The 210,919-nt window shown below is 46.0% G+C and overlaps 1 protein-coding gene across 1 annotated transcript; it reads right to left on the bottom strand.

The window, feature by feature from the left end:
- Positions 1-28,833: 28,833 nt before the first annotated feature.
- LOC134568930 (cilia- and flagella-associated protein 57-like) lies at positions 28,834-200,440 on the bottom strand. Its single transcript, XM_063427648.1, has 21 exons — positions 200,284-200,440; positions 193,131-193,447; positions 191,762-192,048; positions 186,459-186,609; positions 186,231-186,383; positions 123,340-123,479; positions 122,145-122,310; positions 119,538-119,651; positions 118,268-118,480; positions 113,741-113,914; positions 112,910-113,071; positions 92,558-92,713; positions 80,473-80,566; positions 79,966-80,156; positions 79,507-79,680; positions 79,213-79,371; positions 78,055-78,198; positions 75,194-75,310; positions 64,779-64,913; positions 41,121-41,264; positions 28,834-29,998 (listed from the first exon to the last, which is right to left on the bottom strand). The coding sequence occupies exons 1-21, from the start codon at positions 200,438-200,440 to the stop codon at positions 29,978-29,980; spliced, it is 3,369 nt and encodes a 1,122-aa protein (XP_063283718.1). The 3' UTR covers positions 28,834-29,977.
- Positions 200,441-210,919: the final 10,479 nt, after the last annotated feature.

The raw sequence follows: 210,919 nt of genomic DNA, 5'->3' as shown, positions 1-210,919 counted from the left end.
ATCATTGAATATCCGATCAATATCATTAGGGGCTCTATATATCTTATCTTTGTGTATTATTTTATCAATCCAGCATACAGCTTGCTGTTTTTTTAGTTTATGGGTCAGCATTCTGTCTATACGATTTCTTTTCATATACCATTTTTGTTCTAAATTCTCTAGGTTATTAGATATTTGATTCATATTTAGTACGTTGAGGTTATTCTTAATTGTTCGAATTTGTTCTGCCCTTTCTTTAGTTGGAAATTCTTTATTATTTTTTTCTAACTTATATAAAGAAATCTACATATCTGCTGAGTTATTTCCTCTTTTCTTATTCTCATATGCTCCTAACTTAATTAAATGACCCCTTATGACAGCCTTATATGCTAACCACCTACTCCCAGGTGCCGAATCTTTATTTTCTAAGAAATAGAAATCTGTCATTTTGGTAATATATTCTTTATTATAGTCACTTCTCAAAAGTGGTTCATTCAATCTCCATTGTCTAAAAGTTTGTTTCTGGTTATGATGTACTTCCCACACTACCTCGTTATGATCTGACCATATTATTGATTTAATTAATACCTTGTTAATGGAACCAGCCAATGAAATATTACCTAACAACATATCTATTCTAGCTTATGAGCAATGTCTGTAAGAAAAATGCGTAAAATCATATTCCCGAGGATGGAAAATTCTCCAAACATCATATAAAGCAGCCTTTTTCAAAACAGTGGAAAGGGCTTTCGCCTTACGTTGTAATGCTGTATCAATTTGGACCCCTTTTTTCGTTATTTTATCCCATTCCGTGTCCAAGACACAGTTAAAGTCTCCAGCCAATATCACCCTACCTCTTGAGATTTTATCTACTTTGTCTACTATTTCCCTCACGAAAGCCACTTGACCCGAGTTAGGAGCATAAATGTTGGCTAGAGTATATATCTCATTATTTAATTTACAAATCAATATAATGTATCTAGCCATTGGGTCAGTTTCCTGATACAAGACTTCCCATGCTATATCTTTCCCAATCAATGCTATATGCTTTCCCAATAAAGCAAAACTTGAATTACTTATTACTCTTACACCCCATTAAGTGTTTATCACTCTCTAGTGCATCCCCATGACCCATTATCAGACCTTAATGAGTATACATAAAATATATATATATATATATATTGGAAGGCATGGCCTGAAGTTGTGGGAGGGGCTATAGACCTACAAAAGGGACTCCCCCCCCTTTTCCCTGCTTACCTTTGTGGGTCAGACGAATAGCACTTCCAGGTCATACAAGACGCCATTTTGATTTCACCTTTGCTCCATGAGGTCTCATACTCCAAGCTGTGTCCAGGAATCCTGCTGCAGGGCTTTCCGTTAATCCAGTGGCTTTCTTTCCGGTCAGCATCACATTTGGTGCCTCAGGGACTCTCAAACCGTAAGTTGACCCACCTGTCGCGCCAGGATTAGTTCCCACGGCGTTCAGCACAGCACGGGTCCTCACTTAACGGTTTCCTTTCGTTTTGCACGGTTATTTCATTACCTAATACTCACCTAGCTGTTCATGTAAAATCTGTTGGGTTAAAATTATCTGTGCGGTTAAAACTACAAACGAAATACAATTTTTTGCCTACACACTGTCCCCTACCGGTCTTTGGGTGTACTACAGGCTTCTGAGACATTATCGCATTTCATGTACAAACCAACAAACCATAGCATTTTCACCTACACACTGACCCCTATCGATCATTCGGTGTACTACAGGCTTCTTAGACGTTTTTCATTTTCATGTACAAACCAATAAACTATGGCATTTTCACCTACACACTGACACCTTCCGGTCATTCAGTGTACTACAAGCTTCTCAGATATTATTGCATTTCATGTACAAACCAACGAACCACTGCATTTGCGCCTACACACTGACCCCTACCGGTCATTCGGTGTACTACAGGCTTCTCAGACATTATTGCATTTCATGTACAAACCAACGAACCACTGCATTTGCGCCTACACACTGACCCCTACCGGTCATTCGGTGTACTACAGGCTTCTCAGACATTATTGCATTTCATGTACAAACCAACTAACTACTGCATTTTCGCCTACACACTGACCCTTATCGGTCATTTCGGTGTACTACAGGCTTCTTAGATATTATTTGAATTTTATGTACAAACCAATAAACCACTGCATTTTCACCTACACACTGACCCCTACCAGTCATTCAGTGTACTACAGGCTCTCAGACATTATTGCATTTCAGGTACAAACCAACGAACCACTGCATTTGTGCCTACACACTGATCCCTACCGGTCATTCGGTGTACCACAGGCTTCTCAGACATTATTGCATTTCATGTACAAACCCACGAACTACTGCATTTTCGCCTACACACTGACCCCTACCGGTCATTCAGTGTACTACAGGCTTCTCAGATATTATTGCATTTCATGTACAAACCAATGAACCACTGCATTCGTGCCTACACACTGACCCCTACCGGTCATTCGGTGTACTACAGGCTTCTTAGACGTTTTTGCATTTTCATGTACAAACCAATAAACCACTACATTTCTACCTACACACTGACCCCTACCGGTCATTCGGTGTACTACAGGCTTCTCAGACATTATTGCATTTCATGTAGAAACCAACAAACCACTGCATTTTCGCCTACATGCTGACCCCTACTGGTCAATCGGTATACTACAGGCTTCTCAGACTTTATTTCACTTCATAAGCAAACAAACTAACTACAGCATTTTCGCTTTTATACTGACTCCTACGGAATATTTGCATAGTTGCACGCTTAAAGTCCTTCCAATTACGTATTTTCACACATTAGGTTATTCAGCAGCCAGTCATGGTTCACTACACTCATGTTTCCGGGTACAGTTGTATTCCATATCACAGATGATAAACCACACCCCAGAAAAGTTAATTTCCTTCAAACAGGGGCATTAACAAGCATACAATAAACATTGGGACGGAGCACTTTGCTCTATTAAACGTGCATAACACATATGGGTATACGCTTTTAAATGTCTATATTCAATTTTCATACATTGTTTTACCCGTCCGGGATAGAGGTATTAATAACCCTTATGACCAATAAGGGTATCTAATCATACTACCAGGTATATACACCTGCTTATGTGGCATTTACATACATTTTCTGTTTTCCCCTGGATACATCCTTAGCGTACTGGCAATTAGGGACTATAGGTTTCCAATAGGTATTCTCCTTTCTCGTATAGTGGTCCCGCGAGGCCAACACCCCACCTCAACGCTCGGAGGCAAACACCCATCGGGCCACTCGTGAGCTAGCCGCCTCGCATGGTATATAGAGAGGGCCTCACCTGTCACTCCCCTCCCCTTTTTTCTGGTTACAGTTACCGAGAGGCCAACATCCTGCCATTACGTTGGTGGCCACAAAATTCCCTCGCGCCATTGCATAGATAGAGCTTCTCAAGCCACTTGGCAACTAGCAGGGCCTCACCTGTCACAAAACAAAGGATTAATTGTTTCGCCATGCGGCTTTAGCTAGCAAGCCAGTACTAGCACACTGTGGGTTCATATAATAATGGCTATCTTCATCTTTCACTTGGAGAGGATGTTGCTAGTCCCACACGACCATTTTGTCCCAACACAGCGGATGATCACGTTTCAGGCTCGTAGCTCTAGCACGTCAGAACTACCAGAGACAAATTGGGTCATCTCATTCTCTTTCGCAAATCCCAGATTTGCAACAATTTCCATGTTGGCACAAGTAGTTTCAGTGCATGCAGACTGTGGCAGGTATGTTCCCAATACGTCAGGGCACATGAAAACCATGTGTCCCAATAAATGTACCCTGAACATTACTTCACGTCTGTAAACATTATGCATTTCCAGTACTTTCTAACTCCTCACCCTTCCAGACATTTAGTTGATTTCCTAATCTCCGATTTTAAAGGCTTTCCGGACAGGTATTGCCATATAATTTTGGGGAAATCTAGAATGCCCTAACTTTCAGTCATCACAGCAGCATCCAACAGCTAGCAATACACTCATGGCCCAAGAATGGCAGAAAGATTTCTACCTGGGCCTCTCCGATCTACACCATTTACCGCGTGGCGCAATCCCATTGGGATTGTCACAGGGAATCTTCCCTCACACTGTAACTGATCATAGACTTATCTGCACCTCACGTCTCGGCTACCCCAAGTCTCAACTCCCTCATACCCTTCTGAGGAGTCTTCATTACAGTATGCCACCATTGTTCATACCATTACAGCTATCACTCAAGCAGCGGGGGAAGCCTGGTTAAGTAAAACTGATATTACAACGCATTTCAGACTGCCATCATCCACCCTACACTGGCACTTACAGGGCATTTATGGGCAGCAGTCATATTTCTTCTCCTGCTTAACTTTCGGGTCAAGAGCAGCCACAATCTTAAATATATTCGTAGAACTATTTGCGGGTTGTGGTTAAACATATCCAGATGCCCCAGAGTCATACACTCCCGAGATGATTTCTTGTTGGTCAAAGGGAACGCCTTTCCCTCTAGAAGCTTCAAGGAAGCCATTTGTATGTCTGAACACTTGGGGGTCCCAGTATTCCCTAAGGTCACAGAAGACCCAGACACTATCGTTACATTCCTGGGCATACAACTTGACTTGGCGTCCTTGCCAACAAGTTGCCACGTGAGAAATAGGAACAGTCGCAACAACACCAATTACCAACTCCTGCTTGGTACTCGCAACCGCATGGAACTACAATCCCTGCCAGGTTCCTTAAAATTTGCCATGCGCATCATACCGCAGGCTGTGCTTTCATCTCAGACTACTTTGCTTTTTCAACACTCCCGCATGATGATCAGGGGCTGTCCCTAGACAACCAAGCCACGGCAGACCTAACCACACGTAATGGTAAACTACTGTGGCAGCTGACGTGACAGCCGCCATGGCAGGGGGTCATTTATGGTCAAGGTCATGGATTACATGAACCTCGCCAACATAACCGGGCTCTGACTAAACTGGCCTTGTCCACCAGCACTCAACACGCTTGCTACAGGGTTTCCACTTATACAATACGTTTCATGTCGGACCATGACTTAGATAGCTGGTTTGAGGTTTCACCATTTATGGCATTCACTTCTTTTTGACACCTTAAGTTAAAAATTCTCGCACAACACGGTTAAACTTTATCTCACGGACATTCAACACTATACGTATTTCTACTTCCCAAAACACAGGGAAGTTCATGCACTATATAGCCAAGATATCCACGCACATGTTAAAGACACGGGGCCGCTCGGAATCATAGGCTTATGCGACTTACATACCACAGCCGATTCAGGAATTAGGAAGCTTTCATTAAAATGTCTACCTGATGGTTAACAAATGCACTATGATCCTGTATAATGTTTTGCATTAATATTTCTCTTTTTGCCTACTTTTTACCGGCCTACAGCATACGTCGGTTTCGGCACACCTCAACCGATTATTCCTAAAGCTACATCGCTACAACCATCTTATTCTATATCATATGAGAATGCCCCGAACACACATATATATATATATATATATATATATACACCTCATTAACATATCCCCTTTCTTTTCTGCGTTCCAACAAAGTTCTGCATGCACAGTTCAGATCTCGAATTTTTGCCACAAAATTTGAAAAATGTATCTATATAAACTGTTCAAGCTCTCTTGACAGCATTCAGTCACACTTCCAGTGTGGAGGAAGGTTTCCCAACAATAGAACTAAAAAGGTTTATGAAAGAAGTACCTTCTATTTTTTGCATCCTCAAAACATGGGGGAAAGCCTTCCCTATACAACCTAAGCTTTAGGAAGTTATTCAAGGGAAAAAAAAGTGATTATTTCCAAACCTTTCAAAGAATTATTTAAGTTGCAGGATTAAATAAATGTTGTAAGAACTACCCAATGTCAATATCTAAATAGCCCGGCTCTCTAAGAAGACTACATTACCTATCAGTGAGGTATCAGGACTTGATGGATAAACGGTGGCAGACATCTTAACCGTTTGTGAGTTTTCCCCACTGTGTTTGTGTGTTTTGCCCCGGTTACATGTACCCTATCCCTTGTCCATTCAGGAATATCCCCACTAAGAGACTTGATTCATCTCCCGAACGCCCATCAGAACATTAACACCTTGACCTGATGCCCAAAACTGCAACAGAAGCCTTGACGTGTGCTGTCCCCTGGGTGGCCGCCAGTTCGTATAGACAAACGCCATCCAGGGGAACATTCGTGAACTGCTTCCCACCCCATTCGGACCTCTCCCAGTGCCCATTGGAATGTTTACACCAATCAATTAGAATGTTAACAACTCCCAATATAAGTGTGAAATGGCAAGGGAAGTAATTAATGAGTGCTTCGCTGGGTGGCTGCCATCCGGGGGGCTTTCATACCCAGAAAGAAGATGCTCCTCTTGCCCGGTTTCACACAGGGACCCCACGAACGGAGGCTGTTCAAGGCAGATACCGTTATGGGGGTCCCTAGGGCTAGTGTGGGCATCCTTTGTGGACAATGGCTGGGTTGGGTGGTCTTTCTGGGAGCCTGGAAGCTTTCCCACGCTGTGACTCCCAGATACAGGGTTTCCTGTGAGGAAGACCCCCCCTGTCACCGGAAGTGGGAAACCTGTACTTGGGTGGCGGGAACAGGGGACCAAGGGAATCCTGGGAAGAAGATCCCTGTCACCGGAAGTGGGAACCCCCGTGCTTGTGTGCTGGGAACAGGGGACAAAGGGACTGGGACTTCAGTGTCCCGCTGAAGACCCCTGGGAGGGGACACTGAGATGGTGTGGTGTTCACCCATTTGCATGGGGTTTGATATAAAAGCCGGTGTGGCCAATAAAATGTTGTTGTACCTCCAGGACGAGGTGTTGTCCAGTTACGGGGGGGGGGGGGGGGGGGGGGGGGGGGGGGGGGGATGGGTTCCTTTGGTCTATAAGAGTTTCCTAACCAGACGAAGGAAGGAGGCTAGCGGAGGTAACCAGTCGGGTTGCCCAGAGTCCGTTACAGAGACAGGCAGAAACTTTGTGCAGAAGAGTTTTCCAGACAGCAGGCTACCTATGTAAACCTGCTATGGCAGTGACTTTTAGTTGCTAAAGCTCAAAATCTTTGGCTTCAATCTATGGAAGATTGTTTACTAGATGGTTCCAAAAAAAGAGTTGCCTCACATTTTACATAACATCAGTTTGGCTAATTTATTTTAGACATGTGTGTGTGTGGATGTCTTAAAGCTTTCGGCTCATATGTTGGGTCTAGCCTCGGTGGCAAGAAGAGCTCTGTATCTGTGGACTGCTGACACTGCATCTATAGCTTCCTTTTGTGAGTTACCACTTGGAAGTAATACATTATTTGTTTCCGTATTGGAGGAAATGATAAACCAGATGTCAGACATGTGCAATTAGTTTCGGGCTGAATATGTATTCGGACGAATTTCAGGCAATTCGGACATTCGGGTACATCCAAAGTACCGAATTTGCCGAATTGCCAAAGTTCCGAAGCACAGTTTTGCCTAAGTACTAATATACTTACCCAGTGGAAGAAGAAGAATGTTACATTGTATACAATTGTAAATAAAAAAGTTATTTTTTTTTTTTTTTCCCCTCTGTCTAGGTTTTGTTAATGTGAGGCTAGAGTATGTTGGTAAATTAATGACAATCCAGAAATCTATAAGGAAGGGACTTAAAACGAAGAGAATGAGAAAGGGGGAATTGAGGGATGAAGAGTGAAGAAGAAGGAGGGAAAGAGAAGAGAAGAGAAAAGAAAAGGAAAGGGCCCTTAGAAATTATTACATACATTTAACCTCTTCCTCTTTGATCTGAAAACTGCCAAATTATGATTGAACTGTAACAACTTTATACATACCCTATGTCATTTTATTCTTACTGTGTAAATGTTTAAGGTTTAATTTATGTTTTCGTATCTGTTTGTAATAATGCATGTAAAAGAAAGAAAAAGAAAGGGAAACTTTTCAATAAAGATTATATATAAAATAAAAATAAAAGTATATAAACATAGCCAGGATACAGCTGTAAGCATTTGCAACACTTACAACAATCAAGTAACATACATTCATATAAAATGTAAGTTACTTAGCCAGTCAGTGTAATGAGAGGAATGAATAAGTAGATAACTCCCTAATTCCCACGGTATTAGGGAGCTATCTACTAAAAGGCTGGAAGACCTAAATTGGTCTTTCAGACACATTTACTAATACTAAGTAAAGATTAAACAGTGAGCAGCCTTATAAAGCCTTCCCCCGCCCTGCGGAGCTCAGTCTGCGCGGAGGCCCTCGCCGGGTGAAGATGTTTGTTTTTTTTTTGCGCTCGTTTTTTTAAATTTTTTATTTTTTGAATTGCTTCATTTATTATGGATTTTTATTTAGTTAAATTATTTTTAGGATGAGGGGGATAGTTAGGGGTTAATTTTTTGGGGGAGGGGGGTAACTAGGGGTTTGGGGACCCCTAGTCATCTGCGGGAGGGGGGTTATTTTTTTTATTTAGGGCCCCCACCCGACGCTCAGGGTGGGGGCCAGGGGGAGGACATTAGGTCCTCCCCCCTCATTCTAATTTAGGGCCCCCACCCACCGCTCAGGGGTGGGGGCCAGGGGGGAGGACATTAGGTCCCCCCTTAATTAGTATTTACCCCCCCATTATTTTATTTTAGGGCCCCCATCTGCTGCTCAGGGGTGGGGGCAATAGGGACCTTTTTTTTACAGTGTTTACTAGAGATGCCCTTACTCACCGGGGGGGGGGGGGGGGGTGCAATAGGGACTTTTTTTTTTTTGTGGGTATAGCGAGTAGGGGCACAATTTACTAATACTAAGTAATCTTTACTTAGTATTAGTAAATTTGGCTGAAAGACCAATTTAGGTCTTTCAACCTTTTGGTAGATAACTCCCTAATACCATGGGAATTAGGGAGTTATCTACCAAGCGGCTGCAATAGAAGTTCCAAAGTTTCCGAAATTACGAAGTGCCGAAGTCCCGAATGCCGAACCGACAAATTTTTCCCATGCACATGCCTAATGTCAGATACCAAAAAAGTGGAGTGGGTAGTGCGAAGAGAAGTGGGGGGTCAACTCACTTTTGCACTATATGGATGACTTCCTGTGTGTGGGGCCGGCAGAGTCGCACGTCTGCGCACTGCTGCTGCGGGTTCTTGGGTACTTGTTTCAGCGTTTTGGTGTTCCATTGGCCCATGACAAGACATCGAGATCGATTCTGTGGCTGGGGAATGTCGGTTGCCTCTGAATAAGGTTCAAGACCTCAGGCAGGAGGTAGCGCTGGCCTTGGGGCGACGTAAGATTCACCTGCGCTGCCTGCAGTCTCTCCTAGGTAAACTGAACTTCGTCTGCCAGATTTTGCCCATGAGGCGAATCTTTAACAGAGGTCACCCGCCCTCAGCACTTTATTCTGCTTACTTCTGCCATTGTGGGATGATCTAGCGGTCTGGGATTCCTTCTTGGCCTCCTATAATGGTAGAACGTACTGGCAGGCCCCGTAGGTCTCTAACGCCGACCTCCACCTGTTTACCGATGCAACAGGCTTGGGAGATTTTGGGCCATATTTGGCTCTCAATGGTGCGCTGCCTAGTGGCCGGTGGGTTGGCAGGTGGCAGGGCTCACGCGGAGTCTGGCTTTCCTAGAGCTCTTCCCTATTATGGTGGCATTAGAGGTGTGTGGTCTCCAACTCGCAGACAGGTGGGTAGTTTTCCATTGCGACAATCTGGGGGTGGTGCAGGCGATCAATCAGTTGACCGCATCGTCTTCCCCGGTGGTACGGTTGCTGCGGTGCTTGGTTCTGCGCTGTTTGGGTCTTAATGTATCTTGTGGGGCTGAGCATATCCCGGGGGTTCACAATGTACCAGTCAATGCTCTCTCTCGTTCGCAGTGGGACGTATGTGGGGAGGTGGCCCTGCAGGCCGAATTGGACAGTGACCCATGCCCAGTGGAGATGGAGCTAGTTCATGAGTCGGTCTGAGTGGCCATGTGGGCCCGCTACAGTTAGGTGTGGAGTGAATGGGACGGGTGGGAGCATTCCCTCTGGGGTTTCAAAGATTCGTCCGCTCGCCTACAGGGTTTATTACGTCTCTTAGGAGCTTGGGAGTCTGCTGGGTTGTACCCCTCCACAATTTCTTTGCACTTTTCAGAGCTCAGCTTCCTGTTCAAGTTGCAGGGATGGGAAGATGCTACCAAGGCATTCATGGTTCGCCAGGCCCTAAAGAGCTTGAGGAGGGGTGTGTCCTCTCGGGACTCAAGGCATCCTGTCTCAGACGCGCTCTTGGCTAGTTTGTGTGAGTCGTTACCCAATGCTTGCCATTCTGTCTTTGAGGCCCGTCTCTTTCGTCTGGCGTTTTCCCTGGCATTCTTCGGGGCCATGCAGATCGGGGAGCTGGTGTGCCCTAGTCATCGGAGTGTGGGGGGGTGCTTTTTGGTAATGTTACACAGCGGACCCTATTGCACAGCAGACTCTATTTCCTTCAGGATTTGCGGCTCAAAGACTGATGTCCTTGGGAAGGGAAAGGGAGTCTGCTTAGGTGCAATGCGGGGTTCCGGCATTTGTCCCGCTTTTTTTAGTTCGGTGAGTATTGTTCCTCCAACCCCTTTAGTTAACAAGGACAGCAGTTTTCTCTCCCACTTCCAATTCATTACAATGTTCTGCTTTGGGCTTGAATTCTTGGGAATTGATAGCAGGGAGTTCGGGGGGCATTCATTCCATATAGGGGCTGCTACAGAGGTTTGGTATGCCAGTGCAGGTGGTTCAGAGAATAGGGAGGTGGGAGTCGGGGGCGTTATGTGTCCTATGATCACCCTGCCGGTCTCCTAAGTTGATTTCTCTCTGGAGGTCCGGTTCCCCCCAGAATATGGATCATGGGACACTGTCATGCCTTAATTATGGTATCCTCTTACTTCCTGGTTCCACGGAGCTTAGCCACACCTCTTTATGACACGGTCTCCCTATTTAATCTGACCGCACCAGCTGATCGACGCTGGATTATTGAACTACGTTCCGTACTCACGAACCGGCTGTAACATCGTTGTGAAAGCCCTCTGTTACCGGACCGGACTGGAAGACTTCAAGTTCCCTTCACCCTTCCTCATCCACGACTAAAGCTGAACTCTCACCATTCAGGATAAACCGCCTCTGAGGAGATCTCGGGAACGAGTGTTCTATGTGCCGGAAGCTAAGTAAAACCTCTGTGATAAGCGTTGCATCTCAAAGCTGTTATTTCCTGTCTCCAAAGTCCTTCGATAAAACAAACCCGTTACAGCTAACTTCAACTCATACTTTGTCTCAGTTAGCTGCATCTATCTTGCTTCAGTTAAAGTCTATGGAACAGCTATTGTAACTTCTTATCACCTAATTCATTAATACTACTAAAGGACTCTTTCTGATTCAGTGTCTGCTAATTACTACCGTTTACTACTTAAAGCTACAGTGCCTCTAATTGTGGACTTCAGTTATCGTTTACTACTTAAAGCTACAGTGCCTATAATTGTGGACTTCAGTTATTGTTTACTACTTAAAGCTACAGTGCCTATAATTGTGGACTTCAGTTATCGTTTACTACTTAAAGCTACAGTGCCTATAATTGTGGACTTCAGTTATCGTTTACTACTTAAAGCTACAGTGCCTATAATTGTGGACTTCAGTTATCGTTTATTACTTAAAGCTACAGTACCTGTAAATTGGAATTAAAGTCAATACCTTTTACTTTTTATAATAAATATTCAAACTATAAGAAATCTGCAGTTGTGTTCCTTCATAACAAATGTTTAAACGTGACAGACACTCCTATGTGTATTGGGCCAGGAAGCGTGCGGCGGTCCGGCCTGGAGGTGAGCGGTTGGGTCTTACGCCTTCTGAAATGGAGGTTTGGTGGTTTAGCACCACAGGCATGAGGTGAGTGCGGCTCCTTCCCCCGAATTGGTTCAGCTGTCTCGCCTCCTGGGGGTCTCGAGTGTCCTTGTCATCCATCTGGGGGGAATGACCTGGGTTCAGTGCCCCTATGGGATTTAGTGTCTGCTGTTAAGTGGGACATGGCATGCATCCTAGTTTTATTCTCGGATGTACTTCTGGTTTGGTCCGAGGTTATCGCCCGTAATTTCTGTCAGCGTGCTCGTAATCAGAGTGCCATGGTGTGCTGCCGTCAGAAAGTGACCAGGAGGGTTTCTAGATTTGTTTTGAATGCTCAGGAATTCCAGTTCGCCATAGGGCCTTTGAGAGGGATGCTGCCAATCTATTTTGGGGGACGGGTGCACTTGACGGAGGTATGGCTCGACCTGTATTTGTGGGAGGAGTTAGCGTTCCTAAATAAACGCTACTCCCCCCTTCCTACCTTGCCGTACGCACGCTGTTCACCCCACCCACCTCTCCCGCTTATACAATTCACTCTTTTACAGGCCCTACGTCGGTTCCGGCACACCACGCCGACTTAATTCCAATCACAAAGTATTTCACGATACGATATTAACCGACCACAAACAGTATTTATCATATGTTCTAATCTTCACAGCACCCCCCGTCCCCCCGTCATCCATGTATGATGTAATGTTTGTGTTGTCTGTGTATGTGATAGGTGTGATGACTGTGTGTGATATGTATTCTATTATTCTATGTGTTGGCTGTGTGTGATATTTGTAATGGGTGTATTAACTATGTGTGTATTGGTTGTATGTGATATTTGTGCTGGGTTTATTGGCTGTGTGTGATGGTTATTTAATTCAGATAAAAACATGCATTTAGGCCTGTGTGTGAATGCAGGTGTATATTTTTGCAGAGTTATGTGCACACAGTCAGATTCACACAGTTATACTTATACACTGTCAAATCCACCACATGCACACAGTCGCAGGCAGATAGTCACATACACAGGATCAGGCAGAAACACACATACAGTTAAACATACTCACACACAATTACAGGCAGACAGCCACACACACACAGAGGCCACATATACAGTTTTACACACACATACTTGCATGCAGACAGTCACACTGATGTAGAATTATTAAAAATCTTTATTGAACTTGTACTGAATTATTGTACTAACTCCATTTTAACCTCACACTGTAACAAACCCTCCATTTTGTCCTCATAACCTGACTTCTTCATTTTAAAACTACATTACATGACAGAATTTCCCAGCACATCTAACACAATGGACAAAGACTGTATTTTCTATAAAGACATGACTAACTCAGGAACTGCTGAATTTCCCCTAACTCGCAACATAGTATAAATTGAAGGCCATGAGAACACTGTAGTAATGAAATGTTCTATTCATAAGAGAACCTTGCACCTGACCACAGACCTGACATCACTGACCGTGTAAAATGACGCTCAAGCCCCCCTTTCCACCGAGTAAACCTCATGCTAAGGGAAATGGCGCTTGAGCCCCTTGTCCCCACCCGTGTCCAAACAATACCACCTCTCGGTGGGTGGACACATAGCTAACCACTTAGTTTTTGAGCCAATTAATTATATTGATAGGTGGACACTAATCCAGACACTTAACAATTAATCCAATTAATGATGTGTATTTACTGATATCCTGATAATCAATGATGACGCAAAATGCCTCTTAAAAGGGCCTGCGCGCCCGCTTTTCTTCACTTGCCAATAAATTTCCTCGAAGTTATTTTAACCTGAACTCCGTGTGTCAGACTGAATTACTTCAGCGTATATACGCAATTCAATTTTCTTAATTTGGACAGGAACAGATAGACATTTAAACATTTTGGTTTACTGCTAAAAAGTACCATAACAACTTTGGCGCCCAACGTGGGGCTCCGGGCTATGTCTGGCCGGTGAGCCGTCCTAAGGAAGACGCTCTTGGATGGAGGAATCCGGGGGGAAGGAAAGGAGACTGATCACCTCCAGGTACACGGTAGAGACTTCTGCAGAGCCACCGGTATGTTCCGGCCCCTTTGATTGACCCGTCCACGTGTCTGTGACTGCTTCCCGGGAGGACATCAAAGACAGGTAATATCTTGCCCGGAGTCTCGTTACTCACTTGTTTACCTGCATTCAGTCTATCTGTTGCCTGGGTCTGTTTGAATTGTTTGCCTGTTTCCCCTTTTGGGATAAAGGGGGTTGGACCTGCGGGGGTTTTGCCTGGGGTCCTTTGTTTGCCTGTTTTCCCCTTTTTGGGATAAAGGGGGGTGGACCTGCGGGGGTTTTGCCTGGGGTCCTCTGTTCACCTGTTTGCTAGTTTACCCCCTTTTGGGATAAAGGGGGGGTGGACCCGGGGGATTTGCCTGGAGTCCTGTTGCCTGTTTTACTCCTTTTAGGAGCCACGTGGCCGTGGCTGTAGGGAAAAAGGGGGGTTGACCTGTGGAAGTTTTCCTGGGGGTCTTCTTTGCCTGTTTAACTCTTTTAGGAGCCTCGTGGCTGTGGCTGTATGGAAAAAGAGGTGTGTTGGATCTGTGGAGATTGTGTAGACTCATAGTTTCCTGGGGATCCTTCTGGTGTCACTTTGATAGCCTAGCTAGCCTCATTGTGCACATAACTCTGCTTGCAGAGAGGTGGTACCCTCCAGCTTTGAGCGCTGAGCTGGAGTCATTCCAATTGTTATTTGTGGTGTGTGGATTCGGGCAGGCATTGCTGTCTTCATCACCACGGGGTAGTGGGACTTATGAGTGGGTTTCATAGGGGCACTACGAGTGTGAGGATAGAGGCGGCCACTCTTGGTGGACTGCTGTAACGAGGGAGGCTTACGGATCTCGGACCGGTGTCAGTTGTTTTCCGTGGCCGTTGGTAGTGAGACTTGAGGAAGTCGTTCTCCGAGCGGGGACACTACGAGGTTGAGGGAGGTGACTTTGGAGTAAGCACACGAGTAAAGGAAAGGAATTACTGTTGATTTTATTTGAACTGTAATGCATGCACTGTATTTCAATTGTATTGTTGTCTTGTTTGTTTAATTAGGAGTCATTCAAACTCCTGTGTCTGTCTCTAAGGATTTCTCCTTACCTTTTTACCTTCTCTACACTTCCTATATTATTACTCTATCCACTCCTATTTCTCTTGATAGAGAAGTGATTGGTCACACACTTCTCACCTCGCTCCAATCCGTGTCTACCACCCCGGGTAGGCGGATTCAGTGACTAGTCTACGTTTTGGGAAGACGCACTTGAGGGGGACCCACCCTATCCTCGAGTGGCAGTCGAGCATTGTAGACGTTCTTGTTCCTTTTTCCTTTTCGTTCCCTATATCTAGGACGCTGGTGTAGGGGGAGGGGGAATATGGGGCAAGAATTGAGTAAGCCCGGTAGGGGCTGGCTCGCATGTGATTTAGTTGAAGACAGAGAGGGAGAGGAAATGGTTAAAGGTGTTGAAAGAATTGCTAAAGTGTGTAAAATTGCTGTGCCTTCATGTGGTAGATTACAACCAGAAAGCTGGCGTAGATTACTGACAGAGAAGAAAGGCAAGCTCACAGATAACGATTTATTAAAGACTGCTGAAGCATGGTACAGAGTAGCGAAGGCTATTCAGCAGGAAGGTTGGGTTGAGGAAGAAATAAATCACAAAGGTGTGAAATTGTTTGTGTATCATAATAATTGTGTTGCTGGGGTATTTCCTCAGCCAGCGCCCCAAAATGGCGCCCAGGGGATGTCTATTCCCAAGGTTCAGTCAGCCATAGGTGATAGCCAGCTGACTATGTTCCCCACTCCCAATCCTCCCGATGCCCATCCCATCACCTCCCCTGTCTGCCCGGTCCTGAATTCTGATGGATCTTTCTTTTCCCCTTCCCCGTCTCTAACATTCCCATCATCCTCATCCATCCCTACACTACCTTCTGTACCTAATCCTAACATTTCATCTGCCATTTCTTCTCTACACTCTCTCTCCGTTGATAACCCTACCCTCCCATCTGCATCCGCCCAGCTAACTATCCCCTCCTCCCTTTCTCCGGCTCCTCCTTCTACACCCACCCCTACCAATCCCTCTCCGTCCTCTCCCGTAACCGCCCCCACCCCGGCCCAATATCCCACCTCCTTCCCAAATCCCCACCCAACTCTCCTGCCCTCCCCAGCCTGGCCATACCCTTTCCCGTATCCCATGGCCCTGCCCTATCCAAATTATCCATACCCCCTTCCCCAAGCCACTCCCCAGGTTCCGGTCATGCACAGTCTGCCCCGGATGTGCCCACATCCAACATGGCCGCCACTTCTTCCCTTAACCCCAATGCAGCTTCCTTTCACGCCCCCAATATGGCGGCCCCCAGTCATTCAGCACCCCTGATGCCGGTACTTCCCGGTGACTACTTATCCCAAGATTATGACCCGCAAGCCACCCCCGCATCTGGGACTCCCTCTCACCCCCCGGTCCTGACACCTCAAGCGGGCCCCTCACGCAGGAGGGCCCAAATCGTAGAAATAGATGAGGAAGAGGATGACAGGGTATCCCAGGACTCATTGGAAGCTGCGGGAGCCTCAGCTCATCGTTCTATCGATGATCCCTTTGGACACAAGGGTCGGGGAGAACGGGCCCCTCCTAAGTATGTTGCCTTTAACCCCACTCAAGCTAGTGCTTTAATGAAATCACTCCCTGACCCAGAAAAGCAGCCTATGCCTTTTTATCGAGGGATAGTTCAAGTTCAAAAGACTTATTCCGCCGCATGGCGTGATTTACTGAGCATTTGTGCTATTAAAGCAGGGGATGCATATTGGCCCAGCATGGCCCGCCACCTCAGCACAGATCTGCTCACCAGTGATGTTGATTACCCCTCCGGAGTTACTTTTTGCAACCAATTAAGAGAATGGGCTAAGGACAAACTTGCAGATCAGGCTGCTGGCCTTACTGATGTTATACAAGATAAAGGAGAATCAGTGGAAAGGTTTCATGCAAGACTGTATCAAATGTTTACAGATTTGGGGTTCGATCTTACTGATAAGATTCATTCACAAATGCTGTCTGGTGCATTTGTCAAAGGTGTTAAAGATTCCATACGTAAGGGAATCATTGCTGCACGCCCTGAATATAAGGTTGTTCCTCTGGATACTTTACTCTTGGTTGCTAGGGGTCTAGAGTCTGCCCAGACCCCCAGAAGGCCCAGTTCCGCTCCTCTTATGGTGTCCCGCACCACCCCTGTTCCCAAGGGCACCAGACCAGAGGATGGTTATTGCTTTAATTGCAAGGCTAAAGGACATTTTAAAAATGATTGCCCAGAACCTAAAAGAGAGCCAAGAAAGCCGTCCAGGCCTGCCCCGGCCCCCAAGGCCGAGACAGCGGTTCCAATAGTTGAGGAACCCGATGATTAGGAAATTGGCAAGCCTGTGTCTGTAACCCCTGTCATGGCAGTGTCTGCAGGGGATAAGGGGGGGCCACTTGCTACAGTGACTTTACCCATTGAGGGCCAACCAACCACATTTCTTGTTGACACAGGTGCAGCCCGTAGTGTTCTGCGAGAACAAGACCTGCCAGACCCATCTTTTCTGTCAAATATTGATGTCTCTTGTGTTGGAGTGGATGGCCAGCCAAGACACAGCCCTTTAACAACTCCACTACGAGTTGGCACTAGCCTGCTTGCTCGCTTTGTGGTATCCTCCACATGCCCAATTAACCTGTTAGGCGCTGATGTTCTCTCACGCCTGCAGGCATCTATCACCTTCACTCCAGATGGACAAGTAGAAATGTCTACACCTCTATCTGAATCAGACACCTCAGCCTTGTGCTCCCTACCTCTGATGCTGCATTTAGAAGGACCCCGTGGGGAAGCAGCAGAACCAAGGTCCAATTTCCCAGAAGTGTTAAAAACACAGGTGCCTGCTAAATTATGGTCCTCAGGCCCAGAGGACATAGGTCACCTAAATGTCCCACCTGTGGTGGTAAAGCTTATTCCAGGAGCTAAGTTGCCAAGAAAACCACAATATCCTTTAAAACCAGCACAGGCTGCGGCCATTTCTATCCAAATCAAAGCACTCTTGGAGAAGGGTGCTCTAGTGAAATGCAAATCAGAATGTAATACTCCATTATTTCCTGTGAAGAAGAAAACTCCAAAAGGTGAGCCAGAGAAGTACAGGATGGTTCAGGATCTCCGTGCCGTCAATGAAGCTACTGTCCTGGACACCCCTCTTGTACCAAATCCTCACACTCTGCTCTCTGGAGTCCCACCATCTGCAAAGTATTTCACATTCATAGACCTGGCTAATGCCTTTTTCAGTGTTCCACTGGACCCATCCTGTCAATACCTGTTTGCTTTCGCCCATGAAATGCAACAGTATACCTGGACTGTCATGCCCCAAGGGGCACAAAATTCTCCAAGTCAATTTGCAAGAGCCATGGGCACCATCCTTGACCCATGGCAAGCTGAACACCCAGAAGTTGTTTTGCTCCAGTATGTGGATGATTTACTGCTCTGTGGAGATGATATACCCACTACTGAAAAGTGTTCAATTAGTCTCCTTTGCTATTTGGCAGAACAAGGATGCAAAGCTTCACTTCTCAAACTGCAATTCTGCCAACCTTCTGTAATTTTCCTTGGACATTGCCTATCTCAAGGTACCAGACATCTTACTCGGGACCGAGTAAGAGCAGTACTGGATATCCCACCTCCAAGGACTTCAAAATCTCTTCATGCCTTCTTAGGCCTCATTTCCTACTGCAGAGCATGGATCCCAGAAGCCTCTCTGCTTATGCAACCTCTCTATGATGCACTCAAGTCAGACCCATTCTGCCTGACCAATGAAGCTCTGGATAACTTCAAATCTCTTAAACGTGCAATTGCTTCTGCTCCTGCCTTGGGCCTACCAGACTATACCAAACCTTTCAAATTATTTGTCTCTGAAAGACAAGGCCATGCCACTGGAGTTCTTACCCAAACTAATGACTTAAGAGGCCGCCAGAGGCCTATTGGATATTTCTCATGTCAACTGGACATTGTGGCCAGAGGGACTCCTTCCTGCCTCCGGGCTGTTTTTGCTGCAAGAGAACTCATTGAAAGAACTGCAGACCTAGTCCTTGGCCACCCTCTGGTTGTTTTGGCCCCTCATGACATTTCTGCCATCATCAACCAAGTCCAGCTCAAGCACGTGTCTCCAGCCAGACACCTGCGCCTACAATGTCATCTTCTTCTGCCTGACAACATTTCCATACAAAGATGTCAAGTCCTTAATCCATCCACTCTTCTTCCACTCCCTGAGGGGGGTATCTACTATGGATTTATCACGGATGAGACCTACATCTACCTGCTCTGTGGATGTATCAAGAAAATCATGCATCCACATTTAACATTTTACGAAGATGAGACACCTCTTTGTGAAGGCCCGGATTACGCCTTCTGTACCATGTGGTACAAGCCGAACATTACTCCTGAACCTTGCTACGAAGATGAGCTTTACCACTGGATTGATGTGAAGCTCACTGCTCAAGATTTCTATTGTGACTCTGAAGGCAATAGCATGGTTCTGATCCAATTACCTCCAGAACTCAATTACCTGTACCGTCATTGGGATACTGCTATCCCACAAATTCCTGTTACCAAGTTGAAAACAAGGTCATGGAATGATCTTGGGCCCATGGCAAAGTTATGGGCCACCATGGATGAAACACAGCTACAGGAAAATGGTATTGCCAAATACCCAACAACTGATCTTCTTGAAGCATGGCCACGCCATTTCCTGGAAAAGGAATTTCAAGATCTGGCCATAGTGAATGATTATGACCCAGAAACACCTCATGACTGTTTTGAACAGATGAAAATGGAGACAGTGCACTTACCAACTGTGCATGAGAATCCATTACCAGATCCAGATTGTACCCTGTTTGTGGACGGTTCAAGATATGCCGATGAAGAAGGAAAATACCATACAGGATATGCCGTAACCACAACAGATGAAGTTATCAAATCATCATCTTTACCGCCAGCAATGTCTGCGCAAGAAGCTGAATTACAGGCTCTGACTTCAGCATGCAAAATTTCCGAAGGAAAACGTGCCAACATCTATACAGATTCAAGATATGCTCTGGGTGTGGCACATGACTTCGGCCTCATTTGGAAGACAAGAGGATTTCTTACCACCGCCGGTACACCAGTCAAACACAGCTCTGCAATCAAGGAACTAATGGATGCCCTCCTACTCCCCGAAGAAGTGGCCGTTTTGAAAGTCAAGGCACATGGGAAGTTGGATACAGATGAAGCAAAGGGCAACCATTTGGCTGATCAGGCCGCTAAGCAAGCAGCCAGAGATTTGCAGGAAGTGGATGAAGAAGTGTCCGGACAAGAAGAAGAAGTTCCTGTTTTTGCTCTGCAAACCCTTCCTACTGATTTAAGAATTTTGCGAGAACAGCAAGCTGCAATCACCCCGGAAGAAATCCAGAAATGGAAAAAGAAAGGAGCCATCCTAAAGGACGGAATATATTACAACAACTTTAAATTCTGCCTTCCAAGAAATTTATATCCAGCAGTTGTCCAATGGGCACATGGGCCTGCACACATGTCAAAAGACTTAATGGCCGCCCTCATACAAAAGTATTATGAAGCACCTGGAATCACAACATTAATCAACAGCTTCTGTAGGGCCTGTGTCATTTGTGCAAAATGCAATCCAGGAAAACCAATCAAAGTGCCTTCAAAGCACCTGGCAAAACCCATGTACCCATTCCAGAGAATTCAAATTGACCACATCCAAATGCCCAAGAGTGGGCCTCATGAATATGCACTAGTAATAGTGGACATGTTCTCAGGCTGGCCAGAAGCCTACCCAGTGGCCAATATCACTGCAAAAACAACCGCAAGACGCCTACTTACAGATATTGTATGTAGATTCGGACTTCCAGAAGTCATTGAAAGTGATCAAGGCCCAGCTTTTACAGCAACAGTGACTAAAGAAATTTGGACTGCTCTGGGGGTGACCCTAGCCTTCCACACCCCTTACCACCCACAAAGTAGTGGTAAAGTAGAGCGCATGAATGGCACTCTAAAAGCCAGAATGTTAAAAATGTCACAAGAAACAAAGATGCCCTGGCCAGAAAGCCTGTCAATAGCTTTATTCAGCGTTAGGCACACACCTAGAGGGAAGCACTCATTATCCCCATATGAGATTCTATTTGGGACAGCACCCAGACTAGGTTGTTATTATCCGCAACAGTTACAGCTCCAATCAGATGTTTTAGTAGACTATGTAACTGAACTTGCAAGTGCCTTAAACAAAATACATGCCCAAGTTTTCTCTTCAATTCCAGATCCCGATTTGGATCCAGGTACCCACAACCTGCTTCCCGGAGATTGGGTTCTGGTTAAGAAATTTGTGCGGAAAAATACCCTGGAACCAAGATTTGACGGTCCATTCCAAGTTCTTCTGATCACCGCAACCTCCGTCAAACTGGCCGGCAGGCCACATTGGATCCACGCTTCCCACTGCAAGAAGTCTCCTGCCCCAGAGGAAGCAGATACCGCACAAGCATGTACCTCTGGTACATTATCTCCTTAATTAGCCTAATTAAGGCTCAGCAAGTAGCCATCACCAAAGATGTTAGTGGGTACACCTTCTGGTATAACTCATCATGCACCCATGTGGCTACTTATACCTTTGATTATTGTGACATCGTAGAATGCCCATTCCCTACATCACAAATTCAGAATATCTATAGAGATATCCCTCATGCAAAAGACCCATATGTTTGTGTAGTTGACAGACAATGGGGGCACAATTGTGACCATTGGGGGGGGGCGGGATGGAATGCCGGGCCTGCCTGGGGTTACAAACCAAAAAGTGCCTTATCTAAAGTAGATGATCATGGTAGATCCCTTCTCCAGAGAATGACTTTGAAAAAGCCTGGGGGGGGGGGGGGGGGGGTACACCAATGAAATTAATCCTCAATATTGAGCATCCAAGTCCAACAGATGCAGACCAATATGTGATGGGAATGTATTGGAAAAAGGGTTCCTACCACAAGTTAGGGCATTTCTACCTCAAAGATATGTGCAACTCTTCTGAGTGGCAAGGGGCCACTCATATGGTCCCTAACCCATTAAAACCACACATCCAGACCTTTCAAGACATGATGGCCATTGCTAACCCCACCTTTGAAGATACCATGGCCGCTGAAACAGGTTTTAATGATGTTAATCTATGGTTAGAATGGATGAAATATAATGCTAATAAGCATAATAAGACTGCATGCTATGTGTGTGGCGGTGCCCGGCCTCACCTGGGCACTGTGCCTTTAACCCTGCCAGTAGATATAGAAGAATGTGTTTTGAGCCTTTTTGCCTATCACTACGATTTCAACAGGTCCATATGTATAGCATGGACAAAGGAGTATCCTCTCCTAACCCAGGATGTCAAACCCCCAGATGGTATTACAGTATATAAAGGTAATTACACTTGTTATACTAATTATGATGGAATTGGTAAATTCTTGGGTAACTTCTCTAAGGGGTATTGTGCTACCTACAGAAATGTCTCTATGAACTTGTTGCAGTTTCACACCAGGTCATTAGGGGATATTTACTGGTTGTGTGGGGATTTACAGCTAAGATCCAGAATGGACAAGCAGTGGTGGGGGGAGTGTACTCTGGCTAAAGCCATTATGCCTATACATATCATCTCTGACACACACCTCGTCACCCATGAGTCCAGACACACTAAGGTTAAGCGTGACGCCCCAGTGAAAGGAAGTTTTGATCCTCATGTTTATATTGATGCCATTGGAGTGCCTAGGGGGGTGCCCAATGAATTTAAAGCAAGAGATGAGGTTGCTGCAGGATTTGAATCACTTTTTACCATAGTTACTGCAAACAAGAACTTAAATTGGATAAATTACATTTATTATAACCAACAGCGTTTTGTTAATTATACCAGAGATGCCCTCCAGGCAGTGGCGTACTAAGGGGGGGGCGGAGGGGGTGGTCCGCCCCGGGTACCATCAGGCAGGGGGGTGCCACCAGGGCTGGCCAGGCTTGCTATTCTGTGAGCTGTGTGGCTGCACCGGGTGCCGTAGCAGCAGGGCGCCGGGCAGCCGACACAGCTCACACGCAGGGGCTGGAAGCAGGAAACCTGCACGGAGATTTGGGGGCGGAGCTAAAACGGCCGTGGGGGCGGAGCCAAGCCGGATGCGGGGGCGGAGCTAAATGCAGCCTCATACTGCTGCACACAGAGAGAGGGGAAGCAGGAAGGAGTCCCTGCTTCCCCAACTACAGCACAGGAGGGACTGAATCCACTCCTCCAGCCAAGCTTACTGTAAGTGAGAGAGTGTGTGCTGTGTGTAACTGTGATTGTGACTGTCTGACTGTGTGTGAGTGTGTAACTGTGATTGTGACTGTCTGACTGTGTGTGCTGTGTGTAACTGTGATTGTGACTGTCTGACTGTGTGTGAGTGTGTAACTGTGATTGTGACTGTCTGACTGTGTGTGAGTGTGTAACTGTGATTGTGACTGTCTGACTGTGTGTGAGTGTGTAACTGTGATTGTGACTGTCTGACTGTGTGTGAGTGTGTAACTGTGATTGTGACTGTCTTTGACTGTGTGTGAGTGTGTAATTGTGATTGTGACTGTCTTTGACTGTGTGTGAGTGTGTAATTGTGATTGTGACTGTCTTTGACTGTGTGTGAGTGTGTAATTGTGATTGTGACTGTCTTTGACTGTGTGTGCTGTGTGTAACTGTGATTGTGACTGTCTGACTGTGTGTGCTGTGTGTAACTGTGATTGTGACTGTCTGACTGTGTGTGAGTGTGTAACTGTGATTGTGACTGTCTTTGACTGTGTGTGAGTGTGTAACTGTGATTGTGACTGTCTTTGACTGTGTGTGAGTGTGTAACTGTGATTGTGACTGTCTTTGACTGTGTGTGAGTGTGTAACTGTGATTGTGACTGTCTTTGACTGTGTGTGAGTGTGTAACTGTGATTGTGACTGTCTTTGACTGTGTGTGAGTGTGTAACTGTGATTGTGACTGTCTTTGACTGTGTGTGATTGTGACTGACTGTGTGTGCTGTGTGTAACTGTGATTGTGACTGTCTTTGACTGTGTGTGCTGTGTGTAACTGTGATTGTGACTGTCTTTGACTGTGTGAGTGTGTAACTGTGATTGTGACTGTCTTTGACTGTGTGTGAGTGTAACTGTGATTGTGACTGTCTTTGACTGTGTGTGCTGTGTGTAACTGTGATTGTGACTGTCTTTGACTGTGTGTGCTGTGTGTAACTGTGATTGTGACTGTCTTTGACTGTGTGTGAGTGTGTAACTGTGATTGTGACTGTCTTTGACTGTGTGTGAGTGTGTAACTGTGATTGTGACTGTCTTTGACTGTGTGTGAGTGTGTAACTGTGATTGTGACTGTCTTTGACTGTGTGTGAGTGTGTAACTGTGATTGTGACTGTCTTTGACTGTGTGTGAGTGTGTAACTGTGATTGTGACTGTCTTTGACTGTGTGTGAGTGTGTAACTGTGATTGTGACTGTCTTTGACTGTGTGTGAGTGTGTAACTGTGATTGTGACTGTCTTTGACTGTGTGTGAGTGTGTAACTGTGATTGTGACTGTCTTTGACTGTGTGTGAGTGTGTAACTGTGATTGTGACTGTCTTTGACTGTGTGTGCTGTGTGTAACTGTGATTGTGACTGTCTTTGACTGTGTGTGCTGTGTGTAACTGTGATTGTGACTGTCTTTGACTGTGTGTGCTGTGTGTAACTGTGATTGTGACTGTCTTTGACTGTGTGTGCTGTGTGTAACTGTGATTGTGACTGTCTTTGACTGTGTGTAACTGTGATTGTGACTGTCTTTGACTGTGTGTGAGTGTGTAACTGTGATTGTGACTGTCTTTGACTGTGTGAATGTGTAACTGTGATTGTGACTGTCTTTGACTGTGTGTGCTGTGTGTAACTGTGATTGTGACTGTCTTTGACTGTGTGTGCTGTGTGTAACTGATTGTGACTGTCTTTGACTGTGTGTGAGTGTGTAACTGTAATTGTGACTGTCTTTGACTGTGTATGAGTGTGTAACTGTGATTGTGACTCTTTGTCTGTGTGTGAGTGTGTAATTGTGATTGTGACTGTCTTTGACTGTGTGTGAGTGTGTAAGTGTGATTTTGACTGTGTGTGAGTGTGTAACTGTGATTGTGACTGTCTTTGATTGTGTGTGACTGTCTGTGATTATGTTGTGTGTATGTGTGACTGTCTGTGACTGTGTGTGTGTGACTGTCTGACTGTGATTGTCTGTGTGACTGTGTGTGACTGTCTGCCTGTGATTGTGTGTGCGCGCGTGCGTGTGTGTGTTAGTGACTGTCTGTGACTGTGTGTGTGTGTGTGTGAATGACTGTCTGTGACTGTGTGTGTGTGTGTGAGTGACTGCCTGTGAATGTGTTGTGTGTATGTGTGACTGTCTGCCTGTGTGATTGCCTGCGTGTTTGACTGTCTGCCTGTAACTGTGTGTGAGTGACTGTGTCTGACGGTCTTCGCCCTGCAGTGAGCCGGCAGCCAGGATATGATGTCATCGCGGCCTCGGCATCATTACAGGGCGTGCGATGGAACTGTGCAGAAAGAGCACAGAGATCCCAGCAGCAACCACTGACCACCAGGGACTGAGGATCCACTCCAGCCCTTCTAGAGCAAGGTAGGGAGGCAGGGTGGACCTCTTAATGATTAAATGTGTATGTATGTAATATTTGTGTGTGTATGTGATTGTGGGTCAGTGATTGTGTTTGTGTAAATCTGTGATTATGTGTGATTGTGTGTATCTCTGCGTATGTGTTTAGTAGATAGCTCCCTTTTTTCCTGTCCTTAAATATTGCAATCCCACATAAGGATAACAAATAAGGGATTTATCTGCTAAACAACTGAAAATAAGAAAAGGGCATTTTTTTTATCCTTTATCTGTTTAGTAGATCATTCCCTGAATTGGTGCCCGTATGTGAGATTTCCATATTTAAAGATACTAAATGAGGGTGCTGTTAGCAGATAGCACCTTATTTGGTGTCCTTAAATATGGCAATCCCACAAAGGATAGCAAATAGAGGAGTTATCTGCTAAACAACGATTGCAATTAAGAGGTGTCAGCCAGCCCACAACAAGAAATCTGGGTGGCTAATGTGAATAATATGCAAATGTGTAGTCAGATGCCAGCATGCAGAACAAAGCATGCTGGCATCAGACAGCCAATGGCAGCATATTACCCCATCCCCTAGTGAGAAGTTTTACTGCTCCCCCTCCCCCTCCTGTTTTGACTGTGGTATCTTATGTGCCCCCCCCCCCATATATATTGTTCCTAGAGTCGCCACGATGTCTGCATGTGTGTCAATGTGCATCTGTGTGTGACTGTGTTTGTGTGTATATGTATCTGCATGTGTGTATGTCCGTGTATGTGTATATGTGTAGACATCTAAAAATCTCGCCAACACTACACACAAATACACTCATGCATTTCAACGTCAACACTACATACACTTCCCACCATTATATATAACCATACCACTGCATTCAAATACCACACAACACACAAATGCATGCTTGCATTCAAACGCCAACACTACATACAAACACACCGCTACATTCACTCACATATACTCCATACAAAAACATGCATACATTCAAACACACAAAACTGCTTAGTGCTAAATACATAAAAAAAAAAAATGGTTGTTTTTATATTTAAATTTGAGGGGGTGCCAAAAATAGGACCCGCCCCGGGTGCCAAATGCTCTAGGTACGCCCCTGCCTCCAGGGATTGGCCGAACAGTTGCAGGCCACATCCCAAATGGCCTTCCAGTATAGAATGGCCTTAGATATGATTCTAGCTGAAAAAGGAGGAGTATGTAAAATTTTGCCCGACACCATGACATGTTGTACCTACATCCCAGAAAACACAGGCCCTAATGGTAAAGTTACATTAGCCATAGAAAAATTAAATGAACTTTCTGAAGAGTTAAAAAGGAATTCTGGGATAAAAGATCCCTGGGAAAGATGGTTTGGTTGGATGACAGGATGGCAAAAGGCTTTAATGCATATTGGTATGGCAATACTAATTTTTCTTTTTATCTTTGCTCTTCTCTTTTGTTGTGTCCTCCCTTGTCTGAGAAAATCCCTCATGAAGACTGTTGACCAAGCGGCACCCACTTTCACACATCTCGAAGTTGATGACCAAGATTTCCAAGATCTCAACTCACCCTGTTTACCGCTGCAAACCATCCCTTTTGTTGATAAAGTGCGAGAATTCTAGGAAGGGACCAGCTTAGGGACAGCATCTGTCAGTGAATGGTAAAGACCCCGTGTGGAGAAGTGGTAGGCAAGCCACCATGGGCCACCCATGGGAGTGAAGTGTTTGAGAGCCATACTGACGATGAGTTAGCCTATTAGGGTCAGATCTAGGGACACTTTGCATTAACACCTAGCTAGCGGCCACGGGGTTTCTGTGCCTTTGGGTTAACACGTCTTCTGGTACTAACAAATAAAGTTTTATCTCTTAGAATCTAACATTTCATAGGGGGGACTGATGTAGAATTATTAAAAATCTTTATTGAACTTGTACTGAATTATTGTACTAACTCCATTTTAACCTCACACTGTAACAAACCCTCCATTTTGTCCTCATAACCTGACTTCTTCATTTTAAAACTACATTACATGACAGAATTTCCCAGCACATCTAACACAATGGACAAAGACTGTATTTTCTATAAAGACATGACTAACTCAGGAACTGCTGAATTTCCCCTAACTCGCAACATAGTATAAATTGAAGGCCATGAGAACACTGTAGTAATGAAATGTTCTATTCATAAGAGACCTTGCACCTGACCACAGACCTGACATCACTGACCGTGTAAAATGACGCTCAAGCCCCCCTTTCCACCGAGTAAACCTCATGCTAAGGGAAATGGAGCTTGAGCCCCTTGTCCCCACCCGTGTCCAAACAATACCACCTCTCGGTGGGTGGACACATAGCTAACCACTTAGTTTTTGAGCCAATTAATTATATTGATAGGTGGACACTAATCCAGACACTTAACAATTAATCCAATTAATGATGTGTATTTACTGATATCCTGATAATCAATGATGACGCAAAATGCCTCTTAAAAGGGCCTGCGCGCCCGCTTTTCTTCACTTGCCAATAAATTTCCTCGAAGTTATTTTAACCTGAACTCCGTGTGTCAGACTGAATTACTTCAGCGTATATACGCAATTCAATTTTCTTAATTTGGACAGGAACAGATAGACATTTAAACATTTTGGTTTACTGCTAAAAAGTACCATAACAACACACATACACACACACAGTCAGATGGCCACACACACAGAGGCAGACATCCAAACAAACACACACAGGCAGACAGTCATACACACACAGGCAGACAGTCATACACACACACAGGCAGACAGTCATACACAAACAGGCAGACACACACACACGCAGACAGACACACACACACACAGACAGTCACACACACACAGACAGTCACACTCACACTGACAATCACACAAGTTACCTCTGTTCATTGTGGAGGCAGTGCAGCTCCTGGAGACTGTTTGTTGGGGAAGCAGGGACTCCTTCCTGCTTCCCCTGCAGCAGTTATCTGGCACTTTTAGCTCCGCCCCTGCCGCACGGGAAGCTCCGCCCCGCCACACGGTAAGCCCTGCCCCCACCGCATATTTTTTTTTCATTCCAGCCGGCCATGTGTGAGCTGTGTTGGCCGCAGGGTGTCACCTGCTCCATGGCGCCCTGTTCGGCCGCACGGCTCGCACACCCCTAAGGCCGGCCCTGGTTATAATAAATGCTGTGGCCGGTTTCATACATACTACGTTGTATGTCATTATTTGGGTGGTAATTGGGATTGTTCTATGTTCGTATGCTGCATTGCGATTCCCCACTACGTCCATACATGGCACAATCAGAGTCAATAAAACAAATTCCAGTTTATTCAGAAACAAAAGATGGTGTAGCAGAGTATGAAGATATTTTGAGTTAAACTTTTTTTTAAATAATATATAACAAATTCCCCTCCCCAGCACACTCAAACAATTCTTCATCTGCAACCAGTACACGTCCCCAGAGATTGGCAAGCATTAGCTAAGAACTGGGAGTCGCAGTCAGACCACATTTTATTCAATATGTCTCCACTCAAGTGCAGGAAATGGCCGCTGTCTCTAAAGTTTACATTAAAGTGCGTTATCTGCTCAGAAACCTAAAATGCTATCACTGTGCCTGAGGATGCTGAGAGTTATAGTCAATCTGTCAAACTTGTAAGAAGCACAGACCAGGGCACAATATGAGCGATGGAACCGGACCTGCGGGTCACTAACTGGCCCCTTCACAAGCCGTTGAAATCCCGGAGTAACTGAAATGTCAAATTACGGTAATGTCATTTAAATAAAATATATAAATATACAAAAAACAAGTCTTGACCTGTTGAAACATTTGAACATAATTTGGCAGCTCTCACAAGGCCTATTTTTGGATTTGGAAATAGATTGGCCACGTGATAGAGTCTCACTTATGGCAACCAGACACTTTCTGGTGTGAAATTAAGATAAATGCGGTCAGAGTATCAAACGTCTCAATTTGGACAGCAAGGCTCAGATAAAATGTGTAAAAATCTGGGGGCACTAAATCAACCAAAGACGATTAACATAATATACATATAGAAACCTCAACATAACAAATTCTCACAAAAGGAAACTTTCTTTCATATAGGAGTCTTTATAGAAATAACATCATGGGTACACACAGAAAATTGGAACATTAAGTTTAGCTTTTTCGACTTCTAATAAAATCTTGACAAGAATATCCCGTGTCCATGTTTGAACTCCAAACTGTAGCTAATGAAAAATGTCCTTTTTGGACAGTTCTAAGAATGAGCTTGGCCCCAGATTTTGGGTAGAACATGGGTAAAAAATGTCCTCCTTTTTCCAGCCGGCAGTGAGTGACAAAGTTCTGTTCTTTAGTAAGGAAGAAAGTGGAAGAATGTGGTTCTGAAAGTGCGTCCTTCTCACTGCGCGTTAAAGACTCAACATCATCGAGGTCATTTTTTTGTCTCCCCAATTACATGGGGGAATTAGCGCCCTGAATAACAAAGAAAAAGAATTGTTAGATGGGTAATAAAAACTGCACATTGTACCCAGGTTTCCCAACAATTATTAAAGGAACACTAAAGAGTCAAGAATACAAACATCGTTAGGGCGTGGTTTTGGAACGTGGCTTTTCACTATGAAACCACAAATAGTGCAGAGATACGATGAGATTCCCTGGAGAAAAGCATCGAGCTGGGGCTGTTGTCTCCACTCTTTCTTACAGTAATTGAAGGTAACACTTTAGGATCTAAAGGCTAATTTGTATCCTTATCTACACTAGGTTTAAACTAATAATTGTAGCTGTTCTAAAGGACCACTCTAGGCACCCAGAAGTGGTCTGGGTGCCAGGTCCAGCTAGGGTTAACCCATTTTTTTTTTTATAAACATAGCAGTTTCAGAGAAACTGCTATGTTTATAAATGGGTTAATCCAGCCCTCAAAGCCTCTAGTGGCTGTCTCACCGACAGCCGCTAGAGGCGCTTGCATGATTCTCACTGTGAAAAATCACAGTGAGAGCACGCAAGCGTCCATAGGAAAGCATTGAAAGCACCGGCTGAATGCGCGTGCATGGGAGGAGAGGAGGAGGATCGGAGGAGGAGAGCTCCCCGCCCAGCGGGAGGAGGTCCCTGAGGGTGGGGGCACCCTCAGGGCACTATAGTGCCAGGAAAACGAGTATGTTTTCCTGGCACTATAGTGGTCCTTTAATGTTTATAAGTACTTCTAGCTATTTTATGTGATGGCTATGGAGTGCTATGGCTCTGTATTTGGATATTAAGGATATTCCATTTAGCACTCAATCCAGATTGTGATCAGTCCTCTTCAACTGGACGCTTCTTTCATTAATGAATTTTGTAGAAAGTGTCAGCGTTTCAGAAAGTCATGTCCTTAATTGTTAGAAAAAGGAAAACATTATAATATAAAACCATATACCCTTATAGGTATAGTCTTTATACACCTACACAACGAATTCACTGTGTGCTGATACTGTGCTCAGGAATAGGGTGCTGGTGAAAATCCACAGCTGAGTGTTGCAGTAATAATATAGCAGAAATGATTCCAAGTGGGATATTATCCAACAGTTTATTAGAACAAAACGTCTTTGTGTAGAAGTAAAAATATAAATACAAGAAGTATAAAGTATAAAGTTCATATCGTAACCACTAATTAGTCCAGTGTTATCGTAACCACTAATTAGTCCAGTGTTATCGTAACCACTAATTAGTCCAGTGTTATCGTAACCACTAATTAGTCCAGTGTTATCGTAACCACTAATTAGTCCAGTGTTATCGTAACCACTAATTAGTCCAGTGTTATCGTAACCACTAATTAGTCCAGTGTTATCGTAACCACTAATTAGTCCAGGCGGTTGAGCAGTAGAGTTACCCTTCCGTTGAAGCAGCTGAATCAGCAGACAGTTCTCTCTTCAATCCGCAACGATGATAGTGAAGACCGGAGGGACAATCAATTTTTTTTACTACTTTTTGTATTTATATTTTTACTTCTACACAAAGACGTTTTGTTCTAATAAACTGTTGGATAATATCCCACTTGGAATCATTTCTGCTATATTATCAGCTGTGGATTTTCACCAGCACCCTATTCCTGAGCACAGTATCAGCACACAGTGAATTCGTTGTGTAGGTGTATAAAGACTATACCTATAAGGGTATATGGTTTTATATTATTATTTTTTCCTTTTTCTAACAATTAAGGACAAGACTTTCTGAAACGCTGACACTTTCTAGAAAGTTTGTTTTTAAGGTCAATAGGAATCACCTTTCATGTGTCGAGCAGCATCTACTCTTATCACAGATTTTCATCTTTTAGATTTTTAAATTGCGCTTTTTTGTTAATGTTTTATTAATGTTTACATTGCAGCGTTACACACAGAGTCCCACTGTACTCAGAACACTGCACATTAATGGTTCTTCTAATTCTAATTCCCTACTAAAACAGAACTTTAAGACAATTGTAAGGGTTCTGTTCGGGGGTCTGAAATTCAATCTTACTTTATTTCATTTCTGCAGGTAGTACAAGTTCATAATGTGTACGGGGCAGATTTTGAAGCGGAATTTAGGAGATTTCCAGGTATATGAACTAGTGACAAGCGTTCTCTAGTGTCTCATGTCCCAGGGAAGGCTGATATTGGCAGAGACTGGCTGGGTGCATATTAGTGATGGCAGACACCGAGCTGCAGCTTGTCCTGTGATGTTTCATTGTATCAGAACATGGAGCGCTGTTCATTTAAAGTGAGTTCATTGAGCAGGTCTGCAGAACGCGTACTATTCATGTATATTTTTATAAATTCTTTATTTTTGAGTGCAGAGCAAATTACAGGCATAAACACTGACTTATACAACACATGGGATCAGCATAAACAGTTAGTACGGATAGTCAAGAGATGCTGCACTATTTTTTTATTTTTTTTAAACAAGTTTGAGACATGAGGGAGGCAAGAAAGTGATATAGAGAAGATTTGCATATTTGGTTAAGCTAAACATACACATCTAATTTCTTTACCAAGGTTAAGTTTATGCTCAGAATACTTGCTAGGTATGAAAGGTCGCTTGATGCATCTAGATAGCAGTAGTTTTACAAACAGGCTAGTGTAGTTTGATCACATTTGATATTCAGGCTGGGTCTTGTGATGTCGCTTTGATGCCGTTTTCACCCCGGCCGTTAGGAGCTACCAGTGCTGCCTCTGTGGGGAGCCGTCGTCGCGGTGTTGCTGGGCCTCCAAGACAGGGGGAGTTCTGTTGCGGCAGTGGGTGAGTGTCCACTAGAGCAGGCAGCAAAACACAGTCCAGTCCAGCCCTGCCGCACTCTGAGCCGTTCGCCGGCTTCCCTGGTGTTGCAGCCGTGATGCGGAATGCTTGTCTCGCTTCCCTGGGCAGGGTCTGAAGGCAGGGGTTACAGTGTCGGCTGAGAGCGCTGAGAGTGAGTTGTTTCTCCCCATGTCTTCTGTGCACATGGCATCCGCCATCTTGGGCCTGGCTGTTAGGCCCCACAGCTTCAGTCACCATATTGTCGTCAGGGCTTCGGGGTGAGGACCGGGATCACCCCCACCGGTCCAGAGGGGGGGGAACGGGGCCTCGTTCACGCTCGCTTGGGCCCCAGGTTGGGTTCTGTTAGGCAGGATAGAGGGGCAGCGGCCGTCTGACCCCCTCACCGCCGGAGTAGGCCTCGATTGGGGCATCCGTGCCCTCTCCTCCAGGGGACTGCAGCTCGGTGAGCCAGCCTCACCCGGGATCCAGTGTCCCTATAGCTCTGTGGACTGCCGCTGGTGATTGGTTCTGGAGCTGGAAAACCTGAATTCAAAGCATAAAGTTTGATGGCTTGCAGGAGCTCAGCCTGCATGCTGCCATCCAGCTTGGCGGTCCGGCCCCGCCCCCCTATTCATGTATATTTTAATGGATATGATGGATGTAAGGAAACCAAGTATATTTAAACCTCCTTCGGTAGTTTCCTCCCAAACCGCCAGAGCATCAGTAAATATAGCTCTCCGTTCGGTAGTTGAAATAGACGAAGTCCATACGAATACCAATAGCTTAATAAAGCATACGAATCCCCAAACATCAGCCGAAGTCAAGAAGAAGGGTACAAAATAGAACTGTCTTTAATGACCACACACAGGCTTTTATGCAAGTCCCCATGCAAGGGGACATCCCACAGGGAGGGACACAGTATAACCAATAACGTACAGTAAAAATGTAACACACCCAGCACAAACATACAATTTCCCTCCCTTAGTCCTGGAGATACTCAAGTCTGATAAAGTAATAACTTGATTATCTCCAATCTCAATTTTCCCTTCGTATAGTGGCAGCAGGGCCGGCCTTAGGCATTTAGACGCCCTGTGCGAAAAATCTTCACAGCGCCCCCCCCCCCCCCCCCGTCATCCATGTATGCTGTTATGTTTGTGTTGTCTGTGTATGTAATAGTGCGTGTGATGACTGTGTGTGATATGTATGCTATGTGTGATAATTGTAATGGGTATATTAACAGTGTGTGATATGCGTGTATTGGTTGTATGTGACACACACACACACAGACACACACACAGAGTCAGACGGCCATACACACACAGGAAGACATCCACACACACACAAGCAGACAGTCATACACACACACACACAGGCAGACAGTCACACACACACACAGACACACACAGGCAGACAGTCAGTCATACACACAGACACACACAGACAGTAATACACACAGACACACACAGAGGCAGACAGTCATACACACACACACACACACACACGCAGACAGTCATACACACAGACACACACAGGCAGACAGTCATACACACAGACACACACAGGCAGACAGTCATACACACAGACACACACAGGCAGACAGTCATACACACAGAGGCAGACAGTCATACACACAGAGGCAGTCATACACAGTCACACACACAGAGGCAGACAGTAATACACACAGACAAACACACAGATGCAGACAGTAACACACACAGACACACAGTGGCAGACAGTCATATACACACAGACACACACACACGCAGACAGTCATACACACAGACACACAGAGGCAGACAGTCATACACACAGAGGCAGACAGTCATACACACAGAGGCAGACAGTCATACACACAGAGGCAGTCATGCACAGTCACACACACAGAGGGCAGACAGTAATACACACAGACAAACACACAGAGGCAGACAGTAATACACACAGACACACAGTGGCAGACAGTCATATACACACACACACACAGACACACAGAGGCAGACAGTCATACACACAGACACACACACAGAGGCAGACAGTAATACACACAGACACAGTGGCAGACAGTCATACACACACACATACAGTCATACACACACACACAGGCAGACAGTCATACATACACACACACACACACACACAGAGACACACACAGGCAGACAGTCATACACACAGACATACAGAGGCAGACAGTCATATACACACACACACACACACACACATAGGCAGACAGTCATACACACAGGCAGAGAGTTACACTCACCTGACAATCACACAGTTACCTGTGGAGTTCATTGTGGAGGCAGTGCAGCTCCTGGTGACTGTTTGGTGGGGAAGCAGGGACTCCTTCCTGCTTCCCCTGCAGCCGTTTTCCGGCGCTTTTAGCTCCGCCCCCGCCGCACGGTAAGCTCCGCCCCCGCTGCAAATTTAAAAAAAAAAAAAAAAAATTTTTTTTTTTTTTTTAATCGGCTGTGCGGCCGCACGGCGCCCCCTGCTCCATGGCGCCCTGTGCGGCCGCACAGCTCGCACACCCCTAAGGCCGGCCCTGAGTGGCAGTACTTACAAGTGGGATGTTCCTTAGGATTCTGGACAAGAAGCTCCCCCTTCTTTAGAATTTAAATGCTGTGCTCCGCCTGCTGCCTCCATATAAGCTGTAACTCAGAGACACTCACCAGTTCTTCTTGTCCCGGCAATGGGACGGACAGGTTCCCCCACAGTGCAGGTGGAGATTTGGTGCGTTCAGCACAGGTTGCTGACCGGGAGGTGAGTGCCCGATAGTTTCCCGGGCGGGAACTGAGCGGCAACAGTACTTCCGGGTTCGCGTTACGGAACGTGACCGGGTACTGTCTTTTGTGGTTTTTTCTGACGGAGTTCCCAGGCGGTTCTCCTTCATTGCTCATTACGCATGCGCACAGCGGTGGAACGCACGCCCGGGAGGCTTTGCGTTCCACCAAACACAGAATCACGCTACTGAGCATGCGCGAAACGGTGTTTGGCGCCAAATTTGAAATTTGGATACATGGCTGTGCAGGACCTTCCTGACCCCAAGGGTGGGTGTACAGTTCTGGTTCTCCGTGTCACCTGCCCTCCTACACGGATCTTAGGTGATTTAAGGTGAGGTTTAACTATTGAACTCTCCTTTTTTTCACCTTTTGTTTTTATGCATGCTTCTAGAATATGTCCTATGTCTCCAGATAAGACAGATATAGACAAGATGTCAACTTCTGTTCCAAACACCACAAGTAAATCTAAGCACTTATGTTGTCTGGAATGTGCGTTACCTCTACCTGACGGATGTCGCAAAAATACATGCAATCAGTGCGCAACGGATCGGCTAGTAAAAGCCGAGCAGACTGATATGGCATCCTTCCTGGGCTGGTTTCAGGAAAATTTGTCCCAGACATTTGAAGCTATTCGGGAGTAACTGCCCACACAGCGTAGGAGGAATAGATCTCCTTCTGTGTCTGACGTCTCTTCGCCTTCGGATATTTCCAGCCTGGCTTCAAGTGTGGAGGAGGGGTTTCCACCAGAAGAGCTGAAGAAATTTATTAAAGAAGTGACGACGGCGGTACAAGAAACTGAACCTACCAAGGGTAAGGTTAAAGGTTTCCCAATGTCTCCTTAAATCTTGGATCTCCATCATAGAGAATGAAAGAATCTTGAAGGACGTACGTTCAAGTCAAGCTACAGTCTGGAGAAAAATGGGAAGATCTTCCTAAGTGGATGTTCAGATTGACCAGCTATCAAAGAAAACCACTATACCCATTGGCGAAGTCTCAGGGCTTAAAGACCCAATGGATGAACGGGCCGAAACTTCGTGTAGTAGAATATTCCAGGCTGCAGGATATCAGTGCAGAGCTGAATTTGCAGGTTCAGCGGTTCTCAGAGCTCAGAGCGTTTGGCTACAAGCCCTGGAAGATTCCATTATGGGAAATCTGATACAGATCCTTCCCATCTCTTGTTCCTACTGAAAGATGAGTTTTCTTTGTTTATCAGCGAGGATTATGGGTTTGTCGTCAGTAGCCAGAAGAGCTCTTTGGCTACGAACATGGACAGCTGACTCTGCGTCTAAGGCACCCTTTTGTGCATTACCCTTTGAAAGGAACAAAAATTTTTTTGGGCACTCCCTTGGAAGACATTGTTAGACAGATGTCTGATACGAAGAAAGCCCTGCCTCCGGATTCAAGAACCCAGGGATATTGAAGTTTTCAGTACAAGGGTCAGAGGTCCTTTCGTTACCAGGGAGGTTTTGCAGGTTTCAAAAGCATGATGGCCTATGGCCATACCAGCCTGAAAATCCCTGATCTCGTCAGATCTCAGAAGCCATCCAGACTCGGGCCTGGTTAGTACTTGTATGGGAGACCAACTATGTACCTCAAATAAACAGCCAGTGGTCTTGACAGGAATCAACAGGCATGACAAAAGGGGAAGTTTTGACGCCATAAGATGGGAGGACGCCTTCGGTTCTTCACCCAAGACTAGGAAAGAGTGCTTCATAGGTTGATTACAAGAACCATTTCAGAAGGTTACAGAATAAAGTTTCATCGAAACCACGTCCATCCTTCCTACTGTCAAGCTATCCATCAAGAGTAAACAAATTCTCTTCTTCTTTAAGAAATGTGGTAGAGAGGTACCCAAACGTTGGGTATTTCAGGGAGTTTACTCACGCCTTTTTTTCTGGTTCAAATACCAGATGGAAACTAGTAAACACCTGCTTACCATGACAGAAGTTCCGTATGGAACGTATTTTGTCTTTTGACACACATTTTTACAAAGGGAGATTACATGGCAGAGTTGGTTTCAATATGCTTATCTCCATGTACCGGTTTCAGAATCTTCCCGGAAGTTCTCAGGTTTGCGGTTCTAGCAACACTGGCTTGTTGGTCTAGTGGTATGATTCTCGCTTCAGGTGCGAGAGGTCCCGGGTTCAAATCCGGAAGTGCCCAAGCATTCTTGTTTCAAGAAAGCGAAGGATTCTCCATTTACATTTAAACTCTTCCCTTTGGCCTGTCCTCAGCTCTTCGAGCTTTTACGGAAATCCTGGCATCCATAGCAGTGGTTTTACGTCTGAAAGGTATCTCGATTGTTCCATACCTGGACGTTTGGTTCCTGAAGGCCCAATAAGGACAACTGCTAAATCTTCATCTCACGATTACAATGAAGGTTTTAAGAGATCACGGTTGGATCCTGAACCTGGAAAAATCCAAGCTGACTGCGTCACGAAGTCTAGAGTTCTTGGGTCTTAGAGGAAATTCACAGTCCCTCTCTCTTTTTCTACCATTAGTGAAACAAATGAGGATTTTAAAAGCCGTATCAAAGCTGCATAAAAACCTAAGTTCAATCAGAGATGCTATGAGGTTCTAGGCCTCCTCGCTTCTGCAATCCCAGCAGTGGCCTGGGCAAAGGCAGAAGCAAAACCATTGCAATGGGACATCCTTTCCCAATGGACACGAAAACAGGAAGATCTAGACTCTCCCTTCCACCTATCCGAAAGGGTGAAAGGACTCCTGAACTGGTGGAAACACAGAAGCAATATCTCAAAGGGCCTATCGTTTGCTCAGAAACAATGGTTTATGATATCCACATATGCCTCCCAGATGGGTTGGGGCGCCCATCTAGCTTCTCAGTTCCGTCAGGGTCTTGGAACGGAGTGGAGTCAGGCGCTTCCTGAAGTTTCAGGGTTTAATGCGGTTTGGAAGGCACTGGTTTCCTTCCGTTCAGCCATCACAAATCAGGCAATGAGGATTCAGTCGGACGACGCCACTACAGTGGTTTTTTTCGCCAGGGTGGCACGAAGGTAAAAGCTCTTCAAGAGCTCTGCTACCTCATATGTCTTGGACTCAAGCGAATCTTCTCGCTATATCAGCTACCCATGTCAGAGGGTCTCTAAAGTTAGTTCAGACGGCCTCAGCCGTAGACTTTGGTCTCAGGCAGACTGGGCACTGTCAAGCTAAATTTTTTGGCGCTGGGTTCACGCTTCGGCAGGCCGGAGATAGACCTGTTTGCCACAAGGAGATACAGGAAAGTTCAATGTTTTGCTTCTCTCCATTCAGGAGAGTACCCAGTTGTCCTAGACGGTCTATCGATACCTTGGACCTTCGACAGGGCTTATGTTTTCCCTCCTGTCGCTCTTATACCACGGATTGTTCATAAGTAAGATGAAGAAGGCAAGTAATTGGCAGTCCTGCCCTTCTGGCCGAACAGGAGTTGGTTTTCGGAAGTGGAAAACTTGACAATCTCACGTTGGCATCTCCAGTCTCTTCTCAAATATTGGAGAATGTGACTCTCCCCGTGGAAACTCTGGATATTTTTCACCTGACTGCATGGTTGCTGCAAGGGTGATCCTTCAAGGCCATGGTCTCTCTGACCTTTATGTGATGTGTTGCTGTCTTCTGTCCGCTGGTCCACTTCGTAAATCTATTTCAGAGTTTGGATGAAGTTCAGAACCTGGTGTTCACTTCGAGGTTGGATCCGGCCAAAGCCTCTATCCCGGAAAGTCTTTCTTTTTTGCAAGATGGGTTTGAAGCCGGCCTGGGAGTTTTACGCTCAAAGGCCAGATTTCAGCTCTAAATCACTTCCTGGTTCGTGGCTTTGCCTCAAACCTGCTTTTTCTAAGATTTCTTAAGTCCATAAGGCTTAAGAGGCCTCCTAAGTAGTACCTTTCCCTACTTGGGATCTGTCTGGTGCTTCGAGCCCTTTGTGTACCACCATTTGAACATTTACTGGAGGTTCATATCAAGTTTCTTACCTTCAAGACGGTTTTCCGGGTGCCTATCGCCTCTGCTAGTTGAGTAGGTGTGATCCGAGCTCTCTCTTTCTCTCCGGAATTCACCTTTTTCATCGCGACTAGGTGGTCCTGCACACCAAGCCTTCTTTTTTGCCTAAGGTTTTTTTCTGGTGCTGCAATTACCAACCTATTGTCCTACCGGGGTTTTATCATTTTCCTACGTCGGATCTGGAAAGAATGTGACATCTCCTAGATGTTAGAAGATCCCTGAAAATCTGTCTTCAGATGACTCAGGGATTAGATCCTTAGATCTATGTGTATTCTTTCATGGCGCGAACAGGGGTTGTGCTGTCTCAGGACCCTCTTTGGCCTGATGGCTAACGTATACAATCAGGTTGGCTTATCAATCCAAAGGGATTCCCCTTAGTTTCCCTTTAAAGGCTCGTGCCTCTAGAGCTATGACGTCCTCCTGGGCTGAAAGAGCAGCCGCCTCACCTGAAGACATCTGCAAAGCTGCTGCTTGGTCTTCCTTACATACTTTTATCAAGCATTGTAGGCTGGACGTATTCTCATCATCTGAAGCTGCTTTGGGCGTAAGGTGCTACAAGCTGTGGCCTGCTGAGTTCCCACCCTTTGTTGTTTGCAGGGGTCTTGCTATATCCCACTTGTAAGTACTGCCACTATACGAAGGGAAAAACAGTAATTTTACTTACCGTAAATTCCTTTTTTCTTAGTATAGTGGCAGTACTGGCTTTCCCTCCGCTTTCAAATAGATAAAGTTCTATGCATCATTCGGTCTCCGTTTTGGTTCTTTTGTATTACTGGTGAGTGTCTCTGAGTTACAGCTTATATGGAGGCAGCAGACGGAGCACAGCATTTAAATTCTAAAGAAGGGGGAGCTTCTTGTCCAGAATCCTAAGGAACATCCCACTTGTAAGTACTGCCACTATACTAAGAAAAAAGGAATTTACGGTAAGTAAAATTACTGTTTTTCCCCAACATTCAGAACATCCCCTTATACATGGGGTATCCCCACAAATATGTCCCCTGGTAGCCCCGATCTGGGTGACCAACATATTTAAATTTCATCCAGATCGGTTCAGGGGTTCTCAAAGTGTGGAAGTCCTTTGTGACCAGCTAACCGTGGGCTGGCTGGCCAAAACAGTTCCAGAAGTTTGGGTGGTTTTGCCGGTCTATTCAGAAAAAGGGAAAAAAACAAGCAAACAATTACACAAATGGATTCCCCTGGCTCTTAGCAGCGATTGTTCCCCTCATTCGTATGCACAAAAGTACCGAATAGTGCTCTTCTAGCTATTCGGTACATATAGATCCAGTGTTCGTTTGTTTGAGACCGGTGTTCGGGAAGTCGAGTGTCCGATTTTAGTTCCAGACACTCGACGACCAAGTCCCGCTGCCTTTGTTTGTCTGAAAAAAGATGGCCGCCGTTTTCTCAGCCACGTGGTGTTCGGTAGTACGAACGCTGGCCGCACAGATAAAGGGTTTAATTGAAGCAGGCTTTGAAGTTTAATGAGCCAGGGGGGTGGTCTTTGTTCGGTAGTTACATCTACCGAATGAATAGGGAAGAAATATTGAAATAAAAGAGGGATTTCATCACAATGGAATTAATACCTGCATAACCCGAACATTATCGGCACGGTGAATCTCGGTATCCTTTACAAGTTTTCTTTGTAAAGTGCTGAGATTGCGCTCAAGGTGTTCCCGCTGTTTAGCAAACTCTTCCTGGATGTCAGTGTCCAAGCCAACGATTTCTGCCTGAATTACACAATAATAAGAACTGATTACAAATTGTATTGTTAAAGATAAATTCAATATATAACTTGTTAGTGCTATATAAATATAATATACATACACTGTATACCTACTGCACTTACTGTATCTCCCTCTACTGTAATGTAACCTGTAAAGCGCTGAGTACACCTGTTAGCGCTATATAAATATAATATACATACACTGTATACCTACTGCACTTACTGTATCTCCCTCTACTGTAATGTAACCTGTAAAGCGCTGAGTACACCTGTTAGCGCTATATAAATATAATATACATACACTGTATACCTACTGCACTTACTGTATCTCCCTCTACTGTAATGTAACCTGTAAAGCGCTGAGTACACCTGTTAGCGCTATATAAATATAATATACATACACTGTATACCTACTGCACTTACTGTACCTCCCTCTACTGTAATGTAACCTGTAAAGTGCTGAGTACACCTGTTAGCGCTATATAAATATAATATACATACACTGTATACCTACTGCACTTACTGTACCTCCCTCTACTGTAATGTAACCTGTAAAGTGCTGAGTACACCTGTTAGCGCTATATAAATAAAATATACATACACTGTATACCTACTGCACTTACTGCACCTCCCTCCACTGTAATGTAACCTGTAACGTGCTGAGTACACCTGTTAACGCTATATAAATAAAATATACATACACTGTATACCTACTGCACTTACTGTACCTCCCTCTACTGTAATGTAACCTGTAAAGTGCTGAGTACACCTGTTAGCCAGGGCCGGATTAACATAGGGGCTGATGGAGCTGCAGCTCCAGGCCCAGGCCCATGGAATAGGCCCATTGGTTTAAAAAAAAAAAAAAAAAAAAATTTTACATTTTTTTTTTTTTTTTTACACACTACTTAGGGTTGCCAGGTATTTTTCATGTATTTCTTAGGGTTGCCAGGTATTTCTCAGAAGTATTTCTCAGGTATTTGAGGCTGCCTAGCCGGTGCCGGTATTGCAGTAATACCGGCAATACAAATGTCTGTCTCAGTATAAACATAGATTATTCTGCAATACCAGCGCCGGCCAGTAGGGGGTCACTGTTTGTGTGGAGAGAGGCAGTGATAAGAAGTTACGGCATCTCCCTCCCTGCCTCTCTCTACTCACTGATGCGCGGGGGAGCAGCTCTGCACAGAGAGTCCAGACAGCAGCTCCGAGACATGGGGACTCTGAGACATTGGGACACTGGGGAACATGGGGACCCTGAGCATGGACGTCCGCAGGAATTTTTCCGGGGGGGAGGGGGGGGGCATAATTGTAATGACATCCATGCTTGGCCCCTTTTTGACAGTGTCATGAAAGGGAAGGAGCATAGTCATTTTCACATAAAGCAAGGATGAATAGCGTTTTCACAACTATGGTGTCAGGAATATATGTTTGTATTCCTGACACTATAGTGTTCCTTTCATCAAATTACAGGAACATTCTGGTCACCATAACAACTTTATCTAAATGAAAATGCTGTGATGCAAGGCGGCCCCTGGGTGCTCTTTCTTTGAAGGGGTGAAACCGCTCTCCAATGGTTTACCCCCAAAGGCTTCCTTCAGCTCCAGATCTCCAGGTCGCTCAGTGGTATTCGACTTCTGAAACAGAGTGTCAGGAAGTGCAGATTGACGTTGGGCATGGGTGCCGCTGATTGGCTAGAGTGGTCATCTGACACTCTAAGCCAATCGCTAGTTCCCGATTCATAAAATTTTTTACGTTTTTATGAATGGGGAGCTACTGATTGGCTTAGAGTGCTAGCTGACCCATGTAGCCAATCAGCGGCACCCCTACCCAGCGGCCCTCTGTGTTTCCTGACACTCAATAAATAAAAGTGAACACATTAACACTGATATTGTTTGTTTTTACCTGGTTTGATGAGAAGGTCCAAAGTTTCCCTGCCAGACCCAGGTACCAACGCCTTATGATGTGGTGTCCAGAATGAAGTGCTCCAATCTCATTTTCTTCTCCTTCATTTGACACAGTCTTCTTTGTCTTCTGAGGCTCCTTCTGCTCCTTTACCTTTCTGCTACTTTCTGCTTATTTTGCGCCCTTCTGCTCCTTTCTCTTTCTGATCCCTTTCTGCTCCTTGATGACTCTTCCTGCTCCTTGATGGCCCTTCCTGCTTCTTGCAGACCCTTCCTGCTTCTTGCAGACCCTTCCTGCCCTTCCTGCTTCTTGCAGACCCTTCCTGCTTCTTACTGCCCTTCCTGCTTCTTTCTGCCCCTTCCAGCTTCTTGCAGCCCCTTGATGATCCTTTCTGTTCCTTCTGATTCTTCCTGCCCCTTCCTGCTCCTTGCAGACCCTTCCTGCTTTTTGCAGACCCTTCCTACTCCTTTCTGCCCCTTCTTCCTCCTTGCTGCCCCTTCCTACTCCTAGCAGACCCTTACTACTCCTTGCTGACCCCTACTGCCCCTTGCAGACCCTTTCTACTCCTTGCTGACCCCTCCTGCTCCTTGCTGCCTCTTCCTACTCCGTGCTGCCCCTTCCTACTCCCTGCTGCCCCTTCCTGCTCCTTGCAGACCCTTCCTGCTCCCTCTTCCTACTTCTTGCTGCCTCTTCCTGCTCCTTGCTGCCCCTTCCTACTCCTTGCTGCCCCTTCCTGCTCCTTGCTGCCTGTTCCTACTCCTTGCTGACCCCTCTTGCTCCTTGCAGACCCTTCCTACTCCTTGGTGACCCCTCCTGCTCCTTGCAGACCGTCCCTACCCCTTCCTGCTGTCCCTTCCTATTCCTTGCTGACCCCTCCTGCCTCTTGCAGATCCTTTCTACTCCTTGCTGACCCCTCCTGCTCCTTGCTGACCCCTCCTGCTCCTTGCTGCTCCTTCTACTTTACCCTCCTGCTCCTTGAAAACCTTTTGACCCCTTCCTGCTTCTTGCTGCCCCTTTCTATTCCTTGCTGACCCCTCCTGCCCCTTGCAGAACCTTTCTGCTCCTTCTACTTTCCCTTCCTCTATGCGGTCTCCCTCACTTACCTGCTCTGTAGGCTGCCTCTGTGCTGCTCCCCCCTTTTTGTGTATGTTCGCCCTTTCGGCCGTTCTGGTTATGTGGTTTGTGTCAGTAGCCTACCCTTTTACCGCATCCATAGACTTCCTGCTTTACTGGACACTGCTGTTAGGGGGTATGGGTTTACTTGAAAGATGAAAGCATGAGATTAGCAAAGGGTATGTGTTTTCTCATAGTTGCATCCTATGAGTTTCCCTACAGCATCATCTCCATCAGATACATGACGCTTAGGAGGTAGGACTGTTTTAGTGTTTTTGGTCAATAAGATTTTGTAATAAGGCCCATCATAATTGTCAGCACCAGGCCCACTGGGCTCTTAATCCGGCCCTGCTGTTAGCGCTATATAAATAAAATATACATACACTGCATACCTATTGCACTTACTGTACCTCCCTCTACTGTAATGTAACCTGTAAAGTGCTGAGTTATTGCTGTTATTGCTATATAAATATAATATACATACACTGTATACCTACTGCACCTCCCTCTACTGTAATGTAACCTGTAAAGTGCTGAGTACACCTGTTAGTGCTGATGTAGGATTATTAAAAATCTTTATTGAACTTGTATTGAATTATTGCACTAACTCCATTTTAACTGCATACTGTGAGACAAATCCTCCATTTTGTCCTCATAACCTGACTTCTTCATTTTAAAACTACATTACAGGACAGAATTTCCCAGCACATCTAACACAATGGACAAAGACTGTATTTTCTATAAAGACATGACTAACTCAGGAACTGCTGAATCTCCCCTAACTCGCAACATAGTATAAATTGAAGGCCATGAGAACACAGTAGTAATGAAATGTTCTATTCATAAGAGACCTTGCACCTGACTTGACATCACTGACCGTGTAAAATGACGCTCAAGCCCCCCCTTTCCACCGAGTAAGCCTTATGCTAGGGAAGATGGCGCTTGAGCCCCCTGTCCCCACCCGTGTCCAGAACAATACCACCTATTGGTGGGTGGACACCTAGCTAACCACTTAGTTTCTGAGCCAATTAATTACATTTATAGGTGGACACTAATCCAGACACTTGACAATTAATCCAATTAATGATGTTTATTTGTTATTATCTGATATTCAATGATGACGTAAAATGCCTCTTAAAAGGGCCTGCGAGCCCGCTCTTGACTCACTTGCCAATAAATTTCCTCGAAGTTATTTTAACCTGAACTCTGTGTGTCAGACTGAATTACTTCAGCGTATATACGCAATTTAATTTTCTTAATTTGGACAGGAACAAATAGACATTTAAACATTTTGGTTTACTGCTAAAAAGTACCATAACAACTTGGCGCCCAACGTGGGGCTCCGGGCTATGTCTGGCCGGTGAGCCGTCCTAAGGAAGACGCTGTTGGACGGAGGAATCGGGGGGGAAGGAAAGGAGACTGATCACCTCCAGGTACACGGTAGAGACTTCTGCAGAGCCACTGGTATGTTCCGGCCCCTTTGATTGACCCGTCCACGTGTCTGTGACTGCTTCCCGGGAGGACATCAAAGACAGGTAATATCTTGCCCGGAGTCTCGTTACTCACTTGTTTACCTGCATTTAGTCTATCTGTTGCCTGGGTGTGTTTGAACTGTTTGCCTGTTTCCCCTTTTTGAGATAAAGGGGGGTGGACCTGCGGGGGTTTTGCCTGGGGTTCTCTGTTTCGCCTGTTTTCCCCTTTTTGAGATAAAGGGGGGTGGACCTGCGGGGGTCTTGCCTGGGGTTCTCTGTTTTGCCTGCTTTTCCCCTTTTTGAGATAAAGGGGGGTGGACCTGCGGGGGTCTTGCCTGGGGTTCTCTGTTTTGACTGTTTGCTTGCTTACCCCTTTTGGGTTAAAGGGGGGTGGACCCGGGGGATTTGCCTGGAGTCCTGTTGCCTGTTTTACTCCTTTTAGGGGCCACGGGTCTGTGGCTGTAGGGAAAAAGGGGGGTTGACCTGTGGAAGTTTTCCTGGGGGTCTTCTTTGCCTGTTTACCTCTTTTAGGAGCCTCGTGGCTGTGGCTGTATGGAAAAAGAGGCGAGTTGGATCTGTGGAGATTGTGTAGACTCATAGTTTCCTGGGGATCCTTCTGGTGTTACTTTGATAGCCTAGCTAGCTTCATTGTGCACATAACTCTGCTTGCAGAGAGGTGGTACCCTCCAGCTTTGAGCGCTGAGCTGGAGTCATTCCAATTTTTATTTGTGGTGTGTGGATTCGGGCAGGCATTGCTGTCTTCATCACCACGGGGTAGTGGGACTTATGAGTGGGTTTCATAGGGGCACTACGAGGGTGAGGATAGAGGTGGCCACTTATAGTGGGCTGCTGTAACGAGGGAGGCTAACGGATCTCGGACCGGTGTCAGTTGTTTTCCGTGGCCTTTGGTAGTGAGACTTAAGGAAGTCGTTCTCCGAGCGGGGACACTACGGGGTTGAGGGAGGTGACTTTGGAGTAAGCACACGAGTAAAGGAAAGGTTTACTGTTGATTTTATTTGAACTGTGATGCATGCACTGTATTTCAATTGTACTGTTGTCTTGTTTGTGTAATTAGGAGTTATTTAAACTCCTGTGTCTGTCTCTAAGGATTTTTCCTTGCCTTTTCCCTTTTCTATACTTCCTATATTATTATTCTATCCACTCCTATTTCTCTTGATAGAGAAGTGATTGGTCACACACTTCTCACCTCGCTCCAATCCGTGTCTACCACCTCGGGTAGGCGGATTCAGTGACTAGTCTACGTTTTGGGAAGACTCCTTGAGTGGCAGTCGAGCATTGTAGACGCTCTTGTTCCTTTTTCCTTTTCTATCCCTATATCTAGGACGCTGGTATAGGGGGGAGGGGGAATATGGGGCAGGAATTGAGTAAGCCCGGTAGGGGCTGGCTCGCATGTGATTTAGTTGAAGACAGAGAGGGAGAGGAAATGGTTAAAGGTGTTGAAAGAATTGCTAAAGTGTGTAAAATTGCTGTGCCTTCATGTGGTAGATTACAACCAGAAAGCTGGCGTAGATTACTGACAGAGAAGAAAGGCAAGCTTACAGATAACGATTTATTAAAGACTGCTGAAGCATGGTACAGAGTAGCGAAGGCTATTCAACAGGAAGGTTGGGTTGAGGAAGAAATAAATCACAAAGGTGTGAAATTGTTTGTGTATCATAATAACTGTGTTGCTGGGGTATTCCCTCAGCCAGCGCCCCAAAATGGCGCCCAGGGGATGTCTATCCCCAAGGTTCAGTCAGCTATAGGTGATAGCCAGCTGACTATGTTCCCCACTCCCAATCCTCCCGATGCCCATCCCATCACCTCCCCTGTCTGCCCGGTCCTGAATTCTGACGGATCTTTCTTTTCCCCTTTCCCATCTCTAACATTCCCATCATCCTCATCCATCCCTACACTACCTTCTGTACCTAATCCTAACATTTCATCTGCCATTTCTTCTCTACACTCCCTCTCCGTTAACAACTCTACCCTCCCCTCTGCATCCGCCCAACTAACTACCTCCTCCTCCCTTGCTCCGGCTCCTCCTTCTACACCCACCCCTACCAATCCTTCTCCGTCCTCTCCCGTACCCGCCTCTGCCCCGGTCCAATATCCCACCTCCTTCCCAAATCCCCACCCAACTCTCCTGCCCTCCCCAGCCTGGCCATACCCCTTCCCGTATCCCATGGCCCTGCCCTATCCAAACTATCCATACCCCCTTCCCCAAGCCACTCCCCAGGTTCCGGTCATGCCCAGTACGGCACAGTCTGCCCCGGATGTGCCCACATCCAACATGGCCGCCACTTCTTCCCTTAACCCCAATGCAGCTTCCTTTCACGCCCCCAATATGGCGGCCCCCAGTCATTCAGCCCTGATGCCGGTACTTCCCGGTGACTACTTATCCCAAGACTACGACCCACAAGCCACCCCTGCATCTGGGACTCCCTCCCATCCCCCGGTTCTGTCACCTCAAGCGGGCCCCTCACGTAGAAGGGCCCAGATCGTAGAAATAGAGGAGGAAGAGGATGACAGGGTATCCCAGGATTCATTGGAGGCTGCGGGAGCCTCAGCTCATCGTTCTATCGATGATCCCTTTGGACACAAGGGTCGGGGAGAACGGGCCCCTCCTAAATATGTTGCCTTCAACCCCACTCAAGCTAGTGCTTTAATGAAATCACTCCCTGACCCAGAAAAGCAGCCTATGCCCTTTTACCGAGGGATAGTTCAAATTCAAAAGACTTATTCCGCCGCATGGCGTGACTTACTGAGCATTTGTGCTATCAAAGCAGGGGATGCATATTGGCCCAGCATGGCCCGCCACCTCAGTACAGATCTGCTCTCTAGTGATGTTGATTACCCCTCCGGAGTGACTTTTTGCAACCAATTGAGAGAATGGGCTAAGGACAAGCTTGCAGATCAGGCTGCTGGCCTCACTGATGTTGTACAAGATAAAGGTGAATCAGTGGAAAGGTTTCATGCAAGACTGTATCAAATGTTTACAGATTTGGGGTTTGATCTTACTGATAAGATCCATTCACAAATGCTGTCCGGTGCATTTGTCCAAGGTGTCAAGGATTCCATACGTAAAGGAATCATTGCTGCACGCCCTGAATATAAGGTTGTTCCTCTGGATACTTTACTCTTGGTTGCTAGAGGTCTAGAATCTGCCCAAACCCCCAGAAGGCCCAGCTCTGCTCCGCTTATGGTGTCCCGCACCACCCCTATTCCCAAAGGCACCAAACCAGAGGAAGGTTATTGTTTCAATTGCAGAGCCAAAGGACATTTTAAAAGTGATTGCCCAGAACCTAAAAGAGAGCCAAGAAAGCCGTCCAGGCCAGCACCGGCCCCTAAGGCCGAGACAACGGTTCCACTAGTTGAGGAACCTGATGATTAGGACATTGGCAAGCCTGTGTCATTAACCCCTGTCATGGCAGTGTCTACAGGGGACAAGGGGGGGCCACTTGCTACAGTGACTTTACCCATTGAGGGCCAACCAACCACTTTTCTTGTTGACACAGGTGCAGCCCGAAGTGTTCTGCGAGAACAAGACCTGCCAGACCCATCCTTTCTGTCCAATATTGATGTCTCTTGTGTTGGAGTGGATGGCCAGCCAAGACACAGCCCTTTAACAACTCCACTACGAGTTGGCACTAGCCTGCTTGCTCGGTTTGTGGTATCCTCCACTTGCCCAATTAACCTGTTAGGTGCTGATGTTCTCTCACGCCTGCAGGCATCTATCACCTTCACTCCAGATGGACAAGTAGAAATGTCTACACCTCTATCTGAATCAGATACCTCAGCCTTGTGCTCCATACCTCTAATGCTGCAGCTAGAAGAACCCCATAGAGAAGCAGCTGAACAGAGGCCCAATTTCCCAGAAATGTTAAAAACCCAGGTGCCTGCTCACTTATGGTCCTCAGGCCCAGAGGACATAGGTCACCTAAATGTCCCACCTGTGGTGGTAAAGCTCATTCCAGGAGTTAAGTTACCAAGAAAGCCACAGTATCCTTTAAAACCAGCACAGGCTGCAGCTATTTCTATCCAAATCAAAGCTCTCTTGGAGAAGGGTGCTCTAGTAAAATGTAAATCAGAGTGTAATACTCCATTATTCCCTGTAAAAAAGAAGACTCCAAAAGGTGAGCCAGAGAAGTACAGGATGGTTCAGGATCTCCGTGCCGTCAATGAAGCAACTGTCCTGGACACCCCTCTTGTACCAAACCCTCACACTCTACTCTCTGGAGTCCCACCATCTGCAAAGTTTTTCACAGTCATTGATTTGGCTAATGCTTTTTTCAGTGTTCCACTGGACCCATCCTGTCAATACCTGTTTGCTTTCACCCATGAGATGCAACAGTATACCTGGACTGTCATGCCCCAAGGGGCCCAAAATTCTCCAAGCCAGTTTGCAAAAGCCATGTGTACCATCCTTGACCCATGGCAAGCTGAACACCCAGAAGTTGTTTTACTCCAGTATGTGGATGATTTACTGCTCTGTGGAGATGATATTCCCACTACTGAAAAGTGTTCACTCAGTCTCCTTTGCTACTTGGCAGAACAAGGATGCAAAGCTTCACTTCTTAAGCTTCACTTCTTAAGCTGCAGTTCATTGTCTATCTCAAGGCACCAGGCATCTCACTCGGGACCGAGTGAGAGCAGTACTGGATATTCCACCTCCAAGGACCTCAAAATCTCTTCATGCCTTCTTAGGCCTCATTTCTTACTGCAGAGCATGGATCCCAGAGGCCTCTCTGCTTATGCAACCTCTTTATGATGCACTCAAGTCAGATCCATTTGGTCTGACCAATGAAGCTCTGGACAATTTCCATACCCTAAAACGTGCTATTGCATCTGCTCCTGCATTGGGCCTACCAGACTATTCCAAACCTTTCAAATTATTTGTCTCTGAAAGACAAGGCCATGCTACAGGAGTCCTTACCCAAACTAATGATTAAAGAGGCCGCCAGAGGCCTATTGGATATTTCTCATGTCAACTGGACATTGTGGCCAGAGGGACCCCTTCCTGCCTTAGGGCTGTTTTTGCTGCAAGAGAGCTCATTGAAAGAACTGCAGACCTAGTCCTTGGCCACCCTCTGGTTGTTTTGGCCCCTCATGACATCTCTGCCATTATCAACCAAGTCCAGCTCAAGCACGTGTCTCCTGCCAGACACCTGCGCCTGCAATGTCATCTTCTCCTGCCTGACAACATTTCCATACAAAGATGTCAAGTTCTTAATCCATCCACTCTTCTTCCACTCCCTGAGGGGGGTATTTACTATGGATTTATCTTGGATGAAACCTACATTTATCTTCTCTGTGGGTGCATCAAGAGAATGCATCCAGATTTAACATTTCATAAAGAAGATACACCTCTTTGTGAAGGCCCGGATTACGCCTTCTGTACCACGTGGTACAAGCCAAACATTACTCCTGAACCTTGCTATGAAGATGAGCTATATCACTGGACAAAGGTGAAGCTCACCGCTCAAGATTTCTATTGTGACTCTGAAGGCAATAGCATGGTCCTGATCCAACTACCTCCAGAACTCAATTACCTGTACCGTCATTGGGATACTGCTATCCCACATGTCCCCGTTACCAAGTTAAAAACAAGGTCATGGAATGATCTTGGGCCCATGGCAAAATTATGGGCCACCATGGATGAATCACAGCTACAGGAAAATGGTATTGTCAAATACCCAACAACTGATCTTCTTGAAGCATGGCCACGCCATTTCCTGGAAGAGGAATTTCAAGATCTGGTCATAGTGAATGATTATGACCCAGAAACACCCCATGACTGTTTTGAACAAATGAAGATGGAGACAGTGCACTTACCAACTGTGCATGAGAATCCATTGCCAGATCCAGATTTTACCCTGTTTGTGGACGGATCAAGGTATGCTGATGAAGAAGGAAGATACCATACAGGATATGCCGTAACCACAACAGATGAAATTATCAAATCATCACCTTTGCCACCAGCAATGTCTGCGCAAGAAGCTGAATTACAAGCCCTGACTTCAGCATGCAAAATTGCCGAAGGAAAACGTGCCAACATTTATACAGATTCAAGATATGCTCTGGGTGTGGCACATGACTTCGGCCTCATTTGGAAGACAAGAGGATTTCTTACCACTGCCGGTACACCAGTCAAACACAGCTCTGCAATCAAGGATCTAATGGATGCCCTCCTACTCCCTGAAGAGGTGGCCGTTCTGAAAGTGAAGGCACATGGGAAGTTGGATACAGATGAAGCAAAGGGCAACCATTTGGCTGATCAGGCTGCTAAGCAAGCAGCCAGAGATTTGCAGGAAGTGGATGAAGAAGTGTCCGGACAAGAAGAAGAAGTTCCTATTTTTGCTCTGCAAACTCTTCCTACTGATTTAAGAATTCTGCGAGAACAGCAAGCTGCAATTACCCCTGAAGAAATCCAGAAATGGAAGAATAAAGGAGCTATCCTAAAGGATGGGATATACTACAACAACTTCAAATTCTGCCTTCCAAAAAATTTATATCCAGCAGTTGTCCAATGGGCACATGGACCTGCACATTTGTCAAAAGACTTAATGGCCGCCCTCATACAGAAGTATTATGAAGCACCTGGAATCACAACATTGATCAACAGCTTCTGTAGGGCCTGTGTCATTTGTGCAAAATGCAATCCAGGAAAACCAATCAAGGTGCCTCCAAAACACCTGGCAAAACCCATGTACCCATTCCAGAGAATTCAAATTGACCATATACAAATGCCCAAGAGTGGGCCTCATGAATATGCACTAGTGATAGTGGATATGTTCTCAGGCTGGCCAGAAGCCTACCCAGTGGCCAATATCACTGCAAAAACAACAGCAAAACGTCTACTTACAGACATTGTATGTAGATTTGGACTTCCAGAAGTCATTGAAAGTGATCAGGGCCCAGCTTTTACAGCAACCGTGACTAAAGAAATTTGGACTGCTCTGGGGGTGACCCTAGCCTTTCACACCCCTTACCACCCACAAAGTAGTGGTAAAGTAGAGCGCATGAACGGCACTCTAAAAGCCAGAATGTTAAAAATGTCACAAGAAACAAAGATGCCCTGGCCAGAAAGCCTGTCAATAGCTTTGTTTAGCGTTCGGCACACACCTAGAGGGAAGCACTCATTATCCCCCTATGAGATTCTATTTGGGACAGCACCCAGACTAGGTTGTTATTATCCGCAACAGTTACAGCTCCAATCAGATGTTTTAGTAGACTATGTAACTGAACTTGCAAGTGCCTTAAACAAAATACATGCCCAAGTTTTCTCTTCAATTCCAGATCCCGATTTGGATACAGGTACCCACAGCCTGCTTCCCGGAGATTGGGTTCTGGTTAAGAAATTTGTGCGGAAAAATACCCTGGAACCAAGATTTGACGGTCCATTCCAAGTTCTCCTGATCACCGCAACCTCCGTCAAAGTGGCCGGCAGGCCAAATTGGATCCACGCTTCCCACTGCAAGAAGTCTCCTGCCCCAGAGGAAGCAGATACCGCACAAGCATGTACCTCTGGCACATAATCTCCTTAATTAGTTCAATTAAGGCCCAACAGGTAGCCATTACTAAGGATGTTAGTGGGTACACCTTTTGGTATAATTCATCATGTACCCATGTGGCTACCTATACCTTTGATTATTGTGATATTGTAGAATGCCCGTTCCCTACATCACAAATTCAGAATATCTATAGAGATATCCCTCATTCAAAAGACCCATATGTTTGTGTAGTGGACAAACAATGGGGGCACAATTGTAACCATTGGGGGGCGGCGGGATGGAATGCCGGGCCTGCCTGGGGTTACAAACCAAAAAGTGCCTTATCTAAAGTAGATGATCATGGTAGATCCCTTCTCCAAAGAATGACTTTGAGAAAGCCTGGGGGGGGGGGGGTACACCAATGAAATTAATCCTCAATATTGAGCATCCAAGTCCAACAGATGCAGACCAATATGTAATGGGAATGTATTGGAAAAAGGGTTCCTATAACAAGTTAGGGCATTTCTACCTCAAAGATATGTGTAACTCTTCTGAGTGGCAAGGGGCCACCCATATGGTCCCCAATCCATTAAAACCTCACATCCAGACCTTTCAAGACATGATGGCCATTGCTAACCCCACCTTTGAAGATACCATGGCCGCCGAAACAGGTTTTAATGATGTTAATCTATGGTTAGAATGGATGAAATATAATGCTAATAAGCATAATAAAACCGCATGCTATGTGTGTGGCGGTGCCCGGCCTCATCTGGGCACTGTGCCTTTAACCCTGCCAGTAGATATAGAAGAATGTGTTTTGAGCCTTTTTGCCTACCATTACGATTTCAACAGGTCCATATGTAAATCATGGACAAAGGAGTATCCTCTCCTAACCAAGGATGTCAAACCCCCTGATGGTATTACAGTATATAAAGGTAATTACACTTGTTACGCTAACTATGATGGAATTGGTAAATTCTTGGGTAACTTCTCTAAAGGGTATTGCGCTACCTACAGAAATGTCTCCATGAACTTGTTGCAGTTTCATACTAGATCATTAGGGGATATTTACTGGTTGTGTGGGGATTTACAGCTAAGATCCAGAATGGACAAAGAATGGTGGGGGGAGTGTACTTTGGCTAAAGCCATCATGCCCATACACATTATCTCTGACACACACCTCAACACTCATGAGTCCAGTCACACTAAGGTTAAGCGTGAAGCCCCAGTGAAAGGAAGTTTTGATCCTCATGTTTATATTGATGCCATTGGGGTACCTAGGGGGGTGCCCAATGAATTTAAAGCAAGAGATGAAGTTGCTGCGGGATTTGAATCACTTTTTGCCATAGTTACCACAAACAAGAATTTAAATTGGATAAATTATATATATTATAACCAACAGCGTTTTGTCAATTATACCAGAGATGCCCTCCAGGGATTGGCCGAACAGTTGCAAGCCACATCCCAAATGGCCTTCCAGAATAGAATGGCCTTAGATATGATTCTAGCTGAAAAAGGAGGAGTATGTAAAATTTTGCCCGACACCATGACATGTTGTACCTACATCCCAGAAAACACAGGCCCTAATGGTAAAGTTACATTAACCATAGAAAAGTTAAATGAACTTTCTGAAGAGTTAAAAAGGAATTCTGGGATAAAAGATCCCTGGGAAAGATGGTTTGGTTGGATGACAGGATGGCAAAAGGCTTTAATGCATATTGGTATGGCAATACTAATTTTTCTTTTTATCTTTGCTCTTCTCTTTTGTTGTGTCCTCCCTTGTCTGAGAAAATCCCTCATGAAGACTGTTGACCAAGCGGCACCCACTTTCACACATCTCGAAGTTGATGACCAAGATTTCCAAGATCTCAACTCACCCTGTTTACCGCTGCAAACTATCCCTTTTGTTGATAAAGTGCGAGAATTCTAGGAAGGGATCAGCTTAGGGACAGCATCTGTCAGTGAATGGTAAAGGCCCCGTGTGGAGAAGTGGTGGGCAAGCCACCATGGGCCACCCATGGGAGTGAAGTGTTCGAGAGCCATACTGACGATGAGTTAGCCTTCAGGGTCAGACCTAGGGACAGACTTGCACTTTGCATTAACACCTAGCTAGCGGCCACGGGGTTTCTGTGCCTTTGGGTTAACACGTCTTCTGGTACTAACAAATAAAGTTTTATCTCTTAGAATCTAACATTTCATAGGGGGGACTGATGTAGGATTATTAAAAATCTTTATTGAACTTGTATTGAATTATTGCACTAACTCCATGACATGTGCACAGTCGTCCTTGTCGGCATATGCACAAAAAACCCCCACCACATACTTAGTTATAATAATGACACTGACACCTGGGTTTTGGCAAAATTATATCACAGCTTTTATTTATTAATTAACATAGAATTATAAAGGTCATTGTCACACAACAGGCCCACGTTGGCCTGCACAGTTTACCACATTATTTTACAATTTAACCCCTTGACAATGACCCACCCCAACGTAACATCATAACATAATACACCAACATTGTAACACATTAGCTTAACCTGAAACATGACCATTGCCACCGAAGGGCATCAACCATTGCCACCAAGGGCACCATCCATTGCCACCAAAGGGCACCACCAGTGTAGGGGCATACCGAGACACCCCTACACACCCTGGTTCGGAGCTACCTACGAGCTCGAACCTACCAAACCAGTCCAAAGGCCTACCTATTAGCCCTGAACTCCAAACTGTCCCCCCTCTCACTCTTTTCTCCCCCCAACTTTACTCTCCATCCCCCGCCACAGCTCAGAGCTCGACTCCTCGAGTTCCTGAGCGACACCCCCCCCCCCAGGGAAAAAATTGCCAGCTGGAGGCCCTCCTGGAAACCTAGCAGGAGAAAATCTAAGCCCACGTCTGAGAGGTGAACCCCATCCCGCCTGAAATAGCCTGGCAGCATATCCTCCAACTCTCTGTGCCTAATTACAACCCCCCCCACTCGCCTCACATATGCCGCCATGATTTTGTTGACCTTACCCTTAATTTTCGCCACCGCGGAGGGGTTCCGCGCGTGCCGCCAATAAAACCTCGGAACCATTTCCGACCACACCACTATAACCCCTGGCACTAACTCCAGCAACTTGTCTACATCCCTCTTCATACTTTCAATCAAAACCTTCTGCGGCAATGACCCCACATCATTGCCTCCTGCATGCAGTACCACAATGTCCGGGACCTGGCCCAACAAAATTTTACGAAATACTTCCCCACAAATAGCATTCCAACCCCAACCCCGGTATCCAAACCACCGGAGCTGCACCACGGAGCTTGGAAAGCCCAGCTGTAGACCCCGATGTCGAACTGCAGCTCTCCGATGTGCCCAGTAAATATATGAGTGGCCAACCACTCATGCCGTCCAACCTGTAAAACATAAAACACAATTCCAACCATGACACAACATTAACATAACAAACCCCTCTGAACCACCCATAGACCTCACACCAACTTGTCTGGCCTAACATACGACCTGAACCGCAGGGACTCCCACCTGCCGATCCTCTTCACCCTCTCATCACCCAACCCCAGCCTCGCCGCTTCCGTAGCCGCACCAATCCTGAAGGAATGGGTCCCAAACTGCCTTGGGTCCACTCCCAACTTCTCCAAAACCTTCCGCATCACCTTGAGGAACTGGAACTTCGACAGTGAAGAACCATCCTCGTGTCGAAAATATGAACCTCCGGCCGCCGCCCGGACTCCGTGGAAGGCCGTGGCGCACTTGACCGGGCACGTGCCCCCCCCCCCGGGAGCTCCCGCAGCGTAACCAAGGTCCCCTTCCCCATCATGTCCGTTTTGGACCGCCTCAAATTAATCACCACCTTGTCACTCCACACCTCCACATCCGCTGCCTGAAGCCCCCCCGCCCCTTGGCGGTTGCTGCTTACCAGCTCGCTGATCCGAAACGCCCCGAAAAAGGCGAAACTAAAAACCACAGAGAACAACTGAACTTCGTAACTCGAAAAACACACACCGGGCAAGGCCCCCACAATCCGTTGCAGCAACTCAAACGACACCGGCCTCCTGGAGTCCACCGACACTTTCCCCCTCCTTAGCCCTTTCAGCGCCTGCCTCACCAGAAAGTGTTTCGTGGCGTCCTCCCAACCATTGAATTTAAACAGGAAAGCTAGCGCCGCCAGCTTTCGCCCTATCACCGCTGCTGAAGACCCTTTGGTAACCGATCTACACACAAGCCACAACAGCGTGTCCAACCGGCCCTCCTGCGAGGGCTGGCCCCCCGACTGTTGCACCAATTCCTCCCACTCTCCCCACACCTTACTGTAAGCCGTCCATGTAGCGGGGGCCAGGGAGTCCCGTATCAGTCCACCAAGCATGATGTCCCGAGCCGCCACATCTCTTCCGGGCAAGACATCCCCTCCTCCTGAGCTCCCGGCGCCGCCTGCCGAAACCTCTCCCACTGCGAACGAGATAACGCATCGGCAATCACATTCAACAGACCGGGCACAGGCCGGGCCCTAAAAACAATATTAAAACGCATACACAACAACACGAAACGGCGGAGAAGCCGAACCACCGGGATAGAGGACGCTGACAGCCCATTCACTGCGTCCACTACTGCCATATTGTCCGAAAAGAAAACGACCTTCCTGTCCCTCAACTGCGGACCCCACAGTGACAGTGCTACGACTAGCGGGAATAACTCGAGGAACGCCAAGTTGCGGATCAGCGGGCTGACCCTCCACTCCGTAGGCCAAGTCCCCGCGCACCATTGCCCGGAGAAGTAGGCCCCAAACCCAACGCTACCCGAAGCGTCCGTGTAAAGCTCCAGTTCCTGAGACGAAGCCACCGGCTCCCGAAAAAATACCTTCCCATTAAAATCCCGCAAGAATTCACCCCAGACCCCTAGGTCGGCCTTCATGGCCGCCGAGACCCGGATAAGGTGGTGCGGGAACGCCACCCCCGCTGTCGCCCGGGCCAGGAACCTGTTAAATACCCTGCCGACTGGGATCACCCGACAGGCGAAGTTAAGCCGGCCTAGCAGCGACTGAAGCGCCCGGAGCGTGACCTTCTTCGCTCCTCGTACCTCCGCCACTGCCTGCCGCAGCGCCACCAACTTATCCTGCGGCAGCCTACACTCCCCTTTGATCGAGTCGATCTCCAAGCCCAAGAAGCTCAAGCACGTCGTAGGACCCACCGTTTTGTCACCCGCCAGAGGGACTCCAATAACGTGCGCCACCCATTCCAGAGTCCTCAATCCCCTCCTGCACTCCTCCGAACCGGAAGGCCCGACGCACAGGAAGTCATCCAGGTAATGGACTACCATCCTAGTGCCCGCTTCCAACTTCACCACCCATTCCAGGAACGTGCTAAACTTCTCAAAGTATGCACACGATATCGAGCACCCCATGGGTAAACACAAGTCCACATAGTATGCCCCCTCAAAATGACAACCCAGCAGGTGATGGCACTGCGGATGGATTGGTAAAAGGCGAAAAGCCGCCTCAATGTCCGCCTTAGCCAACAACGCCCCCCGTCCCGCTCGCTGCACCAGATTCACCGCCTGATCGAACGAAGCGTACGAAACCGAACAGAGGGCCTTGTCGATGTCGTCGTTGACCGACGACCCCTTGGGGTAGGACAGGTGATGTATCAGGCGGTACTTGCCGGGCTCCTTCTTAGGAACCACCCCCAACGGTGAAACCCTCAGGTTAGGTAAGGGGGGCTCGCTGAACGGCCCCGCTACCCTGCCCAACTCCACCTCCTTAAGCAACTTTTCCCTAACCACCCCCGGAAATTCCCCGGCCGACTTCAGATTGCGAAGCCGCGGCACCCCGTCCCGGTCCCGGAACGGTATTACAAACCCCTTGGAAAACCCCTCTTCCAACAACCCAGCATCCGCCCTGTTAGCGTACTGCTTTAGCCAGGGCAGCATCGCGCCGACTTTCACTGGCGTTGCTCCCAGCGGCAGGGGACGCGGCCGCACCTCCGCCCGCTGCAGGGGCTGACTTCCCCTTCTTAAAGCATCTGTGGAGGCCGTGAGTTCCTCCGCACCCTGAGCACTCGTGCTTAAAGCGACAGGTGGCCCCCCACTTGCACTGCCCCTCATTGAATGACCAACAGTAGCCCCGTTTCTGGTTGGCCGACACGGCGGTAGAAGCGCCCGTGCCGGCCCCGGACTGAAAGGGGGACGCTTTTTGCGCCATCATCAATTTTATCCAGAGCGGTAGGTCCATCTGGTCCCACCGCATCCCCGGATTAGCGGCCAGACGCTGACGAAATTGCTCGTCGTACCGCCACCATGCTAGGCCCCCGTACGTCCTATATGCTTCCCAAACCCCGTCCAGGTAACAGAAGAGCTGCGAACAGCGCTCCGCCGCCTTCTCGCCCATCACGCTGGCCAAGATGCAAAAAGCTCGGAGCCAGTTCCCAAACGTTTTGGGAATCTTCCTGTACCTCCGTTTCTTTTCTTCCTCCTCCTTTTTTGCATCTTTTTTATCCTCCTCCTTGAGGTCAATGTATTCCTCAAGGGGGAGAAGCGAAAAGAGCTCCACAAATTCACCTTTCCAGATCCTCTCCTTCACCTCGGGCTTGAGGTGACAGCCTAAAGGACCCGCAAACGAAACGTGGACATTCTGTCTAGCCGCCTCCGGGACCCCCCCAAGCAAATTCTCACCCTCGGTCCCTACACTGGAAGCCTCCGCCGCGGGGGTCGCGCCCCCGCCTCCGTCTACACCGCCCCCGGCCCCGGAAACCCCCGCTGGACTAGACCCGAGGACCTTCCCTAGTGGAGCCCAAACCTGACTACAATCCCCTTCCCTCCTATTCCCCTCACCCCAAGAATCAATCAACTGTCTAATGCCCGCTAACAGCTCCCCCGACTGCTGAATTGACAGTGCCTCACCTTCCGAACCCCTTGCCGCCGAAGGCCGTGGAGTTGTCATCCGGCTTTGTGCGACCTGCCCCAAGCGTTCAGCTGCTCCGGGCCGTGGGCCTGTGGCGCTGGGTCTCACCCGGTCCACGGGCGACCTTGACGACTCCTGTCCTGCTGCCCGGTCCGCCTTGCCCGCCGGCGACCGTCTGGAAGTCCTCGCTGCGTAGGGTCGCGCCCCTTTGGCGGGTGACCGTCTGCGAGACCTGCAAGGAGAAGAAGACATCTTGGGTAGGCTGGTCGTAGGAACCCTGCCCCGTCCACCCTCCTCCTGGGACCAGTCACCCAACTCCCTTCTATTCGTCCGCCTTCGAGGGGTAAGAGCCTGCGCCCCAGTCCGCGGTCCCTCCGAGGAACTCCCACTCCTGGAACTATCGTCCCGCAGCGTCCGTCCCCTATGCCTGGCTGGGGGCAACCCACGCCGCCCCCGGGTGTGGACCTCCCCGCAGGGGCCCCTGCCGTCCGACTCTGATCCCCTCCGGTGGTCGCTCCGTGACCTGTGTCTCCTAGCTGCTAGCGCTCCGGCCCTGCGGGCCTGCCCTTTAGCGGGCGCCGATCTCCAGCGTTGTCCCTCGCTGGCGCTGCCGTCCGTCAAGTCACCGCCGTCCCGACCAGCCTGACTACGCCCCCGGCCTAGTCGCACGGGAGACCCTGGCGAAGCGCTGCGCTCCTGCCCTCTGACTGGGGACCCCCCATGGCGTCTCGCAGCGCTGAATCTGTCCTGTTCCCTCCGAGCCCTAGCAGTCCCCTGCTTGCCACCTGCCACCCTACCGTTGCCAACCATGCCAGTACCGGGACCCACCCCCGGGGTAGCCCGCGGGCTAGTAACTGAGGGGGCAGTAGCGTCGGAGGGCGACTCACCCGGGCGATTCGCAACTGTGGCTCCTGCTCCTCCAGCAGCACTTCCAGCACTCCCGGAGCCTGCTGCCAAGCCTGCCGTACCGCTCCTCTTCCGTCCGCTGGCCTGCGCCTGCAATGGCCGCTTCCTCGAACTCCTGGCAACATCAGAAACTTCTCCGTCCCTTCCTGTAAAAGAGGACACAAAAACCGAACGTTCGGCAGTTTTGCTGCTTCCACGTTCGGCAGCCGAACGGCCGGCAGTAGAGCTACCTCCACGCTCAACCCCCGAACGTTCGGCAGTGGACTTGCCTCCCCGTTCGGGAAACGAATGTTCGGCAGTATTAGCACCTCCACTTTCGTCTCCCGAACGTTCGGCAGTTTCGGCCCATTCGCCAGATCTCCTACCTCCACGTTCATCTCCCGAACGTTCGGCAGTTTCCGTCCGAACAGTGATCCGCCTACCTCCACGTTCGCTCCCTGAACGTTCGGCAGTTTCCGACTCGGTTCCTGAACCCGCGGCCTGCGACTCCGGCCTCGCCTGACGGCCGTTTCGTGCTGCCACACCGCGACGATGCCCGCGGCCGGTTCCACCTGCGGCCTGCCCGCCAACCGCCTCACTGCCGCCCCGACGACCTCTGGAGGGGCTTCTCGGACGCCGGGAAGCTGGAACCACGCTGGGGCTCAGCCTCTGCGGAGGCCTCGTCCTCCTCACCGGCCTCTGACCCTGGGAGCTACCAGATCCGGACGGCAGAGCATCACCAAGACGGTCCCTCAGCCACTCGAGACCCCTCTCCTGCACAGCAGCCCTGACTCCTTCCAGCCAATCTTCCATCTTCCTGACAACCTGCAGAGGAGACAAAAGAAAACAAAGCCACACAAATCCTGCTACAACGAACAGGTAAGTGTAACTTTGGATTAAAAGTGCCGTTAGACATAAGATGGCCGCTACTTATACCCCCCTAGTAACTCCTCCCCACTCCATGTCCTTAGACCAGCCCCCCAACTACTGACAACTAGCTGCCTGCCTCCTGGCAATGTCAAGGCCCATTCCCCTTAGCTGCGCTGCTCCATGGGCTTCATTTTAACTGCATACTGTGAGACAAATCCTCCATTTTGTCCTCATAACCTGACTTCTTCATTTTAAAACTACATTACAGGACAGAATTTCCCAGCACATCTAACACAATGGACAAAGACTGTATTTTCTATAAAGACATGACTAACTCAGGAACTGCTGAATCTCCCCTAACTCGCAACATAGTATAAATTGAAGGCCATGAGAACACAGTAGTAATGAAATGTTCTATTCATAAGAGACCTTGCACCTGACTTGACATCACTGACCGTGTAAAATGACGCTCAAGCCCCCCCTTTCCACCGAGTAAGCCTTATGCTAGGGAAGATGGCGCTTGAGCCCCCTGTCCCCACCCGTGTCCAGAACAATACCACCTATTGGTGGGTGGACACCTAGCTAACCACTTAGTTTCTGAGCCAATTAATTACATTTATAGGTGGACACTAATCCAGACACTTAACAATTAATCCAATTAATGATGTTTATGTGTTATTATCTGATATTCAATGATGATGTAAAATGCCTCTTAAAAGGGCCTGCGAGCCCGCTCTTGACTCACTTGCCAATAAATTTCCTCGAAGTTATTTTAACCTGAACTCTGTGTGTCAGACTGAATTACTTCAGCGTATATACGCAATTTAATTTTCTTAATTTGGACAGGAACAGATAGACATTTAAACATTTTGGTTTACTGCTAAAAAGTACCATAACAGTGCTATATAAATAAAATATACATACACTGTATACCTACTGCACTTACTGTACCTCCCTCTACTGTAATGTAACCTGTAAAGTGCTAAGTACACCTGTTAGCGCTATATAAATAAAATATACATACATTGTATACCTACTGCACTTACTGTACCTCCCTCTACTGTAATGTAACCTGTAACGTGCTGAGTACACCTGTTAGCGCTATATAAATAAAATATACATACACTGCATACCTACTGCACTTACTGTACCTCCCTCTACTGTAATGTAACCTGTAAAGTGCTGAGTACACCTGTTAGTGCTATATAAATAAAATATACATACACTGTATACCTACTGCACTTACTATAGCTCCCCCTACTGTAATGTAACCTGTAACGTGCTGAGTACACCTGTTAGCGCTATATAAATATAATATACATACACTGTATACCTACTGCACTTACTGTATCTCCCTCTACTGTAATGTAACCTGTAAAGCGCTGAGTACTCCTGTTGGCGCTATATAAATATAATATACATACACTGTATACCTACTGCACTTACTGTACCTCCCCCTACTGTAATGTAACCTGTAACGTGCTGAGTATACCTGTTAGCGCTATATAAATAAAATATACATACAAAATATACCTACTGCACTTACTGTACCTCCCTCTACAGTAATGTAACCTGTAAAGTGCTGGTATATTATAATAACACCTCAAACGTAAATCCATACTGTTTATAGCCTAATCAAAAAATGTGCTTGTTTTAACATATACCTAAGAAATTAAAAAAATATAAATATACGTACACTGTATACCTATTGCACTTACTGTACCTCCCTCTACTGTAATGTAACCTGTAAAGTGCTGAGTTATTGCTGTTATTGCTATATACATATAATATACATACACTGTATACCTACTGCACCTCCCTCTACTGTAATGTAACCTGTAAAGTGCTGAGTACACCTGTTAGTGCTATATAAATAAAATATACATACACTGTATACCTACTGCACTTACTGTACCTCCCTCTACTGTAATGTAACCTGTAAAGTGCTAAGTACACCTGTTAGCGCTATATAAATAAAATATACATACACTATATACCTACAGCACTTACTGTACCTCCCTCTACTGTAATGTAACCTGTAAAGTGCTGAGTACACCTGTTAGCGCTATATAAATATAATATACATACACTGTATACCTACTGCACTTACTGTACCTCCCTCTACTGTAATGTAACCTGTAAAGTGCTGAGTACACCTGTTAGTGCTATATAAATAAAATATACATACACTGTATACCTACTGCACTTACTGTACCTCCCCCTACTGTAATGTAACCTGTAACGTGCTGAGTACACCTGTTAGCGCTATATAAATAAAATATACATACACTGTATACCTACTGCACTTACTGTACCTCCCTCTACTGTAATGTAACCTGTAACGTGCTGAGTACACCTGTTACTGCTATATAAATAAAATATACATACAAAATATACCTACTGCACTTACTGTACCTCCCTCTACTGTAATGTAACCTGTAACGTGCTGAGTACACCTGTTAGCTCTATATAAATAAAATATACATACACTGTATACCTACTGCACTTACTGTACCTCCCTCTACTGTAATGTAACCTGTAACGTGCTGAGTACACCTGTTAGCTCTATATAAATACAATATACATACACTGTATACCTACTGCACTTACTGTACCTCCCTCTATTGTAATGTAACCAGTAATTTGGCCATATTAATTTTACAAATAATTTACAAAAAAAGGATTTGCTTTAAAATGTTTGTATGAAAAACAAGGTTCTCACTGGATTTGTTTATGTGATTATAAATTGATTTTTTTTGTTTAGTTAGTAGAGATATAGACACAGGTGGCTGTTAAAACTGAAATCCTTTTTAGAATTGTGGCGTTTTATTAAGCAGTCGTGAAACAGCGAGAAACGTAGGTCGACAGACACTAAAATAACACTTACCACGTCACTCTCCTGAACGTATTTTGAATAGAGTTCTCTAATGCTGTCTTTCAGTTTTTTGGGTTCTTGAATAAATCCCACGCAGTTATACAAATCTGTCTTAAAGCGTTTAACAACGGCTTCGATATCTCGTACCTGAGGAAAGAGATCACAGATATTTACAAACGCGTCAAAGCCTCTCACTTTATCCAAAGTCATTTCCCAAATCATATTTATTAAGTAGGATAAAAATCATGAGACAGGGAAAAGAGGGTGCAGTGCGTAAAGTGTCCTTTAAGGACAAAAAAAAGGAAAAAAACAAAAAGGACTGATAGTGTAGCAAGTTAAAAACTCCTTGATAGAGGAAGGCATATTAAAAATTGTACACTCACACTTTCAGGGAGCTTAAATACAGCTCCGACTTGCCCGCCTGGGCGGAATAATCCCTGCCTATGGATATATTGTTGTACAGAAATACATAGACTAGGTGGGACACACGTCTGATGATTCTATAAAACAGAATAACATAGTGCAATATAGTCGATAGAAATAGCGTAGAAATATTGTGAATATCAAGTACTCACAAGCCTGGAGCCAAATTAGCATATGGCTCTCATGAATAATGCAGAGGGACTCTTAATAGGATGTTCCCATCCTTCTTCCTGCTGGTCCTTGGATAACTTTTGAAACTTCTGGGTTAAATATAAGATGTTAAAACTTCTCTTGTTCTATTGTGGGGGGGCCTCCTTGGCATCCTTTTGAATTGCATCTTGAGTGTACTTCCGGGTTCGGCTGTCTGCACTTGGAACGCATAATGCGTTCCAATACAGACTGCATGCGTTCCACTTCCGGGTTGAGTATCATGCATCATCCGGGCGCATAGTAAGCATCACTGGAACGCATGCCGTGTGATATGTTCCACTAGAGGGATTTTTGGTTTCTCCACGAAATACGCGGTGTTTATATCTATATACAGTTATATCAGTGGCGTATATACCGGGGTCGCAGGGGTCGCGGCTGCGACCGGGCCCGGCCCACCAGGGGGCCCGGCCGCCCTGCGACCCAGGTATGTACCCACAGGGCCAGCCTCTTCTGCTGGGGGGCCCAGGAGCCGGCCACCTCCGGGCCCCCCGAGGCTGGCCCTGCTGTCACCCGGCTGGCTGGCGGGCGCGCGAGGGAGCACTGTCCCCTGGGTGCTCCCTCTTCAGCTCCCTCGCGCACCACACTGAAACCGGAGCCGGAAGATGACGTCATCTTCCGGCTCCGGTATCAGTACGCGGCGCGCGAGGGAGCTGAAGAGGGAGCACCCAGGGGACAGTGCTCCCTCGCGCGCCCGCCAGCCGGGTGACACCACTGGACCCCAGGGAATCCCCTCAGCTCTCCCACAGGTAAGGAGGCTGGGGGGATTAAATTAAAAAAAAAAAAAAAACGTGTGAGTGTGTGAGTGTGTTAGTGAGAGTGTGTTAGTGTGTTAGTGAGAGTGTGTTAGTGAGTGTGTTAGTGAGTGTGTTAGTGAGAGTGTGTTAGTGTGTTAGTGAGAGTGTGTTAGTGAGAGTGTGTTAGTGAGAGTGTGTTAGTGTGTTAGTGAGAGTGTGTTAGTGTGTTAGTGAGAGTGTGTTAGTGAGTGTGTTAGTGAGTGTGTGTTAGTGTGTGTTAGTGTTAGTGTGAGTGTTAGTGTTAGTGTTAGTGAGAGTGTGTTAGTGAGAGTGTGTTAGTGAGTGTGTGTGTTAGTGAGTGTTAGTGATTGTGTTAGTGTTAGTGATTGTGTGTGTGTTAGTGAGTGTGTGTGTGTTAGTGTGTGTTAGAGTGTGTGTGTGTCTGTTACTGAGTATGTTTGTGTGCGTCTGTCACTGAGTGTGTGTCTGTCAGTAAATGTGTGCGTCTGTTCATGAGAGTGTGTGTGTGTGTGTCTAAAGCACTTACCTGCGCGAGGGAGCTGAAGAGGGAGCACCCAGGGGACAGTGCTCCCTCGCGCGCCCGCCAGCCGGGTGACACCACTGGACCCCAGGGAATCCCCTCAGCTCTCCCACAGGTAAGGAGGCTGGGGGGATTAAATAAAAAAAAAAAAAAAAACGTGTGAGTGTGTGAGTGTGTTAGTGAGAGTGTGTTAGTGTGTTAGTGAGAGTGTGTTAGTGAGTGTGTTAGTGAGTGTGTTAGTGAGAGTGTGTTAGTGTGTTAGTGAGAGTGTGTTAGTGAGAGTGTGTTAGTGAGAGTGTGTTAGTGTGTTAGTGAGAGTGTGTTAGTGTGTTAGTGAGAGTGTGTTAGTGAGTGTGTTAGTGAGTGTGTGTTAGTGTGTGTTAGTGTTAGTGTGAGTGTTAGTGTTAGTGTTAGTGAGAGTGTGTTAGTGAGAGTGTGTTAGTGAGTGTGTGTGTTAGTGAGTGTTAGTGATTGTGTTAGTGTTAGTGATTGTGTGTGTGTTAGTGAGTGTGTGTGTGTTAGTGTGTGTTAGAGTGTGTGTGTGTGTCTGTTACTGAGTATGTTTGTGTGCGTCTGTCACTGAGTGTGTGTCTGTCAGTAAATGTGTGCGTCTGTTCATGAGAGTGTGTGTGTGTGTGTCTAAAGCACTTACCTTTCTCCAGCGCCGGACTCCCTTGGCGCTGTGGATCTCTCCGTCCGGATCCGCCTCTCAGCTCCGAATGCACATGCGTGGCAAGAGCCACGCGCGCATTCAAACCGCCCATAGGAAAGCGTTACTCAATGCTTTCCTATGGACGTTCAGCGTCTTCTCACTGTGTTTTTTTTGTTTTTATCTGCTTGTCGCCCAATTATATCAGGGATAGATTTTATTTCCTCCAGAGTCTCCGAATACATTGATACTCTTTTACAACCTATAGTAGTGAGAAACCCAGCGCATCTTAAAGATACTATTCATATACTACAACTTTTAGAGAAGATCAATTGGGAAAAGAATAACCAACTAGTCGCCAGTGATGTCACATCCTTGTATAGCATTATTCCACATTAAGTTGGCCTCAAAGCTGTGAAACATGTTTTAATTAAAGCAAATTTTAAAAGGGAGCAGATGGATTTTATATTGGAAGGAATCCACCTTATTTTAACGAATATTTTATTTTGGTTTCAGGACGCCTTTTACCTTCAAATCTGTGGTTCGGCGATGGGCACCAAATTCGCACCTAGTTATGCCAATCTGTTCATGACATATTGGAAAGAGAATTTAGTATTTTCTGAACATCCTTGGGTGTCGAATTTGGTGACCTATCGTCGCTACATAGACAACATATTTCTGATTTGGAATGGTTCTAATGATCTTCTGGACATGTTCCTGTCTTTTCTAAATGCCAATGAGTGGGGTATTATCCTTACTACCACATGTAGCCCAACAGAAATACATTTTCTGGATCTTCACATTTTTATAAAAGACGAGCAAATAAAAACAAATACATTTTTTAAACCAGTGGATGCTAATGGATATATTGAAAAGAACAGTTGCCATCACAAACCCTGGCCAAATAATGCCCCCAAAGGCCAGTTTTTAAGAATAAGACACAATTGCTTGAATTAACAAAATTATATAAGTCAGGCTAAGACATAGAAACATAGAATGTGACGGCAGATAAGAACCATTCGGCCCCCAGACGCACATATTTTGAAAGCGCGAACAAGATGGACACTTTCCTGGCCAGAACGCTACGACCTAGGACCCACAGGCCACATATAGCGTCTATTAGATGCTCGGACGGTAAGACGACGTCCAAACCCAGCGAAATAGCCGGAGTCTTCAAGGACTTCTACAAACAACTTTACAACCACACACCTGAGAATGACTCGTCAGAGCTTGAAGAGGAACGGAACATCCTTGCTTACCTCAACGGCTTAGGGATGACCAAGCTGAGCAGGGAAGCGGCGTCTGGCCTGGCCGCAGAGATTACGGAGGAAGAGGTGAACAGGGCCATTTCCAGCCTGAAAAGCAATAAGGCACCTGGACCCGATGGCTTTGATGGGACCTACTACAAAGCCTTTCGGGAGGAATTGACCCCATATCTGGTTCGCCTATTCGCAGATTTGCGGGGCGGAGGACACTTGACCTCTGACATGACCCTGGCCACGATAATTCTATTGCCCAAACCGAACAAAGACCCCCTCTGTCCTGAAAATTTTAGACCCATATCACTGATCAACCATGACCTGAAAATCTTGGCTAGGGTACAAGCTGACAGGTTACACCCACTCCTAACCTCACTTATACATGCGGACCAGGTAGGCTTCATACGGGGCAGGCAGCTGTTTGAAAACACCAGAAGGAACATCGACTTAATATGGAAACAAGCTACTGCAGCTGCCCCGACGTTGGTAGTATCTATTGACGCGGAGAAAGCCTTCGACAGAGTTCGATGGCAATTCTTATTTACGGTTATGAAACACCTGGGATTCCCTAGCGAGTATATAGCGATGACAAAAGCGATGTACCACAACGTGAGAGCCCAGATACAGATAACGGGTGCCCCCTTGTCTCCGTTCCGACTATTCAACGGGACGAGGCAGGGATGTCCTCTATCTCCCCTGCTGTTTACGTTGGCTCTGGAGCCTCTGCTGCAGGCCATTCGCAGTAATTCAGGGATCCGGGGGGTGAAAGTAGGCGGCGAGGAATACACCGTCTCAGCATATGCAGACGATATCCTCTTGACGCTAACGAACCCGGAGGACTCGATAGCAACCTTGAGGACAGTGTTGACGGATTATGGGAATTACTCGGGTTATAAGGCCAATATGCAGAAGTCCAGCGCCTTACCAATAGGTATACCAGAGGACACAGTGGGAAGGATACGGGACACACATGAAATCCGGATCGAAAGTGGGTCACTGACCTACTTAGGGATCCATCTGACAGCGGACGTTGGACGGCTATACACTGCCAATTATACCCCCTTGATCCGATCGCTGATCAGCGACCTGGAGAGGTGGGTCGACAAACCAATTTCTTGGATAGGTAGGATAAACGCGGTAAAAATGAACATCCTTCCGCGTATCCTTTTCCTGTTCCAGGCCCTACCAATCCAGGTTGCTAAATCTCAGCTGGCACCGCTACAAAAATCAATTGGAGATTTCATTTGGCATAACAAGAGGCACAGAATATCCAGGCAGGTGCTTTACAGGCGCAAAGATAGAGGCGGACTCGGCCTCCCGAATTTATACTTTTATTACCTGGCTGCACAACTGACGCAGATTGCAATGTGGCACTCACCACCCGCCGAGAGGAGGTGGGTGGACATTGAATCTCTGATGGCTGGATCAGATGTTCCCCAATTTACTATGTGGGCCTCCGCTGACTGCAGACCTATAATACGGACGACATCCCCGGCCGTTCTAAACTCCATCCACATCTGGGACCGTAGTAGATCCAGATATGATCTCGCATCCACACCGTCCCCTCTCACTCCAATATTGCGGAACCGTGATTTTCCCCCGGGAATGGCACCGAGAGATTTTAAACACATAGAGAGGACGGGGTTACAAAGGATCCACCAGTTGTACCCGAATGGAACCATAATTCAGTTCGCAGACCTTCAACAGGGGGCCCATTTGACCCCCGCAGATTTCTTCCGATTCCTTCAAATTCGTGATTATGCCAGGCGGGCCCACGTCAAAGCTGCAGCTATGAAACGGATGACATTCTACGAGACGATGTGCTTGCGCGGAGTAACTCCCAAAGGATCGATCACGCTCCTCTACGCCCACCTAAGCGAAAAGAACAAGGAATGGGGACACTTGCCGTATATAGATAAATGGGAATCTGATCTGGGTGAGGTACTGGAAGGAGTCGAGTGGCAAGAAATCTGGGAAGCAAACACAAAAGCTTCCATTTGCACCACTTTTCAGGAACAGTCGTGGAAGACCATGCTGCGCTGGTACACTACGCCCATACAACTTTACCATATGCACAAAACGGAAACAGACGATTGCTGGAGAGGCTGTGGTGAGCGTGGCACATATCTACATATGTGGTGGGAATGCCCGAAAGTCCGGACCCTTTGGACGACAGTCAAAGACATACTGATGCAGATCTTCGGCAGGCCGTTGCCCCTGGATCCTTGGACATATTTACTTAACCGATCCGCTGAGGGATGGACCAGGAGAGAACAGACGTTAATACACAAAGTGACCCTAAGTGCCCGCAGAGCGATTGCTACAGCATGGTTGTCACCAGAGGGCCCTGATATACAAACAGTGATCCCAAAAATAAAAGATTGCAGATTGATGGATGACCTGACGGCTAGGGTAAAAGGCTCAGTGGAGAAGTTCAAGAAACTCTGGGAACCTTGGGACAATTGCGTTCTAGGTTCAAATAGAGAGGGGGATGGATAGGTCCTTGACCTATGGCCAGGTGCGGGCGGAAGTGGAGGCGGCGTATGGATTGTCGTGCGGTGGGCTCCCCCTTTTCTTTCCCTCCTCCTCCTCCCCTCCATCCTTTACTACTCCCTCTATGCATTCCTCGTAGCTAGCATTCGATCCGTCCTCCTCTTTCCTCTGCTCAGGGGAGGGGTACTCCCACCCCCCCCCCCACTCACTCTCCTCTCTCTCTTTCCTTTTTTCTCTATCCCTACTCTCCATATGTCTCGTCTTTTTTCCTTTTTCTCCCTAGCCTGATTGACGGGCCGGAAGGTGCAGCGGAGCCATTTGACTTACTTAATTAGCTGACACGGGGCTCCGACGACCCTGTTATCGGGCTTATATAAAATGAAAAACTTTCCTCGATTGAGGGGCGACCCATGAGAGACCCGGGACCGGGTAGTGAAGGGATCTGCCATTATGCCGGACCACGCCTAAGTTTCAACTATATAATGATCGCACACATTGAGATAACCCCTACATAAGCAACATTGGTCAGGAAGCATATACACTGCTAGAGGAACACGTAGGGCAATTGATAGCCCGAGATCGTTGATTTGGGGTAGATTCCTTACAAAGCTGAGAGCAGATGTATTACTCGGACCGATGTTATTACTTGTATTTCCTATTTTGATTTATATTGAGTCTGGCTTCTGCGCAAGCCCTATGTCTATGTTAACCTTGCCTTCAATGTCGAGTATAAAAATAAAGAATTTAAAAAAAAAAAAAAAAGAACCATTCGGCCCATGTAGTCTGCCCAATTTTCTAAATACTTTCATTAGTCCCTGGCCTTATCTTATAGTTAGGATAGCCTTATGCCTATCCCACGCATGCTTAAACTCCTTTACTGTGTTAACCTCTACCACTTCAGCTAGAAGGCTATTCCATGCATCCACTACCCTCTCAGTAAAGTAATACTTCCTGATATTATTTTTAAACCTTTGCCCCTCTAATTTAAGACTATGTCCTCTTGTTGTGGTAGTTTTTCTTCTTTTAAATATAGTCTCCTCCTTTACTGTGTTGATTCCCTTTATGTATTTAAATGTTTCTATCATATCCCCCCTGTCTCGTCTTTCCTCCAAGCTATACATGTTAAGATCCTTTAGCCTTTCCTGGTAAGTTTTATCCTGCAATCCATGAACCAGTTTAGACAATAAAAGACCAATTCCTGGAAAAAGGTTACGAGGAAACCAAACTAACAACAGCAATGGAAGAAGTGAGAAATATCCCAAGAGAACAATTATTGGCCTATAAACAAAGAAGTACCAGGAAATTGAATAAAAATGAGGCACATTTCATATGCAAATTCAATAGTAATAACAATAAAGTAAATAGGGCAATTAAAAAATATTGGCACTTTTTACAAGGAGATCAAGCTCTTTTACCCACACAACCAAAAATTATTTATAGAGTCGCCGCCAACCTTAAGAGATCTTTAGTCCATAGTAGAGAGGGCCCACCAGCAATAACTAAGCACTTTCTTAACCAGAAAAATGGTTTCTACGGCCGTGGTACATGCTTAGCATGTAGATCAACAAAAAATAAAAAACATGTGACCAACATTAAAGAACATACTAATATCGATTATACCATCAGGGATCAACTTATTTGTTTTTTGAAAGGGGTTATTTATATATTAAAATGCCCCTGTAATTTATTATATATATCGGTAGGGCTATTAGGTGTGTACATGTCAGGAATATTAAAAAAGGTTTGGCGACCCACATTGTCTCCAGCCATTTTAAAACCCATCATAACCTAAATCCAGATAACCTGTTCTTCTGAACTCTAAAGTTAGTTAAAAAAAAGATTGGAGAGGGGGTGATTATAATCGAAAAATAGGAACAGAAGAAATTAAATGTATTTTTCATTTTAATACCCGTATTCCAAATGGCTTAAACTCAGATTTTGAGGCATGCCACTTTTTTTAAATAGAGATCTATAGTCTATATAGATAAGTGTATTATAGCGTGCTCTTACATCTATATTTATACCCATTTTTAGATTTTTTTTTATCCCCTTTTGCTTTTCCTCACTAGTCATATTTTACACGTATTGGATTCAATATCTGTTTTAATTAATATATTAAGACACGTTTTATTCACCCTCCCACTTTATGGTGTAGCTCCATAAGTCATTTATGAACTATCTAAAGGGCGCACTCCCGTAGAATTTTACCTTATATTACTAAATATCGTTTAAATTGGAAGATATATTGGGATTTATATTATGGTATTTTTGTATATTTTATTTAAGAGACGATCTGTCAGTTCTTAAACCCACTACCATCTAGAAGTGCCTTTTCAATTTAAACCATATAGGGTGTTCTTAATCACAAGTATAACTCTATTAGCAATTTAGATTATTGTATTTTGTATACTAAGTTGGTTTTTTAACATAATTAGACCATATACTGTATAATTTAGATTTGACTTTTGTACTAGATAAAAGCATAAAATACTACTGTAGATAAATGTAGATGCAATACTATAATAAAATGATTTTTAATATTTAAGTATATCCACAGTATGATGCTGTATTTGTATGTAATTGATAAAGATATTTATATATAGATATAGACACCGCGAATTTCGCAGAGAAACCAAAAATCCCTCTAGTGGAACGCACATATCACACGGCATGCGTTCCAGTGATGCTTACTATGCGCCCAGATGATGCATGATACTCAACCCGGAAGTGGGATGCATGCGGTCTGTATTGGAACGCATTATGTGTTCCAAGTGCGGACAGCCGAACCCGGAAGTACACGCAAGATGCGATTCAAAAGGATGCCAAGGAGGCCCCCCACAATATACTGACTGAGGAAGCCCCCACCATCGGGTGAAACACATTTTGGATCTACTAGCCACCAGGCAGTATCTATATTGGACTATAGAGTTATATTTGAACTTTTTATACCAAATTATTTTATCTCATGCACACAGTGCACTTTGTTTATTTTATGAAATAAAGCCTTTTTTTGGGGGGAGAGAAGTTTTCACATCTTATATTTAACCCAGAAGTTTCAAAAGTTATCCAAGGACCAGCAGGAAGAAGGATGGGAACATCCTATTAAGAGTCCCTCTGCATTATTCATGAGAGCCATATGCTAATTTGGCTCCAGGCTTGTGAGTACTTGATATTCACAATACAATGTTATTCTGTTTTGTTTTATAGAATCATCAGACGTGTGTCCCACCTATTCTATGTATTTTTGAGTTTTTCTTAGAGTGGTATAAGGGGTTCCCACTCAGGGGGTTTGTAGCTGTTACTGCTACCACACAGACCAACTCACTGTATATTTTACGTTTCACTATTTATATTGTGGTACAGATTCTTTAAGCTTTCCTTATAGCGTTGGGTATCCTCATAAAAAATATTAGATAAAATAAAAGTATATAGTGTAGTATGTTGAGCAAATAAGCAGGAGTTAGTATGTAGTTAGGTGTGCTCTCACATATTATGGAGTAATATTATATATTTACGGAGGAATATCCACATCACCTATATCCTATATACTTCTGGAGCCAATACTTAGGTGTGTACTCACATGTTATGGAGCCTAACTACATAACTACTCCTGCTTATTGAAGAATCTGCACCACAATATATCCATAGGCGTGGATCATTCCGCCCAGACGTGCAAGTCAGAGCTGTATTTAAGCTCCCTGAAAGTGTGAGTGTACAATTTTTAATATGCCTTCCTCTATCAAGAAGGTTTTAACTTACTACACTATCAGTCCTTTTAGTTTTTTCCTTTTTTTGTCATTACATTCAGGCCCTCCACCTTCTTTTCCTGTTTTATCCTACTTCCTATTGGACAAGAGAGACTCAGTTTTTGGTGATTGAGCTGCCTTTGGACTATATCAGTATTGTACCAGCGCTGAATTTTCTGTTTTTATCTATGGATAAAAATCATGTAGATTGTGACAAACTGTGACAACGTTTCCAGGACAGACCTGGAGCTGACAGAATAATGTGAACCTAACCCAGAATCTCTTTCAAGACAAATGCAAACCCCAGAATAAGAATAACAGTTCCTGGATTTGTCCCCAAGAGATTTAACTTGACTCAAACCTTCTATTTACCTTCTGCTTCTCTCTGTGCATCTCACCATCGGTAGCTTTCAGTTTCCGATTCAATTCAGTGATGTCAGACACTAGAATTGAGTTCTGCAGGTGGAAACGTTCGAGTTCATCTTCCATCTTGAAAGAGAAACAAAAAGGAATAACTTAGTGTTATAGAGAGAGACGAGTGTGAGCATTAATAGCAGGAAACCCGATCAGATAGGAGGGTGAGCGAGAGTTACAGACAGAAAGCATGATTAGAGGTGTGAGAGATGTAATACATGGTTTGGGGTATAATGCAGCCCCCCCCTCAACCCCCACTTTGCTGTAATACACAGTTTGGGGTATAATGCAGTCCCCCCAGTTTGCTGTAATACACAGTTTGGGGTATAATGCAGTCCCCCCAGTTTGTTGTAATACACAGTTTGGGGTATAATGCAGTCCCCACAGTTTGCTGTAATACACAGTTTGGGGTATAATGCAGTCCCCCCAGTTTGCTGTAATACACAGTTTGGGATATAATGAAGTCCCCCCAGTTTGTTGTAATACAAAGTTTGTGGTATAATGCAGTCCCCCCAGTTTGCTGTATTACACAGTTTGGGATATAATGCAGTCCCCCCAGTTTGTTGTAATACAAAGTTTGGGGTATCATGCAGTCTCCCCAGTTTGCTGTAATACGCAGTTTGGGGTATAATGCAGTCCCCCCAGTTTGCTGTAATACACAGTTTGGGATATAATGCAGTCCCCCCAGTTTGCTGTAATACACAGTTTGGGATATAATGCAGTCCCCCCAGTTTGTTGTAATACAAAGTTTGGGGTATAATGCAGTCCCCCCCAGTTTGCTGTAATACACAGTTTGGGGTATAATGCAGTCCCCCCAGTTTGCTGTAATACACCGTTTGGGGTATAATACAGTCCCCCCAGTTTGCTGTAATACAAAGTTTGGGGTATAATGCAGTCCCCCCAGTTTGCTGTAATACACAGTTTGGGGTATAATGCAGTCCCCCCAGTTTGCTGTAATACACAGTTTGGGGTATAATGCAGTCCCCCCAGTTTCCTGTAATACACAGTTTGGGGTATAATGCAGTCCCCCCAGTTTGCTGTAATACACAGTTTGGGATATAATGCAGTCCCCCCAGTTTGTTGTAATACAAAGTTTGGGGTATAATGCAGTCCCCCCAGTTTGCTGTAATACACAGTTTGGGATATAATGCAGTCCCCCCAGTTTGTTGTAATACAAAGTTTGGGGTATCATGCAGTCCCCCCAATTTGCTGTAATACACAGTTTGGGGTATAATGCAGTCCCCCCAGTTTGCTGTAATACACAGTTTGGGATATAATGCAGTCCCCCCAGTTTGCTGTAATACACAGTTTGGGATATAATGCAGTCCCCCCAGTTTGTTGTAATACAAAGTTTGGGGTATAATGCAGTCCCCCCAGTTTGCTGTAATACACAGTTTGGGGTATAATGCAGTCCCCCCAGTTTGCTGTAATACACAGTTTGGGGTATAATGCAGTCCCCCCAGTTTGCTGTAATACACAGTTTGGGGTATAATACAGTCCCCCCAGTTTGCTGTAATACAAAGTTTGGGGTATAATGCAGTCCCCCCAGTTTGCTGTAATACACAGTTTGGGGTATAATGCAGTCCCCCCAGTTTGCTGTAATACACAGTTTGGGGTATAATGCAGTCCCCCCAGTTTCCTGTAATACACAGTTTGGGGTATAATACAGTCCCCCCACTTTGCTGTAATACACAGTTTGGGGTATATTGCAGTCCCCCCACTTTGCTGGAATACACAGTTTGGGGTATAATGCAGTCCCCCCAGTTTGCTGTAATACACAGTTTGGGGTATAATGCAGTCCCCCCAGTTTGCTGTAATACACAGTTTGGGGTATAATGCAGCCCCCCCAGTTTGCTGTAATACACAGTTTGGGATATAATGCAGTCCCCACAGTTTGCTGTAATACACAGTTTGGGATATAATGCAGTCCCCCCAGTTTGTTGTAATACAAAGTTTGGGGTATAATGCAGTCCCCCCAGTTTGCTGTAATACACAGTTTGGGGTATAATACAGTCCCCCCAGTTTGCTGTAATACAAAGTTTGGGGTATAATGCAGTCCCCCCAGTTTGCTGTAATACACAGTTTGGGGTATAATGCAGTCCCCCCAGTTTGCTGTAATACACAGTTTGGGGTATAATGCAGTCCCCCCCAATTTGCTGTAATACACAGTTTGGGGTATAATGCAGTCCCCCCAGTTTGCTGTAATACACAGTTTGGGGTATAATGCAGTCCCCCCAGTTTGCTGTAATACACCGTTTGGGGTATAATGCAGTCCCCCCAGTTTGCTGTAATACACAGTTTGGGGTATAATGCAGTCCCCCCAGTTTGCTGTAATACACAGTTTGGGGTATAATGCAGTCCCCCCAGTTTGCTGTAATACACAGTTTGGGGTATAATGCAGTCTCCCCAGTTTGCTGTAATACAAAGTTTGGGGTATAATGCAGTCCCCCCAGTTTGCTGTAATACACAGTTTGGGGTATCATGCAGTCCCCCCAGTTTGCTGTAATACACAGTTTGGGGTATAATGCTGTCCCCCCCAGTTTGCTGTAATACACAGTTTGGGGTATAATGCAGTCCCCCCAGTTTGCTGTAATACATGGTTTGGGGTATAATACAGTCCCCCCAGTTTGCTGTAATACACAGTTTGGGGTATCATGCAGTCCCCCCAGTTTGCTGTAATACACAGTTTGGGGTATAATGCAGTCCCCCCCAGTTTGCTGTAATACACAGTTTGGGGTATAATGCAGTCCCCCCAGTTTGCTGTAATACATGGTTTGGGCTTGTTAAAGGTTTTGCATTATTGAAGACACAATTTTCACCTCCTGAATCTGCTCTTTCATCTCTTGAATCTCATCCCCTCGTGGGTCAATTTGTTTCTTTAATTCTTTGATTTTATAATCCAGAACAAACTTAAATTTCTCCAGTTCTTGGTTCTTTTTCTTCAGATCATAAATTCTCTTCTCCTGCATCGAACACAATGAAAATATTAAGTGATGCATATACAGTTCTCCCATATTTACCATACATCAAATCACACTCTTATTTTCCTATCTGGGAATTTAAGAAACTAGAAAAGGACAGGCCTATAGTGAGAGAGTGAAAAAATATTATACTATATAAACTATAGTGCCAGGAAAACAAACTCGTTTGGCACTATGGCTTCCCCCTCTGTCAAGGTCCTCTCCCGCGGCGCTGAAGGGGTTAAAAACGTCACTTACTTGGGTCCAGCGCCGATGTCCTTTGACACTTTCAAAGCTTCGCTCACATTCGTCCCCCGCCGATGTGGGAGTACTAATGCGCATGCATGGCAATGGCCGCACTCGCATTAGGATCTCCCCATAGTAAAAAAGCATTATTCAATGCTTTACAATGGGGAAAATCTGACGCTCGAGGACCTCATGCAGTAGGTCAGGACAGCCAGCGTCAGATAACGGACCAAAGGTCCGTTTCGATTCCAGAAGTCCCTCTAGATGGCCATTGGAGGAGGAGTTAACCCTCAGAGGTAATTATTGCAGTATATAAAAAGTGCAATAATTACCACTGCAGGGTTAAGGGTGATGGGAGTTTGCACCCACACCACTTCAATGAGTTGAAGTGGTCTCGGTGCCTGCAGTGTCCCTTTAATCTCTTTAAGGATCAACAACGTTCTGCATCTTTATCACAATACTCTCCTTAAATTATCATTTTACATCCTAATGAGAAACATCAGGTCTCTTCTTCTGCTGCTAAATAAAACGGACCATGGATGAGTGTCTTCCATTCTCTGATTGTGATGCCAGCAGAAAACGCTGTAGGGCCGTATGATGGTGGGTGCCGTACGGTATAGTCCGTGGATACTGTGTCTGTTTGGTAACACGGAGAGCTAGTAGCAGAATTTGAATATCTAAGACAATTAGCACTGGGCGAGTGCTTGCTCATGTCCCATCACATAGATCACAAGACACCATGTCTCTCCATGACTAGGCCCCAGAGCTCACCTTGTCCTGAATAGTTTCATCTCTCTCCTCAATCTCTCTCTTAAGCCCTTGGATGTCCTTTTCCAGGGATTTGATGACTTCCTGTAGCTTCTCCTGTTCCACCTCCATCCTCTTGATGTCATTGCCACGTTCCTCAATTTCCTTCTTCAGGCTTCTGAACTGCACGAGGGAATGGCATAAACATCAAAACTCAGAATACCAGAGGTTCCAGCGATATATTGAGAATATATATACACGGAAGGAAAGATATCAATAAGATACGGAGCAGGTATTACTAGGAGTACAGGGGTTTACCTTTTTTCTCATGATGCTAGTTTCTCCTTTCAGACGAAGCGAAGTCTCTCGCTCTTCCCTCAGACGATGCTCGTAACGGATTTTTAAACCCTGAATTTCAAGGTCTCCATCTTCCTCAATTTGTTTTTTTGTCTCTTCATACTCACAGAGATGCTGACGTGCCTCTTCTTGAGTCTACAAGAGATTTAAATAAAGCATCTGTTGTAATTGTATGGCTAAATCCCTGCATGTAAGCCCTCCACGCCTCAAATTAATTGATAAAGAGACACAGCACAATCCACATCTGATCTACATCTCACAATCCTCCAATTCTGGGAGTTGCAGTTTATCACCAGCTTGAGGCCTTGTTATATAACTAAAATAACAGGCGGAGAAGCTGCTGGTAAGAAAGTCCTAATACCAGCACTAAGTGCCAGCAGTAGGAGCATAGAAAGAAGATAAAGTGGTGGACACCCTCACCCATTGCAGCTGAGACATCTTGTCCTGCAGTTTGGCCTCGTAGTGTTCCGTTAGTTCCTCCAGTGCTAGTGTCTTACTTTCCTCCAACTCATGGAGCTGGCTCTTGTATTTCTCCTGCATTCGCTGTGATTTGCCTTGTAACTCTTGGTATTTCTCATATTCCAGGAGCAGCTGCTGGTTACTGGAGATCTCTGTGCGGGATATACAATGCAGTGTTAGAAGAACAACCTACAACGCTACAAAAAACACAACAACCACTTCATGAATCAATTACCAAATCTCTAATAGCTGCTTGGGAAAAGTTATAAAACTTAGGGTCACAGCCCGGCTATTTCAGTCTAAACATCATTCGTATTTTAATTGGCTACATTTCAGAATTTAGTGAATAAACCGGATATATAACACACACAAGCTGCTACTTCGATGAATTTAATCGGTTTGTGTTTCTGTTACCAATAGTGCGGTTATTATATATACACAATTTATTACAATCACTGTATACCATACCCAGGTCCTGCACCTCTCGAACCTGCTTCTCTATTAATTCACTGATTTCATCCTGATGTTTCAAATCATTTTTCTCTTTATCAGCTTTTAAAATCTGCAAGACAACAGGACGTATACCTTCAATAACACGTGTAATAATTGTTCACAAGGATATACCGGAGTCACAGCCTCCAACTCCTCCCTTAGAACGTTATGTACAAATTGATTGCAAACTCTTACACTTTGATACCGGCTACAAGCTCTATGCAATAAGTAGAATGACTCAGTTTAATCATAGCCCATGCATGTAACGTGATCGATTAGTTTAATCATAGCCCATGTATGTGATGTGATCTATCAGTTTAATCATAGCCCATGTATGTAATGTGATCGATCAGTTTAATCATAGCCCATGTATGTAATGTGATCGATCAGTTTAATCATAGCCCATGTATGTAATGTGATCGATCAGTTTAATCATAGCCCATGTATGTAATGTGATCGATCAGTTTAATCATAGCCCATGTATGTAATGTGATCGATCAGTTTAATCATAGCCCATGTATGTGATGTGATTGATCAGTTTAATCATAGCCCATGTATGTAATCGATCAGTTTAATCATAGCCCATGTCTATATATATATTGTGACGAGACCAATCTCGCCACATTGCATTGGAGGAGCCTGGTTGCCCGCCTGCTGCCTTTGGATTATGGACCGGCAGTTAAAGGGTTAATTTCACTGCGCAGAAAGATATATTTCTTCCTTTCTATAGATTCTATCTACCGAACAAACAGCCTTTTTTCAGCCTCCCCAGAGCCGTGGGAAGCCGGCCGGTGCAGTTAATGGGCCACCCAGAAGCTGGAGTGCACCCTCCATTTACCTCCCTGAAGCCGCGGTTAACCGCGGCTTAACGAACGTGTGCCGGCAATTGACCACCCAGTAGCTGCAGTTAACCGCAGCTTAATTGATTGTTACTGGGTGGTCGCGGTTACACCTAGCCGCCACACGATGGCGGTGTTCTGGAGCTCCCCGGGCAGCCAGAGCTTTTCTGCCCCGCTTTCCTACGCCAAACCCGGACACTGTGTCAGCTAAGCACCGCTGAGCCTCCAGCCCCTGGTTCTAATTCGTACTGATTTAACGAATGCATGTAAAATCTGTATTTTATGTTGGAGGATAAAATAGCCATGCCATGGAGCCTGTTCGTGTAATTAAAGACTTTGGCTCCATGGCAATTAAACTGTATTTGTGTGGTCTGAGTGCCATTCACCTAATAATGTGCACTCAGACCTGAGCTATCTGGGGATATGTTACATGTATATATTTAATGTACCATTTGTCCCATTATATATTTTAAAGTGATAGTCTGTCTTTGTGTCCCCAAGTGCATAATGGCTGTAACGGAAACGCTGGCACCCTGACCGGGTACCCTCCGCTGTGCTTTCCGAGGTCTCCAAGCACTCTGCCTGACACCATAACCACTGCAGACCCCACGAACCGCCGCAGCTTGGTTGGGGTCTCACCGACTCCACCCACTCTGGACCCAAGACCAGGGTCCAGCTTCCAGTAGGTGGACCTCTCCGAATTCCAGAGAGCAGGAACAGGAACAAGCTCTTAGCAGAGCTCAGCGATTATACCCTGGGGAGTATAGTGATTATAGCAATCCCCAGAGTGTAGTTCTCCAATCCCCCAAACATGAGCCAAAACTTCATGAAGGTACAAGATGATCTGAGGTGCTGGCACACCCAGTCTGGTTTTTATTACAATCTTTGCCAATACAGGACCGCCCACAGGGAGGTATAAAACAACCAATAACATCTCCGTTACAACCCACAGATTCCCTCCCCTTATCCTGGGAGGTAACCCAATTACACATACAGTTAAAATATACTTTTTACCCAACTTTCATAACTCTAAAACCATACTTCCAATCTCCATAAAAATATATACATATACATATTCACAATCAATCCATTCAGGGGAACAACATATTAAAAAATGGCACGAATCAGACCAGTGGTTCACAAGTTAAGGGAAAGTCCTTTGTGACCAAATGAAGCATGGCTTTTCTGCCCAAAACAAGTTCCACAGAGTCTCCTTCCTGGAGATAATTGGGAAGTAATCCAATTATCTCCAAGGACAGAGGCAAAACTCCGTTAGCCACATGGCAGACAAAGGACAATAAAAGACATAAAAATACATACTGTTACATTTATCACATAGAACCTATAATTTACAATTTACCGAACACATAATAGCATACATAATATTGAAGACAGCCTGAATGCAATCTGCTACACAGTCTTAAAGGGACATTGTTCCTAAAAGTCATAATATGTCCACGGATGGTTTTTAAAGGGCCACCAGCAGCATCATACAAATCCAATATGCCCAAATGTTGCACCTGAAGGGCCAAATCTCCCAGGGACCATAGTCAACAGGTAAGAGGCTGGCAATCAGGCTCCTCCAACAGCCAGGGGTAAAGGGCATCTTGTCACCAATAAACCCAGTGACAAAAGGCATTTCGTCACAATGGCGATTTGCCTTTGTCCTGGGAGATAATTGAATTACTTCTCAATTATCTCCAGGGCAGAGGGGAGGAAGCCAGGATGCATTGTGGGGATGTTTTACTTCTGTATGTCCTGAAATGCTACATGTCTGTCTTTTGTTACAGTCTTCCATCTGGTCCCCTAGGGGAGTGTCCACCAGGTGGGAGACCTGCATAAATACAGGGGCAGGTAGCCCTCAATAAACAGACCACTGCTTGACCCTCAACACGGAGCCTTGTCTCGTTCTTGGGGGGAATCACTGTATGCTGATAGAGACTGATTGCCAGGAGTGTAAGCCGCTTGGGAGCTTTTCCTGTTCGTCTGCTAGCAGCTATTCGTGAGGTTCCAGTTCGGGAGTTTGGAGTGCTACCTTATTCCCTTGTATGCAGTTCGGGAGTTTGGTGCATTCACTTATATCTAATTCGTGAGTTTTGGTGATTCTACAGTAGCTGTGCCTGTCTTGGAAAAGGGAATTATCGCCTAAACGATTTTAACCCCTTGTCTGCTGAAACGGTCCGTTACAACAATGTCCTCTCCCAGGGTCCTACACCTCCCTGGGGTCTCCCAACGGAAATGGAACTCCAGTCCCTTTGTCCCCTGTTCCCGCCAACCAACTTTAGGGTTTCCCAACTCCGGGGACAGGGGGCCTTTATCTTATAAGCCTCTGTACCTGGGAGCTCCAGCGCAGGAAAGTTTTCTGCCTCTTTGACTCCCAGCTACAGAAAGCCAGCCAAACCGCCATTTCTCCAAAGAGTGTCCCACCAGTCTCAGGGACCCCCAGGAGGCAACTACTACGGACAGCCTCGGTTCGCATTGTCCCTGGGTAAAACCAGGCAAGGGAAACGACTCCTTTCAAGACATGAATTCTCCCCCTGACTGTTGCTCGTCTATACGAATGGCAGCTACCCAGAGGAGCACTCATTAATTACTTCCCTTGCGGTTTCACACTTATGTTGCAAGTTGCCAACGTTCTAATTGATTGGTGTGAACATTCCAAGGAGCACTGGGGAGGTCCTCATCCAGGAATCGAACAGGGTGGGAAGCAATTCGCAAATGCTCCCTCTGGATGGCATTCGTTTAACGAACGGGCTGCCACCCAGGGGAGGCACGCGCAGAGGGCTCACTTGCGGTTTGTGGTTTTCACACATCATTACGAGTGTGAACGTTCTAAACTAACCTTCTAAATGAGTTATCGGGGTGGTGCCCATTCGGGAGTTGAACGCATTCCCTTCGTGTAAGACCTCCCGAACAAGGAGCAAGCACATTTATACGAAAATAAAAGGGAAACACATAGAATATAAAACAGCAATTCACAATCAGGCAGCGGTCCCGCCACATGTGCGTAAATGGAATATATGGTAAAGCTTGTGGTTCCTATTTTCCCAGTCAGTGAGAGGTATCTACTTTGTGGATCGGGGGTGGCAACTAGATCCATGAGAGGGCACGAGGGCTGCAACACTACAGCAATGCCCTTGGATTTTGTATCAGGAGAATTGGGCAAAAAATATTTATAGTGTCTATTCAATAGTGCTGTCTGTGCAACCACCTTAGTAGGCTGATGTAATTTGATGGTTTTGTTTAGACAAATGATGGAGACATTTTAATTTAAGGGAAACTGGGGAAGTAGTGTTTGCTAATTCTAGTAGAGGCATCTATGCAATTACAAAGCTCTAATTAATTGGTCTTTTCAGGTAACGTGATTCTTTACTAGACAAAGGCAGAACTTAATAAAGGAATATTTATTATGAACAAAACCAGTAATAGTGCATAGAAAAAAATAGATGACAAACAAATTAGCTATACCAACCACAGATAAAAACAAAAAGGCTGAATTAACAGAAGTCCTAATTACTCACTCACTTGGGTTTTAAAAGTAAGACTTCTGCCCAGGGGTCTCTGGCAAAGAAAGATGATAACTCAAAGTTAGATCTTGGCCCAAGCAAGTACACTAGACATTCACATATAATTGGATATATACCCACTGGATTCATCCCAGGTTTCCAAGCCTGGCCCAGAGATGGAGATAAGGCGTACCTACAGAAACAATAAGTTGCCATCCCCTTGTGCTCCAGACCAACATCAATCCAAACAAAAACTTTTGGGTTTATCTCCTATTTTGTGCTTGCCACAGAAATAATAATTGCATCTATGAATTTGTTGCAAATCTGTATATATGTCACAAACCCTACTAGGACCTAATATAATGGGCATCTCAATTCCTTCCAAATGGCTTGAACACTGGTAACCATGTTTAGACTTTTTAAGAAGACTGTGCTTGTCCCATTCTAAATATGCACAAAATGAGGCATGGATATTCATCTGTGGGTAATTATTAATGTTTCTTTTGTATATGATACTGGATTACTGGAAATAATGGTTTTCTTGAAGGCTAATGGCCATTAACATATCAAAGAACCCTCTATCGAAGAGGGAATCTAGACAAAAGGCAAATTAGAGAGTTTGTTTATATTGAAGGAGACTCAGAGGCAACTCGTGTACATTTCACATTTTGCAGAAGCCTTGGTTGATCAAAAGAGCAATTCCTTTCACACCTTGCAGAAGCCTTGGTTGAATCAAAGAGCAGGCCACCCAAACAAGAGGAGGGCATGGATCCTCCTGTTGTGGGTTAGGCGTTGTGTGAACAGCTGGTGTGTCTCCGGTAGGTGCTGTGCAGGGGATTATAACATGACAAACATTGTATAATGCTCTGTGGACTTCCCGTCAACATGACGCCTCACAGAGCCTATCAATGAGACCAGCAAATCATTTACATTTGCCAAAGTCTTGTCAAAGTTTCCCAAGTTGGTGCCTCTGCAAGAGGAGCAGAGAGAAATTGTTTTTTTGCTAAATGCCTGATAGGCGGCAGTACCTCTCTCAAAGACGTTGCCACCAACCTCTCTCTAGAGTTGGTCAAGCGAGACCTCTTGCAAAAGTGCCAGGAAGCACCATTATACCCTTACTGTAATATTGAATCTAAACAAACCTGACGCGTAGTCAGCTTATGACACCAAATTCCCTTTCTCTCAGAGAGTAACTAGGCCCTCTAGGGCATCAGTGGGTTGTTATATAGCTACAGCTGCTTTGCGTACATGGTTCACACAAAACCTAACTTGACTAATCCTGAAAGTCATAAAAATCATTAAAAAAAATCAAGACTGAACCTGTGTCCCAGTGGCAGGTATGCCCCATCAGGGAGGAGATGTGCTGTATAATATACCATTTTCCAATATGTTAAGGCTTACCACAACTAAGCCTGGGAGATTAGCCCTTAATACAAGCTAGACAGGGTAAGCTAGCAACAGAACATCCAGGCAGGCTATTATGCCCAACTGTGGATCTCTCAAAGGAGTCCAAAGACCCAGCTCTATGCGAACTCCAACAAGCAAATCATCTGTTGCTGCCCAAGTATCAGCCTAAATTGGTCAAGTAAGACCATTTGGAGTCAAGAATATAGTGCTAACCTGCTAAATAAAATTGAAAATGAAATGAAGTAGAATTTGACCAACGATCTCTTAGGGATCTAATAGTGAGTTTCAATAACTGAACAAGCAGTTGGTGGACCGTTCACTTTAATGATAAACCTGAACCAGGAAGTAGGAGAGGTGCTTCCGACCTCCAAAGAATGCATTCTCAGAGTCCTAACAGGCTCCCACAGTCCACGAGAGTGAAGATCTCTTTACCGGTAGGCATTTGTTCAAGTACTGGCGTCTGCCAGCAGAGGTTATCTTTGAGGTTCTCGGAGATTTGCCCTGGACATCGGCCATTCTCAGGCTATCGAAGCTGCACAGTGAGTTGGACAGCTCCAGCGTTATAGGAGGTAGGCCCAGCTGTGCCGCAAAGCTTGGAGCTTCAGTAATTTTTGGGAGGACATGGAATTTGTCATTCTTTTGGACCATGAATTTCAAGGGGTGTCGCTAAGCATAACAGATTTGTTGCAGGGTCAAAGCCTTAGTAATGGGACGCTGTGCATGCCATTTGTTTGTGTAGAGTACTGGGTGCCAAGTCCTGAAACAATTGGACCTGGAGTCTGTCAACTTTGAGCACAGAATCTTGTGCTGCCTTCATGAGTGCTTACTTGATATGGAAGTAATGCATCCGGGCAATAACATCTTGATGTTGTGATGTGGAAGCAGCTGGAATGTGAAGGACCCTGTGGACCCTGTAGCGGAGCTCCAATATTCAGCATCAATATCTCCGCTGTAGACTCTTTGTAGCTGAGGAAGCAATACGATATCCAAGGCACAATCCCTCCAGTAACTGGACGACACATAGTTGTGGGAGCCAACTCATTTCTATTCAGCCACAGCTGGCTTTTATGCAACTCCCCATGCAAGGGGTTTCTTAAATTACATTCCAGGGGTTTTCCCCTGGTGGACCTTTTTGGGGACAAAGGACAAATCAACATTTCACAGACTCCTCCTCTGTGTCTGGGAAATAATTGAGTAAGAACAACTCTTTAATTACATTATCTCCCAGGTACCGAAAATAAACTGTGATGGATCACCCTGTCCCTGGACTGAAAACCCCTTCATTTCATTCCCCTATGAGTTCAGGACATTGCCTTCTCTTTCTTTTATTCTGTATTTTATTCCCCTACCGAACAAACTACCGAACGACCAGACCACCCGTGTGTGGAGTGTGTCCATCATTAACTTCCATCACCTCTGTAACACCTTGAAAACCACAGGCATTCTAAGCAGTCGACTAGGTGGTCGGCATTTGGACACGTGGCGGCGGCCATCTTTAGCCCCGAATACATACAGCTATGTTTGGTCATCGAGTGCATGGAACTATAATCGGACACTTGACGGCACAGTCTGATTTCATGGAACTCTTTTGGGAAGGAGCCTCGTGTACGGTCGGTCAAAATGTGACTTCCATGGAAATCCCAAACCTATCTGGGTGATCTTTGGATATGTTGGTACCCCAGATCTGGACTATCAGGGGATATAACTTTAGTGGGGTTTCCATGAGTTTTGGGCAGGGGAGGACTGGCAGCCTTAGGCCTGGGGGGCAAAACCAGTCAAGTGGCCCATTGCGCCACCAAATCAGTTCACCATCCATGCCCACCTTTTTCTGGTTTTATAACGGATATTGATGTTATGCTAATCAGTAGCTCTTTGCCATACCCGCTCCTTCACGGCTCTGACTTTCAATGTTGTCAGAGCACAGGCTGAGAATCTCTGAGCCTGTGCTCTGACTCACTAACTGAGCACCGGAACCACGAGGGAGAGGATATGATCTGACTGCACCTACTGCTGGTGCGCACCAGTGGACCACCAGCGAATCGTTTAAATTAAATATGCTGGTGTACCCAACTTGTGAGCTGTGTTGTCTGCCGGGCGCCTCTGTTGTCAGGGCACCCTGCGTGACCGCACAGCTTGCCCACCCCAACGGCTGGCCCTGCTGACACACACTGATGTTACTACTTAGACATCCCTCAATATTAATACAGACATCAGAGTAAACACCAATAAACTGTGGAAACAGAGCTGATCCCCCCAAATTTATAAAGGTTTGCTTAGAGGATTTATTGTAAGATTAAATCATGCCTCCTCCTCTCTCTCTCCCATGTGCTGCTCTGTAGGCTGGGAGGAAGTGAAGAGTAATCACAGTCTCCCAGCACAACGCCACCTGTGGCTGCATGGGGAACAGCTGTTTAATGTAATGCTTGCAGGACGGCCAGCTGCCGCAGAACCTCTTTGTTTCCGTCTCTGCAAAGGGCTCCAGGCACTGCTTGTTGTGAGTGTGAGCCACTGTAAATTAGGGGCAGAGGGCAGAGGGCACTTGCACTGCGGTCAAGACGGGTCTGGGCAGAAGGAGAGTGCAGTGCAATCAGTGAATTCCCCTCCTGTGGGTCACCAGTAGACTGGTGCACCTGCCCAGGATCAGAGCCGGTGCAAGGATTTTTGCCGCCCTAGACAAAATATAAATTTGCCGCCCCCCCCATGTGACATCACAATGCCCCACCCATATGATCTGCCATATGAACTAACGCCAGTGCTGCACAGTGTGTGTTTACATTAAAAAGCCTGCAGGGACCAGCTATAGACACCACAACCACTTCATTAAGCTATAGTGTCCCTTTAATGTGAGGTAAATTATAGATTAGTGTCACTAATAATATACTAGATTGCCTACTTACAATTAGATGAGGATGATGATGGGCTGCAGTTTGGCTCCACTGGTCTGGTGTAGAACAGGACCTCTGGAGGCTGTTTGCAACTGTGGTCACAAAATTCAACGTTCTGGGAGAATTGGAAGCAGCTCCATTTTTTGGGGGCCTCTTACACAGCTCAAGGTCTGGGCCCCAGGGCCTGACGGTGAGTATGCCCATAAGGCCCACTCATAAGTCCACTTATATGTTCCACCCACCCATGAACTCGCTCACAGGGAGTGGAGTGTGTAGGGGATGTGTTATGTGTTATCTAATATGTGTGCTTATGGTATGTAGTTTATAGGGATACCAGTTTGTGCAGGTGATGCAGTGTGTTTGTGTGTAGTGGAAGCAGTGTGTATTTGTGTATAAGGGATGTATTATGTGTTTCTGGCTGTGTGTGAGGGATGCATTGTGTGAATCTGTGTTTGTATGCATAAGGGATGCAAGGTGTGTGTCTGTATGTGTGTGCATTTTCTGTGTGTATGTAAGAAAACAGTGTGTGTGTTTGCATGTGTGTGTAAGGGTTTGCATTGTATGTTTCTGTGTATGTGTGCAAATGATGCATTGTCTTTGTGTGTAAGGGTTGCATTGTGTGTGTGTGTGTAATGGATGCATTGCGTGTTTCTCTGTGTGTAAGGGAAGCATGTTCTGTTTCTGTGTATGTATAGGGATGCATTGTGTGTTTCTGTGTATGTATAGGGATGCATTGTGTGTTTCTGTGTATGTATAGGGATGCATTGTGTGTGTGTGTGTGTGTGTGTGTGTGTGCGCGTAGTGTTAAAGAGCTCCCTGTCTTGCCCCCTGTCCTATAGAGCTGTCCCTTCTGTCCCTTAGAGGTCTCTCCTCTCCCCCACCCTCCCCTAGCGGTCTCTTCTCACACTCACCCACCCTCCCTGTGCTCTTCTCATCCCCCCTCCACCCTCCCTGTGTTCTTCTCACTCCTCCCTCTGTGTGTTCTCACCCCCCCCCCTGTGTTCTTCTTACCCCCTCCTCCCTGTGTTCTTCTTACTCCCCCCCCTTGTTCTTCTTACCCCCTTCTTCTTATTACTCCCCCCTTCTTCTTATTACTCCCCCCTTCTTCTTACCCCCCTTCTTCTTCTTAACCCTCCTACTTCTTCTTACCCCCTCTTCTTCTTCTTACCCCCTCCTTCTTCTTCTTACCCCCCTCTTCTTCTTACCCCCTTCTTCTAATTACTCCCCACTCTTGTTCTTACTCCCCCTTCTTCTTCTTACCCCCCTCTTTTTCTTATCTCCCCTCCTTCTTACTTCCCCCTTCTTCTTACTCCCCCCTCTTATTATCCCCCCTCCCCTCTTCTTACTCCCTCTCTTCCATCTTCTTACTCCCTCTCTTCCCTCTTCTTACTCCCCCCTCCCCTCTTACTCCCCCCTCTTCTTACTCCCCCCTTCTTCTTACTCTCCCTCCCTCCCCCTTTCTTACTCTCCCCCCCTCTTCTTACTCTCCCCCCTCCCCTCTTCTTACTCTCCCCCTCCCCTCTTTTTACTCTCCCCCCCTCCCCTCTTCTTACTCTCCCCCCTCCCCTCTTCTTACTCCCCCCCCCTACTCTCTCCCTCCCCTACTTCTTACCCCCTCCCCTGTAGGTGGCCGAGCTGCACTCCAGTCCGCGGTCCCGGCCGGAGTGAAAGGAAGGTGCTCAGTGTGCACCTTCCTGTCAGTCCGGCCGGGTACAGGAAACAGAAACTCCTGTTCCGCGCGGAACAGGAGTTTCTGTTTCCTGTACCCGGCCAGACTGACAGGAAGTGCACACTCAGTGTGCACCTTCCCATCACTCCGGCCTGGACCGCGGACCGGAGTGCAGCTCGGCCACCTACAGGGGAGGGGAGGGAAAAGCAGCTGCAGCCGCCTGAGCGCTCTTTACAGAGCGCTCGACGGCTGCAGCATTTAAAGGGCCGGCCCGCCGCGGCTGGTCCTAAAAGAATTTCGGGCGGCCTGGGGGGCAATTGCCTCCCTGCCCCCCGGCCCAGCCCGCCCCTGGTTTTGGGGGTACTTTCAGGAAGTAAAAGTATATTTCTTCTGTGCTTGGAGATAATTGGGTATGTGAATACAATGCCTTCTTCAATTATCTCCCAAGCACAGAGGAGGGATTACATGGTTTGTGTATGGGAGTGTCCTGGAGAGCCAATGCCATTGTATAATTGTCTGTATTGTAGTCTACTCTGTGGTCCAGAGGGGTGTGCCCCTTGCATGGGGATTTCCATAAAAGGCCATGTGAGGCTCCATCAAAGTCAGTCATCTCACAGCATAGAGCCTTGTCTCATGTTTGTGGGAGAAGGTTCTCTCTCTCTCTCTTTTCTGCTTGGAGTACTTAATCAGTAGCTCTTTTAAGAGCTGTTCCTGCTCTGCTCTACAGCATCCTCCCCACTAGGGGGAAATGAACATCTCTGGTGGCAAAATCCTTCTTCTTATCAGGGAGGCCGCCACATATACAATATTGTAAAACCACATAAAACATTTTAATATCTCAGAACTCCACGAATAGCAGGAATCTGAGCGCTCACTTTGTCAAAATATCACTCAGATCCGTTTGGTAGATTAGGAACGCCATTCAAGTGAAGTTTAAACCAGTCAACCACGAGGTGAAGCCCCCAAATAGTTCCAGAGAATTTTAGGTTTTGACCGGTCTTCTTTCGGGAGTTCTCGCACGAATGCTGACGAAGGCTCCCCCTGGCTGCTAGCATACAAATTTTCTCCCGAACGCCGTTCTCCTACTGGTTTGGGAAGTTGAATGGGCAGCGGTAATAGTTACCGGGTGTTCACAGAGTCCAGTAGTTTAGTTCCAGGCAGTCGACGACCATACACTGCTGCCCATGTGCGAGAGACAAGATGTCCGACGTTTGTTTGCACACGTGCGTTCGGTACGAACGGCGGCCACACAGGGGGAACCCTCCTTTAATGAACAATTTGAGGTTAACAGCCAGGGGTGGTCGGTTGTTAAAATAACCGAACTCAGGGACAACACAGATGGACAGCCGAACAAAACGAAGGGAAAAGGGCCATTCTGCTACAGACCCGACCTGTATAAAGGTCAGTAGGTGGTACTTCTGGGAGCAGGGTGCTGAAGGCATCTTGAAGTGTGGCAGGATCCCACTCAGTGAAGATGATTTAACTGTGTCATGTTTTTATGTTATTGGTGTAAACGTTTGTTTATGCTGTATTTTCTCGCTGTTCAAATCACTTTCATTTTCCTGATATAGAAGGTTTTGCTTTTTTTCAACAGTATAACCCGCCCCTTAGCCACACCCCCATGAAACACCTGTAATAATCTTCCTCAGTCTTCTCCAATTGCGTGTGATGTCATCCAATACAGAAATAACTATAATAATTGGACAGGACAGGGTCTATTGACCTTGCTCCCCTCTAGGAAAGAACAAATAATACCTGATTTGTGGTCTTTAACATCTTCATCTCCTGGATGAATTTCTCCTTCAGTTCCTTCACTTTTTCATTATAATTCATGTCCTTTAACCGCAGCTGATACTCTTTCTCCATTTTTAGCTCCTTGACATGTGTCTCCAGCTCCACCATCACCTGATTCTGCAAGGAACAAGATTCAAAAACAGAACAGATCAGAGTACATGAAAAATCCATATAAACTGTCCATCACGCAGCTTATATAATCACTATATGTACTATAGGTACAGCCAGGGCCGCCATCAGGGGGTGACAACCATAACGGTTGTCACGGGCCCGGCGGTCCTGGGGGGCCCGGACTGCTTTGGCAGTCCAGGGCCCCACAATTACTCTCTGCACCTATATATAGCGATGATCGCTATATATAGGTGCAGCCGCGGGCCCCCCGGCTCCCTGTATCTGCAGAGGGGGCCCAGCGAGCTGCAGCTATACTTTCCAGCATTTCCTCGCTCTAACTCCCGCGAGACGTGCGGCCGTTAGAGCGTTGCCATGGTAACACACCACGTCTCGCGGGATTTAGAGCGAGGAAATGCTGGAAAGTATAGCTGCAGGTCGCTGGGCCCCCTCTGCGGGGGGCCCCACAATGGCACCGGACCAGACCACCAGGGATCAAATAATCTTCCCCCCTCCCTGAACCAGGTAAGAAACAGGGAGGGGGGAATAACTTTCATTACATTTACATGCATCCACAACACTAACACACACTGCATCCACAACACTAACACATACACTGCATCCACAACACTAACACATACACTGCATCCACTATACTAACACACACACTGCATCCACAACACTAACACATCCACTGCATCCACTATACTAACACATACACTGCATCCACAACACTAACACACACTGCATCCACAACACTAACACACACTGCATCCACTATACTAACACATACACTGCATCCACTATACTAACACATACACTGCATCCACAACACTAACACATACACTGCATCCACACCACTAACACACACTGCATCCACAACACTAACACACACTGCATCCACTATACTAACACATACACTGCATCCACAACACTAACACACACTGCATCCACAACACTAACACACACTGCATCCACTATACTAACACATACACTGCATCCACTATACTAACACATACACTGCATCCACAACACTAACACATACACTGCATCCACACCACTAACACACACTGCATCCACAACACTAACACACACTGCATCCACTATACTAACACATACACTGCATCCACAACACTAACACACACTGCATCCACTATACTAACACATACACTGCATCCACTATACTAACACATACACTGCATCCACAACACTAACACATACACTGCATCCACTATACTAACACATACACTGCATCCACAACACTAACATACACTGCATCCACAACACTAACACACACTGCATCCACTATACTAACACATACACTGCATCCACTATACTAACACATACACTGCATCCACAACACTAACACATACACTGCATCCACACCACTAACACACACTGCATCCACAACACTAACACACACTGCATCCACAACACTAACACACACTGCATCCACAACACTAACACATACACTGCATCCACAACACTAACACACACTGCATCCACTATACTAACACATACACTGCATCCACAACACTAAAACACACACTGCATCCACAACACTAACACATACACTGCATCCACAACACTAACACATACACTGCATCCACAACACTAACACATACACTGCATCCACAACACTAACACACACTGGATCCACTATACTAACACATACACTGCATCCACACCACTAACACACACTGCATCCACTATACTAACACATACACTGCATCCACAACACTAACACACACTGCATCCACAACACTAACACACACTGCATCCACTATACTAACACACACACTGCATCCACTATACTAACACACACACTGCATCCACAACACTAACACACACTGCATCCACTATACTAACACACACACTGCATCCACTATACTAACACATACACTGCATCCACTATACTAACACATACACTGCATCCACTATACTAACACATACACTGCATCCACAACACTAACACATACACTGCATCCACAACACTAACACATACACTGCATCCACAACACTAACACATACACTGCATCCACACCACTAACACACACTGCATCCACAACACTAACACACACTGCATCCACAACACTAACACACACTGCATCCACAACACTAACACATACACTGCATCCACAACACTAACACACACTGCATCCACTATACTAACACATACACTGCATCCACAACACTAAAACACACACTGCATCCACAACACTAACACATACACTGCATCCACAACACTAACACATACACTGCATCCACAACACTAACACACACTGGATCCACTATACTAACACATACACTGCATCCACACCACTAACACACACTGCATCCACTATACTAACACATACACTGCATCCACAACACTAACACACACTGCATCCACAACACTAACACACACTGCATCCACTATACTAACACACACACTGCATCCACTATACTAACACACACACTGCATCCACAACACTAACACACACTGCATCCACTATACTAACACACACACTGCATCCACTATACTAACACATACACTGCATCCACAACACTAACACATACACTGCATCCACAACACTAACACATACACTGCATCCACAACACTAACACATACACTGCATCCACAACACTAACACATACACTGCATCCACAACACTAACACATACACTGCATCCACAACACTAACACATACACTGCATCCACAACACTAACACATACACTGCATCCACAACACTAACACATACACTGCATCCACAACACTAACACATGCACTGCATCCACAACACTAACACATGCACTGCATCCACAACACTAACACATACACTGCATCCACAATACTAACACATACACTGCATCCACAACACTAACACATACACTGCATCCACAACACTAGACCTTGTGCTTTGTCAGGGGACCCACAATTTCTGGTGGCGGCCCTGGGTACAGCTTAATGTACGGTGTACAGCTTACTGTACGGTATACAGCTTAATGTACAGTATACAGCTTAATGTACATATCCAGCTTAATGAACGGTATCCAGCTTAATGTACAGTATCCAGCTTAATGTACAGTATCCAGCTTAATGTACATATACAGCTTAATGTATAGTATATAGCTTAATGTACAGTATACAGCTTAATGTACAGTATACAGCTTAATGTACAGTATATAGCTTAATGTATAACATACAGCTTAATATATAGTATATAGCTTAATGTACGGTATACAGCTTAATGTATAACATACAGCTTAATATATAGTATATAGCTTAATGTATAGTATACAGTTTAATGCACGGTATACAGCTTAATGTATAATATACAGCTTAATATATAGTATATACAGCTTAATGTACGGTATACAGCTTAATGTATAGTATATAGCTTAATGTACAGTATATACAGCTTAATGTATAACATACAGCTTAATGTATAACATACAGCTTAATATATAGTATACAGCTTAATGTACAGTATACAGCTTAATGTATAGTATACAGCTTAATGTATGGTATACAGCTTAATGTATAGTATATAGCTTAATGTATAATATACAGCTTAATGTATAATATACAGCTTAATGTACAGTATACAGCTTAATGTATAGTATACAGCTTAATGTATAATATACAGCGTAATGTATAGTATACAGCTTAATGTACGGTATATAGCTTAATGTACAGTATACAGCTTAATGTACGGTATACAGCTTAATGTACGGTATACAGCTTAATGTATAATATACAGCTTAATGTACGGTATACAGCTTAATGTATAATATACAGCTTAATGTATAGTATACAGCTTAATGTACGGTATACAGCTTAATGTATAGTATATAGCTTAATGTACAGTATCCAGCTTAATGTATAGTATATAGCTTAATGTATAGTATATACAGCTTAATGTACGGTATACAGCTTAATGTATAACATACAGCTTAATGTACAGTATACAGCTTAATGTACGGTATGCAGCTTAATGTACAGTATACAGCTTAATGTACGGTATACAGCTTAATGTATAATATACAGCTTAATGTACGGTATACAGCTTAATGTATAATATACAGCTTAATGTACGGTATACAGCTTAATGTATAATATACAGCTTAATGTATAGTATATAGCTTAATGTATAGTATACAGCTTAATGTACGGTATACAGCTTAATGTATAATATACAGCTTAATGTACGGTATACAGCTTAATGTATAATATACAGCTTAATGTATAGTAAATAGCTTAATGTATAGTATACAGCTTAATGTATAATATACAGCTCAATGTATAGTATATACAGCTTAATGTACGGTATACAGCTTAATGTATAGTATACAGCTTAATGTATAATATACAGCTCAATGTATAGTATATACAGCTTAATGTACGGTATACAGCTTAATGTACGGCAGGGGTAGTCAACCTTTTAATAGCTACCGCCAACGTTTGTATCTTTGTTGATGGTAAAATGTCCTTACCGCCCACCAGGGCCGCAGTAACTAATTTTATAGCGCAAGTGCTAATTTCTTTTTTTTTTTTTTAAATGTGCTTAAATTGATCTATTTGTTTTTCCTTGTTTTCTATTCTACTTTTTTTCTATGTGTGTGTGTGTGTGTGTGTGTGTGTGTGTGTGTGTGTTTGAGAGGTGCAGTGTGTGAGACAGCTCAAGTGCAATTTTCTTTTTTTTTTTAGAAAGGAGGGTTGTTTAAAAAAAATTTACTTAAATGCATCTATTTCTTTTTCCTTTCTTTCTATTTTCCATTCTACTTTTTTTCTATACGTATGTGTGAAGGGTGCTGTGTTTGTGTGTGAGGGGGCAGCGCAATGGCAATTTTCTTTTTTTTAGAAAGGAGGGTTGTTTAAAAAGATATGTACTTAAATGTATCCAATTATTTTTTCTATTTTCTATTCTACTTTTTTTCCCGTGTGTGTGTGAAGGGTGCTATGTGTGTGAAGGGTTCTCTGTGTGTGTGGGTGAGGGGTGCTGTGTGTGTGTGTGTGTGTGTGTGTAAAGGGTGCTGTTTGTGTGTGTGAGATGCAGTGTGTGAGGGGGCATTGTGTGTAAAGGGTGCAGTGTGTGTTTGACAGGTGCTGTATGTGTGATTGGTGCTGTGTGTGTATGTGTGAGGGTTGATGTGTGTTTGGACGGTGATGTGTGTGTGTGTGTGTGTGAGGGGGCAGTGTGTGAGAGGGCCAGTGTGTGTGTGTGGGGGGGGGGGGGTGAAGTGTGTGTGTGAGAGGTGGTGTGTGTGTGTGGGGGGTGTAGTGTGTGTGTGGGGGATGTGCATGTGGAGGGGGGCAGTGTGTGTGATGGGTGAAGTGTGGGCTAGTGTGTGTGTGTGGGGTGCAGTGTGTGTGTGGGGTGCAGTGTGTGTAAGTGGTGCAGTGTGTGTCAGGGAGCAGTGTGTGTGAGGGGTGCAGTCTGTGTGTGTGTGTGTGTGTGTGTGTGTGTGTGTGTGTGTGTGAGGTAGCAGTGTGTGTTTGTGTGTGTAGGGTGCATAGAGTCTATGCTGTGTGTAAGTGGGTGAGATGTGAAAATCTATTTTAATATCTCCCCCTGCCTTTTTCTTACCTTTTACCAAGGAAGGGGGACATAATGCTGCAAGCTTTTGTTGCCCAGTGGTGGCATGTTCACTGTATACCGCAGCTCCTCTGGCTGCTGGCTGACTCTCCTGCCCTCCTGCAAGCACAGCACTGTATCGGAGCGTTGCCATTGTAATGCATGGCAGCGCTCCGACCAGCCTGCTCTCGCGGGAGGAACACAGAGCCTCCCAGGCCCTTCCCTCCCACTGCTGAAACTAAGCCCAAGAGGGTTAACAGCAAGGCTGCCTCTGCATGGTAGGTCTGGTCCATGGCCATCAATGCCCATCGAGGCCCACCAGGCGTTTTCTGCAGAACCCACCACCGCCCACCTGAAATCATAAACCACCCACTAGTGGGCTGTAGGGACCAGGTTGCCTACCCATGATGTACTGTATACAACTTAATGTATAACATACAGCTTAATATATAGTATACAGTTTAATGTACGGTATACAGCTTAATGTATAATATATAGCTTAATGTATTGTATACAGCTTAATGTACAGTATACAGCTTAATGTAGCTGTTCTAGTGAGTATAGTTCGTCCCTGCAGGCTTTTTGCTGTAAACACTGCCTTTCCTGAGCAAATGCAGTGTGTACATTGCTGCCTAGGAACACCTCTTGTGGCCACTCCTCAGACGGCTACTAGAGATGCTTCCTAGGGCAGTTATGCACAGTGTGCAATACTGACATTCAGCGTCTCCATGCTGAACTTTCCCCATGGAGATGCATTGATTCAATGTATCTCTATGAGGAGATACTGATTGGCCAGGGTGTTGTTTGACCCTGCACCCGACCTGCCTCCTTGATGATTTCAGCCAATCCAATGGTTTTCCTATGAGAAAGCATTGAATTGGCTGAGATCATCAAGTCTGATCAATTCAGCCAAGGAGGCGGGATGGGGGCAGGGCCAATGTGGTGCTGGAAATAAGGGTTAGGTTTCTTACCTTTTACGGGCAGAGCAAGAGGGGCCAGCCACCTAAATGGTGGTTTTAACACTATGGGGTCAGGAATACCTGTTTGTTTCTTGACGCTATAGTGTTCCTTTAATGTGATGCCGATCACATCAAATAATAGAAAAATGAAAACACAGTCAGTTTCTAAATAGGAAACAGCAAAAACAAGATGTAACACCATAATGAGCTTTGTTGATAAGGCCCACTCGTGAAACCATACTTTTATTTGAACAGCCTATGAAAGACAAATGTTTCGGGACTCCTATCCCTTCCTCGGTGTACAAATGCCCTTCGAAGCTATGAATCATAGCAGCCTTATACACTTCTGCTGCACCAGGTGAATAGCATATATACTGCTTTGGCACTGCAGTGACCACAATACGTGTTCTTTGTTTCCGTAAATAGGAGACAAGATGGAAGCGGCACGGCACAGGACAACCCTCTTCCACTACCACCACCTTCAGTGGCATGGCACAGGACAACCCTCTTCCACTACCACCACCTTCAGCGGCACGGCACAGGACAACCCTCTTCCACTACCACCACCTTCAGTGGCACGGCACAGGACAACCCTCTTCCACTACCACCACCTTCAGCGGCACGCACAGGACAACCCTCTTCCACTACCACCACCTTCAGCGGCACGGCACAGGACAACCCTCTTCCACTACCACCACCTTCAGCGGCACGGCACAGGACAACCCTCTTCCACTACCACCACCTTCAGCGGCACGGCACAGGACAACCCTCTTCCACTACCACCACCTTCTCTATAGAAATCCTTATAATGTTATATTATAGACTATCATTGTTCAAGGTGCTTGTGATTACCAACTCACCATGATTGAGATTAGTACTGCAATTAAACAGTGAATAAGTGAATATCAGCACTCTGATTTAACCCCTTAAGGAAGCTTGATGGAAATTTTCCGTCATTTACTGAAGTTAGTGCCAGATCGCCGCGATTGCGGCTTTAATGCTGTTGCTGGGTGCCTCGGCATTTGACGGAGACCAGCAACAGCCAATAGTGCTGTCCCAGCACATGTGATCGCTGTGACAGCCAGTCATAGTGATTACAGTGATTACAGTGCTGCTGGGCCTCCCTCCACCTCTGTGTGTGTGTTGAAGTGGAGAGACGGATCGTGTGCAACTTTCCAAAACCAAGTTTCATAACCCCCTTTACCTGTTCCTGATTGATAACTTACCAGGAATTAACCCTCTGATCACTGACTGTGATCAGAGGATTTGGTTTTTTTTTTAACCCCCAGGGGTTAAATATATTTAATTTATTATTTTTTTACTTTTATTTTCAGTTAGTTAGCTGGGGTGGGTGGGTGGAAGCTAGGGGAAATTTGAGAATCTAGCATTAGGGTAGCTAAGAAGTTGAAACGTTTTAGAAAGTTTTTAAGAATTTTAAAAAAGTGAAACAAGTTTAAAAAAAATCTCATAAAACAAAGAAAAGGGGTATAAAAAAAAACCTAAAAAAATAATGTTATTTAGTTACAGTAAATTTTAAGCTGTCACCATGCTTAGAAGGTTTAGTGCCGAGGAGGCATATAATATATTAGCAGCCGACTCAGAGGCAACCGACACTGCCTCAGAGAGTGCAGAGGGTGACTATGTGCCAGACACAGATGAAGAAAGTGACCCCCTGGCACTGAACCCCTGGCACTGCTCCTGGCGCTGATATCTGGGTGCCCCCTAACAATTTTGTCCCCGACATCCCTCTGTTCACTGCGACTCCTGGTATTCAGGGAGACGTGAGCAGCTATAACTCCCAGGATTTTATGGAGCTGTTCCTTGGGGATGAATATTTAGGGCAGATAGTTACACAAACAAATCTTTATGTAGCGCAGTATCTGGCACAAAATGCAGCAAGTCACCCTGCCACAAAAGGGAGCTGGTACCCCACCAGTGTGCCAGAGTTAAAACCGTCCTGGGCACTAACCATGCTAATGGGAATTATAAAAAAGCCCAGCATCCGAATGTACTGGTCCAAAAACCCAGTATGCAATACTCCCATTTTCTCCAAGACCATGAGTAGGCCCAGATACGAATCAGTACTGCGTTTTCTGCACTTTGAAACTCAAAGTGCCACCCAAGAGATCATCCGCAGTATGACAAACTCTATAAAATCCGCCCCCTAATTAACAATTTGAAGAAAGAATTTGGCACAATTTATACTCCCCAAAAGAATATATGTATTGACGAGTCCCTAATGAAATACAAGGGTAGACTGGGGTTTAAGCAATACATCCCAGCCAAATATCCCGGTATGGCATCAAGCTATACAAGTTATGTGAAAGCAGCAGTGGGTATGTTTATACCTTCAGAGTATATGAAGGTAAAGATAGCCACTGGGATCTCTCAGGTTGCCCTGATGTAGTTGGTACTAAAATTGTTTGGGATCTAATGAACCCGCTACTGAACAAGGGGTACCACCTCTACATTGATCATTATTACAATAGCATGCCCCCCCCAAAAATGCTATTTTGTTTTGAAACTGTGATCTGCGGCACTATCCGCAAGAAACGCACTGGCTTCCCCAAGGCTCTGGCAAAAAAAAAAAGGAAAAAGGGGGAAACGGCTGCTCTCTGCCAGGACGAACTGCTGGCCCTGAAATACAGAGACAAAAAGGAGGTGTTCATACTGACTACCATGCACAGTGAACACACACGCAGGGTCGCAGTCCGTGGCAGACAGGAAACAAGACGGCTGCCTGTCTGCATTAAGCAATACAATAAACACATGGGGGGAGTTGACCTGTCTGATAGTGAGAAAGACCAGGGCCTGGTATAAGAAAGTGGGCAAATGGCTACTTACAATGCATTCATCCTTTTCAAAAAGGCAAATCCTCAGCTGAAATGTAATTTTCTTACATTTCAGTTTCAGCTAATTTCTGTGCTGCTCACTGAGTGCCACAGTGGGGAGCCATCAGCAGGGCCTGGCAGCAGAGATATTCAGACAGGTCACTTCTGCTTTCAGATACCACCAACCCGCCCAGAAAAGATGCATGGTGTGTACTGCCCTGATTGTCCCTCTCAGCCCGGCCTTTGTATTGGGAACCGCTTTAAAGTATCTCATACTCAGAGCCAATCAATTCTCAATACAATTAATATTTTTGTTGTAGCTCTTCTGACCGCTGATATAGATATATATATATATATATATTTATTTTTTACTTGTATTTGGTTAATTGGGGTGGATGATTGTTATGGACAAAATATTAGAATTAGTAAAATGTCTATTTACTCTGCATAACTGTAATCAGTATTATTCAATGTTTACTTAAGATGGCTGCTAGAAACTCCCCCTCCCATTGACTAACTACCTTGTGAAACAAGATGGCGCTGGAATGCGGAGGAGAACTCCATGATAACAGTAACATCACGCCCTGTAGGATGTGCATTAGATAAGACACTTAACACTTAACCAATTAAAGATGTATTTTCTCTGAAATCTTGCTTTCTGTATATGACGTATTTCTGCTTTATAAGGGGCTCCCCGCCCCTGATTAAACATTCCTCAAGTTCTTCATCAACCTGAAACTTGTGTCTGGTGTGAATTACTTTAGGAGCGTGCACGCAATTATATTGATAATTTGGACAGGGGCAGATTTTCAAATAATCAAACACTTGATTTGATCCACAATATGATAGTTGGGGGGTGGGGCAAGGCCGCCGAGCCGACTGGAAGCAGATCAACATGGCTCCGGGCCCGAGGCCCCAATAAAGGCCATAAATCCGCACATACACGGTTCTGGAGTCAAATATTCTGATGTGCTGCAATGGAGAATCACCTCAGCTCCAATCTAATACCAGACAAAGGCCAACAACATGTCGGGAGCACCAAAGCTGAGGCACCTGGCCTACTTGCCTTCACAAGCCGGGACATCGACAGCATATGACCCAAACTCAGCAGCCGGCAACATACCCGGAGAGGAACGTATGCCAGCAACATTAGCCTCAGTAAAGGGCCACGAGGAAGAGAGAAGCGGCCCTGCTCCCCCCCCGGCCGGTGGGGGTAATACCGGCCACATGGGGACCACGCACACCAAGACGGAAGCCCCCGACCTGGGTCTACACCGATCCCCTACACTGGCAATGGCTGCCAAAATGAGACCTGCCCGACAACAGGACCGAGGAGACGCAGACCAGTACGCTGAGGGACACTTCGGCACATACCTTTAATCCAGAGGTGGACGGGACCACAGGCGGACTACCTGGACTGCTCAAAGGCCGATATCATGGCTGCCTGACCTCAGGGTGAGGAGGGCACCTGGAGGAGATTGTCCCCACTGCTGCGAGCCCGGCGGGCTTGGGCGGCGCGTGCCTTCGGCGGACCGGTGGCTGAGGGGCCTTGCCCACTGTCCTGAAGAAGTGGCCGGTAGTGGGTGAGACATTCAGGGCACCCCATGTACCCGCGGGGGTATTGGAGGATCAAGGGAGTTGCAGGGGACACAGGGCCGGCGGACTCCTGGGTGGGGGTCCGCAGGAGCCATGCTGTCCCCGAGTGCTTACGGGGGGCGGCCTGGGCGGAACTGGGTGACCGGCCCAGGGCCGAACACCCGGGAAGGTCTTGCAACACTGAGTGTCCCTCGGCCTATATGGAAAAACCCAATGCCTCGCAAACCAAGTGGGACTCGACCCTTCATGTGAGTTCACAGGGCACACAGGTCTGACACTCAAGACACCACTTAAGGAATAAGAGGAAAGGGCCGAACCTGACACTACCCTCATTTAGCCAGCCAGGATACACAGACATGCAAGGCCACGAGGCCTTTAGCTCTGGACACAATGCTGCACACTCTACAGTAAAAGTTGCTAATTGCTGTTTATATTTTCGTTATAAATTTGCAAGGTACCACTGATAGATGAGCACTCGACCTTGCAGCAATGCAGCTGACTGCTCTTATTAAAATGCAAAAGTTTAATATACAGTTTAATATACAGTTAATGCTTTTCTATACGCTGTCATACTAAGAACAAATGGATTATTGTTAGTGCTACTAATACGTGTTTGAAGATTGCTGTCAATTAACCAGTCTATATCATTTTTGCGCATCTGGTAGCATTCACCTGCTTAACCGTAGGGTATTCAATAAAAGGCACATAAATACAACACCCTGTGCCATAACACATGCCATATTGCCATATATAGCTACACCGGGAGACAGGCAGCCACATGCTGCTCGCACCCACAGCGATTAGGAGTCAAGCTCCGTTCAAAGCACCTAGCGCATGCACCTGGCTCGAGAAGGGCCCGCTTAATGCTCACAGACCTGAGCATAACTGCGACTCAATAAGATGTATGCGCTCCCTTTTAGCCACGCATTTAAGCAAGTACTGGACTTCTTGACCATCTTATATTTAGCACCCGCATATAACATGCACAACTTTCTAATTATAATTAAGCTTCCCTTTTATCAGTTCTATTGATGTAGTTTTTTAGGATTTATCTAAAGCAAAAACAAATCTCGCAAAGCCTATGTACACTTAATTTACTTAACTGCATGTTTATTTAATTATGTATAAGGCTACCCATGCGGAAAGCGCCATCGCACACATAGTTAGACATAGGTATGACTCAGATGACTAAACAGCCTGCATAATGCGTTAATATGCCTGTTGAACGCCCTTGATATATCCAATCTCGCAAAGTCTATGTAAATCCAATTTACTTTATTGCTTGTTAAAACAGAGATAGAGGAGTGCAGAAAAAAAGGAATAATATACTTATTCACATTCGGTCATCTTATGGGTTTCACCTACATAGGAAAGTGAAAACATAGCATAATACTGTTTGACCAAACTATATAAAATGGAGAGGTATAATTTACACTCACACTTTGCAGAGCCACGTATAGTAGGCTCTGACTATTCAGGTTCTTAGAGAAAATCCCTTTCTTATTGTCTCCGCTCCTCCACTCCTCTGGATCACTCCACTGGTACCAGGAACAACAGCAGATACAAATAACTCCAGGAGAGTGGGGATATTTGGAAAATGTAATAATATACAAATCAAATAAAGAACAGGGATATAGAAAAAAAAGATAGCAGCACTGACGCGTTTCGACTCTTTGAAGTCTTTCTCAAAGTGCATGTTACATTAGTCCCACTTCTTTGTATATATACCAGCCCGGTCTTCAGATTTGGCGCTCAATTCTTCTCTCTTTCCGGTCTTTCATTTCCTGTTTCCGCTTCACGGCATCTTTCTTCTCTCCGCCCATTTTTGCGTCCATTTGCGTCTGAGGTCAGACATACTTTTCCGATACCGGAAGTAGTATATAAAACATTCCCGAAGCAAAACTCGCCATATTAGAAAATCTTTGGTTAAATATAACATATGGGACTATCCTGGCAAATTTCGATACATAATAAAAAGTAATACACATTTGTTTGTATTATTAAACTACATATTTTATACACATAACTTATATAAAATTAACTTTGCAAATTTCTAAAACATAAACGTATACTAATATTTCAAAGCTATATATTAACATTTTGTATATTTGTATACGTTTTATAAAAAACTATAGTTAAAATAGGAGAAAGGTCTGAAAAAAGGGGAAGAGACCATTAATCGGATACAATCATCATTACAAAAAACTTCATATATAATTTGATAAAAACTATTTTATAAAAGTTTTTTTTTAAAACAAACAAATAAAAACAATCCTTAGATTAACACATTCATCTCAAACTCCATATTGAGACCCTTGGGGGATAGTGTGTCCAAGTTAAAAAATCCACCCCATTCCACATCTACTTAAAGTTGAGTTCAAATCGCCTCCTCTCCAATGTTTGGTTACATTCTGGATCCCATAAAACTTGATCCCACTTGGATCTTGATTATGGTATTCCAGAAAATGTAGAGAGACACTATGGGCTTTAAACCCTCTTTTTATGTTATATATGTGTTCCCGTACCCTCGTGGCCACACATCTAGATGTTTTGCCCACATATTGTAGGCCACAGGGGCACTCCAGCACATATCCAACATTCTTGGTTTTGCATGTAATAAATTTTTCTATTTTATATTCTTTAAAATTGGCATTAGAGTGAAAAGACAAAATCTTATTTTTGATATTTTGCACCCCATGCAGTTCCCACAATAATTAAAACCCTTAAATATACTTTTTTGACTATTTAAAAAATTCTTATCTGTTTTTTCAATAAAACTAGATGTTAAAATTTTTTGAGGTTCTGAGCTCCTCTATATATAATTTTGGGTTTCTCCCCTACATAAGGTGCAATATCTTCGTCTTGTTTCAATAAATGCCAGTTATTATTGAGAATACGTCTTAACTGGGAGTGATTCCTATTAAAATTAAATACTAACGGGATAACATCCTTGTTATCCTCTTCTTTCTTTTGTTTATATTTCAATAAGTCTTCTCTATTTAATTCACCAATTTCCTGAATTGTATCGTTAAGGGCTCCTTCTTCATAGCCCTTTTCTACAAATTGTTTTTTAAGCGAGGTAGCTTGAAGGTTATATTTATCTATTTCTGAGCAGTTCCTCCTAAGTCTTAAAAACTGGCCCCTTGGTATATTGTCCAACCAGGGACGGAAATGGCAACTTTCCTTCTCAATAAAGCTGTTTACATCAACTTGTTTAAAAAAAATGTGCATGTCTCGATCTTATCCTCTTTTATATAGATATTAAGGTCTAAAAAAATCAATTGTTTGGTTATTAACCATATGAGTTAGTTTAATATTCCACTGGTTGGCATTAAGGTAATTTGAAAAAATTAAAACTGATGATTGATCCCCCTTCCAAATAAAAAAGATATCATCAATATATCTTCTATAGAGGAGCAGGTTCGCAACCCAGTCATGCTGGGAAAAGACAAACGTCTCTTCCCAATAGGCCAGAAATAAATTCGCATAACTGGGAGCGAACCTGGTCCCCATAGCTGTCCCTCTACATTGCAGATAAAAGTCACCTTCAAACCAAAAATTTTTTTTATTTAAAATAAGTTGAATGGATTCAAGAATAAAATCTATTTGTTCCCTATGATATATTTCAGAAATCTGCAGGAAATACTTAACTGCCTCACAACCACTATCATGCTCAATGCATGTATAAAGACTAGCTACATCACATGTAACTAATAAAAAGTCTTCCTTCCATTCAACATTTTTTAAAACTTGTAAAAGGCTCATAGAGTCTTTAAGAAAGGAGGGGCATGCTTTTACAATCGGCTGTAAGAACGTGTCTACATATTTGGATAGAGGTGATAGTAGGGACCCTATCCCTGATACTATAGGCCTCCCAGGTGGATTGTGTATATCTTTGTGTAACTTGGGTAGGACATATATAACAGGTATTCTTGGAAATTCTGTGTTCAAAAATTTATATTCCTTAGAAGTGAGAATCCCTTCTACAAGACCTATATCCAACATGTGTATGTATTTCAATATCAATAGATGGGTCACCTTTTAGTTTTCTGTAAGTTTCCTGGTCATCTAATTGTCGTTTTATTTCTGCCTAATATGTTTCTTTGTTTAGAACTACAACACCACCCAGGATAGTCCCATATGTTATATTTAACCAAAGATTTTCTAATATGGCGAGTTTTGCTTCGGGAATGTTTTATATACTACTTCCGGTATCGGAAAAGTACGTCTGACGTCAGACGCAAATGGACGCAAAAATGGGCGGAGAGAAGAAAAATGCCGTGAAGCGGAAACAGGAAATGAAAGACCGGAAAGAGAGAAGAATTGAGCGCCAAATCTGAAGACCGGGCTGGTATATATGCAAAGAAGTGGGACTAATGTAACATGCACTTTGAGAAAGACTTCAAAGAGTCTAAACGCGTCAGTGCTGCTATCTTTTTTTTCTATATCCCTGTTCTTTATTTGATTTGTATATTATTAAATTTTCCAAATATCCCCACTCTCCTGGAGTTATTTGTATCTGCTAGTTGTTCCTGGTACCAGTGGAGTGATCCGGAGGAGTGGAGGAGCGGAGACAATAAGAAAGGGATTTTCTCTAAGAACCTGAATAGTCAGAGCCTACTATACGTGGCTCTGCAAAGTGTGAGTGTAAATTATACCTCTCCATTTTATATAGTTTGGTCAAACAGTATTATGCTATGTTTTCACTTTCCTATGTAGGTGAAACCCATAAGATGACCGAATGTGAATAAGTACGGTATATTATTCCTTTTTTTCTGCACTCCTCTATCTCTGTTTTAACTTGTATTTGTATTAGTGTTTTTTTAAGTGGTTTTAAAACACTGGGGAGTTGCACTTGTACCTCTGATACCACTCTGACACCTTGTGTGATTTGCACTTTATTGTGTAAATATCTTTGTTTTGTATTTACTTTATTGCTTGTTTGTTCTGACTTATATGCCTCTGCGCAGGCAACCATATGTTATTTTTACCGATTCATAAAACATATTCAAAACACAATATGATAGTTAATGGGAAATTGGGGAGTTTAGTGCGTATGTTAGGGGTAAAAATAGAAATTAAAAAATCCACAAAAAATAAAAATTATTATAACATTGTTTTGTTAAAGTTCTTGTGTAAAAAGTTCAAAATGCTTAGGAAGTTCAGTGCCGAGGAGTCTTAGAGAATTCTGACAGCGGATTCAGAGGTGACAGACAGTGCCTCAGAGTTTGACCCAAAATGGGACATGGACACTACATGTGGGGTATTGCTGTACTCAGACGACATGCTGAGAGACATATGAAGCGTTATACTGCCGTAGCACACATGAGGATTGCAAACTATGCAGTACAATCTCAAAGTGTGTGTCAGAAAGGCAGAGAAAATGCTTACTACTACTAGACTTGGTACTAACTAGCGAAAAAATGATCCCACCCTAAGGTTCAAAATGGGCCTTTTGAAATACCCTGGGGTGTCTTCTTTAAAAAAATGGTAGGCCTTTGTGGGGGAAGTTTGAATAAGCAACCTGCTATTAGACCCAAGACCCCTTATCAAATTCATCTCTCGAAATTCTACAGTAAAAACTGAAATCAGTCAGTGTGACGGTACAATTCTTTACTCCGTCAAGCATTCCCTTCTTCCCATAAAATAAAATCACCAAGTAATCCACAGAGTAATAAATCGCTGGTATCGCCAAATAATCCACACATGAGCCAAAGCTTAATGCTGGAACAAGACTGATTTACTGGAAGCAACAGGCATTCAATTTAAACAGTAACAGACTCCTCCTCTGGGCCAGGCTAGATAATTGAGTTTCAGCAACATACTAAACTCAATTATCTGCTGGCCAGAAACATTACAATTTACAGCATTTTCAGAAAAGTACTTTCCATAACACATACAGTTATAATATTTACATCCCTGGGTAGCTGAGGATACTGGGAGTCACATATCCAAATCTCACGAAATTCCGTTCGGTAGTTTCCGTGTCGCATCGTGTGGAAGTTTGACCGGCTCGCCATGTGGTGGTATCCGCTTTACAGTTCCATGAAATCATCAGCAAGAGCCGGTCTCCGTTCGCATCTAATTACACGAAAACTACCATACGAACGTTGTATTTGGTTATATAGAAATGCTCCCCTTGTTTGGTAGATTCCACCTCCCGAATGCCGGTTTGATTCGTGAAGTGGAAAGTAGTCAGCCGGGACTTCCATGATGACCGGGTGTTCGCGGAATTGCCACGCCGAAAACAGTTCCAGGCAAATCATGCGTAAGTCCCGCTGACCGCGTTTGTGAGATTTAAGATGGCCGCCATCCTTTGTTCTCGCCACGTGTTCATATGCCGAACGGCGGCCACCTAGGAGCAATTAAGTGCGGTTTCCTCAACGTTCTAAGTTCTGATTGCTACCCAGAGTGGTCTCTGTTCGATAGATGAATACATTGCTCAACATACATAAAAGAAACAAACTTATTATACAAATTTAATCTGCAGGGAGAAGGCATAACCAAAGGCACACAGGTAAATACATACAAATCCTTCACAGTCAGGTCTCCTATATGGCACTGTAGCTTCACGAAATACTGCCAACTGCATACATTGTGGGTAATGTTTTACTCAGAGGAGGTAGCTCAGCATAATTTGGGTTGTTTGATCATGTTGGAACATATCATATATACAAAATGCCCAGCACAAATGTAACGCATAAGTTAAAGATGCAAAAAATATTTTTTTTACCACAAACGTTGACATACAATGGTGAAACAATGGCAACATATTAAGGCATAATATATGCCATATGAGATACCCTGGAGAGTCTACTTTCACAAATGGTAGGCCTTTGTGCAGTTATTGAAACAGTCAAACTGTTATAATGCCACAAGTTATTATTATTATTATTATTATTATTGCCATTTATATAGCGCCAACAGATTCCGTAGCGCTTTACAATATTTTGAGAGGGGGGGGTGTAACAATAAATAAGACAATTACAAGAAAACTTACAGGAATAATAGGTTGAAGAGGACCCTGCTCAAATGAGCTTACAGTCTATAGGAGGTGGGGTATTAGAAACATTAGGATAGGAAATAAAGTTGAAACATAGGCCCTGAAAATCTGTCTCCCAAAATTCTACTCTAAAAACTGAAATGGTCAGGTCTCCTATATGGCACTGTAGTGTCACGAAATAGTGTCAAAGGAATACATTGGGGGTATTGTTTTACGCATAAGAGTTAGCTGAGCATAATTAGGGGTGTGTGATCATGGTGGAACATATCAAATATACAAAATGCCCAGCACAAATGTAACGCTTAAGTAAAAAATGCAAAAAATATTTTTTTACTACAAACTTTGACATATAACGGTAAAAAAATGATGACATCTTAAGGCACAATATATGCCATATGAGATACCCTGGAGTGTCTACTTGCACGAATGGAAGGCCTTTGTGTGGTCATTTGAACTATCAATGCCCTAAATGCTGTAATGCCCCAAAATAAGACATGGGTCTATCAAATCCATCTTTGAATTTTCTAACTGTAGAAACTGAAATAGGCTTGCTTCTTATAGGTCATTGTAGCGTCCCAAAATAGTGGCAAAGGCATAAAATGAGGGTATTGTTGTACTCAGCAGATGTAGCTGAACACAATATGGGGTTATAACCGGGAATAGCACACAGCAGCTTTACAAAATGCACATTAGAAAAACCTTGTTATATGTGTGTATGTCAAAAAACAGAAAAAACACAATATTTAGCAGAGATTGGTGGGAAAATGACTATGAAAAAAAGTGTCAAAATACCCTTAGATAAATAGCCTGTGATGTCTACTTTATATAAATATATACTTTTGTATAGCAATTTTATTTTCTGTGACGGCTATTAAACTTACAAATTAAATATACCAACTTCTAAAATTGTTTCACATTGAGATTTTATATGACTCCTTGTATTTTGTGACCTGTAACTTTTAAAATAAGCTGAAATCCTTTACATATTTTACACTTTGAAAGACAAGACACATAAATGAATGAATTTATTTTGAATTACTCTTCCTAAGCTGGACATATTATGCATCGCTATTATTGCCAAAACTGTGAAAAAAATGTTTTAATTTTACATTTTTTTTAATAATAGATTTGATTTTATACATGTATATGTCACAAAAATGAAAGTCCATTTTGTCCTTTAATAAACGATATATAATATGTGTTGATGTAATAAATGAGAGAGATGCAAATTGCAGTTGAACACAAACAGCAAAAAATGCAAAAATAGCTTGTGTCCTTAAGGGTATGTCCAGCTTCTGAAGCTGCGTCCTTAAGGGGTTAATGTAGTTTTTATATGTTTTAGAGTCAGGGTTATATGCCCACTTAATTTGTTTGTGGATACTCCCATGCTTGTATGGGATGTGTGATAGATTTGATATGATGAGCATATTGCCTTTTTTTGTATAATATGTTTTGTATTTTGTGTGAAAACAAAATATTTGTTGTGGACGTATGGCAAAGCCTTCCAGCTATTTGTTGTGGACACATGGAAAATATAATTTTGCCTCTTTATAAATCGCTGGTAAGTCCACACCTTGAATATGCTGTGCAATTTCGGGCGCCTGTTCTAAAGAATGACATCATGGCACTAGAAAAAGTCCAGAGACGAGCTACAAAATTGATAAAAGGAATGGAGCATTTTAGTTATGAAGAAAGGTTTAAAAAAATTAAATCTGTTTAGTTTGGAAAAACGGCGCCTGAGAGGGGATTTGATAACATTCTACAAATATATTCGGGGCCAGTACAAACCAATAGCTGGAAATCTATTCATAAACAGGGCTATACATAGGACACGAGGTCAGGTATTTAGACTGGAAGAAAAGGAGATTTCATCTAAGGCAAAGAAAAGGTTTTTTTTTTACAGTAAGAGCAATAAGGATATGGGGCTTAAAAGGCGCCACAAGTAATAAGAGCTAATCATCACACAGCAATAAAAACAAGCACACATGAACATTTTTATTGCTAACCGTTGTCTTTTTTTAACACCATATTAATATCAAACACTGGATTTAATCTAAAGCTACGTGATTTTTAAACTTCCACTAATACGCCCCCTCCAACAAACAGTATAATTCCTCATGTTCGTTACTAAGCACTGCTTCGTCTTCTCTCCGTAAAATTCTATTGTGTTTTGTCTCCATCTTATTTCATTCTTCTAACCTTCTACAACCTGTACCCCTGTATCCACACCCCAAAACCCAGCAAGCTGCGTCCTTTACCTTCTCCTCCAGGTCAGACTTGGTAATCAGCACTTCCTCTGCATAAGCCAGTTCTTTGTCTCGTTTCAAGCCTCGACCCTCTTTGTCGGAGATTTTCCAAAGCATCAGACATCCATCCTCCGATATGGACAGAAGATATTGGTCATCACAAGTCACTGCTAACTGCAAGAAGGATGCAATGTGCAATATGAGGCTAAAGTTGCTTAAACTGTATATGTATTTAATAAACACACGGCTAGAGACAAAAATACTACTTTATTTTCACTGAATGCATGTCACCCAAAATAACCTTTATCAATATTACAGCCTGGCTGTCCTAACCTGGGATTGTTTAAATACTGACCAGGGATATTTACTAAAGAGAGAGAAATCGTCACGAAATCAAAGTGATTTGAAAATGAATTAGAAAATTAGGACACTATGTATAGATATTGTCGTAAGTAATAATACTGTAGAAATATTGGCAGTGTGTAATAACTGTATAGATATTGACAGTGAGGAATAATGCTGTAGAAATATTGGCAGTGTCTAAACACACAGTAAAATTATGCCATTGAGTAATAGCATTGAATAAAATATCGGCAGTGTATAATAATGCGGTATAGATATTGACAGTGAGTAATAAAGCTGTAAAAGTAGTTAAAGTGTATGAATTACCCGGGATAATATCATTCTATAAATACTGGCAGTGTGTAATAATGCTGTATAAATAGTGTGTGTAACTTCTTCACAGGAAACAGAGATAAAATAAAGAGAGATTTACTAAACCATTAGATTATCCCCTGAGTGGGGTGCTGAAAATTAACTGGAGCAGTTAGGGTGGGCTCTTACCCTGGTGACTGGCCCGGCGTGGCCTTGATATTCATTGTACTCCTTGCACTGGGTCACCGGGTACTTCATGGAGCGGATTGTGCCAGTGGTGGTGCCAGTGAACAGCATCTGACCAGAGTGAGAGATGGCTACGGCTGTGTATGTCACATCAAGTGCCGGCACTTCACGGGCAATCTGCCATAAAATACAAGATAGAATTAGTGGGGAGAAAATTCCCAGATAGAGATAGCGGGGAGACAATTCCTAGATAGAGATAGCGGGGAGACAATTCCAAGATAGAGATAGCGGGGAGACAATTCCCAGATAGAGATAGCGGGGAGACAATTCCCAGATAGAGATAGCAGGGAGACAATTCCTAGATAGAGATAGCGGGGAGACAATTCCCAGATAGAGATAGTGGGGAGACAATTCCTAGATAGAGATAGCGGGGAGACAATTCCCAGATAGAGATAGCAGGGAGACAATTCCTAGATAGAGATAGCAGGGAGAATATTCCTAGATAGAGATAGCAGGGAGACAATTCCCAGATAGAGATAGAGGGGAGACAATTCCCAGATAGAGATAGCGGGGAGACAATTCCTAGATAGAGATAGCGGGGAGACAATTCCAAGATAGAGATAGCGGGGAGACAATTCCCAGATAGAGATAGTGGGGAGACAATTCCTAGATAGAGATAGCGGGGAGACAATTCCCAGATAGAGATAGCAGGGAGACAATTCCTAGATAGAGATAGCAGGGAGAATATTCCTAGATAGAGATAGCAGGGAGACAATTCCCAGATAGAGATAGAGGGGAGACAATTCCCAGATAGAGATAGCGGGGAGACAATTCCTAGATAGAGATAGCGGGGAGACAATTCCGAGATAGAGATAGCAGGGAGACAAATTCCCAGATAGAGATAGCGGGGAGACAATTCCCAGAGAGATAGCGGGGAGACAATTCCCAGATAGAGTTGGTGGGAAGACAATTCCCAGATAGAGATAGCGGGGAGACAATTCCCTGATAGAGATAGCGGGGAGAAAATTCCCAGATAGAGATAGCGGGGAGACAATTCCTAGATAGAGATAGCGGGGAGAAAATTCCCAGATAGAGATAGAGGGGAGACAATTCCTAGATAGAGATAGCGGGGAGACAATTCCCAAATAGAGATAGGGGGGAGTCAATTCCCGGATAGAGATAGCAGGGAGACAATTCCCAGATAGAGATAGCAGGGAGACCATTCCCAGATAAAGATAGCGGGGAGACAATTCCCAGATAGAGATAGCGGAAAGACAATTCTTAGATAGAGATAGCGAAGAGACAATTCCCAGATAGAGATAGCGGGGAGACAATTCCTAGATAGAGATAGCGGGGAGACAATTCCCAGATAGAGATAGCACGGAGATAATTCCTAGATAGAGATGGCGGGGAGACAATTCCTAGATAGAGATAGCGGGGAGACAATTCCTAGATAGAGATAGCGAGGAGACAATTCCTAGATAGAGATAGCGGAGAGACAATTCCCAGATAGAGATAGCGGGGAGAGAATTCGTAGATAGAGAAAGCGGGGAGACAATTCCCAGATAGAGATAGCGGGAAGACAATTCCCAGATAGAGATAGCAGGGAGACAATTCCTAGATAGACAGAGTTAGCAGGGAGACAAATTCCCAGATAGAGATAGCGAAAAGGCAGTGAAAACAACATATAAACGTGAGATTTTTCATAGATGTTTGGAATTTTCTACTGAAATGTGGAAGTTCAATGAGATCTGAGTCACTGTACGTTGTGCAATGGGACCCAGCTGATATTTCGGCTTGGTTTTCCCCGTGAGTAGGATCAGTCTGATAAGTATTTGGTTTAAGTTCCCTCTGTAATGTCTAAGAGTGAGACATGAAGACTAATCACAGCAGAAGCGCACACACTTCTCTCTCTTCTCCCTGTGTCTGGTTGTATTGGCCAACACTGCTGCAGCCATGTAACCCCTTATCTTAGAAAGCTGGGAGTTATAGTGCTAATCTGTTGGCATGCCTCATGGCCACCTCTCTGATAATCAATGCTGTAACGGCACCCCCAGGCATAAAAGGGGTTAAAAGCCGTTTAGTAGATCTTCCCCTTCCAGAGATACAGGCACAGCTACTGCAAAACACCAAACTTCCGAACTGGATACAAAATAGCACTCCAACTCCCGAACTGGAACCTCACTAATAGCTACTAGCAGACGAACAGGAAAAGCAGACAATCAGCTTACACTCCTGGCAATCAGTCTCTAACAGCATACAGTAAATCCCCCCAAGAACGAGACAAGGCTCCGTGTTGAGGGTCAAGCAGTGGTCTGTTTTAATTAACACTCACAGACTTTTATGCAAGTCGCCATGCAAGGGGACATCCCACAGGGAGGGACAACATGTAACCAATCCCGTACAGTAAAACATAAAACACACCCAGCACAAACACATAAAATCCTCCCCTCTGACTGTGCTATAATTACTGAACACAATGGGTTAATGTAATTTATCACAGGCAGGAAAAATACAGTTTTTAAAGCATATTCATAACTTCTAAGATATACATCACATTCACATACATATTCACAATCAATCCATTCAGGGGAACAACATATTCAAAAATGGCATGAATCAGACCAGGGGTTCAGAAGTTAGTAAAGTATCTTTTGGGGCCTGGCTGGCAGCATGGCTATCTGGCCCAAACCGGTTTTACAGAGCCCTCTATCCTGGAGACAATGGGAAAAAAAATGCAATTATATCCAGGGATAGAGGCAGACTCCATTGAGCACATGTTACCAGTAAAACACAAAAGGATACAAAAATACATAACTCCTATCATACTGAATTGAACGGGCCAAATCTCCCAGGGTCCATAGTCACAGGGCAAGAGGCGGGCAACCAGGCTCCTCCAATGCAATGTGGCGAGATTGGTCTCGTCACAAATGTCATGCTCTGGTCTTACTATAAATAGTACTAGACCCAGGGCCGTCTTTAACGTGGGGAAAACAGGGCAGCTGCCCCAGGCCCAGTTACTCTTGGGGGCCCAAATTAGCTGCCCTGATCTATTTATTCCCCCTTCACTCCCATGGGCCCGCCAATGCAGCCGGGTCCTGCACACTAAGGAGGCCCACAGAGTGGCCCGTACCCTTAGGGCCACCCAGTGGTCTTGTTTTAGCAGGAGTCCAGTCGGACCCTGTGGCCCTTTAACAGCACAACCGGACCCCATGCTTTTCAGCAGCCAGCTGGGAGGAAGTGACAGCCGTGAGTCACTTCCTCCCAAATAGAAAACAGAGCCGCACAGGAGGGAGGAGGAGGAACTGGGGCTCCTCACTCCCATTAGCCTCAGGCACTACACTGAACCAAGGGGAACCCACCCTCAAGCAAAAGGTCAGTATGTCTGTGTGTGTGTGTCAGTCTTTCTGTGTATGTATCTGTGTGTGTGTCAGTATGTCTGTCTGTGTATCAGTATGTCTATCAGTCTGTCAGTATGCCTGTCTGTGTATGTGTCTGTGTGTGTGTGTCAGTCAATATCTCTGTGTGTGTCTACGTGTGTGTGTCAGTATGTCTGCCAGTGTGTGGCTCAGTATGTTTGTGTGTGTGTGTCAGTATGTCTATCAGTGTTTTGTCAGTATGTCTGTGTGTGTGTGTGTCAGTATGTCTATCAGTGTATGTATCTGTGTGTGTCAGTAACCTATCAGTGTATGCGTCAGTGTCTGTCAGTATATGTGCCTGTGTGTCAGTATGTCTGTCAGTATATGTGCGTGTATCAGTGTATGTATTTATATGTGGGTCAGTATATGTGTCTGTGTATCTGTATGTGTCAGTGTGTACCAGTGCATCTGAGCATCTGCATGTGTGTCAAGTTGTGTATCTGTGTGTCTGTATATGTATCAGTGTGTCTGTATCTGTGTCAGTCTATGTGTCTTCATCTGCATGTGTCTCAGTGTGTGTGTGTGTATATGTGTCTCTATATCTGCATGTGTATCCGTGTGTATGTGCTTCACGGTGTATGTGTGCATATATCTCAGTATTCAACACCAACACTGCATGCAAACACACTCCTGCAACTAAACAACAAAAGTATATAAAAACACACTACTACATTCAAAATCCGACACTACACATAAATGCATGCTTGAATTCAAACTCCAACACCACATACAAACACACCCCATTCACACAAACATACTCCATACAAAAACATGCTTACATTCAAACACACAAACACAGCTTAGTGCTACATACAACCATGGGAAAATGGTAGAGCCTCAGCTGTCAAAGCATTGTTGGCAGTTGCACGATGTATAGGGATCTACCTTTTGGCCAACCTTGAGATGGTAGGCCCAAATATTTCTTGCACCAGCGTGCTTTCTACTTTAGTTCCGCCACTGCGTTGGGGTAGAGGGTGTGATTGCATGCCAGGGAATGGGGGGTAGGGGGTAGGGCGGGCAGGGTCCAGGGGGTCCAAGAAAATACTTGCCCAGGGTCCAATCAATATTAAAGACGGCACTGACTAGACCAAGTCAATAAACAAAGTGTTACCTGATAATCAATAATTTCTTTAAGAGTTTGGTCAGATCCAACCACAAAGATGGTTTTGGAATTCGATGAAAGCGCCATGCAGGTATAACTGCAGGATTTAAGCAAACACTCAGATTCATGCTTTCCTGAGAGTGAGTTCCACTCGTACACAGCTCCATTCTGGCTACAAGATATCACCTTACTGTCATCCGCACTCCAGGCCAAAGATCGGACCTACAAAACACAGGAAAGGTATTAGAGGAACTCAATCACAGAACAGCACAGAATGAGGGGTACAGGAGGCCAACTGGGGCAGTAACACAGAATGAGGGGTACAGGAGGCAAACTGGGGCAGTAACAGAATGAGGGGTACAGGAGGCAAACTGGGGCAGTAACAAACAGAATGAGGGGTACAATAGGCAAACTGAGGCAGTAACAGAATGAGGGGTACAGGAGGCCAACTGGGGCAGTAACACAGAATGAGGGGTACAGGAGGCAAACTGGGGCAGTAACAAACAGAATGAGGGGTACAATAGGCAAACTGAGGCAGTAACAGAATGAGGGGTGCAAGAGGCAAACTGGGGCAGAGCACCCAGAATGAGGGGTACAATAGGCAAACTGGGGCAGTAACACACAGAATGAGGGGTACAATAGGCAAACTGGGGCAGTAACAGAATGAGGGGTGCAAGAGGCAAACTGGGGCAGAGCACCCAGACTGAGGGGTACAATAGGCAAACTGGGGCAGTAACACACAGAATGAGGGGTACAGGAGTCAAACTGGGGTAGTAACACACAGAATGAGGGGTACAGGAGGCAAACTGGGGTAGTAACACACAGAATGAGGGGTACAGGAGGCAAACTGGGTCAGAGCACCCAGAATGAGGGGTAGAAGAGGCAAACTGGGGCAGTAACACACAGAATGAGGGGTAAAAGAGGGAAACTGGGGCAGTTACACACAGAATGAGGGATAAAGAGGCAAACTGGGGCAGTAACACACGGAATGAGGGGTAAAAGAGGCAAACTGGGTCAGTAACACAGAATGAGGGGTACAGGAGGCAAACTGGGGCAGTAACACACAGAATGAGGGGTAAAAGAGGGAAACTGGGGCAGTAACACAAAATGAGGGGCACAGGAGGCAAATTGGGATAGTAATACACAGAATAAGAGGTACAGGAGGCAAAGTGGGGCAGTAACACAGAATTGGTGGTACAAGAGGCAAACTGGGGCAGTAACACACAGAATGAGGGGTACAGGAGGCAAACTGGGGCAGTAAAGCCAAGATACCATTTACCTTCCCACTGTGGCCTTCCAGATTCAAGACATTTTCGAATGTTGTTGTGGAGTAAATGTGGATGACATTGCCATTCACTGCAGCGAATAAATGCCCACCGTGGCTAAACGCACACTGAAAGAGGAAGAAGAATGAATCAATAAAACATAATATATTTCATAGTCTGTGTTGGGCGTAGAATTCTTACCATCTGACTTCCAGGACACATATCTAGACACTGGGCAAGTGTTTTGTTATTTTCATTTAACCATGCCACGGGCAAGCACTAAGGTCAGTACATGGGGGCCTGAGAGAGGGGCTAGGGCCGCTCAGCTTTTACTAATAACTCAGACAGGGGCCGCCAGAATCCCCAGCCTGCGCTCTGACCTATCGCTGAGCACCAGGACCAGAAAGAGAGATTACGTGGACTGAAGGTGCAGGCGCCACCACTGGACTAGCAGGAATCAAAAACGTAAACAGGAAAAGGGTAAAACATAGAGCATGACCACACAGCCAGCCCACACACAGCACACACAGCCAGCCCACACACACCACACACAGCCAGCCCACACACAGCACACACAGCCAGCCCACACACACCACACAGCCAGCCCACACACACCATACACAGCCAGCCCACACACCACACACAGCCAGCCCACACACACCACACAGCCAGCCCACACACACCATACACAGCCAGCCCACACACCACACACAGCCAGCCCACACACACCATACACAGCCAGCCCACACACACCACACACAGCCAGCCCACACACACCACACACAGCCAGCCCACACACACCACACACAGCCAGCCCACACACCACACACAGCCAGCCCACACACACCACACAGCCAGCCCACACACACCATACACAGCCAGCCCACACACACCACACAGCCAGCCCACACACACCACACAGCCAGCCCACACACACCATACACAGCCAGCACACACACCACACACACAGCCATCCTACACACAGTCAGCCCACACATGGTCAGCACACACCACACACGGTCAGCACACACAGCATTCACACAGCCATCCTACACACAGCCTATACACCAGAATAAGGGGTACACACAGCCAGCCCACACACACACAATCAGCCTGCACACCACACACAGCCCACACCGTATTTGGGGTACAGAGGGAGAGACACTATGCAATGCTATGCTCCAAGAAAGGGGCCCAATCTAATGAATAGAAATCTTTATGTGTGTCAGAACAAACAGATTGTTATGAGGGCTGCATTAGTCCCATGGGCTGTTAGATTATTTTTTAATTTCTCATGGAATGGAGAGATTGCCTAAATTTGAGCTTGCAGTAATCTCATACAATTATAACAGCAATAAGATTCCACAACCTGTGCAAGTGACACACTCCCCGTACAGGCCCAAGGCAGATAGCGCAGTGTGGGTATGGATTATTGTGATTGGTTTGTGTATGTGTGTGTGTGGGAGTGCTTATGTTATATATGAGTGGTAAAGGATATCCTACCACCCCATCCTTCCATGCATCTTCCCAATACTTTATTTAAGGTTTTAAAACATTTTGCCACGTAGACCGTGATTTTTACGGCAGACATATTGGATCCCTTTTGTCTGCCACGGCAGCCATTTTGGTGCTTAATTTTGAAAGACACCTTTTTGTTTTTAACCTGGCTAATGACCACATTCTAGAAATGCTAAACGGTATATGATGGAATGAGTAGATAATTCCCTAGGAAACAAACACATCTGTTAAAAGACACAATAGGACTTTGAATAAGAACATATAATATTAATCACGTACAATAAAACACAACTACTAAGGATATTACTGAAATACAGAGACTGGAAAAGGTTTAAAATATTAAACATGGTTTACCTGCAATATTTCACTTAGATATCATTTAGATTAAATTTGTTCACAATATAGATTTTTTTTGTAACTACACATATGCCACTTCATTATATGAGTATTAAGATAGTAAGGTACTATAACAATAATACACCACGGAGGTACAATAATAGCAAGCGAATCATTACATATTAATGGATAAGAAATCTATGGAAATAAGTCATCAAATAGTTGTTTTGGGAGCTTGGATCCACCAGAGGGTAGAAGGGGAAAAAAAGAGAAAGAAAGATAATTAAATCTTGTTCTCTTTCTCTCAAATGAGAAAGTGCTAGCGATAGAAGGACATAAAGATACACATAACTATACAGGGAACGCTGCTAACTAATTAATATGAGACAGAAAAAATAAACACACAAAACGCATAACACTTAAATACTAAGGATGTAGGGATACACTAAAAATGAATAATAAATGGGTGAGGGAGTGAAGCAATGGGTGAGGTTAAAGCATCTGAAAGCAGTAATTAGTAGGATAGTCCACATACTGTTGGCCTTATAGTGGAAAGACAGAGAGATAACATTCAGAGCTAAATGGAAATAGTGGACAAATGGGAAAGGAATCACAAATTTCAGGACAAAATAGTCGCAGGTGAAACGTTAGACAAACATTTTCAGATCAGCTATTTTGTCCTAAAATGTGTACTTTCCTTGTCAGTTCTCCCCAATTCCCAGTTTAGAGATGAAACCTCACTGGGCTGAGAAGGAACACAGACATACCTCACGGCAGCCACGGACGGTGAATTCCTTGAATGTGCGGATATCATCAATTAGCAGGTTCATTAAACGCAACTTGTCTGAAAATCCCACCAGAGCATAGAGTCCGGATGGATGTAACGAGACACTGTATACCTCCTCCTGGTATTCTCTGTACAGTTCTAGAGAACTTGGATTGAAGAGAAGCAGTATGAGACCCCGAGCACTTTAACCAAGTGATAGCAGGTCATTGCCATTCCAGCTGGTTTCTACCATGCAAACCTAGACATCTGGCTGGCTGGGCGTCATGAGACCCCGAGCACTTTAACCAAGTGATAGCAGGTCATTTGTAGATATTTCCAACATGGTTAAATTACATCATTGATACAGAACGAGAATCAAAACAGATCATTTGAAATGTATGTACATAGATAGCTTAAAGGACACCAGACCAATAAACATAGACTTAAAGGGTCTCTGTAACCCCACGACTACTTTGCATTAATGTAAACAGAGTACCCACTGCTCAGCTCACAAATTGATCATTATATATTGTTATAATACTGCACCAATATACAAAAATCAATCAATAAATAAATCACATGTCTCTAAGCTTCCTTATTCCTGTGTCAAATTCCCCCAAACTCTGCAAGAGAACTCCACACACTGCATGCAGGAAGGGTCTCTCCCCCGGAGGTTTATTAAGCATTTTCACTGAATTCAAAGTGAATTTCACATTTTAGGATAAAAAAAGTAAAAATTGAAGCGGAGCTGACTTAGAGAATGTTTCCATGTTGGCTATTTTTAACATGAAATTCACTTTGAATTCTAAGTTTAGTGAAAACCTATGTGTATGTGATGAATGGAACTTGGATGGGAGACAATAGTAAGCCATAAATTCTTGCTGGGCAGGGTTTATAGGACACGATTAGACCTCACAGATCAGAATAAGAGGCATCTGACTGATACAGAAATAAAGCAATATTTTTGTGAATATTAATAATTTTTAGCTCAGCCAGTAAATGGGGAATAGGTGTAAATACTATGGGCGGGAAGAATAAAAACACATACTGACTAATAGACAATGATTATAGCTATATTAACATCCCTATATCATATTCTTCCAAAATAAAAAGTGACAATATTGATACGATAAGCAATAAGAGAATGATGGCCCTAGATGGGAGCACAGAAAACATAAAGAATAAAAAGCCAGTACTTGTTTTCATAATTCCAGATGCGAACGGACTTGTCCAGTGAACAGGTAGCGAGGAGCGGTTTACGGACACAGATACCCAGTCCTGTTATAGGGGCGGAGTGCCACTGCTCGGACAGATACTCAAAGTAAGCGTCGTCACCCTGCAACAAGGGACATCAAGGGTTAAATATTACAATAGCAACAAGTGAGAAGGGGAGGGGTTAAATAATACAATAAGCAACAAGGGAGAAGGGGAGGGGTTAAATATTACAATAAGCAACAAGGGAGAAGGGGAGGGGTCTAATATTACAATAAGCAACAAGGGAGAAGGGGAGGGGTCTAATATTACAATAAGTAACAAGGGAGAAGGGGAGGGGTTTAATATTACAATAAGCAACAAGTCAGAAGGGAGGGGTTAAATATTACAATAAGCAACAAGTGAGAAGGGGAGGGGTCTAATATTACAATAAGTAACAAGTGAGAAGGGGAGGGGTTAAATAATACAATAAGCAACAAGTCAGAAGGGAGGGGTTAAATATTACAATAAGCAACAAGTGAGAAGGGGAGGGGTCTAATATTACAATAAGCAACAAGGGAGAAGGGGAGGGGTCTAATATTACAATAAGTAACAAGTGAGAAGGGGAGGGGTTAAATATTACAATAGCAACAAGGGAGAAGGGGAGGGGTTAAATATTACAATAAGCAACAAGTGAGAAGGGGAGGGGTTAAATATTACAATAGCAACAAGGGAGAAGGGGAGGGGTTTAATATTACAATAAGTAACAAGAGAGAAGGGGAGGGGTTAAATATTACAATAAGTAACAAGAGAGAAGGGGAGGGGTTAAATATTACAATAAGTAACAAGAGAGAAGGGGAGGGGTAAATATTACAATAATCAATGGGTTGAAAGGAGAAGGGGCTACATATTACAATTAGTGAGAGGGGGAGGGGATCAATATTACAATAAGCAATGTGTAAGAAGGGGTAGAGTGTCTCACATGCAAAATTACCCCTCTAAAGTATGGTGTAGAGTTAAGATGTTTGACAACCTATGTGATGCGGGATTATGGTATATAGGGACTGTACATCACATGTCACTAGGATAAAAATTGGTTTCCAATAAAAAATACTTAAAAATAGAGATGTCCTGAATATTTCACTGGCGAACATAGCTTGTTCGCGTTCGCCACGGTGGGCGAACATATGCGATGTTCGGTCCGCCCCCTATTCATCATCATTGAGTAAACTTTGACCCTGTACCTCACAGTCAGCAGACACATTCCAGCCAATCAGCAGCAGATCCTCCCTCCCAGACCCTTCCACCTCCTGGACAGCATCCATTTTAGATTCATTCGGAAGCTGCATTCTGCATTTTTTTTTTTTATTCTTTTTTTTTGAAGTGCAGTGAACATACACGTAGTGACAATGACATATGGTGCAATGCAAAACGTTGGAATACAGACTTAGAGTTATGAAACAAAATGTCAAGAGGAACTGCACATTTTTAAAATATAAAACAATCATGCTAGGTAAACTTGTCTTGATATAAGTGAAAAGCATGGCATAGGGACATCGTCAGACATGTTGAGAGTGTTCGTAAGTTTGAATACACATGCTTGAACTGAAGAGGGGTAAGGGGATTAACACCACCAGTTATAGATCAACATGTGTGAATCAGAATATCCAAACTAGAAATAAGTAGACTAAATAACCTCTTAGTGAGTGCTGTTAAATGCTAGACAACTGACTACACCTCATAACAAGGGCATTTTAGATTCTCAGCAGCAGAGATGTTTTAGCCAATTCCTCTGACATGCTTCACAGAGTGGTCGTCTCTACTCGCATCCGTGTGCCGCTTAGTAGTGCTTCCACCGCCTGCCGGGTGCACCAGAGGATCGCTCAGACCACGAGGGTCAGCAGGTCGGCGCATCAGCACCCTTGCTCCCCGAGCCCAGTCCACTGTGGAAGAAGATGCCTGGTTGCCCCCCAGCCCTCCAGCTTCAGTATAAGTAACCTGTGAGGTTCTGGGATCGGTCCTGTTCAGTCGTGGGCGGCTGGTTGGCATGCCATCCCCCCTGGCTCTCTGTTCTGAAGGAGAGCACAATGCTGGGGCACCTCTGGAGATCTCTTCCATCCTAGGTGAGGTGAGTAGCAAAGCCGTGAGTAGCAAAGCGTCTACCGTGATTCAATCCGATTCCAGAAGGCTGCACAGAGAGCATCAAAGGCTGCATGGAACTTAGCTTGCCAGTGTGGGCTTGATTGCTCTGTCGGAGTGGCGGCCATCTTAGCTGTGACTCGTTTTGTCAGGGTGAGTAGTGGCCATTTAGCCTTGTGGGTTACTTTAGCCTTTCCCTGGTGGGGACCGGGATAACCCCCACCGGTCCAGAAGGGGGGGAAACGGGGCTGTAGATATGAGGTGCAGACACGATGAGAGCTCCAGGCCGGGAGATCGGCCGCTTCTCCCTGCCACAGAACCCCCAGAGCAGATAGGCCGCAGGACAGTGCGTAGTCATAGGCTGCTACAAACTTGATCGGGTAAGCTCCCTGGTGTTCAGGAACAGGTAAGTGTTCAGTGAGCAACCTCCAAAGGTATTATTCCCTCTGTGGGTCTCACTTTGCAGGCTGTATGCAGGGAGCTCACTTCATGCACGTCCGTCCGCCATGCTGGCCAGGCCCCGCCCCCCCCGGAAGCTGCATTCTTAGTGAGAGGAGGGAAAGTGTAGCTGCTGCTGATTAGATAGGGAAATCGATAGCTAGGCTAGTGTATTCAGTGTCCACTACAGTCCTGAAGGACTCATCTGATCTCTGCTGTAAGGACAGCACCCCAAAAAGCCCTTTTTAGGACTAGAACATCAGTCTGCTTTTTTTTTCTGTGTAATCTAATTGCAGTTGCCTGCCTGCCAGCGTTTGTGTCAGGCTCACAGCGTACACTGTGCCTACTTGCCCAGTGCCACCATTTATATCTGGTGTCACAATAGCTTGCATTTAAAAAAAAAAAAAACTTTTTTGACTGTAATATAATAGTAGTCAGTTTCCTTCACACGTGTGCGTTTCAGGGCCTGCCAGGGCACAGTGTCACACCAGTGCAACTCAGATCTGGTGTAACAGTAGTGTACATTTAAAAAACAGCAACACTTTTTTGACTGTGAAATAATAGCAGTCAGTTTCCTTCACGCGTGGGCGTTTCAGGGCCTGCCAGGGCACAGTGTCACACCAGTGCAACTCATATCTGGTGTAACAGTAGTGTACATTTAAAAAACAGCAACACTTTTTTGACTGTGAAATAATAGCAGTCAGTTTCCTTCACGCGTGGGCGTTTCAGGGCCTGCCAGGGCACAGTGTCACACCAGTGCAACTCATATCTGGTGTAACAGTAGTGTACATTTAAAAAACAGCAACACTTTTTTGACTGTGAAATAATAGCAGTCAGTTTCCTTCACGTGTGGGCGTTTCAGGGCCTGCCAGGGCACAGTGTCACACCAGTGCAACTCATATCTGGTGTAACAGTAGTATACATTAAAAAAAAAAAATTTTTGGGACTGTAATAAATTGAATAGCAGTTAGTTGTCTGCAAGCGTGTGTGTCAGGCCTACAGCGTCTACTCTGCCAACGTCTGCCAGTGCACAGTGCCACTCATATCTGTTGTCACAGTAGCTTGCAAGCATAGTACCACTAATCGAAAAAAAAATGACAGGCAGAGGCAGGCCACCCCGCAGGGGCCATCGTGGTCGTGGTGCTGTGATTCCCTTTGGCCCTAGAATAATGCCCAGTGTTCAGAGGCCATGTACCCTGAACTCGAAAAGTTCTGAGGACATAGTTGACTGGCTAACACAGGACACCCAATCTTCTACAGCTTCCGCTCGGAACCTTGACGCACCATCCTCCTCCAGCTTAGCTTCGGGCACCTCACAAGTTACCACTCGCCCGCCTGCCGCCACCACCAACACTAGCACCACAGCCGATTCACTTGATCTGTCAGAGGAGTTATTTACACATCAGTTGGAAGAAATGAGTGATGCGCAACCATTATTGCCAGAGGATGTAGATAACAGGGATATGTCTCAGTCAGGCAGAATTACACACATGGACGTACGGTGTGATGATGATGATGTTGTACCCGCTGCTGCTTCCTTTGCTGAGTTGTCAGATACAAGTGAAGCGGTTGATGATGACGATGCATCCGTGGATGTCACGTGGATGCCCGCTAGAAGAGAAGAAGAACAGGGAGAAAGTTCAGATGGGGAGACAGAGAGGAGGAGGAGACAGGTTGGAAGCAGGGGGAGGTCGTCGCAAGGAGCTAGTGGCACAGTCAGACAGCATGCATCGGCACCCGGGGTCAGCCAGACAGCACACCAATCAACGCATGCTGTTGCCACCACCAGAATGCCGTCATTGCAGAGCTCAGCAGTGTGGCATTTTTTTGTGTGTGTCTGCCTCTGACAACAGCGATGCCATTTGCAACCTGTGCCAAAAGAAACTGAGTCGTGGGAAGTTCAACACCCAGCTAGGTACAACTGCTTTGCGAAGGCACATGATCGCACATCACAAACACCTATGGGATCAACACATGAGTACAAGCAGCACACAAACTCAAAGCCGCCATCCTCCTCCTGGTCCAGCATCTTCAGCCACGTCAACCACTGCTATCCTCCTTGCCCCCTCTCAACCATCCGCCACTCTGTCTCTCGCCTTGAGCAGTTACTGCTCATCTGCCCACAGTCAGGTGTCTGTCAAGGACATGTTTGAGCGTAAGAAGCCAATGTCACAAAGTCAACCCTTGCCCGGCATCTGACAGCTGGCTTGTCTGAACTCTTAGCCCGCCAGCTTTTACCATACGAGCTGGTGGAGTCTGAGGCGTTCCAAAAATTTGTAGCTATTGGGACACCGCAGTTGAAGGTACCCGGCCGAAATTTCTTTGCACAAAAGGCAATCCCCAACCTGTACTCGATTGTGCAAAAGGAAGTAATGGCATGTCTGGCACACAGTGTTGGGGCAAGGGTCCATCTGACCACTGATACCTGGTCTGCAAAGCATGGTCAGGGCAGGTATATCACCTACACTGCGCATTGGGTAAACCTGCTGACGGCTGCCAAGCATGGAATGCGTGGCTCTGCAGAGGAGTTGGTGACACCGCCACGACTTGCAGGCAGGCCTGCTGCCACCTCCTCTATTCCTCCTACTCCGTCCTCTTCCATAACCTCCTCAACTGAGTCCTCTTCTGCTGCTGCGTCTTGCTCCACATCAATGGCACCCCCACAGCTCCCCAGGTACTATTCCACATCCCGGATACGGCAGTGTCACGCCGTCTTGGGGTTGACTTGCCTGAAAGCAGAGAGTCACACCGGACCAGCACTCCTGTCCGCCCTGAACGCACAGGTGGATCAGTGGCTGACTCTGCACCAACTGGAAAGTGGTTTGTGACAACGGAAGAAATTTGTTGGCGGCATTGAATTTGGGCAAGTTGACACATGTGCCGTGCATGGCACATGTGTGTAATCTGATCGTAAAACGCTTTGTGCATAAGTACACAGGCTTACAGGACGTCCTGAAGCAGGCCAGGAAGGTGTTTGGCCATTTCAGGCGTTCCTACACGGCCATGGCGCACTTTTCAGATATCCAGCGGCGAAACAACATGCCAGTGAGGCGTTTGATTTGCGACAGCCCGACACGTTGGAATTCAACACTCCTAATGTTCGACCACCTGCTCCAACAAGAAAAAGCCATTAACGACTATTTGTATGACCGGGGTGCTAGGACAGCCTCTGTGGAGCTGGGAATTTTTTTGTCACGTTACTGGACGCTCATGCGCAATGCCTGTAGGCGCATGCGTCCTTTTGAGGAGGTGACAAACCTAGTCAGTCGCACCGAAGGCACCATCAGCGACATCATACCATTTGTTTTCTTCCTGGAGCGTGCCCTGCGAAGAGTGCTGGATCAGGCCGTAGATGAGCGTGAAGAGGAAGAGGAAGAGTTGTGGTCACCATCACCACCAGAAACAGCCTTATCGCTTGCTGGACCTGCGGCAACGCTGGAAGAGGATTGTGAGGAAGAGGAGTCAGAGGAGGAATGTGGCTTTGAGGAGGAGGAGGAAGACCAACCACAACAGGCATCCCAGGGTGCTCGTTGTCACCTATCTGGTACCCGTGGTGTTGTACGTGGCTGGGGGGAAGAACATACCTTCAGAGAGATCACTGAGGACGAGGAACAGGACATGAGTAGCTCGGCATCCAACCTTGTGCAAATGGGGTCTTTCATGCTGTCGTGCCTGTTGAGGGACCCTCGTATAAAAAGGCTGAAGGAGAACGACCTGTACTGGATCCCCCTCCGGCATGCTACAGTCCAGGTGTTAGTCCCCTTGAAACAACTTTTCCATCACTATTGTGGCCAGAAAGAGTCCCTGTGGGTTTTAAAATTCGCCTGCCCATTGAAGCATATGGCGGTTCGCCCGGTTCACCAGTTCGCGAACAGTTGCGGAAGTTCGCGTTCGCCGTTCGTGAACCGAAAATGTTATGTTCGCGGCATCACTATTCGCGACATCTCTACTTAAAAACCCTAAAAGTGACTTGGAGTCTTTCAAATATGATTTCATTACTTTAACGCAAGATTGTAAGAGGGTATCAATATATCGTGAAAAAATGCACTAAAAGGAGCCAATTCCTGAAACAATTGGTCTACCTGGGGGTTTCTACCCTTTATCTCTCCATATATTAAGAACACCTGAAAAAATCATAGCCAAATCATATCCTCTGACCTTAAAGGAGCACTATATGGTCAGGAATACAAACATGTATTCCTGACCATATAGGGTTAAAATCACCATCTAGCAACACTGGTCCCCTCATGCCTCTCTAAATATAGTAATATCTTACTTATATTCAAGTCTGCATCTGCATACTTTGCCCTTGTTTCCTTTAGACCTGCCCACTGCCTGCTGACATCAGCAGAAGTGGTAACCTGATCCAATCACAATGCTTCCCCATAGCATTGGCTGAGACTAACAAAGAGGCAGATAAGAGGCAGAGCCAGAATGATTCAAACACAGCCCTGGCCAATCAGCATCTCCCCATAGAGATACATTGAATCAATGAATCTCTATGAGGAAAGTTCAGTGTCTGCATGCAGAGAGAGGAGATGCTGAATGTTTGGATGCATTTTAGGCAGCCATGACCCAGGAAGGATCTCTAACAGCCATCTGAGGAGTGGCCAGTGGGGGTATCCCTAGGCTGTAATGTAAACCCTGCAATTTCTCTGAAAAGACAGTGTTTACGGCAAAAAGCCTGAAGGTAATGATTCTACTCACCAGAACAAATTCAATAAGCTGTAGTTGTTCTGGTGACTATAGTGTCCCTTTAACCAACTGTGACGGTAGTCACAGCGGCGTACATACCGCGGTTGCTCCCGGGGGCCTGGCGCCCTGCGGACCCCTGCGACCGGGTACCAGGCCTGCTGCCACATTTTGCGCCCCCGGCCCGCGCAGCAAACCGCCGGGGCCGCATATGGAGGGGTCCATCGGTTGGCCCATGTTGTCAGGGCCACCCGATGGATATGGATTGTGAGGGGGCCCGGTCGCGCTCTTAAAGTGCCCAGCGCCCTGTGATGACATCAGAGCTGGGAGGAAGTGATTCCCCGGTCACTCCTCCAGCCAGGCCCGTCGCTACCGGACAGGCAAACCAAGCAACTGCTTGGGGCCCCGAGCTGCAGCCGCCTGAGCGCTCTATAGAGAGCCTCAGGCAGCTGCAGCACTCCTCGTCATCACCTCCCCTTCCCTGTAGCATGGCCGAGCTCCTCTTCCTCCTCACTGTGAGTCCGGCCGGGTACCGCGCGGTACAGGAGATTCAGTTTCCTGCTCCCGGCCGGACTGACAGGAAGTGCACACTGAGTGCTCACTTCCTTTCAGTCCAGCCAGGAACAGGAAACTGAATCTCCTGTACTGCGTGGTACCCGGCCGGACTGACAGGAGGAAGAGGAGCTCGGCCACGCTCGGCCACAGCCAGAGAAGGGGAGGTGAGAAGAACATAGGGAGGGGGGGGAGGGGGGCACGGCCGTCTTTAAAGCGGGGCAGCTGCCCCGGGCCCACTTACTCCTGGGGGGCCCAATGCAGATACCCCTTGGGCCCCGCTGTCCATAAAAAAAATTGTTATTTTCCCCATGGGCCCGCCGGTGCAGCAGCTGCATTGGGAGCCCACATACTAAGAGGGCCCGGTCGGGCGCTGTGGCCCTTTAACAGCACGACCGGGCCCCCTTGTTTTACTGCAGCAGGCTGAGAGGAAGTGACTGCCGTGAGTCACTTCCTCCCAGATAGAATTAAGCCGCGCGGGATGGAGGAGGAGGCCGTCAGGAGGGAGATGGAGTGCAGGAGCCTCACACCCCCCAACTTCCTCAGCCTGCCACTGGACCCCAGGGAACCCATAAGGTAGGCTGGAGGGTTAGAGCACAGATTTTTACCCATCCTGGTTGTATATCTGAAAGTTATAAAGTGTACATGCTAAGTAGTTTGGAGGGTGTGAAGACTTGGGCTACAAAAACCACATTGCAATGTATTGAGATTGTTTTTTGTTTTTATTTATACAGTGATCTGCTTTTCTGTGTGTTTGTTAAATACAGTGCATTACATATGCATGTGATGATGGCTTTACATATGGCTTTAATTACCAATTGTTATACATATTTATAGATCGTTTACAAATGCCTGCAATATCAGGTTAATTCTTGTGCCTGAATCCATTTTAAATCCAGAGGGGAATTGCTTTCATGTAGCCCCAAGGAGCCAAAGCGCAGCTTAGCGGAGGAGGGCCTTGACAGGGGTTAGGAGGCGGGCTTAGGAGGAGCCGGCCAGGACTGGGTGGTTGTGGGTAATAGGGCTGGTCTACTTAAATAGGCAGCCATTTTAGGCAGAGCACATTTAATTTCTTACCTAGCCGAGTTTGTGTGCACCCTGGTGTTCACTGCTTTTCTGGGTGAGGTTTTCCCCTTTTTGTCTCCTCTGCAGGGCCATGGAAGACGTGGAGAGGTTGCTGGCTGGAATCCGGACGGTGGCGCTGCGACAGGACGCGGGCTGGGTTCGGGCCCAACTGGACCAGATCCTGACGGCGGCGGCGGAGAGGGATGGCGGCGGAGAGAGGCCACAACGGGCCAGGAGGCCCCCGCGGCGTCTGAGTCCTGGATCGGGACTGGAGGATGGAGGTGTCGGCGGAATGGAGGCCGCGGGCGGAAGCGGCACGTGCAGCAGGCCCGCGGACCCCGTGGTTGAGGCCCCGCCTCCCGCGGCGCGGCCCGGGCCTAGGCGAGGTGCTTCCCGGCGGGTGGCGGCTGCGGAGGCTGACGGTGCGCACCCCGGACCGGGTAGGGTGGCACCCGGCGTGCGGAGGCTGCGGCTGAAGAACGGCCCTCCCCAGGGCCTGGCCCGTCTGGGATGCAGCCCGGGAGGGCACCCACTACACTGGAGGCCGGGAAGGACGGGGCCCAGGGCAGGACGGCCCGGAGAGGGCCCCTGGCGAGCCGGAAGCAGCAGGCAAGTGCTGGGGATCCTCAAGGGGCCCCCCATGATGTGGCTGGCATTAAGGGTACTCGGGGGAAGGACAGGGCCCAGGCTGTAGGGGACAAGGGGGGTCGGGCTTCCCCTAAGAGACTGGTAGTGGGAGAGGGGGGGCCGGTTAGCCGAGGGCAGAAGGTGGCAGGGGGTGGTCGGGCTGCTTTGGCACAGGGGTCCAGTGGTAGGGTGGCCGGAGAAGGGGAGGTAGGGGAGGACGGCAGGCAGAGGGCTCTTCCCCCTGGTAGGTCAGGGGGTTTGTCTAGGAGGGCTGGACAGGGGGTAGTGGGGGTTCGGGGGGGGGAAGCGTAGGGGCAGTTTTTCAGGGCGCAGTGGGGGTGAGGAGGGTGGGGCCCTTAGTAGTTCAGGGGCTGAGAGGGGGGGGCGTAGGCGGGGTCGGCCCAGTGTTAGGTCGGGTTCCGGGTCTAGCAGTGGGAGTCCCTCCCCAGTTAGGTGCGCTAGGGCCGGTAGGCATTTCGAGAGGCGGCGACGTCGATCTTCATCTAGTGGGTCCGCGGGAGGTAGGGGGGGGTCCCCCAGGCATGGTCGACGGGGGCAGGTTTTAGGTGGTGTCGGTAGGAGTCGTAGCCCGCGGGGTGTGGCCCCTGGGAAGCAGCGACAGGACAGCGGGTACCGGGAGGCCTTGGTGGTCGGCAGGCGCTCCCTGGGTCGGGACGGGACGGGAGGGCTGCTGGGGAACAGTGCACCCTTCCCAGGACTTCTTCTCCTCGTTTCAGGTCACGGAGCCGCTCTTCATCAGTGTTCAGGAGGCACCGGGTGAGCTCCCCGGTTGGCGGGACTTCAGTGGACGTTGCCGTTCGTGGAAGCACAGCAGTTCCCATCGCAGCCCCGAGCGCTTCCGGTTCTGGGGGCTTGGCCGGTGAGTCCAACGGATCATTGCACTCAGACACACTAATACAAACACTACAATCACTGCTCCACTCATTGGGGGCGGGGGGTGATTCAGGGGTGAGCGTTGGGCAGGTGTGGGCGCAGGGAGTAGCGGCTAGTGGGCATGGGGCGGGGCCCCCGGCGGCGCCGGCACACAGTGTAGAGGCAGGGGCCGCACCCGGCCCTGGAGATGCTGGGAACGAGCGGGCGGAACTGACTGGGGGGGTGTCGGATGCGGCAAGGCAGCACGCATACGTCTCGTTTGCCGGCCCGCTCGGGGTCCACCTTAAACAGGAGGTGAAAGACAAGATCTGGAAGGGGGAGTACTTAGAGATCTTCTCTCTCCTTCCCTTGGAGGAATTTATTGACCTCAAGGAGGAGGATAAAAAAGATGAGAAGAAGGAGGAAGAGGAGAAGCGGAAGAAGTATCGCAAGATACCGAAATCCTTTGGGAACTGGTTAAGGGCGTTTTGCGTCTTGGCCAGCGTGATAGGGGAAAAGTCACCGGGCGTCTGCTCTTCCCTATTCTGCTACTTGGACGGGATTTGGGAGGCATACCGCACCTATGGCGGGCTGGCATGGTGGCGGTATGACGAGCAGTTCCGACAGCGGTTGGCGGCTAATCCGGGTATGAGGTGGGACCAGATGGACCTGCCTCTCTGGATGAAGCTGATGATGGCGCAGAAGGCGCAGCCCTTTCAGCATGCGGCTGGCGCGAAAGGACAGTCCGCCTCGTCGGCCGCCTCGCAAAAGGGACTCTGCTGGCTGTTCAATGAAGGCCAATGCAAATGGGGTGCTTCCTGCCGATTTAAGCATGAATGCTCCGGCTGCGGGGGGGCACATGGGCTGCAGCGCTGCTTCAAGAAAGGTAAGTCCGGGGGATCGGGAGCCGGGTCCGCGGTTGGCGGTGGAGGGGCTTCCGCTGCCCAGAGGACTAACCCCAGTGAGGCTAGACGCGATGGAGCCATGGCTAAGCCGCTACGGTAATAGGGCGGACGCCGAGCTCCTCAGGGCCGGGTTCGGGCAGGGTTTCTATATCCCGTTCCAGGCTAGAGAGAGCATGGGGCACCCGCGCAACCTGAAATCGGTGGCGGAATTTCCAGGGGTGGTGCGGGAAAAGCTGGGTAAGGAAGTTATGTTGGGTAGGATGGCTGGGCCGTTTCCGGTGCCGCCGATGGAGGGCCTTCGGGTCTCCCCTCTTGGTGTGGTCCCTAAGAAGGAGCCCGGGAAGTTTCGTCTCATTCACCACCTGTCGTACCCTAAGGGCGGGTCAGTTAACGATGACATTGATAAGGAGCTGTGCTCGGTCTCTTATGCATCATTCGACCAGGCGGTCGAGCTGGTGAAGAAGGCTGGGCGTGGGGCTCTTATGGCAAAGGTTGACATTGAAGCGGCTTTTCGGCTGCTCCCTGTCCACCCGGCATGTCATCACCTGCTGGGGTGTTTTTTCGAAGGGGGCTACTATGTGGATTTGTGCCTTCCCATGGGATGCTCCATTTCTTGCTCCTATTTCGAAAAGTTTAGTTCTTTCCTTGAATGGGTGGTGCGGGTTGAGGCCGGGGACAGGGCGGTGGTACATTACTTGGATGATTTTTTCTGTGTGGGGCCGGCTGGCTCCCCGGCTTGCCTGCACCTGCTGAGGACCATCGAATGGGTGGCTGGCCGATTTGGGGTGCCGCTAGCAGCGGAGAAGACGGAGGGCCCGACCGGGTGCCTTAGCTTCTTGGGTTTGGAAATCGATTCCGAGCTGGGGGAATGCCGTCTGCCGCTGTCCAAATTGGAGGCGCTACGGTCCAAAGTGGGTGAGGTGCGGCAGGCGCGTAAGGTGACGCTCCGGCAACTGCAGTCGTTGATCGGGATGCTCAACTTCGCCTGCCGGGTGATCCCTATGGGTAGGGTGTTTAGCCGCAGCTTGTCAGCGGCTACGGCTGGGGCCCGGTCTCCACACCATTTCATACGAGTATCCTCGTCCATGCGGGCTGACTTGGGCGTGTGGGACACCTTCTTGAGGGATTTCAACGGGACGGTGTTCTTCCGACGGGAAGGCGTGTCGACAGCCGAGCTAGAGCTGTTTACTGACGCGTCGGGCAGCGTGGGGTTTGGGGCCTACTTCGGCGGGCAATGGTGCGCAGAAAAGTGGCCGGTGGCGTGGGGGCAGAGCCCCCTCATGCGTAACTTGGCCTTTCTGGAGCTGTTCCCGTTGGTGGTGGCGCTGGCCTTGTGGGGGGCTAGCTTGCGGGACCGGAAAGTGGTCTTCTTCTCGGACAACATGTCCGTGGTGCATGCGGTTAACAACCTGTCCGCAGCGTCTAGGCCAGTGGTGGCGTTGTTGCGGCGATTTGTCTTGCTGTGCATGTCCCTTAATGTGGTCTTTCGCGCGCGACATGTACCAGGGTACCTGAACGAGGTGGCTGATGCTTTGTCTCGTTTTCAGTGGTCCAGGTTCCGGACGGTGGCCCCGGAGGCGCTGGACGTGGGCTTGGCATGCCCGGACGAGATGTGGCAGTTAGGAGCGTCATGCTTGGAGGTCTTGTGAAGGCGTCGCTCGCACCGGCCAAGTGGGCCGCCTACAGTAAGGTCTGGGGTGCATGGGAGCGTTCCTGGGACGGGCTGGGGAGGCGAGCGTCAGGGGAGCCGCCGCTGGACGCCTTCCTGTGGTTCATCTTCCATTTGTTGGCAAGCGGTGCGTCTCCGGCGGTAGTGGACAGAACCATGGCGGCAATGGCCTTTTGGTTCAAGCTCCGTGGGGGGGAGGACCTTACAAAAACTTTTGTTATACGGCAAGCTCTTAAGGGCTACCGAAGGGGACGTAGGGCGCCGGACACTAGGCGCCCGGTGTCGGTACGGGTACTGGGGGGTCTGATTCGGGCCTTGCCTGACATCTGCTTCGATGGGTTTGAAGTGGCTCTGTTTACGGCGGCATTCCTCCTGGCCTTTTTCGGGGCCTTCAGGATTGGTGAGTTGGTGAGTGCCTCACGGTCTGCTTCAGGGGGCATACAAGCAGCGGGGGTTCGCGTACTTGAGGGAAAGTTGGTGGTGCACCTGGCCAGGTCTAAAACTGACGTGAAAGGGGCAGGCAGGGACGTGACCCTGGGCTCCCTGCCGGGTTCAGCCTTGTGTCCAGTGGCTGCGGTGGTGCACTACTTGGAGCGGAGGCCGATAGTGGACGGGTCGTTCTTGGTGCATGCGGACGGCTCGTCGCTATCCCGCTTCCAATTCACTAAAGTTTTCCGGAAGGGCCTGGTACGACTGGGGTTGAGTGCGAGCGCCTACGGCACCCACTCATTTCGCATCGGAGCAGCCACAGAAGCTGCGCGCCTGGGACTGGGGGACGACCTGGTCAAGAGGATTGGGAGATGGGAGTCTGTCAGGTTTCGCTCTTATGTTCGTTTAGGCTTATTGGAGTGCTAGCTAGGGCGCTAGTGGGGGGAGTGGGCACTCTGTTGGGCCCGGGGGGTATTTATACTGTTCCTTTTCCTCCTTCCCCAGGTCGTGTTGCTTGGATCGTGGGCCATTCCTTCGTCTTCTGGGCCGCCAGGAGGGCTGCAGCTCGAGCGAAAGGCCAGCAGCTGGGCTTTCCAAAGGACCAGTTGACAATACAATGGCTTGGGTACAGGGGATATTGCTGGAGGGATATATGCGGGGTGGTGTTGCGGAAGGTGGCAAGCGGGGTAAGGCCCGACATGTTGGTACTACATGCGGGGGGCAACGACTTGGGCCTCATTCCGCAGCGGAGGCTAGTGAAGTGGATGAAGCAGGACCTTAACAGGCTGGTTGATCTGCTTCCCGGGGTCATGTTGGTATGGTCGGAAATGGTCCCGCGGCTGCGCTGGAGGCACGCCCGGGACTACGCGGCTTTGGATAGATGCAGGGGCAAAGTTAATAGTTGGATGGCTAGCTTTGTGAGGAAGTTGGGGGGAGTTGTGGTGAGACACGTGGAACTGGAAGGTGGTTTGCCAGGGTACTATCGCCCGGACGGCGTTCACCTGTCAGCGGTGGGCTGGGACCTGCTGAACCTGGGGCTGCAGGAGGGGATGCAAAAGGCACTCTTTCTCCGGGGTGGGGGAGCTCAGACAGCTTAAGGGGTCAAGGTCTGAGCCCGTGGCGGGTTAGGGAGCCGAGGAGGAGGAAATAGGCTCCCATGAGGAACGTCACGGACATGGAAATTGTGGTCACTGGTGGTTGGTAGGTTTCGAGTCCTGGAGGTGGCTCAGAACCTGGTGGGGTAGGGGTATCCGGGTATACCCCTACCGTGGTTATTTATGGTTGGCACTTAAATGGTTATGTTGGAATAAGGTTGAAAATTGTTAAAGATATATTTATGTGTTGGTATGTTGGGGGTCATTGCCCGTTATATCAAAAGAAGGATGCGGTTGCGAGGGCGGAGTATGGGGGCAATGACCCATATTTATATGTTAAATTATTATTATTATATTTATGATTGTTATTATTGATGATAACTTATTATTATTAAACAAATGGTTATAATGGTTAATAAAAGCTGTGGACAATTTTACCCATATACCCTAGTGTCAGTGTCTTATTGGGTTAGGGATGTGGGGTTTTTTGTCCTAGGTTACGACTGCCCATATGGCGACTATACACCTGTCATGTAGCCCCAAGGAGCCAAAGCGCAGCTTAGCGGAGGAGGGCCTTGACAGGGGTTAGGAGGCGGGCTTAGGAGGAGCCGGCCAGGACTGGGTGGTTGTGGGTAATAGGGCTGGTCTACTTAAATAGGCAGCCATTTTAGGCAGAGCACATTTAATTTCTTACCTAGCCGAGTTTGTCCCGCCCACCCTCCCTTGGGTTTTTTAAGATCACTAATGGTTTCCCGTTTTGTCACAGCGGCGGGTTAGGGAGCCGAGGAGGAGGAAATAGGCTCCCATGAGGAACGTCACGGACATGGAAATTGTTGTCACTGGTGGTTGGTAGGTTTCGAGTCCTGGAGGTGGCTCAGAACCTGGTGGGGTAGGGGTATCCGGGTATACCCCTACCGTGGTTATTTATGGTTGGCACTTAAATGGTTATGTTGGAATAAGGTTGAAAATTGTTAAAGATATATTTATGTGTTGGTATGTTGGGGGTCATTGCCCGTTATATCAAAAGAAGGATGCGGTTGCGAGGGCGGAGTATGGGGGCAATGACCCATATTTATATGTTAAATTATTATTATTATATTTATGATTGTTATTATTGATGATAACTTATTATTATTAAACAAATGGTTATAATGGTTAATAAAAGCTGTGGACAATTTTACCCATATACCCTAGTGTCAGTGTCTTATTGGGTTAGGGATGTGGGGTTTTTTGTCCTAGGTTACGACTGCCCATATGGCGACTATACACCTGTCATGCATGCCAATGTCCATTTTATGTTTGCATAAGGTTTTATAGATGCTCCAATAGCTTCATGTTGTAATTATTTTGCATTGTCTTCCAATGACATTATGTCTTTTTATGTTATGGGTGAAATTACTGTCATTAAAACCTCCAGCTATTTTTCAGCACTGCCCTGTGCCCCATTATATCTATTCCTCATTTTACACAGCTGGACTGTCTGTCAGGGTTTCTGTGTGTGTATGTCACTATTTCTGTGTGTATGTCTGTCAGTGTGTCAGTATGTCTGTCAGTGTGTCTGTGTGTGAGTATGTCTGTCAAGGTGTCTGTGTGTGTGTCACTATTTCTGTCTGTCTGTGTGTGAGTATGTCTGTCAGGGTGTCAGTATGTCTGTCAAGTTGTCTGTGTGCGTGTGACAGGGTGTCTGTGTGTGTGTCTTAGTATGTATGTCTGTGTGTATCAGTATATCTGTGTGTGTCTTAGTATGTGTGTTGTGTGTGTCAGTATGTGTGTCTTAGTATGTGTGTCAGTATATCTGTCAGGGTGTTTGTGTGTGTCACTATGTCTGTGTGTCAGTATGTCTGTGTACGTACGTGTCAGTATGTCTGTCTGTGCATATCAGTTTGTCTGTCAGTGTACGTGTCAGTTTGTCTGTCAGTATATCAGTGTGTCAATATGTCTGTCAGTGTGTAAAAATGTAAACTTTGCATGTGTGTCACTATGTATGTGTGTGTCTGTGTGTGTCTTAGTATGTCTGTGTGTGTCTTAGTATGTCTGTGTATGTGTGTGAGTATGTCTGTCAGGGTGTCTGTGTGTGTATGTGCGTGTCACTATTTCTGTGTGTGTATCAGTATGCCTGTCTGTCAGTGTGTGTCACTATGTCAGTGTGTCAGTATGTCTGCCAGTGTGTATCTCTGTTGTCAGTATGTATATCTATGTGTGTATATCTCTGTATCTGTATTTAGTATATCTATGTTTCTCTATGTGGTCTGTGTGTATCTGTATATGTGTCAGGTTGTGTATCTGCATATCTGTATGTGTGTCAGTTTGTGTACCTGCGTGTGTATATCTGTGTGTGCATCTGTATATAGTCAGTGTTTTTATCTGTGTATCTGCATGTGTGTCAGTATATGCATCAGTGTTTCTGACTATCCATATGTGTCAGTGTTTGTATATATGTCTCTGTATGTGTGTCAGGTTGTGTATCTGTGTGTCTGTATGTGCTAGTGTGTGTATCTGTGTCAGTCTGTATCTGCATGTGTGTTAGTGTTAGTGTGAGTGTCAGTGTTTATATCTGTGTGTCTGCATGTGTTTCAGTGTGTGTGTGTGTGTATGTGTATCACAGTGTGTGTGTGTGGCAGTGTATGTGTACATGTGCATACATCTCATCATTCAAATCGCCAACACTACACTCAAGTACACCCCTGCATTCCAACTTCAACACTACATACAAACACAGTCCTGCATTGAAACGTCAACAATACATACAAACACATCTTTGTGTTAAACACCAAAAATATATATAAAAAACACACCCCAGCATTAAAAAGCAAAAACAAAAAAAACTACACATAGATGCATGCATGCATTCAAACACCAACAACACCTACAAACACACCCCTACATTTACACAAACATACTCCATACAAAAACATGCTTCCATTCAAACGCATAAACACACCTCAGTGCTAAATACAACTCTGCAAGCATGGGAAAATGGTTCCGCTACTGCGTTGGGAAGTGGAGAGCGTGATTGCATGTCAGGGAGTGGGGGTCAGGGGGCCCCATCAAATGCTTGCCCAGGGCCCAATCAATATTAAAGACGGCCCGGGGGGGTAAAAAAACATAGGGAGGGGAGTGAGAAGGACACAGGGAGGGGGAGGAGGGGAGTAAGAAGAACATACGGAGGGGGAGTAGTAAGAAGAACATGGGGTGAGGAGTAAGAAAAATACAGGGAGAGGGGGGTGAGGAGATGAGGAAAACACAGGGAAGGGGAGGTGCGGAGATGAGGAGAACACAGGGAGGGGGTGAGGAGAAGCAGAGATGTGGAGAACACAGGGAAGGGGGGGTGGAGAATACGGGGGGAGGGGGAGGAGAGACTGGCAGGGGAGGGTGGGGGGAGAGGAAAGACCACTAAGGGGCAGGGCAGAGCTCTAAGCAGTATTTGCACTGTAAACCTTTTTTATTTATATAAAGTGTGGGTGAACTTAAACTGTATGGCTATGCTGTGGTTCCTGTAGGCTTTGCGTGCGTGTGGGGGTTGGGGAGTTGGGGGTGGGGGGGCCTCCATGTCCATTTTGCTCGGGGCCCCCAAATTCCTTCAAACGGCCCTGCTCCCAGCATACTGATAGCCTGCGCGGGAGGAAGGAGGCGGAGGAGGGAGTCAGAGTGGGAACTCTGACTCCCATCAGGCTGAGCCACCACTGGACCCCAGGGAAAGTAACAAGGTAGGAAACATTTTGTCTATGTGTGTGTGTTTCTCTGTATGTATGTGTGTGTGTGTGTGTCTCTGTATGTGTCTGTGTCTCTCTGTGTGTGTGTGTTTCTCTGTATGTATGTGTGTCTGTGTCTCTGTATGTGTGTGTCTGTATGTATATGTGTGTGTCTCTGTATGTATGTGTGCCTGTGTCTGTGTCTCGGTGTGTATGTGTCTCTGTATGTATGTGTGTCTGTGTCTCTGTATGTGTGTGTGTGTCTCTGTACGTATGTGTGTCTGTGTCTCTGTGTGTGTCTGTGTCTCTGTATGTGTGTGTGTGTCTCTGTATGTATGTGTGTCTGTGTCTCTTTATGTGTGTCTGTCTCTCTGTATGTGTGTCTGTGTCTCTGTATGTATGTGTGTCTGTATCTCTGTATGTGTGTGTCTGTGTCTCAGTGTGTGTGTGTGTATCTGTATGTATGTGTGTCTGTATCTCTGCATGTGTGTGTGTCTGTGTCTCTGTGTGTGTGTCTCTGTATGTGTGTGTGTGTGTGTCTCTGTATCGTGTGTGTCTGTGTGTGTCTGTGTCTCTGTATGTGTGTGTGTCTGTGTCTCTGTATGTATGTGTGTGTGCGCGTGTGTGTCTCTGTATGTGTGTGTGTCTGTGTGTGTGTCTGTGTCTCTGTATGTATGTGTGTGTGTGTGTCTCTGTATGTGTGTGTGTCTGTGTCTCTGTATGTGTGTCTGTCTGTATGTGTGTCTCTCTGTATGTGTGTGTGTCTTTGTATGTATGTGTGTGTGTCTCTGTATGTACGTGTGTGTCTATTTATGCAGTGGCTTACACACAATCCATGGGGCCCATATGTATGTGTCTGTGTCTATGTATGTGTGTCTCTGTGTGTGTCTGTGTCTCTGTATGTGTGTGTCTGTGTCTCTGTGTGTGTGTGCCTGTGTCTCTGTATATATGTGTCTGTGTGTATATATGTGTGTGTGTGTATGTATGTGTCTGTCGAGGGATGTATGTGTGTGTGTGTGTGTGTGTGTCTGTCTGTGTGTATGTTTGTGTGTGTGTCTGTATGTATGTATGTGTCAGGGGGGATGGGTGGGCACGGATCGGGGGAGAGAGGGTAGCACGGATCGGGGGAGAGAGGGGAGGGGGGCCCACGGATCAGTTTCGCACCAGGGCCCCCTGGATTGTGTGTACGCCACTGGGTAGTCACCATCACCTGGACCTACAGACAGACTATTTATGTAGGTTGCGGGACTTTTCTTATATTTTAGTCACCCTGTACCCATTATAGGTGCAGGGTGTGTGTAATGTAATTGTTTAGTGTTCAATGTTAGCGTGCTCTCCTGTATTGCTAATGCTTGCAATCAACTAGGTGGATTGGGCTGTGGAGCCCGTACAGCGCCACCTGTTGGTTGCAAGGATCTAGCAACTGCTGTATGCACTACCTGAACAGCAAATATTGCTAATTTGCATATTCAGGTAGATTTGCATATTGCTATTTCTGCTAACAGGAGAGATGTTTTGGGTTAATTATTGTCTTTCCCACCCCTTTATAAATATGTCATTATGTTATTATATCATTTTTATTATTATTATTGGTATTTATATAGCACCAGCTTATTCCACAGCCCTTTACAATAAGAGGGGAATTTACCAAATGAGACAATAACAAAATGTAACAGAAACATTAGATAGTTGAGGACCCTGCTCAAACGAGTTTATAGTCTAGAGGAGGTGGGGTATAAAAACACAATAGGAAGGGTATTGAGGGAGACAGCCAATAGACATGGTGGGAAAGTAGCAGAACTGGAGGTGAGAGTGGAGTTTGACCCTTTAGGAGAGAACGAGAGGAAAGTTTGAGAGATAGAAGTTACTCTAGGAGGCTATAAGCAATCCTGAAAAGATGGGTTTTGAAGACTAAGTAGAGTCTAACAGGGGTAGGCAGGCTGTTCCAAAGGAAAGGAGCCACCCATGAATTTTGCACCCTTACTGCAGGCGTGAATTTTGCACCCTTACTGCAGGCGTGAATTTGCAGTAAGGGTGCGAGCAGCAGACAGGAGCAGGTCACCAGTAGAATAGAGAGACACAGAGGGGGCATACAGTGAAGAAATGTAAGAGGGGCTAGAGATGGTTAGAGCTTCATAAGTAAAGATTAGTATTTTAAATTGACACCTGTAGGGTACAGGATGCCAGTGTAAGGATCGACAGAGGGGTGAGGTGCGAGAGGAGTGACAGGAGAGAAAGATCAGCCTGGCAGCAGCATTCACCACAGATTGTAGGTGCACAGTACGGCTTCTGGGGAGACCAATTAGGAGAGAATTACAGTAATCCATGCAAGAGATTACTAGAGCATGAACAAGCTCCTTGGCAGCATCTTGTGTAAGAAAGGGGCGTATGCGAGCAATGTTTTTAAGCTGGAATCGACAGGTTTTAGCAACAGACTGGACATGCGGCGCAAAGGTGAGGCAAGGATCAAAAGTGACACCAAGACAGCGAGCTTGAAAGGATTGGGTGAGGCAGGTACTGTCAACCTGCAGAGAGAGTGAAGGAGGAGGATCAGTGTTATGAGGATGAAAAATAATAAATTCAGTTTTAGAGAGATGTGAGCTTCAGAAAGCAGGAGGACATCCAATCAGAGGTCGAAGAAAGGCAATTGGTGACACGTTGTAGGACAGCAAGGGAGGAGAGATATATCTGGGTGTCGTCAGAGTACAGGTGGTATTGGAATCCAAATGAATTAATGAGTTTGCCAAGAAAGGCAGTATAGAGAGAGAACAAAAAGGGTACCAAAAACTGAACCTTGAGGGACTCCGACTGAGACAGGACGAGGGCATGAGGTGTCGTTGGAAAAAGAGACTGAAGGAGCGTTACATACAGAGTTCCTGTATGTTGTCTTATGTGATTTGAGTGTTTGTATTTTTATTGAGTTGTCACAGTAAGCCTAATGTAATCATCATATGGGCTAGTCCCAAGAAAAATAAAGTTTTGTATGTTAGTTCCGATTAGAACTTGTGTACTGTGTGGATTTTTAGGGATCCTAGTGACAGAGTCTTCGGACCTGTTTGCTGGTTGCAGGATCCCTCTAGCACTGGGATAAATCAAAAGAGCTAGTTCTGAGAGCCACAGTTTACTTTGTAAAGGCAATAACTCTAATCACTGTAAGCAGAGCTGCAGAGGGGACGATACCTGCCTGGGAGAAGGTCTGCGCGGAAGAGGCAGAGGGGACGATACCTGCCTGGAAGCAGGGTTACAGTGTATGAAGCAGAGGGGACGATACCTGCCTGGAAGGTGGAAAAGCTCTAGAGGGACCCCAGTCAAGCTTCGGCGACTGGAGCTGAAGCATTCCAGGGTCCGTTAGGAAGCAGAATGTGCGGAGGTACTTGGTTGGAGTACTAGAGCTCTGTCACACCAACTGTCAGGGATACACACATGAATCTTTCTAACCAAATAAAGCCATTTAGACAGGATATATGATTTTGTAATACGAATTCACCCCAACCATGACCATTCTACCAATTTCCATTCTTTAAAAAAAAAAAAATGTGTTTCAGTGATTAATGGGAGAAAGTTATTTTCAATTATTTTATTGGGGTCTGAACAGTAATCTCTTAGTAAGAATAGTAATCTCTAAGTAATTGAAGGAGTCTTCCACCCATATCAAATCAAGTTTCTTCCTAATTATATTTTTTATCATTTTAGAAATATTACTCGCCACAGGGCCATCTTTACTGTGGGGCAAATGGGGCAGCTGCCTTGGGCCCAGTTACTCCTTTAGTGTCCAAAGCAACTGCCCGCAATTTTTTTTTTCATGGTGCCGCCAATGCAGCCGGGGACCCTCACGCTAAGGAGGCCCACCAGGTGACCCATGCACTCAGGGCCACCCAGTGGGCATTTTCCAGCAGAGGAGCGGTCATGGGAAGACCAGAACTCCCTCAGGCTAACTCCAATACTTTGACCGCATTCACTGTATTCTCCTGGTTCAGTACTTTCCTTTCACCAAACTCACATTACCTGGTTATTTATGGCAATTTTATCACCCCGAATGCGGCCGCCGGGACCTGGACCGCGAACTGTCTGGAACTAATTTCGGACACTTCACCATTGTTTTTCCGGTCACTGTCATCCTCTGTTTTGTCCCCTTTCTCTGGGAGATCTTCAGATGAATGTATTACTCTGGGTACAGGCAGTTAATCACATGTGGTGGCAAACGGCGGGATTCTTCTCTCGAATGGATATCCCTAACAAGGAACAGCATTGAATGGCCCAGCAGTACCAGCTTCTAAAGTGAACAATGCTGAAAGACCAACTGGAAGCTCGAGGATGTTCAGCAAGTACGAAAGTAGCACTTATAGCTGATGTAACATAGCTTCCTGTACCCCTGGCTGGATACCTCCGCCAAAGACCGCTTCCTAGCTGGAACAAGGGACAACCTGCAGCACTTCTGCCCACAGTCGCCATGGCTTGACTGGGGTCCTGGAACCGCTTTCTCCTGGAGTCGAATGGGGAACTCACTCTATCCACCCCCAGGGTGAATGACACTCAGTCCTGGGAGCTCTAGTCCTTACAAGGACTTTCCCCGTTGAATCCTCCACACTGGAACAAGCTGAAGTAGTGATTAGCCCTTTTCCCTCCCAGTAACCAGACGACACATAGTTCTGGGAGTACAAGCTGGAATTGTTTAATCTGATAGCCTGCTTTTATACAATTTATACACAGTCAAACACGCCTATAACACTCCCACACAAAACAGGATAATCCCTCAACCTGGACCTGAGAGGAGACTAGTTACAAGCAAACATTTAACATACTCCTCCCCCGTGCCTGAGAGATAATTACCTGAGCACATCAACATATAATTGAATTATCTCTCAGAAACAGAAACAAACAATATAAAAACGCAAAAAAATACCCCCAAAACACATAAAACCCCCACAAAAGTTACATCGCCTGGTAGCCCCAATCTGGGTGACAAACATATTAAAAAATCACCCAGATCAGTTAAGGGGTTCGTGATTTCCATGGAAGTCATAATTTTGACCGTCTGTGCACATGGTCCTATGCTCAAAACAGTTCCATGAAATCAGTGCTAATGGTCGGTCAAGTTCGGTAGTTTAAAAATGAACTACCAAATGGAATCCATAGTTCTACCCTGGAGCCTGTTCACCTTGTTCGTGGGAACATTTCCACCGAACAATGCCCTTCTCAGTCATATAGAACTGAACGCAGGTGACGATGGAAGTAAAGCGGTGTTCAGGAGTTTCTGTGTCCGATTTTAGTTCCAGGAAATTGATGCCCAAACACCCCTGCCTGTGCTTGCGGGAACAAGATGGCTGCCACCTCGGCCACCCAGACGAATAATTAGAACACTGCGTTGGAACTAGTAATACGGTGTCAATTTGGCTTAACAAGCTCCTGGGTGGTCTCTTTGTGCGGTTGTTTGGTTTCCGAACAACATAATCCCAAATCACACGAACAGAGTAGCTGGCAGGGTATTTTGTATGGTCCACAATCCCGGGGCAGGAGGCTGGCTAGCAGGCTCCTCCAGGAGCTTGTGGCAAATAACCAGACCACAGGGCGTTTGTCACAGCCAAACTAATGGTGAGCTACCAAGCCAGTAACTCGAACGGGAGAATCGAGGAATCTGAATTCCAGAGGGATGTCCGCTGGCGGCTTAGCATATTGGGGCCCAATCCCTTGCAGGAGATTATTGTGCTGATTATGGCACAAGTCACGGAGGCACAGAAAGCCTGAGAAGTTAAAAATGGATACGGATGCACAGAAAGACTGAGAAGCTAAAAATTGATTCAACAGGGAGATACCACGTCTCTAGGGAGATACCATGTCTCTACAGAGATCCATCAACATAGTACCACGTAAGGTGAACTATGCTGAATTTAAAACCTTTACTGACAGAGAGATGGACATTGACACCTACAAGATTTTGAGAGACAATGTGCTTTGGAAGGCCTGGATAAAGTTAACTGGGCGGCCATCCTGAGCAGCAAGTTATCTGGCAGAGCAGCTGAAGCCTACCGGACAGTACTCGACTCGGACATCCACAATCATAAGCAGGTCAAAGAGTGTCAGGATTACAGTATGATCCAGCACGTAGAATTGTGTAACACAGAGGACTGATAGGTAACGTATACCGGACCTTAGAATGGCCGGACTAACATATCAAAGAATAGAACAACACAAATTAGGTGTGGCAAACAAATGGCGCTTTGTGATATAAAGTAGAATTATTTGGTTTAGCTGCTATATGCACTCAATGGATAATCCAAAAACCCACTGTAGTAAATAAACACCAAAAAGAAACGAATACTTAAATAGTGAGTTGGTATATAACATACCAAAGAATAGCCAGGAATAGCCAAGGTCAAGGGACACAGAAAGAGACACAACGATAAGGAAAAGCCAGGGGTCAGGGATGCCAGAAAACAGGGAAGTCAAAATCAATGCCAAAGTCAAATAACCAGAATCAATAACGCACTCTCGAACAACCACAAGGGAAACCACGACAGGGCACTGAGCAAGAGGAGAACTGGGCCTAAATACCCCGCCTGTGGATCCGATTGGTTGTAACTGGCCTTTGACCCCAGGAGCAGTTACCAGTTTTCTATTTGCATTATTGCTGCTCAGCACAGACCCTCCTGTGGATTGATTACTGCTCGGCACAACTTTTCCTGTCAGAACAGTAAATCCCATTAATCAAATTTTTATGTCCGGAATACGTGACATTACCCCCCACCTGAAGAACGCCCACCGGGCGGCAGGACCAGGCGTGAGAGGAAACTTGGCATGAAAATAGCGAATCTTGCGGCCAGCATGTATATCAGATGCCGGAACCCAAGAACGATCGGCTGGTCCATAACCTTTCCAATCCACCAAGTACTGTAAAGTGCCCCAAGAAAACCTAGAATCAATTATGGAGGAGACCTCATACTCTTCCTGTCCAGAAACAACTAAGGGAGGAGGAGGGACACAGTATATTTATTGCAAACAAGAGGTTTGAGTAAGGACACATGAAAGGTATTAGGAATTTTCAAGGAGGGAGGAAGGGCCAGAGAGTACGCAACAGGATTGAGCCTACGAAGGTCACAAAAAGATCCAAGGAACCTAGGAGCAAATTTCATGCTAGGGACTTTGAGCCTGATGTTACGAGAAGATAACCAAACCCTCTCACCCACTTGGTAAACAGGGTTGGCACCTTGACGTGTATCAGCATAATGTTCGAAACGGTCAGCAGCGGTAGCCAGAGCAGATTGAACTTTAACCCAGGTATCACAAATGGAAGCAAGGTGATCATCCAAAGCAGGAATAGCCATATCAGAAAAAACAGCTGGTAGGAGAGTAGGATGCCGGCCATTATTAACAAAAAATGGACTATGCCCAGAGGAGTCATGGTCAGCATTGTTCCTAGCAAACTCGGCCCACGGTAGTAATTCGGACCAATTGTCTTGAGTGCTATTAACGAAACAACGCATATATAATTCCAAGGACTGGTTAGCCCTCTCAGCTGTACCATCCCTAATTGTTTTTTGAAGGCCCTTAAAATCCGGGACACAAACGAGAACCTCCATCAGATACTATATTGTGAGGAATGCCATGCAGATGGACAATTTATCGTATAAAGATTAGTACCAGGTCTTGAGATGATGGCAATTTCTTGAGAGGAATAAAATTAGCCATTTTAGAAAAACCGTCCACAACCATGAGAATAGTGGTATAACCATTAGAACTATTAAGTTCAACAATGAAGTCCATGGACAAGTGGGACCATGGGACCTCAGGAATAGGAAGAGGTTGTAACAAGCCACAAGAGAGTTTATGAGGCACTTTGGAAACCGCACAAACAGAACAAGCCTGCACATATTCCTTAACATCCTTCCTGAGGGAATCCCACCAGAATGACCTCATGATAGCAGAAGTAGAATTATTATTACCTGGGTGACCAGTAGACACATTGTCGTGAAACACCTTCAGGATATTAACCCTTTCCCCCAATGGAATGAACAGTTTGTCCTGAGGTTTACCGCAGGGCGCCTGAGACTGAGCCTCCATGATGGAGGCAAGCAGTGGAGAGGACAATGAAAGGACAGTGGACGCAATGATACATTCCGGGGGAATGATATGGGATGTTTCTTGCTCTAGTATAGCCTCAGTATCAAACTGCCTGGACAAGGCGCCGGCCTTGACAATTTTAGAACCAGGTCTATAAGTGATTAGAAAATTAAAGCGAGAAAGAAATACCTAGCTTGTCTAGAAGATAATCGCTTGGCATCTCCTATGTAAGCCAGGTTTTTGTGATCAGTAATGATCAAAATGGGGTCCTTGGAACCCTCTAAAAGATGTCACCACTCATTGAGAGCTAGAATAATGGCCAACAATTCTCTATTGCCAATATCATAATCAGGGGCGGACTGAGAACCCTCAGGGCCCCCGGGCAAAATAAATCAAGGGCCCCCTTACAGGCCCCACCCATACTCCGCAGAAGCGCCACCCATGTCCCGCCTCCATGCACCGCCTCCAGCCACACCCTACACAATCTTTAGACACAAGGAACAAAAGTGCAATAATCCCTTTGAGGCCCCAGTAGAGACTACAATTGAGGGCTAATGGGCCATGGAGGGGGGTCTTTCTAGCAGAGGCTATCTCAGTGTATTTTAGAGAGTGTGTTAGAAAGAATCCCCTCCAGGCTCTATTAGAGACTACAATGGAGTCTAATAGGCTTGGAAGGGGGTCTTTCTAACAGAGGCCATCTCAGTGTCCCTGCTGGAAACAGTCGCCTCTAGGCCCCAGTAGAGACTACAATTGAGGGCTAATGGGCCATGGAGGGGGGGAGCATTCTAGCAGAGGCTATCTCAGTGTCCTTTAGAGAGTGTGTTAGAAAGAATTTCCTCCAGGTCCCATTAGAGACTACAATGGAGTCTAATGGGGCCTGGAGGGGGGTCTCTCCAACACTCTGGTTCCTATTCACAATATAGCAATACAACATAGCTCGCTGATACCTAGGCCAAGTTAGCTCCTCTTACCTTAATTACTGTTGCTGGCTGGCAGTCTGTGGGCTTGCTGGAAGGCTGTGGGCTTACTGGCTGCGGCTGACAGGCTATGGGCTTGCTGGCAGGCTGTGGGCTTGCTGGCTACTGCCGGTAGGCTGTGGGCTTGCTGGCTGCGGCTGGCAGGCTGTTGGCTTGCTGGCTGCGGCCTGGGTTGGCTGTAAGCCTAACTGGTGGCCTGTGGGCTGGCTGGCCGGCCTGTGGGCTGGCTGGCTGGCTGGCCGGCCTGTGGGCTGGCTGGCTTGCTGGCTACTGGGGAACTTGTAGATTATTTAAAGAAATAATCCATGCACAATAACCACTACTGCTCTGTGTAGTCGTTATGGTGCCAGGAGGGCCGGACCCCCCTTTCAGAGTAAGTAGTCAAACCGTTTAAGAACAGTTTGACAACTTACCTGGGGTCTGCTGGGATATGAGGCTGTAGTAGGGTATAGGAGCAGTGGTGCAATGTGTAAGGGGTGCAGTGTGTGTGAAAGGTTCAGTGTGTGTGAGGGGGTGTAGTGTGTGAATGTGTAGGGTGTGTGGGGCAATGTGTGTATGAGGGGGCTGTGTATGTGTGTGGCAATGTTCGTATGGGGGGCTGTGTGTGTATGGGTGGGCAGTGTATGAGTGTGTGAGGCAATGTGTGTAAATGTGTATGGTGTGTGTGGGTGTATGGTGGGCAGTGTGTGAATGTGTATGGTGTGTGGGGGCAGTGTGTTTATGGGGCTAGAGTTCACTCTCACCACTGCGACCACCAGGAATCCCAGTGTTGAGAGTGAACTCTAGCCCGTAGCTCCAGGGCTAGAGTTTACTCTCGCAAGAGCCGTAACGTTGCCGTGGTAACCGTGGCAACGATCTGTGCTCGCGCAAGAAGGACCCAGAGGAGCTGCAGGCTGAGCTCCTGGGTCCTTTCTTCCTCCCTCCCCTGCCGGCTGCCCGCACGGTGCCTGCGGACAGGGGAGGGGGCAATTGCCCTCCTCTTATTCCCCCTCCCCCTCTTCTTACCCCCCCTCTTCTTACTCCCCCCTCACTCTCTTCTTACCCCCCTTCTTACTCTCCCCCTCTTCTTACTCCCCCTTCTTCTTACTCCTCCCCCCTCTTCTTACCCCCTCCCCCCTCTTCTTACCCCCCTCCCTCCTCTTCTTACTCCCCCTTCCTCTTTTTACTCCCCCTCCCCCTCTTCTTACCCCCTTCTTACTCCCCTCCCCTCTCTTCTTACCCCCTCCCCCCTCTTCTTACTCTTCCCTCCCCCCTCCCCCTCTTCTTACTCCCCCTTCCTCTTTTTACTCCCCCTCTTCTTACTCCCCCTTCCTCTTTTTACTCCCCCCTCCCCCTCTTCTTACTCCCCTTCTTACTCCCCCCTCCCTTCTTACTCCCCCCTCTCTCTCTTCTTACTCCCCCTCCCTCTCTTCTTACCCCCCCTTCCTCTCTCTTCTTACCCCCCTCCCTCTCTCTTCCTACCCCCTCCCTCTCTCTTCTTACCCCCCTCCCTTGCTCTCCTTACCCCCCTCCCTTTCTCCTTTTAGTCCCCCTCCCTCTTCTTACCCCCCTCCCTTTCTCTTCTCCCCCCTCACCCTTTCTCTTCTTACCCCCCTCCCTTTCTCTTCTTACCCCCTCCCTCTCTCTTCTTACCCCCCTCCCTCTCTTCTTACCCCCTCCCTCTCTCTTCTTACCCCCTCCCTCTCTCTTCTTACCCCCTCCCTCTTTCTTCTTACCCCTCCCTCTTTCTTCTTACCCCTCCCTCTTTCTTCTTACCCCCCCTCTTTCTTCTTACCCCCCTCCCTCTCTCTTCTTACTCCCCCTCCCTCTCTTCTTACCCCCTTCCCTCTCTTCTCCTAACCCCTCTCTCTTCTTACCCCCCTCCCTCTCTCTTCCTACCCCCCTCTCTCTTCTTACCCCCCCCTCCCTTTCTCTCCTTACCCCCCTCCCTTTCTCTTCTTATACCCCCTCCCTCTTCTTACCCCCTCCCTTTCTCTTCTCCCCCCTCACCCTTTCTCTTCTTACCCCCCTTCCTTTCTCTTCTTACCCCCCTCTCTCTCTTCTTACCCCCCTCCCTCTCTCTTCTTACCCCCTCCCTCTCTTCTTACCCCCTCCCTCTCTCTTCTTACCCCCCTCCCTCTTTCTTCTTACTCCCCCTCCCTCTTTCTTCTTACCCCCCTCCCTCTTTCTTCTTACCCCCCTCCCTCTTTCTTCTTACCCCCTCCCTCTTTCTTCTTACTCCCCTCCCTCTTTCTTCTTACCCACCCCCTCCCTCTTTCTTCTTACCCCCTCCCCTCCATCTCTGTTCATTCCCCCCCCCTGTTCATCCCCCCCCTCTCTGTTCATTCCCCCCCTCCCTCTCTGTTCATTTCCCCCCTCCCTCTCTGTTAATTCCCCCCCCTCCCTCTCTGTTCATTCCCCTCCCCTCCCTCTCTGTTCATTCCCCCCTCCCTCTCTGTTCATTCCCCCCCTTCCTCTCTGTTCATTCCCCCCCCCTCCCTCTCTCTCTGTTCATTTCCCCCCCACCCCCTCCCTCTCTGTTCTTACCCACCCCCTCCCCTGTAGCGTGGCCGAGCTGCTGTCCAGTCCGCGGTGCCCGGCCGGAGTGATAGGAAGGTGCACACTGAGTGTGCACCTTCCTGTCAGTCCGGCCGGGTACAGGAAACAGAAACTCCTGTTCCGCGCGGAACAGGAGTTTCTGTTTCCTGTACCCGGCCGGACTGACAGGAAGGTGCACACTGAGCACCTTCCTATCACTCCGGCCGGGCATCGCGGACCGGACAGCAGCTCGGCCACGCTACAGGGGAGGGGAGGTGAGAAGCTGCAGCCGCCTGAGCGCTCTTAAGAGAGTGCTCAGGCGGCTGCAGCATTTAAAGGGGCGGCCGGGCCCCCTGATGGCAGGCCCCCCTCCCGGCCGGACCCTCGGACCATGTCAGAAGTGCCCGACCGGTCAGTCCGCCCCTGATCATAATTGCGCTCAGCAGGAGACAACTTTCTAGAAAAGTAACCACAAGGATGTAACAGAGTTTCCTGGCTCTCCCTCTGGGAGAGAACTGCCCCTACCCCTGTCTCTGAAGCATCAACATCCAGTATGAAAGGCTTACTGGTGTCAGGTTGTATCAATATGTCGGCAGAGGCAAACCGCTGTTTGAGAGTTTCAAAGGCTTCAATAGCCTCCTTAGACCATATCGTACTACTAGCCCCCTTGCGTGTCATATTGGTGATGGGGGCTATTACTGAAAAAAATCCCTTTAAAAATCTTCTGTAATAATTGGCAAAACCAATGCACCTTTGAATGGCTTTCAACCCAGTGGGTAAAGGCCACTGTAGAATAGATCCATCTGAAACCCCGAGGCAGAAATATTATATCCTAAAAACTGTACTTCAGACTGGTCAAAGATAAATTTTTCCAATTTACAATCAAGTTGTTTTTTTAGCAAGGTCTGCAGAACTTGTTTAACGTGATCGTGGTGAGACTGGAGGTCAGGAGAATAAATAAGGATATCATCCAGATAGACCAAGACAAACAAGTAAATGTAATCTCTGAGTACATCGTTAATGAAATCTTGGAAAACCGCTGGAGCGTTGCACAACCCGAATGGCATCAATAGATATTCATAGTGTCCACTTCTGGTATTAAATGCAGTCTTCCACTCGTGGTTTTCCTTGATTCTCACTAACTTGTAAGCACTTCTAAGATAAAGCTTAGTAAATACTTTAGCGCCCTGAAGTCTGTCAAATAATTCAGCAATAAGAGGAATGGGGTAGGCGTTCTTAATGGTGATTTTGTTCAATGCCCTGTAATCGATACATGGGTGCAACTCACCATCCTTTTTAGATACAAAAAAGAATCCTGCACCAGCAGGCGAGGATGATTTTCGTATATGGCCTTTATTCAATTAATCTTTAATATATTCCTCCATTACACTACTCTCCTTAGGATATAGAGCATAGACTGCACCCTTAGGTGGCATAGCGCCTGGTAGTCAATTAATGGAACAGTCATATGGTCTGTGAGGAGGTAGAGTATTAGACTGAGTCTTGCTGAATACTTCTTTAATGTCACGGTATTGCATAGGAATCTCGGGATTTTGAGGTGCACTAGTGGGCAATTCAATAGTGCCCACTCTTTTGGTGACATGCAATATGCACCTTTCATTACAATCCTTACCCCATTCTAATATTTCCACATTAGCCCAGTCAACATGAGGGTTATGCTTGCTAAGCCATGGGAATCTTAATATGATAGGACAAGAAGGAGATGCAATCACCTGTAATGTAATATTGATACCGGAGAAACTGACGGAAGCCAAGCACAGAGAGATGGACACAGGTTTCTTCAGGAAGGAAGAGATTCTTTATTGGATCACCGATCGGGACTCAGAGGGACTAGCGTCACCAAAATACAGCAAAGTCTGAGTACTGAATACATAGAGTACATTCCTTATATAGCACTGTAGCTCCTCCCACAATTAACTACACCCACACATACCCTTAACCTATTTAATGAATAGAGTCTAAACTCATCCATCCGGTCTAACCACGTGGCTCATCTGATACAAAGGAGAGGGACGCGTAATTCCAGTTCTTACATTCCTGCACCTGGTCAGTACAGTGATGACAGTATCTTAGCTACGTGTAATTAACCAACTGATACTACAAACACATATACATACATATGCCTTGTGGCAATCTTAGCCTGCTAAACTTGTATTTTACTGGAATTACATCACATTCCCCCCTTTGATGCCTCTGATATTTCACAATTACTTGAGGCATCACTTAACCTTGGTTTGCATATACCTCAGGTTACCATGAACCAGACCAGACTTATCTTATGATGTGAATCTTCAACATTCATCTTCTTGCATTGGTTCTCCCTGATCTAGAGCCTTATACTTATATATCGCCATTATCTGTGCAGCAGCCTTCCTCTCTGCTATACTTCCTATCAGGCTTTGCACAGACCTAACTACTAAGGGTATAAGACACGGTAGGAGTAGACACAACAGTAAAATCAGTAGGACTCCACCTACCACTGCCTTAAGCCCTCCAAACCACTCATACCAGCTACCAAACCAACTACTTGGATTGTACCCTTTCCATACCTGAGTAGGCACATGCGCTAGTTTAACCATATGGCTAGTAAGCTCAGCTATTGCTTGCCCTTCGTCATCTATTTGAAGACAGCAATTACTTAGGTTAAACTTCCCACATACACCTCCCTCTACTGCCAAAAGGTAATCCAAGGCTAATCTATTTTGGTAGACTGCTGTCCTCATCCTGGTGTTATGCTTCGCTAGAAGATTGAGCGCTTGTGATGTCTCATTTGTGATAATCTCAACCACCGCCTGTAATCTTATAATACGGTTGAGCATATAAATAGGGGTTCTATAACCAAAGGTACCATCCTCAGCCCACGTGGCTGGCCCATAGTAATCTATAATACGCTGGGGAGGCCATTCATCATCTTCCCAGGCGCCTATCTCTATGGGTCCCCTTTTCTTCCTATGATTCACATCATACACTTTAACACCTAAAGTCTCACCTGTTTCAATCGGTAACAAGAAGAAGGATGGTTTGAGCATACCCAACACACATGCCCCTTCCCAGTCCTGTGGCAGCTCCGAATAGGCTTTCTTACCACAGATCCAGTACAAATTTGCTGGGGCTCTCCAGGTAGATGTGATGGATAGATCAAACCACACGTCCTTTAAATTGGCATATCTAGCAAACGGGTTAGATGGTTCTGAGACATTTGAAGCCGACCACCAAGTTGTATTCTTTGTATCATCATCATAAGCTTTTTGCCCTAGACAAGTTAATTCTCCTACAGAAGTATTATACATTATTCCTTTCCTTGCTATGCAAACATAACCTATGATGGAGGTCTTTAATCTCCACTCAGATTTACCTCTAACACTCATATGATAATCGGCTTGTGTAGATATTAATTGGTCAACTGCCTCAGAACCGGACATTACCTCCTTTGCTTCCCAAGGCCATTGGTCTCCCATGTTAGTACCTCCACACACATAGCAGTTGGTAACATTAAGACTACCGGCAATACTTTCAGCTAAATCGATGAACAGGTTTTTAGCATTATGGGGGATCTTATTATCTATACTCATCTCTTCGTAAAAGGAATGGTATACTTGATGAGTCTGGGAGGATACCGTATCAGTCTCTATTCCTATAAACAATAATGTCCCAGGATCTAAACCCGTCCCGTATATTTGAAACCCAAATAAATTTCCATACTTATCTAAGAACTTGTCGGGGTTATTAATGAGTATATGGACTGGGTTGCATTCCATAGACTTACAATAAGGGCTAGTCGGCAACTTAGTCACTATCATGTCTTTGTCTACTGTCTGTCCCCAAGTTGCCCACCCCACACAAGACCAATATGGACAAAAGTTATAATCTCTATTTGGGCATCTAGGACTCACATATTTATTTTTGCTACTGGGACAAATATATTTATCGTTAGACCCATACGTCCTCTCCCATCTAAGATCCCCACATACATTCCACGGCTTTCTACCACTCGATATCGCTTTACACGCATCAAATAGCAGAACACCCGAAGAATGTACGGATTCTAACACCGTTTTATTAATTAGGGTCCCCTGAGGATCTCCATTCCTGAGAGTCAACCAAATTGTACGAGGCTGATACTCCGGACTGAAGCACTTAGGTTCTCCTACTCCTAAATGGCACACACTATAATCTATATTTAAGTATCTACATCTCGATACATCTCCTTTACATTCGTATTGTGAATGCCAAATTAGGGTTTGGGAAATATGGTTACCTGTTCTCGTAGTCTTAATGCATACCTCACAGCTAGGAGTGTCGGTACCTCTACCTTCCTGAATATAAAAACACATGTAAATAAACACAATCAAAAGCACATCTTTCGCCGTCATCCTCAGTCTTCGTCCGTGCGATGGCGCCTCAGCTTCCAGGATGTGAGGGGCTGCAGGGAATGGAGTTCTGCTCGTCTTCACAGGTGTCCCTTCGAGACTTTCCTGGCTTATACACTATGTGATGGTAAGCGGACAGGCTTTATTATGGCCTTCTCACTCACACCTGTAACAATAAAATTTGTAATCCACAATAATTCCTCGTTACTCCGACTGAGTAGTGCGTTTTAACCGGATCTTGCAGGGATTCTCTGGATCTGCTGTAACTTGCCAAGAATCGACTGCTGCTGGTTTAACCCTGGAGTGATGTATCCACGGAGTCACTTCTGCTACTTTTATTGCTGTAGGGGTAGACAAAAGAACAACATAAGGACCTCTCCACTTGGGCCCTAACGGTACAGTATTCCACTCTTTAATCCACACTTGGTCTCCTGGATGGTAACTATGAACAGGGGGATAAATATTCACAGGTAATCTATCTTGTACCCATTTCTGTACCTCCTCCATAGTTTTACCCAACTCTACAACCTGCTGCCGAGTAATTCCTTCTCCCAACTGACTCAAGTCCCCCCTTAAGTTACCAAGTACGGGAGGTGGTCGCCCATACATGATTTCAAAAGGAGAGAGGCCCATCCTTCTGGTAGGGGTACTGCGGATTCGCAATAAAGCTATGGGTAAGAGAACGTTCCACTTAAGTTGGGTTTCCTGACACATTTTAGCCAACTGGTTCTTTATAGTTCTATTCATTCTCTCTACCTTACCAGAACTCTGGGGTCTATATGCAGTATGAAGCCTCCACTTTATACCAAGCATATGAGTCAGTTGTTGTAGGCACTGGTGAACAAAAGCTGGACCATTGTCCGATCCTATAGAACAGGGTAGTCCATATCGGGGTATTATTTCTCGTAGCAGGAATCTCACAACTTCTCCTGCTTTCTCTGTACGAGTAGGACATGCTTCTACCCAGCCTGAATAGGTGCACACAATTACCAGCAGGTAACGATGTCCACCCGATTTAGGCATCACTGTAAAGTCTATTTGTAGATCAGACATGGGGAGTCCCCCCATAAACTAACTCCTGGTGGCTTTACTGGTCCTTGTCTTGCATTATTCTTAGCACACGTTACACATCTACGTACAATGGCCTGAGTCAAGTTGGACAATCTTGGTATGTAGAAATGTTTTCTAAGAGATTCTTCAGTACTGTCTCTCCCAGAATGTGTCCCGTTGTGATAATTTTGGACAATTTCTACCGCTAGCGATGCTGGTATAACTATTCTTCCATCTTCTAGCTGATACCACTTGTTCTCCAGATACTTTCCCGGTTCAGTCTTTAACCACTCCTCTTCTTGAGCTGTATAAACTGGAGTCCATTGGGACAGTGGAGTTGGTATAAGAGCAGCTATATGCCCCACATACTCCTGTCTTCCTGATTCAGCAGCACGCTTAGCTGCACTATCTGCCATCCGATTTCCCTTGGTTACATCACCATCACCTCTCAGATGTGCTCGACAATGAATAATACCGACTTCTTTCGGCTCCCACACTGCTTCCAATAGTTGTAGGATTTCAGCTGCGTACTTGATTTCTTTGCCTTCTGAATTCAGTAGTCCTCTTTCTTTATACAAAGCTCCGTGGGCATGAGTGGTTAAAAACGCATACTTAGAGTCCGTATAGATATTTACTCTTAAACCTTCAGCCAATTGTAACGCTCGTGTCAGTGCTATCAATTCTGCCTTTTGTGCTGATGTTCCTTTCGCCAGTGGCCGAGCTTCTATCACCTTGTCTATGGTTGTTACTGCATATCCTGCATAGCGGATCCCTTCTTTCACATAACTACTGCCGTCGGTGTAATATTGAACATCGGGGTTCTGGATGGGAAAATCACGAAGATCTGGTCTACTTGAGAATACTTCATCCATTACTTCCAAACAATCATGTTGACTTTCAGTAGGTTGTGGCAAAAGGGTAGCTGGATTTAAGGTGTTTACAGTCTCTAAATGCACTCTTGGGTTTTCACACAACATTGCTTGATACTTGGTCATACGGCTGTTACTAAACCAATGATTTCCTTTGTAATCCAACAACGTCTGTACTGCATGTGGGACTCGTACATAAAGTTCTTGACCCAGAGTGAGTTTATCGGCTTCAGCTACTAGCAGGGCGGCTGCAGCTACGGCTCTTAGACAAGGTGGAAGTCCGCTGGCCACTGCATCCAGTTGCTTAGACATGTAGGCAACAGGTCTTTGCCATGATCCCAAGTACTGTGTCAATACTCCCACAGCCATTCTTCTTTGCTCGTGTACATATAAGTAGAATGGTCGTGTGTGATCAGGTAGACCTAATGCTGGGGCACTCATCAAAGCCTTCTTCACATCTTCAAATGCCGTTTGCTGTTCTTGGGTCCATAAGAAGGGGTCGTGCTCTGTACCTTTGATAGCTGCGTACAGAGGTTTTGCTAGTATCGCATAACTGGGAATCCATATCCTACAGAAGCCTGCTGCCCCCAAGAATTCTCGCACTTGTCTTCTATTCTTGGGTATTGGTATTTGGCAGACAGCTTCTTTTCTCTCTGGCCCCATAATTCTTTGACCTTCAGAGATATGGAACCCCAGATACTTGACAGTTGGCAAACACAACTGAGCCTTCTTTCTAGACACCTTGTATCCTGCCTTCCAGAGAATGTGTAGTAGATCGTGCGTTGCTTGCTGACAGATTTCTTTTGTAACTGCTGCTATCAACAAGTCATCTACATATTGTAACAATACACACTCTCCTGGGATGGACTCGAAATCCAATAGATCTTGACTTAGGGCTGAACCAAATAGGGTAGGTGAATTTTTAAACCCTTGGGGCAGTCTTGTCCAAGTCATTTGGCGTTTTGAGCCCGTTACAGCGTTCTCCCATTGGAAAGCGAAAATACATTGACTTTCTGCGGCAATTCGGAGGCAAAAGAAGGCATCTTTGAGATCTAAGACTGTGAAGTAAGTAGCCCCGCCCGGAATTAAAGCAAGCAGGTTATATGGATTGGGTACAACTGGATGTATGCTAACAACCGCATCATTGACTGCTCTTAAGTCCTGCACAGGTCGATACTCATCTGTGCCGGGCTTTTGAACAGGCAGCAATGGGGTGTTCCAGGGGGAAGTACAGAATTTTAGGATACCATACCGTATGAACTTATCCAGATAGGATTGGATGTTCTTCTTAGCCTTCTGCGGAATGTGATATTGTCTTAGGCTCACTGGATAAACCCCATGTTTCAGTTCAATTTTTATTGGTGGAATATTGCGGGCCAGTCCTGGTGGGTTGTTCTCTGCCCAAACTCCTGGTATGTTAAACAATGTCTCATCACTCCTAGGGTTTTGGCTAGTCAACACTGTATAAAGTCGCCACTCTTCTTCCTTTGGTACGGATAAAGTCATAATACCTGAAGGTCCATTAAACTTTAAAGATGTTGTTCCATCTGGTAGGAACGTAATCTGCGCTTGTAATTTGGATAGCATATCACGTCCCAGCAATTGGACTGGACATTCAGGCATATAAAGGAATTGGTGTTTTACTACGTGGCCTCCCAATGTACAGAGTCGACTTTTAAGAACCGGTTTTTCAGCACTTCTTCCAGTTGCTCCTATCACAGTAATAGTCCTTCCAGATGGAGGAGCAACTAGATTAGTCACCACTGAATGTTCAGCACCAGTGTCGATCATGAACGCACTCCTTTTCCCCCCTATTGATACATCGACCATAGGCTCCGCTCGACCAAGGGGGATGGAGCCCGGTCGGTATCAATAGTCCTCCATGACCGTGTCAGCCAATCCTACGAAGTCCCTACCTTCTCTATCGCGGGACCTTTGCGCTGCTGGAATATATCTGTCTTCCCTAACACTTCCTCTGTTCCCATTACTCCCTCTATAACCATTACTCCCTCCGGGACCTCCTCTACCTCTCGCTCTGCCTCTAAAGTTTCCGTAGCCTGCCCTGGGTTGGTCTCTCTCGTACTGCTCTCTTTGCGGACATTCGTTCCTCCAATGCCCTTCTTCCTTGCAATACGCACACTGATCCCTACTCAAAGGCTCCCTACTCCATCTATTATTGCCTCTATCTGGGCCCCGTTTATCTACGCCTGCGATCGCTACCGCTAGCATATCAGCCTTTTTACGCATCTTGCGCTCCTCCTCTTTCTTGCTTTCTGTTTCCCTATTCATATACACCTTATTAGCTACCTCCATTAGTTGGGAGATTGACATACCTGCAAACCCTTCTAACTTTTGTAGCTTGCGCTTAATATCTCCGTAAGCTTGGCTGACAAAGGCGGAGTTAACCATTCGGGAATTGTCTGCGTCTTCCGGATTAAAGGGGGTGTACAAGCGGTACGCCTCCAATAATCGGTCATAAAAGACACTGGGCGCTTCATCGCTTTTCTGAATCACCTCAACTGTCTTTGACATATTAATAGCCTTCTTTCCTCCGGCTTTCATGCCAGCAATTATAGCGTCTCTATAGGCTCTGAGTTGAACCATATCAGCACCATTTACGTTCCAATCGGGATCAGTGTTGGGATAATGTGTTGCGGCCCATGCTGCTGGATTAGCTTGGTTCAAAGCACGGGCTCTATCTTCTAATGCTTTAATGGCTGCTTGATTTATTCTTGTCCTTTCCTCATTGTTAAATAAAGTCATTAGTAACTGCTGGCAATCAGCCCATGTCGGATTATGCGTCTGTACTATTGAGGTGAACAGATCAGTCATGGCTTGTGGTTTCTCAGTATACGAGGAATTATGGGTCTTCCAGTTTAAAAGGTCGGTAGTGGTGAAAGGGACATATACGAAGACAGGGTCAGCGTGTGCCATTTGACCTGCGGCATCGATATAAGCTGACCCGGGATTTAAGCGAAGAGGCATCTGATAGTGCTTTAATTGTTGGGCACCAGTCAACTGTCGGGTTTGGATGGGGCTACGTAGGGAAGCGTCAGTCATGGGTTCCGGTCGGGGAGATATAGGGTATGGGGATGTGGGAGGTTGGTTTTGGGAAAAGGTAGTGAATAGAACACTTCGGGCCGAGCTAGATGAAGCTTGACCGGAAGTCTGAAGTGGCGCCAAATCAGGATATTCGTTTCTAATGGGGGTGGGTTCTGGTTCCGGAAGGGGAGATTTAGTACGAGGGGGGGTGGATCCTGTACTGGAGGAGGAAGCGGAAGTGGATGAGGGTAATGAGGGAAGGGTTACAGGACTTCCTGTATTTGCGTCACTTCCTCTTACCGGAAAGTAAGGGGGCGGCAAAGGGATCTCGGACTCAGGGGGCGTGTCCAAAATGGGCCTAACACCAGCCCTAGTGGACGAACAAGTCCTAGCTACCATGAGGCGACACTGTTCCTCGTGGCATGTCCGGAGCCATTTTGGCGAGTCATTTACGGCCTGTCTCCAACAATCAATATAAGGAAACTGGCCGTAAAGTTCAGGCCTACCTGATACAGCCACGTGTAAGCGCTGTACCAGAGTTGGATCCAAACTGCCACGTGGCGGCCATGCCGCAACCAAAGTAGGCCACTCCCTAGTGCACAAAGTGACCAAACGTACAGGGGACATCTTAACCCCAAAATCACAAACTTTGAATCCCTTTTTAAAATTCTTAACCATACATCCTAAGGGATCCGGAATCGTTGACTGCGACGCACCCATATTTAACAGTGGAACGTCGTCGACAACGATTACTATACACGCGTACTATTCAACAGTCACACCCGTTTCCTCTGGCAACAGCACCACGTGGTACGGTTACCAAGTGAAACGTACACAATAACAATAAACACTCAGGGAATTCCCGTACACACACAGCTGCTACACCAGTCACTATATAATCAATATTATGCCCTTTGGCGTAACTACACAGTCACCCACGCTATAATTCTCTATATACGAATTACCCGTCTATAACACACCCCAGTAACATCGTCTTTTACAAATAGCGGTTACAGTACGGTTAGCATAGGTCAAAGCACAAGTTAAGGTCACAATACAATTATTAGTGGTTATGGTGTTAAACATGCAATGGACGACAATGATTAGTACTTATTATATAATGTCAGTAAATATACAGGGTTATGGTACCGTGCACTATAATACAGCAACACACTATTAACACTCTCGCTAGACGGCTGAGCTCGCGCTATCTAACAAGATATACACTTTACTAAAACAATCGTTAACACATTTACAATTCCCAACTAAACTATTGGCCAGTACCTTGAATGGACTACCTAAAACTATATACACCCGTTTTGGTTAGCCACACTGCCCAATCACCACATATATAGCGAGCTAGAGAACCGAATTTACACAGACGCCTCTTAGTCGCACTATACAACGAGCTAGAGAACCGAATTTACACAGGCGCCTCTTAGTCGTACTATCAAAAGTCTAGTGGGTTCCAAATTTACACGCCTTCCCACTTAGCCCAGATAGGATGAGAACTAGCGAACCGAATTTACACAGGCGCCGCTTAGTCTCCCGGTCCCTCCGACCTAGCGAACGTAATATACACCCTAGAACGCTAGTCTAGACAAGACACCGGTGTCCGGCTAGGGCTATCTTACACCAGGACCCCGCCTGACTAACCAAATCAAACGGTCTGACTAAAGAGCGTTCGATCGAGCGGTGCGCCTTCGCTCCTTCCCTCCGACAGAGGGGGCAGATACAGATTCAAAAACCCCTTTGGGCCTACCGCACAATCGGTATACCCCTAGCGGGTCCTGCCGTCTAAAACAGCAGTTATCTTACCTCCTCGTTCCTGAACCTGAGTTCACACTCATCGACGGGGACACCCCAGCACTTCTCACGTAGAGGCCGATGATCTCCTGGACAACAGACCAGTGGCGCCGAGACGAAGGGAGGTCCACGCAGAAGTTCAGGGGTGCAGCCGTAGAGAACGTGGGCAAAGATAGACCGTCTCACGCCTCTGCCTCTCAGCTACCGTTGAACGATGAGCTTCCCGGCCAATGCACCAAATGATACCGGAGAAACTGACGGAAGCCAAGCACAGAGAGATGGACACAGGTTTCTTCAGGAAGGAAGAGATTCTTTATTGGATCACCGATCGGGACTCAGAGGGACTAGCGTCACCAAAATACAGCAAAGTCTGAGTACTGAATACATAGAGTACATTCCTTATATAGCACTGTAGCTCCTCCCACAATTAACTACACCCACACATACCCTTAACCTATTTAATGAATAGAGTCTAAACTCATCCATCCGGTCTAACCACGTGGCTCATCTGATACAAAGGAGAGGGACGCGTAATTCCAGTTCTTACATTCCTGCACCTGGTCAGTACAGTGATGACAGTATCTTAGCTACGTGTAATTAACCAACTGATACTACAAACACATATACATACATATGCCTTGTGGCAATCTTAGCCTGCTAAACTTGTATTTTACTGGAATTACATCACAATATCTTCCTTATGTAATGCACCAATGGAAATAAGCTATTAAGGTAATTTTTTATTTATTGTTCTGTATCTGGGGAAATGAGTGTTAGCAAGATGGCTGGTTTAACTCAATGCACATCTTGTTGCATGTATGGATGCCTGGATGTACCCGTCCAGGGTCCATACCTCTGTGATGGTTGTGTGCGAGTGGCTTCTCTGGAAGCTCAGATTGGAGATCTCGAGAAGCAAATCGCAACTTTGAGGGAGATTGACAATCTTGAGCAGAGTTTAGTGGGTACAGGTAGTGGAGAGGGAGGAGATAAGACAGATAAGGAACAGGCATGTAGCTGGGTGACAGTGGGGCAGGGAAGCAGGGGGGGGGGGAGGGAAGAGGAAAGGGCTAGCTAGTCCTGATTTGGTGCAAACTAGCAGATTTGCCCATTTGAGAGAAGATGTTGGGAGCATCAGCTCAGGAGTAGCTGTATTAGAGGAAGCTGTTACTTTTAACAGCCGAGCTAACAGCCCCCCTAGTACGGGTGGGGATCAAAATGGAAGGAAGGCAAGACAGGTTGTGGTGGTAGGGGACTCTATCATTAGGAGAGCAGATAGGGCAATCTGCCGCTCTGATCGGCTCAACCGGACAGTTTGCTGTGTCCCTGGTGGTCGGGTCCGGCATGTTGCTGACAGAGTGGATGGATTATTGGGAGGGGCTGGGGATGACCCAGCGGTCATGGTCCATATTGGTACCAATGACAAAGTAAGAGGAAGATGGAAGGTCCAAAAGAATGATTTCAGGGAATTAGGTAGCAAACTTAAGAAAAGGACCTCCAAGGTTGTATTCTCTGAGATATTACCTGTGCCACGCGCTACAGTGGAAAGGCAGCGGGAGCTTAGAGAGGTTAATGCGTGGTTGAAGTCTTGGTGCAGGAAGGAGGGTTTGGGGTTTTTAGAGCACTGGGCCGACTTTGCGATTGGGTACAACCTTTATAATAGTGATGGATTGCACCTAAATGGGAGAGGGTCTGCAGTGCTGTGGGATAGGATGGCTAGAAGGTTGGAGGAGATTTTAAACTTGTAACGGAACGCAGTACATTAGTCCACGATATCCGTTGGTATCTTCAGGAAATCCACAGTCAGAACAGAAAGCACGGCAATATTCCCCATCCTCCCAATAACCGGAAGAAACACAGTTTGGGAGTCAACTAACTCAGTTTATTCGCAAGCTGGCATATTTAAGCAGTTCCCCATGCAAGGGGTTTCCACACAGATAATCCAGGGGATTTCTCCCAACATGCATTGTGACTTTCCCAATAGGCACCGCTGCACGAGAGGGACACTCCCACCAAAATGGACGATTAAGTGGATTATCCCCTCGTGCAGCAAAACCGACAATTGACTTTAAAATATATATTTTACACAATATTCGGTACTTTGCGCTGGCGGAACGTTCGACAGATAGCTGGGGTCGGAGCGCATACTTTGTGAGAATACCGCTCCAATCCCAGCTGAATTGACCGAACGCCGCACAGAATACATTCAAACATTGAGTTCGGTTTAAAAGTACCGAATCGCTGTGGGGAACATAATGTACCGAACGCGGCACTCCCGAACGCTCTGGAAGTCCAGCGGTGTTCGGATCATTGAGTAGCCGTTTTCAGTTCCAGGCTCTCGACGACCGAACACCGCTGCAGAGACAAAGGATCCAAGATGGGCGACCGCCGCATGGTCGGTAGCCGATCGGCGGCCACCTAGGAGAGTCCTTAATTACCAATTGCAACATTGTTGCAATCGGTTAATTGGTGCCACACGACTTGTGAATGTGTGATCTACCTGGGGAGCCCGCATTCGTACGGCGAACGGCCGGGATAGCCATGTTTCGTCGAACGAATGCTTTGTATGCTGGCAGCGTACGGCTGCCAGTATGCGAACGGCCATAACATAGCACTTATACAGGTAAAGACTTACAGTATACATTCAGCCTATGGACAAACTACAATACATATAGTTCAGAAGTGGCTAGGTTTGCCACAATGCTCCCCCAGAACCAAGCCGGCATACACAGTCTGATCCCAACGGATCGGCTTGGGGATGTCCGGGGGAGTACTCACAGATCACTTTTCTAGTTCAGTCTGTCTGGATAACCCGTCAGCGTTACCATTTTGTTTTCCTGGCCGGTAGTGGATGGTAAAGTCAAAGGGCTGCAGCGCCAAACTCCAGCGCAGCAGCCTGGCGTTGTCCCCAGATACACGGTTTAGCCACACCAACGGGTTGTGATCTGTGAGTAAGGAAAAAGGTTGTCCATACAAATACGGCTGTGACTTTTTAAGGGCCCACACCACGGGCAGGCATTCTTTCTCAATGGCGGCGTAGCTCACTTCACGGGGTAATAACTTGCGGCTTAAGTAGGCTACGGGATGCTCTCCGCCATCGGCTCCCACTTGGCTCAGCACTGCCCCCAATCCAAACATTGAAGCGTCTGTGTGGACAAGAAATCGTTTAGTTGGATCAGGAGCCGTTAACACAGGAGCATTAGTTAGGGCGGTCTTGAGCTGTTGGAATGCCTGCTCACACTCTGGGGCCCAGACAACCAGTCGAGGAAGGTTCTTTTTGGTCAGGTCCGTCAGGGGTTTGGCCAGGGTGCTGTAGTCGGGTACAAATTTTCTATAATACCCTGCAGTCCCTAGGAACGCTAGCACCTGGGTTTTGGTCCTGGGGGTAGGCCACTTAGCTACGGCCTCAATTTTGGCTGGCTCGGGTCTCTGCTGTCCACACCCTACTCGGTGTCCTAGATACTGCACCTCGGCCATCCCTACGTGGCACTTACTTGGTTTTAACGTTAACCCGGCTTCCCCAATACGATCTAAGATCGCCCCTATATGTTGGAGGTGATCTTCCCAGGTCTGGCTGAAGATGGCTATGTCGTCCAGGTAGGCACAGGCATAGTCCTGGAAGCCGTCCAGTAGCCGATCTACCATCCGCTGAAAAGTAGCCGGAGCGTTTTTCATTCCGAAGGGTACAGGTACAGGCCAAACGGAGTGACAAATGCCGACTTGGGGATGGCCTCATCGGCTAAAGGAATCTGCCAGTATCCCTTACATAAGTCAATGGTAGTGAGATACTGACCCCGTGCCATCTTATCTAGCAGCTCGTCTATCCGAGGCATCGGGTAGGCATCAGACACTGTCTTGTCATTCAGTCTCCGGTAGTCAACGCAAAATCGGGTCGTGCCGTCCTTTTTAGGCACCAGGACTACCGGCGATGCCCAGGGGCTATCTGAGGGTTCGATAACCCCTAGCTGCAGCATTTCATCCAGCTCGGCCTTCATATGGGTCCGGACTGATTCCGGAACTCTATATGGCGCCTGTCGCATAGGTAGCTGTCCCGGGGTTTCAACTCGGTGGGTGGCCAGCGGAGTGTACCCAGGTAAATTGGAGAAGGTAGCCCCTTTAGCTACGATCAGCGCCTGTATCTGGGCACGCTCGCGAGGGCTTAGCCGCTCCCCCAGTTGAACTCCCCGGGAGGGCTCTACCGTTTCTTCCGGTTCTAGCAGATCAGGTAGTGGCAAGTTCTCCTGATCTTCTATGGCGGAGGCACAGATTGCCGTCACATCCTCTATCCGCTCATGGTAGGGTTTGAGCATGTTTACGTGAAGCATGCGTCTCTTCCCCACCCCTGAGCAGGGGCCGATCACATAGGTAGTGTCGCATCGCTGCTCCACTACCTGGTATGGGCCTTGCCAGATGGCCTGCAGCTTGTCTGTGCGGACAGGTTTTAAAATTAAAACCTTCTGTCCCACTTGAAAGCTGCGGTCCCTGGCTCCCCTATCGTACCATCGCCGCTGACGTTGCTGGGCCGCCTGGAGGTTGGTGTGCACAGCCTGAGTTAGCGCCTCCAGTCGGTCTCTGAACTCCAGTACATACGATACGATAGGGGTTTCGCTAGCGGGACTCTCCCCCTCCCAGTGCTCCCTAATCAAGTTTAAGGGTCCCCGTACTCTTCTCCCAAATAATAGGTCAAATGGGGAGAACCCGGTCGATTCCTGGGGGACCTCTCTATACGCAAAGAGCAGGTGAGGTAGGAACCTCTCCCAGTCTTTGTGGGTTTCCACGAACGTCCGAAGCATCTGCTTCAGCGTCCCATTGAATCGTTCACATAGTCCATTGGACTGGGGGTGGTAGGCTGAATTGACTATTGGCTTAATGCCACATACCTTCCACATCTGTTGGGTGACCTCCGCAGTAAATTGGGTGCCCCGGTCGGATATTATTTCCTGGGGAAACCCTACCCGGGAAAATACTTTTATTAGAGCTTCCGCTACGGTTTCAGCGTGAATGTTAGTGAGGGCCACCGCTTCGGGGTATCTGGTGGCGTAGTCCAACACGGTTAGAATGTACTTTTTGCCAGAGGGACTATGTTTTGGCAGGGGCCCTACTATGTCTACTGCCACCCTGCTGAAGGGTTCGGCGATAATGGGAAGGGGGCATAACTTGGCCTTGTGGCGATCCCCTCGTTTACCTACTCTCTGGCAGACGTCGCAGGAGGTGCAATATTGTCGTACATCCTGCGAGATTCCGGGCCAGAAAAACGCATGCGTTAGGCGGTATCGGGTACGGGTCATCCCTAGGTGTCCTGACAAGGGGATATCGTGAGCAATTCTGAGCAGCTCCTGCCTATACTTCCATGGTACCACTAACTGTTTGTTAGTCAAGGTGACAGACCCCCCCTACGTCCTTGGCCGTGATACGGTACAATAACTCTTTCTCCCACGTGTAATGCTCCCCCTCTAGCCCGGTCTGGTCAGCTTGTGCCCGGTCCCTATAGACTTGTAGAGTGGGATCGGTCTGTACTTCAGTGACAAAGGTAGTCGGGGTATCCCAGGATATGGAAGTCGGGTGGGGGTCGTGGTCTCTTACCTGAGCCTCAGAGTGTATTGGTGTAGCCGTGGTGCGAGCCTGTTGCCGTGTGGTTACTGGGTGGGCTTCCTGGTAGGGGGCCTGTGGAACAAAGGCAGAGGTCATCTGACCCAAATCATTCCCCAGCACAACATCTGCTGGTAGGTTCTGCATTAGCCCCACTTCTACTGTCCCCTCTCCCGCACCCCAGTTCAAATGTACTTTCGCCGTGGGTAGTCGGTATACAGCTCCCCCGGCTACCCGAACAGCCACAGATCCGCCGGTATGCGTGCCCTCCGAAACCAAATGGGGGGCTATCAGGGTTAAGGTAGCTCCCGAATCCCGCAGTCCCTGAACCTCGTTCCCCTCAAGTGTTACCAGTTGTCGGTGATGCTGCCGGTTATCAGTGGCTCGGACCGACATGACTTCGTGCAAGATACCCAGAGGTTCCTCCGCATGTACACTCCATAAATCCTGAGTGGCTGGTTCCCTCTGGTAATGGTGAGCAGCCGCCCTGGGTGCGGGGTTTGGACGGCCCTGATTCCAGGTGGGCCTGCTGCGATTCTGGGTGCATTCTCGGGCCATATGCCCCCATTGTTTACAGGAATGGCACTGGATGTTGGCCCGCCCGTTGTATCTGGAAGGTGGCGGTATCTGTCCTTGTGAGGGACGGAACGGGGTGGCGGTGGGCGCTAGAGGTGTTGTAGCGCTAGGTAGTCCTGGGGGTCGGGAGTAGCTTTTGGCTACAGGTCCCTGGTGCCTCCGGGCATCAAAGTGTTGATCGGCCAATCTAGCCGCTTACGTTAGGGTGAGGGGTTTCCTGTCCCGCACCCATTCTTGAGTCTCCGGGGATAATCCATTAAAAAATTGTTCCAGCAACATCAGCTGACGCAATTCCTCCATGGTGGTGGCGTTGCTGGCCTGGATCCACCCTTGGGAGGCTTGATCCAATTTGTGTGCCCACTCTGCGTGCGAATCTCGCTCTGGTTTGCGTAAGTGTCTGAACTTGCGCCGGTATGCCTCTGGGGTAATGGCATACCTCTCCAAGATTGCGCGCTTTACTTTTGCATAATCTTTGCTGTCCTCACTGGGTACAGCCCGGTACGCTTCGGCTGCCCGACCTGCTAGTTTGCTTGCTAGCAGTTGCACCCATACTGACCGTTCTAGCTCATGCAGATCACACAGTCTTTCAAAGTCCTGCAAGTACCCGTCTATCTCGTCCTTTTCCTCGCAAAAAGCCCTGAAGGCCTGGTACGGGATCTTGGGCTTTACCGGGTTGTAGAGGGACCCTGTGTTGGACTCGGTTCGAGTCAAGGTGTGTTGCGGGCTGTGTGCCATAACATATTCCTGCACATTTGCTATTACCATTGTCATCATGACCTCCGATATAGGTTGCGGCAAAAACGCTAGCCTGGTCCTCATCTCTCTTTCATAGAGCGTTTCCTCCATAACTACTGGGGGTGTAGCGCTGCGGGCTTGGTCTCCCTCTATCAGCTCGGCAATTAGTGTAGCCTTGGTTTTGCTGCTGGCTACTTTCCCTCTGGCTTCCAGTAGTTCCTTTAACGTCTGTCGTTTCAGTATGGTATAATCGATCTCCATACGAATTGCCTTTGCTTTCCTCGTTCGGTAGTTCCAGTTACACGAACTCCGTTTTTCGGCTGTAAGGTTCGGATCCCGTCGCTTGCCACCAATTGTAACGGAACGCAGTACATTAGTCCACGATATCCGTTGGTATCTTCAGGAAATCCACAGTCAGAACAGAAAGCACGGCAATATTCCCCATCCTCCCAATAACCGGACGAAACACAGTTTGGGAGTCAACTAACTCAGTTTATTCGCAAGCTGGCATATTTAAGCAGTTCCCCATGCAAGGGGTTTCCACACAGATAATCCAGGGGATTTCTCCCAACATGCATTGTGACTTTCCCAATAGGCACCGCTGCACGAGAGGGACACTCCCACCAAAATGGACGATTAAGTGGATTATCCCCTCGTGCAGCAAAACCGACAATTGACTTTAAAATATATATTCTACACAATATTCGGTACTTTGCGCTGGCGGAACGTTCGACAGATAGCTGGGGTCGGAGCGCATACTTTGTGAGAATACCGCTCCGATCCCAGCTGAATTGACCGAACGCCGCACAGAATACATTCAAACATTGAGTTCGGTTTAAAAGTACCGAATCGCTGTGGGGAACATAATGTACCGAACGCGGCACTCCCGAACGCTCTGGAAGTCCAGCGGTGTTCGGATCATTGAGTAGCCGTTTTCAGTTCCAGGCTCTCGACGACCGAACACCGCTGCAGAGACAAAGGATCCAAGATGGCCGACCGCCGCATGGTCGGTAGCCGATCGGCGGCCACCTAGGAGAGTCCTTAATTACCGATTGCAACATTGTTGCAATCGGTTAATTGGTGCCACACGACTTGTGAATGTGTGATCTACCTGGGGAGCCCGCATTCGTACGGCGAACGGCCGGGATAGCCATGTTTCGTCGAACGAATGCTTTGTATGCTGGCAGCGTACGGCTGCCAGTATGCGAACGGCCATAACATAGCACTTATACAGGTAAAGACTTACAGTATACATTCAGCCTATGGACAACCTACAATACATATAGTTCAGAAGTGGCTAGGTTTGCCACAAAACTAGTAGTAGGGGGGGAGGGTCATAGCAATCTACAAAATGGAGATAGGACAGAAAGGAGATGGGCTTTAGCACAGTATAAGGAGGGTGGAGATGGGGGGAGGGGCAAGCTCAGAACAGAGAAGCTATGTAATGTTGGTAATTCACAAAATAAACAAGAGACGCATGATATTAAATGTATGCTTACTAATGCAAGGAGCCTAAATAACAAAATGGGGGAACTAGAGGCATTAGCATACACTAAACAATATGATATAATAGGCATAACTGAAACATGGTGGGATGAGACACATGACTGGGCAGTTAACTTAAATGGGTACACGTTATTTAGGAAGGATAGGAAAAACAAGAAGGGCGGTGGGGTATGTTTATATGTCAACCATGATTTAAAGCCAAATCTTAAGCAAATGGAATGCGATGAGGAAAATAAGGAAGCTTTATGGGTAAATATCTGCTTGGGGGAAAAGAAGGGAAACCAACTATTGGTTGGGATATGTTATAAACCACCTAATGTTAATATTGACGAGGAACAACAGCTGTTTGAGCAAATTGAGAAAGCTGCAAATCTGGGTAACACTTTAATTATTGGAGATTTTAATTACCCGGACATAAATTGGGACAGAGGGACTAGTAGCTCAGCAAAGGGAATTAGGTTTTTAAACTTGTTAAATGACACCTTCATGTCACAACTTGTACAAGCACCAACTAGAATGGACGCTTGTCTGGAACTGGTTTTAACAAACAACGTTGATCTTTTGACCAACATTTAAGTAGGTGAGCACTTGGGAAATAATGATCACAATATAGTGTCCTTTGAAATAAACTCAAAAAAACAAAAGCACATGTGGAATACTAAAACATATAATTTTAAAAAGGCCAATTCCAATAAGTTAAGGGAAGCTTTACAATATATTGACTGGCATAAACTCTTTAGTGAAAAGAACACTGAGGATAAATGGATCATCTTTTCTCAGTATGTACCATTGGGAAATACATATAAAAGAAACAAATTAAAACCAATGTGGCTTAGTAGAGAAGTAAAACAAGAGATTAAAAATAAGAAAAGGGCATTTAAAGCATTTAAATCGGACAAATCAGATGCATCTTATAAAAGATATAATGAAGCAAATAATGCGTGTAAAAAGGCGATTAGATTTGCTAAACTTCAAAATGAAAAAATGATAGCTAAAGAGAGCAAAACCAACCCCAAAGCATTTTTTAAGTACATAAATTCTAAAAAAAAAAAAAAAATGAAAGTGTAGGTACACTAAAAACTGAAACGGGGGTGTTAGTTAATGAAGACCAGGAAAAGGCAGGAATTTTAAATAACTATTTCTCCTCTGTATATATTAAGGAAGAATCCATGGCAATAGATGTGCAAATGATTGCTACTAAAAACTTGCAGAATAATTGTAATTGGTTAACTCAAGACAAGGTGCTGCAGCAACTAAAGAAAGTTAATATAAACAAAGCTCCAGGGCCTGACGGTATCGATCCACGTGTACTTAACCCCTTAAGGACCAAACTTCTGGAATAAAAGGGAATCATGACGTGTCACACACGTCATGTGTCCTTAAGGGGTTAAAGGACCACTCTAGGCACCCAGACCACTTCAGCTTAATGAAGTGGTCTGGGTGCCAGGACCAGCTAGGGTTAACCCATTTTTTTATAAACATAGCAGTTTCAGAGAAACTGCTATGTTTATAAATTGGTTAAGCCTTCCCCCTAATCCTCTAGTGGCTGTCTCACTGACAGCCGCTAGAGGCGCTTGCCTGATTCTCACTGTGAAAATCACAGTGAGAGCACGCAAGCGTCCATAGAAAAAAAATTGTAAATGCTTTCCTATGCGACCGGCTGAATGCGCGCGCAGCTCTTGCCGCGCGTGCGCATTCAGCCGACGAGCGGAGAGGAGGCGGAGAGGAGGCGGAGAGCTCCCCGCCCAGCGCTGGAAAAAGGTAAGTTTTACCCCTTTTCCCCTTTCCAGAGCCGGGCGGGAGTGGGACCCTGAGGGTGGGGGCACCCTCAGGGCACTCTAGTGCCAGGAAAACAAGTATGTTTTCCTGGCACTAGAGTGGTCCTTTAAGGAACTAAGTGTAGAAATAAGTGAACCTCTGTTTTTAATCTTTCAAGATTCTTTTCTTTCAGGAAGTGTTCCGGAGGATTGGAGGAAGGCAGATGTGGTTCCTATATTCAAAAAGGGTTCAAAATCCTTGCCTGGAAATTATAGACCTGTGAGCTTAACTTCTGTGGCTAGTAAAATATTTGAAAGGTTATTAAGGGATAATATTCAAGAATTCCTTGAGAAGAACATGGTTATCAGCAAAAATCAGCACGGTTTTATGAAGCACAGGTCATGTCAAACTAACTTGATTGAGTTCTACGAAGAAGTAAGTAGAAGTATAGATCAGGGTGTTGCAGTGGATGTCATCTATTTGGATTTTGCCAAGGCATTTGATACAGTTCCACACAATAGATTAGTGTTCAAACTCAAGGAAATCGGTCTAGATGAAAATGCTTGTTCTTGGGTAGAACATTGGCTTAAAAGCAGAGTACAAAGAGTTGTCGTTAATGGTAAATTTTCAAGATGGACAGAGGTGGCAAGTGGTGTCCCTCAGGGGTCTGTTCTGGGACCCCTTCTATTTACCATGTTTATAAATGATCTTGAAGACAACATTGAAAGTCATGTTTCAGTGTTTGCAGATGACACAAAACTTTGTAAAATAATACAATGTGAGCAAGATATTACTTTGCTGCAGAGGGATATAGATAGACTGGAGGACTGGGCACTCAAATGGCAGATGAAATTTAATGTTAAAAAATGCAAAGTTATGCACTTCGGCGTAAAGAATACACAAGCAACGTATACCCTTAATGGAAGTGAATTAGGGATAACAACACACGAAAAGGACTTGGGAATTGTTATAGACAACAAACTATGCAACAATGTGCAATGTCAATCAGCAGTGGCCAAGGCCAGTAAGGTATTGTCATGCATGAAAAAGGGCATTCATTCTCGGGACGAGAATATCATTTTGCCTCTTTATAAATCACTGGTAAGACCACATATTGAATATGCTGTGCAATTTTGGGCACCTGTTCTAAAGAAGGATATTATGGCACTAGAAAAATGCAGAGGCGGGCTACAAAATTAATAAAAGGAATGGAACATATCAGCTATGAAGAAAGGTTAACAAATTTAAACCTATTTAGTTTAGAAAAAAAATATATTTGTATAATGATAACATTATACAAATATATTCGGGGCCAATACAAACCATTGTGTGGAAATCTATTCACAAACCGGACTTTACATAGGACACGAGGTCATGCGTTTAGACTGGAAGAAAGAAGATTTCGTCTAAGGCAAAGGAAAGGTTTTTTTTTACTGTGAGAACAATCAGGATGTGGAATTCTCTGCCTGAAGAAGTGGTTTTATCAGAGTACATACAGATGTTCAAACAGCTACTAGATGCATAATTGCAAAAACAGAATATTCAAGGATATAATCTTTCAATGTAACTGCTTGATCCGAGGATAAATCTGACTGCCATTCTGGCGTCAAGAAGGACTTTTTTTTCCCAACTTGTTGCAAAATTGTGCTTCAAACTGTTTTTTTTGCCTTCTTTTGGATCAACCGCAAAAAAAACAAATGTGAGGAAGGCTGAACTTGATGGACGCAAGTCTCTTTTCAGCTATGTAACTATGTAACTGTCAGGTCATATCTATCGGCATCAACTTTTCCCAGGCATTTCCGCATAAACGGAGCGCAGCCACGCCCCCTACTCTGACGCGGTCTCCTCACGCTACATAACGAGACCGCGCCAGATTCAAAATGCTGGATTAATGAAGAGACTTTCACCAAGTTCCTCTGACCGGCTCCAACAACTACAAACTAAAGATACGTGTACCGAACCGGACTGGACATCGTTAACCTACCTTCTCCACTCCTCGACCTCAGACTGAACAGGACCTCTGCTTGCTTCATAAGGATTTCCTCTTGTTGGATTTTTCTAGTGCCATAATATCCTTCTTTAGAACAGGTGCCCCAAATTGCACAGCATATTCAATATGTGGTCTTACCAGTGATTTATAAAGAGGCAAAATGATATCCTCGTCCCGAGAATGAATGCCCTTTTTCATGCATGACAATACCTTACTGGCCTTGGCCACTGCTGATTGACATTGCACCTAAAGAGCATTGGATCTATCTTCCACTGAACGCTGAGTTTCACTTGGGTAAATTCAGGGCCGGCGCCACCTGTAAGTCGCCCTAGGCAGCCGCCTAGGGCGCAACTTAGCAGGGGGCGCCGGATCCCTGTCCCCGCTGCGCCTCCTCATGCTGCGCCGCCTGAGCGCTTTTACAAGCCTCAGGCGGCGCAGCACTGCTGCATGGAGGGCAGCCAGGTTTGAGTGACCGGCAGGAGGGAAGCGCAGAGCGCTCCCTCCTGCTGGTCTCTCCATGTAGTGTGGCCAGGCGGCGCGGAACGCGGCACAGGAACCTCTGTTTCCTGTACCCGGCCACCGGCGGAATGACAGGAAGTGCTCACTCCATTACACCTAAGACCTGTCCCCTTAAGGTGCTTAGGTGCAGTAGTTTTCCGGACGTATGGGACAATTGTTTCTCATATGTCCCTTCCTACCGCAGTATAAACATGGGCCTACTTTTCTCCTATATTGTCTTTCTGCTTCCGACAGTCTAGTGACCCCTAACTGCATGGGTTCGGGTTCGGACTGTACAGGAATTTCAGGGACAATAGGTCTAGAGAAACAGGGTGCTAAATGCATACTCATGCATCTGGTCTTGTTTCTAGTAGTCTCTCTGGTTCTCAATCTATTATCAATCTGCATGACAAAAGTGATAAATTCATTAGGCTTTGGCGGCAATCTCATCTAGCATAGTTTCAGATAATCCCTTTTTGAATGCAGAGATTAACCCACTATTAGTCCAGTCTACCTCAGAAGCTAGGGTACGGAATTCTATGGCATATTCCGAGATAGACCGGTTCCCTTGTCTGATGTGCATCAGGGCAGTAGAGGCATCATCCTCTCTGCCTAATTGGTCAAACGTAAGTTTGAATTCAGTAAGGAACTCCTGGTAATTGTGTGCCACACTCCTATTACTCTCCCATAATGGATTGGCCCAAGCTAAAGCTTTAACTTTTAACTGATTCATCAGGTAACCAATTTTAGCTATATCTGTGGGAAAAGATCCTGGTGAGACCTCAAAATTTGGTTAAGAAATCCTCAGCATTCTTGAATATTACCATCAAAATGCAGGGGAGGAGATAGGGAGATAGTAGGTGCCTTGTGTACTATAGGTGGAGGTACATAAGGCGGAGGTGAGCCCGTAGGTTGCAGGTGCGCTGTTCGGGTAAGAAGCGTACTGAAGGCCTGGGCAAATTGATCCATGCGGTGATCATTAACCTCCAGTTTCCTATCGCAAGCAGCTATGTGCTTACACAATTCTACAGGATCTATGGCCATGTCGTAATGTCAGGATTACAGAATGATCCAGCACGTAGAATTGTGTAACACAGAGAACTGATAGGTAACGTATACCGGACCTTAGAATGGCCGGACTAACGTATCAAAGAATAGTCACAACGATAAGGAAAAGCCAGGGGTCAGGGATGCCAGAAAACAGGGACAAGTCAAATAACCAGAATAACCAGAATCAATAACGCGCTCTCGGACAACCACAAGGGAAACCACGACAGGGTACTGAGCAAGAGGAGAACTGGGACTATCCAGCCTGTGGATCTGATTGGTTGTAACCGACCTTTGACCCCAAAGGTAGTTACCAAGTTCCTATTTGCAAGATTGCTGCTCAGCACAAACCCTCCTGTGGATTGATTGCTGCTCGGAACAACTTTTCCTGTCAGGACAGTAATTTTGATCGGCACAACTTTTCCTGTCAGAACAGTAAATGCCATTAATCACATTTTTATGTGCGAAATACGTGACAAAGAGACACTATTGGCTCAGAATGCTGTAACCCCCGAAGCCTATGGAAGGAAATTCAGCGGATTACGAAAAGGCCAAATGGGCATTTCGGATGCACCGGGCGGACCAAAATTTAAAACAAGGGTGTCAAGCCGACGCCATAAAATTTATACTATTGGAGCAATTTTTCAAACACACACCACCAGAGGTCCAAGACTTGGTCCGAGATTGGAAGCCGCTCGTCTAGCCAGTGAATTTCAGGATGGCAGAAGAACCAAATCCAGCAGAGGACATCCACCATTTCAACCCACCTATCATGCACAGCTAGCTCCACTACCGAATCGACCACCTCTATCGGCACACACACCAGCACAGGTACTGTTCCGGATGACCGGGTCGATATGCCATGGGTGCAATCAACCGGGACACTTTAAGAACAATTGTCCCCTTTGGAATCGAGGAGGATGGGACCGTCCCTAATCTCAACCATCTCGGGCAGCAGCCCATTGTTATGAAGCAGAGCATCGGACTATGCCAAGTTGCAACGAGGAACAAGGGACAATACTACATGAAGTGAAACCAATACAAGCAGCTGGTGACAACCAGGAGTATCACAGGCAACGGAAGGGTATGATCCGCTTCTGTATCGACTACCGCAAGCTCACAGACCGGACAGTTACCTATCCTATGCCCAGGATAAATGAGTTGTTAGACCGCATGGCCGGGGGGAATTACTTGACCACCATAGACTTGTGCAAGGGATATTGGCATATCCTCCTCGATCTGGAGGCCATTCCTAAGTCAGCATTCATCACCCCATTTGGTCTGTACCAATTCAAGGTCATGTCGTTCGGGATGAAGAATGCCTTTACCTCAGTGTGGATTCGGCTACATTTCATGGATCTGAGCACTATTTGGACAACTTGGGCGCTCAGATCCTGCCGATCCAGGAATAGAATATATGTGGTTCCTTTATGTTTTATTTGTGTTTTGGAGGTTTTACTTGTTGTACCTCGATTGCCTGGGAGATAATTAATTTAAGCCAAAGCAAACTCACTTATCTCGACACGGAGACGACTGGGCGTGTTTACTGCTGGGGGTCATGTATATAACCAGGCGACTTGACCTCAATAAAACCAGTTATTTTGTACCCTTCATTAAGCCTTGACTGATGTTTGGGTATGCGAGAGAACGCTATATTCACTGGAACCCTGTGGGAATCGGGAGAGTTTTAGAACAAACGTACCACTCCGAGTACAGGCGGTTCATCACATGAAGCTCCTAGAAAAGAGGGACAGTTTGATTTGAGACCAAAATATGGACTGTCCCTCCTAAATAAAGACACTTGGGAGATATATTTCAAGGACATGATAGAATAAAAAAGGAACAAAGAAAGACAAACTGGAGAGATAGTGGATTCCAGAAGATGAAGCTTGGTTGCTTCATCTAAGTGTTGCTTCTAAGTGTGTGTGTGGTTGGAGATATTCTGGAGAGTTTTACAGAAGCTTCAACTGTCTAAGAGCTGTGCTAAGAGTTATTTTTTACTGTTACAGGTAAGATTCATCTGTAGGAAAAGGTTACTGACTGCACAAGGTAAGATTCATCTGTAGGAAAAGGTTACTGACTGCACAAGGTAAGATTCATCTGTAGGAAAAGGTTACTGACTGCACAAGGTTTGATTTCCTGTTGGTAATTATAAGGCATTTGATTGGATTAGGTAGCTACTTGCTATTGATTGCTATTTAAATTAGCTATTGTTTGCTAATAAGCAGAGGCCTACCCAGGTATTAAACATTCCTAGTGGGAGGTGATTTTAGGAGTATATAAGGGTAGTTGTCATTAGCTTGGCTAATAGAGCTTGGTTGCTTCATCTAAGTGTTGCTTCTAAGTGTGTGTGTGGTTGGAGATATTCTGGAGAGTTTTACAGAAGCTTCAACTGTCTAAGAGCTGTGCTAAGAGTTCTTTTTTACTGTTACAGGTAAGATTCATCTGTAGGAAAAGGTTACTGACTGCACAAGGTTTGATTTCCTGTTGGTAATTATAAGGCATTTGATTGGATTAGGTAGCTACTTGCTATTGATTGCTATTTAAATTAGCTATTGTTTGCTAATAAGCAGAGGCCTACCCAGGTGTTAAACATTCCTAGTGGGAGGTGATTTTAGGAGTATATAAGGGTAGTTGTCATTAGCTTGGCTAATAGAGCTTGGTTGCTTCATCTAAGTGTTGCTTCTAAGTGTGTGTGGTTGGAGATATTCTGGAGAGTGTTGCTTCTAAGTGTGTGTGTGGTTGGAGATATTCTGGAGAGTGTTGCTTCTAAGTGTGTGTGTGGTTGGAGATATTCTGGAGATAACCTGGAGGTAATCCGAGGTATTCAGGAGGATAAATAAAAAGTTAAGGTTTGTTTGATTTAAATTATTCACCTCATTGGAATGGCAGACTTAGTTCAGTGTAATAGTTGCTTTGCATTTGTTTCACGTTCCACTTTTTGGAGGTTTGGTTGTTGTCTAATCTGTAGACAGTTCTCTATTTTGCGGCAGGAGATTGTATTTTTGAAGTCTGAGATTTGTAAATTATCTGGTAAACAAACTCAGGCTGGAACTGCTGCAAAGCCACTGCCGCAGAGACATACTAGGAATGGCAGATGGATTACTGTAGGATCTGGTAGACTTGGAGTTGTGGATAAAAGGCATATTGCACAGTCTGTTGCTCTACATAATTCATTTTCTGCACTTTCAGAGTGTAGTGGTGTCGTGGAGAGAGGCACTGAGGCTAGTGGTGTTGTGCAGAGAGGCACTGAGGCTAGTGATGTTGTGCAGAGAGGCACTGAGGCTAGTGGTGTTGTGCAGAGAGGCACTGAGGCTAGTGGTGTTGTGCAGAGAGGCACTGAGGCTAGTGGTGTTGTGAAGAGAGGCATTGAGGCTAGTGGTGTTGTGAAGAGAGGCATTGAGGCTAGTGGTGTTGTGAAGAGAGGCATTGAGGCTAGTGGTGTTGTGCAGAGAGGCACTGAGGCTAGTGGTGTTGTGCAGAGAGGCTTGAAGACTATGGTGAGGCCTAATAGAAAGTAGTTGTTGGTGGGGGATTCCATCATAAGAGGTGTGGAGATGGACAATGGTGGTCTTGTGAGGTGTCTTCCCGGAGCTACTGCTCACAGAGACAGGAGACGTATAGGTAATATTGTTAAGCAAGCAAAGCAGGAAGGGGAATTGGATGTACTTGTCCATTTAGGGACAAATGACTTGGCTTGCAATGAGGTTTCAGAGGTTAAGGAAGTTTTTAGTGTTTTTGCCAATGATATACGGCAGGTTGCTTCCACATTGTCATTCTCTGAAGTTCTGCCTGTGCATAACACTCAGAATGACAGGCGGATGCGTATTAGGGACTTTAACTTGTGGCTTGGTGAATGGTGTCGAGAGCAAGGATTTGGCTTTATTGCTCATGGTAGCTCTGTTTGGAATGGAAATAAACTGTACAAAAAAGATGGTTTGCATCTTTCTCAAAAGGGAACAAATGTTCTCAGTGAGCAGTTCAGAGGTTTTGCTAGGATGTATTTAAACTAGGAGGGGGGGGCAAAAGGGTGATAAAACATCAATCCAATTGTCCCCCAAAAAAAGGACAGAAGGTGCCTGTAGCAAGTGTGTTAAAAAATGATAAGCTTAGAGTCATGTCTACAAATGCTCGCAGTTTAGGGAATAAGATCCATGAACTTGTGGCAATAATGGCAACTGATAGTGTAGATTTAGTCGCTGTTACTGAGACATGGTATAATGAGAAAAATGACTGGGACATAGCAATACCAGGGTATTCTTTATATAGAAAAGACAGGGAAGGTAAGAAAGGGGGAGGGGTGGCCCTGTATGTAAAGAATAGCATAAAATCTAGCCTAATAAAGGTTAGTGAGGCAAACATAGAGTCAGTTTGGGTTACGTTAGAATTTGGTAATCACACAGTAACTCGTGTAGGTGTGATTTATAGGCCCCCAGGACAAATTGAAGAGTTAGATAATCTACTAGTTGAAGAAATAGCTAAAATGACAATGAAGGGGGAAGTTATCATCATGGGTGACTTTAATCTTCCTGATATAAATTGGAAAACAAAAATAGCTACTTGTGCCAGGAGCACACATATTCTAAACTCCCTACTGGGATTGTCTCTAAAACAAGTCGTTGAGGAGCCAACTCGTAAAGAGGCCATACTAGATTTAGTGTTAACAAATGGAGATTTGGTATCAGATATTACTGTAGGTGAAAGTTTAGGATCCAGTGATCATCAGTCAGTGTGGTTTAATATAAGAACAGTGACTGAGTCACACACCACACAAAAACAAAAGTTTTAGACTTTAGAAAAACAGACTTTTCCAAAATTAGAATATGTGTAAAGGAGTCATTATCAGACTGGAGCAATTTAAATGGAGTCCAAAAGAAATGGGATTATTTAAAAGTTGCACTACTGAAGGCAACAGAAAATTGCATTAGGCTTGTCAGTAAAAGCAAAAAATTCAAGAAACCACTGTGGTACTCCACAGATGTAGCCAAAATAGTAAAAAACAAAAAGTTAGCATTTAGTAATTATAAAAAAAACCAGAGTGAGGAAGACAGAATGACCTATAAGATTAGGCAGAAAGAGGCTAAGCAAGTTATAAGAGCTTCCAAATCACACACAGAAGAGAAAATAGCACAGTCAGTAAAAAAGGGGGACAAAACCTTTTTTAGATACATAAATGAGAAAAGAAAAGTAAAACAAGGATTAGTTAGATTAAAAACAAAAGAAGGAAGGTATGTAGATGAGGATAAAGGTCTAGCTGACTGCCTCAATGAATATTTTTGTTCGGTATTTACAGATGAAAATGAAGGAAAGGGACCTCAGTTAAGAAAAAGGATAAATGAGTCATTTATTACACGTGAGTTTACAGAGGAAGAGGTTCTATTTCAACTGTCAAAAGTAAAGACAAATAAGTCAATGGGACCTGATGGAATACACCCAAAACTATTAAAAGAGCTTAGTGGTGTACTAGCAAAACCATTAACAGATTTATTTAACCAATCATTGATAACAGGAGTAGTCCCAGAAGATTGGAAGTTAGCGAATGTTGTGCCCATTCACAAGAAAGGTAATAGGGAGGAGTCGGGCAACTATAGGCCAGTAAGCCTAACTTCAGTAGTGGGGAAAGTGATGGAAACCATGTTAAAGGATAGGATTGTTGAACATCTAAAAACACATGGATTTCAAGATCAGAGACAACATGGGTTTACTTCAGGGAGATCATGCCAAACTAATCTTATTGATTTTTTTGATTGGGTAACTAAAATTATAGATCAGGGTGGTGCAGTAGACATTGCTTACCTCGATTTCAGTAAGGCTTTTGACACTGTTGCACATAGAAGGCTTATCAACAAACTACAATCTTTGAGTTTGGATTCCAATATTGTTGAATGGGTAAGGCAGTGGCTGAGTGACAGGCAACAGAGGGTTGTAGTCAATGGAGTATATTCGAAGCTTGGGCTTGTCACCAGTGGGGTACCTCAGGGATCTGTACTTGGACCCATTCTCTTTAATATTTTTATTAGTGATATTGCAGAAGGTCTTGATGGTAAGGTGTGTCTTTTTGCGGATGATACTAAGATATGTAACAGGGTTGATGTTCCAGGAGGGATAAGCCAAATGGAAAATGATTTAGGTAGACTAGAAAAATGGTCAGAGTTGTGGCAACTGACATTTAATGTGGATAAGTGCAAGATAATGCATCTTGGACGTAAAAACCCAAGGGCAGAGTACAGAATATTTGATAGAGTCCTAACCTCAACATCTGAGGAAAGGGATTTAGGGGTGATTATTTCTGATGACTTAAAGGTAGGCAGACAATGTAATAGAGCAGCAGGAAATGCTAGCAGAATGCTTGGTTGTATAGGGAGAGGTATTAGCAGTAGAAAGAGGGAAGTGCTCATGCCATTTGTTACAAATCGCTATTTGTAACTGGCCCTTTAAATGGAAAATTGCCCTGCTTCCTTGGATTGTGGAGAAGCCTATTTGCCAGCCTCCTTCCTCATGACTATGGCCCCTGGAAGATTGTGCCCCTGATAATGTATTAACTTTTATTGGGTGTGTATGGCCCTTTAAGAACCGTCTGGGGACATCTTGTAACTTTGGTGAACAATGTCCCTTTAAGACTATGTCCCCAGACCTGTAAAATAACTTGCCCCTGGCTCTCTCCCACTTGGTTCAGTACATAGGGCTTACTGAACCAAGTACCACACAGGCGGACCACCCAGAAGTTAAAGTGTGCAGGCAATTTACCTCCCAGGCTGTGAGGTTACTGCAGGTTAATTGCCGAGCGCTGGGTGGCCGCCATTCGGCAGCCGAACACGTGGCGGCGGCCATTTTAGTCATTCGAATGCGGTCAGCGGTGTATGCTAAAGATTCTGTGGAACTAAAATCGGCTACACATTTTGCCGAACACCGCTGACCCTTACCTTCTCCCATACTGAACTTGCAGCTCCAGAGACTAAGTCCCGTTCGAAATGGGACTTAGTCGTTTTTCGGCATGAAATTGGCCGGCTGCACAGCCCAAATCTATGGAACTGTTTTGGGCAGGAAATTGTGCTTGCGGTCGGTCATAAAGGACTTCCAGCTAACTTTTGATCCACTGGAGGGATTTGGCTGATTTTTGGAAGTGTTTATGTTTGATGTATGCTGAGTCTGAATATGCAACTTTTATTGAAATTGAATGTATGGTTTTAAAGTTACAGTGTGTATGTGAAAACTGTATTTTTACTGTATGTAATAATTGGTTTAACTGTTTATCTGAGGGGAGGGAACCTGTGGGCTGTACTATGCTGTTATTGGTTAATTTCATCCTCCCCCTGGGAGTGTCCTGTGTGTACCTTATCCTAATAAAAAGCAGGCTGGGTGTTCCAGTCCTCAGACCTCTTCTGACCCTCAATACGTAGCCGTGTCTCGTTATTGGAGGGAACTGCTATATCACACTGGGGATTGCTATGCGCTGCATATTCCCCTGAGCTCTTAATCACTTAGCTCTTGTAAGAGCTTGTTCCGGATACGCTCTCCTGGAGGAGAGGTCTTCCCCACACGGTCCTGGAGGACAGAAGCCGATCCAGGGTGGAAGGAAGACGGCGCGGCTCCAGTTAAGCTACGGCGGTTGTGGAGCCTGCGGTGGTTGTGGTGTTGTCTGCAGTGCTTGGAGTCCTCTGAGAGCGCTAGGAGCATCCATCAACGGAGGGTACTCGGTCGGAGTACACGGAGCTCCGTTACACCATTGTACAGAACACTGGTGAGACCTCCCTTGGAGCACTGTACACAGTACTGGAAACCCTATCTTCAGAAGGATATTGATACCTTAGAGAGAGTTCAAAGAAGGGCTACTAAACTGGTTCATGGATTGCAGGATAAAACTTACCAGGAAAGGTTAAAGGATCTTAACATGTATAGCATGGAGGAAAGACGAGACAGGGGGGATATGATAGAAACATTTAAATACATAAAGGGAATCAACACAGTAAAGGAGGAGACTATATTTAAAAGAAGAAAAACTACCACAACAAGAGGACATAGTCTTAAATTAGAGGGACAAAGGTTTAAAAATAATATCAGGAAGTATTACTTTACTGAGAGGGTAGTGGATGCATGGAATAGCCTTCCAGCTGAAGTGGTAGAGGTTAACACAGTAAAGGAGTTTAAGCATGCGTGGGATAGGCATAAGGCTATCCTAACTATAAGATAAGGCCAGGGACTAATGAAAGTATTTAGAAAACTGGGCAGACTAGATGGGCCGAATGGTTCTTATCTGCCGTCACATTCTATGTTTCTATGTTTCTATGTTTCTATGAATGAACTGACAAACTCACCTTCCCGATTTCAGCCGAGGACAGGGCGATGGTGTAAATTTGACTCTTACTGGTACTAACCAGCACTGTCTCCTCCGAGGGGCTCAGACACATGTGCAGCACCTCCTGCAGCTCGGACTGGCTGGGATCACTGCTGTGCTCGTCCTGCGGAATCTGCCAACAACAAATATGATAAAAACTCTCCGCACCCCACGTACTGCTCCATCCACCCCCAGGAAATCGACTCACTCTGATATCGTGGCTCCTTTTGTAAAGTTCTTTGTCTTCCACCTTCTCAAACATGCAGACCTTGCCTGGACCAGCCGAGCACAGGAATCCCTTGGAATAGGGCAGGATGGCATGTATCTGGACAGAGGATAATGCACTGGCAGAAACTGACCTGTTAAAAGAAGAAAAAGCAATGAAGAATATCTAAAGAAACAATAGAAAATAAATGGCACTGTAGGAGGGGAATGGCACGGTAGGAGGCTGTTACGAGATGTGTATGGCAAAGGAGGTGAATGGCACAGGAAGTGGCTGGTAGAAAAGGGGAATGGTACAAGAGGTGAATGGCACAGGATGGAAATGGCACAGGAGGTAAATGGCACGAAATGAGAATGGCACAGGAGGTGAATAACACAAGAAGGGGATAGTAGAGGAGGTGAATGGCACAATAGGGGACTGGTAGAGGAGGTGGATGGTACAGGAGGGGAATGGCATGATAGGGGAATGGCACATGAGATTAATGACAAAGAAGGGGCTGGTACAGGAGGGGAATGGCACAGGAGGGTACTGGCACAAGATTTGAATGGTACAAGAGGTGAATGGCATGGGAAGGGTGCTGGCATGAGAGGTGAATGGCACAGAAGGGGGCTGTTACAGTAGAGGAATGACACAGAAGGGGGTTGGCATGAAAGGTGAATGGCAAAGAAGGGGTCTGATACAGGAGAGGAATGACACAGAAGGGGGGTTGGCATGAAAGATGAATGGCAAAGAAGGGGGCTGACACAGGAGGGAGCTGGCACTGGAGAAGGACAGCATCCCAGATTTGCTCCACTGTCTATAATGTAAAGCTGCATTGTAAAACTGGGAGATATATGGGGAGTATGTATAATGTTTTCACTGTGGTTCTTGCTTTATAAATAGGTTTTAAAGCACTGAATGAGATCACTTGTTATATGTAAGCAGAATAATGTCCATATTCCAAAGTCCGCCGTGATGGAAACAATTATTATTATTATATATAAAGGGCCAACAAATTCCGTAGTGCTGTACAATGTGTGGACTAACAGAAATGTAATTGTAACCAGACAAGTTGGACGCACAGGAAACTGAGGGGTTGAGGGCCTGCTCAGTGAGTTTACATGTTAGAGGGAGTGGGGTATAGTGACACAGTAACAGAGAGATTGAGGGCCCAGCTCAGTGAGTTTACATGCTAGAGGGAGTGGGGTATAGTGACACAGTAACAGAGGGATTGAGGGCCCTGCTCAGTGAGTTTACATGTTAGAGGAAATGGGGTATAGTGACACAGTAACAGAGGGATTGAGGGCCCTGCTCAGTGAGTTTACATGTTAGAGGGAGTGGGGTATAGTGACACAGTAACAGAGGGACTGAGGCCCTGCTCAGTGAGTTTACATGCTAGAGGGAGTGGGGTATAGTGACACAGTAACAGAGGGATTGAGGGCCCTGCTCAGTGAGTTTACATGTTAGAGGAAATGGGGTATAGTGACACAGTAACAGAGGGATTGAGGTCCTGCTCAGTGAGCTTACATGTTAGAGGGAGTGGGGTATAGTGACAGTAACAGAGGGATTGAGGGCTCTCCTCAGTGAGCTTACATGTTAGAGGAAGTGGGGTATAGTGACACAGTAACAGAGAGATTGAGGGCTCTCCTCAGTGAGCTTACATGTTAGAGGGAGTGGGGTATAGTGACACAGTAACAGAGGGATTAAGGGCCCTGCTCAGTGAGCTTACATGTTAGAGGGAGTGGGGTATAGTGACACGGTAACAGAGGGATTGAGGGCCTGCTCAATGAGTTTACATGTTAGAGGGAGTGGGGTATAGTGACACAGTAACAGAGGGATTGGGGGCCCTGCTCTGTGAGTTTACATGCTAGAGGGAGTGGGGTATAGTGACACAGTAACAGAGGGATTGAGGGCCCTTCTCAGTGAGTTTACATGCTAGAGGGAGTGGGGTATAGTGACACAGTAACAGAGGGATTGAGGGCCCTGCTCAGTGAGTTTACATGTTAGAGGGAGTGGGGTATAGTGACACAGTAACAGAGGGATTGAGGGCCCTGCTCAGTGAGTGTACATGTTAGAGGGAGTGGGGTGTAGTGACACAGTAACAGAGGGATTGAGGCCCTGCTCAATGAGCTTACATGTTAGAGGGAGTGGTGTGTAGTGACACAGTAACAGAGGGATTGAGGCCCTGCTCAGTGAGTTTACATGTTAGAGGGAGTGGGGTATAGTGACACAGTAACAGAGTGTCAGGATCGGGACAGGGATCCAACACGCAGAGTACGAACAGGAGAGATGTACGTATACCGGACCTTAGAATGGCCGGACTAACGTACGGAGAAAGCAGAGAATAGTCAGAGACAAGCCGGGTCGAGAGAACGAGAGGACAGGTAAGCGAGAGACAAGCCGAGGTCAAAGGATACAAGAGGTAAACAGGAACGATAGTACAAGCCGAGTCAAAACCAAATAGGACGATAAACATAAGAGCACTGAGGAACCAGACAAGCTAGAACCACGACAGGGCAATGAGCCATTACACACTTCCCTCTTTTATACCCTGGTTCTCTAAATCATGACTCCGCCCTTGCCGAGCCCTGATTCGTTGTTCCGAACCAGATTGACAGGTCGGGATGTGATTGCCGTCATGACGTCGGCTCCTGAGCGTCGTGTCATAAAAGGAAGTGGGATTCTCGCGGCCGGCGTGGGAATGACTATGAGAGCTGTGAGGATTGGAAGAACCAGCCCCGCTGAGAGAACGGACGTCGGGAAGTCTAACCTCCTCCGAGGTAGAGACTTCAGGTACCCTGACACAGAGGGAGTGAGGGCCTGCTCAGTGAGCTTACATGTTAGAGGGAGTGGAGTATAGTGAGAGTAACAGAGGGATTGAGGGCCCTGCTCAGTGAGTTTACATGTTAGAGGGAATGGGGTATAGTGACACAGTAACAGAGGGATTGAGGGCCTGCTCAGTGAGTTTACATGTTAGAGGGAGTGGGGTATAGTGACACAGTAACAGAGGGATTGAGGGCCCTGCTCAGTGAGTTTACATGCTAGAGGGAGTGGGGTATAGTGACACAGTAACAGAGGGATTGAGGGCCTGCTCAGTGAGTTTACATGTTAGAGGGAGTGGGGTATAGTGACACAGTAACAGAGGGATTGAGGGCCTGCTCAGTGAGTTTACATGTTAGAGGGAGTGGGGTATAGTGACACAGTAACAGAGGGATTGAGGGCCCTGCTCAGTGAGTTTACATGCTAGAGGGAGTGGGGTATAGTGACACAGTAACAGAGGGATTGAGGGCCTGCTCAGTGAGTTTACATGTTAGAGGGAGTGGGGTATAGTGACACAGTAACAGAGGGATTGAGGGCCTGCTCAGTGAGCTTACATGTTAGAGGGAGTGGAGTATAGTGAGAGTAACAGAGGGATTGAGGGCCCTGCTCAGTGAGTTTACATGTAAGAGGGAATGGGGTATAGTGACACAGTAACAGAGGGATTGAGGGCCTGCTCAGTGAGTTTACATGTTAGAGGGAGTGGGGTATAGTGATACAGTAACAGAGGGATTGAGGGCCCTGCTCAGTGAGTTTACAGGCTAGAGGGAGTGGGGTATAGTGACACAGTAACAGAGGGATTGAGGGCCTGCTCAGTGAGCTTACATGTTAGAGGGAGTGGAGTATAGTGAGAGTAACAGAGGGATTGAGGGCCCTGCTCAGTGAGTTTACATGTAAGAGGGAATGGGGTATAGTGACACAGTAACAGAGGGATTGAGGGCCTGCTCAGTGAGTTTACATGTTAGAGGGAGTGGGGTATAGTGATACAGTAACAGAGGGATTGAGGGCCCTTCTCAGTGAGTTTACATGCTAGAGGGAGTGGGGTATAGTGATACAGTAACAGAGGGATTGAGGGCCCTGCTCAGTGAGTTTACATGTTAGAGGGAGTGGGGTATAGTGCCACAGTAACAGAGGGATTGAGGGCCCTGCTCAGTGAGTTTACATGTTAGAGGGAGTGGGGTATAGTGACACAGTAACAGAGGGATTGAGGGCCCTGCTCAGTGAGTTTACATGCTAGAGGGAGTGGGGTATAGTGACACAGTAACAGAGGGATTGAGGGCCCTGCTCAGTGAGTTTACATGTTAGAGGGAGTGGGGTATAATGACACAGTAACAGAGGGATTGAGGGCCCTGCTCAGTGAGTTTACATGTTAGAGGGAGTGGGGGTATAGTGACACAGTAACAGAGGGATTGAGGGCCCTGCTCAGTGAGTTTATATGTTAGAGGGAGTGGGGTATAGTGACACAGTAACAGAGGGATTGAGGGCCCTGCTCAGTGAGTTTACATGTTAGAGGGAGTGGGGTATAGTGACACAGTAACAGAGGGATTGAGGGCCCTGCTCAGTGAGTTTACATGTTAGAGGGAGTGGGGTATAGTGACACAAAGGGTAGAGTAGAAAAGTAGGTTGTTAGAATAATGTCAGCTTGTTTCTGCTGTTTTCTGCATTGGAAGTAACTCAATGTTTAACTTTAAAAATGCAAGTTTTAAATACAACACAAAAGTAAATTAAATAAACAGCAACTATCGTATTTGTGTAAGAAAATGACAGATATTTTTTTATAAATAACTAATGTACATTCTATACAGCGCCGAATCGAGTCAAGCTATGGAGGGATAAAATGATAAAATGATTATATAAAATAATATTAAATAGAACAAATGCTTATAGAGATGCGATTCTCTATGTTTGGACCTTGTATTAATTCAAATTTCCAGCAAGGACAATATTAAACTGGTTGGCTGCATGGAATTTGCTTAAAGGACCACTATAGTGCCACGGTCTCTAGGTCCCCCCCCCCCCCCCCACCCTTAGGGTCCCCCTCCCTCCGGGCTCTAGGGTGAGGAATGGGTTAAACACATACCTTTTCTCCACCGCCGGGCTTCCTCGGCGGTGGGGCCTCTCTGCCTCCTGTCATCGGCTGAATGCGCATGCGTGGCACGAGCCGCGCACGCATTCAGCCAGTCCATAGGAAAGCATTCTCAATGCTTTCCTATGGACGCTGGCGTCTTCTCACTGTGAAAATCACAGTGAGAAGCACGGAAGCGCCTCTAGCGGCTGTCAATGAGACAGCAACTAGAGGCTGGATTAACCTATAGGTAAACATAGGAGTTTCTCTGAAACTGCTATGTTTACAGCAGAAAGGGTTAATCCTAGATGGACCTGGCACCCAGACCACTTCATTAAGCTGAAGTGGTCTGGGTGCCTATAGTGGTCCTTTAATGAAACTTCATCTTTCTAAAAAGATACAAAGAAAATAGTATAAATAAATATACCGCCCATCCACGGAACGATCATCAAATCTTTCGCCCTCCTTCAGCGCAGTTTTTCCACTGATAATATACTCCCATCGAACATCACCAGATTCAAAGAGGCAAAGCTTTCCAGTGTCCGTTCCACAGATAATTCTATCCTCGGAGAGCCATGCGTGGCACAGGAAGTTCTGAGTATCCACTTTCTGGAAGTTAGTCTGTTTGAGGCTTCCCCCAATGTAGCAAAATATCTTAAAAACCTTACGGCCTGTGGCACAGATCTGTGAGTTATCCTGGGGGTTAAAGCTCACCTAGAAGAGATATCAATAAATACTTTGTGTCATTTTATAGTCTTTTCATGTTCTGCTCCCAAAGACCTCGATTTAATATCTTTCTAAATGATTTATTACAGAATGTGCCACTAAAGTCTCTGGGAATTTTAGTAGATACATAATTTAGACAATAAACACCTTCAATTATTTCAATATAATGTAACGCAACTGATTATTAAAGGATCACTATAAGGTCAGGAACACAAACATGTATTCCTGACCCTAGTGTGTTAAAACCACTATCTAGCCCCCCTGGGTCCCTCATGCCTCCATAAATATAGCAAAATCTTACTTTTATTCAAGCGTGAAACTGTAGCTCTGCATGCTGTTTAACTCAGAATAGTCAATCGTCATAGCCTGTCTGCTGACATCAGCAGAAGTGGTGGCCTGATCCAATCAAAATGCTTCCCCATAGGATTGGCTGAGCCTGACAAGGTGGCAGAGCCAGCACAATTCAAACACAGCCCTGGCCAATCAGCATCTCCTCATAGAGATGAATTGAATCAATGAATCTCTATGAGGAAGGTTCAGTGTCTGCATGCAGAGGGAGGAGATAATGAATGTTTGGATGCATTTTAGGCAGCCATGACCCAGGAAGGATCTCTAACAGCTATCTGAGGAGTGGCCAGTGAAGTTATCACTAGGCTGTAATGTAAACACTGCATTTTCTCTGAAAAGACAGTGTTTACAGCAAAAAGCCTGAAGGTAATGATTCTACTCACCAGAACAAATTCAATAATCTGTAGTTGTTCTGGTGACTATAGTGTCCCTAAAAAAAGGGAATCATGACATGTCACACACGTCACATGTCCTTAAGGGGTTAAATAAACCTGGTTAGTTCTACAGACTCTGCTCTACTACAAACTATGTTAAAATACAGAGCATATATATTCAGAACAATCCAATGATATATTAATTTAAAAATACACAAAGGGGTAACATCTACCAACTAGCGCCTGGGTGACCAATAATATTAGCAGAGCATCATGGGATTTGGAGTTCTGCGAGAGCTCTGCTGTAAGATAATAGATGCAGACTTTGAATTGCGAGCGGTGACTTGCCTGGTAAATGGGATTCTTCTGGCTGTCTGTTTTTACGGTTGCCATTACTTTCTGCTTTTCCCACATCCAGAAGATAATTTTCCATTCTGGGGAACCCAGCTGGGCCACCAGGTACTTGGAGTCCGGGGAGAATGCAATGCTGACAAATTCATGGGCTGTGAAGTCAGGTGTACTAAGGACTTTGTGCTTTTTGAAGGGCACAGAGGCTAGTTCGTAGATTGTGATTGTCGCCTTTTCCTGAACCTCCTCAGACATGGCAAGGTAATGGCGATTTGGGCTGATGGCCAGGGCTTGCATTCCCAGACTCTTCTCTGATCCTGAATAAAATAAGAACCAATCAGGTGACTCTGCACGGTGTAATACATTTGTGCTGGTGCAAAACAAACACAGGGAACAATAAAGGAGAAATGGACAAGCATTACAGAACAAAAGACAACATGGATATAGTTTTACTTATTAACAAAAGATAAAGTGCAAGGTGAGATCCGTGAAGGAATCTATATTTCCCCTAGAGTTATGGAAAGGCATATAACATTTAATCCTACGGGGAGTACATGTTGTGTGCAACAAAAAAAAAAAAACCCCGGTGTTTAGTTATGGGCCCCTGGGGTGGAGTATTTGGAGAGCAGGGTGGGCCGGTGCTCCACTCCGCTGTTTATTGTTTTTTTTGAGAGACATAAGTCCAGACCAGGTATTCGGGCTGTCTCCAACCTATTGCTCAGCTGGAGGCAATCAGGTACAGCAGTGGGAATAAAACCCCTTCCTGCTAGGCGGGTAAAGAGGGATTGCTGGTTTCCTCCCTGGGAGCAGGTAGGAGAGACGCTGTTCTCTCCTGTGAGAGAGTCAAGGTTGGCTTGGAGCACTGGGAGTGCAGAGAGTCAAGACTTAAGGCTGGCTTGGTGCACTGGGAGTGCAGAGAGTCAATGTGACTGAGCACTGGAGTGCAGGAAAAGTTAATGTGGAACAAGGTTGGCGAAACCTATGTTTTTGTTAGTTTAGAACCCTTGGAAGATGGGGAATAATAACAACGTTAGTGCTCAGATGAGCTAAGATTTGATTTAAAGGGAAATCTGTTTAGGTTATTGTGACGACAGCAATCTCGCCACATTGCATTGGAGAAGCCTGGTTGCCCGCCAAAGCCATGCTGGCAGGGGTTTTAAAAGATACTTTACTAACTTTTGAACCCCTGGTCTGATGCATGCCATTTTTTAATATGTTGTTCCACTGAATGGATTGATTGTAGATATGTATTTTTATGTGAATGTGATGTATGGTTTTAGAGTTATGAAAGTTGGGTAGAAAGTATGTTTTAACTATATGTATAATTGAGTTTCCTCTCAGGATAAGGGGAGGGAATATGGGGGATGTAACTGATGTGTGAGTGGTTGTTTTATACCTCCCTGTGGGCGGACCTGTATTTGTAACAACTGCAATAAAAATCAAAGGCTGGGTGTGCCAGCACCTCAGTTCTTCTTGACCCTTCAAAACGTAGCCTCGTCTCGTTCTTGAAAGGGAATTATATTGGATTGTTACTCTGCTCTTTTTACAGCTGAACCTGACTCTCTCTCTGGACCTCGTGGATGGGATTATATCAGCTTTACTTTTACTTTTACACAGCAGCTTGCCAGGGAAAAGGACGTCTCCAACGGCTGATACCCTCTCACTACCTGGGTAGCCGTTACAGTTATTTTGTGTTGTGTTGCTGCCACCTGAGAAGACTTTTAAATAAAGGGCCTGAATTAAACTGCAACCAAAAGACTGTGCATGTTGTTTTACCCTAGAGGACCGTGGAACTGGCAAACAAGGATCACAATCCGAACAAGCGCATGAACCACCCTGGAGCTTGTTAACACCTATTAACAACTTGGAAGGTTTCTCACCTCGGTGTTCTAATTGTTCGTCTGCGTGGCTGCAATTCCTATGGACAACCACGTGGTGGCGGCCATCTTGTTCGCATGAACGCAGGCAGCGGTGTTTGGGCATGAATCTCATGGAACTAAAATCGGACACAGAAACTCCCGAACACCGCTAGACTTCCATCATCGCCTGCGTTTGATTCTCTTCAACTTAGAAGGGCGCTGTTCGGTGGAATCGTTCGTCTGGATGAGGGGAACAAGCTCCAGGGTAAGAATTTGTTCGGTAGTTTGTTTGTTTCAAACTACCGAACTAGACCGACCGCAAGCCCTGATTCTCTGGAACTGTTCTGGGCATGGGACCATGCTTGCGGTCGGTCAAATAAATGACTCCCAGGAAATCCTGAACCCCTGAACTGATCTGGATGATTTTTGGATATGTTGGTCACCCAGATCAGGGCTATCAGGGGATGTAACACTTGTATATATATTATGTGTTTTTGGGGTACTTTGGTGGTTTTATAAAAATGTGTTTTTTCTGCCTGGAGATAGAGTTAATACAGTATCTGATCCAATTATCTCACAGGCAGAGGGGAGGGATTGAAAAATAAGGTGGTTTGTGGAAACGGCAACGTCATGGGCTGACAGTCACAGCGCCATGACACGTGGCTCAGCCATGTCTGGTGGTTTGTGGAAACGGCAACGCCATGGGCTGACAGTCACAGCGCCATGACACGTGGCTCAGCCATGTCTGGTGGTTTGTGGAAACGGCAATGTCTTGGGCTGACAGTCACAGCGCCATGACACGTGGCTCAGCCATGTCTGGTGGTTTGTGGAGACGGCAATGTCTTGGGCTGACAGTCACAGCGCCATGACACGTGGCTCAGCCATGTCTGGTGGTTTGTGGAGACGGCAATGTCTTGGGCTGACAGTCACAGCGCCATGACACGTGGCTCAGCCATGTCTGGTGGTTTGTGGAAACGGCAACGTCATGGGCTGACAGTCACAGCGCCATGACACGTGGCTCAGCCATGTCTGGTGGTTTGTGGAAACGGCAACGCCATGGGCTGACAGTCACAGCGCCATGACACGTGGCTCAGCCATGTCTGGTGGTTTGTGGAAACGGCAATGTCTTGGGCTGACAGTCACAGCGCCATGACACGTGGCTCAGCCATGTCTGGTGGTTTGTGGAGACGGCAATGTCTTGGGCTGACAGTCACAGCGCCATGACACGTGGCTCAGCCATGTCTGGTGGTTTGTGGAGACGGCAATGTCTTGGGCTGACAGTCACAGCGCCATGACACGTGGCTCAGCCATGTCTGGTGGTTTGTGGAAACGGCAACGTCATGGGCTGACAGTCACAGCGCCATGACACGTGGCTCAGCCATGTCTGGTGGTTTGTGGAAACGGCAACGCCATGGGCTGACAGTCACAGCGCCATGACACGTGGCTCAGCCATGTCTGGTGGTTTGTGGAAACGGCAATGTCTTGGGCTGACAGTCACAGCGCCATGACACGTGGCTCAGCCATGTCTGGTGGTTTGTGGAGACGGCAATGTCTTGGGCTGACAGTCACAGCGCCATGACACGTGGCTCAGCCATGTCTGGTGGTTTGTGGAGACGGCAATGTCTTGGGCTGACAGTCACAGCGCCATAACACGTGGCTCAGCCATGTCTGGAGGTTTGTGGAGACGGCAATGTCTTGGGCTGACAGTCACAGCGCCATGACACGTGGCTCAGCCATGTCTGGTGGTTTGTGGAGACGGCAATGTCTTGGGCTGACAGTCACAGCGCCATGACACGTGGCTCAGCCATGTCTGGAGGTTTGTGGAAACGGCAATGTCTTGGGCTGACAGTCACAGCGCCATGACACGTGGCTCAGCCATGTCTGGTGGTTTGTGGAGACGGCAATGTCTTGGACTGACAGTCACAGCGCCATGACACGTGGCTCAGCCATGTCTGGATGTTTGTGGAGACGGCAATGTCTTGGGCTGACAGTCACAGCGCCATGACACGTGGCTCAGCCATGTCTGGTGGTTTGTGGAGACGGCAATGTCTTGGGCTGACAGTCACAGCGCCATGACACGTGGCTCAGCCATGTCTGGAGGTTTGTGGAAACAGCAATGTCTTGGGCTGACAGTCACAGCGCCATGACACGTGGCTCAGCCATGTCTGGAGGTTTGTGGAAACGGCAATGTCTTGGGCTGACAGTCAAAGCGCCATGACACGTGGCTCAGCCATGTCTGGAGGTTTGTGGAGACGGCAATGTCTTGGGCTGACAGTCACAGCGCCATGACACGTGGCTCAGCAATGTCTGGAGGTTTGTGGAGACGGTAATGTCTTGGGCTGACAGTCACAGCGCCATGACACGTGGGTCAGCCATGTCTGGAGGTTTGTGGAAACGGCAATGTCTTGGGGTGACAGTCACAGCGCCATGACACGTGGCTCAGCCATGTCTGGAGGTTTGTGGAAACGGCAATGTCTTGGGCTGACAGTCACAGCGCCATGACACGTGGCTCAGCCATGTCTGGTGGTTTGTGGAAACGGCAATGTCTTGGGCTGACAGTCACAGCGCCATGACACGTGGCTCAGCCATGTCTGGTGGTTTGTGGAGACGGCAATGTCTTGGGCTGACAGTCACAGCGCCATGACACGTGGCTCAGCCATGTCTGGAGGTTTGTGGAGACGACAATGTCTTGGGCTGACAGTCACAGCGCCATGACACGTGGCTCAGCCATGTCTGGTGGTTTGTGAAGACGGCAATGTCTTGGGCTGACAGTCACAGCGCCATGACACGTGGCTCAGCCATGTCTGGAGGTTTGTGGAAACGGCAATGTCTTGGGCTGACAGTCACAGCGCCATGACACGTGGCTCAGCCATGTCTGGTGGTTTGTGGAGACGGCAATGTCTTGGGCTGACAGTCACAGCGCCATGACACGTGGCTCAGCCATGTCTGGAGGTTTGTGGAAACGGCATTGTCTTGGGCTGACAGTCACAGCGCCATGACACGTGGCTCAGCCATGTCTGGAGGTTTGTGGAAACGGCAATGTCTTGGGGTGACAGTCACAGCGCCATGACACGTGGCTCAGCCATGTCTGGAGGTTTGTGGAGACGGCAATGTCTTGGGCTGACAGTCACAGCGCCATGACTCGTGGGTCAGCCATGTCTGGAGGTTTGTGGAGACGGCAATGTCTTGGGCTGACAGTCACAGCGCCATGACACGTGGCTCAGCCATGTCTGGAGGTTTGTGGAAACGGCAATGTCTTGGGCTGACAGTCACAGCGCCATGACACGTGGCTCAGCCATGTCTGGAGGTTTGTGGAGACGGCAATGTCTTGGGCTGACAGTCACAGCGCCATGACACGTGGCTCAGCAATGTCTGGTGGTTTGTGGAAACGGCAATGTCTTGGGCTGACAGTCACAGCGCCATGACACGTGGCTCAGCCATGTCTGGTGGTTTGTGGAAACGGCAATGTCTTGGGCTGACAGTCACAGCGCCATGACACGTGGCTCAGCCATGTCTGGTGGTTTGTGGAAACGGCCCACAACCAGTCACTGGTTCTCCCGGTTATGTTTACAAGAAACCGAGAAAAAGGGGGGTGTACTAGCGCTATTTTAGTGGATGTGATATAGGTGAACAAGCTGCTTCAACACCAAATTCTTATCTTTAAACAATAGTGAAACAGTGGATACAAGGTGAAGCGCTGTATATTTTAAACAATGTGAAGTATAAAAAATAGGATAATACCTTAATTTCATACACAAAAGTCCATATGTGACATATATTACCTTGAGATAAAACACAAATAAAGACAAAAGTAGTGTATCCTGTGATATAAATAAATAGGTATAGAATGAAATAAATTTCCCACTCACACTTTTAAGAGCTAATGGATATAGCTCAATAAAATCGCTTGTAGGATCCGTAAAGAACTTGGAGATCACTTGTCTTCATGGAATTGGACTTTTTTAATGCCTAGTAAAGTGTTTTTAGAATGTTAAATATTTTTATGTAAATAAAGTATTTATATATATTTTTTAACACTACTGGCATTGTTCCTGCTACTTTTATTTTGCACAAAGAAGGATTGTGGTCCTTAACCACATACACTCCTGATCAGAGCCGACTTGGATGGCTCTGGGTTTGTAAGTACCCCTTTTGCTTTACCCTTTTATAGAATTTATATCTAAGGTACTGCACCATATACCTCTCCTGATTTTAGACACCAAGGAAGAGGAAGAACTCCCACCAAAAGAAGGGATTAGGATCGCCTTTACGGATCCTACAAGCGATTTTATTGAGCTATATCCATTAGCTCTTAAAAGTGTGAGTGGGAAATTTATTTCATTCTATACCTATTTATTTATATCACAGGATACACTACTTTTGTCTTTATTTGTGTTTTATCTCAAGGTACTATATGTCACATATGGACTTTTGTGTATGAAATTAAGGTATTATCCTATTTTTTATACTTCACATTGTTTAAAATATACAGCGCTTCACCTTGTATCCACTGTTTTACAAGAAACAGAGCCTATTTTACTTCTTACTCTGTCCTCCTTTTACTTCCCCAGTTATTTCTGCTCCTATTTTGCTTTCTCCATTCCCCTCTGTGAGCATTTTAAATAGTCGAAATAGTTGCTGTAGCGTGCTTCTCGTTAAACTTGATATGAAATTGTATATTGTATTGTTTAAAATACTACAGTTCTAGGTCTTGGATCTGTCACCTCCTCCCTCTCAACTCTGTGGGTCAGCCAAGCAAACGCTTTACCTTAAGATGTGTTATTAAAGTATAACTTCAAAACAGGAAACATTTCAAAAGGAAGCATGGCTGGTTTTAGAGCTTTCTTGCACAAAATTACATGTGACATGGGTTCAGCCTCGAGTGTCCCTTTAAATCAAGTGGGTTTTCTTAATCTCCTAATATGAGCATGGATAGGTCAATCAATGGCTTCTTGTATGTTGCCCACAATATGATTAAAATATGAAAATAAGGCACCTGTTAGACTTGACAACTCCTGCTTTCTGCCAGACACATCACTGTGCCACTCTCCTCTGAGTACCGTGCCAGGTAAACCGATCAATCAATTAATCGATCAGACTGTCAGAAAATATGATCTAGTGAGGCTTTGAAAGATTACACAGCCCGAGACGTGAATATTAGTGGTCTGGGAGATGGGCAATGCCTGCAACAATTTCACAACATGGCCACTAATAACAGGGCTACTGGGGCATTTAAAATACATGATTAACAACAAGTGAAGACACAAAGAGAGATAAATAATAATTAGCGTTACCTGGTATGAATTGCTGCCATTTCTGGTCTACATTATATTTGACGCAGTTATTCCCAGATGGGAAAACAATAGTATGTTCATCGAAGTAACAAATGTTGTTATTGACTTGAGATCGGAGGCCGAAGGTACAGTGAGCCTGAGCCACGATTGTGGACATGATGGGCAATCAGACCACTTATCTCTAGAAGAAAGAGCACAGGGTCAATTAATGATATGAAGCAAATGTTTTTATTTTAACTGACAGCAACTGTTATTTAGAGAGCGGCAGTTACTGTGTCTGCTAGTGACTGTTAGTGATCAGCGGCAGTTACTGTGTCTGATAGTGACTGTTAGTGATCAGCGGCAGTTACTGTGTCTGATAGTGACTGTTAGTGATCAGCGGAAGTTACTGTGTCTGATAGTGACTGTTAGTGATCAGCGGCAGTTACTGTGTCTGATAGTGACTGTTAGTGATCAGCGGCAGTTACTGTGTCTGATAGTGACTGTTAGTGATCAGCGGCAGTTACTGTGTCTGATAGTGACTGTTAGTGATCAGTGGCAGTTACTGTGTCTGATAGTGACTGTTAGTGATCAGCGGCAGTTACTGTGTCTGATAGTGATCATTGGCAGTTACTGTGTCTGATAGTGACTGTTAGTGATCAGCGGCAGTTACTGTGTCTGATAGTGACTGTTAGTGATCAGCGGCAGTTACTGTGTCTGATAGTGACTGTAAGCAATCAGCGGCAGTTACTGTGTCCGATAGTGACTGTTAGTGATCAGCAGCAGTTACTGTGTCTGATAGTGACTGTTAGAGATCAGCGGCAGTTACTGTGTCTGATAGTGACTGTTAGTGATCAGCGGCAGTTACTGTGTCTGATAGTGACTGTTAGTGATCAGCGGCAGGTACTGTGTCTGATAGTGACTGTTAGTGATCAGCGGCAGTTACTGTGTCTGATAGTGACTGTTAGTGATCAGCGGCAGTTACTGTGTCTGATAGTGACTGTTAGTGATCAGCGGCAGTTACTGTGTCTGATAGTGACTGTTAGTGATCAGTGGCAGTTACTGTGTCTGATAGTGACTGTTAGTGATCAGCTGCAGTTACTTTGTCTGATAGTGACTGTTAGTGATCAGTGGCAGTTACTGTGTCTGATAGTGACTGTTAGTGATCAGTGGCAGTTACTGTGTCTGATAGTGACTGTTAGTGATCAGCGGCAGTTACTGTGTCCTATAGTGACTGTAAGCGATCAGCGGCAGTTACTGTGTCCTATAGTGACTGTAAGTGATCAGCGGCAGTTACTGTGTTTGATAGTGACTGTTAGTGATCAGCGGCAGTTACTGTGTCTGATAGTGACTGTTAGTGATCAGCGGCAGTTACTGTGTCTGATAGTGACTGTTAGTGATCAGCAGCAGTTACTGTGTCTGATAGTGACTGTTAGTGATCAGTGGCAGTTACTGTGTCTGATAGTGACTGTTAGTGATCAGCGGCAGTTACTGTGTCCTATAGTGACTGTAAGCGATCAGCGGCAGTTACTGTGTCCTATAGTGACTGTAAGTGATCAGCGGCAGTTACTGTGTCTGATAGTGACTGTTAGTGATCAGCGGCAGTTACTGTGTCTGATAGTGACTGTTAGTGATCAGCGGCAGTTACTGTGTCTGATAGTGACTGTTAGTGATCAGCGGCAGTTACTGTGTCTGATAGTGACTGTTAGTGATCAGCGGCAGTTACTGTGTCTGATAGTGACTGTTAGTGATCAGCGGCAGTTACTGTGTCTGATAGTGACTGTTAGTGATCAGCGGCAGTTACTGTGTCTGATAGTGACTGTTAGTGATCAGCGGCAGTTACTGTGTCTGATAGTGACTGTTAGTGATCAGTGGCAGTTACTGTGTCTGATAGTGACTGTTAGTGATCAGCTGCAGTTACTTTGTCTGATAGTGACTGTTAGTGATCAGTGGCAGTTACTGTGTCTGATAGTGACTGTTAGTGATCAGTGGCAGTTACTGTGTCTGATAGTGACTGTTAGTGATCAGCGGCAGTTACTGTGTCCTATAGTGACTGTAAGCGATCAGCGGCAGTTACTGTGTCTGATAGTGACTGTTAGTGATCAGCGGCAGTTACTGTGTCCTATAGTGACTGTAAGCGATCAGCGGCAGTTACTGTGTCCTATAGTGACTGTAAGTGATCAGCGGCAGTTACTGTGTCTGATAGTGACTGTTAGTGATCAGCGGCAGTTACTGTGTCTGATAGTGACTGTTAGTGATCAGCGGCAGTTACTGTGTCTGATAGTGACTGTTAGTGATCAGCAGCAGTTACTGTGTCTGATAGTGACTGTTAGTGATCAGCAGCAGTTACTGTGTCTGATAGTGACTGTTAGTGATCAGTGGCAGTTACTGTGTCTGATAGTGACTGTTAGTGATCAGCGGCAGTTACTGTGTCCTATAGTGACTGTAAGCGATCAGCGGCAGTTACTGTGTCCTATAGTGACTGTAAGTGATCAGCGGCAGTTACTGTGTCTGATAGTGACTGTTAGTGATCAGCGGCAGTTACTGTGTCTGATAGTGACTGTTAGTGATCAGCGGCAGTTACTGTGTCTGATAGTGACTGTTAGTGATCAGCAGCAGTTACTGTGTCTGATAGTGACTGTTAGTGATCAGCAGCAGTTACTGTGTCTGATAGTGACTGTTAGTGATCAGCGGCAGTTACTGTGTCTGATAGTGACTGTAAGCGATCTGCGGTAGTTACTGTGTCTGATAGTGACTGTTAGTGATCAGCGGTAGTTACTGTGTCTGATAGTGACTGTTGGTGATCAGCGGCAGTTACTGTGTCTGATAGTGACTGTTAGAGATCAGCGGCAGTTACTGTGTCTGATAGTGACTGTTAGTGATCAGCGGCAGTTACTGTGTCTGATAGTGACTGTTAGTGATCAGCGGCAGTTACTGTGTCTGATAGTGACTGTTAGTGATCAGCGGCAGTTACTGTGTCTGATAGTGACTGTTAGTGATCAGCAGCAGTTACTGTGTCTGATAGTGACTGTTAGAGATCAGCGGCAGTTACTGTGTCTGATAGTGACTGTTAGTGATCAGCGGCAGTTACTGTGTCTGATAGTGACTGTTAGTGATCAGCGGCAGTTACTGTGTCTGATAGTGACTGTTAGAGATCAGTGGCAGTTACTGTGTCTGATAGTGACTGTAAGCGATCAGCGGCAGTTACTGTGTCTGATAGTGACTGTTAGTGATCAGTGGCAGTTACTGTGTCTGATAGTGACTGTTAGTGATCAGCGGCAGTTACTGTGTCTGATAGTGACTGTTAGTGATCAGCGGCAGTTACTGTGTCTGATAGTGACTGTTAGTGATCAGCGGCAGTTACTGTGTCTGAGAGTGACTGTAAGCGATCAGCGGCAGTTACTGTGTCTGATAGTGACTGTTAGTGATCAGCGGCAGTTACTGTGTCTGATAGTGACTGTTAGGGATCAGTGGCAGTTACTGTGTCTGATAGTGACTGTTAGTGATCAGTGGCAGTTACTGTGTCTGATAGTGACTGTTAGTGATCAGCGGCAGTTACTGTGTCTGATAGTGACTGTTAGTGATCAGCGGCAGTTACTGTGTCTGATAGTGACTGTAAGCGATCAGCGGTAGTTACTGTGTCTGATAGTGACTGTTAGTGATCAGCGGTAGTTACTGTGTCTGATAGTGACTGTTAGTGATCAGTGGCAGTTACTGTGTCTGATAGTGACTGTTAGAGATCAGTGGCAGTTACTGTGTCTGATAGTGACTGTTAGTGATCAGCGGGAGTTACTGTGTCTGATAGTGACTGTAAGCGATCAGCGGCAGTTACTGTGTCTGATAGTGACTGTTAGTGATCAGCGGCAGTTACTGTGTCTGATAGTGACTGTAAGCGATCAGCGGCAGTTACTGTGTCTGATAGTGACTGTTAGTGATCAGCGGCAGTTACTGTGTCTGATAGTGACTGTTAGTGATCAGCGGCAGTTACTGTGTCTGATAGTGACTGTTAGAGATCAGCGGCAGTTACTGTGTCTGATAGTGACTGTTAGAGATCAGCGGCAGTTACTGTGTCTGATAGTGACTGTTAGAGATCAGTGGCAGTTACTGTGTCTGATAGTGACTGTTAGTGATCAGCGGCAGTTACTGTGTCTGATAGTGACTGTTAGTGATCAGCGGCAGTTACTGTGTCTGAGAGTGACTGTAAGCGATCAGCGGCAGTTACTGTGTCTGATAGTGACTGTTAGCGACCAAAGGCAGTTACTAAGTCTGATAGTGACTGTTAGTGATCAGCGGCAGTTACTGTCTGATAGTGACTGTTAGTGATCAGCGGCAGTTACTGTGTCTGATAGTGACTGTTAGTGATCAGCGGCAGTTACTGTGTCTGATAGTGACTGTTAGTGATCAGCGGCAGTTACTGTGTCTGATAGTGACTGTAAGCGATCAGCGGCAGTTACTGTGTCTGATAGTGACTGTAAGCGATCAGCGGCAGTTACTGTGTCTGATAGTGACTGTTAGAGATCAGCGGCAGTTACTGTGTCTGATAGTGACTGTTAGAGATCAGTGGCAGTTACTGTGTCTGATAGTGACTGTTAGTGATCAGCGGCAGTTACTGTGTCTGATAGTGACTGATAGTGACTGTTAGTGATCAGTGGCAGTTACTGTGTCTGATAGTGACTGTTAGTGATCAGCGGCAGTTACTGTGTCTGATAGTGACTGTTAGTGATCAGCGGCAGTTACTGTGTCTGATAGTGACTGTAAGCGATCAGTGGTAGTTACTGTGTCTGATAGTGACTGTTAGTGATCAGCGGTAGTTACTGTGTCTGATAGTGACTGTTAGTGATCAGTGGCAGTTACTGTGTCTGATTGTGTCTGATAGTGATCAGCGGCAGTTACTGTGTCTGATAGTGACTTTTAGTGATCAGTGGCAGTTACTGTGTCTGATAGTGACTGTTAGTGATTGTAACGGATCACCTGGCACCCCGACTTGGTACCTCCGTTAATGGATGCTCCTAGTGCTTCCTGAGGACTCCAAGCACTCTGGCAGACACCACAATCACCGAACCGATGCAGCATATGAACCTTCTCAAGCATAGGAATGCTGTAGACCGTTGAATAGGAACCATACGAATAGGCTTGCACTCCTAGCCGTCAACTGGAACAGCATGCAATAAATCCTCCCCCCCAATAATGAGACGACACATCACTTTGAGGGTAAAAACAGGAACTCTGGACTGGCTCATCCAGCCTGGCTTTTATTTCCAACTCACACATACAGGCCACACCCAGGGGGAGGCATAAAAGAACCAATGACATAGATGTTACCTCCCACACATCCCCTCCCCTTAGTGTGACACATAATCCCATTATGCATACAGTGTAAAATATACTTTTACACAACTTTCATAACTTTAAAACCATACATCACATTCACATAAAAATACATATCCACAATCAATCCATTCAGGGGAACAACATATTAAAAAATGGCATGAATCCGACCAGGGGTTCAAAAGTTACTAAAAGTATCTTTTGCTCCTTTCTGGCTGGCAGAAAAACATCCCCACAATGCACCCTGGTTTCCTCCCTTCTGCCCTGGAGTTAATTGGAGAAGTAATCCAATTACCCAGGACTAAAGGCAGACTCCATTAACCACATGGTTGCAAAACAACATAAAACACTTTAAAATACATAAAGTCACATTTACACATAACACACAGACATTTCACCTATCCCCAGATAGCTGGGATCTGCACGCACAAAACTACCGAATAGCGCGCAGATCCTACTCACACAGTACAATTGCCGCGGAGCTAAAGTCTTTCCCATAGTCTTTCATTATATGAATAGGCTCCATGGTATGGCTATCTGGGGTATCACATTCCCATAAAGTCTGGTCCATAGTCCAAAGGCAAGAGGCGGGCAATCAGCCCCCTCCAAGGACACGTGGCGAGGTCGGTTTCGCCACAGTGATCAGCGGCAGTTACTGTGTCTGATAGTGACTGTAAGCAATCAGCGGCAGTTACTGTGTCCGATAGTGACTGTTAGTGATCAGCGGCAGTTACTGTGTCCGATAGTGACTGTTAGTGATCAGCGGCAGTTACTGTGTCTGATAGTGACTGTTAGTGATCAGCGGCAGTTACTGTGTCCGATAGTGACTGTAAGCGATCAGCGGCAGTTACTGTGTCCGATAGTGACTGTTAGTGATCAGCGGCAGTTACTGTGTCTGATAGTGACTGTTAGTAATCAGCGGCAGTTACTGTGTCTGATAGTGACTGTTAGTGATCAGCAGCAGTTACTGTGTGTGATAGTGACTGTAAGCGATCAGCGGCAGTTACTGTGTCTGATAGTGACTGTTAGTGATCAGCGGCAGTTACTGTGTCTGATAGTGACTGTTAGTGATCAGCGGCAGTTACTGTGTCTGATAGTGACTGTTAGTGATCAGCGGCAGTTACTGTGTCTGATGGTGACTGTTAGTGATCAGCGGCAGTTACTGTGTCTGATGGTGACAGTGATCAGCGGCAGTTACTGTGTCTGATAGTGACTGTTAGTGATCAGCGGCAGTTACTGTGTGTGATAGTGACTGTTAGTGATCAGCGACAGTTACTGTGTCTGATAGTGACTGTTAGTGATCAGCGGCAGTTACTGTGTCTGATAGTGACTGTTAGTGATCAGCGGAAGTTACTGTGTCTGATAGTGACTGTTAGTGATCAGTGGTAGTTACTGTGTCTGATAGTGACTGTTAGTGATCAGCGGCAGTTACTGTGTCTGATAGTGACTGTTAGTGATCAGCGGCAGTTACTGTGTCTGATAGTGACTGTTAGTGATCAGCGGCAGTTACTGTGTCTGATAGTGACTGTTAGTGATCAGCGGCAGTTACTGTGTCTGATAGTGACTGTTAGTGATCAGCGGCAGTTACTGTGTCTGATAGTGACTGTTAGTGATCAGCGGCAGTTACTGTGTCTGATAGTGACTGTTAGTGATCAGCGGCAGTTACTGTGTCTGATAGTGACTGTTAGTGATCAGTGGCAGTTACTGTGTCCGATAGTGACTGTTAGTGATCAGCGGCAGTTACTGTGTCTGATGGTGACTGTTAGTGATCAGCGGCAGTTACTGTGTCCGATAGTGACTGTTAGTGATCAGCGGTAGTTACTGTGTCTGATAGTGACTGTTAGTGATCAGCGACAGTTACTGTGTCTGATAGTGACTGTTAGGATCAGTGGCAGTTACTGTGTCTGATGCTGACAGTGATCAGTGGCAGTTACTGTGTCTGATAGTGACTGTTAGTGATCAGCGACAGTTACTGTGTCTGATAGTGACTGTTAGAGATCAGTGGCAGTTACTGTGTCTGATGCTGACAGTGATCAGTGGCAGTTACTGTGTCTGATAGTGACTGTTAGTGATCAGCGGCAGTTACTGTGTCTGATAGTGACTGTTAGTGATCAGCGGCAGTTACTGTGTCTGATAGTGACTGTTAGTGATCAGTGGTAGTTACTGTGTCTGATAGTGACTGTTAGTGATCAGCGGCAGTTACTGTGTCTGATGGTGATAGTGATCAGCGGCAGTTACTGTGTCTGATAGTGACTGTTAGTGATCAGCGGCAGTTACTGTGTGTGATAGTGACTGTTAGTGATCAGCGACAGTTACTGTGTCTGATAGTGACTGTTAGTGATCAGCGGCAGTTACTGTGTCTGATAGTGACTGTTAGTGATCAGCGGAAGTTACTGTGTCTGATAGTGACTGTTAGTGATCAGTGGTAGTTACTGTGTCTGATAGTGACTGTTAGTGATCAGCGGCAGTTACTGTGTCTGATAGTGACTGTTAGTGATCAGCGGCAGTTACTGTGTCTGATAGTGACTGTTAGTGATCAGCGGCAGTTACTGTGTCTGATAGTGACTGTTAGTGATCAGCGGCAGTTACTGTGTCTGATAGTGACTGTTAGTGATCAGCGGCAGTTACTGTGTCTGATAGTGACTGTTAGTGATCAGCGGCAGTTACTGTGTCTGATAGTGACTGTTAGTGATCAGCGGCAGTTACTGTGTCTGATAGTGACTGTTAGTGATCAGTGGCAGTTACTGTGTCCGATAGTGACTGTTAGTGATCAGCGGCAGTTACTGTGTCTGATGGTGACTGTTAGTGATCAGCGGCAGTTACTGTGTCCGATAGTGACTGTTAGTGATCAGCGGTAGTTACTGTGTCTGATAGTGACTGTTAGTGATCAGCGACAGTTACTGTGTCTGATAGTGACTGTTAGGATCAGTGGCAGTTACTGTGTCTGATGCTGACAGTGATCAGTGGCAGTTACTGTGTCTGATAGTGACTGTTAGTGATCAGCGACAGTTACTGTGTCTGATAGTGACTGTTAGAGATCAGTGGCAGTTACTGTGTCTGATGCTGACAGTGATCAGTGGCAGTTACTGTGTCTGATAGTGACTGTTAGTGATCAGCGGCAGTTACTGTGTCTGATAGTGACTGTTAGTGATCAGCGGCAGTTACTGTGTCTGATAGTGACTGTTAGTGATCAGCGGCAGTTACTGTGTCTGATAGTGACTGTTAGTGATCAGCGGCAGTTACTGTGTCTGATAGTGACTGTTAGTGATCAGCGGCAGTTACTGTGTCTGATAGTGACTGTTAGTGATCAGCGGCAGTTACTGTGTCTGATAGTGACTGTTAGTGATCAGCGGCAGTTACTGTGTCTGATAGTGACTGTTAGTGATCAGCGGCAGTTACTGTGTCTGATAGTGACTGTTAGTGATCAGCGGCAGTTACTGTGTCTGATAGTGACTGTTAGTGATCAGTGGCAGTTACTGTGTCTGATAGTGACTGTTAGTGATCAGCGGCAGTTACTGTGTCTGATAGTGACTGTTAGTGATCAGCGGCAGTTACTGTGTCTGATAGTGACTGTTAGTGATCAGCGGCAGTTACTGTGTCTGATAGTGACTGTTAGTGATCAGCGGCAGTTACTGTGTCTGATAGTGACTGTTAGTGATCAGCGGCAGTTACTGTGTCTGATAGTGACTGTTAGTGATCAGTGGCAGTTACTGTGTCTGATGGTGACAGTGATCAGCGGCAGTTACTGTGTCTGATAGTGACTGTTAGTGATCAGCGGCAGTTACTGTGTCTGATAGTGACTGTAAGCGATCAGCGGCAGTTACTGTGTCCGATAGTGACTGTTAGCGACCAGCATTAGTTACTCACTAAGACTTCTAATTGAGCTGCATTGGGAAGTCTGTGATTGGACAGCCACAGAAAGTCTGGGCGGGGATAAAAGGGGAGGGCTTGTAAAAGATCCGACACTTTTGCAAGCTGTTTTCAGATATTCCCCAAATGAAAATAATACATAATTAAATGCATGCATGTTTTCATTGGAATATATCTACTAGACAGTGATTTTTGGCATGTTGGCACTGGAGTGTCTCTGTAATAGCAGACACAACATACATCAAGCATGATCTAGCTAATCTCAGTTTTATTATTTATAAAGCGCCAACTAATTCCATAGCGCTGTACAATAGGTGGACAGTTGCAAGAAGTCGAGTTGGACACACAGGAACATAGGGTGTTGAAGGCCCTGCTCAAATTTACATTCTAGGGGGAGTGGGGTAAAGTGACACAAGAGGTAAGGGTAGGATGTATTTCACGTTCGAAAAAAAAAAGGAGGTTACTATTGTATACAATCAAGGGTTAGTTCATTGGATGACACCGTTGCATGAGAGGAAGCAGGGTGGGTTGCAGGGAAGGAAACGGTATAGATCCATGTAATACTGGCCTGCAATAAATATATACTGGAAAACCACACCAATTAAACATATGATGCCCATCTGCCTGTAAATATAGTTATTAATAAACTTCATTCAGTCACTTGTTCCACTCTGAGTCAGGTAGTGCTGCCCCCCTGCTAGATGTAATAATATGAAAATCACAGCTCTAGATATGTTATTAAATAAATCTTCCACCCTCAATCTATCTATCTAAAGCATTAGCCAAGAGAGAGTTTTTGCAAGTTAAAAGAATAGTCTCTCAAACTGGTATGCTTGATGCGCATTTAAATGAATTGGCCAACAGATTTAGAGAACGTGGCTAACCTCTGACTTTGATGAAAGATCAAGTGACCCAAGGGAAGGATGTGAATAGACCGGATTGATCCTAAAACAAAGAGTCACAGACAGCAGGATGAAATGAATTTTACAATATGGGACTATGTCTTCTAAGATTAAAAAGATCATATAAAAGCACCGGTATGTCTTATCTAATTGTCATCCGTATATTTGAAAATTAAAAAATAGACCAATGCAAGTGTAACGGCACCCCGAGTAGGTGAAGGGGTTAACATCGCCAAAGCTGTTCTTTTTCCCAAATACTAAGTCAGCTACCGAACACTCCTAAGCGCTGAACAGGAATCATACGAATAATCCCCCCCAAGCACGAGACAAGGATCTGTGTTGAGGGTCAAGCAGGATCTGTTTAATGGTGGCTACATGTCAGCCTTTTATGCAGGTCTTCCAGTAAGGGACACTCTCATAGGGACCTTGTGGAAGACTGAGAGAGTTTTTACAGTAACCAATCATGTACAAGTACAGAATGCAAACACTCTCACTCAAATAGTTCAACTCCTCCTCTCTATCCTGGAGATAATTCGATTAAGTGCTTGAAGTAACTC

Source organism: Pelobates fuscus, chromosome 7 (genome assembly GCF_036172605.1).
Source record: "Pelobates fuscus isolate aPelFus1 chromosome 7, aPelFus1.pri, whole genome shotgun sequence".
In the NCBI taxonomy this organism is placed as follows: Eukaryota; Metazoa; Chordata; class Amphibia; order Anura; family Pelobatidae; genus Pelobates; species Pelobates fuscus.
The sequence above is the reverse complement of the archived record's forward strand: the minus strand, read 5'-3'. Positions and strand labels throughout refer to the sequence as shown.

Excerpts from the sequence above, each read along its gene's own strand:
- LOC134568930 (XM_063427648.1), bottom strand. The coding sequence starts at position 200,440 with ATGTCCACAATCGTGGCTCAGGCTCACTGTACCTTCGGCCTCCGATCT. Across the intron at positions 193,448-200,283 it reads ATGGCAGCAATTCATACCAG|GATCAGAGAAGAGTCTGGGA; the intron begins GTAACGCTAATT and ends TATTTTATTCAG. Across the intron at positions 113,915-118,267 it reads AAGAAATTATTGATTATCAG|ATTGCCCGTGAAGTGCCGGC; the intron begins GTAACACTTTGT and ends ATTTTATGGCAG.